General features: G+C 46.1%; 2 protein-coding genes across 2 annotated transcripts; one reads left to right on the top strand and one right to left on the bottom strand.

Annotated features, from left to right (window-relative positions):
* The first annotated feature begins 45,930 nt into the window (after positions 1–45,930).
* On the top strand, positions 45,931–71,542 carry TXNDC5 (thioredoxin domain containing 5). The gene is made up of 10 exons (XM_079935489.1): positions 45,931–46,714; positions 50,084–50,233; positions 55,157–55,262; positions 59,651–59,747; positions 62,031–62,146; positions 63,520–63,606; positions 64,193–64,336; positions 67,147–67,229; positions 68,649–68,778; positions 69,813–71,542. Exons 1-10 carry the CDS (start codon positions 46,446–46,448, stop codon positions 69,933–69,935), a joined length of 1,305 nt encoding a protein of 434 aa, XP_079791615.1. The 5' UTR covers positions 45,931–46,445; the 3' UTR covers positions 69,936–71,542.
* A 178-nt stretch (positions 71,543–71,720) lies between these two features.
* Positions 71,721–217,015, bottom strand: BMP6 (bone morphogenetic protein 6). The gene is made up of 7 exons (XM_079935488.1): positions 216,279–217,015; positions 96,681–96,876; positions 82,158–82,306; positions 81,475–81,672; positions 73,846–73,922; positions 72,923–73,033; positions 71,721–72,831 (listed from the first exon to the last, which is right to left on the bottom strand). Exons 1-7 carry the CDS (start codon positions 216,883–216,885, stop codon positions 72,682–72,684), a joined length of 1,488 nt encoding a protein of 495 aa, XP_079791614.1. The 5' UTR covers positions 216,886–217,015; the 3' UTR covers positions 71,721–72,681.
* Positions 217,016–237,153: the final 20,138 nt, after the last annotated feature.

The raw sequence follows: 237,153 nt of genomic DNA, 5'->3' as shown, positions 1-237,153 counted from the left end.
TCTGCCTGGTGTCAAATTCATATTGTTGTCCCTGATTTCTTTTGGTTTTTGTATGCCTGAAATATCATCTCCCCGTTGTTGTTGTTGTTTAATTGTAGTAAGATATACATAACATAAGATTTGCCATTTTAACCATTTTTAAGTGTAGAAGTTATTGGCATTAAGTACATTCACAATGTTGTAAACCGTCACCACTATCCATCTTCATAATCCCACACAGAAACTCTGTCCCCATGAAACACTAACTCCCCATTCCCTCTCCTTCCAGCCGCTGGTAATCTCTGTTCTACTTTCTGTCTCTATGAACTTGCCTTTTCTCGGTATCTCATAGAAGCGGACTCATACAGTATTTGTCCTTTTGTGTCTGTTTCACTTAGCATAATGTTTTCCAGGGCCATCCATGATGTAGCGTATGTCAAAATTTCATTCCTTTTTATGGATAAATAATATTCCATTGTATGTATATTTATATTTTGTTTATCCATTCATCTGTCAGTGGACGCTTGGGTTGTTTCCACCATTGGCTCTTGTGAATTATGGTGCTATGAACACTGGTATACAAGTATCTGTTTGAGTCCCTGCTTTGAATTTTTGGGGTATCTGCCTGGAATTGCTGGAACATATAAAGTTCTATGTTTAACTTTTGGAGGAACTGCCACACTTTTCCACAGCGGCTGCTCTATCCTTTTATTTTTAACGGTGCTGTGTGGGTCCATTTTAGTTGTGTTTCTTGTAAGCAGTGTATGGTTGACTTTTACTTTTTAACCTCAAACTTTCTTTGACTTTAACTATCCCAGTCATTTGGCAGATATATACTCTTTTCGTTTTATTAGGGCTTGTCTTTTAATGTTTTTCAAAACATAGTCTCCAATCTGTATTTTCTGACTGTAAAATTTAAAAATTAAAAAGATGCTTTTTGACCTACCTTCCTGCCTATAATTCCCATGTAAGACTTGAAATTTAAATTATTTTTGCTTCTTCATCTTTACCCTGTACTTTCACCTCAGATACTGATCTTCTTTAGTATAAATAGGAGTTTGAAATTGAGGTTATTGTTACTATTTTATAGTTTTTGTAGGTGAATGCATGTTAATTTTCAGATGTTATGTTTCACATTGGCCTTGAGTTTAGCAACCATATTTGTGACAGTATTTTCTACAACTCTACCTTTAACTGACTTAGTGCTCACAGCTGATGCTTTTAGTCTCGTTTTCAGCATTTTTAGTTTCATTTCTTAAGCATCTCCAAATAATTTTTCAAGAGAAAATGAGTGCCATGTATATTCAGACCAGAATTAGCTTTTCCAGGACGCTTGTGTATTTTATGTTTCAGGTTTTCTCACTCATAACACCCCCGCCAGTGCCTCATCCCTAAACTTGCATTCGTAACACTACATACTTTTGAAAGTTCCCCAGATTGTACTTTAGAATCCACAAAGCCTGGATCCGCCCTTGATTCTTACTGATTAATCTCTGAGTATATTCATTTTTTGCCTTCTCATGGGAAACGATTACAGAGCTAAAGTCAGATTTTTTACTCTTTCTAGGAAATATATTTTTCCTATCCAGAATTCAAGTGAGGTTGTTTTCGTTTGTTTGTTTTGTAATTCAAACATTTCTCTAGACTATATCACCCCCACCACCCATCAATTCCTGTGCTGAGTTTCTTCTTCCAGTTGTTACTGTCTTTGGATGACTGTAGAAAGAGAGCTGCGGGATGAGAAGGGGGACTTTGCTCAGCTATTCTGAAGCATGACAACCAAAGAGGAGATGACCAGATGCGAGAGTTCAGGCTTCTATTCCAGGTTTCAGACAGTGAAGTAGGAATGACATATTGGCCTGTCTTCTTCCAAACATGATAGAGCTGTCATAATTTGAGAGAGGCATGGGTTATTTTTCTCAGTCCAGTTCCACTAGTCTTATAATTTGTGGCAAGATCAGCCAGATTGTTTTTTAAATAACAGTGTTATTGACATATAGTTCACATACCGTATGACTCACCCTTTTAAAGTGCCCAATTCGTTTTTTTGTATATTCACAGATATGTGCGGCCATCACCACAATCAATTTTAGAACATTTTCATCACCTCTAAGAGAAAACCTGCACTCCTTAGCTGCCACCACCCCCAATCCCCTTATCCATTCATTCCCCTGCATCCCTAAGCAACCACTCATCTACTTTCTGTCTCTGTAGATTTGCCTGTTTGGGACATTTTCTGTAAATGGTATCATATAATATGAAGTCTTTCGTGATTGACTTCTTTCCTTTCACAGAATGTTTTCAAGGGTCATTCATGTTGTAACACATACCAGTATTTTGTTCCTTTTTTGTCCAAATAACATTGCACTGTATGAATATTACATTTTATTTATCCATTCGTCTGTTGATAGCCATTTGGGTTGTTTCCACCTTTTGGCTTTTACAAACAATGCTGATATAAGCATTTATGAAAGAGTTTTTGTGGGCGTATGTTTTCATTTCTCTGGGATAGATACCTAGGAGTGGGATTTCTGAGTTATAGTCTACCTCTACATTTAACCCTTTGAGGAACTACCACACTGTTTTCCAAAGTAGCTGCACCGTTTTACATTTGCATTAGCAGTTTAGGAGGGTTCTGATTTCTCCACATCCTCGTCAACACTTGTTGTCTTCTGACTTTTTCTTTACAGCGATTCTTGTGGATGTGAAGTAGTATCTTATCGTGGGTTTGATTTGTATTTTCCTAGTGACTAATGATGTTCAGCATCTTTTCATGTGTTTATGAGCCATTGTATGTATTCTTAGGAGAAATGTATATTCAGATACCTTGCCTATTTTTATATTGGATTTTTTTGTGTTTTTATTGTTAAGTTCTTATTAAGAGTTCCTTATATGTTCTGGATACTAGCCCCTTATAAAATATGTGATTTGCAAATATTTTCTCTCGTTCTTTGTGTCAGCTTTTCACCTTCTTGATATTGTCCTTTGAAGTTTTTTATTTTGATAAAGTCCTATTTATCTCATTTTTCTTTTGTTGCCTGTGTTCTTGGTATCGTATCTAAGAACCATTGCCTAACCCAAGTCATGAAGGTTTATGCCTATGCTTTCTTCTAAGAGTTTCATAGTTTTAGTTTCTACATTTAGGTCTCTGATCCATTTTGAATTAATATTTTTATATGGTGTGAGGTAAGGGTCCCGCCTCATTGTTTTGCATGTGGAAATCCAGCTGTCCCAATACCATATGTTGAAAAAAACTATTCTTTTCCTAGTGAACTGTCTTGGAACGCTTGTCAGAAATCAATTGACCTTAAATATAAGGGGTTATTTCTGGACTTTCTATTCTCGTTCATTGATCTATATGTTTGACTTTCTGCCACTGTCACACAGTCTTGATTTCTGTAGCTTTGTAATAATTTTCGAAATCGAGAAGTATTAGTCTTCCAACTTTATTCTTTTTCAAGATTGTTCTGGCTAGTCAGGGTCCCTTGCAATTCCATATGAAGTTTAGGACCAACTTGTCTATTTCTGCAGAAAAGCCAGCTGCAATCTTAATAGGGGTTGCATTCAATCTATAGATAATTTGTGGAGTGTTGCCATTTTACCAATATTAAATTTTCTAATCCAGGAACACAAATGTCTTTCCATGCATTTAGGTCTTGTGAAATTTCTTTCAGCAGTGTTTTGTAGTTTTCAGTGTACAAGACTTACACGTCTTTTGTTAAGTTTATCCCTAAGTATTTTTTATGCTATTGTAAATATAATCATTTTCTTAATTTTATTTTTAGATTGTTCATTGCTGGTGTATAGAACTACAATTGGTTTTGTATATCAACCGTGTATTCTGCAACCTTGCTGAACTTGTTTATTAGTTCTAATACTTTTTAAAAGATTCTTTAGGATTCTCTTGGTGCAAATGGGTTAATATTACTTCTTTCCTCCTTTCTGGATGCATATTTTTTCTTTGGATTGGCTAACTGCCCCAGCTAGAATCTCCAGTTCAATCTTGAATACAGGTGGTGAAAGCAGACATCCTTGTCTTGTTCCTGATCTTAGGGGGAGGTTTTCAGGCTTTTGGCACTAAGTATGATGTTTGCTGTGGGTTTTTCATAGGTGCCCTTAACTGGATTTCAGAAGCTCCCGTCTATTCCTCGTTTGTTGAGTGTTATCATGAAAAGGGGTTGGAATTTTTCAAATGCTTTTTCTGGATCTATTGAGATGATCATATGGTTTTGTTCTTTATTCTATTAATATGGTGTATTACATTGATTAATTTTCATATGTTGAATCAATCTTCCATTACTGGAAAAAATCTCACTTTATCATGGTTTCTAATCTGATTTATACATTACTAGATTTGGTTGCTAGTATTTTCATAGGTATTTTTGCATCTATACTTATAAGAGATTTGGGCCTCTAGTCTTCTTTTCTTGTGAGATGTTTTTCTGGTTTTACTATCAGGGTAATACTGGCCTCTTAGAATGAATTGAGAAGGGTTCTCTCATCTTCTATCTTTTGGAAGTGTTTGTGAAGGACTGGTGTTAATTCTTCGTTATACATTTGTCAGAATTCACCTGTGCAGGCATCTCATTCTGAGCTTTTCTTTGTGAGTAATTTTTGATTAATAATTTAATGTGTTTACTGCTGTAGGTCTGTTCAGATTTTCTGTTTCTTCTTGAGTCAGTTTCAGTAATTTGTATCTCTCTAAGTTTTTGTACATTTCATCTAGGCATACAGTTGTTCATAGTATTCCCTTAAAATCCTTTTTATTTCTGTAATGTCAGTAGTAATGTCTCCTCTTTCATTTCTAATGTAATAATTTGAATCTTCTCACTTTTTTCTTGGTCAGTCTTCTAGCCAGATTTCTAATTTCATTTCACTGTGGTCAGAGAATTGTGTTTCATTTCAATCCTTTTACATTTATTGAGACTTGTTTCCAACCTGATATATTGTTTATCCTGGGTAATGTTCTTTGTGTACTTGAGAAGAATATGTATCCTATTGTTATTGGGTAGAATGTTCCATAGATATCCATTAGGTCTAGTTGGTTTATAGTGTTATTCAAGTCTTCTATTTCCTTGTTGATCTTCTGTTTTGTTGTTTTATTCATTAGTTAACATAGGGTATTGAAGTCTTCAACTATTAACTGTTCGAAGTTCTGTTTCTTTCATCAGTTCTGTCAGTTTTTGCTTCATATATTTTTGGGTCTCTTTATTAGGTACACACATGTTTATAATTCTTATATTTTCTCGATACCTTGACCCTTTTATCTTGACTCTTTTATTAAATGTTCTTCTTTGTCTCTGGTCTTAATGTCTACTTTGTATGATAGTAGGATAGCCATCCCAGTTCTTTTGTGTTTAATATTTGCATAGTATCTTTTTCCACTCTTTTTCTTTCAACTGATTTGTATCTTTGAATCTAAAAGGTGTCTCTTGCAGACAGCATATAGTTGGGTCATTTTTTTAAAATTTTACTTTATTTATTTATTTTTGGCTGTGTTGGATCTTCGTTGCTGCGTGTGGGCTTTCTCTAGTTGTGACGAGTGGGGGCTACTCTTTGTTGCGGTGCTCGGGCTTCTCGTTGCGGTGGCTTCTCTTGTTGCGGAGCACGGGCTCTAGGCACGTGGGCTTCAGTAGTTGTGGCATGCAGATTCAGTAGTTGTGGCTCCCAGGCTCTAGAGTGCAGGCTCAATAGTGTGGCACATGGGCTTAGTTGCTCCGCAGCATGTGGGATCTTCCTGGACCAGAGCTCGAACCCGTGTCCCCTGCATTGGCAGGTGGATTCTTGACCACTGCGTCACCAGGGAAGCCCATTTGGGTCATTTTTCTTTTTATTTCTTATCCATTCTGCAAGTCTCTGCATTTCGATTGAAGTGTTTAATCCATTTAAATTTAATATAATTACCAATAAAGTAAATTTTACGTATGCCATTTTCTATTTGTTTTCTATATGTCTGTGTCTTTTTTTTTTTTTAATTCCTGTATTCCTCGATTACTGCCTCCTTTTGTGTTAAGTAGATAATTCCACCCTTTAGGAATGGGCCTTTGGAGGAACTCCAACCCCATCTGCCTCCTCCAGTGACTCCCAGTCTTATTTTCACTGTGATTGTGGAGCTGTTGGTTTACAAGATTATCACAGAGGCTGGCAAGAGGGATGGGTACATGGGAAGTTAAAACATCTCAAAGTTTGCTCTTACTGAAATTCAGGTCTTTTTCTTAAACAAATGCTTCTCAGATTGTTGCAAGTCTTTAGTTAATTTCCAGAGTTTGGAAAAAGTTGATTTGGACAAATTTTTAGTGTTCTTATTGTTTTTATGAAGGGAGATGATTGTTAGGAGTTTTTACTCCACCATTCCTGCCCATGTCACCCCTTTTAAAATCTTTAAGCAGATTATATCACAACCTCCTTAAAATCTTCCAAAGACTTCTCTTTACAGTTAAAATTCCAGTCCCTAGCAGGGCCTATCAGGTCCTGCATGATTTTGCCCCTGCAGCCCCTCTCACCTCACCTGCCTGTTGCTCTCGCCCTTCTCACTAGATAGCCTCTCTGTCCCTTCTATTGCTTGAATACACTGGGCTGGTTCCTTCTGCAACTAATGTCTCAGCTCATTGTCACCTCCTCACAGAGGTTATTCCTTACCTCACCCTTTCCCTCTTTATCCCATTACCCTGGTTTATTTTATTTTTAACATTTAGCACTATCTGAAAACATTTAGCACTACCTGAAAAGATCTTGTACTTGTTATGTACTTGTACATAACCTCCTCATAGAGGTTATGCCTTACCTCACCCTTTCCCTCTTTATCCCATTACCCTGGTTTATTTTATTTTTAACATTTAGCACTATCTGAAAAGATCTTGTACTTTATTGTATCTTATCCAATAAGATTTGCCTATCCAATAAGATTTCCCTCACTAGACTGTAAACCCGATGAGAGCAAAGGCCCAGTTTGTCATCTTCTCTGCCACATCCTCACTGTGTAGAACACTCTTTGGCATATAGTTAGGTATTCATTGTTGAATGAATTAAGACCTAAGCTCATGGTTTACAGGCAACAAAAAGGGACCCACTTCAATTCTTAAAAAGGATTAGAACTTTATTTTTCTCCCTTGAAATTTCTCCAATCTATAGTCTGGCTGTTAAAATGAAGTTACTAAACTTTCCCTTAAAATAAGTTAAAACAGTTTTTTTTTTATTACCTATTCTTTTCCTTTCTTTTTTTGTTTAAAGTTTACTTTTTCTGGGAAGTATTAGTTCGAATGTAGTATGGGTAATACTGGAATACTAGAGCCTCTTTTTTTTTTTTTTTTTTACATCTTTATTGGAGTATAATTGCTTTACAATGGTGTGTTAGTTTCTGCTGTATAACAAAGTGAATCAGTTATACATATACATATGTTCCCATATCTCTTCCCTCTTGCGTCTCCCTCCCTCCCACCCTCCCTATCCCACCCCTCTAGGTGGTCACAAAGCACCGAGCTGATCTCCCTGTGCTATGCGGCTGCTTCCCACTAGCTATCTATTTTACGTTTGGTAGTGTATATATGTCCATTCCACTCTCTCACTTTGTCACAGCTTACCCTTCCCCCTCCCCATATCCTCAAGTCCATTCTCTAGTAGGTCTGTGTCTTTATTCCTGTCTTACCCCTAGGTTCTTCATGACATTTTTTTTTCTTAAATTCCATATATATGTGTTAGCATACGGTATTTGCCTTTCTCTTTCTGACTTACTTCACTCTGTATGACAGACTCTAGGTCCATCCACCTCATTACAAATAGCTCAATTTCGTTTTGTTTTATGGTTGAATAATATTCCATTGTATATATGTGCCACATCTTCTTTATCCATTCATCCGATGATGGACACTTAGGTTGTTTCCATCTCCTGGCTATTGTAAATAGAGCTGCAATGAACATTGTGGTACATGACTCTTTCTGAATTATGGTTTTCTCAGGGTATATGCCCAGTAGTGGGATTGCTGGGTCATATGGTAGTTCTATTTGTAGTTTTTTAAGGAAACTCCATACTGTTCTCCATAGTGACTGTACCAATTCACATTCCCACCAGCAGTGAAAGAGGGTTCCCTTTTCTCCACACCCTCTCCAGCATTTATTGTTTCTAGATTTTTTGATGATGGCCATTCTGACTGGTGTGAGATGATATCTCATTGTAGTTTTGATTTGCATTTCTCTAATGATTAATGATGTTGAGCATTCTTTCATGTGTTTTTGGCAGTCTGTATATCTTTGGAGAAATGTCTATTTAGGTCTTCTGCCCATTTTTGGATTGGGTTGTTTGTTTTTTTGTTATTGAGCTGCATGAGCTGCTTGTAAATTTTGGAGATTAATCCTTTGTCAGTTGCTTCATTTGCAAATATTTCCTCCCATTCTGAGGGTTGTCTTTTGGTCTTGTTTATGGTTTCCTTTGCTGTGCAAAAGCTTTGAAGTTTCATTAGGTCCCATTTGTTTATTTTTGTTTTTATTTCCATTTCTCTAGGAGGTGGGTCAAAAGGATCTTGCTGTGATTTATGTCATAGAGTGTTCTGCCTATGTTTTCCTCTAAGAGTTTGATAGTTTCTGGCCTTACGTTTAGGTCTTTAATCCATTTTGAGCTTATTTTTGTGTATGGTGTTAGGGAGTGTTCTAATCTCATACTTTTATATGTACCTGTCCAGTTTTCCCAGCACCACTTATTGAAGAGGCTGTCCTTTCTCCACTGTACATTCCTGCCTCCTTTATCAAAGATAAGGTGAACGTATGTGCATGGGTTTATCTCTGGGCTTTCTATCCTGTTCCATTGATGTATCTTTCTGTTTTCGTGCCAGTACCATACTGTCTTGATTACTGTAGCTTTGTAGTATAGTCTGAAGTCAAGGAGCCTGATTCCTCCAGCTCTGTTTTTCGATCTCAAGATTTCTTTGGCTATTCGGGGTCTTTTGTGTTTCCATACAAATTGTGAAATTTTTTGTTCTAGTTCTTTGAAAAATGCCAGTGGTAGTTTGATAGGGATTGCATTGAATCTGTAGATTGCTTTGGGTAGTAGAGTCATTTTCACAATATTGAATCTTGCAATCCAAGAATATGGTATATCTCTCCATCTATTTGTATCATCTTTAATTTCTTTCATCAGTGTCTTATAATTTTCTGCATACAGGTCTTTTGTCTCCTTAGGTAGGTTTATTCCTAGATATTTTATTCTTTTTGTTGCAATGGTAAATGGGAGTGTTTTCTTGATTTCACTTTCAGATTTTTCATCATTAGTGTATAGGAATCCCAGAGATTTCTGTGCATTAATTTTGTATCCTGCTACTTTACCATATTCATTGACTAGCTCTAGTAGTTTTCTGGTAGCGTCTTTAGGATTCTCTATGTATAGTATCATGTCATCTGCAAACAATGATAGCTTTACTTCTTCTATTCTGATTTGGATTCCTTTTATTTCCTTTTATTCTCTGATTGCTGTGGCTAAAACTTCCAAAACTATATTGAATAAGAGTGGTGAGAGTGGGCAACCTTGTCTTGTTCCTGATCTTAGTGGAAATGCTTTCAGTTTTTCACCACGGAGAACGATGTTGGCTGTGGGTTTGTCATATATGGCCTTTATTATGTTGAGGAAAGTTCCCTCTATGCCTACTTTCTGAAGGGTTTTTATCGTAAATGGGTGTTGAATTTTGTCGAAAGCTTTCTCTGCATCTATTGAGATGACCATATGGTTTTTCTCCTTCAATTTGTTAATATGGTATATCACATTGATTGATTTGCGTATATTGAAGAATCCTTGCATTCCTGGAATAAACCCCACTTGATCATGGTGTATGATCCTTTTAATGTGCTGTTGGATTCTGTTTGCTAGTATTTTGTTGAGGATTTTTGCATCTATGTTCATCAGTGATATTGGTCCGTAGTTTTCTTTCTTTGTGACATCTTTGTCTGGTTTTGGTATCAGGGTGATGGTGGCCTCGTAGAATGAGTTTGGGAGTGTTCCCCCCTCTGCTATATTTTGGAAGAGTTTGAGAAGGATAGGTGTTAGCTCTTCTCGAAATGTTTGATAGTATTTGCCTGTGAAGCCATCTGATCCTGGGCTTTTGTTTGTTGGAAGATCTGTAATCAGTTTCAATTTCAGAGCTTGTGATTGGTCTGTTCATATTTTCTATTTCTTCCTGATTCAGTCTTGGCAGGTTGTGCATTTCTAAGAATTTGTCCATTTCTTCCAGGTTGTCCATTTTATTGGCATAGAGTTGCTTGTAGTAATCTCTCATGATCTTTTGTATTTCTGCAGTGTCAGTTGTTACTTCTCCTTTTTCATTTCTAATTCTATTGATTTGAGTCTTCTCCCTTTTTTTCTTGATGAGTCTGGCTAATGGCTTATCAATTTTGTTTATCTTCTCAAAGAACCAGCTTTTAGTTTTACTGATCTTTGCTATCGTTTCCTTCATTTCTTTTTCATTTATTTCTGATCTGATCTTCATGATTTCTTTCCTTCTGATAACTTTGAGGTTTTTTTGTTCTTCTTTCTCTTATTGCTTTAGGTGCAAGGTTAGGTTGTTTATTTGAGATGTTTCCTGTTTCTTAAGGTAGGATTGTATTGCTATAAACTTCCCTCTTAGAACTGCTTTTGCAGCATCCAGTAGGTTTTGGGTTGTCGTGTCTCCATTGTCATTTGTTTCTAGGTATTTTTTTATTTCCTCTTTGATTTCTTCAGTGATCACTTCATTTTAAGTAGTGTATTGTTTAGCCTCCATGTGTTTGTATTTTTTACAGATCTTTTCCTGTAATTGATATCTAGTCTCATAGCATTGTGGTCGCAAAAGATACTTGATACAATTTCAATTTTCTTAAATTTACCAAGGCTTCATTTGTGACCCAAGATACGATCTATCCTGCAGAATGTTCCATGAGCACTTGAGAAAAATGTGTATTCTGTTGTCTTTGGATGGAATGTCCTATAAATATCAATTAAGTCCATCTTGTTTAATGCATCATTTAAAGCTTGTGTTTCCTTATTTATTTTCATTTTGGATGATCTGTCCATTGGTGAAAATGGGGTGTTAAAGTCCCCTTCTATGAATGTGTTACTGTCGATTTCCCATTTTATGGCTGTTAGTATTTGCCTTATGTATTCAGGTGCTCCTATGTTGGGTGCATAAATATTTACGATTGTTATATCTTCTTCTTGGATCGATCCCTTGATTGTTATGTAGTGTCCTTCTTTCTCTCTTTTAATAGTCTTTATTTTAAAGTCTATTTTGTCTGATATGAGAATTGCTACTCCAGCTTTCTTTTGGTTTCCATTTGCATGGAATATCTTTTTCCATCCCTTCACTTTCAGTCTGTATGTGTCTCTAGATCTGAAGTGGGTCTCTTGTAGACAGCATATATACGGGTCTTGTTGTTGTAGCCATTCAGCCAGTCTGTGTCTTTTGGTGGCAGCATTTAATCCATTTACATTTAAGGTAATTATTGATATGTATGTTCCTATTCCCATTTTCTTAATTGTTTTAGTTTTGTTCTTATAGGTCTTTTCCTTCTCTTGTGTTTCTTGCCTAGAGAAGATCCTTTAGCATTTGTTGTAAAGCTGGTTTGGTGGTTCTGAACTCTCTCAGCTTTTGCTTGTCTGTAAAGGTTTTAATTTCTCCATCAAATCTGAATGAGATCCTTGCTGGGTAGAGTAATCTTGGTTGTAGGTTTTTCTCCTTCATCACTTTAAATATGTCCTGCCACTCCCTTCTGGCTTGCAGAGTTTCTGCTGAAAGATCAGCTGTTAACCTTATGGGGATTCCCTTGTGTGTTATTTGTTGTTTTTCCTTTGCTGCTTTTAATATGTTTTCTTTGTATTTAATTTTTGACAGTTTGATTAATATGTGTCTTGACGTGTTTCTCCTTGGATTTATCCTGTATGGGACTCTCTGTGCTTCCTGGACTTGATTAACTATTTCCTTTCCCATATTAGGGAAGTTTTCAACTATAATCTCTTCAAATGTTTTCTCAGTCCCTTTCTTTTTCACTTCTTCTACTGGAACCCCTATAATTCGAATGTTGGTGCGTTTAATGTTGTCCCAGAGGTCTCTGAGACTGTCCTCAGTTCTTTTCATGCTTTTTTCTTTATTCTGCTCTGCAGTAGTTATTTCCACTATTTTATCTTCCAAGTCACTTATCCGTTCCTCTGCCTCAGTTATTCTGCTATTGATCCCTTCTAGAGTATTTTTAATTTCATTTATTGTGTTGTTCATCATTGCTTGTTTCCTCTTTAGTTCTTCTTGATCCTTGATAAATGTTTCTTGCATTTTCTCTATTCTATTTCCATGATTTTGGATCATCTTTACTATCATTATTCTGAATTCTTTTTCAGGTAGACTGCCTATCTCCTCTTCATTTGTTAGGTCTGGTGGGTTTTTATCTTGCTCCTTTATCTGCTGTGTGTTTTTCTGTCTTCTCATTTTGCTTATCTTACTGTGTTTTGAGTCTCCTTTTTGCAGGCTGCAGGTTCGTAGTTCCCATTGTTTTTGGTGTCTGTCCCCAGTGGCTAAGGTTGGTTCAGTGGGTTGTGTAGGCTTCCTGGTGTAGGGGACTAGTGCCTGTGTTCTGGTGGATGAGGCTGGATCTTGTCTTTCTGGTGGGCAAGTCCACGTTTGGTGGTGTGTTTTGGGGTGTCTGTGGCCTTATTATGATTTTAGGCAGCCTCTCTGCTAGTGGGTGGGCTTGTGTTCCTGTCTTGCTAGTTGTTTGGCATAGGGTGTCCAGCACTGTAGCTTGCTGGTCGTTGAGTGAAGCTGGGTGTTGGTGTTGAGATGGAGATCTCTGGGAGATTTTTGCCGTTTGATATTATGTGGAGCTGGGAGGTCTCTTGTGGACCAGTGTCCTGAAGTTGGCTCTCCCAGCTCAGAGGCACAGCATTGACTTCTGTCTGCAGCACCAAGAGCCTTTCATCCACACGGTTCAGAATAAAAGGGAGATAAAGTAGAAAGAGAGAGAGAGAGAGAGAGAGAGAGAGGAAGAAAGGAAGAAAGAAAGAGAAAAGAAACTAAAGTAAGGTAAAATAAAGTTATTAAATAAAAAAAATTATTAAGAAAAAAAAATTTTTTTAAGTAAAAAACAAAAAATGGACGGATAGAACCCTAGGACAAATGGTGAAAGCAAAGCTATACGGACAAAATCTCACACAGAAGCATACACATACACACTCACAAAAAGAGGAAAAGAGGGAAAGATAATAAATCTTGCTCTCAAAGTCCACCTCCTTAATTTGGGATGATTCGTTGTCTATTCATGTATTCCACAGATGCAGGGTTCATCAAGTTGATTGTGGAGCTTTAATCCGCTGCTTCTGAGGCTGCTGGGAGAGATTTCCCTTTCTCTTCTTTGTTCTCACGGCTCCCGGGGCTCAGCTTTGGATGTGGCCCCGCCTCTGCGTGTAGGTCGCTGGAGGGCGTCTGTTCTTCGCTCAAACAGGACGGGGTTAAAGGAGCCGCTGATTCGGTGGCTCTGGCTCACTCAGGCTGGGAGAGGGAGGGGCACTGCGTGCGGGGCGGGCCTGCAGCGGCAGAGGCCGGCGTGACGTTGCAGCAGCCTGAGGCGCACCGTGCGTTCTCCCGGGGGAGTTGTCCCTGCATCCCGGGACCCTGGCCGTGGGGGGCTGCACAGGCTCCCGGGAAGGGGGTGTGGATAGTGACCTGTGCTCGCACACAGGCTTCTTGGTGGCGGCAGCAGCAGCCTTAGCGTCTCCTGCCCGTCTCTGGGGTCCGCGCTATTAGCCGCGGCTCGCGCCCGTCTCTGGAGCTCCTTTAAGCAGTGCTCTGAATCCCCTCTCCTCGCACACCAGGAAACAAAGAGGGAAGAAAAAGTCTCTTGCCTCTTCGGCAGCTCCAGACCTTTTCCCGGACTCCCTCCCGGCCAGCCGTGGTGCACTAACCCCCTTCAGGCTGTGTTCACGCCGCCGACCCCAGTCCTCTCCCTGCGCTCCGACCGATGCCCGAGCCTCAACTCCCAGCCCCGCCCGCCCCAGCGGGTGAGCAGACAAGCCTCTCGGGCTGGTGAGTGCCGGTCGGCCCTGATCCTCTGTGCGGGAATCTCCCCGCTTTGCCCTCCGCACCCCTGTGGCTGTGCTCTCCTCCGCGGCTCCGAAGCTCCCGCCTCCGTCACCCGCAGTCTCCGCCCGCGAAGGGGCTCCTAGTGTGTGGAAACCTTTCCTCCTTCATGGCTCCCTCCCACTGGTGCAGGTCCCATCCCTATCCTTTTGTCTCTGTTTATTCTTTTTTCTTTTGCCTTACCCAGGTACGTGGGGAGTTTCTTGCCTTTTGGGAGGTCTGAGGTCTTCTGCCAGCGTTAAGTAGGTGTTCTGTAGGAGTTGTTCCACGTGTCGATGTATTTCTGATGTATCTGTGGGGAGGAAGGTGATCTCCACATCTTACTCTTCCGCCATCTTTCCCCTCTCTGAGTTTTTTTTTTTTAATGTTTTAATTTCAGTCTTTTACATGTAGCTGTCCAGTTTTCCCAGCATTAAAACAGTTTTAACACTTGTTTTTTGAAACTAGTTATAATCTACATTAATTATGCCCGATATATATTCTTAATCCCTGTTCACTCCTGGCCTCATATCTTAAGACCTCTGTTTATTTTAGAATTCAACTTTGTATATTATATAACCCCAAAGATCACTTTCCTTCCCTTAACACTAGGAAAAATATCACAGGAAATTCTGAAGAATTTCAGTCTCTAAAGTGGGAAACCTTAAGATCTGCAAGTAAATTTAACTATAGTAAGCTGTAGGAGGTAAGATCTGTGGAAGTTTGGGTTGTAAATTAGGCTCTTCAGAATATGAATTCCTCGTGCTATCACTTAATTTACTCCGTGCTAAATTATTCCCACAGAGTAACCAAACCCAATCTGTGTTTAATATAAGGCTATGCAACATTTCCCTGCCATTTTTATGTTTAAGAACCATTTTTCCTCTTGTGGCATTCCTTGCAGAAATGAAATCTGTGAAATTATTGTGAGCCCTTTCTTAGGGTCCTTGTGGTGAGTACAGTGAGGTGCGGCCTGATGACTCATCCTGTGTAACTAGCGCCACTCTATCCAGGAACCGAGCCATATCCATAAATGTATGAGCTCCATCCAACACCAGATGTCAAAAAGTCAGCATTTATTTAGGAAAGGAAATATGTCATTGAGTGATTAACTCCTAGAAGCAACAGTTAAACTTTTGAATCATTTGAATTTATTTTAAAGTGCCACTATTCTTCTTTACTTCGTAGTTGGAATTATTTACTAGACACTTGGGTTTTCAATGAGAAAATAACATGGACACCTGTCCACATCAAGAGTTTTCTCTTTGTGGTTAGTCTGTAAAATTAGCTGGAGAAACTCAGCAGTTAATAATTTCCTGCTTTGAGAGGAGCTTTTGAACCTTTCCAGGATTGTACCTGGGTGGATTCCATTCAGGTGTGCATTCCCTGAGTCAGAGAGCCACCTGTACACGTGGAAGGATGCTGGGAGCCATATGCAGGTGGCATAGTGACATGGTGGTGTAGACTGGTTCTAAGAAGTTTCATTCAAGGAACATGTGGCCCCAAAAATCTTTCTCAGTGGGCTTCCCTGGTGGCGCAGTGGTTGAGAGTCCGCCTGCCGATGCAGGGGACACGGGTTCGTGCCCCGGTCCGGGAGGATCCCACATGCCGCGGAGCGGCTGAGCCCTTGAGCCATGGCTGCTGGGCCTGTGCGTCCGGAGCCTGTGCTCCACAATGGGAGAGGCCACAACAGTGAGAGGCCCGCGTACTGCAAAAAAAAGAAACACAAAAAAATCTTTCCCAGTGGTTAGGATTCGACGCTTTCACTGCCATGGCCCGGGTTCAGTCCCTGGTTGGGAAACTAAGATTCCACATGCTGCACAGTGTAGCCAAAATAAATGGAGAGCAAACGGTGGCTCTGTCCTTCCACTGTACACAAGTCACGGGATATCTCGTTGACTTGCACACCGCAGCCTGAGAGGCACAGGCAAGCCTGCTCGGTTGGTTTGGTTGGTTACAGCACGATGATAACAGGGCCCAAGGATGCCCTGTCTGGTTTCTCTCAGGTCAGCTTGCCTGGTTCAGGGAAACAGAGTCTAACCCAAGGCCACAAACATTACCCTTGGCCATTCACCTAAACCCAAGCCACTCACAATTCTCTTACACAGTTACATTCTTGGTTCCACAGAAGGAGATAATGGTAAACAGGCTGTAGAAGTCATTTTCTAAATGCTTTCTTGTTAGTTTGTCCGAGTTCCAGGTTTAACTCTAGAAATGTTTCTTCATGTGGGTGAAGGCTTTTTTTTTTTTTAAAGGAGGTAATGGCTCTTTAAAAAAGTCCATTGTTTTTTTGGCTGCGTTTTGGGTCTTTGTTGCTGCGTGCAGGCTTTCTCTAGTTGTGGCGAGCGGGGGCTACGCTTCGTTGCGGTGCGTAGGCTTCTCATTGCGGTGGCTTCTCTTGTTGCGGAGCACAGGCTCTAGGTGCGTGGGCTTCAGTAGTTGCAGTACGTGAGCTCAGTAGTTGTGGCTCGCGGGCTCTAGAGTGCGGGCTCTAGAGTGTGGGCTCAGTAGTTGTGGCGCACGGTCTTAGCTGCTCCGTGGCATGTGGGATCTTCCCGGTCCAGGGACTGAACCCGTGTCCCCGGCATTGGCAGGTGGATTCTTAACCACTGTGCCACCAGGGACGTCCCAAAAGCATTTTAATAGATACATAATGGGAGAATTATACAGATTGTATAAGACATATTTAAACATTTGTTAGCCTATTCATTTAACGTATACAGAGTATGTGTTTGGGACCAGGTTCTGAGAATACAAAAGCCAGAAAGAAATTCCTGCCTGCCCTCAAAAAACTTACAGTGTAATTAATACTGAGTTAATTGGAAGTTCGAGTTATTAGGAAGGCAGGGGGAGGAAAACTATAGGGGAGGGAAACAGTAATATGTGGTCACATGAAATTCAAATATTCTCACGTAGTCCTAAAGGTAAGCTTTTTATTTCTTTTCTTCTCATTAAAACTATCAAACCTATTTCTCTTGCTGCTGAAAAATAAATAGTAAATAACTACTCTGAAACTTTATTTCTGATAAACATAATATACTCACATAATAATATATAAAAATTAATGCCAGGTACTTTTAAAAAGGAATATAAGTTGAGTATCCTATTTAAGAATATAGTTCTTGTGGGCTTCCCTGGTGGCTCAGTGGTTGAGAGTCCACCTGCCGATGCAGGGGACGCGGGTTCGTGCCCCGGTCCGGGAGGATCCGGCATGCCGCGGAGCGGCTGGGCCCGTGAGCCATGGCCGCTGAGCCTGCGCATCCGGAGCCTGTGCTCTGCAACGGGAGAGGCCACAACAGTGAGAGGCCCGCATACCACACACACAAAAAAGAATATAGTTCTTAAAAAACCTAATTTTTATTAGTTTTTCATTCTTACATATTCATCGTAGAAAATTTAGACTACACAAACCAAAAAGAAGAAAATAAAAATTATCCATCATCCTATTACTCAGATATAACCAGATACCACTTAGATATATGTTTCAGAAGGTACCTTCTAGCCTTTTAATTATATAATAATAATGAACATTTATTGTGTATATAACAATAGTTAACATGTTAGCATGCTGCTAGGCCTATCACTTGCAGCATCTCATTTAATAAATGGCCTCAGGCTTTGCATGTGTTTCGTGGCAGTTTTTATTTTATTATTTTTTTTTTGCGTTACGCGGGCCTCTCACTCTTGTGGCCTCTCCCGTTGCGGAGCACAGGCTCCGGACGCGCAGGCTCAGCGGCCATGGCTCACGGGCCCAGCCGCTCCGCAGCATGTGAGATCTTCCCGGACTGGGGCACGAACCTGTGTCCCCTGCATCGGCAGGCGGACTCTCAACCACTGTGCCACCAGGGAAGCCCAGTTTTTAATTTAATATATTGTGTGATGCTTTCCTTTTCACTAAATATTCTACTAAGGCATCATTTTAAATGGCTGCATGGTGTTTTAACATATGATGTATTTAACATAGATGTATTTAATCAAATGTTTAAAATTTTTGAACTTTTTCCTATTATGATAAATGCTAGTGATGAGCATATTGTTTATAATAGCAAACAAAACAAAATAAAACCCGACAAGCAAGAAAATATTTGTAACCTCCAAAATTATTTCCTTAGGATAAATTCTTAAAAACAATTCTGAAAACAAGCACTTGGATAATTTTAAGACTTTTTTTTTTTTTTTTTTTTGCGGTACTCGGGCCTCTCACTGTTGTGGCCACTCCCGTTGCTGAGCACAGGCTCCGGACGCGCAGGCTCAGCGGCCATGGCTCACGGGCCCAGCCGCTTCGCGGCATGTGGGATCTTCCCGGACCGGGGCACGAACCCATGTCCCCTGCATCGGCAGGCGGACTCTCAACCACTGCACCACCAGGGAAGCCCAATTTTAAGACTTTTAATAGGTATTGCCAAGAGAATATCCCTTTTTGCATTCAGCATCCGTATTTCCAGAACATAAGGATGGGCTGGTATTTTTCCATCATGTAAACAATCTGTTAATTTAGGACACAATGAACTGCTACTCCTCTTGGTCTGTCCCTTCAGCAGCTGCAGCTTTGGAGTTGCCAGGAAGTCGCCTGACTGGCCAAATCATGGACATCTTGGCCATCATCAGAAAGAACACAAATAGCCGATGTTGGTGAGGGTGTGGAGAAAAGGGAGCCCTGCTGCACTGTCGGTGGGAATGCCAGTTGGTGCACACACTATGGAGAACAGTATGAATGCTTCTCAAAAAACTAAAAATAGAACTACCGTATGACCCAGCAATTCCACTGCTGGGTATATATCTGAAAAAAACCAAGAACACTAATTTGAAAAGATACACACACCCCAATGCTCATAGCAGCATTGTTTACAATTGCCAGTATATGGAATCAGCCTGAGTGTCCATCAACAGATGGATGGATAAAGAAGATGTGGTGTATATGTACAATGGAATACTACTCAGCCATAAAAAAGAATGAAATTTTGCCATTTGCAGCAACATGGATGGACTTGGAGGGCATTAAGCTAAGTGAAATAAGTCAGACAGAGAAAGACAAATACTGTATGATATCACATGTGGAATCTAAAAAATACAAGAAACTAGTGAATACAACAAAAAAGAAGCAGACTCACATATATAGAGAACAAACTAGTGGTTACCAGTGGGGAGGGGCATTACATGGACAGGAGAGTGGGAGGTACAAACTGTTGGGTGTAAGATGGGCTCAAGGATGTACTGTACAACATGGGGAACATAGCCAATATTTCATCATAACTATAAATGGAAAGTAACCTTCAGATGTTGTATAAAAAATTTTTAAACTTTTTTAAAATAAAAAAAATTATCATGGACATGCTACTGGGCTCATGGTACCTACTTGTAACAGTAGGGGAGGCAACACAGTTGCCTTTCTTTCAATTCAGAGAAATGAATCCTAATAAGTTTGTATAAATTCAAATACCTAGTGAAAGTTTTTATAGGTTAAAACATACACTGCAACTTTTTTTTCCATAGTCCCTCCTATCAGCATAACATCCAGTTTCTGAGATGTGGCTGAGGAATTATCAAGAAAGGTTAGAGGGCTTCCGTGATGGCGCAGTGGTTGAGAGTCCGCCTGCCGATGCAGGGGACACGGGTTCGTGCCCCGGTCCGGGAAGATCCCACGTGCCGCGGAGCGGCTGGGCCCGTGAGCCATGGCCGCTGAGCCTGCGCGTCCGGAGCGTGTGCTCCGCAACAGGAGAGGCCACAACAGTGAGAGGCCCGCGTACAGGAAAAAAAAAAAAAAAGAAAGAAAGGTTAGAAGGAGGTGGAAGTCTAGCCCAGCAATGTGGGGATACTTGAACTTGGAGATCACATCGGATAATCTTACACCCTTCTGGGTTCTGGGCATCTTGAGACATGCAGTATCTACCATCACCCCTGGAAAAGTCCCCCAAAGGTTCTGGATGTTCTCAACTAAGGCACTAAGGAGATCGCTTAGATCCTCTATATGACCTCACCAGTGTCCTGCAACAATTGATAAAATAAATGTGAAGATGCTATGTAATATTCACATCAAATAGTAGAGACATTAAGAGGTCAACTCTAATAGACCCTTAACACAAAAGAAGTTTATAATTTTCTTTTAAGACCAAAGAGGATGCCAGTATTGGTTAAACATTAGAGAACTGTAAAAATTCCATCTCGGGAGACAAAAAGAATAATAGTGTTCAAGGAAATTTGACCTCAAACCTCTCCCCCACCTATATGCTTCCCAGTTGCCTCCTTGGTTTAGATTTTATTCTGAAACTTTCTCTCTGGCATCATCTGGTACTATGCTTGTGACTTCATTTTGTCCCCTAGAGAAAATGGTGTAATGTAATTAGAAACCTTAAAAAAAATTTTTACTCACAAAAATACCAAGCACAAAAGTTAAAAACAAAACAAAAAAAACCCTAAGTAATTATGAGTCTCTCCCCCTCCAAATAAATAATTAGACTCAAGTGTGGGTTATTCAGAAAAGGAATTCACTGATAAATGACTAGTAATAATAGTTCCTTTTTCTTTGCAGAATCAAACTGTAAAAAAAATAGTTAAATATCATTTGCACGTGGGTGGGCTTATCAGTACTTCCTGTGTTAGGTTAGAAGGTGGGAAGTAGTAACATATTTACTTTGGTCACAGTGGCTGCTGGTTGAGAGTTCTAGTTTGTTCCAAATTATTTTACTCACCAGTCCTTTATAATAGGCTTCCTGCATTCATACTCTACCTACACCTTTCAAAGAAGCACTTAAAGTCAGTCCAGAACTGTTTCTTAGGTTACAGTATTTTTAAGGCTAAAACAACTTCTTGTATCGTCAATGGTACACTTAATACATGTTCACTGATAAGCATGTGGTTTAAAAAATGAACGTTTTGCCTTGAGGGAGAAGTAAAATCATGAATTTAAAGTAGGATACTCTTCTGGCTTCTGTTAGATTTAGCTAAGCCCCAAAGAATATAATTCCTGGTATAACATTTTAAGTCTCAATATTATACATTGAGTTTAAATATTGATGTTGCTTTCCAAACAAGTTTTCCATTGAAAGTGTTACTATTTCAAATTTGCATACTTCTTCACTATGGTATTTATTGCATGTTGGAATATACCTTCAATTTTATAAGGAAAGTTAACGATGATAAAATAAGCATAAGCTTATGTTCTCACCAACTTTCCAAAAAGAGCTCTACCCAAAAAATGAGATATGACTTGGCTGGTGTGAAACCTATTAAAATGTACTGTAGCTTAAGTGATTATATGTAGTATTTAACGACATCTTTTACTGAATTCAGTAGACTTAAGCATTATTACGGTTGTTTATAGCCTGTGTGTATGTATACACATGCACACACTTCTTAAAACTGGGCACGATATTTAAAAAAGAAAACATGATTCTTATATATTCAACAAGGACGTTTATTAATCATGTGTCAAACACTTATACGCCATGTCGTCACAATAATTTTTTGTTGTTGTTAGAGGTCATAGTTACTGTGCCCTTTTTCGTGGCAATTAAACATTCATCTTTACAATGGCACTTATGGCTACTTTAGTTATTTGTGGATGCTTCCAGTTTTAAAGACAGCTTTACTAAAAGTTTTCAAGATACGTGGAGATGCTTAATATAGGATCCTCAAATTCTTTTTTTTTCAGTCACACCACGCAGGGTCTTAGTTCCCTGATCCCGACCAGGTATTGAACCCAGGCCCCCTGCAGTGGAAGCTCGGAGTCCTAACCACTTGACCGCCAGAGAAGTCCCTCAAATTCTTAATGATGCCCTCTTATTATTTTGCCTGTGTGTGTGTGTTTGCCTTTCCTTAAGCTCCTTCATTTCCCCCCCAAACTCCCATCGTGTGGCTGGATCATGAGAAATTTTATGCCTTTGAATACACCCAGAGTTGCTGCAAAATCCCTCTTCATGACAATTCTTCCTTCTCTGATGGATTTCCTTTCAGACTCTCTCCTTAAAAGATGCCCATACCTGACTTTATTAAAACTAGGACTTCCAAGAAACGTTTGGGTAATTGAAACAATATAGAACTTAAAAATGGGGGCAGAGGAGACCAGCGTCCAGGAACCTGGCTCTCCCCTGAGTCCGCCTCTGGCTGGACTTTCACGTGAGCTCAAGAGATGGGCTGGGCATCCTCCCTGCTCCTCACTGCTGATTTTCACAAGGAAGAGGAAAAGTAGTAAACTAGAAGCAGCTTTTCCACCCTCAAGCAAAAGACGTTTTTCTCCTTTGAAATGGAAGAAATGTCATCTTTGTCATTAATTCACAAATCTTTATGGAGGTCCCCAGAATTGTGTTAGGCCTTGGGGAAACAGAAATGCAGAAAAGACAACCTTTGACATCTCTGAGCTTCTGGTTTTGGGAGGGAGGGAGATCATCAACAGGTAATGACGTGATGAATAGTCTCCAGAAAAGAAGTGTCCTTGACTGTGGAGGGCAGAAAATCAGGAATGTTCCCAGAAGTCAACACCTGAGTCTCAGGGAAGGAGTTGGCCAGCTCCCAACTCTACTAGCAGACTCTGCTCGATACCAGTTGAGTAAAACAAACCCTCATCTCTCATGATAACCCTTTGTTCCTGAGAACTTTCTGTACTTGCCTCAAGGATGTTATGTGGAGAGATTTCTAGAATATGTCTGGAAATGTTCTTCCTTGAATGGGAAAGGCTTTCTTGATTCCTGACCAGATGTGTTTCAGGAAGAAGGAGGCATTGACTGAAAGCCGTAGAAGCCAACCATAGAAGAAGAGAAAGCATGCCTAGTCCTTCTTTGTAGAATTCAGTTTAAAGACAAACAGACAATATGTGAAGTTATTTGCACTCTTTGTTGGGAGTCATGATCCAAGTATGATCGTGGAAAGGTGATTTTCGAGGACCAGAATTGGTGAATCACACACATTTGTAAGAACACGGCAGTAATTTTAGATCAAGTGAAACAGCCAGTTGAGGAGCTGCTGGGGGGATCGGATGGGCCATTATTGAAATCGGGCAGAGCGCCCCAGAACTCCCAGGAATTGGTGAAGCTCCTAGGCTAACCTGGGGCAGGAGCCGGGGGAATAGGTGGGTCCCCAGCAACATGGGAGACTTGGTCTACCTTGATTTAGGTGAAAGCATGTCTACCCTCCAGTGACCCCTGACCCTTGACAAGGTATTAAGAATCTGCATGGGGCTTCCCTGGTGGCTCAGTGGTTAAGAATCCACCTGCCAATGCAGGGGACACGGGTTCAAGCCCTGGTCTGGGAGGATCCCACATGCCACACAGCAACTAAGCCCATGCGCCACAACTACTGAACCTGCGCTCTAGAGCCCGCGAGCCATAACTACTGAGCCCGTGTGCCACAAGCCCGTGCTCCGCAACAAGAGAAGCCACCGCAGTGAAAAGCCCGCACACCGCAACGAAGAGTAGCCCCCACTCGCCACAACTAGAGAAAGCCCGCGTGCAGCAACGAAGACCCAACGCAGCCAAAAATAAATAAATAAATTTATTTTGAAGAAAAGAATCTGCATGATGGTGGCAACTGTTATGAAGGCAAAAAAGACAAAGAATGTTGAGACTGAGGACACTTGGGTGCTCATCCCGTCTTTGCCATTTGCTAACTCTCTATCACACGCAGCACAACTCTTAGTGTCCTTAACTGCTTTTTCCCATTTCTAAACATGGGGGATACATCAAGGTATATCATCAAGGATGCGTTAAGGAAGGGTCAAGGGAGAAAAAGGAGGTGAGGCACCTCACAAGAGGGCTTTCTGCAGACAAGGTATTGCTTTGTGCCTTGAGGTGCATCTGTGGAGCTTCTAAGAAGGCCAAGGGCATCCTATGAGAGGAAAATCAAGCTGAGAAGGGAAGTCATTTAGGAAAACTTTTGCTTTATCTCTATTGTTAGAATTTTAAGATTCTCCAACAATAAGTATTAATAGGTTACTTATAAAATGTTAAAAACTGAAAGAGTACAGAAGTAGAACTGTGTTTTTTAAAGGAATATTTTATCAGTTAAGGAAATTTAATGTAAAAGAAATAACTTAACTTGTTTTCCTCTTTGAATACAGGTCCATAATCCTTCATTGTTCTGAAATCCAAAGAACTTTCAAAACAAATAATTTTTAGAATAAGTTTTCAGCAAGCTTGTTTGATGGTAAAACATAACCTGAGGGCTTCCCTGGCGGCGCAGTGGTTGAGAGTCTGCCTGCCGATGCAGGGGACACGGGTTCGTGCCCCGGTCCGGGAAGATCCCACATGCCGCGGAGCGGCTGAGCCCGTGAGCCATGGCCGCTAAGCCTGCGCGTCCGGAGCCTGTACTCCGCGACGGGAGAGGCCACAACAGTGAGAGGCCCGCATACCGCAAAAAAAAAAAAAAAAAAAACCATAACCTGTTTTTTAGACTAGTCTTTATTTATTGTTTTACTTACTTTTTGTAATTGTACCGACTGATAGCATGCTACATAATACATAATACAAGAACCATTTTAACTTTTTTTTTATTGAAGTATAGTCAATTTACAATGTTGTGTTTGTCTCAGGTGTAGAGCAAAGTGATTCAGTTTTATATCTATCTGTATTCTTTTTCAGATTCTTTTCCCGTATAGGTAATTACAAAATTCCCTGTGCTATACAGTAGGTCCTTGTTGTTTATTTATTTTATATATAGTAGTGTGTATATATCAATCCTAATCTCCCAATTTATCCCTCCCGCCACCCCCTTTCCCTTTTGGTAACCATAAGTTTGTTTTCTGTGTCTGTGAGTTTGTTTCTGTTTTGTAAATAAATTCATTTGTATCATTTTTTTTTAGATTTCACATATAAATGATATCATATGATATTTCTCTTTCTCTGACTTACTTCACTTGTATGATAATCTCTAGGTCCATCCATGTTGCTACAAATGGCATTATTTCATTCTTTTTTATGGCTGAGTAATATTCCATTGTATATCTGTACCACATCTTCTTTATCCATTCCTCTGTCAGATGGAAATCTTGGCTATTGTAAGTAATGTTTCAGTGAACATTGGGGTGCATGTATCTTTTCAAATTATGGTTTTCTCCAGGTGCATGCCCAGGAGTGGGATTGCCGAGGAATGGGATTGCAGTGGGATCATATGGTAGCTCTATTTTTAGTTTTTTAAGGAACCCCCATACTGTACTCCATAGTGGCTGTACCGATTTACATTCCCACCAATGCTGTAGGCGGTTTCCCTTTTCTCCACACCCTCTCCAGCATTTATTATTTGTAGCCTTCTTCATGATGGCCATTCTGACTGGTGTGAGGTGATACCTCATTGTAGTTTCGATTTGCATTTCTCTAGTAATTAGTGATGTTTAGCATTTTTTCATGTGCCTATTGGCCATCTGTATGTCTTCTTTGGAGAAATGTCTGTTTAGATCTTCTGCCCATTTTTTGATTGGGTTGTTTGTTTTTTCGATATTGAGCAGCTTGTATAGTTTGGAAATTAATCCCTTGTCAAGAACCATTTTAACTTTTGACGATCTGAAAAATTCTGATATATCTTGACGCCAGAGGTTTCATATAAGGAATGGTGTACCTGAATGTGCATATTAAACTCATGAATAAAACAAATACTCCAGTGGCTCTTTCTAGAGATTTAGTCAGGATAAATGCAAGGACCTCAGGTCTGGTAACTTTTCTGAGGGCATCATTCAATACAGCAGACACTTATTGAATTGGTACTTTGAGGAGAATATCAAGATTAACAAGAAGTGATTGCTGCCCCCAGGGAATTTGAATTATAGTGGGGAATGTATTTCCACTTAAAGTTAATGCAAATTACATTGAAATCAATGCTGTAACAGGACTATAGTCAGAGAGCAGAGATGAGTGAGGGTCCGGGAACCCTGCGGGGGAAGGAGGGGTCCAGACTGCCTGGGGGAGGTTGAGAGAGAACTGTCTTAGGTCCTGACATTTTCATTCCTTTTTCTTTCTAAGTCATACATTGTGTTGTTGACACCTTTCTGTGAGATCTAAGAGGCCCTAAGGAATGAGCATTCCCAAAATATTCCCCAGGGTTCTGAGATGCACTTTAAGGGCTCCACTCCTTTAGAATTAGGGCGAGCAGTAGTGAAGAGTCTTCTGAACCAGAGGGGGCGCTGTTGCATGGAGGCTGTCTCACCCAGATCTGGTGTTCCCAAATTCGTTACCTGAAACGGTAATGTTAAAGCCCCCTTTCTTTTCCCCCTTTGATGGTTGATATTAAAACACATCGGTTGTAAAGCCATGCAAAAAAGTAGTGGATAGTGAAGGAATATTTTATTAGTTAAGGAAATTTAATGTAAAAGAAGTTATTTGTAACTTCTCTTTGAATATAGGTAAGTTATTTGCTTTTCTCTTTGAATATAGGTCCACAACCCTTCATTGTTCTGTTTTATTGTTTGAAATCCAAAGAGCTTTCAAAACAATTTTTAGAATAAGTTGGATTAAAACATAATTAAAATCAGTTTTACCACTGAATCCTAAATGCACGAGACCAAGCCCTGAAAGTGAATAAAAGGGAGCACAGGAAATGTTTTCCCCCCAAAGCCTCATTTGTGTCCAGGTGCCTTATGGTTCTGGTGCCGTTTGTTCCTTTGAAATTGTACCCTTTTGATTTCTTTCCACTTTTATGATTACAGCATATACAGCTCCATAATATGGATAGAATAGCATTTCCAGAATCACATGTAAAGGTGTGTGTCCTTTAATGGAAGAGAATTTGAGCATAGAAAAATGTGTCCAGCATTCCTTCAAACACAGGGGAGCAGCTGCAGAGTTAGCAGGCAGGAAGCACCCTCTTTCTGACCTTTGACAACTTTGGTCTATACGTGGCATGTTTGAGTTCTGGCAGCCTCCCTGAAAAGTCCCTGTGATTAGCGTGATAGCAGGAATAGTTAGCAGAAGAGCTAACAGCACAATCGCACATGTACTCTCAAACTCATAATTCCTCGCAGAGGGAGCGCTGATCATGGCTCTGGGGGAAGCTAATGGCTTGTTGTCATGGTCCTAATTTCATGGTACCGACAGTTGCAAAACCAAAAAAGAACACGGAGAAGAGAATAACTGTTATGAAAATGTTTCCTCTCAAATCCTCAGAACCTGTCAGTTTCATTGGAGTTGTCTTCCTTCGAGTGTACGCCGTCTTCCGGACTGTCAGACTCCTAAGATTTGTGGGTGGCAAGATGACGTCATTTGTATTCAGCAGCTTGTAGTAATTTCCACTCCCAGCCCTGCTCAAAGGTAGAGATTGTTGCAGTTAATGGGATCCGAGCCTGCAGCTGAAAGCTTCACTTTCCTTTTCCATTGAGATCACAATACTCTTCTCTTTAGCAGGATGACAATTGTGCTGTCACCAGCATTACATCAGTCTGTCTCCCTTGAAACGGCATCATAGAAGCGTGGGAGCACAGCTGTGAAAACAAAACATATTTTACTGGGAGTCTGGTAAATCCTCAAGGCACAGATTAATTCATTTGCCTTTTTAAAGTAATATCGAAAATGTAATGTAAGAGAGATGGCTGCGACAGGTAGTCAAGAGCAGGATTCAGGAGCTCAGAAGGCCGGAGAGATCAGACCTGGGTGCAGTGGCCGGGCCCGGCGGATGGTGTTCGCATCACGGGTCTTGCTTCTGCATGCGAGTGAGGGTTCCGCCGCAGGCTGGGGAGAAGTGGTCCTCGACAGCCCAGTAGAAACCACCTACCCGCTATGCAAATTCATGCTTAGACCACAAAATGGGGGCCACGTACACCACCGGCTTATCACCAGGTGGTAACCGTAAGGGGGATCACTGATTCCTGCGTATTCTAGAGACAATGTTTACTGTACTGCTATTGAAATCTGAAGAGGTGGGTACCCTTTACAACTAGTGATCCCACATCTAGAGACACGTCACCAGGTAAGTAGAACAAACATACAGGGATCGGATGTTGTCACCCAGCTGTGCAAAGCAAAAGAGGTTCCTGGTGTTGGAAATCAGCTTCAGCCGACCAGCTGTTACGTTGATGGATGGGAGAGGATTAGAAACGGCTGAATGTGAATTGAAATGTGAACCAAAGGAAGGTTCGCGTCCCATATTCCATTGATAGCAAAAGCTGTCTACCTCACCGCCAATGCCTGCTCCGTGGTTACATGGAAGCAGCGGCTTCACCCATACTGTTACCGAGTCCAAGCTCAGACTGCTTGCCGCACGACAGGCCAATACCTCGAGACACGAGTTTTGGGGGCCAGGAATGGCGACTTCATTCAGAAGCCAGCAGACTGAGACGATGTCAGACTAGTGTTCCAAAGAACCACCTTGCCCGGGTTTGATGCTAGTTTCTTTTAAATAACAAAGAGCGGGGAAGCGAGGAAGTAAAGTAAGAAAGGTGGTCAGTTGTTGCAGATACGTCCTGGCTCCAGCCAGACTCCGGAGGGTATGTGGCAATTTCTTCTTTCCTGCAGCCACTCACAGGTGGACCTGATCAGGGCTAAACGAAGGTATTCTAGCGTAATGCTCAGGCATGGGAGGCCCGAGCCTGGGAGGGTTCCAGGAGATGGGCCACTATGTATATCTTAAGTTATAGGCAACATCCCTTTAGTGATTAACTTGTAGCAAAAGCAATAGAATACAAATGTCCAAGTAAAAGAAACAGATCCAGTACGGAGTCAGATTTGTTCTTCCCCATTTACAATACTTTGTGGGGAAAGGGCTCCTCCTGAGAGCCCTGGGCCATGCCTGCACAGGCACAGATGGAGCGGGCTGTCCCCCTTCCCAGACAGCCGGCACCGCGGCTGGAGCTTTCTTAGTGGCTTTGCTGGGTTTACCTCTCACTGGTCTCATATTTTGCTGTTAAGAAGCACGGAGAGGAAGATCAGAAAAGGGAGTTCACTGTGACACCAGAGAAGAGATGGCTCCTTAAAGAGCTGTGCTCCAAGGGGCAGAAGCCATCTAGGCAGCTGGCACTGTTCCCAGGATGCAGGTCTCCTTCCGAAACAGAAGGATATTCTGAGACTCAGTCTCACCCAGTGAAGGGAAGACTTGGATGGTGTTTGACTCTGCTCAGGCCGCCACAGCAAAGGACCACAGACCGCGGGGCTTAAACCACAGAATTTTGTTTTCTCGTAGTTCTGGAGGCTGGAAGTCCAAGATCAAGGTGCCAGCAGTGTTGGTGTCTTCTGAGGCGTCTCTCCCTGGTTTGCAGACGGTTGTCTTCTCCCTGTGTCCTCACATGGTCTATCCTCTGTGTGCATCTGTCCTAATCTCTTCATCTTATAAGGACGCCAATTATATTAGATCAAGGCCAATCCATATGACCTCATTTAACTTAATTACCTCTTTAAAGTTCTCATTAACTTAAATACGGTCACATTCCAAGGTACTGGGTGTTAGGACTTCGACATATGAAGCGGAGGGGGGCAGATTCAGCCCATAGATAACAAACGGCACCTTAGAGTCTGTGTCTCTCACCAGCTAAACCCAGGCACGCTTACTGGCCGGACAGGATGGGATGGCAGTGGTGTAACTAGGAAGGACACCTCAAGGACCTCCAAGACAGCCCCATTTGGACTTAGCTTTAGAGCTCTAGTGTCAAGTGCTGTCACTAGGCCTTTTTTTTGCATTTACAAAAACAGCTATTGTCTTATATGGGGACCAAATTTAGAGCTGCTTTGGAAACACTTTCTTCTGAGAAAAGAGTGGATTTCTTCCTTCACTTCTTCCAAAACAAGAAGGGTGTAGGGCATTTCTTAAAAATCCATATGAGTCCCTTGCTATTGTGTCTGTTTTGCAGACAAAACACTTTGCCAGGAAGTCTTTGGCAGACAGCCCCCTAACTCAGAAATTCCAGGCTCCATGACAGATGTGAGCAGCTACCCTGCTGACGGGAGCTGCCCAACTGCACGTAGCAGGACAACGCCCCCAAGATGCCCGGTGTCTTCGTTGATAGGAAAGGATGCTGCTGTGGCTGTTGGGATTTGGCTGGAAGAACAGGAATAACACCACTATGTTAATGAAAAATGCAAAGGGAGTTTTAATGGAGCAGAGAAGTTACAGTTAACATCACTGGGGTTTGCCCATCATGAAATACATTTGGTTTATTTTATATTATGTCTGACCTACGTGTGTGGGGCTGTAGATTCTTCCATGTTTAGTAAAGTTGTGCAAGAAGGCACAACTGACTAAATACTAGATATTCAAGACCTGGTTTTTGGTGTTGCTCAAAAGGTTCACGGTTCTCCCATTATTTGTAAGCATGGAGACTGAAGACCTGATTTTGTTGCCTTAATGGAATCAGTTATTAAAGTGTCTTAAACTTTGGTCTTCTTTACACACATGGATTTAAAAAAAGAGAGAATTAAAAAATAGAAGATAATGACATAACTAGAAGAAATTAAATTTGGACTAAAATTCTTTAAAAGGAGATTTTTATTTCTATGGAGATATAATTTTACTAAAAATTTTAAAAGAAGTAGATGAAAATGTACTTGTTAACACAAGTGTTTATAAACAACTTTAAAATTAATTTCATTGCCTTAAGTGTCAGAAATTTTGAGTCAAACAAAGGAAATTTGGACCTGCTTATTAAATGAAATAGGTACGCTGAATGAGGCATCATTCTTTAAAGAGGAATAAACTGATGCTAATTCTTTAGACACTTGAAGGCACCAGCACTGAGAGGTTTTGTTGTTTTTTCACAGATGGGTGTTAATTCACTCTGAATTGGCATACATATAATAAATGTTAACAATATTTCTAAATCAGCTGTTCATAAAATAAAATACAATAAAGGCTGAGGAATCTCTCATTGGACAGCGAGGGCATTAACTTTCATTTGAACTTCTCAATTCAAAGGAAACAAATTCATGAATAGATTCTCTTTAATCATGAAGGCAGTGTCTAATTTACAGTCTATTTATCTATGATGCAAAAAGGGAATGAAAGTTATAATTTTTCAAGTTTAAAAAGTGCTTTTTAGGAAAACCATGTTGTTTAAAAGCAAAAGAAGGGGAAGAAAGCCCTGCTATAATCGCTACACCTAAAGTAATTATGCTCTCATTAAAAAAAAAGTCCCTGGGCTTCCCTGGTGACGCAGTGGTTGAGAGCCCGCCTGCCGATGCAGGAGACACGGATTCGTGCCCCGGTCCGGGAGGATCCCACGTGCCGCGGAGCGGCTGGGCCCGTGAGCCATGGCCGCTGAGCCTGCGCGTCCGGAGCCTGTGCTCCGCATGGGAGAGGCCACAACAGTGAGAGGCCCGCATACCGCAAAAAACAAAACAAAACAAAACTAAAAGTCCCAGATTGCTATAGACTGAGTATTCATATCTCCCCAAATTTCATTTGTTGAGAGCCTAACTCCCAATGCGATGCTGCTACCAGGTGAGGCCCTTGGGTTCTGATTAGGTCATGAGGGTGGAGCCCTCATGAATGGGATTTGTGCCCTTATAAAAGAGACCCCAGAGAGCTCCCTTCCCCCTTCTGCCATGTGAGAACACATGGAAAAGACAGTTGTCTATGAACCAGGAAGCAGGCACTCCTCACAGGACACCAAATCTACTGACACTCTGATTTTGAACTTACCAGCCTCCAGAACTGGGAGAAATAACTTTCTCTTGCTTATAAGCCACCCAGGCCCTGGTACTCTGTCATAGCAGCCTGAATGGACTACGACAGGGACTTGCAGATAAAGAGGCTTGGCTTTTGGATACAATTTATTTCTAAACACTCACCTGCCACCAGTTCCTAAAGGAATAATCTAAGAGGTATATAATTGGAGAAAGCATCCATTTATACAGAAAGCTAAGGAAATCATCAAAATGGCAGAAATAAACCCCTCCTGAAGGTATGGCATGGCCTTCTGGGGAGTAAGTGGGTAAAGTGCTGGCCCCCAGGAGTCACTGGGCTTGGAGGGCTGAGCTCTGGAGAGGAGGGTGGGCTGTGAGACTAACCTGGAAAGCGCCCTGTGAAGGCCGTGGGTGTGTGGACTGTGGGGCTTCCCCACTGACAGTGTCAGTGCAGGACTCAGAGATCTAGGCTGCTGTCATTAGTGGAGAGCTGTGGTTCCCTGCTCTGGAGAGGAAGTTGCCCGAAGTGCAAAGGTGATTGTAATTGTAGTGATAAGCAGCCTGGTGAAATTGGGCTGGAGACCCCGGCGGGGAAAGGACCACTTCCTTGAACAAGAGGCTGCTGGCAGCATCCCAGGATGGTGGCCAACCTTTGCTGACACAGTAACAGCTGTTTAGAAAAATTGGGCTGAAGAGGCAGATTTTCATAGGAGTTCCAGCCATAAGCCTGCGGCCAGGCGAAGTGGCTTCTCTATAGATAGAGGAGGAATTACAGAGACCAGACTCCCTCGTCAGCATAGCGTGTGGCTCTTTGCTACCCTCAGACTGGATCACTGGATTAGCAACAATCAGTAAGCAAGAATAAAACCAATGTGGTGTCTATGAAAAGATTCTTTATCAGGAAATCCTACCAGGAAGATTCAGAGAAAGTGTACATTTCTGGAAAATATTTGTGGCAAAAAACCCCAATGAATTTCAGATACCATCTGCTCTTTACTCTCAATAATATTAAAAAATGCTCCGCATAAAATTAGATAAACTGTAAAATGATGTGACAGTGAAAGATAATGTTGAGATGCAAACAGCACTTAAAGGGAAATAAATGAGGTGTGAAGAAATGATTTAAAACTAAGCAGATAACAGCAGTGTTTCAAAACGCATTAGAAGCAGTAAAGAGCAGACTCGACCCTGCCAAAAATTATTTCAGTGATACAGAAGACAAGCCAGAAAAAATATACGTATATATAATGCAAGAAAAGAGAGGAAAAAATTGGGGGGATTTCATGGTCATACATGGAGATCCAACATGTGGAAAACTGTATTTCTGAAGATGATACCAAGAACAGATGGAAGAAAAACAATATTTGAACATATATAAAACTTCCTAAAGACTGAAATCTCCCAATTAAAATGGCCCACTGGGTACTAGGCAAAATGAAGAGATTCAAACACTTAACATACCCCGGTGAAAGTTCTGAAATTTATGTAAAAGTGAAGAACCCTATTAATGCCATGAAAGAAGGTATACACAAAAAGGAAAAAAAAAAAAAAGGAAGGAAGGAAGAGAAAGAAAGAAAGATAAGAAAGAAACAGAAAAAAAGAAATACAAACTGGCCTCAGGATTTTTTTTTAAATAATATGATGCTAAAATCAATGACGCAGTCAATGTCTAGAGTTTTAAGGGAGAAACTTCGTGACCCAAAATTCCTTATGTAGCCAATCTGTCTTTCACCTGTCAAGAACAGAAAAAAACATTTTCAGAGATTCAAGGGCTCATAAACTTACAGTCCATGTGCAGCCCCTTGCTACTCAAAGTGTGGCTCACAGCAGCGTTGTATCATCTGGGACCTTGCTGGGAAGCAGAAGCTCTTCTCAGGCCCCACATCAGACCTTCTGAATCAGAATCTGCATTTTAACAAGATCTCCATGTAATTTATATGCACATTAAAGTTCCAGAAGTACTGCTCTAGTAAACCAAGTAATTAATCAAAATGTAAATTGCACCCTCTCCTCCAATAGTGAATCACAGTTGAGGACCACAGTGAACATTTAAATTAAGTACCATAGAATCAAATCTTAATAAGCGTATATTGAAAGTCTACCTATACATTTATATAACATAAAATAATAACCTGAAAATAAATGTCTAAAATCTAATATAAATAGGGAAAGAGAATAGGTGACAGAAAATAAAAAGCCTGTTGCATCATATGGTTCAGCAACATTCAATAAAATTCTTAACTTTTGGGATGTTTTATCCTTGGAATTGGTAAACAAGTATGTATATGTATGTGTGTGTGTATGTGTGTATGTATATATAATATATATATATATATTAAATACGTTAAAGACAAATGATACCCAAACTATAAACTAGCTTTAAACAGAGGGCAAAAATTCACATAATGTAAAAGAAAAAAAATCAGAATATATTCTTTGTGAAAATAAATGTAAGTGGGATAAACTCCCCTATTCACAAAAGTAGGCAGATTTCTGTCAGTGAAAATAGCTTTATTACTTATCTTCAAATCAAAGAAAATATAAAGTACAGAGCAGGCACAAAAACTCTCCTGAGCTGCCATTATACACAAATAATCATTATAAATGTTCTGATGATCATTTTTCCAGAAAACAAATCCATTTGGGTTTTACAAATGGGACAATACGATGCATGTAGTTTTTTAACTGCCCATTAAATATGATGTGTCTGGGTGTATTTGTAGCTGTTGTTTGTTTGTTTCATATTTTCATGCTAGGGTTCTCTGGATCTGTGGTTTAATGTATTTCATTCATTTTGAAAATTTCATTTAAAATATTTTTTTCTGCATAGTTATCTCTCTCCTCTTCTTCTGGGAAACTAATTACCCGTTGTTACTTCTTTTTCCAGCTCTCGAAGCTCTGTTATGTTTTGTTTTTCACTCTTTTGTTTTCTTTTTGTGTTTCAGTTTGGGTAATTTCTATTAACCGATTTTCAAGTTTATTGATTCTTTTCTCAGCTCTCAAGTCTGCTGAAGAGCCTGTTGAAGGCATTTTTCATCTACAGTACCACAGTTTTCTTTCCCCTAATATTTCCTTTTAACTTTCTCTTCTCAGTCCCACTTCTCTGCTGAAGTTTCCCATCTCTTTATGCATGTCATATGGTTTTTTCCCCTAAGCGTCTAACATATGAATGATAGTTATTTTAAATTCCTTGTCTGATAGCTCCAATACACGGGTTACCTCTGAATCTGGTTGTGTTGATTGCTTTGTCTCTTGACTTTGGTTTTGCTTTGTTTTTTTTTAAATTTTGTTTTGTGTGTATGTCTTTATTTTATTTTATTTTTTTTTTGCGGTACGCGGGCCTCTCACTGTTGTGGCCCCTCCCATTGTGGAGCACAGGCTCCGGATGCGCAGGCTCAGCGGCCATGGCTCACGGGCCCAGCCGCTCCGCGGCATGTGGGATCTTCCCGGACCGGGGCACGAACCCATGTCCCCTGCGTCAGCAGGCGGACTCTCAACCACTGCGCCACCAGGGAAGCCCTGTCTTTAATTTTTGATTGAACGTTAGACATCATGTATAGACCAGTCGGCCCTGAGGTAAATAGTATTTACACATGTAAGTGGGCATACCTGTTCGGTTAGACCTTTAGTGTGGGTGTTGAGTAAATACATTCAGGAGTTGAAGTGGGTTTGAGTTTTCTTGTTATGGTTCCCTTCCATGAAAACTGGCTTCAATTCCTCTAGCATTAGCTTGTGCTTAGGCGCTGGGGTTCCAGAGGGTCTTTCTCAATGTTCCTGCTCTACCCTCAACTTCCAGTCTTCCCTGTGTACCTGTGCCAAAGAGGGGGAGGTCTCTCTTCATGCTCTTGCCCCCTTTCCAGAAGTAGACCGTTCTTGCGTACCACTTGGTGCTTGCTAGCCCTGTGGTGGGGATAGGGAAGGTTGTCCTGGTCCAGCTTCAGTCTTAGGCTGGTCCTCTCTGCCTGGGTCTTAGGGTGGGGCTTTCACAGTGATCCCGCCCCTTTTCCCATGATAGCCAAAATGCCTCGTATCTGTGGTGAGTCTTGTATGAGGTAGTTCCTGCCCCTGCCCTGGATGTACGAGACTTCTATTCAGTCCCGAACCAAGAATTGTCTCCTGCTCCTTCTCCAGGGGTAAAGGATGTTCCTTTTTTTTCTTTTTCCTTTTTTTTTTTTTTAACTTTTCCCCAGCCGCCCCAGCTTACCAGTGTCCCAGCAAACTAAAACTTTTTTTTGTTTTTTAATAGGGGATTAGGGTCCAATCAGAGTTTTGTGCCTTTCCTACAAAAGCAGCCACTCCCATTTTCAAGGTCTACACAATCAAAGGAGTTTCTCTTGGTCTCCTGCTTTGCTCCCGATCTTTCTTGTGAGCATTCAGTGGAGGTCCCTGTAAAAGACCCTGAATGTGAGTGCAAACTCCCTCTGTGTCTGTGCTCTCAGGGGTTCTGTACTCTACGGCTAGCCCACACTTGGCCCTATGCAACTCATTTTAAAATCTAGCTGAATTCTTCTTACTCACGTGTATGGTCCCAGCATCTCTTCCTCCTGTGCCCTGCCGTAGATGAGTCAGTACTTGTGTCCCATTTTTCCTTGGAGGGGCCTGACTTTCCTTGCATTTAAGGATACTTTTTTTGTGCTGTGGCCTCCGCTCTCTAATAAGTTCATGAAAGTTAAAATGTTGCCATTTTTCTGGATTTTTCCCCCATTGTTAGAGTGAGGCGGTACTTCTTCCTGCTTTCCCCGTCTGAGGTGGAATCAGGCATGGTTTACAAGTGCTTTACAAGTAATAACTCGTCACTTTCTTTCAACAAATCTATAAGGTAGATATTATTATAGTCCGCATTGAACAGATGAAGAAACTTAAGCACAGACATTTAAATTATCCAAAATCACATAGCCAGAAGGGCGAGAACTGAAATTCAAACTTAAGCAGTCCGACGCAGAGGCTGCACCATTCACCACTAAAATGCAACTGCCGTGCATATTGTAAATGGTCTGAATATACCATTTTTTAAAACCCAGTCCTCTCCTAAGGGATATTGGGTTGTTACCAATAGTTTTCTATTATAAACAATGCTGCAATTAACTTGTGAAGTTATCTCCCAAAGATAAGGTCCTCAACCTGTTGTGGGTCAAGGGGTATACATGTACTTATTTAAATTTAAAATACCTACTGTCAAATTGCAATAATTTCATTCGTTAAAATTAAATTTAAAGTTTTTTTTCAATTACAGAGTTATAAAAGTGATATAACTTTTTTATAACATGCTTACCGAAAAAAATTCAGATGAAAAATATTATATATATACACCCATATACTTACGTATACATGTATACACACACAGAGCTCACAGCAGTCCTTCTCCAATCCCACTCCTTTCTTGTACCTACCACTATCACAGCATAGCATGTACAGCGGTAGAATTTTGAAAAGCGGAGAGAGCGTTTCATTCAGAAAGCATAGCACGAGCAACATCTGGCCGGGGCAATCAGGAAACCAGCCTTTCTGGAGCAGAGTTACACAGTATAAGAAACAAGTTTGTGAAAGCAGAGGGAGCTATTGAAGCCATGCAGAGGATTTGTGATTTGATGTAATAAGAAATAATAGAGCTGTTCTTTCTTGGGGGCAAAGAAGTGACTTACTAAACCTGTTATCTCAAGATGATCTTGGCAAAAGGAGTTGCACGTGGTTTGGATGGGAATACGTGGAACTGGTCATAATAGCCAAGATACTAGAAAGACAATCCAGGCAGGAAGCGTGGAATATGACTTCCCGATAAGCTGACACGTGACCTACTGGAACTTATTAACTTATCAAAGATGTAACGAACTTGTGCATTATAGGTAGACATGACTATTACAACTTCGTAGGATAACTGTTTGATTAATTTAGCCTGCTTCAATTCCATAGTCAAGTACTATCATTTCTCCCCTACATACGCTCTCACTCTGCTGCCTCATTTCTTTGCTCCCTCCCTTGGCGAAACCCAACTCCTCGTCTGCTGTGTGGCTGCCTGCACAGTGGAACATACCTGGAGGAAGCCCAGGGGTGTCCCATTGGCTTCAGGTGGGTCCCCAGGCCAGCAGGCAGTCATGCCAAACCGCACTGGTCCATCACTCTCCCATGCTTTTCTGAACCTCAGACTTCCTCTTCCCTCTCCAAACTCCAGTACTTCTTCCCCCATCTTCAGCCTCAGCTCACGATACTGGCTCCCGTTACGGTGACAAAATGGAAGCCACAAGAAGAGAACGGATACAAGGGAGGGGGGAGGGACGGTGGTGGTGGGATGCGTTGGGAGACTAGGATTGACATGTAGACAATACTATGTATAAAATGGATAACGAATAAGAACCTGCTGTACAGAAGAAGAAAATAAAATAAAAGTTAATTCTCTCCAAAAAAAAAAAAAGAACAGATACAAGCTCTCACCACCAACCACAGGCACGCACCTCTCCAGATCAGTGCTCACCCCCCGTGCAGCCCTTCTCTTCTTACAGACAACGGTTCGTACTCCTTGGGCCAGCCAACCTCTCCTCCTGTGCACCTAGTAACATCCCCCCACACTCACTCAGGGGCATTGCCCCCCAAATTCTCCCTTCTCTCTCCTACAGCATCAATGTTGCCTTCTTTCCTGGATCATCCCCATCAGCTTAGAAACAGGCTGATTCTTCTTTCAGGTTAAAAAAATCAAAACCCTCTTAACGCATTCTCCCCTCCAGTTACTGTGTGTGCCTTTCCTTTTCTTTACAAGAGAAGTTTTGGAACGTGCTGTTTGCACCCATTGTCCCCGTTTCCTCCCTTCCTGCCCCCTCGAAGCCACTCCAACCAGCCTTTGCTGCCACCCCTCCACCCAGACTACCACGATCAAGGTCCCCGGTAACGTACACACTGCCAAATCCAGGGGTAAGTGTGAATTCTCTTATCAGTAGGAGGACCTGTCACTTGTCATCCAAACTGGGGCACATTTGAGGGTGAATAGGGTTGTAGCAATGATTAAACCCAGTCCGGGAGTATAAGCTGGGATGGTCCAGGGCAAACCAAGACAAGTCAGCAGATACCAAACAGCTGCTCACCCCCTCCTGTTTGCTCCTGGCCTTCAGGCCAACAGTTAGCAGGCGGCCCTCCTGCCTTCCTGGCTGCTCCTTGTCTGTCTCTTTTTTCTATTCCTCCTCATTGGCTGGTCTTCTTTTTTTTTTTTTTTTTTATCTTTATTGGAGTACAATTGCTTTACAATGGTGTGTTAGTTTCTGCTTTATAACAAAGTGAATCAGTTATACATATACATATGTTCCCATTATCTCTTCCCTCTTGCGTCTCCCTCCCTCCCACCCCTCCCTATCCCACCCATTTAGGCGGTCACAGAGCACCGAGCTGATCTCCCTGTGCTATGCGGCTGCTTCCCACTAGCTATCTATTTTACGTTTGGTAGTGTATATATGTCCATGCCACTCTCTCACTTCGTCCAACTTACCCTTCCCCCTCCCTATGTCCTCAAGTCCATGCTCCAGTAGGTCTGTGTCTTTATTCTCGTCCTGCCCCTAGGTTCTTCATGACATTTTTTTTTTTTTTTTAGATTCCATATATATGGGTTAGCATACGGTATTTGTCTTTCTCTTTCTGACTTACTTCACTCTGTATGACAGACTCTAGGTCCATCCACCTCACTACAAATAACTCAATTTCGTTCCTTTTTATGGCTGACTCATATTCCATTGTGTATATGTGCCACATCTTCTGTATCCATGCATCCGATGAGGGACACTTGGGTTAACAGTGAGGTGCCACAGGGCTCAGCCCTTGACCCTCTGCTCTTCTCTATACTCGCTCCCATGGTGACTAATCCTATCTCAGGGCTGTAAATACCATCTTACATGCTGATGACTCTCAGTTTTATCTCTGGCCACATCTCTCCCCTGAACCCGCATATCCGGCTGCCTATTCTATGTATCTGCTGACTTCTCCAATGTAGTGTGTTCACTGTTAAGTGACCTCCCAATCCTGTTTCCCATTAAAGTTAATGACACGTCAACCCTCCCAGTTGCTTTGTCTAAAAATCTCAGAGTCATCCACAACTTCCGTCTTTCTCTCACAGCCCTCCCCTACTCAACCAGAAAATCCTCCTGGCATTTACACCAAAACAGATCTAGAATCTGACTACTTCTCGTCACCCTCCGGCCTCCACCCTGGTGTGAGTCACCGGCACCTCCAGCTGGGATTGTTGTAACAGCTCCCTAACTGGTCTGTGTATGTCCGCCCTCACCCCCTTTCCATTCCTCAGCCCAGCTCTCAGAGCAATGCTGTGTGTAGAGGAAGTCGGAGCATGTTGTGTTCCTGCTGAAAACACTTCTCACTGATGAAAGCCGGTGTTCTCTCCACCAGTCAGAACGGCCATCATCAAAAAGTCTACAAATAATAAATGCTGGAGAGGGTGTGGAGAAAGGGAACCCTCCTGCACTGTTGGTGGGAATGTAAATTGGTGCAGCCACTATGGAGAACAGTATGGAGGTTCCTCAAAAAACTAAAAATAGAACTACCATAGGATCCTGCGATCCCACTCCTGGGCATACATCCAGAAAAGATGAAAACTCTAATTTGAAAAGGTACATGAACCCCAACGTTCATTGCAGCACCATTCACAATAGCCAAGAAACAGAAGCAACCTAAGTGTCCATTGACAGATGAATGGATAGAAATGTGGTATATTTATATAGTGGAACACTACTCAGCCATGAAAAAGAGTGAAATAATGCCACCTGCAGCAACGTGGATGGGCCTAGAGATGATCATACTAGGTGAAGTAAGTCAGACAGAGAAAGACAAATATCATATGATATCACTTATATGTGGTATCTAAAAAAAATGATAAAAATGAACTTATTTAAAGAACAGAGATGGATTCACAGACTTAGAAAACAAACTATGGTTACCAAACGGGAAAGAATGGTGGAGGAAGGGATAAATGAGGAGTTTGGGATTAGCAGATACAAACTACTATATGTAAAATATCAATAGATAAACAAGGAGGTACTGTGTGGCACAGGGAACTATATTCAGTATCTTGTAATAACCTAAAATGGAAACGAATCTGAAAATATACATATGAAACTGAGTCACTTTGCTGTACACCTGCAACAGTGTCAATCAACCATACTTTAATTTAAAAAGGAACGATTAAAAAAAAAAAAAAAGCCAACGTTCTCACTTTCACTTGCCTCACCCTTTGCCCAGGACCTTCAGTCTTTTTCTTTGGACTTTCTCTGTTGCGAGCAATCCTTCAGCTCCGCTCTCTTCCTCAACGATCACATTTGAACCATCACAAAAGCTCCTTGAGAAAACTACGGTTTCTCTTCTTCTTTAGATGCACCTTCCAGAACGTTCTGACCAACAGTTAGAACAAGAGGATGTCAGTGCTTTCAGTACCTGCCTAAAAGTAGCATTTGTAGCCCAGAAATAACTCAGGATGCATCTGTTAAAGGGGTTCAAATGGTGGCATTTCAGTTTCCATACTAAGAGAATGTTCTGTGGGGTCCTCTTCCCAAAGTGGCAACACTTTGGGGGTTCGTTTCACTCTCAGCAGGTGGAAGACAAAAACTGTAGTTTTCCGCTGTCAGCAGCAATTCCTCCCAGTGGAGCTCTAGGAAGGCTGCAAGATTTACAGGAAGAGGGCAGTGTATCAACACTATTCGTTAATGGTGGTAACACTGATGCCCCTGCCTGTTGTCTTATTTGTTTGGGACCAGGCTACGATTGTGAGGATTCTTTCTCAAGGAAGCTATCATCTGAGGGAAAACAAATGGGACTTTCGTTCATTCATTCATCAAACACGTATTAAGTGCCTTCACCAGACATCGTGTCCACATCTCACCCCATAGAGACTAGAGGGGAAACCTGACACTGCACAAACACATAGTTACCGTTCTGTTCGGGGGTCCAGAGAGAAAGGACAGATATTAGGAGAGCGTAGTGGAGGTGAGGGCTAACCGCTGAAAAAAAGCCTCCCTGGAGAGAACTGTATTTACTTCGTTGTTATAAAAATTCAATTTCCCCACTCTTAGGCATTCTTCAGCTAGAAGGCAGGCTGCTCAGGGGTGGAATCTAAGTAGGGGCGCTCCTGGCTGCTGCCCTCTGACGTGGCATGTATGTTCCAAGCGGGGCCTGGGAATTCAGAGGAAGGACCGAGCACAGCCAGCCGGGGATGCTGGGTCGTGCAAGAAGGGCAGGCCTGTGATGGGCTCAGAGAAGAGGAGAGTCATCCCAGGCAAAGGGAGCAGCTTGAAGTCTGTCTGGAGAAGAGTACGTTATTTAGTCTTAGTGGAGCCTGGGAGAGAGAGATGGGTAGAAAGAGGTAGAAAGATGGGCTCTACTTGCCAGGCGTGTGGGTTTCAGGGAGAGAGTGGTGAACGTGGCGGATATAGCTGTAAAGCTCACTGATGGAGAAGAGGGCCAATCAACCAAGTGAGCACAGAAATCTGCAACAAAATGACATCAGATTGTGAAAAGGGCCACGTGGGAACTAAACTCGGAGGTGGTGGAGAGAGTGCGGTGAGCAGAGGGCAGTGGCTCCAGGGGGGTGCTCGGGGTGGGCCTGGAGGTGTCCCCCCCGGAGGTGATCTGGGGGCAAGAGACCTGAGTGCACCACGAGGCCAGTCACCGGAAAAGATGAGAGAGGGACCAAGCTCGGGCCTTGCAAGTGCAGAGGCAGGAAGTGTCGGAGGGGATTAGGAATAATCCAACAGCTAGAATCCGGGGCAGCAGAGGGCACGGGGTACTGGGTGAGATGGCACCTTTCCTGAAGGCCCTTGAAAACCGAAGCAAAGAGTTGGGATTTTATTCTAGGAGAAAAGGAAGCCACTGAAGGGAATTAAGTGAAAGAGTAGTATGATTCATTTGTAGAAGCTGTGTGGACAGATTGGAGGGACTCTGGAACCCAACAGTCCGGAGACTCCCGTAGATGAGATAAGGGACATGGGGTAGTGGGGAGGGGGACGTTGACTGGAGCTGTGTTTCAGAAATGGAAATGACAAGCCCACTGATGTGACCTGGGGGCTGCAGTGGGACTGAGACCAGCAATAGGAAAAGGGGAGCAAAGTGTGCAAACTGGGTTTCTGGTTTGAGCCAACAGCAGGGAAGTACCGTTTTCTGAGATGGAGAAACTGAAGGCCAAGTGGATTGCGGGGAATCCCACATGTGGGGTTTGGGCTCAGCCTGTAAGATAGGCTGGTGGTGAGAACGAATAGACAGTGAGCGCTCAGAGGAAGGTCCCGGCTCGGCTCATAACAGAAATGTTGGGGTCATCAGCTTGCAGGTGTGTGTCTCGCCAGGGCTGTGAATGAGATCAGCTAGGGAGTGAGTGGAGAGAGAGGACAGGACAAGCAGGTTGGAGGCTGAGAAGCTAGCATCTTGGGGCTGGACTGAGGGGCCTGAGGAGAGATGCATGGGGTGGGAGGTACAGCAGAGAAGTGTTGGTCCAGGTGTGGATCCAGATGCAGCCAGTGCTGGTTGTCCTGAAGCTGCCAGGAAGCCCAGTAAGAAGAGAGAGCGTAGCCTTTCTCGGATTTGCCAGCGTGGACATCTTTGGTGACTTTGGTGTATGGTGGGTGTGGAAGCCAGGGGGGCATGGGCTGAAAAATGAACTTACAGCAATGTGTGTATAGTTCTGGAAAGATTTTGCTATGAAGGAAAACTAAGGAATTGGGATAGTAGCTGGGGGTCATGAGGGCGAGGGATGTTTTCTATTTTTAAGTTGGGGAACACTAAAGTATGTTTATCTGTGGGTGGGAATGATCCAACAGAGATGGAGCAGTTGGTAATTAACACAGGTGAGAGAAGACTGCGTGGGAGCAAAGCCTGGAGCAAGTGAGGAGGGTGGGTGCCGGGTTTTTGGCTGCTCTAACAAACTACCATGAACCTGGGGGCATAAAACAACACACGCTTCTCCTCTTACAGCCTGGAGGTCAGAAGTCCAAATCAGTGTCACTGGACTAAAGTCAAATTGTCAGTAGGGCCAAAGGTTGCTCTGGAGGCTCTAGGGGACAATCTGTTTCTTGCTTTTTCCAGCTTCTAGAGCTGATTCCTTCGTTCATTGCCGCTCCCTCCATCTTCAAAGCCAGCAGGGGAGGGTCTTCAAATCTGTTTCTGCTCTGGTCACATCATCTACTCCTCTGTCTTCAAATCTGTCTCTGCTCTGGTCAAATTTCCCTCTGCCTCTATCCTGTGATTACATTTAGGGCCAACCTAGGTATTCCAGAATAACCTCCCCACCTCAAGATCCTTATTAATTACACCTGCAAAGTCTCGTTTGTCCTGTAAGGTAACACTCAGCCCACATGGATAGGCTGCGGAGGACTGGCCTTGGCTCCGAGTGGGGAGACTTCCTTCCTTCTTGTAACTAGAGGGAAAAAGGGAAGGGGACCCGTGCAGGGCTGTGTAGATTTGGTGGCGCAAAGATGAGGGAGTTCCTGCTTTTGGCTTCAATTTTCTGCAAGAAGTATTGACAGCTGAGAGGAATGGCAACTGAAGGAGGGCGGACAGGGGAGCAGCAGGGGTAGAGGTCTGGAAGTATTGCACGGAGTGGGAAACTTAACCACCTCTCAGGCTTGGCCAGGGTCCCTGCGAGAGAGCCTGGCCAGGTGTTAAGTATAGGACAGAATCTATGGGATCTAATCAGGAGGCGGGGAAAACAAAGCAGCCGGGTGGCTTCTCAGGAGCCTGTGAGCAGAAGGGGGGCGGGATCGAGAACGAGGGGACACTGAGTGAGAGAACTGTAAGTACCAGAGGGGTTGGGCAGAGTGGGATATTGCTAATGCAGATTTTGGAGACAGTGCAGATTTAGGTGATGACGAGTTCTGAGGTTTCGCTTGGGGAGGGAGTCACTGGGGGACAGAGAGATGGATCATCCACCTGGCTGCTGAAGAAAACAGAGTGGGAAACAACCACCTCTCAGGCCTGATGAGAGACCCTGGCCAGGTGTTAAGTATAGGGTGAGATGGGTCATCCACCTGGTTGCCGGGAATGAAAACAGGATAGAGGTTGCCAGGAATACTGAGACAGGAACCAAAATCTTCAGTGAACGGGGAGTGGGGAGCGACCCGGAAGAAGTTATAGGCTAGAAGTGGGTGGGTGACCGGAACCGGAAGAGCGGTGGGTGCCCTGTTCAATAGCATCCGTGGAAAAGGAGCTGGTGGTTTGCTGGAGGAAGGAGGAGAAAGGGTGTGGAAGGAGCAATGCAAGCAAGGAAGCCCAGCTTTTCTTCCCAACTCGGAGGAGTCAAGGTGTGAAAGACAAACCTCTAACGCTTGAGAGAGCTCCCGTGGTTCCATGTTTGTATTAAGATAAGGAAAGTAGCTGATACTCTAAGAATGTGTGCTAATGCTTTGGTGGAAGTGTTGGGAGGTCTGAGGTTGGAGGCACATTGGGATGGGAGTCTGGCTGATACTGGATTTTTGGAGAGGATCCCTGGGCTTCCAGTGGTGAGTTTCACAGGATAGAGCAGGTGGAATCACATAGCTAAGGGCCTTGAGCGGCAGTCTGAAGACTCTGTGTTTTACCCTGTAGATGGGGGCTGGGGGAGGGTGTTCACAGCAAACTATCATGGTCAAAGGCAGGCTTTGGGAAAGTTAACTTTCCAGCCTCGTGAATGAAAGAGGCTCTTAGAAGCCTACTGCACAGGCCAGGATTAAGGTCTGATCAGGGTATGAGCACTGAGAATAGTGGAAAGAAATGGTATTTGGCAAGAAATGTGGTTGGCTTGAATTATCAGAGATAAGGGAAAGGAGGGAGTAATTGGGAGACGATTCCCACGTGTTGAGGGTAACTGGTTGGGAGAATCGGTTTTGAGGGGAAACTGATGACTTGGTATTTGGCAAACCTTGGTTAAAGGGTGCATAGTGGCCGGAGCAGTGTAATGACAGGTGAATCACTGGGCGCTTCCCCTGCTGTGTCAGCAGTCACTCCCTGGAGTTTCCCAAACTGAGGGTAAATCAAGGCCAAGCAGGATGCCAGGAAGCAACCCAATGAGTCTCCTTCCGACCCCTGGGGCGGGGCCTTACCTTCAACTACCACGTGCAATCAGGAGTGCGCCTGCGGATGTGAATTGTGAGGTGCCCGATTCATACGATTCACACCTGGGAGCCTCGCAGTCTCCACGGGAGGCAGTGCAGCACGAGTAGGCGTGTCTTTATAGCCTCGATGCAATTGGGGAGTTAGGGCGCCATAGGACGCCAGCCAGGCGTTTTTGGAGGAGGAGCCCTGCGGGATTAGTGTCTAAGAGGATGCTTGGAGCTTTTCTCCTCACCCTCAAGGTAAGGCAGGGCAGGGCACGCCCGCACGCGTTTCTCTTGTTAAGCGGGTTTTCATCAGTCCCTGAGCTCAGGCCTGGAATCACAGTTGAGGTCCAGCCAAGAATTTGACTCATTCAGGTGTAAACCCCGCCAATTCTGCTCAGTTTCCTGAATTCTGCTGACAGCAGCTCTTTATTCCTTTTGCCTGAAATCCTGGGGTCTTCGTGTACGTTGAGATGAACCGAGGCTGACATCCCCCTCAGTGGCCTCCCGGCGCTCCAACACTCAGCCCCGCTCCAGGCCAGAGCGGGCAGAGCCTGGGTTTGGGGAGGCGCAGCGCCCTGCGGGAGTAACCCAAGCCGTCCCAGGAAGTGCTGGAGGCCCGGCACGGAAGGCTGTCGGGGGCCCGGACCCACTCCTTCCGCGGGCTCCCAGCCAGGCTCTCCGGGCGCGCGCGGGCCCAGCCTCCGCCGGGGAGCGGGCGCGCGCCGGGCGGGGCGGGGCGTGGGCGGGGCCTCTCCGGGGCCGGGGGCGGGGGGCGGGCGGCGCGGAGGGGTTACCGGCCGCCGCGGCGAGAGCGCGCCCAACCAGCCGTGATGTCCGCGCGCGCCGGAGGCTTCCTCCCGCCGCGGCCCCGGGCCCTGGCGCCGGCCGCGCCTCTGCTGCTGCTGCTGTTGCTGCTGCTGGACGCCGGCGGCGGGCGCGGGGGCGCCTGGGCCCAGGAGCCGGGGTCGGCGGCGGACGTTGACCCCGCGGCCGACGGCGGGGACGGGCAGGACCCGCACGCCAAGCACCTGTACACGGCCGACATGTTCACGCACGGCATCCAGAGCGCCGCGCACTTCGTCATGTTCTTCGCGCCCTGGTAACTGGCCGCACCGCCCACCTCGGGCTCCGCGGGTGCGGGTCTGGCCCGGGCCCGCACTGTGCGCGCGGGGGGCGCGCGGCCGCGGCCTGGGGGCGCCCGGCGAGGGGCTGAGGGTCTTCCGGGCCGGGAGGTGGGACGCGCCGGGCGCTCGCGGCTGACGTGGCGCTAGGGCCGGGGTGGAGCAGGAGGGGGCGGTCCCCGAGGGCAGAGCCGGAAAAGGCCGCCGCTCCGGCTCCCGCGCCCCCTTCCCCGATCCCCGCACCGGGGGAGGGGAAGGGGTCGTCGCCCTTCGGGGCCGCTGGGAGCTCAGAGCCCGGCCGCCCCCTGGCCCCAAACTTCTGCGCCGGCCGGAGGCAGCGGCCTGCGGTGCGCCGGGACCCGGAGGCCACGTGCGGTCGCCCCGGCGACCAGGCGCCCGGCGTGCACACTTGGACTTAGGAGACGGTTCGCTCGCCGCACGGCAGACCTCCGGCCTGCGAGTTTAATTGAAACACAGGGACTCACAAGGCGTGATTTCCCACCCTGCAGGAAGGGGTGGCCCAGGCAGAAGAAGGTTCCTGCGCTCCCCCGGGGGGTGGAGAACAGTGCGGGTTCTGGGGGCCCGTCCACAGCCCCGGGATGGTGGGGAGCTGTGCTCGCGGTGATGGGAGCCACTGGCCCCGGACCCAAGGCCGACCTCTGGCACCTGCTCCTCTCTGCTTTCTTGGGGCCTGGTCGTCTGCAGAGTGTGAGATGAGAAAAGTTATTACTACGTTGAGCAGACGGTGCCCCTCGCCGTGGTTCTCGGGGGGCGGGGGGCTTTGGTGTGGCCTCGGTGCCGAACCCAGAAACGCCTGCCCTGTGGGTTGCCCTGCAGAAAGCCTTCCCGTCATTCGCACGAGCACAGGGACTGAGTGCCTTCCTCCTAGGGCCTAGATGCCCGATGAAGGGGGTCCTCCGTGGACGGAGCAGCCAGCCAGTCTTCGGGCCCAAGGCCCTTTGCAGGCTTTACTGCAGAATTTGGCATTCGCCCCCAGAGCGGAGGAGGCTCCTTGAGATGTGGGAAGGGGATGCAGGAAGGAATAGGGAGAAGATGCCCAAGAAAAACGGCCTGTTCAGAAAATGTGCTGGTGGAAGTTGGAGGAAACTTTTTCTCTTCCTCCCCATGTTCAGATGATGACTGTATTTCAGTTCATTTGGAGTTAAATCAGCACTTTTGGTCTGGGTCAGAGCTGTCCCATAGATACATTGTGTTTCCAGTTCCCAAGAACCAAGAGTTGAATTTGTAGAACTACCAGTGGTGTAGAAAATACTTTGTAGTGTAACATAATGGACATCGATAGTTACTTTGTGAAGGGTATTATTCTCAGAGTAGCTATTCCAATTAAATACACTACTTAAGTGAAGCCTATTTTTGTGGAATAAATCTGCCCATGGATTTTTTTCCCTTATATTTTAAAGAAAAACTGACATGTAGACATCGTAGGTCCGTGCAGTGCCAGTGGAGTTTTAATTCTGGAGTCTCTGTAATACTCACCAGCTAGTCCTGGGCTGAGTGAGGGACAGGACCGGGCACTTGGTATTAAGTACATTCCTTAAAGTAATGTAATGTTTCATTGTGTGTGGCTTATAGACTTTTAGGTGGATGCTCCCAGAAAAAGTGACTTTTAAAGTTTTTGTTTGCTTCTTAATAGTCTACCGTGAAATGTTTAAATAGAGATGTGTGGGTTTCTGTGACAACATTTAAAAGTTAGACTTTAAGAGCAGATTGGAGCTCAGATGGAATACGCTGTGGGCTGCCCCTCCTCTTTCCATTTCAGTTTCTGGAATGTTGGGAGCCCACGTGTGATTTGGGGGCAGGAGCTAATGAAAACATCGATCTGTGTGTATTTGCTCTGAACTGGGTAGAGGCAGGGCTGTCCTACTGCTGTAGATCTTGTGCCAGCGTCAGGTCATAGCTTCTCTATGGCCAGTTTTCAGGTCACATTGAACCTGGTGACAGTGAGGTCAAGGTTGGAGCCGCCTCCTAAAAAGGACCAGGTGGCTTTGCTCTGTTATGTGACCACAAACTGCCTCTGAATGCAGCTGCTGTCTCAGAGGTTCATGCTGTAGCCCCAGAGGTCCAAACCCAGAAGTGCCAACTGCACGGCACCCACGGATCCATCGCTGAGAGATCGCCAAGCACATAGTACGTGCAGGCACTGGGGATCCAGCTGTAGGAAGGATGATGCTTGTCTCTTGTCCCATGTATACTTAAATCCAGCAGGGGTTTTCCCTCACAAGTGTCTTCCAGAAAAGAAGGGATTCATATTGTATTCGAACCTCTTATAAAGCAGGATTCTCTTCTCTGGCCAAGAAAGTGCTTAGGGAAGACAGGTTATTCTGCTTGAAGCAGAATTTTCCAGTGCTTCCTTTAGGTGCTTCCTGGTGAGGTCATCTGTCAGAAAAGAAAAGAGGCAAGGAGATTTAACACTGATTTGATTGAGAAATTATTTTGAGGATGAACTCAGTTATTAAGTGTTGGGTGTTCTTACCACACTTTAGAAAGCAATGCAGCAAGTAGTTACATCGTAGACATCACGAATACACACTTACCAGGTGAATGGGGAACAAACCCCCACATGCCATAGTGTTTGTGTATAGTTAAATTCACACACTGAATTTTATGAGTGTATGTTTGAGTATCTCAGATTTAGAAGTTTGGGGGCGGCCACAAGCTTTTTGTGTGCTTCTCACTGGAGAGAATGCAGAGCTGATTTCATTTCGAGGCTGCCTTGCATGTGGGGAGACTCGGTTACATGGTAGAGGAGACCTGACTGTCAAGGAGCCATGGCGAGGGGAAGCGCTGAGCCACCGCCACAGGGGCGGAGCGAGGGAGCTCTCCAGATGAAGGGGAGAAGAGAGTGGACACCAGACAGCCTGGGAGTCACTTCCTGGAGGAAGTGACAAATAGGAATGAGCCAGGTGGGTTTAGGGAGGAAGTGTCAGAGAGAAGAGTGTGCTGATTCCCAGGGCCCGGCCAAGCTACGGCCCTTTCAGGAACCTGGAAACTCAGCAGCATGACCCAGTGGTGGGCAGCAAGGGAAGGAGGGCAGTGTGCATAGAGGTCAGGTGGGAGGGCAGCAGGGACCAGATCCAGGGGGAGCCGGCACAGCGCCTGGCTAAGTCTTGATTTCACGCTGAGAACGATGCGGGGTCTCTCCGGAGGGTTTAAGCAGGGGAGCAAGATTATGCAGACACTGTGAGCTGTCCGGCTCCGTCTCCACTGCAGTGTGAAGAAGGGGTTGGATCAGAGAGCCCCACTGCCCTAGGAAATGGCTGAGCAGGTGGGTCGGGCACCCTCTGACCCCGGCACTCAGCGTGCTTGTCACTGTCACCTTGCTACAGGTGTGGACACTGCCAGCGGCTGCAGCCTACCTGGAACGACCTGGGAGACAAGTACAACAGCATGGAGGACGCCAAGGTGTACGTGGCCAAGGTCGACTGCACAGCCAGCTCGGACGTGTGCTCCGCCCAGGGCGTGCGTGGGTACCCCACGTAAGTGACGGGCGCTCGCGTCCTGTATCCGCCGGGTCTTCCTCGGCTTTTCGCCAGCCGCATTCGGCCAAGAAAGTTCAAGTTAAACTTTCGGCACCTTCTTTGTAGTTCTGAGGAGTGAGGGGATGCCGACTTCAAGCAGGCACTCCCTGTGTTAGGGAGAGGTTAGTGTGTATTGGGTGCCTTTTTTTACTTTGTTTGGGAAAAGCCTTTAATTAGTTGAGTTTTCCTGTTTATAAAAGAACATGTCTGCCAGACAAAAGTGGCATTCTCCACGAGGTCCTGTCACATTTGACGTTCACACGTACGTTTACACGATGAGCACCGACTGTCATGAATTTTCGTTGAATTTTTGGTCACTCTGTTAATTCTTAAGCCTCCCTTCTAGAGTTATTTCCCATGTGACTGGCCCGTGGGCTGTTTTTGTTGGAAAGAAAGTGCAGCTGTTCTGACAAGTGATACTTGCTACCTACTTCCTTGACAGTTAAAACAGTTTTTTGGTTTTAAGAACAGAAATTGAAACTGGCTTAATGAACAAAAGACGGAATTAATTTGAAGGCTGTGGGGGGAGGCCTCTGAGACTCAGCTCCATGAGTTTGGAGGTCTGTTCTTCTGCCCTCCCGCCCCTTAAGGTGACTTAACCACCCCCCCCCCCCGCACTGCATCTCTCTGTTGCCATGGCGGACTTGGGCCTGTCGCCGATTGGCCCAGCTTGGATGGACTGTTCATTCCAGAAACCATCTTTGTGACCCAAGAGGCAGGATCTTGTCGGAAGACGGCAGCCCCGTTCAGACTCAACATTTACTGGTGGAGTGAAGAGCGCTTCTCCAAAAAAGGGAAGACGCTGTTTCCAGAAGGATGGGGGAGGGGTTGGGCACCACAGGTCCCCAAATATTTGTTCAGATTGACAAATGAAGTCAATCCTTTGGGAAACCCGAGCTGATCTTCACACTTGAGAGGCCGCATGGAAAATGGCAGGAGCTCTGGGCTGGAACCTGGATGCCACGGTTTGGACCCCAGCTCTACCGTGTACTTATCCTGCAGCTCTGGTCACACACGTTCCTCAGCCTCTGAGTCTGAAGTAGGATGCTGACACCCACCCCCATAACATTGTTGTGTGTAATAACGTGTGTAGATACCGATCTGAACATACCCAATAATGTTAAGGTTTCCTCTGACCTTTGGAGATTTGGCATTTCCATAAAGGGCCCTGGAACTCTTGGTCTTTGGTGACTGTTTGCTAATGTGGGTGCAGTAACTCAAGTGTACATCACATCAGAGCAATAGAGACAAAACTTCCTGCTGTATGTACCTACCCGTTGGCACCACTGTCCTGTGCTCCACTGCATTGCCTTTAAAGTAAACTCTGCTTGTATGAAGAGCATCCCAAAGCAGCAGCCAGTGAGGAGTGGGACCAGTTACCTGTTGAGAGCCTGTTACTTTCAAGGTGCAGGAGCAACAGAGATGGGTGGCCACGGTGTCCACTCTGAAACAGCCGGCTGTGTGTGGCCCTGTGGCTCTGTGCACGGTAAACCACGCCATAGGGAAGGTGAAACAGGACCAGTCATAGGGCTGAGAAGGCAAGTGTCGGAGAGAGTAGAGGGTTCCACCTGCACCCAGTCATACGAGCTCTCTGGCTGCAACATCAGTTACTGCACAGATGCTATTCACAGATACTGAAAGATCCATGTTGGATCAGGTGTCCTGATTTGTTTTTTAGAAGACATGATCTCCCCAAGAAAACCATGCACTGGTTTTGTGTTGTTAAAAAGAACTATACAATACAATGAGCTACCACTACGTGGTTTGGGAAGGAACCTCGTCACAGCCCGAGAACAGATTTTTTCCACAGAATGCAGGAGGTAGGGGCATGCTGCATAAACGTAGTGGCCTCAGGGCGTTCATAGATGACCCTGTGTGAGCTTTCACTTCTAGGGATGTTTCGAGGCCTGAATCAGGTGGTGATGTAAGTGCTGAGGCGGGTTGCGGAGCGGGGTGCCAGCACATTAGCTTTTAGGTCATCCCTCCCGTCACCTTCAACTGGAGTAAAGGCTTGGAGAGGGAGGGAGTTTGGGTTCCCAGGTCCCTGGAGAAGGCTGCCTACGCTCGGGAAGATGTTTTAAGGTCTTGCTGTTGAGACAGTAAAGAGTCTTTATCACCTGGGAAAGTGCTGGCAGGGGCAGGGCTGAAGGAGGTTCCCTAGGGCTGCCATGCAGAGTGCCACTGAAAAGAGTAGAAACGTATTCTCTCACAGTTCCGGAGGCCAGAAGCCCGAGATCAAGGCATCGGCAGTGCCGTGCTGCCTCTGAAACCTGTCAGGGGTCCTTCCCTGCCTCTTCCTGGCCCCTGGTGGTTGGCGGGCAGCTCTCGGTGTTCCTTGCCCTGCAGAAGCGTCACCCCAGTCCTGCTCCTGGACTTGGCCTTCTGCTGTTTGCTTGTCTCTCTCTGTGTCTGAATCTCCCCTTTCTGTACGTACTGGATTAGGGCCCACCTTCACGACCACATTTTAACTTGATGGCCTCTGTGCAAATCCTATTTCCAAATAGGGTCACATTCCATGGTAGCGCGGGTTAGGACTTCTGCAGATCTTTTTGGGGACACAATTCGACCCATGACACCATCTCATCTATAGTAGTAGAACTTCCATCATTGCTGTTTTCCAGAGGGACCCAGCAATGGGGATCTTTCCCCTGCAGTCTCCTTGATTGAGGAACAGATCACCAGGAAAACAAGTGCCCATGTGGAGGTTTGGTAACAGCAGAAGAGTTTGGGGCTATACTTGGGGCGTGAACCCCGTGGCCTGCTCTGCATTGCTGCCCTCACCTCCATGTACAGTGGGAGTGAAGTCAGATGCCCCGTGAGGGAAGCTCTGCCCTCCCTAGGCTCTGTGAACTCAACCAGAATCTCAGACTCGAGCTGGTTAGAAAGATTTTTAATCCAACAACAGGAAGAGATTTTAAAAACTAGTTTTGCTTCGCTCAGTGTACACCACATGAGGGAAAAGTCCCAGATCAGGTTTACTGCATTTTAACCTTAGCAAAGGAATGGAGGATGGGTTCAACAATGCCTGCTCTGATTTCTGATTTTTTAAAAATTCTTATATAGTTTTATCGTTACAATTAATATTTAAGCCTTCAGATTTTCTTTCTTTTTTTTTAACATCTTTATTGGAGTATAATTGCTTTACAGTGGTGTGTTAGTTTCTGCTGTACAACAAATTGAATCAACTATATGTATACATACATCCCCATATCTCCTCCCTCTTGCGTCTCCCTCCCACCCTCCCTATCCCACCCCTCTAGGTGGTCACAAAGCACCGAGCTGATCTCCCTGTGCTATGCGGCTGCTTCCCACTAGCTATTGATTTTACGTTTGGTAGTATATATATGTCAGTGCCACTCTCTCACTTCATCCCAGCTTCCCCTTCCCCGCCCCCCATGCCCTCAAGTCCATTCTCTACGCCTGCGTCTTTATTCCTTTCTGATGTTTTGAGGATCCACTCTTTTCCATCCTGAAGCGCTTTGGTGGAGGGAGGTACTGGGGCGAGAGGTAGGGAGTGGAGAGGGACAGTAGCCGCCTCTAGTCCTTTGTGGGCACAGCTCACGTTTCCAGAGCGTCTCAAGGGGTGGATGCTGGTGTTCGCAGTCTGAGAGCCTGCTTTGGAGTCACTTGAAATGTTACGCTTCGTCAAGGAAGGGACATACTGGCCGAATCGAGTTAGATTGCGTCTTTTTGTCCTGGCTCTATGAGTATAAGCTGCTAGGGAAGGGGACATATATTCTTCACTGGAGACACATTGGGATGTCCCGTGGCCCATCACAGGATCTGAGCTTCTGGGTGAGGCCAGTAAGCCCATTTTCACCTGAATGCCTTCTCCAGCCAGTGTGTTGGTTTTCTTGTTTGGTGTGAAACTTCCTTTTAAGACCTTTGTGGGGCTAGCTGTCCAGACCCACAGTTTGATTTCTGCGTATCTTAGCCTCTCGCACTCTGGCACTGTGCGTTGGGCATCTCCTAACAAAACCCACGTACGTGCCAGGAAGCGTTAGGGGTGTTTTAGATGAGTAGGCTCGCCCCTGAGTGCTAGCCTGTGTGTGTTACCTGTCAGTAGCCATATTTCCCCCTCCATCCTGCCACCCTCTATTAATTCTGTCAATAGAAGAATTATTCCCTCCCCTCCCCACCTTCCTTGATGCCTTCTGTTAAGTTTTATCTGGACCGTGTTGTCCCGTCACCAGTGGAGTGACACAGGGTCTGGACGTGTTCATCTCGGCCTCTGGTGATGTCTTTGCTCCCCTCCAAAGGCAGAGCTCCTTGCTCTGTCTGCAGATACCTAGTGTGTGTGTAAAATAGAAAAGATTCCTTCTCTGGGGGCAAGTGAACGGGCCATATCAACCAACGTCAAGGTTGTCCTTATAGTTGGAAAGTTGAACTCTCACAGTAGCTGGTTATTCATGCGTTGTAAGAGTTGAATAGCTGACAGTGTATCCTGGAAATACATTTACTGCAGAACAATGCTATTTCTACTACAGTTGTAAATTGTTTTTCAAAATGCAGAACGTAAGAACTACTGAAGCCGGGGAAGGATAACAAATACGGGGCAGGGGAAAGCTAGAGAGCTCTGCACACCTGAACCCTTGTAGCTTTGGGGCTTTAACTCACGGCCTGATGTGTTCACCCCGGTTTTGTTTTTCAAGAATAACATAAGAAACTTTTAAAAGTTCAGGATTAAGTGACTATGTTATCACCTAGAACATTACTTTTCTTTCTTTTCCAAGTATCATCAGAGAGGGGCAGGGGTGGGCTGCCTGCGGCCCGCCGACACCTCATTTTTATGATTGTTCCGCTAACTGAGTTTGCTCTCTGCTCAGAGTGGTTTGAAGTGCTTTAAAATCTACTGCAACTAATCCTCTGTTACTCTTTCAGCTTGAAGTTTTTCAAGCCTGGCCAAGAAGCTGTGAAGTACCAGGGTCCCCGGGATTTTCAGGCCCTGGAAAACTGGATGCTGCAGACACTGAACGAGGAGCCCCCCGTGAGTGCACACGAAGCCACCCCCTCTTTCTTCCTACATTTTTGGGGTAGTCAAGAGGCCAGTTTAAGTACCATCTTTTTTTTTTTTTTTGCGGTATGCGGGCCTCTCACTGCTGTGGCCTCTCCTGTTGCGGAGCACAGGCTCCGGGTGCGCAGGCTCAGCGGCCATGGCTCACGGGCCCAGCCGCTCCGCGGCATGTGGAACCTTCCCGGACCGGGGCACGAACCCGTGTCGCCTGCATCGGCAGGCGGACTCTCAACCACTGCGCCACCAGGGAAGCCTTAAGTACCATCTTAAAGCAACTTTTATCATAAGTAAAGGTTCACTTTTTTTTTCTTCTCAGTTTTTCTTTTTACCGTGATAAAATACACTATAAAATTTGCCCAGTTAACTGTTTTTCAGTGTACAGTTCAGTGGTATAAATACATTCAGAACGTGGTGCCACCGTCACCACCGTCCGTGCACAGAAATTTTCCGTCTTCCCGAAAGGAAACCCTGTCCCCGTTAAGCCCTGACTCCCCTCCCCCTCCGGCAGTCCCTGGCGCCCAGCGCTCTGTTTTCTGCCTCTGTGAATTTGGCTCCTTTAAGTACCTTATGTAAGTGGGAAAAGATGAACTTTTAACAACTTTCTGTTATGGAAAAGTTCAAACAGGCACCAGAGTAGAAAGAAGAGTCTAATGGATGGTGGGCAGGGGTGCAGGGAAGGTGGCCCCGCGTGCCCGCCTGAGCCTTGACGGTGGTTCCCGTTCTGTGGGCCTTATTTTGTCTCCCCTGCTTCCCCGCCCCACGTTTGGCTGCACAGTCAGTGTCATTTGTAAATATTTCAGGATGCAGCCCACAGATGAGGACTTACTACTTTTTAACATACCTTCTGTGCCCCCTTCACATGTAATTCAGCTCGCAGTAATTCCTCAGCACCCGAGATGGACTCGTGGCCACCCAGGGTCAGGGCCAGGCCCCCACCCTTTCTCCCCCGGGACCTCGCTCCCGCGGGCGGTACCCACAGTGTGAATCTTCCCTTTTCTTCTCAACCCTCAGCCCCACGGCCCTAAGTGGCTTTGCTGATAACAGAATTCAATACCCTTCATACTCTCCACGTCTTAATGGCCTCCCCTGCGGTAAGGATAATATCAGGAAACGGCAGAAACTGTATGATTTCTGAGATTTTTTTTTAATTGAAGTATAGTTGATTTACAATGTTGTGTTACTGAGATATTTTTTAAAGACATAGTTATATGTAGAGTGTTACAAAGAAAACCCTGTAATCCTCGTCCAGCTGATGTTAGGACCCTTAGTTTTGTTATAAATCACTGATCGTGAGCCCTGCAGTGAGCGTCCCTTCGTGGGTGGTGCTTTCGGATCAATGCTGACTGCTCAGGCCCACAGAGGCTGAGCTGTATTTTGACGGGAATAGAAAGATGGCCCGTGTTCCCGTGCTGTACGTTTCTGATGAAAATATTAAGAGCATCTGAAGTCTTTGAATGTAATGTCCAGTCCAGCACTGGAGTAAGACCATGGTATTGCGTCAGGCAGGCGCTCCCTGACCTGAAGGTTGTCTGGGCTCCAGGGCTCTTTTGGGGGCCCTGATGCTGTTGGTGTCATCTTCCAGGGTGTGGTCCTTCAGCTGTCCCCCAGATTCTGTGTAGAGGTCACAGCTAATCAGAAACCCAGCTGCTTCCCAAGTGCTACTTTACCTCACATTCTTAAAAGTTTAGAACCACATGGAGAAGAACGTCGGCATACGGTATTGAATAAGTGTTGACCAGAGACGTGTCTAATTTTAGGCAACAGGGAAAACCACAAACCTCGCGCAGAGTAAATTTGCGTCTTTGTCATGGCAAGAAAGCTGGGGGAGCAGGTGTAACTTTCACATAGGTTTAAACTTCAAGTTGTTTTCTGTTTTTTTTTTTTTTTTTTTTGTGGAAATGTTCTCTGAGGGGAGGAAGCCAGTGTTTTGGGTTTTTTTTTGTTGTTTTTTTTGTTTTTTCTTTTTTGCGATACGCGGGCCTCTCACTGCTGTGGCCTCTCCCGCTGCGGAGCACAGGCTCCGGACGCACAGGCTCAGCAGCCATGGCTCACGGGCACAGCCGCTCCGCGGCATGTGGGATCTTCCCGGACCGGGGCACGAACCCATGTCCCCTGCATCGGCAGGCGGACTCTCAACCACTGCGCCGCCAGGGAAGCCCGGAAGCCAGTTTTAAAGGAGAGTTCATGGTCTCCAAAAACATTTAAAGTAAACTTTTCAGCAAAAAGCCAGTCTTCTATGATGACTTTATTCACGAAAGCATCTGCCAGTGTCAGGATGGCAGAAAGACTTCACCTCATGAGCCGAACGTCTTTCTGGGGAGTGGAGCCCAAAGCACGGGCTGGGGACGGGGCAGCCAGGCTGAGGCTCACGTAGCCATCCTCAGCGGGGTACCCCGGGGGCGTGGCCACATGGAACCCACCCCTCCCCACCTGAGACCTCAGTTACCCACTGGCCATATCTTTGTGTCTCAGAGCAGTGGGGATCTCAGATAATTGCTAGAAATGATGACAGGGTGCCTTATTATAGAAAATTTCAAATATTCAGACTTAATACTGCAAGCCGAAATTCTTTTCAATGTGAATTTTGCCTTATAAGCAAAAACTTTTTAAAAACTTCATCTGTATTTATATCTAAATAACTTGATGTACACATTTTCATCTTTAAACAGGATAAATTTAGATTTTTTCCTTCCTAGCATTATGGCAGTATTAAAGGAAGTCAAAGAAAAGAAAACCTGCCATTTCTTAAATTGTACCCCAATTTTTATATTTCCATGTTTCCTTCTGTAATTTTTCCTTAAACAGTCATCATCAAATAAACATGGTTCCTTTCATTAACGATCTTTTTATATAGTTGAATCAGCTTTATACTGACCATATTTTATCCCCTGGATTTGCCATAATCCAGCTCTTCTCTGTCCATGGATAGTTGGGTTATGTGTATTTTTTCTGTCATCAGAAATGCTATAAGGAACATTTTTATCTTTGTAAAGGACATTTTCCTTTTCTACTTTGGAGTGACTTTTTAGACTATATTCCCAGACATAAAATTGCAAGGCAAAAAATAAAAAAGCAAGACCACTTTTATGGCCCCTGATGAATACTGCCAGATCGCTTTCCTAAGACTCTGTAAGCCCACACTGTCACCAGCCCGGGGAGAGGGGACGGTGGCCGTTCTGTGATACACTGTGGTGTTCCCACAGTGGCCATCCCTGCGTGCCACCAAGGCACAGGCTCCTTCGGTGCCGTAAGTGGACATTTTGCTACTGCAGCCCTTTGAACGTCTTATACCGGGTGACGTGTAGTCTTTTGTTTCATGTTATTGGAACCTAGCTGACTGTCCACTTAGCCATCACTCTCGGTCATCCTTTTGTCTGGGTACTTAGCACTTGGACAGTTGTGTCAAGCCAGCAGTGGAAGAGAAAGCTTCATGGTGCTTTCCTGCTCAGCTTTGAGCTCTCAGCATTTGAAAGCTTTTAAAGACTTAACTTAGATATTCTTTTTAATAGAAATACAAACCACTAGGTAAAAACTGAGTAACACACACCCACGTGTCTATAGCACAGTGGGGATTCAGTGGTCTTCTCTGCGCCTCTGCTTGCAGGCCGTGGCTGTGTCGGCCTGAACAATCGAGACGTTTCGCACGGTGTGGTAGAGCGGTTAGTAGTTAGTTGTCACACTGGTGTCTGCCAGGTACTGGAGAAATGCCACTTCTTATCCGTTCACTGTGTGTTTCTGTCCCAAACTTAGCCCCATGAACCATATTCTTGCTAAAAGTGCAGCCCATGTTTGCCCTGTGGTTTCCTCTTTGCTGCCTTCCGTCTACCTGAATCTTCTTTCTCGTCATCTTTTCTCTTTTATCAGCCCTGCAGAGTCTTACCTTCCTTCACAGGTTTTATGTTTGTGTAGATAAAGGGTGGCCAGGCCCGCCTGCTCTCTGACGGTTTCCTGCTCCCCGTCGTGCCCCTTTTGCTCCCTCTGTGTCTTCGGGTGCTGCTTCCTTCTGTATTCTACAAGACGTCTCAGGTCACGTTTCAAAGGACGGGACAGGGTGCTGGTTTGGGGTGGCCCATCCTTCAGTTTGTCTGCTCTGTTGGGTGGGGTTTGGGGACAGCAAAGGACGGGTTGGGGCAGGGAGGCCATCACCCAGCTGCCTGGAGCATCGGTCCTCGAGCATTTGCCAGGGGTGACAAAGTCGCTTCTTTGCCCGGGGCGCCACCTCAACACAGCAGTGTCCCTCGAAGCCTCGAGGTGGCAGGGGAGGGAGGAGAGCATAGAAGGTTCCAGACAGAAGCCTCCATGGGCTCCCCTGGGTCTTCACACACACACCCAGTGACCCTTGTTCCGTCTCTTCCCATCAGACACCGGAGCCCGAGGTGGAGCCACCCCGAGCCCCCGAGCTCAAGCAGGGCCTGTACGAGCTCTCGGCCGGCAATTTTGACCTGCACGTGGCACAAGGTAGGCGGGCGGGTGCGCCGGGTCTGCACCTCTGGGCACCCCTGCCCGGGCCGTCCTCCTGGGGGGCCTGGCTTTTCCTCTTGCTGCTTGAGGGCCGGTGGGTCGCAGCATGGCTGGCACTTGTCCAGAGCTTCTCTCCCCCAGCCCCGATGGCATCAGTGTTTAATGCTCGTCCTCTCGGAGATGATCCCTCCTTTTGTCTCTGTCCTTAGGGAAGGGCCAGTTCTAATCCTAAGCTAAAGCCCCAGGTGTGGAAAGCTCACTGATGGTGAGTGGGTGCACGCACTTGTGTACTGGCTGGACAGTGCGTCCTTGGATAAGAATGTTTATGTTAATGTTAATCATATGCTTATTGACCTGAGGCAGAAACAAAGGTTTCTCTTACCTGTTTAAACCAGAATTTATTGGGACCATTATAACACACGAATCGAATCAGCGTAGGTGTTCTTTACACTTAAAATATTTTTCGATACCAAATCTCATTTTTTGAAAATAGTCTCCTAAATGTCAGAATGACCTGAGTACGATTTCTAACGTTAATGATGTGTAAGGCCTTTCTTCACACGTTCGGAAGTGTGGGCTCAGCAGTGAAAGGCTTGAAAGTGTGTTCAGCCTCCTTGCTGACCTGCCCCCTCAGATGCTGTCATGGAGAGAGATCCTCCTGGGAGACGGGGTTGGAAACGCTCTTAGGAGGGCTTAAAATTGTGTCCGGCCCTGAAGCCTCCTGCTTGCTGGTAGTTGACATACACCCCATCTAAGGCCTGACATCGCTTGTGGTGATCCTTTCAGCCGTTTTTAATTAAAGGTGGCTAGTTAATTGGTACAGATGCTCTGACAGGGTTTCTATCCTAAGGGGAGTCGCTTTAATTTGAGACGGGCTTGGGCTCCCTGCAGCATGCGCTCCCGGGGCCACCCCGTGACAGACCACCGTCCGAAGCCCAGCCCTGACACCCCCCCGGGCAGGTCACCCACCGAGGGGCCGTGTGCCTGCACGCCGTGGCCTCGTGCTGCTGACATGAGGGTCTCTCCTCGGAGAGCGGTGCAGCCCCGCCCTGACTCAGCTGCCAGGCCTCCTGTCTCCGCCTCACAGCACAAAGTAGCGACACACCTGTCTGGAGACGTGGTTTCAGCCTTGCAGATCAGCTGCTCATGTATATTTTAAATGTTTTTATTTAAATTTCTTAACTGGAGTATAGTGGATTTACAGTATTGATTTTGAAGCAAGTTTTTTTCCCCATTTCCCGCGATTGCATCATTGCCGCGGTGACAAGATGCCGCCGTGAGCGTTGCCATGGCAAAGTCCGACTCTGAGCCTGAGTCACACGCCAGCGTCCGTTGGTTGGTTCTCTCCTTGGCCACAGCCTGATTTCGGTCTGGTCTCAGCCTGACACCGTTTTGGCCCTAGGCTGGTCAAGGTAGAAGAGCCTAGATGAAAGTTTTCAGTGCCTAAATCATGGTGTTGTAGGCTTGTTTTTTCCTAGCCAAGGGGAGCGATACTCAGTCTTTTTAGATCTTCTATCTTATTGTGAAATAAAACCCAGATACAGAAAACAATGTAGGGTGTAGTGAATGGTCATAGAGCGGTCACCCGGCTCAAGACAGAACACTGCTCGCTTCCCGTGCCCCGCCCCCCAAAAGGCACTGCCCTGGCTGTAGGGAACCCGCCACTTGCTTCATGGTGTGGAGTACGGTCGCCCTGTCCACGTCACCCTGCTGTCTCTGTTCCCTGACTCTGTCTCTGTTCTCTGTTCCCTGAGTTGGCCGTTGAATCTAGGGAATTTATCATGTTCTGTTTGATGTTTTGGGGGGTGTGAGCAACACTGCGTAGCTGGGAAGTCTCTCTGTGACGTCAGTGGCCTCGTCCGTCACCGCCTAGAGCCGTAACTCACGAGGGATGCAAAGCCTGCTGCTGTAATTCAAGCATCCCTTCTTCATTTTTACAGCAGGAGACACTTGCCCTCGTTTATCACTTGGTTATCCAGCGGTGCAGTTCACGTGGGAAAGGCAGGCTAAGTGCCTGATTCTTTCCCTTTATCGCCCGTTTTCCGAATGAGTTGGGTCCCTGTTGTCCTCCAAAGATGACAGATCGGTTTTTAAGGATCGTTATGAACTCATGGGTAGAGACATATTTGATGGGGAGTCATTTTTTACCAGTTCAAGGGTTCATGCTGAACTGAGCTTTGCAGGAGGACAAAGATGAGACGCTTCCACTCACGCTCTAGGTGGGTGGGTGTAACTCACACTCCCTCTCCCCTCCCCCGCCTTCCTTCCCCACCCCCGAAGGAGACCACTTTATCAAGTTCTTCGCCCCGTGGTGTGGTCACTGCAAAGCTCTGGCTCCGACCTGGGAGCAGCTGGCTCTGGGCCTTGAACATTCCGAAACTGTCAAGATTGGCAAGGTAAGTGAAAGCCCTTATTAAACCGGAAATAGACCGCCTCTGGCTGGATTAATTAGCTGAGTAGCCCATTCTTCATTCTGTGCACAGAGTCGCAAACTTGATTTGTTAATTCCATTAGCGTGCCACTTGGTAACTCATCTCGCCCTCACAGATGCAGCCGGGTCTCGAGTGCGCTGGCTTTTCCACAGTCTAGAGATAAATTATGGCTTTGGCTCCTTTGTTTATTTTGAAGCAATGGCCAGTTCTGAATTGGCAGCCCCAGAGCCCTTTCTGCAAAGATATGGGGCAGAGCCTTAGAGAACATTCACTGGACGTACTTGGAGACCATCCACAGTCGAACTCACCCAAGAGCTCTTTCCTAAAAGGACCTTGGGCTCTGTGCTCACACCCTGTGTGCAGCCTGCGTGCAGAAGACCCGCCCGTGGGGAGCCCTGGCTTTTGCCCTGCTGCCAGGAATTCTTTCCCACTTTACGTAGGGAAACCAGAAGTGATGCCTTGACAGCTGGGTTTTCGGGAAATATCTAGAGCAGCTTCCGGGCCTTCAAGCACTTTTAATCCGTCCATCCTCCAGCACCTACCAGACACCCTGCCTGAATTGCTTTTATAAAAATCTCATTTTCTACCTTGCCGGGGGCTGATTTGTATACAGGAGTAATGCTGTGTGTTCAAGAACTGTAGCTAATAAGGTGATGCGCCCAGCACAGTGAGATGGCCAAAAGCATAAACGTGGGATTCGGACAGACCTGGCCGGCCACCCTCGAGCAGCTTCTCCACACCTCAGTCTCCCCCTTCGCAAAACCGAGACGAGATCTGACTGGGGCGGTGGTGAGGGTGACGGTGAAATGCTGAGCACGACGCTGGGCACAGAGCAGATGCCTAGGAAATTGTAATGGTTGTGAAGTGAAGTTTTCACTGTTGTGTGTTAAACACTTAACTTGACATCTTTTAGTTTTATCTTTATTATATTCCAAATACTCCTATTTAAAACTCCTGAACCTGAGAATACATTTCTGATGACTGGCGTGGGTCTCTGTCCACGACAGCTGGCCGTCCCTTTCTCCAGATGTCAGGCTAGGCTCCCTCTCTCCATCTGCTGACCTGCTCAGGGCCCATCTGCTGACCTGCTCCCCCAAAACTGGCATTTTTGAGTGAAAAGAAATCATGTCTCTAAAGTAAATCCCATCACTCTGCTCCCTAAGCTCAGGTGTATTTTGGGGTAAAGTCTCTCCAAAAGCTGCAGCTTGCTGGCAGAGACGCTACAGATGGGGAGTTGTAGAAATTTTCTTTCTTTGAAAAAGCACTGAGTGTCCGAGAGCCCATTTACCAGGAAGGCTCGCGGAGAAACTGACGGGGCGCGCGATCTGTATTTCCAGGTTGATTGCACACAGCACCATGAACTCTGCTCAGGAAACCAGGTCCGAGGTTATCCTGCTCTCCTCTGGTTCCGAGACGGTAAAAAGGTACGTCTTCGGGTCTTAGCGTTGAGACAAGATGTGTGTCTTAACCACGGCTGAACAGTCGAGTGGTTTAACGGGTGGCGCGTTGCCAGCACAGACTGTTTGGGCACTGGTTTAAAGGAATACGCATCACGGAGCGAGAATGTCTTTCCCTTTGTTGGTAAGGCCTGGCGGGTTGAGAGAAACCATCAGGCGTTATGCACTCCCGAAGCATCTCAGCGGGCTCAGGTTAACTCTAGCGTAAGCCGGATGGACGGTCCTAGGGTAACTGCTCTGATTCCGACCTTTGAGAGGGGTCAGCGCTCGCTCTTGGTAAGGCCCTTCAATGCCGGCTTCGTCCCTGGCCGCTGGGCAGCGCCCAGACTTTGGAACCGCTTAGCTCTGCAGAAGGAAGGCGCTGTGAAGTTCTTTGCCCAGAGCCAAACTGCGGTTGATCATCTGTGCTTTGCCTTCACCTTTGAGCAGCAGACACCACAGAGCCGGGACACCCAGACAGAGACGTCCGATGGGGGCGGGTCACGCGTGGGCAGGTGGAGGGTTGAGGATTCACGGCCCTGACGTGTCTTTGTGTCGCCTGTGTCCCGGACAGGTTGATCAGTACAAGGGGAAGCGGGATCTGGAGTCGCTGAGGGAGTACGTGGCATCACAGCTCCAGAGCACGGAGAGGGGCGCCCCGGAGCCCATCCAGCCCTCGGAGGCCCCCACGCTGGCCACTGAGCCCGCGGCCGACCAGGTGGGTGCACGGTCAGCTCCCGCCTCCAAGCGACAGCGCAGGCACAGCACGCGGTCGGTCATTCACATGGGGGGCTGGGGTCCACTTTTCAACACAGCGTTTTCTTGAACTCCTTTCACATGCTTGTTAGGGGGTCAGCGTAGACAGAGCTTCCCTTTAAAGAACCTGGAGTGGGTGTGAGACAAAGGATCCTGCGAGCATTTGGTGTTAGCATTTCTGGACAGTTCTTCCCTTTGATTCAGCACTCACTAACTTGAAGGTATTTGCTGTGAAAGCTGGGCTGTTGCCTCTTGGGCCCGTTCTGCTCGTTTCCATAACTTGCTGCAGTCAAGGTGGTAAAGGCCCCTGAAAGAGCTGCAGCAGAAAGGCTCTGCGCGTTGGAATGTCAGAGGCAGATCGCTGTAGGCTATTTCATTTGTCCAGACGATCGCTGACTTATCGAGGTGTCCTCTTCATATATTCAGAGCGTAAGGTTTCACGTTTGTTCGTTCTGCGTTTATCAAGCCCTGTTGCGTTCCAGCCACTGTCCTAGGCCGCCAGGACACAAAGCGAATAAGGTCGTTTTCCGCCTGTGGAGAGTGGCAGGTGGGAAGGGGGAGACACGCGAAGATGTCGGTGCTGCGACGCAGGCCGGGGCGGGGAGGCAGGGAGCGCCACCCCACGGGTGAGTCGGTGTCCACTGGAGAGCCGTGGGGAAGGCCGCCTGGCGGCGCGTCAGCCGGCAGGAGTGAAGAGGGCGCGAGGAGGCCAAGGGCACCGTGCGGGACGCAGAGGGAGCCGGCGGCTGGCCCCCGGAGGGCCTTGTCCGCCAGCCGCAGATCTCAGGTCTGCAGGGAGCCAGTGGAGGGCTTGGAGCCGACGTGGACTTTAAGAAAGCCGGCTGGCTGCAGCCTGTGTGGATGAGACGGAAACCGCTGTATCTGGAGACAAAGGATGCAGGGACGGTGGGCAGGGGCGTCCAGCTCCCCCTGCGCAGTCGGGATGGGGGAGGGGAGGGAGGGAGAGACGGGCTGGCGGCGCCGGGTGGGAGGGAGGCGATGGGTCCCTATTCAAGGTGTTGCTTCCAGGGCTGTGGCGGTCTGCACGTGGCGACAGGTAAGAGTCCGGAGCTTAAGCCGGATGCCTGTCTAGAGGAGGAGGTTCCCGCATCCGCTCCTGTAGGTAGAAACCGATGCTGAAGCCGCGGGTGAAGATGGGATTATTCGGGGAGTCAAAGTGGTGTTTTCCCGGGAAAGCAGTGCTCGGATTTCCCAGCTGAGAACCACACATAAGGCCTGTTTGTCTGTCAGTGTACCTCCAAAGCCGAGTCCTTGTGTTGCCGCCTCGGTTCACACAACTGCACTGCACAGCACGCCAGGTTCTTACCCGGGACGGCGGGCAGGGCGGCCCTGGTCCTGGGGAGGACGCCTCCCTGGCAACTGTCCAGCCTCAGCACTTACGGGAGCGATCGTGACTCGCTGGGGCTGTCATGCCCGGGGCCCGGGGATCAGGCTTGGAGAGCCGGCAGCCGCCGGCCCCATCCTCCCAGGGTGGGGCTGTGATGGCGCCTCCGCCCCCCCCCGGGCCCAGCCCCTAGTGGGACGCTTGTAGGTTGGGGACCGCGTGGGTGTTAGTTAAAAGTGGAAGTTTTGGTTTAAGAAGTAAACAAACGATTTCGTAGTTAAGGGACCATGCGTCAAGGGAGCGTGTGTCATGGTGGTTGTAAAGGTCACCCCACATCGAGTATAATTATATACTGTGGGTGTTTTTGTCAAACCCAGAAGGGTTTCTATTTATAATGAGGTTTTCCACCGCTAAGTGGGTCTTTCAGTGAGTGTGGTGTCATGTTTCTGGACATGAAGATGGCAGCGTCTGGATGGCCCCCTCAGTGCCCCTGCGTCCTGGTCACAGACACATGGTACTTGGTGCTGGACTCGAGTGGGGCAGCCCTGGCATACTTTGCCACGTGATACATCATCCGTATTCTTTTTATTTATTTATTTGGCTGCATCGGGTCTTCGTTGAGGCACGCAGGATCTTCGGTTACGGCGTGCAGGCTCAGTAGTTGTGTCGCGCGGGCTCTGGAGCGCGTGGCCTTAGTTGCCCCGCAGCGTGTGGGATCTTAGTTCCCCGCCCAGGGCTCGAACCCACGTTCCCCTGAATCGGAAGGAGGATTCTTAACCACTGGGCCACCAGGAAAGTCCCCATCATCCATATTCTCACGAGAGGATCACAGATCCGTTTTTGGAGGAAAACACATAGACATAACCCTGTGAAGAGCCTTCAAGATAGAATCGCTTTAGAGCAGACTGCCGTGTGGCACCTTGGCCCTGAGTTCTCCAGCCTGAGTTCACATGAGCAGTCTTCACATTTACTGTGAATTTGAAAATGGAAAGCAGCCTGTTATCTGTAGAAGCACGTGTTGCCTGTGCTTGTGTAACTAAGGTCCCTCCGTCACATAGAGAAGATAATTATGAATCTGTAGGATGAGAGCGATAGAGTCGGCGGGGAGAGCAGTGCGCACAGACGTCAGGGAGGCCGGTCGGCTCGGACTTCGATCAGTGTCCGAGGCTCCAAGCCCGGGAGGCGCATGCTTGGGCCCTGCCCACCCCGAGCCCTGGAGACAGCGGCTGCACCTGACCCTGCCTGGGCTGGCTGGGAGCTTTTGTGGAGCTTGTGAAAAGTGAGTTGTGTAGGTATTTGTGTGTGGCCTCGGAGCACCCATCACAGCATTTTAAAAGATGACGGACCCGTATCTCTGCGATCCCAAAGCGTGGTCCCCGCTCTGCTCTACGTGGTGTATTTGAATTGTGGCTTTTCCCTCCCCCAAGGGCACTGTGTTGGCACTGACGGAAAATAACTTCGATGACACCATCGCAGAAGGCATAACCTTCGTCAAGTTTTATGCCCCGTGGTAAGTAGCTGTTGAATTAGAACCTTGGTCCTCGTGCGCTTGAGTCACATCCTATTTTTCAGGCCATAGGCCAACCCTCCGGACTCAGTGTTGGGCAGATACATTTACTTGTAGTTATGCTACAGGGAAAAAGGAAATGTCATTATATGTGTTAGAGTTTGGTGGTAATTCACAAAGTGATGGAGAATGAGGTTAACTTAAAGCTCAGTCTGCTCTGGAAGAAACAAAACTGGAGACTTCTTATCGTGGCCATGAAACACTGCAGTTCTGTGGTATCTGGGCACTTTGCCAAATAGATGGCTTTTGGGGTTAAAAACACCGTGCACATCATGATGTATTAAGAGCTCTGCCCCTTAGTCTCTCTGGATGTTGTAGAGAAATCGAGTAGAGCTCAGCTTTCCGTTAGAGCCATGCAGTCTGTCAGTCACCTGACCTTCCTGGCCCGTGGCCCTCGGGGACCAGAGCAGAGATGGGCTGCTCGGAGCCCGAGACCGCGGCAACCGCAGTCAGTGGGGAGACGATAGGTTCCAGGATGTGCCGTGAACCACTGCGGCTTTGGATGCCCTTTAAATCCTTTGAACCCACTTTCCTCAGCTGTAAAACGGGGAGAACGCTTTGTCTTGAAACAACCCATTTGGAAAGATAGTGTTGAGGAGAGAGAGATCCTGTTTCTGAACACAAACACACACGTGCCATTTTCGCTTCTCACTTTGTTTCATTGCGCGTATCCATGAGAATCAGTAACGGCAGAGAGAAAAAAGTTAACGAGTGACCTGTACGACTTGCGCAGGTTTTATTCTTAAAGAGTAGAATCACTAGTAAATAATGCCTTTAAAACTATCACGTATTTTCTAGTTTTTTAAAAAAAAACCCTAAAGCTGTACAGATCACGTACAAGGACAGAAGAGCCGCTTTCATGGAAGGGGAGCAGGTCATAGAGGGGAAGATGGTCAGGAAGGGGGTATAGTAACAGGTGGAAGTAGAGTTTGAGCCGAACTTAGTGGCCTCAGTGCTCACACCACATCCCGGAAGCTTCAGGGAAGCTTTGAAGTTCTTTTGAACATTTAAGACCGTCAGAAAGATCTGTTTTTGGCATTCAGGTGATTTTTTAAAAAGCCCACAGTTGACCGCATCGTAGAGATGCTTGCAAAGCTGAAGCTGTTTTGCAGACGTCTTGTTGTCAGTCAGGGTATCCGAAAGCCTGCTCGGGCTTGGGTTTGAACTCCGTGTTCGGGGTGGGAGAGGACGAGCAGGTGCAGGAGGTGGGGGATGATAGCGCGCCCCGCGGGAGAACCTGCCGGTTTATCCACTTCTGGGCAGCTGTCGGCTGCTTCCTACAGAAGAAACAGGCTGGGCAGTGAAGTGCAGGCGAGTGAGCTTGACGGGACCTCAACAAAGCTGTCGCTCTTCTGTCCCCAGGTGTGGGCATTGTAAGAGCCTGGCTCCTACCTGGGAGGAACTCTCTAAAAAGGAATTCCCTGGCTTGGCGGGGGTCAAGATCGCCGAGTTGGACTGCACTGCGGAACGGAACATCTGCAGCAAGTACTCGGTGGGTCCACATGGATGGGAACTCATGGGGACAGAGGTGGGGGCGGATCCCAAGTGGAGCTGTAATTCGGTACTGTGGGCTCAACCAAGATAACTCATCCTCTCGACAAAGAGTTTTTTGTGTCCTTTGGGGATTTTTTTTTCCCATTTGAGAAGCAAAAGAGCTGCTCTCTCAAAGGAAAGGCTGTCTTCTGTGAGTGCACACAGTTCAGAGGGGTTTTCAGGCCTTGCCACCTGGGCGAAAGGTGGGCAGTACCTGAGACTCTGAGCTGGAGGGCAGGGCGCCACCTGCGCGGCCATTCTCATTGGCTAAACGGTCAGCTGGCTTGTAGCCTTCGTCGCACACACAGACACAAGGCAGCGCTCAGTGCAGAAAGTATCTGATCCTACGCTTCCCTGAGAGGGCCACACCAATGGGCCAGGCTTGGCTTCTTTACGTAACTGTTGCCTTCTTTCCAAGCTGTTAGCACCATCGAATAGCCCAGAAGATTGGCAATTTATTTATATTTTTCCATTTGTGGTGTTTTTCTTAAAACATTTTTGAGGCCTCCGGAGTTTATTAGAATAGATGTGTGTAGCACAGACGTCGTCTACTTACTAGAAGATGCCAGTCAGTTTTTAAAATGTTTTATTTTTTTGGTGCTTTAAAGAGAAAGGTGAGCTGTGCTGACAAGTGTGCATCCTTGAGGCTCCTGCTGCCACTCAGCGCGGACCGCAGAGCGCCCTGGTGTCGCCAAGGAGCTTGTGGGAAATGCAGCCTCAGGCCCCCTCCATCCCCACCAGCTCCCCAGGCGAGACTCCACTCTAGGGTGAAGTCACTCCTTGTTGCTAATCTTGAAAGTAGGTTTGGGTTGGAAAGCGAATATAGAGCCCCAAGGCTCTGCTTTCTGAACTCTTAGGTACTTTTTTGATGGTCTGTACGGTCTGAAAATTTAACTATAGACTTCCCTGGGCACGACTCTAGGATCTCTTCTGATTTTAATTAAGAAGCAACTTTATGTTGGTTTTCAATTTTTTTTTTTTTTTTTTTTTAAGGTACGAGGTTATCCCACATTGCTGCTTTTCCGCGGAGGCAAAAAAGTCAGCGAGCACAGCGGGGGCCGAGACCTGGATTCCTTGCACCACTTTGTCCTGCGCCAGGCGAAGGATGAACTGTGAGCTCGGCTGGAAGCTGTCTCCTGCCTGGCCCTGGGCAGGAGCTCAGTCCTGCGGCCGCTGCCCGGTCCCTTGCGGTGGTGACTCAGAGATCAACGCACTAAACTTGTGCTGTCTTCTCCACGTGTGTGTTCTTTAAGCCAACACACTCCACAGATTCTTTCTTAGGTTTCTCTAAGTACATGTGTAACTCATGATCCCTTTGCAAACTAAATATTTTCAGTGGCAAGCCACCATCCATCCCCTTTAACCTTCTCTCGGTGAAATCTAAATGGTTTCCTTTGAGACTAAAATAGAGTCAAGGAAATTCCAATTGCCAGACTGTTTTTGGCTTTGGAGTAATTTTGGTGAAAGCATCATGCGATGCACAGTTTTTGAACCATCCGCGCACAAGTTCTGGAAAGGTGGCCTTGCCTTGTGGCGATATTGCGTTGCTCTGATCTGAAGGTCCCAGTTGACTTGTTAATAACGTCGTGGGTCGGTAGCTTGGAGCGGATTTAAAACACAAAACCCCGTCGCCTCTGGAAGAGCCACTTTCCCAGCCCCTCCTGGATCTTCTGTCTCTGTTGATACCTCTCTCACGGGGAGTGGTGAGCCATAATGAAAACGGTGGTACTCCTGACGCGTGCCTGAGTAAGGTAATGCTGACGCCGTAGTCTTGTGTGTGTGTTGATACTTGACCGATCGCTTATTACTGTTCAAGGGATACTTCTGTCCCTCCTGGGTGAGAGATTTCATTAGTTAACATGAAGCCAGAGTCCACGTGAACTTGAAGATTCGATGTCTCGCGTGGGAAGTTCCACAAGGCTTGTCCCGACTATTAACTCCTAGGAAGATTCTGCTTGGCTTGGCCATCTGGGGCAGGAGCCTTCCCAGGTCTGCGTATCAGGGACCGAGGAAGCCCTGCAGCCCCAGAATGGAGCCCTAACCGAAGCAGCTTCGGACTCAGCAGTCCTTCTAGAGGCCGCGTCCTGTACTTCGTCTGCCTTCGAGGAGGTCAGTCTTCTACTGTAAGAAGAGTGGAATTAACTTGACCTCAAGATCAAAGGAGGAGAGAGGCAGGGCCGAAGTAGACCACCTTACCGACGTCCGCATAACCCACGCCGTCCTGGTTGATAAGGAGCACGTCTACCCTCACCCTTGGAAGTCCGCAGCTGTGGGACGAGGCTCCCTCAAGGCATGTGCCTGTAGGTTCTTCGCCATCAGGTGCTCCTCGTGATAACACTCGTCACCCCACCGCCCACGCTCAGGAGATGTGGCCACTTGGCACAAAGTACCTGGTGGTCAGGACCTTAGAAACAAGACCCCGTCCGCTGTGCACGGCAGACGACAACAGGATCCCGGCCAGCCTCTGCCTTAAAGAAAATCTTTATTAATCATGTATGGTTCACAGATGTTCTTTAAAAAAGACCCCAACTTTCTAGAGAAGCACAATCCTCATGAGTGGATTCATCTTTGCATCGTGAGTCTTGCTTTAAAAAGGAAATCAAAGTGGTACAATTTGTTTACACTATGATACTTTCTAAATAAACTCTTTAAAAAAAAAAAAAGTCTGGTCTTTCCTTAAATGTTACAGCAAAACAGATATAAAATAGACAATAAATTATAGTTTATATTTACAAAAAAGCTGTAAGTGCAGTTATAGATCATAAATGTATTATTTAATCAGTTTAGTATGAAATTGGTTTCCGAGTACATGATTGTGAAAAAGACATTTAAAAAATACTCTCAGATTTAATCTGAGTCTTACTTTCTACAGGAGAAAACCGTGATTTCGGTTCCTAAACCACATACCCATCCTAATCTCTTCCTAAGGCTGGGTGCCCTTCCTCAGCTCATCGCCTGTGCTGGTCTAACCCCAAGATGCGGGACGCTGTCCAGTAAGAGGCAAGGAACCGTTTTACCGACACAGATGAGGGCTGACATTCCTGACGTAAACGTGCTTTTTCAAAGAGCCGTCCCTCAGGGGGAGAGGTGCGGGCGTGTAGCTCGGTTAAAATGATGGCTTTAAGAAGACTTCTCATCCCCGGAGCCTCGCCTCAAAGTGGGATCACTTTAGTCTCTGTTTTTGGTCCTAGCAAAGAAAACAGCAAATGCTGGTCGGGGGGGGGGGGGGGGCGCGGGGTGGAAATGATATGGTTGAACTGAAATAAGGATATTTTCATATGGACAAAACGCCCGCACAAACATGTAACAGCACGACTGAGACAAAAGGCACTTGCGGGCTGCCCGGCTCCCTCCCGGGCCGTTGATCCCACGTGAGAAACCGACCTCCCTGGGATGAGAGCTCAACAGAGACGTTCTTCCCCCATTCCCGTGATCTGCAAAATCTACCTGTGAGCAGCTACTGAGCCCGCTGATATCTGAGCCAAGAAGAATTTTACTTTAAGATTATCTTCCCTATTTACTTACTAAAACCACAAAGAGCTTGATCTAAAGCAAAATAATTTGGGTGGGTTTGGGGGGGCAGAGGGGAACCTTCAAAGTTAGGTTTCTTCAGTCACCGGACTTCATGCTACAGACACTCAAACTCAGCTTCCTAGAGACCGACAACTACTCACGACATTTACTACGTGAGCAGGTTACGGACGGGGTCCTTTAAGATGTCTGTTAGGGCGGAAAGGCAGCAGGCCGCACGAGATGGTGTCGGCGTCTTATCCCGCTTTCTCGGTGCTTCCGGGTGCCTTTTAAGGCAGACGTGATGCAGGAGTCCAAGGCGGTGCATGTGTCCCCAGCAGCTCGTCCTGAGTCAGTGGCACCCACAAGCTCTGACGACCATGTTCCTGTATTTTTTCAGGATGACGTTGGAGTTGTCATCAAAGTAAAGCACAGAGATGGCATTCAGTTTCGTTGGCGCACAGCACGGTTTGGGGACGTACTCGGGATTCATAAGGTGAACCTGTTTCAAACACAGAAGGAGGGGAGGTGTCGTTAGGAACAATACCTGGCCCGGGCCTACTCCCCGGTCACGTGGAGATGCCAGTGCTCACCAGGGTCTGCACGATGGCATGGTTGGTGGCGTTCATGTGCGCGTTGAGAGGGAAGGAGCATTCTCCATCACAGTAGTTGGCAGCGTAACCCTTGGGTGCAATGATCCAGTCCTGCAACAGAGAGTGATGTACACACACACCTCGTATCACCTGTGCCCTCAGGAACCCTGCGAGAAGCTATTACTCACATGGGGCAGCTAAGGAGACAGACACAGCAGGTCGAGGTCACACTCGAGGGGCAAAGCGAGGCTGTGAACCCGGTCAGTCAGACTCTGGAGCCCTCGCTCCTTCCACAGGCCCACAAGGCCCTGACCTGCTCCTGGCCCGCCTAGGCCTGGAGGCCTGCAGGTGGCTGGCTCCATGAACTTGGACCAAAGGAGCCTCTCCAGGAGCCCGGGTACTCCGTCACCGCAATGCCACTGCACGTGGGAACGATCTTCCATCACTGGAAGCCTAGAATTTGCGTCTTCTCTTATTAACTAGCAGTGGCCTTCGGGAGGGAGGCAGGGCATCGGTGTGCTTCTGGTCGGGGCGAACTGGCATGTGGCCCTTGGAGAAGTTAACTGTTAGATGCTCTTCCAGCCCCTTCTCAAAGCACAGTGCACTCCTGTTAAATGCCCAAAGCAGTACAGGCCCTGTGGACCCTGAGAGAATGAGAGAAGAGCACTGGGAAATGGGCTACTGATGTGGAGGGACAGGGCGCCTGCGCACCTGGAGAGGAGCCGGGGGGCTTCCTGCCCGAGTGGGCGGGCCTTCTGCCACCCCACTCCAAGACCTGGGCATCTGGAAGGGCCCCTAAGACCTTCACAGGAGGAACCTTCTCAGCCCTCAAGTTCAAGGTCTCTGAGGATGGCTGCTGCCTCTAAGATGAGAAGAGACTGCCGAGAGAGGGCCTCGTCCCGCTTGCTGTCCAGAGCACTCACCTGCCAGCCCAGGTCCTGGAAGCTCACGTAGAGCTCGTGCTTCCTGCAGGCTGTTTTCAGTTCACTGCTGTTGTAATCTGTTGGAGAGCAGAAGATGCAACAGTTAACTGATTCATTCTTCGCTTACAAACTTACCCGGACAGTTAACCACGGGCCAGCCGTGCGCAAGGCCCCCGCTAGACACAGCTGGGGCGCCCACAGTTCTGCAGCCTCCTCCCAGCTGCTCGGGTGTTTGACTTACTCCGTCTCGTCCACTCTGGGGTCACTGCCGGGCACACTGGCACACAGCACGTCATTACTGACCTGAATGGACTCCTTTCAAGCAACAGATGTTTGTCGTGATCCCCTGTTGGACCAAGATGCCCCAAACACCCCGGGGCCCTGACTTGGAGGACATCGTATTCACAGGCAAGACACACCAGGCAGGTTCCGCTCGCTTTCTAAAACCGGGGCTGTCCTGAAGCTGCGCAGGGGCCGGGAGAGCCTCCTGAAGGGGGCGCCCTGGAGCCGGGCCTGCCCGGGGGGCCGGGAGTGGGCGCGGGGCGGGGCTGGGCTGAAGTGCGCGCACCTGCTCTGTGTGTCAGGACCTGCTAGCCTGGCTTCATTAACCGACCGCTGGCAGGAGGACAAGGGTGCCCTGACTCATCTAGGCCAGACGGAGCGGCTTCTGTGTGACGCGCTCCCTGCGAGGTGCCACGGGAAACACGAGGATCCGTCAGGCAAGGCTTCTGGCCTCCAGCGACTCAGGGAACGGACGGGGTGCCGTGAGACGTGCAGAGCTCACGCCAGTACAAAACAGAATCTGAACGCCATGCGCAGGGGCTGGAGAGAAACCCCACCGGGAGTTCAGAGAAGGGACAGTTAAAGAGGGAGAGAGAGGAAGAGAGAGCAGTTCTGGTGGAATGAAGTTCAGGACATGTGAAGAGCTACCCAAACCGTGGAATTTCCTGTGTGATAATCCAGCTCCTAGTGGGGCCCCGGAGAGCTCAGGATGGGCTGCTCACCAGAAAGACCACCACGTGATCAGAGGTTGGGACGTGGGCCAGCCTGACCTCCAGGGAAGGGGGGAGGACTGGAGGCGGAGTTCAAGTCGTGAAGCCCACGTGACAACTCTGGACACGGGGCTCGGGGGAGCCTGGGGTTGTTGGGTGAGCATGTCCGTGTGCGGGGAGAGCGGCCCGCCCTGCCTCTGCGTCCTTTCTAATCCAGCTGGAGTCCCAAGTGGGGCACTTTCCTGCGTCCTGTGAGTTGCTCCAGTGAATCAGCAGACCCGGGAGGGGGCGTTACGGGAACCCCTGAATCTCACCGAGCGGGACAGAGCCACAGGTGGCATCCGCAGGGGGCCAAGCCGTTGACCTGGTGGCATCTGTGCTCCCCCCAGGCCGTCAGGATCAGGACGGAACTGGGCTGTAGGACCCCCAGTGGGCATCGGGACGCAGGCAGGGACAGTTGCTGCTTCTGCCGGACGGAACCGAGGGGGCGTGGGGAAGGGCCTGGCCGACCCCCCGCCATCTCCGCAGTCTGGCCCTCGCTTCCCTTGGGCAGAAGAGATTCTCAGGAGAGCGGGGCCGGGATGAGAAGGGCAGGGGCCCCATCACGCCACAGGCGGGGCCGGGCAGCCACCAGGGAGGCGGCTGCACCTGAATCCCTGCGGCCCCAGCTCGGCCCAAGCCCCAGGGGTCCAGGCAGCCGGCCTGCTGTCCTTTCCAGCCCCAAGAGAGGAGGAGAGAGGAACAAAGGGGAGACTGGAGAGGGGAAGAAGCAGGAAAGAGACAGAGTCAGGGCGGCCTAAGAAACCAGGGGGCAGGGGAGGAGCGTGAAGGCTTCTGCAGACAGCCGCTGGGGGCTGACCGCCTCCCCTGCCCCAGGCCACACCAGCTGCAGGCCCCAGGCTCGGCCAGGAAAACACCAGGACAGCAGGAGCACAGAGCACGCTGTCCGCACAGCCCGGCTCTTCTGAGCTCAGGCTGCAGAGTCTTCCCAGAGGAAGCTTGTTTTTTAGAGGGAACAATTCGCTGCTCTCATTTCCCTTCCCTCCTAGAATGACAAGGGCAAGGGCAAAGGGCAGCTGTTAAAATGGTACCCCTGTCTGCACTGGGCTGGCCGCTCCTCCCCTGCCTCCGGCCTGATCCGCCCAGCTTATCCCAAAGGAATCTCCGGCTCCCACGTACCCCACAGAATCAACGGGGCCTTGAGAACCTGCTGGAAGAAGCCCAGCTCCTGTGCCACTGACACTGTGGGACCCCGGGACCACACTGGGATTTTGATTTCTGGTGTCAATAATCTCGTAAAGTGCTGGGCGGGGGGCAGGAGTGGGGGGACAGCTTGCTTTTCAGAGGCTCGATTTTGTTTACAACCGGACGGTTAGCATGAAAGGCAACAGTGAAGTCCTGTTCTTTTGTGGCTGCAGGATTTCAAGGTCTTATACAGCTCCATTTAATCTGAGCGGGGCTTTGATCTCAGCCTTGGTCTTGATTATAAAAGACTATGGAGCTAAGTATCTTGAAAACAGAGGCTCTCCTTAAAGACTGAGCCCTGAGACTCCCTGCTTCACGCACCTCTGTCCCTTCCTAGAGGGACCCTGGCCCCCAGTGCCCTCTGGGGAGTTGGCAGTAGTTGGTGAATTATTCGGGCATCTTGCAGCACCTGTTCACACCTCTTTATTATTCAGCATTACCGGCCCGTTAGCACATTCATTAGGGGTGAACCTAGGGATGGAGTAGAAGGTCAGGTTCTAGTTGGCTTCACTCCTTGATAACTTTTATCCTAAAGGGGCGTAATGGCAGACGAGAGTCAAGTATTAGAAATATGGAATTTGGAACAACTCTAACTTTCCAATCACTCATGCCCTGACTGTCCTCCACAGCTGTGGAGAACTAAGTTCTGATTTCATTTAGAAAGCCCTGGACGAGCCTCCACCTCTTGACCGAGACATCTGGGAGCCAAGCTCCAGGCCCTAAAGTTTGAATTTAAGATCAAAATGACACATTAAAATTCGCAACGCCTTTGAAGAACTATACACGGCTAAGTCACAGCCCTGACCCGTGTCCGTTCTTCCCAAGCGTTGGGTGTCCATGGTGGACGAGCCCTGTCATCTCTGGCGTGTCAACCCGTGGAAGCAAGTGCTGAGCTAGAGGGGACACCCGCCAGGAACTAAAAGGCCAAGCAAACATTGCTCTGGGAGAATGAGACCCCCTAGTCTAGGCACTGAAATTCCCTGAAATCTATAGCAAAGCATGTCATAGTCATAATAAAGTACCCACATCACTGCTTTGCAAGTGATGAGTTCTGGTTACCTTTCCTATGCTGGAAGCATACTGAATGGTCCCAACTGGAAAGTTCAAGGGATAGAAGATATGAACCAGCAACGAGAAGGTCAACAGTGTATTTACATGTACCAGAGCCACCTTTTCTCCCAGGACCCTTAAGGATACATGTTTGGGGACTTACCTGGTGGCACAGAGGTTAAGATGCAGGGGATATGGGTTCAAGCCCTGGTCCGGGAAGATCCCACATGCCACGGAGCAACTAAGCCCGTGCGCCACAACTACCAAGCCTGCGCACTACAGCCCGCGAGCCACAACTACTGAGCCCGCTCGCCTAGAGCCCGTGCTACGCAACAAGAGAAGCCACGGCCATGAGAAGCCCGCGCACCGCAACAAAGAGTAGCCCCTGCTCGCCGCAACTAGAGAAGGCCCGTGGGCAGCAACAGAGACCCAACGCAGCCAAAAATAACCAATAAATAAATAAATAAAATTTTAAGAAAAGGATACATGTTTAGGTGGGTTGGAAAGAGACAGAGGAGAATTTAAGAGATGCTCGCAGGTAGCATTTGAATCGATGAAGAGCTCATTCCAAAGAAGAGAGAGGGTCTTGAGAAGCTGCTGCTTCAGAGACAGTCGGCAGGGCTGAGTGAAGGCAACATGAGCGAAGGGTGAACGAGGCCCAACCACTGCGCCACCAGTGAATCCAATTTGACATGAATTGTTCAAAGTGGCAGAAAATGTTTCAAAACTATTCATCTGCCAAAACAAAGAGCAATTCTCAGTCACGGTGTTGGCAGCCAGCTGGTGGACACGGCAGAAAACCTCAGACTCACCAGCTGAACTGAAAGCACATTCACTGCCCCACACCCCAAAGATGTCTTGGAAAGATCTTGGAAAATGAGCTAGAACAGAATCTAGAATCACCACATGGAACCACCCTCAAGGCCATTTGTTCACAACCCTTGTAATGGGTCGGTCAGGTGGTGTCAGTCCCCCAGGAGACAAAATCATGGACGCTGAGAGAAAGATACTATGAAAGAGGATGAATGGCAGCAGGTAGAACGAGACCACCCAATGAGAGCTCGGGGAGCCGTGGATGGGGTGCCACAGGAGCAGTGGGCTGGCTGGTAGCCTGGAGGCCGAAAAGAATGGCCAGAGACACTAGAATCCCCAGTGGGCTGCACAGCACGGCTTGGACCAGGACTAGTAAAACACGTGTCAAACGATGAACAATATGGTCCAGACGATATCCAAGCCCACTGGAGAGGAGCGACACGGCCAACATCCAGCATCCACTCAGAGCAGACAGCAACAGAGAGGCCAGGGCAGGTCAAACCCATCCAGGGAGACTTCGGTCCAAACCCACTGCTTGGTGCATGTGTTTGGGAAGTCCAGCTTGAAGGCCAAGGACAGGTGTGAGAGCAGATTTTGGTGGGCAGGGGAAGAGGCGGGCGGGCTGCTGGCCTCTCCCTCGTTGGCGACGGGTCCCGCCGTCTCCGGCATCGGCAGCTCAGTTCCAAAAACAGCCACGTGTTTCCCTGCCATGTTTCACCCTGATGACAGGCAGCTGGACGGATGATGCTAACTTCTTTACCCAGAGGCAGGACAGTCTCCAGTGGGCGGCTGCTGGTGTTTGTTTCAGTGGAGAAGTATGAATTCCCTGGGAGCAGCACACTGTGGAAGACGGGGGGCAGCAGAGGCCAAGCCATCTCTTCCTTCAACCTCCCGAAAGATTTACAAGGGGCAAGTCCCCCCTGGAGTCACACCGAGACCACAGCTTTTTGTCTCGGCAGCATCTACCTGGTTCACGAAGACCCAGCAACATCTGGCCCCACCATAGCCCGGAAAGAAAGCGCAAACCGATGGTCCGTTCCCCTGGAGAGCAGGCCATCTTTCTGGAAACACCTTCTCCAAGAGCAATCCCCTCTGCACCTCCATTCCCATTAATGGCGAGAATAAGGAAGGAGGAAAGGGCCAAACCGATAAAGCACTTCAGTGAGACTAACCTGGGCCACTTCTTGGACCAGCTTGTGAGAGTCTTTGAAGATAGTGGGAGGGAAGGAGGACCCTCCGGAGTAACACTTTCTTGGGGGTCTGGGCCTTTAAGCAGGTGAGGCCAGGCCCATTTGTTACGAACTCTTAGCCTCAGTGCTGCTGAAAGGAACAAAGCATGTTTGAAAGTACGGGGCTGGGGGGTGGGAAGACCAAGAAAAAGCAGAGGTACTTGCCTCTTCTTACAAATTAGACCACCTTTACTATTCGTATTTAATTTAAACTCATCAAACTGAAAACAAAATGCCGGAAGGGATTTGGAAGAGAATAATTCAGTGATGCCACGAAAACCCAAATCAGAGATGACATGTTTTCTCGATTAAAAAAGACATTTATGTGTGTACTGGTGGGGGAGGGGATGTGGAGTAAATCAAGTGAGATTTTCATTTTAAAAAGCAATCGAGGGCTTCCCTGGTGGCGCAGTGGTTGGGAGTCCGCCTGCCGATGCAGGGGACACGGGTTCGTGCCCCGGTCCGGGAGGATCCCACATGCCGCGGAGCGGCTGGGCCCGTGGGCCATGGCCGCTGAGCCTGCGCGTCCGGAGCCTGTGCTCCGCAATGGGAGAGGCCACAGCAGTGGGAGGCCCGCGTACCGCAAAAAAAAAAAAAAAACAAAAAGCAATCGACACCTCAAGAGCTGCCTTCAGGCCTGAGGTCCTGGTACCAAACTGACCGCAGTTCATCAGATGCCACGGGCCGGCTGCACCGCCGCACCCCGAGGACAGCACTGCGATGATTACTGTTCAGCAGGCTTCCTGCCAAGCGAATAAAGGCAAGCAATCATTTCTTCTTCTTCTTTAAACCCCAACCCTGACTGTTTCTAGCGGTAAACACAGGAACACGCATGCTGGGCGAAGCCTCCAAGAAACACCAGGAGGAGAAGCACCACAATGTCACATCACACCGGGCGGTACAAGTTCCACATCCAGGTTACTGGTAACAGAAACGCTGAGTCAGAACCCAAAATGAAGACACTGTTTCCCAAAGGAAAACGGGGCGCTTCGGAAAGTTCCAAGAACTCTTGCCGGCCATGGAAGATGACACTGTGAAACAGTCACCTGGAAGAATTAACGCATCTTCCAGAAGTATTTTACATGCCTTCAGAGGAGCCTAACGTACACCCTGAGACCTTCCCATGCTTGGAGGCAACTCGTCTTTGAGCCAGAGCCATGCTTCTCATTTAATTCCAGCAAAGCCCCCGAGGATCAAGCATCCCCACTTAACAGCTGGGTAAACTGACGCCGAAGTGGATTAGTTTGTCCAAAGTCACAGAGTAGTAATGAGGGAAGCAAGACCTCCAACTGCAAATCCTACGGCAAATCTTCAACTTCGTGCTTGATTTCTGGGCTGTTTAAAGGAAAAGGAAACCCAGAACTCGAAAGCACCAACTCTAGAGTAAGATGCACCTTGGTTTGAATTCAATACTGACTAGCTCTGTGAGCTGGGTGTCAGGAGGGAACGCCTGCTACCCGCCCCCCCCACCACCGTGTTCTGATGAGTGGGCTTCCGTGCCTCTTCCCCAAAAGGCAGGCGTGGGAGGAAGCATTTCGGAAAGACCTCTGAATTGACACTCGGGCAGTGGGAGCTGTTTCCTCTCTCCTGCGCTTTGACCCTGCCTGTTCAGGGCAGGAGGGGGCTGACTCCATCCCCTACCCTCCAGGGGGTGAGCACCTGGGCCCAACCTGGCTGTCTGAAGCTACCACGAAAGAGATGCTCTCTTTCTGAAGCTGAGGTTGCCTTCCTGACCACCACATCAAGACAGGCTTTCTGAGAATGCCACCAACAGAGGAAGCTAGGAAAACAGAGATTCCTAATATCATCTGAGCCCACGGATCTAACCACGTCTAAAGGTAGAACCCTGAACTTGCCAATCAAATGCACCAGCGAAATCCATCAGAGAGGGCTGGTGGAGCTGACTGGCCATACCACTTCCAGCCAAGAGCACCGACGAACGCCAACCCGCCTTACACGGATGTACCACGTTTGCAAGTCATGGTTTCCCCGGCGTAACGCAACTAGGAGAAAAGCTAGGCGCTCTAAGGCTCGGCACGGGCATGAAAAGAGGTGGAGAGACCTGACCAAACAAAAGGACGCTTTTCTGGCAAAACAGACTCTGAGGCTGTCTGCAGCCTGAGACAACCTCGGGGTAACAAGTGTTCCCCTCTGACGGCCTAGGGACCCGTCTAGATTATCGGGGGCTGCCCAGGCACCTGCGGAAGCCGCACAGCGTCTGAAAGCCTTGGCGGGTCCTGTGTCCTCATGGACGCCCCAGAGCCCACAGGGTCCTGCAAAGACGGGGTCGCCCAACCCACCTGAGGCGCTGGAGGCCCGCGACACGTCCTGGGCCGGGGCGGAGCGGTTGCGGCTCTGCTGTCGCCGCCGGCCGGCGGCCGAGCGGGTACTGCGCACGTGGACCTCGCTGGCCTTGAAGAAGGCCACCATGAAGGGCTGCTTGTCGTAGGGGCCGTCCCTGCCCACGAGGCCGGCGGCTCGGGGGCTGATGTCGAGCCCTGGAAGGCAAATCAAAGCAGGAGGGTGGTGGGACCCCCAGCCCCCCAGTTGTGCTGTTCTCACCCCGGCCTGTGCATCCTTCTTCCCGATCACGTGCCTCCCACCGGCGAGGCAGCTCCACAGGCCCCAGGTGCCGGGCCCGCGGGCCGCAGCGGGGACGCACAGGTGCGGGAAGGGCGCCCACTGACCCACGCGGTGTCGGCCCTCGGACCCGCTCCCGCCTTCCTCTCTCTCTCGACGCGCCCTGGCCTCCGCCTGGGCGCTGCCCTCCGCGGGTCCTCTCGGATCCAGGACCATCTCACCATCTCCAAGTCCTTGCCAGGAGGCTTGTGGGGGGGAGGCCTTGCTGGTCCACAGTGGCTCTGAGGGGACAGGAAGCCGAGCCATCCTGGAGCCCGGGGCCCACCCGGAAACCACGGCTCTGCCACACCTGCCGCGAAGGAGACCAAGGCGACGACCCTCGGCCCGAGCTTGGCCAACTCACCGTCGCGCGTGACCACACTCAGCTGCAGCCCCATGTTGTGCTGCGGGGTCAGGACCCACAGGTTGCTGGTGGCTGTGATGTCAAATTCCAGCCAGCCTTCTTCCGAGGCCCACACGGCGCGGGTGTCCAACAGAAACAGGTCAGAGTCTCTGAAAGAGGGAAAAGGCGGCAGGATGAAGGGCGCAGGGCCCCCAGCTCATCCCCACTCCGTCCTGCCCGGTGTCAGACGACAGATGCCACCGTCGGGTCAGGGACGGCGACCAGCCGGGGCTCCGGCTGGTGTGACATCACACAGGACACACCCGCAACACAACCTGCTGGGGTGCCGCACGGACAGCAGCTGACATAGGGGCGCCCCTCGGTGTCACCAAAAGCCTCACGACAGCTGCTCAGGCCACATCTTTTTTAGAATTAAGGTAAATTCAAAATAAATAAACAGTCCTATTGTTGCATGCTTTGCAGCTAATGAACTCTAAACAGAGAGGCCGTGGAGGGGGCAGTGAGGAAGAGGGTTAAGCAAATATTAAATCAGGATCAATAAAGATGAGCATTTACTAAGTTGTACTTTGTTAATTTTTTTAAAACCTCAGAACCCGACAATCCTCACGTTAGTTCCCGTGAAAGGAGAAGCCAGGATTCACATCCTATTTCTGAGTAATCATGAAGTCTTTTCTGTTAATTAAGGCCTTCACATGGCCTACGGTGAGAGCCGCGTCCTTCCCCATGTGGACGGTGAGTTTCAAGTCTGTCCCAGCCCCGCTGTGAGCCATGCCGGGGCCCTTTGAGGCAAACTCACCGAGCCCCTTCCTTCCACTGGGCTCCACACGGACTGCTTTTACTTTTTTTTTTTTTTTTAACAGTTTCCAGCTGATATAACTCTAGTGTGGGAAGATGGGGTGAGGGACCCACATGCCACGACAAGGCAGCGTGTAGGACGGTCACCTTGGTGTGTCGCGAGGACACAGTCTGAGTTGACGTCCCAGAGACACCGGCACGAAATGGCCTGGAATTCCCATGACAGGGAAGGGGGAGGTTTTAGCCATGGAAAGACTCAAATCCCCTGGTGCTGGAAATATTTTGCTGCAAGAGCTTACAGAACAATTACTAGAATTCAATACTAAATTTAAGATGACCATCACAATACTAACAGTGTACATTTATTTATTTTATAAATTCATTTATGTATTTAGTTTTGGCTGCATTGGATCTTCGTTGCTACGTGTGGGCTTTCTCTAGTTGTGGCGAGCGGGGGCTACTCTTCGTTAAGGTGCGCGGGCTTCTCATTGTGGTGGCTTCTCGTTGCACAGCACGGGCTCTAGGCGTATGGAATTCAGTAGTTGTGGCACATGGGCTCAGTAGTTGTGGCTCACGGGCTTAGTTGCTCTGCAGCATGTGGGATCTCCCCGGACCAGGGCTCGAACCCGTGTCCTCTGCACTGGCAGGCGGATTCTTAACCACTGCGCCACCAGGGAGGTCCTAACAGTGTACATTTAAATCGGTCATAAAGCGCTTGCATCTACTTTGCTTCAACCATCCTGAAAACTAGGTAGAATATCATTACCCCCATTTTACAGCTGGGGAAACTGAGACTCAGGTGTGAGTTTATGGACACATGACCAGTAATTGAAAGAACAATCTGGTGAAAAGAAAATAAGTGGATTCAGAGTTTTCCACAATGACTTCCTGCCTTTTGAGATTATTATGAAAGACAACCTGTGACAAATGAATACAATGTATCTCTAGTCCATCAAACGTCTGGGAGGCCAGTGAAACATCTGAGTTAAAAATGTTAGACTTCTCAGAGGGGAAACAATTTTTCCTGTTTACATGGCTCAGAGTTGGAAGGCAAGGCTATTGTCATCTTTTCCAAGTTCCAAGCAGTAGGTGTGCCTACGCATCGTTTATTCAGCTGGTGGACAGAGCCTGCAGGGGGCACATCACCGCCTGCCATCTATAAAGCACCCCCCCTCCCCCAATGTGTCACACACCCTGCTGAGAAATTACCCCCCCCATCACTGAGGTGGCTGTGGGCAGGCAGACGGGGGGTGTTCGTGGAAAGCAGCAAGAGGGGGTGGCGGGTCCAAAGCTTTGAAGTGAAGATGTAAAAAGACATCAGTGCTGTTCTGAAAGGTTGGAGAAGACCTTCATCCAGAAATAACACAGACACTATGAACGGCAATGTGGGAAAAGTCACCCTAGTCCCAAAGGATGCACAAGACATGTTCTTGTCAGAGGGGCGGCTTCTAGAATGAAGACGCGGTGAGAATGTCAGGGTGTGAGGCTGCCCCTGAGCTGAAGAGGGTCCGTGGGGGGTTAGAGCCGAGGGCCACTGGTCACTAAGAGCTTCCATGCACATGTTTTCAGGACTTGTAACAAGGCTGCAGAGAAATACGGCCCAAGATATGGGCGTGGCATAGCTGGTAGAAAGAGCTAGAATGAGCTTTTATAGTTAAAAAGAGTTAATGATGAAGGAACGGGGGAGTCTGTTAGAGAAAGTGGGGCGATGGGACAGAGGCCGTCATCCACAAAAGGGAGACAGAAGAAGAGAAAAAGGGAAAGAGGAGAAGGGCGTGACTTAAAGAGGGAGGGGAAGCACGCATAACCATGATGGGGAGGAAATGAAGTCCACACGGTGCGTGGGGATTGGTGGACACGGGAGCCCGAGTTTCTACCCTGACTCTGCTCCGGAGTCCCACTGGGGTCCCCAGGAATTGGTGGTGCTTCTGGGCCACACCTCGCTGACTGTGCAGCGAGGACAGTGCCGGTCCTCACAGCTTAGGAGACCCATGGATCCACACACACAGGGTCGCAGCTGAGCCTGGAGACAGGAAGAGCTCCGGGGCTCAGGGCACTGAGGGCGAATCAAATTCAGCCACTTAAACCTAGGATGCTCAGGTCCCTTAGAAGGGAAGTGATGGAGAACATGGGCTTGAAATAGCTGGGCTCAGTGGCTGGAGGAACAGCAAATATTTCCCGTGTACTTTCACCGAGCGGGGCCTCGAGAAGAGCTCCCGCCGCTCCAAGGGAAGCCCGGGGAAGGCAGGTCCTATCACGTGTCTCTTCTAGAGCTGAGGGCGTGCAGCCTGGAGAGGGTAAAGGTGTGAAGGCCACACAGGTGTTAAGTGGGGTCACTACAGCTTGAAACCGGAGCTCAGGCTTCAAAAGCAGAGTCAAGAAAAGTATAGGCGGGCAAATATCACGAGATCACTTACTTGCTGAATCCTAAAAAATCATACAAATGAACTTACTTACCAATAAGAGACTCACAGATACAGAGAACAATCATGGTTACTAAAGGGGAAAGGGGGGGAGGGGTAAATTGGGAATTGGGGATTAACAGATACATACAACTGTATATAAAATAGATAAACAGGGCTTCCCTGGTGGCGCAGTGGTTGAGAGTCCGCCTGCCGATGCAGGCGACACGGGTTCGTGCCCCGGTCCGGGAGGATCCCACATGCCGTGGAGCGGCTGGGCCCGTGAGCCATGGCCGCTGAGCCTGTGCGTCCGGAGCCTGTGCTCCGCAACGGGAGAGGCCGCAACAGTGAGAGGCCCGCGTACCACCAAAAAAAAAAAAAAGATAAACAACAAGGACCTACTGTATAGCACAGGGAACTATATTCACCATCTTGTAATAACCTATCATGGAAAGGAATTTGAAAAAAGTATATTTGTGTGTGTGTGTGCGTATGTACACACACAACTGAATCACTTTGCCGTATACCTGAAACTAACAAAATATAGTAAATCAACTCTAGTTCAATAAAATTTTTTTTTCTAAAGTACAGGGCAGAGGTAGTAATTACCCAAACAAGGGCTTGGAATAATAAAGTCAGAGTTTAAAATCCACTGCACATCAATGCCAATGGCGGCTGGATACAGAAAACACATTCAGATGCTCAGGGCTGGCACAGGATGAGAAATCATGAGTGACTTCTCATGTCAGGGTCAGTGTCGGAGGGGTGAAAGGTCGCGCAGGAAGTAAAGGTTGAGATGCCTAACGCCTGCTGCTGGGACTCCAGTGGCTCCCGGTCTCACCCTCCTCCTTCTCCCAGGCACAATGCCCTCTGTCTAGACTGCAGACACCACTGACACACACTCAGAAAGGGTGAGGAACTTTCAAAAAGAATGACAGCTTTGAGGAGGGACTTCACTGGCTCAATGCTTCCAGTAACTCAGGTATTTAAGAGACACTATTTATGGCAAGTCACTAAAATGGGTCTGGTGTGACCCACATCTATTTACTTTTCTTCAGTGACACATGACCTTCTCAGTCTACGCACCCTGTCAAAGTGTTGCCTCGAACAAGGCGCTCCTGACTTTGCTACGCAAACAGCAGGGGTTCCCTTCTAAACCCCACTCCAGGGGCATCGAGGTCTTCTTCAGGCGAGAAGTACAATTTTCAAATAGAATGAAAGTCAAAAATCAATGAAAATTAGACAGTAAGGCAAGGATTTTTACTTTTTTCTTATGTAATGTATCGTATATAGAGGATTACGTCTGAACTTTTACCAACTAAAAAGATAGAAAGAAATAGGATATTTGAAAACAAAGCATTACAAATCAGAGTAAACTGCTACACACACACACACACACACACACACACACACACGGATTTGAGTAACAAGGGTGAATGAACATTATTATTATATAATCGGCCAAGCTCTCACTGATTTTATGGTACTTGAATTTACCCAATTTGCACCTCTAGGATGAGCATCAAAAGTTCATATATCAAACGCACTTCCACTCTGTAAGGGATACTTCATCTTCAATAAACCAGTACAAATCACTCTGCTGTCAGGATATTAACACAGCTGTGCCCTGACATGGTGTTTACCATGTAAACATATGTAGGACTTCTCCTACATATGTTAGCTTCTCACGACCACCCGAAGAGGCAAACAAAATACTATTCATACCACCACAGGTTTACAGAGCAGGAAACTGAGGCACATACGAGTTAAGCAACTTGCTCACACTCGCTCAGCTGGATTTGAACCCAGGCAACTTGGCTCTTAACCATCATAGCGGAGGTTCTCAAAGTCAGCCTGCATCAGAATCCCCTGGAGGCCTTGTTAACACACAGACTGTTAGAGTTTCTGAGGCGGGGCCTTGCAGACTCGCACTTCTAACAGACTCCCAGGCTTCCCTGGTGGCGCAGTGGTTGAGAGTCCGCCTGCCTATGCAGGGGGTGCGGGTTCGTGCCCCGGTCCGGGAAGATCCCACATGCCGCGGAGCGGCTGGGCCCGTGAGCCATGGCCGCGGAGCCTGCGCGTCCGGAGCCTGTGCTCCGCGACGGGAGAGGCCACAGCAGTGAGAGGCCCGCGTACCGCAAAAACAAAAACAAAAAACAGATTCCCAGGTGATGCTGGTGCCGCTGGTCTGGGGACCACACTCAGAGGCGCTGTCCTCCAGCACTCTCCTTCTCGAGTATGAGGAGAATGACCTTGGCCTGCCTTTTAGACTTAAGGTTCAAAGCTGTCTGCTCTCAAAATATCTTGCTCCTCTCCTTAAAATCATGCAAAGTCATGTAGGCTCCACAAGTGTTTGATTGTCTCAGGGGCTGGCCTTACCCTCAGGGAGTTAGAGTGAGACTGATAAACAGAAGCACAGGTTAGATCAAGTCCAAAGCAGCTGCATTTTTAGAAGCTTTGCTTCTATGTGTCTGAGACAGGGAGAGAGGGGGAAGGTGGAAGATTACTTCGTACAAGTTCATGGCCACCTAACCTGTCCTCTTTGGCCCCCAGACACCGGGGCAAATACTCCAGCACGCCCTAGCGATTGAACACAGATTGAATGAAGGGTCTGCCACCTTTTAAACATGTCATGGGCACATCTTATATATTTTAGTTCTTATCACCAACCCCACATCCACGTCCTTGCCCACTATAGGGAATTAAAACGGTAAAATACTGTTAATTTGTGATTTTAAAAGAAATAGCAAAACAAAATCTTGACCACAACCATGGCCCAACTCCCACAAAGCTGGACGTCCCGCGGGAGATGCTGGCAACCAAAGCAACCTGTTTCTGCGAATGAATAATCCAGAAGGCATAGTTCTAGAAACAGAGATCTATGTTCTTTCTTTTTTTAAATAAAATTTATTTTATTTTTGGCTGCGTTGTGTCTTTGCTGCTGCGCGCGGGCTTTCTCTAGTTGCGGCGAGCGGGGGCTACTCTTCGTTGCGGTGTGCGGGCTCCTCGTTGCGGTGGCTTCTCTTGCTGCGGAGCACGGGCTCTAGGCGCACAGGCTTCAGTAGTTGTGGCGCGTGGGCTCAGTAGTTGTGGCTCGCGGGCTCTAGAGCGCAGGCTCAGTAGTTGTGGTGCACAGGCTTAGTGGCTCCGTGGCATGTGGGATCTTCCCAGACCAAGGCTCAAACCCATGTCCCCTGCATTGGCAGGTGGATTCTTAACCACTGCGCCACCAGGGAAGCTCAGACCTATTTTCTTTTCTCTGCCACATTTACCAAGTGGATAAACAGTTCCAAACAATAGTTCCTCCGGCTCCCCATGCCCTGACATCCCCCTCTCCCCAAACTTAGCATTATTCTGAGTGTATCCAGTTCTGTGTGATAATGTTAATTCCCCTCTAACCTTCTCAGCCACCCTGCGCCCTTGCAAAGAACAGAACGTAGACAGGCCGAGGAAGAAGATTTGGTAGCTTCTTGAATCTTTTTTTTCTTTTAACTTCAGGGAGATGATTCTAAGTCTAAGGAATATGTTCTTGACTAAGAAGATGAAACTAACGGGTTACATAACAGCAGTTGTGGGTCAGTTACATTATCCCCTTTTCAGGGGCAAAGGAACAAATACTGAAAAGTTCAGTGCTTGCCCGGGGCCCACGCTGAGTGCGTCAGAGATTATCAAGCCAGCAGTAAGATTGCAGGAGTCCCTGGGGATGGGACCTGTGAAAGCCAGATACAGAAAGAGAAACAGGTGTGGCTGGGCACAGCGATAAAAAGGCTTTGATTTTCCTCCACCCAAACGACAATAGGGTTCTCCTATTCCTGGCTTTCTCAAGTTTGCCCTTCTCTTCATAAAAGAAAAGGGTCCCAGGTATCTCACTTTCATGTCGGTGGAGATAAGAGTTCACATTACTTCACTTTGGGCGGCAGCACTGAACATCCGACAGAACTCAGACAGCAATCAGTTTAGGAGAATCAGTCTATGAGAAACGCTCTTCTAAGAAAACAACTCGCCTAGATCCTGGCTCCACTACCGCGTTCAGGTCTGGTTTCCAGAACTATACTGTTTGGTTAATGACTCAAACATCAACATGTGTGGGGATTCATTATAAAGATTTCCAAATAAAAATAATAAAAATATGATACTTCAGAGACGGATGCTTCTGGCTACGATGTATCCAACGAACACTCCTGCTAAGACTAAAAACACAAACCTCTTGGAAGCCATCTTAGAGCAACCGAGAAAGGCAATGGTTGAGGAGTCGAGAGCTCAGAGAGAAGAGAAATGCATTGAGGTGAACCCTGTATTTGCTGTTGCTTTTTCATCTCAGGGTATTTGTTAATTCCTAGCATGACGCAAGGATATCAAACAGAAAGGAGAAGCAGCCAGGAGCTTGGAGCAATCTCGCTGGCTGGGGACGCAAATTGGAGCTTCAGGAAGTTATGACTTGAAGGGCTAAGGTCCCAGAGGAAAGAGGCTGTAGAGAAGTGAGCTCATAAAAGTGATCTCATAGAAGTTTGGGTTCACTTCCTCCAGGACCTTGGCCCTTCAAGTCCTGGTGTCCATGAACTCCAATAGTTCCATTTGAGATGCTTGCCAAATATTAGACTGTGTCTGCATGCAGGAGGAAGCTGAGAAAACAAGGAGAAAGCAACTGCTTAGAGGATAAAAAGCAAAGCAGAGTTTCTGGCAGTCTCTCAATACTGGGGAGTTAAAAAATTAGAGTTCAGAGGCCACCAAGGAAGGGAACTTCTGGTAAACAACCTAGACCTTCAGCTGAGACCCCTGAAGAGCTAAACTGTAGGAGAAAAGGAAAACCAGAAATGGAGAAGCCTTAACACACCTGGAAACCCAGCCTCAGTTAAGACAAGAGAACAAGGGGATCTACCTGTCTGTAGTTTTTCTGCCTTCCAGAAGAAAATGAAACCCAGTCTGGAAGGAGATACCAGTATCTAGAATTGATTTCATAAATAACGCCCAGAATTTAATTTTAAAAAATTATCAGGCATGCCAGGAAATGAAACCAAATGAGGAAAAACCAAGGGAACAAATAGATAATAGAAACAGACCCACAGGTGATCCAGATAATAAAGTTTTCAGACATGATCTTGGAATCTAGCCTTATAGTGAAAGGATAATAAATCACAAGTTGGGTTTGTTCCAGGGATGTGAAGTTGGCCTTACACCTGAAAATCATTTAATGTAGTATATCACATTAACACTATCAAGGACAAAAATCATATATAGACATCCCTCAATATCCCTGGGGGACTGGTTCCAGGACCCAAACCTGGATCCCAAAAATACCTGGATACCAAAATCCCCATATGCTCAAGTCCCTTATACAAAATCATGTACAGTATTTGCATGTAACTTACCCATATCCTCCTGTATATTTTAAATCATCTCTAGATTACTTATAATACCCAACACGATGTAAATGCTATGTATCAATAAACAGTTACCAGCACACAGCAAATTCAAGTTTTGCTCTTTGGAACTTTCTGGAATTTCTTTTCAAATATTTTGATCCATGGTTGGTTGACGCCACAGATGCAGAACCCATGGATATGAAGGACCAACTATAATCATCCCAAAAAATTCAGAAAAAGGATAAAATCCACATCGATTTCTAATTTTTAAAAACCCATAGCAAACTAAGAATAGAGGAGAATTTCCTTAATAAAATAGAGTATCTACAAAAACATTTATAGCAAACATTATCCTTAATGGTGCAATATTAAACATTTCCCCCCCCCTTAGATTAGAAATCTGACAGAGATTTCCAATCTGAGATTAGAAATCTAACAGAAATTTGAATGGAATTCAACAGTGCACTGGATATCTAGTGAGCACAATAAAACAAGAAAAAGAGAAGGAAAAATATAAGAATTACAGAGGAAAAAATAAAAATATTTATAGATGACATGATTATATTCATGGAAATTCTAAAATTCTGCAGAGAAAAATTATTAGAATTAATATGTAAATTTGCAAGGTTGCAGGATATAAGATCAATATATAAAAATCAGGGCTTCCCTGGTGGTGCAGTGGTTGAGAGTCCGCCTGCCGAGGCAGGGGACGCGGGTTCGTGCCCCGGTCCGGGAGGATCCCACATGCCGCGGAGTGGCTGGGCCCGTAAGCCATGGCCGCTGAGCCTGCGCGTCCGGAGCCTGTGCTCCGCAACGGGAGAGGCCACAACGGTGAGAGGCCCATGTACCGAAGAAAAAAAAAAAATCAATTGCATTTCTACATGTGGGCAAAAAAGAATTAGACACTGAAATTTTTAAAAGCTAATAACATCATTTACAATAGGATAAAAACTTCAATTCCTGGAATAATTCTAATAAAAACATTCAAGACCCCCTAAACTGTAAAATGTTATTGAGAGTAATTAGAGAAAGCCTAAATAAACGTGGACTGGAACACTCAATATTAGGGAGAGTCGATTCTTCCCAAATCAAGCTCTAAATTTAATGAAATTCCAAACAGAAGCCCAGCAAGTTTCTTTTGTCTAAGTTGAAATGCTGAGTTTACAATATATCTGAGAATGCAAAGGGCCATCGATAGCCAAGAAAATCTTAAAGAACAAATCTGGAGAACTTACACACCAGATATTAAGACTTCTTACAAAACTGAAAGAATCAGAGTTTTTATTGATATGAGAAAAATCAATCAATAGAACCGAACAAAGACCTCAGAAACAGACCCAAACACATGTGGTCACCTGATACATGACAAAAATGCCACTGATGTGCACGGAAAAAAGATAGTATTTTTAATAAGTGGTCCAGGGTCAGTTAGGTTCTTCTATTCTTACACAGCTATCTAATCTACCTCTGTAGTTCACCTGTGATCTCAAATATCCATTCCTGTAGAGTTTAGCTCATTCTGCTGATTTAAACACTCCCATATCCCACTGCCTCTTGGGCATCCAACCATGACTCAGACATGTCCCAACCTGGACTCATGTCCATCCCCCTTCCTTGACTTATTCCTACATTCCCTATCTCTGTGAATGGTTCAGAGGAGCGAATCAAATTAAAAATCTTGGAAAACTGTTTTTTGCCTTTTGACAGTTATTTTCTCTCCTGGAACCATTATATTCTATCTTAAAAAGCAGGTCAGAAATGGTGAACTTGGTCACAACTTTAAACAATAATTCAGTCTGGCATTGTTTCTGGAGACTCCACCGGCATGGCCTCTGGGTGGCCTAAGGAAATCTTTCTTGGTTTTAAAAACCAGCTTTTAACACAGCATTGCCCTGTTCCCTTGATTCAAAGATGCACGTCTTCCAATCCTAAGGATTCTGAAGTTAGGATGAAACATATGGACCAAACTGAAAAAACAAAAACAAAACAAAAGACCCTGCTTTGCCTGTCTGCAAACAGAGTCGTGATAGTGCTTATACCAGGAGGAAGTGAATTTTGAATCTGGTAATTAATTCTCACTTTAAATGTCTTCCAAAGGACCGCATCATGATAGAACACAAAAAAGAAAAGCTATCCTATACACAGAAGATAGATTATCGCTGCCAGGTAATACAACCGCCAAACCATAGAGAGTAGAATATGGGATGTCAAAACTATCAGAGGCACGTGTGGCCAGTTCATGTACCAAACAGAACCATCTTTCAGACACTGAAAAAATTTCTGGCTGGCTTTCAAGAGATGCTGTTTGACTTTGACTTCCAGATATACAAAATTGAATAAGAAGAGTCAAAGTATGTCTTTCACCAGATAGAAATGTAGGTGCAAATGATATTCTTAAAGGCCCCCAAACTGCACTATTAATCTATAGGTGCTATAAAAGTAAAGATCATGAGTACATGTTATGAAAAGCAACATGCTACCATCAACAACCTCCCATCACACAGTGGAAGGCTGACAGTTAATCAGAGCAGCCTCTACCCTCCAAGTATGAAGACAGCTTAGGGTGTATGAGATTCAGGAGAAAATGGTAAAATAAATGGACAAAGATATAACACTGTGAATAAGGACAAGTACTTTCATGTAAATTTATTCTAGTCTTTTTTCTCCTCCACACCCCGTCCTCTAGAAGAACGGCTAGTAGATCCATGGTTGACCAAAAGATCAGTGAAGGTTTGCAGAGGTTTTCCATCGCGGGGCCTTGAAAGCCCAAGTATCAATACCGGGGCCTGAATTCTAACAGACGCATTTGTACCCCCAACGGAGCTGTCTCCTATGCCATCCAAACAGAAGCATCCTTGAGATGTTCGCATCCAAGCTAAGGAGATGAAGATGCAAGGCCATAAGGGGACCGCTTACCTCTTTCTGGCATTTCACCTTTATCTCAGGACTGTCCCCATGTCACTGGGATGACTTTGAGGGAATCAAAGCAGATCATAGTTTAGGCCTAATGTGGACTTGGCAAAATCCGTATGTGCCACGTTTCATCCTCCTAAGGATAGCCTGCCCAGCTGTCTGATGGGGTCACGGCTAAATCCTAAGGAAGGAACGTGGGGGAAGGTCTTTCCCAAACTCTAAGCACTGTAGAAATGCCAGTTTCCACCAAGGTCATCATAAAAACATAACAATTTCTTACATCAGATAGTAACACCAAACTCATCTTAAGATACCAACCCCACACCGTACTCTAAAATTTTAAAGTAAACTACAAAGGGCGCCCTGTGCCCCTCTGATAGGACCGCGTATGCTGTGGGGTTGCCAACCCCACTCCACTCTGCGAGTTGCTCCAGATCTTTTCAGGACTTAGATTCCATCTCCTGGCTCATTCTCAGGTTTTGAATACTGTATCAATTGTTACCCTGTCCTACCTCAAAGCACCATCTCTTCAACTCATCACTTTTTTGAACTTACCTGGTCCAGTGATTTCTTACCAGTCAGAGAAATGAGGTTTCCGCAGAGTTCACAGCAACGGCCTATCTTCCAAGAATCGTTTCTGACCCTCCCTGGGTCAGGCTCCCTAGCTGCCCTTTACACCAGGAGGCCCAACACAGAACTTCTGCCTCAGCTGAGGGTATGACTCAGCACTGAAACACCTGCCTTTTTTCTTTTCCAAGGAGGCCAACTCTTTTGCAACACCCACGTGTGTTAAGCTGATCTATCAAATGCTACAAATTTCACTGAAACAGATTAGACAGCTACGTTTCTTCACAGGCCTGGAGGGTCCTTTTCAGCCAAGACACCCCAAGATGGTACAGATGGGGAGATCGACCCTTCCCCAGAAGGGGTCCCACAGTTCAATCTGGAGGCCTCTGGAAGGACATGAGCAAACCACAGGCAGCCTGGGCTCCAGGCCCACTGATAAGAAAATCTCCTGGCCAACCTGGAACTCTTTAAAAGCATGGAATTCTCCCAATTCTCCCAGGATTTCCCCTTTCCTATGCACAAAAATTAAACACATCCAATCACCAAATGCTCCCATCCTAAAACGCAGAGAAATTACAACTCTGCTTTGACACGGAGTCAGCAAAGGTTGGGACCATTTGGGAGTTTTGTTTTCCAAGCTCGCTGCTGGCCTGGAGGAAGCGTGACACCACGATCTGAGGCTGAAGGCAGCTGTTCGTTTTTGGCTGGAGTTCAGCGTAAACCTTACAAATGGTCCGCCAGCGCGTGCTCTCTCTCTTTTTTAAAATAATAATAATTTTGAAAAAAATCCATAGTCACAAAACCTCCAACCTAGTGTTTTCACTCTAAAGCTTTTCCTGCAGAACACGGAAAACTATGTTTTCCAAACAAACGTCTGAGCCAAAAAAGGCGCCAGCAGGTTCCTTCCATCAGAGAAAGGCTACGGGACCAATACTTCGGCAGATTGAAAATCAATGGCTGAAGCAGTTCCGAAGAATCCCTGAATAGCAATTCTCTCCGAAATACTGAAAGATGAAAATCTAGCAACGAATAATTTACTTTTCAAGAGAGCCCCTTAACAGTTAAGTCAATGAATACACTTTTATTTAGGAGCGAAAATCAGACATCAGAAAACCTGCCTTCCGTTCTGAAATTCTGGTCTGTTAAAAAGATCCTGCAACGGCTCTGTTTTACTTACAATTTAACTGCCACAGCTAAGAATTCACAGACAGCCATCCGTGTGTCTGTCCAACACCAGGACATGGGCCCACAGCCTGGCATGTCCCTCCTTCTCCAGTTCCCTCATTACGGACTTGAATATGCATCAGGGCCAAACGTTGGCATTGCTCTCAAAATGGTCCTTGTATGGGGCAAGTTCATGTTGGTTATTATTTTAGTTTGTGTATTTGCGACAGACCCACACACAGATCCGTAAGTTCAGGAGAGACCCAACTCCTTCCTTTGGACCTTCTTAATCCAAACTTTTGGACCTTCTTGGGAAATTAACAGATTTCCAGGACCAAAAGCAAGAATCTGGAGGTGGTTTATAAAACCAAAGCTAATAGAGTCCATAAATAGAGGACATAAATGTCCCCCCTCCTCTGCATTCTCTTCCTTTCTCTTTTATCTTCGTATTTACCACACAATTGCCAGAATGTCCTATCACGGGCCGAGTTCCTACCTGCTGCCCTCTGAGAACCACGGGCGCTGCTGACCTCTGCATCGGACTCTCTGTCTGGCCAAACCACTCAACTGAGCCCTACGTACAAGCAAAGTTCAAGGTCATGGGCTTGCTTTCTGCGTGCTGTATGTAGGACTGAAATAACTGCTGTAATACTTCATCCCTTAGCCCCTCCGAGGCTCTAAACATCACTCCATGGACGTTTTCCTTTATTTGCTAGGCAGCCCCAAGAACACAGTTCTTCTGTCAAACAGTGTGGCCTCATTTCAGGAAACAAGAATAATATAGACATGGGAAAAAAAGTCTACCGGTCCCTTGCAACTACATGATAAAAAACACACTTGAGACACACATATACACACACACTTACTCAAAGACATATCATATACGTGTATATTACATGCACAAGCACACAGCCTTCTGTTCGCTTGAATCAGCAGCATTTGCAATTAAGCATCCTCATATAATTTCCGTGTGCGAACTTACGTTAGCCACCCTCATCCACCATTCGAAGTAGGGACTAAAACATAGCGGGAAACATTTTAGTCCCAGTGAGTTATATGTTTTCCGAACACAAAGGATGCTTAGTAGATACCATTCACTGGCTTGCTTCGGAAAAGAAAACTATTTGGTAAATTTTCACCTTAAAAGCAAAAAATCGTCTTGCTGGCTCAACGCTACCATTGGGAACACAGCCCCCATGACGCCCGTGTGCTGCCCTTGAACTCCAAGCCACCTTCCAGAGACACAGTCGGGGTTATAAGGTGACGGGGTGAGAAACGGGGGCCAGCCCCACCCTTTGGGGTTCCTCGAGCCTCCGTACCTGTGCTGCTGCTCCTGTAAGACTTGGTAAATGCCGACAAGAAAAGTTTGGTTTTTAAAACTCGTTCCAACCACACAGTCCTTGTAGATTCGGAACTCTGCAGCCGTCACCGCCTCACCCTCAGGAATCTGGGATAGGTTGAACTTGAACTCTTTGTGGTGTCGCTGGCGAGGGGAGAACTCCTTGTCGTCCTCCACTATAGGATTAAACAAGAGAGAGTGACAACTATCGTTACTTGGCTAAGTGCCACAGGCTCACATCTAGAAAGTTCCCCCGTTTTCATTCCTAAGCGGCTTACCGTTACCCTTATTAGAGGGATCGTGGGTGGTGGAAAGAACCGCAGGCTAGGCTGCCAGGCCGAGATTAAAATCCTTCATTCTCCCCAGGGATTAAATACAATGCTTAGATTCTCTTTAACGACTTGAAACTATTTAACCGAGTTGCATGACAGCAAGTTATTTAAACTCTTGCCTTCCGGCTTCCTCATCTGCAGCATGAGAGGAAGAGGGCTTCCCAGGGAAGCTGGAGGGACCCAGGCAACAGTGACTAAGAACGCCTCTGCCGTCCTGGCCCTGTTGTCCCCTCCCAGCCCCCCTTTCCTGCTGCTGCTCTCCTATCCCCTCAGGTTGGTTCCTTCTCTCCCCACCAGGCAGTTGCCAAGACCAAGGGCAGCCCTGAGCTAACCTTTGCTGGGGGAGGGGTGTTCCCTGGTCGGAGATGGGGGTGGGCAGCGCATTCCGCCTGGGTCTGAAGCTCGAACGGTCCTAGTATTTTGCCTGATGTCCAGGGGGAGTTTTTGTTGAGGGGTTTAGTGTGAAACTTCATAGAAAATATTGCTCTAACTAAAGTCCACTGCCCTCGCTCTACTGGAGGAAACTGAGGGCTGAACGCTTCTGAGGGGAGGGACCCTCTGGGTTATGAAGCTGCCGGGGTCTCCATTTAACCTGCATGTAGAACCCACGTATGAGGACAGAGTTGCGGAAACACATCACCAACGGGATAACATGCGATTGTCTAAGGCTTTTTTTTTTTTTTTTTTTTGCGGTACGCGGGCCTCTCACTGTTGCGGCCTCTCCCGTTGCGGAGCACAGGCTCCGGACGCTCAGGCCCAGCGGCCATGGCTCACGGGTCCAGCCGCTCCGCGGCATGTGGGATCTTCCTGGACCGGGGCACGAACCCGTGTCCCCTGCATCGGCAGGCGGACTCTCAACCACTGCGCCACCAGGGAAGCCCTAAGGCTTTTTTTAAAAACTGGGAAAGGATCGAGTCTAAAAGCGTTTTTTTTTTGTTTGTTTGTTTGTTTTTCATATTTTGGCCGTGCCACGCGGCTTGCAGGATCTCAGTTCCCCAACCCGGGCCATGACAGTGACAGCGCCGAATCCTAACAGGCCACCACGGAACTCCCTAAAAGCTTTTTTTAAAGGAAATCTTTTCCCTGCATAAAGACAAACTATGGAAAATTACAAACTACGGATTATCATGCTTCAGAGTCAGCCTTCAGATGGCTCTATACAAGGTCCTGAGTGAGAGAAACGCTGGCAACCTCGGATGCTTAACTCATCATCGTTGTAGGAGAGAAAAACGAGCATCCTGCTTCCCACCACAAATCCTGACTCTTTTCCCCAGAGCTCAGAAATGCTTCTGCCCTGCTGCTCCCGTTAGGTTTTTCTTAATGGCAACCGCAGTAAAATCTCATGAGCAAATTAATCCCCGATGGCAGAGTTTTTCCAGGGCTTGTGGGTAGAAAAAAAAAAAAAGATCAAGTTATTTGCCACCTCCAATGGCCCACTTTCTCCCCCATGTGCTGTTCTCCATAATCACCAGAGAAAAGCTCTGCAGATTAAGCTCCTTTAAAGCCAATAACTTTACACGAACTTGAGACCTCGATGGCATTGCAGAAGCTTGGGAAAGTTAAGACATCCATCGGTACGAGGTTTTTAAATAAAGAATTTCTGAAGCTGCCATGTGACTGTGCAACAAATCTTTTAGATTCAAGTTATCCCTTTTCTGGGGGCGGGGTGGGGGGGAGGGAGTTGTTAAAAAACAGTAAGCTTTGGCTTGTGTAAGAGCTTGAATATAAGTTAAAAAAAAAAAAAAGGTCCAGCCAGAAAGTAAACCATGGTTCAGTCCCAACAAGAGAACAGGTTTTTTAATTAGTGGCTAAGCATGAAAAGCAATATTGTTGGGGAGTTCACCCAAGGACACCCACCCCTGATGGTGGATCACTTTTCCCTAAAACTGATCTGCCTTTTCAGTTTGATATGTTATCATCAGTGGTTAAAAAGTGAATCGAATCTGATTTCCCAAAGACTTTCTAAAAAAGAGTCACACAGCTTTTCTCTAGGGCCTCTTGGGTGCTTAAAAATTTCAATATCAAGAAATGAAAGCATATTCTTAAGATTCTTTTGAGAGAATGCATAAGAATTCCTCAAAGAAGTCGTCCAATCACTCTTAACATAAACAACAGAAAGAAAAACTACGGATGCGAAGCAAGACATAAAACAGTGACTTAAAAATAAAAATAAAACAGTGACTTAAGATGTTTCAGTTATAAGGAGGAGAGAAGGGACAGACATTTCAATACATGAGAAATATGTTAGTCTTTGGAGAGGTATACCACCCCCAGTAAACCACACCTTCCTGTATGTACACCCTTAGGTGGTCCCTTCTCCCCTGGGCTGGTTCTGTGACCTTCTCTGGACCAACAAGAGGCAGCAACAGTGGTGCTGAGTGATTCTGAGGCTAAGTCCTAAGCTTGGAACTTCCTTCCATTTAGGTGTCTTGGAATGTCTAAGGAAAGATGGCTACCACGTAAGAAGTGCAACTACTCTGAACCCCCTAGACTATAAGGAAGTCCGAGGTAACCACGAAGAGAGGCTGTGTGGCGCACAGAGACACAGAGGGAGAAGGAAGGAGGGAGGGAAGAGCCCAGTCAGTCCCCAGCCACCTCAGCTGAGGCACTAGACATGGTATGAAGATGCCATCTCGGATGTCCAACCCACTGGAGCCTCAGGATGACCCCAACCCCAGTGACCACCTGACTGCAACTGCATGAGAGACCCTGGGGGGGGCCACCCAGTTCATCCTAGTCTTTTCACCAGACCGTGAGAGATGATAACAGTACCTTGCTGTTTGAAGCCACTAAGTTTTGGGTGATTTGTTACACGGTAAGAGGCAACTGACACAAGATGAGAAGGGAGGGTAAGAGAGGAAGAAAGAAGGAGAGTCTGACCTTGCCAGGAAGGGGAGAAACTGCCCGCAGTTCTTAAGGAGGGATTTTGAAATCCTGGGAGGCAGTGTGTGTGACTAAGGAAGGATCCTGGCAGCCGCTCACAGACAGATGTGAATAGATAGATAAAGAATCTAAAAATGAGAAAGTGGAAGCATAGTTCAAAGCCTTCCATTTTATTACCGTGCGAATTAGAACTCGTTGCCTTATATGTACATGTCCCCAATTCTCCTCTGGTCAGTCTTGAAGCACTCCACTTCCTCCTGCTTTTCCTTATTCCTTCCTGGAGGAGAGGCGTGGTCTTCTCAGTCCCCCCCCCCCCCCCCCCGCGAGTCTCTGATTGCTGCCCACCTCGTTACAAGCTCTCCCACCTAAACTCCTTATTGTCGCCTGCACCTCTCCTCGTGCCTCTTAGCTCAAAGCTACACCATCTTCCTCACTCTTCCCAGGAGACCTCAGCTACTGGTCATTGGAGTTTGCTTGGAATGCCTCCTCTCTCCCCAGATCTTCTGCCCACAATTAAAGTTACACAGTGCATTTGCTAATGTCTCATAAGGACACAGGAAATAAGTACAATTAGGTCACTGCCTACATGTGCGTTTGAAGACCACCACCGTAAAACGGCAATGGTTCCAATGAGCTTAGCATTTCCCCTTTGAGCTCTGCGACCTGGGCTCCTTAAACATCAGACAGTTCAAGAAAAATGAGAGGGGGCTGAGGTGGGGATCCAGCGCTCAGTACCTATTTTGTAGCCCCTGCATCTAGCTTCTCAAAGATGGTGCCATGTGTGGAATAGGTAGTAGCGAGGTAGTAGCCAAGAATGTGGACGACGTGTGAAGCTGACAACACGGTTTTGAAATCCAGCTCCCCCTTATCTTACTCAGGTGATAACAAGCAAGATACCAGCCAAAGTTTCAGTTATCAGTTAAATGGGAATAACAACATTTCTGAGGATTAAGTGAGACAGTCTGTACAAGACAGTCAGTGATAGAGGAAGGGCTCAGCAAATGGTAATTGGAAGCATCGTTAGCGGTATTTGACAATCGAGCTCCTCTGAGCTGAGAATACGTCTTTTCAAATTTACTCACGTCTCTAAATGAGCTTTTGACAGTGGAGGACTTACATCCTCTGGAAAGGGAGGTGAGTGAAATCACTGTCCTAAGTGTCATCAGCCCTGGTGTTTGGCTACTGAACACAGTACTGTGTTCTCTGAAGCAACAATTCCTGTAATTTTTTATTTCAAGGACCACTGAAAACATTTTTTTTTAATGGTAATGACCTTACACAAGGACATCTGTTTCTGTTTTCCTTTTGTAAGGACAATAAAACAAATAAGACAACAAACGGCACCCTTTCAACACTCTGATTTTATTTTTAAAGGTCCTTTTAACACCAAATCAAGTAGGGAGGATGTAATTCAAGGACATATACAATCCTTGAAATTGAATCAATTTCGCTTTATAAAACTCACTCTGTTCTCTCTCTTTGCCTCAGACGATACCAGCTGAAATTTCAGACCAGCACCGGACCTCCCGTCAACAGGGAGGAGCCACAGCCCAAAAGAATGAACGTTACTAGGTTAAGATTATAAGTGTAAATTGTGTGGTATTATACATGCAAAAGTATGTATATATATGTAATTTATGGAGGTCATGCAACATAATAACGAAGCACAAATGAGACCAGCACCCAATCTAAAAACTGGAAGGTGAACACTATTCCATCCCCCACTCCCACCCACAAGGGACCTCGGGTCATGAATAACGTCTGGCAGTCCCTTGCCTTTCTTTTATTTATTTATTTATTTATTCTGGGCATTCGAGACTTTAGTTCCCTGACCAAGGACTGAACCCACGCCCTCGGCAGTGAAAGCATGGAGTCCTAACCACTGGACCGCCAGGGAATTCCCAGTCCCTTGCCTTTGAAAAAGTTTTACTACATACGTATGTATCACGGAATCACAGAGTGTTTAGTCTTTCTTTTTCTCTTAAAGTCTCTCCTTTCAGAGACATGACGGAAGTTTTACAGGCACCCAGGGAAAATCTAGTCATGGCCACAGCTAAGCTTGAAGGCTGCCCGGGCAGGGGGCTGTGCTGCCCATCAGCTGGTGGGGTGCTGAGGTTCTGTGGGAATGGCTGACTAGCAACTTTTCTCCTTCTGCAGCCCTACCGCGTGTAGATCTATTACAAACACAGGCATTTTCTTAATATGTGCTGGTGGAGATGTGGAGAAAGTAAAACCCCTGTGCGTTGCTGGTAGGGACGGAAAATGGAGCAGCTGCTGTGGAAAACAGTCGAGTGATTGCTCAAAACATCAAACAGAATTACCACACGATCCAGCAAGCCCACTTTTGGGTGTGTAAGAAAAGAATCAAAAGCAGGGACTCAAACAGATATTTGTATACCACGTTCTTAGCAGCTTCATTCACAAAAGCCAAAAGATAGGAAGAATCCAACATCTACAGTGGACGAATGGATAAACAAAATGTGGTCCATAAATACAATGGAATACTGTTCAGCCATAAAAGTAGAAATTCTGATACGTGCTACAACATGGATAAACCTTGAGGACATTTTGTTAAGTGAAATGAGACAAATATCGTACGATTCTACTTGCATGAGGTATACAGAGCAATCAGACTCATAGAGACGGAAGGTAGAATGGTGATTTCCAGGGGCTGCGGGTATGACACGTTAGTGTTGCATGGGTACTGAGTTGCAGTGAGGGAAGATGAAAAAGTTCTGGAGAGGATGGAGGGGACTGCCGTACAACAGTGTGAACGTACCTGTACCTAAGGTGGTAAATTTTATGTTATGCATGTTTTACCATTGTTAAAAAATTTAAAAATGGACATTTTCTTACACAATCACAACGTATGCTCACACCTCAGTTAAAATAATTCCTCACTGTCCTATACCCAATCCACAATTAAATTTCCTCAAATGCCTCAAAAACTGTCTTTCTACATTGGGTTTGCTGGAATCAGGAGCCCAACAGGGTCCATTCCTTACACTTGAGTCTCTTCTAAACTAGCAAACTAGTGGGTGGTGGGGCTGGTGGTGGTGGGATGAATTGGGAGATTGGGATTGACATGTATACACTAATATGCATAAAATAGATGCCTAATAAGAACCTGCTGTATAGCACGGGGAACTCCATTTCGCTGTACAGCAGAAACTAATACATTATAAAACAACTATACCCACCCCCCAAAAAAAGAGTTGCTTATCCAAAAAATAAAATAAAGAAAGAAAAATAAACCAGCAAACCAGGAATAGGAAGAACTCCATTAACCTGATAAGGAGTCAACATAAAAACGTACACTAACAACAGTCCTAATGGTGAGACGTTTGAAGCACTTCCTTTAAAACAATGAAGAAGGTGAGGATGCTCATTTCAGTCTTGTGTTGGAATCCAGCTCAGTGCTGCTAAGGTTAAACAATTGGAAAGGACGAGGCACGTTACAAACTGTGGACCTAATAAGTTCAGCAAACTGCTTCCCTGTCTCAGTGAGTTGTAACTGCTGTAACAAAAGTACTACAGACTGGGTGGCTTAAACAGCAAACATTTGTTCCTCACAGTTCCGGAGGCTGGAAGCAAGAGATGAGAGCGCCAGCAGGACTGGGTCCTTGCTGAGGGCCCTCTTCCCAGTTAGGTCCTCACACAGCCTCCCTTGGTGCGTGCTCGCAGAGGGAGAGAGTGTATGGGAGCTGGAGTCTCTTTTTCTTATAAGGACACTAATCCCATCCTGGGGCCCCAACCTCATGACCTCACCTAGACCTATTTATCATCCAAAGACCCCACCTTCTAATACTGTCTCACTGGGGATTAGAGTTTGAACAGTATGAATTTCAGGGACACAAACACGCAGTCCATGACGTTGACCTGAAGGTGTCACGTCATGTGTTCCACTACCCTTCCAATTTATGGTTTGAAATTTTTGCATTCATTTTCATAAGTGACCCTGGTGATGGTCTCATACCATCATGTTGTTTGGTTTCAAGTTACACGTGCTCTTGGCATAAGTTGGGAAGTGTTCCCTTTCTTTTCAAGAAATGATCTCTTCCTGGAAAGTTTGGCAAACTTATTAGTAATATCTGATCCTGGAATTTCCTTTGGGGAATATTTTTAATTACTCATTCATTTTCCTTTAAACATATAGAAATATTCAAGCTATCTTTTTTTTAAGTCAGCGTGTATTTTCTAAAATTTGTTAATTTGGGTTTAATTCTTTAAATTTATTGCCATAAACTTTTTCAGAGTATTCTATTATTTAATCTCTGCTCTATTTATGTCTTTCTCATTCTAATATTGTTTATTCGTGGATTTCCTTTTTGACTCATCTTACTGAAGGTCACTTTTTCTTTCTCACTACTGCTTAATTTGATCGTGATAAAGATATTTTAATATAGGTATTTTCTGAACATCATTCCACAAAATCTGAATTCTATCAATTAAAGTTGTCTAGAGAAAAATAAAGACACCACCTACTTCAACTGCAAATATAAAAGAAGAAAGAGGGAGGGAAAAGTATGGAACACTCGTGGGATAAACTGGGAGATTGGGATTGACATATATACACTACTATGTATAAAATAGATAACTAAAAAAAAAAGAATGGAACACTCTCTCTAATACATTTAAGAGTAGTCCATATTCATTACTTTCTCACTAACTAGACTCACTCGGTGGTTAATTCAGTATAGCTCAGTTCAGGGAATTACAGTTGACCCTTGAATAACTCGGGGGTTACTCCGAGTGTGACTTAGAGCTGGCCTTCCACATCCTCAGTTCCTCCAAATCCATGGATTCCACCAACCACGCACTGTGTAGTATGAAGTATTCACTACTGAAAAGTATCGCCATGTAAGTGGACCCACGCAGTTCAAACCCCCGTTGTTCAAGGGTACCTTCATTCCGCAATAAATTCTACATTTTCCAAATGCTTAATGCTTCCACCTATAGACCAAACTTGAAGAAGCTGAAACCCTTTTTAAAAAAAATTCCCATTCCGTTGATAACTATAAACATTTTTTTCATGCTATGGCACAAGCTGATTTCATTTTAGGCAACATAGAAAGTTCTGGCTACTTTTCCAAGGGTTGTAACAATGGTGGCCTTTTGACTTCTCTGTTGCAAGCTTGCAACCTTAAATAGTGCCAGAGACACTGAGTTCAACTCTCCTACTCACTTTTTTTTTTTTTTTTGGTGGTACACGGGCCTCTCACTGTTGTGGCCTCTCCCGCTGCGGAGCACAGGCTCCGGACGCGCAGGCTCAGCGGCCATGGCTCACGGGCTTAGTTGCTCCGCGGCATGCTGGATCCTCCCGGACCGGGGCTCGAACCCGCGTCCCCTGCATCGGCAGGCAGACTCTCAACCACTGCACCACCAGGGAAGCCCTCCTACTCACTTTTTTAACCACAGTGCCATGACCCTTCCCTCCAGGGTTCACCAAATATTCCTAAATATGTGTATTCAAGTTCTATGAGGATCACAAATATCAAGAAGCAGCTATTTTCCTGGCTACCATATGCTCTAAATGACTTTTTTAATCTAAACTTTACTTTTTATTTTAAATAATTATACAGATCTATTAAGTGGTTGCAAAAATAGGACAGATTTTTTTTTTTTTTTTAAAAAGCAGAGAGGGGCTTCCCTGGTGGTGCAGTGGTTGAGAGTCCGCCTGCCGATGCAGGGGACACGGGTTCGTGCCCCGGTCCGGGAAGATCCCACATGCCGCGGAGCGGCTGGGTCCGTGAGCCATGGCCGCTGAGTCTGCACGTCCGAAGCCTGTGCTCCGCAACGGGAGAGGCCGCAACAGTGAGAGGCCCGCATACTGCAAAAGAAAAAAAATAAAAAAATAAAAAGCAGAGAGGTCCCATGTAACATCTTGTATAACTAAGAACAATAACAAAACCAAGAAACTGACACTGGCTTTAATACCTTAGCAAGACTACAGACCCTCTCTCTGATTTCACCAGCTTTGTTTTTTTTTAATTGGGGTATAGTTGTTTTACAATGTTGTGTTAGTTTCTACTGTACAGCAAAGTGGAGTTCCCTGTCCTATGCAGCAGGTTCTTGTTAGTTATCTATTTTGTACATATTAGTGTATATATGTCAATCCCAATCTCCCAATTCATCCACCTTCCCCGCTCTACCCCCTTGGTGTCCATACGTTTTTTCCTCTACATCTGTGATTTCACCAGCTTTCACATGCACTTTTTTGGGTATGTACGTATGTCATAACTCTATGACATTTTGTCACATGTATAGATTCCTATAACCACCGCCACAGATCCAGAACAGTTCAGTCCCCATAAAGGAACCCCCAAGGCTGCGCTTTAATTCCCAATGACTTTTAAGACCAGACTAAGTGCATATATTATAAAAAGATTTAGGACCAAAGATTAGCGCCTACATACCATCATTAGTAGTAAGGGTTAAGCAAGTCATTTTTTATTTTGAAAATCTCATTTTAGAACCTTTTTCCCGACCCCAACAGGTGTTAACATCACTTTAGGCTGGGAAGAAGTTCGATCGCTTCAACCACGCATGTCTTACAGTGGAATCGAGGCACAGACCTCAGCTAACACGAGGGAGTGCACTCGGGCTCCTAATAAACATGTGTCACCAGGAAAGACTGAAGCTGAACAGGGGCAGCCTTGATAGAGTCCCATGGACAGCAAATAACCACCACTTTGCCTCCTTCTAGGCACGGCTATAAAGAAGCAATCAGATTACATTTAGTAAGCATCAGCATACATAACATGCATTTTCTCACAGAAGAAGTGAACATCTTCAGTCAAAACAGACAAATGGGACAGCCCAAAGAGAAAAATCAACTCTCCCACACCTCTGGTTTCAACGGCACAGCAATACGGGGCGGGCAGAATGTCCTCACTGTGACGGACAGGAGAAACGTAAGCCTGTATTCATTATACCAGACTCATCATTTCTTTCTGTATGATCTGGTTTCTCGGGTTGCTCTTATGTCCCTGTGCCCGCTGTGCTGCAGCTTCACTGCAATGCCCTGAGCTGTGCGTTTCCTTTTATTTATTGTGCTGGGGTGACACTGGACTTCATACGTCTACGGCTGCCTATCTCCCATCGGTTCTGAGAAAGTCTTAGCCACTAGCTCATCGATAGTGGTCTCTCCTGACTTAACTTCAGTTTCCTCTGAGATGAAAGTTAGATGGATATTATATTAGACCTTCTCATTCTAATTTCTGCCTCTCTTAAATGCACGTTTACATCACTTACCTCCTCGTACGTGGGCTGAACCACCTCTCTAGACCCGTCTACAAGTTCACCAATTCTCTCTTTGGTATTTAATGTACAGTTTAAGGCATCTGTTAGTTTGTCATTTAAATTTTTTTCCAATAGCTTCCTTTGTTGTTATAGTTGCTCTGTGGTCTACTTGGTCATTTTCCATTGTTCTGTATCACTACTACGTATTATTATACTATTCTTCGTTTTTTGTATTTCCTACATAGTTGTCTTCCCTTTTCTAACTTGGTGTCTGTTTTCTAATATGTGAAATCCTTGGGGAACTTAATCCACATCGCCCTCCCGTCCCTCTGATGACTTTCCTTTTGCTGGTTTTTTCTCCTTGGGTGATTGGAAATTTGTAGGTAATTTTTGATGGAAATTCATCCTAAATGTTTAAACTGGTGTTGCTTTTCTTTAAAAGAAAAAAAAAAGTACATTTGCTTCTGAGAGGACTGGAATCAGGGATCTCTTCTGGAAGCTTGGAGGGCCCTGGCTTCACAGGGGACCCCTCCAGGACCACTCTCCCACCTTGGCCTGGGCCCTGAGCTGGTCTAGTGATCTGAGTGGTGTTGGTATTTGCACTCGCAGACACCGGCTTTTATGTTTGTTTGCTCACAGGAACAACCTCAAGGGAGCCCTCCAAGATGTCTCGGAGTCCCTGACATTCCTGACGGAGACATATTTGCCTCTGTTTATCCTGGACCTAGTCATCTTTTAGCAGGAGGGCCTGATGGATTATCTAGCTTGCAACACTTCCAGAATTTGGGGCCTTTATCTTCTGTGTTTGGAAAATAACATTTGGGACACATTCCTCTCCACTCCGAACGATGTTATAAAACCCGCCTAATGTTTGAAGAGTCTACCAGCACCACCATAGACATCGTGTCATCTGTTTCTCTGAACAGTCCCAGCAGGCAGGCAGAGCAAACAAGATCACCACGGTATCAACAGGACTCTGAGGCCAAAGGCAGTGAAGGGGCTTCCCTAAGCTGCTCACTTTTATGATTTCTGCTAGGATTTTATGCTGATGCCTCCCACCTGGCATCTCCAGCCACTGCTCTCCCTTAAGGACTGTGTTTGTCTTACTGCTGGGTGCACGTCATCATCCCGATGCCCCTGGTCCCCTGGAAGCCCCAACACACACAAGAGGAAACTCATCCATCCCCCAACTGAGCTGCCTTGTAGCTTCGCCCCTGTCCACCTGGCCAGGCCCAGCTGGCCGATCAGTCCCCGGCTTGCGTGGGTTTCACCTTCCAGAAACGTGTTGTAGCCACGAGTAGCTATTTAAGTGTAAAGGGGTTCAAGTGAAAAGTGCAGTTCCTCTGTCACACCTGCCACGTTGAAAGTGTTCAGTGGGGGGCTTCCCCGGTGGCGCAGTGGTTAAGAATCCACCTGCCAATGCAGGGGACGTGGGTTCAAGCCCTGGTCCAGGAAGATGCCACAGAGCCACGAAGCCCGTGCGCCACAACTCCTGAGCCCACGTGCCACAACTACTGAAGCCCGCACACCTACAGCTCAGCTCCGCAACGAGAGAAGCCACCGCAATGAGAAGCCTGTGCACCACGACGAAGAGTAGCCCCCGCTCGCCGCAACTAGGGAAAGCCTGCGTGCAGCAACAAAGACCCAACGCAGCCAGACATAAGTAAATAAATTTATAAAAATAAATAAATAATTTTAAAAGTGTTCAGTGGCCCCATGCAGCTGGTGGATGCTGTACCAGAAAGCAGGTCAGGGAACACTCCCGTCGTCACAGCAAGTTCTCCTGGACGGCACTGCTCTAAGGGTCTCTCTGACCCACCCGTTCTGCTCCCTCCATGCCCACTGCCCCTGCACAGCCTGTCCCGCTGCCCTCACTTCTGCCCCTTGTCCATCTATCCCCACACCGCAGCTCGTACCACAGTCACAGCCCCGACCTACCTTGTGGCATGCCTGCCTAGAGCCTTCAATCCCGACCCCCCAACCGCCTTCCCGTCCCGCCCCTCACCTTCCCCTGCCTCAGCTCTTCTCTTAGGAGGGATTAAACTGCTCTGTTTTTCTGACCACACTCCCCAGAACCTCATGCCTTTGCCTTACTTATACAATCGCCTTGCCCTTTCAAAGATCTTTCACATGAATGATAAAGAAGATGTGGCGTGTATGTACACACACACACACACACACACACACACACACACACAATGGAATATTACTCAGCCATAAAAAAGAATGAAAACTGGCCATCTGCAACAGTGTGGATGGACTTGGAGGGCATTATGTTTAGTGAAATAAGTCAGACGAAGAAACACAAATACTGCATGTTTTCACTTATATGTGGAATCTGAAAAATAAGATGAATGAAGACAACAAAACAGACTCACTGATACAGAGAACAAACCAGTGGTTACCAGTGGGGAGAGGGGTGGTGGGAAGGGCAAGACAGGGGTAGGGGATTAAGAGGTACAAACTACTATGCAATAAAATAGCTACAAGGATATATTGTACAGCACAGAAAATAGAGCCAATATCTTATAATAACTTTAAGTGGAGTATAATCTACAAAAATATTGAATCACTATACTGCATACCTGCAACTAGTATGAAACTGTAAATCAACAATACTTGAATTATAAAAAAAAGATCCTTCCCTCCCTCACCTCCAGGATGAAGACGTTACTTACAGGCCCCCAATTTTGAAAATGCTTTGGTGCTCCTATGTAATGCTAAATAAAGACAATTCATTAAAGCCAAAAACTAAGGGGAGGTAAATCAAAGTTATTTCCTCTGTAATTACTAATGCTTTGGTGAAAAATATCAAACTCTTTTTAAAAAATGTGTTTCCACTCAGTTTTAAGTGTTTCTCTTTTGCTAGAACTAAAACCATTACTTGGGATACTTCATGGGCAATCGGCACTATTTTAAACCTTCAAGGCTGAATTCCAGGAAGCCTTCCTTAACTGCCGTCCTTCTCCACCCTACCCCCATCCCCACTGGTCTGGGGACCCTCACTCTAAGTTCCCATAACGTCCCATGGAAACTGTACCCCGACCTTATACTAAGATGGCCAGCTGCTCGTGTGGCTGCCACCCTCCCCTGCTAGACCATAAGCCTCTCAAAAGCAGGGTCCGTGACAGGTTCGCCTTCATACCCCCAGGAGGGCTCAGAGAATGAAAGCAGAAGCCAGGACTGACGGCTGCCCCGTGCCCTTTCCTGGGCACCGCAGTGTCCCCAGCAGGCAAAGGGAGCCAGAACAAACTCAGGCTTTGCACGCTAGCCCCCGCTATCTTTCCTCAAGCCCCAGGGGCATCCCCCAGAGCACAGCGAAACCGGGGGACCGACTGCACACATCTTTCCAGCTTTGTTTTTTGAAGCCGCAACACTCCGGGCCCAGAACACCAATTCTCACATTGCTTTGCACTCAGCGTTCAGGATGCAAACTCCAAGCAGTTTAAATGGTAAAGAGCAGAGGAAAGAAATTAATCAGCTCAAAATACTTCAATAATACTCAAGCCATATCACAAGGTCACCATGCACAAGACAGAATGGGTTTTTAATCTCATCCTGAATTCACAGAAACAGACCTCTGACATTCTCCCTCCCTTTCATTCTCCTTTTTTTTTAATTGAAGTGAAATTTACATAATAAAACGAACCATTTTAAGGTGAACAATTCAGGGGCATTTAGTACATTCAGCGTTGAGCACAACTACCCCTATCTGGTGCCAAAATATTTTCATCGCCCTGAAAGAAAGCCCACGCCCGCTAAGCAGTAAGCTCCCCATCCCCCCTCCTCCACGTCCTGGCAACCAGCAATCTCTGCCCTACCTCTATGGATTTGCATATCATAGAGATTTCATATGAATGGAGTCATACAGTCCTTTGTGACTTGCTTCTTTCACTTAGCATAATGTTTTCAAGGTTCATCAGTAGTGTTAGCATGTATCAGTACTTCATTCTTTTTTTTTTTTGCGGTATGCGGGCCTCTCACTGCTGTGGCCTCTCCCGTTGCAGAGCACAGGCTCCGGACGCGCAGGCTCAGCGGCCACGGCTCACAGGCCCAGCCGCTCCACGGCATGTGGGATCTTCCCGGACCGGGGCACGAACCCGCGTCCCCTGCATCGGCAGGCGGACTCTCAACCACTGCGCCACCAGGGAAGCCCGCTTCATTCTTTTTTGTGGCTGTATAATATTCCATTGTATGTACACACCACATTGTGTCTACCCATTCATCCATCGGTGGACAGTTGGACGATTTCCACCTTTTGGCTGCTATGAATAGTGCTTGTAAGAAGGTGCATGCACATGTATTTGAGTGCCTGTTTTCTATTATAATACCTCTTTCATTCTCTTTTGTTCTTCCTCTTTTTTTTAAGTAAAATTTATTTTATTTATTTTATTTTTGGAAGCATCGGTTCTTCATTGCTGTGCACGGGCTTTCTCTAGTTGTGGCGAGCAGGGGCTACTCTTTGTTGCAGTGCGCAGGCTTCTCACTGCGGTGGCTTCTCTCGTTGCCTAACACTGGCTCTAGGCGTGCAGCTTCAGTAGTTGTGGCGTGTGGGCTCAGTCGTTGTGGCGTGCAGGCTTCAGTAGTTGTGGTGTGTGTGCTCAGTAGTTGTGGCGTGCAGGCTCAGTCGTTGTGGCTCGTGGGCTCCAGTAGTTGTGGCTCGTGGGCTCAGTAGTTGTGGCGCATGGGCTTAGTTGCTATGTGGCATGTGGGATCTTCCCGGACCAGGGCTCGAACCTGTGTCCCCCGCACTGGCAGGCAGATTCTTCAGTGCTGTGCCACTGGGGAAGCCCTCTCTTGTTCTTCCTCTTCATCTCTCCTTCTCAGCCACAACTTCCCCAGAGTTCATGCTGGAGCCACTAACAACGCTCTATTAGAATTTAAACACAGCCTGTCCCCAAAAGCAGGGCGATTAGCTAAAGCCCCTCCTCAGGACCAAGCTGGGCAGGACCTCTGAGCAGAGAGAGGCTGGAGAGTCACTGAGTGTTGAGTGAACATGCCCAGCACCATCTCTGGCGCATAGCAGGTTCACAATAAATGTTTGTTGACTCTGATTACAAAGGAGGTTAATTCAGAGGAGTGACAGGAGGGACCATGAGAAGGAAAAGTAGAGGCACAAACCAAGCAAGAGTCAAGAGAAGCAAAGGGCACCTCGGAGAGCAGCAAAGTGGGAAGGGTAACAAGAGACTGAAAATCAAGCTCTGATGAGAGAGGCACCTTCTCACCAGAAGACATCCGGGACAGATGAAAAGGGAGGGACGCTTATCAAACGGCTATCGTTTCCTTTTTTGAAAGTCCGAAGTCTAACATGCGGGAAGGGACACCGGACCAAGAGGTGGGGGCTTCTTTCTAGCCTGTCAGCTGACTGAACTGTTTTCAGTCTCTTGCCACATCTACAGGGAGGCCTTAAATCTGCAAAGATAGTATTACTTTATCAGGTACTAGAACGGAATATCAATAACCCACTTAGCAAGGGGTACTAGGCCTGTGTTTACCGATTTGGTGACCACCATCCACAGGTGAAGTACCTTCCATCCATGAGGCAGAGAGAATTCAGACCCCATGCATCAACGCGCTCAGGCAATGCCCGGCAGGGCTATAAAATACTGGACGACGCATCCTTTTCATTAAGATCACGCCCATCAGGGGTTTTCTTCACATCCCCCCTTGCCCGGCCAATAAATCCTACCTCTTCCATCTCCTTTTGCAGAGACCGGGTAAAAGCATGAAACATCCACAAAATGGAAAATCAGTCCTTAAATAGCTGAGAAATGAACTATGTGGGACTGGTTTCTCTCGCTGGGTGGCAGCTTAAATAAACACGAAATCCTGCCTTTTTCCACAGTGGACTTCTGACCATGACAATGGAGCTATTTGGTTTTGATGAAATGTTCAAGTTTTTAAAGTTAAGAGTAACTGACAGCCCAGCTCCTTGCCCTGGTTCCCAGGGTGACCGGGGTTTCAGATTCCTGGTCAGTTACACCGCATCAGATGACCCGTTATTAGCCGAGGCCCAGTGTCGGACATGCCAAGCACGGGACGTGGGGAGAGGCCTTTCTCATGCTCCCGTCCAAGCCCCGGGTGGCCTGACAGCGGGGGGCTGCAGCACACGACCCAAACCCAAGGGCCACGGAGAAAGAAAACGCGTACCGGTACTGAGGGCGAGGGCGAGAACCGCCCCCAGTGTGCTTGCACCAGGGGCAGGGCATCTTGTCTTGTCACCTTCTGTGTCTGAGCGCCTGGACTCGGGCCAGCACAGAGCAGGGGGCCCGTGTGTATTCGCTGAGTCAGGCAACCACCCACATGGAGGCAATGGGGTCACACCTTCCAGAGCACTGGCCGGCCTGGCCGCAGTGACAGACGCTTGAACATCTCCTGGTGAAGCTCAGCCCCCGGTTCTAAACTCAGATGTGATCATGGCTGCTGTGTTCTAAACAAAAGAACGGAAGAGTCCCCCCATGGGGAGGTCCCCGCAGCACGGCGCAGCCATCTGAGCGCAAAACACAGAAGAGGGCTGTTCCTTCCCTTTCAGAGACAAAACTTGGATCGCCATATCCTTGCAAAAACACAACAAAACGCTTCTCTCAGGGCTGCTCTCGGAGAATCTCTTTCCCTTTCTGGGGCACCAAGCTTTCCTGCCCGCCGGTGTGTTTAGCCCGAATTGACTCCAAGTGTTTACTGGCAACACTTCCTACATGAAAATAACTCAACAGGTACACCAAGGTTAAGCATCTGAATGTATGATTTGGAAGGAAAAATAAACACAACAGAAAACACCTATAAGAGGCTCCAAAGAGGGGAAAACACAGGGCCTCACTGCTCCCATCTTCCTTTTTCTAAAAAAAATTATCATGCAACTTCCGAGTGAACTGGCTAATAGTGACCTGAACAATGTAATTTCTCAGGCGATTGTATTTATTTATAAGAGTAAAACGGACTCCAACCTACCAAAGTGCTTTTGGGTCCTCAGAGATGATGATGGTCACAGATAATATAAAGTCAGAAAGACAGATATGAGCTGGGAGGTGTTCAAGTGTGACTGATTGGCGGTATGCACTTGTTTGTTTTTTCCGTTCGGTTCTCATTTCCTAACTAACAAGTGGTACAAGGAAAAACATCTTTGGGTTGAGCTAGAAGCTCAGGTCCTTGTCTCCTCTTCCTGGAGCCCCCGTGAAACCGTCACTTTGGAGGCACTGCTCCGGGATAATTTCTGTGTCTAACACGGCCTTGTCAATTCACCGCAAGGCTGGATTTAGGAAAAACCAGGCTGGAGAAGATTCTTATCCAAGCATCTATCTGTGGGAAGGCAGAGGAACAATGCAGTGACAGCCAAATGTTTCTCAGTAACTCTCCCTCCCTCTCCTAATTCAAAACATTATACTTCATTATTGCTGTAGCACCAGAGTACATTCTTTGCTCCGGTGATTCACTTCATTTTCCTGAGAACACAACGGAGAGAGGCTCCCAGTGTAGAGTTACTGATCTGCCTCCAGATTAAGTCCAAGCTAAACTGCTCACTTAACATTTTGTTTTCCCTGAAGCACAGCGGGTCCGCAGGGTGGGGGAAGTCCACAGGGCGGGCAGCTCCCTCGGCCAAGTCACAAGATCTGGGTTCTTTCGGGATCTCAGATCACAGGCTGAGGAGACCAGCAAGCAGGCTTGGGAGAAGCTGGGCTCCAGAAAGAAGTGAGGTGGCCTATGGAGCTAATGGTCAATCAGTGAGGGTACTTGCCTTCGGAGCTCAGATGCACGTGGGGCTGTGACTGACTTGGACCAAGTCCAGCCTCACTCGGGCACTGAAACGATCAAAAGTCGTGGTTCACAGGACAAAACAAGACAGGGGAGAGGACATGAATAGAAAAGAGGCTGCCTGGGGATCCACAAGGGGCACCCCACATAAGTCAGGCAGCACGGCGTTAACAAGGAATCCACCACGCAGCCGTGGAGGGACCAGTCTGGTTCCCATTCAATGGGTGGTTTTGCCCTGGACCCCGCTGTACTCTCAACGCACGGGGCTGGGGCCCCTGCACAGTGGGTACCACCGGGTGCCGTAGCTTGGTTCACCCACGTCGGTCTTCCCCTTGCTGTTGCTCTTCCTGTCTGGCATGGGTAAAAATCAGACAAACCAAGTCCAAAGGAGAGTAAGAATGAGAAAAAGTCATGCGTAATTTTTCAAACTACCTTTGATCATCAGTGCCTTCCCCACAAAACTCGTCACCAAAGCCATTAGTGATCAGTGCAACTCGTGGGCTGGATTTTAGCCTTTCTCTCTTTAGAGCCTTCAAATGCCCCAGGATGGCAGTAAGGAACCCATCACAAAATAAACCATGAATGGAATAACTAGTCCTCAGGTCATTCAAACCCGGGCTGACAAGGGCATTTCCAGAGCCCCTCCAGGTACGGGACCATCCAGGCCCTCTGAACTCGGCTTCATCCTGACGAGGAGAAAGCCACCTGGGAGATAAACACACCAAAGGCCTTCGCCACACGGGAGAGTAAGAAGCACAAGAGAGAGTGACGCCTAGGACAGGAAGGGCTGACTTGGCTGGAAGTGATCTGTCAAGTAAGAGAAAAGGAAGCTGTCGCTTTACGGCCCTTTTGAACCAAGAAGGAAGTCCACCCAACTGGGCTTGGAAACAGAGGTAGTCAGTTGGCCCCAATCCTGAGTGTTCTGGAAGGATCCACAGCCACTGTGACGTGGTCTCAACTCAGATACTGGAGTCCACACCATCTCTGAGGCCCCCCTTCATCCTGCTCCTGGCTGGAAAGCCTTATGAGTGGGACCAGGCAGGGCCAAACAGGGAAAAATGGACCATAACTGTGGGTGCGAAGCTACAGAGGAGTTCGGAATGACATTGCTGGCGTCTTCTGGCGAAGTACCTCCACTTTCCACTTTTCCCATCTCAGTTTCCTCATCAGCAAAGCAATGGAGACGCCAACACTAATCCCACCTGAAAGTGAGGTGTGACTGACCACCAGTACCCAAAAGAGAATGGAAATATGCACGCTCCTGAAAAAGCCAACACTCCACATTCACCTAAAAAACAAATCACTAAATTCAACTAAATATTTACCGAACATCTATCACCTACAAGCCACGCTAATAAGCCTTTGGGATTACCAGAGCATCCTCTATAGAGTTCACATTTGCGCACGAGTAATTTTAAAGGTCATTAACGGGCTTTTAAGGATATTACCAGTACTAAGTGACATCCCCCATCCCCCTCCATGTCCTTGAAATACATTAAAAGATTACACAACAGTAAGTACTAACCCCTCCCCTCTATTGTGTTCCAGTCAGAAAGGATCAATAAATGTCTATGGTCAAAGTGGGTTTGATAGAGGGAGAAAGGGGGTCTTGTAGCAGCCATATCACTTCTTAGAAGACTCACAATGGCCATGGGGAGAAGAGCCCAGCCAGAGGAAGACCACTGCTAGTCACTGACCCTTGCTCAGAATGTTCTGGAAAGAAGGCCAGGATGGGGCGTGTCACTCAGGAAGTCTGGACCTGCCATCAGTCAACGACGACATCATTACATCCCTTCCTGAATCCTTCCTCTGAGCTTAGAGCCCTCCTTGACCCCCCTCTTTCTCTCACAGCCTCCTCCCCAATTCCAGCCCATCCTGCCTGCTCCACCTTCAAAACTGACCCGAATCCAGCTGCTCCCCAGCTCCCCAGCTGCCGTCTGTTATCTAAAGTACTGCAGTAGGCCCCCACCATGTTTCTGGTTCTACTTTGCCCCTACGGCCTATTCTCCACACAGTGGCCACAATGACGCTTTTAAAACATAATTCAGATGCCATCCCCAGTATATAACTCCCTAATGCCCTCTCTCTAGGAGCCAGAATACAATCAAAATCCTTAGGGTGGCACACACAGCCCACCCTGATTCAGGCTCTGGCTTGCTCTCCGACCTCACTTCATACCCTTGAAGGCGTTTTTCAACAGGGCAATTCCGTGAACACGCCAAGCACGCACCTGCCACAGGATCTTTGCACGTGCTGCTTCCTCAGCAGTAAGATGCCCTCACTCCCGAGAGCCCTACAGCTCACCCTCTCACTTCCCGTGTCTGCAGGCTCAAATGCCATCTTCTTGGAGAGGCCTTTCCTGACCACCTAACTGCACCTCTGGTTACTCCCATCCCTGTTGGTTAGGTCTCCACAGCATTTGTCACCACCGGGCATGCTACTGAATTTATTAACTTACTGTCTGTCGTCTTCTCTAGAATGCACGTTCCACGAGCGCCAGAAGTCTGTTGTGCATCTTTATATCCCGTGTGCCTAGAACTGGGCATGGCATGTGGCTGACGGCCAATGATCCTTTTGAATGAATGAGTAACCTCCTTGATTTTATTTTCTTCATTGGCAAAAGGGAGGTAATAGTAACTCATCTGCTTCGCAGAACTGTTCAATACTTAAATGAGATAATACATGTGGGAGCATTTTGCAAAGTATAAAGTGCAAAATTCTCTAAGTGAAAGGTATTATTTCTATTTACCCACTGGCCGGGGACAAAGCAGAGCCAGTAACTCAGTCAGCATCACCTACAAGTGAGCTGCGCAGATATTCAGGAAAACATAGTTTGGGACATGCAGGTAACTGCCATCCCTCAACTGAAAAACCTGTTCCATGCAAAAAAAAAAAGAGAGAGAGAGAGAGAGAAAAAAAAATCAGGGAGAATGTAAGATAGAAAAATGTGAGTATTACAGAAAATGTGCTGTAATATTTGAATTCCATATTCACAAACTTTAAAATGAATCAATACCAGAAGAAAGGAGGAGGTATTTTCACTGGGACACACACACAGCACGGATAGGCCCGCCGCGGTTTCCACAACTAAATGGCCTGGAGGAACCAGTTGCTATGGCTTAAGACCCCAGCACATCAAAAGCCTGAAGGCGGCCCTGACGACTTCTGTCACTCAGGCTTTGGAAAGTCACACCACTCCTTTGGTCATCTGTACCATTTTGCCCCATTTGGTCCCGCTGCTCCCAGAGAAGTGGTAAACCTTTAGGAGGGAGCATCTAACAGAGGGTGAGAAAAAGGAGTGCCTAGGGGTTGACAGCGCAGTAAGAAGAGGGAGGGGTGGGCCTGAAGGGTGGCAGGAGGCCGTTTCCACACCCACCCCCAGGACGAAAATAAAACCCCCAGAAATAGGTCAGCAAAGCAGCTCCTGGCTGCGATCTGGTGCGAGATGAGGCTCACGAACAGGGCTCCAGGGGGCAGGAGGTGATGCGGGGAGAAGGGACTCGTTCACACGGAGCAAACCCTGCACAGAGAAGGCAGAGAAAGGAAGGTACCTCCCCCATCAAATGCCAGGGTCCGCGGTCAGGACACCACGCTGTCAGTCCTCGGCTGCCCAGGGAGGACGGAGCATATGCAGGGTTGAAACCATAACCTTAAGGCCTGTGTCAGTTAAATCCCATTCGCAGCAGCACTTCCTCCTCAGATTCCACATGGCCCGAGTCCCTCTTAGATCCCTTTCTAACGTCCCTAGTGTCGAATATTCTTAGAAAGTAGGGAATGTCTTTCTCAAATAAAAATATATTAAATATTGGCTGTGCGCTAGACAGTTTGCTAAGTGATGGACACACATTGTCCTACCTACGCTGCATGAAGCCTGAGTACGGTCGTCACTGTCACTCCACCACTGCCCATTTGGGAAGACGAACTCTCAAAGGGGCAAGGAACCTGCTCAAGGTCACGTGAGTGACAAGGGCAGCACTGAGACCAGGCTCCCAAACTCATGCCACATCCTTACCCTGCAGCTACAGGTCCTACGAGAGAGATTCTGGGAGCACAGGTGGCCTAAGAGCTGCCCCAAGGCTTGGAAGTCTTGACGGGCACATGTGAGAACCCTAGACGTAACCCTGAGTCCCCCGCTCAGACTAGGTGAAGCCAGCCCTCAGGTGGGGACGAGTAAGTCAGAGCCCGGGGCCGCAAAGCTCTAAACCTTGGCTCCAATAGCCAGACTCTGAGGGATGGGCAAAGCAGAACCTCCAAGATGCCTGGGGCTCCCTTTCAGCTCAAGAAGGTTGAGGTTTCGCTGCAATAAAGGGCCACCTGGAGGAACAGCCCACGACAGGCAGGAGGACGTTCTTGGGGAGAAAGGGGCCTGAGGAAAGTACAAGATGAAGCAGGAAGAATTTCAGGTCTAGAGAACGGGCTGCGCCCTTCCCCTGGGCCAAGCTCACCTGCCTCAGGGGATGAGCGGACAGCCCTTCACCCGCCCCCACTTCAGGAGCGCAGGTACTGAAGGTGGTGACAGGTGACTAGGCCACAAATCACTCAGAGCTAGAAAAGCTCCTGGACACGGCTCGTTCGGGTGGGGAGAGGGGAAGGGGCCACACGAGGCAAAAAGAGCAGAAGTGTGCAGGCATCAGCAAGTCCTGAGACCCAAAGGGAACACTTTTCTGAGAGCATCTGAGCTTCCCAACGCCTCACACACCCACCAAGGTTTGAATTTATTGTCTAGAGGTAAGGGCTTTAATCCTGCATAGAGAACAATACAATGCCCAAAGCGATCTTAGGAAAGAAAAAGAAACTGCATTGCATATTTGAAAGTTGCTAAGAGCTCTTAAAAGTTCTCATCACAAGGAAAAAAACTTGTAACTACGTATGCGGATGAATGTTAACCAGACTTACTGCGGCAATCAGGATCACTTCGCAGTAGATACAAATACTGAATCATTATACTGTACACCTGAAACTAACGTAACATTCTATATCAATTATATCTCAATTTAAAAAAATTTTTAAAAGAACCAACCTTTACAGTGTATCTATTTACTAAATTGTACGTCATCTGTAGCACACGTATATATTAAAATGTACATTCATACACTTTTTAAAAGACTGAAAGGATATACAATAAAATTCTAGTTAGCAGGGATGATAGAAAGATTATGGATAATTTCTATTTCTTTATTTTTGGTTATTTCTATTTTATAAATTACTCACCATGTAGTCTATTTACAATAAAAATCCATTGCATTATTTAAAAGAAAAACGATTTTTAAGTACATCACTTAAGTGGACCACAAAGGCCCCTAATTTCACCAGCCTCTTAACTTTATCTCTCAAAGAAGTTATTAAATATTCTCAGATGTCTAGAAACATAGCTGGGATGCCTCTTTTCCATCTGATTAAAAAAAATTACTCACTGTAGGCCAATTTATGGTAACTCTACTACAAAAAATGCAACTTATGCTTCTCGTTGAAAATCCCAGCGTTACCTCAACATTTAGGATTGAAAGACTGAGTTTTAGAAGAAAATTGTAATTGGAAAAAAGAAATTAAATACAACTAAAAAGAATTCCCAGAAAGGATTCTCGGTTCCCATGGAGGGGTCTAGTATCATTGCTGAGACCTTCCAGGTAGGGCTTAGGAAGTTCCCTAGTCCTTCCCGTTCTCCCTTCTCTCATCCTACTTTCCCCTTTCACATCTCTCACTGCCTACTTATTTGCCAAGTTCAAACGATTGCTAGATCTCCAGACCTGGGAGTAAAATATGCTGTCGTCAGGCATGCAGCCCCTAAACGTTAGCACATACGTTAACCTGGATGAGCTCCGGCCAGCCAACTGCAAGCGATAAGACAGACAAAGAAACAGGTGCGCAACACGCCCTGTCCACTCGGGTTTGACGTTCCTCTGGATCATTTTCACCAGCTGGATCTTAAAGATGAATCTATAAATAAGAGGTACACTGACTCACCATGCTGGTTTGCCCAAGACTGATGGGTTTTCTAGGACACGGGCCTTATAGTGCTCAAACCGGGATAGGCCCAGGCACACCAGGACGAGTTGGTCACAGCACTGCCATAGGACATCTATGCCGATAACACCTCAGACTCTAGAAGTTACCTGGTTTAGAGATCACACGTATGTGCACATGGGCACACACCTCTCAGTCACCCATGTACCCGCACAGTCACATACACATGCCTGTAGGCACGTGCCTGTGTACATCTCACACCAGAGCTGGTCCCTTTCTTTCCCTCATTTTCTGCTCCAGCCAATTCTCACAGTTCACCTTGTCATTATAAATGATGTTTCTCCCTCTGATTACTCATGTCCTCATGTGTTTCCCTGGTTAGACATGGGATACTTCTCTCTGAAACCTGAAAAGAATATCTTGCCAATTTCATGTATTTTTTTAAATTTTGCGGTACGCGGGCCTCTCACCGCTGTGGCCTCTCCCGACGCGGAGCACAGGCTCCGGATGCGCAGGCTCAGCGGCCATGGCTCACGGGCCCAGCCGCTCCGCAGCATGTGGGATCCTCCCAGACCGGGGCACGAACCCGTGTCCCCTGCATCGGCAGGCGGACCCTCAACCACTGCGCCACCAGGGAAGCCCTATGTATTTTTTTTTTTAATAAAATGCAAGCATCATCTCATTAAAAGGATCTCCTTTCCCCAGACTGTGATGGGCTTTTCCTTTTTTCGATATTATCAACATGTCTGCACATGACCTCTGACCCAGGGGGACCCTGACAACTGTATGTGACGTGATCCTGAAGATCACGAGCAGCTCTATCCCCTTTTCACTTTGAAAACAAGGGCTATGGAGCCGGATTCCAGGACCCCAAGCCCTGGACGGGGCAGCCTTGTTTGAGGAGAGGAAAATCAGGGCCCTGGCTCCATGTGACTGTGACCACGCCAGCCGGGAGCACTTCCCTTTGGTGCTTGTTTGTGACTAGTGTTTAATCGTAGACAGTGTCCACAAGAAAGGAAACCTCAAAAAGTACCAGGCCACAATGCAAATCACTCCAGTTGTCAACAATGTACAATTCACACAGAGATGTCAGTTACCACCCACAGCTGCTGGCAAGTTTGGGGTAAAAAAACTCCCCAAATCAGAACTAGAAGTGCTGAAATATTCACAAGTGGTGGTAGTGAGCTAAATAATATGATCCTACGAGGAGTATTAAAGATTCCAAAATCCCTTCTGTTTTAAATCCCCTTCAATGGAATATAAAACGTCCCCGAAGTATAAAACAAACGTGATGCGGTCTCTCTCGTCTTACGTAAAAAAGCAATGTTTAGGAACGCTTTTTTATACTTCCATGTCAGTGAGATGAGCAAAACTGGACCTCTTCCCTGGCTCTAATTTGTATGTATTTGCTTATTTTTGATTTATGCAGTTCTTTGTGTTTTGTAAATTCTGAGAAAAATCAGCAGAACAAAGTAGTCTAAGCCACGGATTTGGTCTATTTCATGCTCCGAAGAAACTTCTCCAAGTCAAGAGTCCAATTATAAATGTGTTTAAAAAAAAAAAGAAAAAACAATGTTTGGGCGTGGAGACGTGATCTAAGTGTATTCACCTGTTGGACCCGTAACGTGACTACCCACAACAGACGGGGACCAGCTGAGTCATGTTGGGCAAACAGCCTGACATTCTGGACCTCTGTTGCCGCACTTTTCGACAAGATGATACCCAAAGCCCATTCTTTCCAATGCTGCATTTCTATCATGACAGGAGGTGTTGGGGAAAATCTAATATTCGAGTCAGATGAAGGTTCAATAAAATTTTAAGAAACACTTCTAATTCAGTTTTAAAACATAAGGCAGTTTTCTGCCTTAATAAACATACATCATTCTTTAATGACGGAGGCTCCTGCAGAATTATGTTAGCTCCTACTGAGAAATAAGGTCGGAAGAAAATTATGTTGTCTGGTTGAAAGAATCCTGAAGACACAGCACACACCTCTCTCCCTCACACACACACAAAATATAAGAATCAAATGAGCTCATTCACACATGTAAGAACATTTTGCAAGCTGTCAAGTTCATGGGCAGGGCATTATTTTAAATGAGACTGAATGCTTGCTTGGCCAAGGACCTACCTAGAAGTTGGTTTCTCCAGAGTGATAAAAGTGGGAGCCTAAATCTTTGCTTGCCTTTGTTTTGCTTTGTTTTTTTAACTGAAGTATAGCTAATTTACAATATTGTGTTAGTTTCAGGTGTACAGCAAAGTGATTCAGTTATACATACCCATCGACATATATACGTATATATGCATATATATATTTTTTTCCAGATTCTTTTCCCTCACAGATTACAAAATATTGAGTAGAGTTCCCTGTGCTATACAGTAGGTCCTTGTTGGTTATCTATTTTATATATAATAGTGTGTATATGTTAATCCCAAACTCCTAATTTATCCCTCCCCCTCCTGTTTGTTTCTGAATTTGTCACTTTCTTTCCTTTAGTAGAGTTCAGAATAATAGATAATCCTGATTAACTGAAGGATCTGTTCATAGTCACTGAAGTATTATCACAATACGAAGACCAATCAGCTAATAACCAGTATTAGAAACAGTAGAGGAATAAATTTTTTGCATCCTACAGGATTTTCTCCTGATACCATAGTGGGTTTTCTTTTTTTTAACCTAATATATAACCCTATAGGGAAACTGGACATTAAGGGGAAAAAATAAAGTCAAAAACAACCACCAGCAAAACAAGCAGACTATACTCTGACGTGCTAATGCACTTTGATAAATAGAACCAGTTCAGAGTTTAATTAGTTGGTCTAAAATAGAGGTCAGCATACACAGACAATGTAATCTTTCCTAATTAGGAATTTTACTTTGGGCCAGAATCTGAAGTAATATACCAGTGGAAAATGCATGGGTTTTTGTGGTCAGACAGATCTGGGTTGAAATTCCAGTACTATCACCTATCAATTAGCGTGACCTTGAAGAGTTATTTGACCTCTGACTTACCTTTAAAATGGGGAGAAATCTACTCTGGGGATTCAGGAGAGGACTCAACTAATGGAAGCAGGTGTCATACAAATGTAAACACCATCCTCTTCCCCCACTTCATCTACTTATTTTTCCATTCTTTTCTTATAACATACCTGTCAGGAAAACATACACACAAGCCTCTCTAGAAATTTTCCACCCTACTAGTTGATGACTTTGCAACCCCGAGGGCAGGACTTCCGTAGGTCCTCACTGTGGGAAATGTTTAACATAAAAGTCCTCACCCCCCTCCAAGTGTCACAGATTCTGACTGCAGCCACTCTGCCAGCAAGCACAGGTTAAGCTACATCGATACACAAATGATTAATAAATGCCCCACCAGCCATTTGATTTATGGCCAGAACTACTATTTCTATGCTACTATGTTCTATTTCCTCTTGCTCTATTTTTGGTTAAATGGGTTGTATTAGGAAGTCCAGCAACTGGAGAGACAAAGGAAAATGTTAATGCTAAGCACATCCTTGCTGTGAAATGCTCATTAATTAATTACAATGGGAATGAATTTAGCCATTTTCCTCCATTCTTAAAGACCTCACTATAGTATTTACTTTTTTAAAATTTAGTATTAATTAATGATTCAACTATATGACCCTCCTATGTTCATGTCAACCTTTGAAATGTTTCATTATAATGTGATTTTAACCAAGACTATGGTATTGCTATTGCCACTATTAATTCTTAGCAACAAAAACAATAATACCAACTAGTTACTGAATACTTACGTGCCAAGCAGTGATAGGCTCTCTACAAACATCTAATTCATTTTTTGCAACTCCCAACATCATTCTAATTTACTGATGAGAAACTTGCCCAGATTCCCAAAGCTTAGCACCGTCAAAGCCAAGATTTCAGGCCACATATTTTTTATCACCACGTCCACGCTCTTAGCCTCTCTGCTATTCTGCATGCCACGCACCCAGCATCATCTCCATGCCCATCAAATCATCAGCGTTTTAGTACCACAGCTTCCAGGAAGCACCTGGAGTAAAGGCTGATTACTTAGTGAAAGAATCCACGGCTGATCCTTGGATTAAATCCCAGGAGTTCTTGGTCTTCTCATGAGAGAAAAGACCCCAGAAAGAAAAGAACAAATCATCTCACAATAGGTAATTTAGGAGCTCGGCATCACATAATTTGAATATCTTGAAAGACATTTAAATGAGCTCATTTTATATCCTAAACAGGTTAACCGAGACACGTTTGTTCCCGCCAGCTGAGGACACTAAGGCATCTCAAGTCGCATCCTTGCTTTAGGGACAGACTGGGCTTCCGGACTCAGACCACTACACGACGCCTCCCAATGGCCTGAGCGAAGAGTGAGAGAGATGTAACTGTGGTTGTTCCTGAAGAATCCAGAGATGACAACAAAAGATAAGATTAAGAGGATAGGTGTGCTTTATGCAAAGGGATAAAAAAAACCCTGAAATTAAACTGAAGAACAGGGAGTTCCCTGATGGGCCGGCCAGTGGTTAAGGACTCCACGTTTTCACTGTTGGGTTTTCATTCCGAGACCCCAGGAGAGGGGAGCAGGGAGGGGACCATAGGAGTGAGGAGTTCAATACCTGGTAGGGGAACTAAGATCCAACAAGCCACATGGCACGGCAAAAAAGAAAAGAAAACAAACCCTGGAGATCAGAAGGTAATGAACAACAGAAAGAAAGAATGGGGAACACGAGAAATACCATCTTAAGGATGAAAAAGGTTAAGAGTTTTGGCATTTGGCTGTGGCAGGCAAATTCCTAAAATGGACCCCAAGACCTCTTGTCCTAATCCCCAGGACTGAAAACAGGATGAGGTATCACGCCCTGATTCTATTACCTGGCAAAGGGATTTTGCAGATGTAATTAAGGCTAATAATCAGTTGATTTAAAGTTAATCCTGAACGAGGTTACTATCCACGTGGGCCTGATCTAGTCCCCGGAACCCTTTAAAAGTAAAGTTTTCTCCAACTGGTGGCAGAAGATGAAATCAGAAAAATTCCCGGCATGATGCCATTGCTGGCTCTGAAGAGGAGGGGAAAGACGGTCTGTTGAGACTTCTAGCATCCAGGGCAGTCCTGGCTGACAGCGAGCAAGCAAACGGGGACCGCAGTCTTACAGCCACAAGGAAATAACTTCCTCCCAAGACTTGGACAAGCTTCAAGGTAAAGGCTTCTCCAAGCGTTTTCAGAGAAGAAGCCAGCTTGGCCGATATCTTGATTTCAGCCTTATGAGACTCTAACCAGAGCACCCAGCCAAGCCCTGCAGATTTATCATCTACAGAACAGTGAGCTAACAAGTGGATTTTTTTTTTTTTTTTTTGCGGTACGCGGGCCTCTCACTGTTGTGGCCTCTCCCGTTGCGGAGCACAGGCTCCGGACACGCAGGCTCAGCGGCCATGGCTCACGGGCCCAGCCGCTCCGCGGCATGTGGGATCGCCCCAGACCGGAGCACGAACCTGTGTCCCCTGCATCGGCAAGCGGACTCTCAACCACTGCACCACCAGGGAAGCCCTGGATGTTGTTTTAAGCCCCTAAATTTGTGATAATTTGTTATGTAGCAGTAGAAAACTAATATACTGTCTGACTTGGGTTCAAATCTTAGCTCTGGTCCTTTCTTCAATTTGTGATCTTGGGCACGTTACTTTAGCTCTTTGTTACCCCATCTGTAAAGGGAGATGGTGAAGTACAGCTCAGAAAGTTGGTGGGAGGACTGATTAGCTGCCTGGTCCTGGCACCTAGAAACTGACAATATCTGCTACCTGTGAGGAAGAATCAAAATCAGAATGAACTAGCTACCAGGTGGTGCTACCAGACACGAACAGCTGGGTTTTCATTCTGAGTCCCCAGCTGGCCCAAGAGAGAGGAGCAGGGAGGGGACCACGGGAGTGAGGAGTCGACGTCTGGCTATTTATACCTACGACTGCTCACAACTCCAGTGTACAGAATCAAAGGGATTTCAAAGGTAAACTGCAGAGAGATGCTATGGAAAATCCGCAGAATTTGTAATACGTTTTATGTAATGATCTACTTAACACCCGTGTCATTCCACATGTATTTGAGGTCATCTACAAAAAAAAAATCGTACACCGGGATAAAAATGAATAAGCGAGGAAACTGGGGAAATGGAAAGAAAACCAGAGAGATACAAACTGCATGGTTTTAAGATCTTTTACCCACACTAAGGACTGTGTTTGACCTTCCCAGTAATCACTGAAAACAAGGGTATAAGGACAGTTACATCATTCACAGAGAAATTTGCTCAGAAAAAGTGTAGACCTGGGAGAGAGTCCTCTTCTGGGTCCTTATAAATGGGACACCACATCATATTGGGAAAGAGTTGTTGAAAATACACCATAGACACGTTTCTTTCTCGATGTTTTTTTGGTGACTTTTGCACATTTTAACTTTGACTTTAGTATTTTTCTTCGTGATTTGTATTGGTTTGTTATACAAAAAGAATACCCTTTTTGTCTTATTTGTTGCTTATCATATTTGCAACAAATACACCAAGGAGTTAATATCACAAATGTATTTATTTTAATTTTGCTTATAGTTTGACAAGAGTTTTAAATTTTTATGTAGTCTAATATGTAGGTATATATATTCCTTACATATATGTGTAAGGAATATATATAATGTACATATATATTATACAATTTCCTATTACTTTATAGCTAGAATGCATTTTTCATCCAGAGACCAGTTAAATAATTACCTCTTTCTTCCAGTTTGTAATGGTTTAATTTTTTAAATTTCTGTTGCCTACTATTTACAATAGCCAAGACAAGGAAACAACCTAAATGCTCATTGACAGAGGAATGGATAAAGATGCGGTATATATACACAATGGAACACTGCTCAGCCATAAAAAAGAATGAAATGTCATTTGCAGCAACATGGATGGACCTAGAGATTATCATACTAAGTGAAGTAAGTCAGACAGAGAAAGACAAATACCATGATATCACTTATATGTGGAATCTAAACTACGACACAAATGAACCTATCTATGAAACAGAAACAGACTCACAGACATAGAGAACAGACTTGTGGTTGCCGAGAGGAAGGGGGCTGGCGGAGGGATGGAGTGGGAAGTCAGGGTTAGCGGATGGATAGGATGGATAAACGAGGTCCTACCTTAGAGCACAGGGAACTATATTCAATATCCTGTAATAAACCATAACGGAAAAGCATATGAAAAAGAATGTATATATATGTATAACAGAAACACTTCAGCAGAAATTAACACAACAGTGTAAATCAACTATACTTCAATAAAATTTTTAAAAAGAAAATCTAAGAAACTGGAAAAAAATTTCTGTTGCCTATGACTATTGAATTTCAAAACGCATCTGAGGTTCTGGCCAACGTTCGTGAGAACTGGGGTGGGTGGTGTTCTTTCAGCAAATAAAAGGAACCTTTTTCTAAGATTGAAAGTTTCGATACTTGTTATCTGGAACTAATTCACTATCGGTCCTGAGAACAAGTAAACAGATTCCCTTATTTCTTCTCCCCGAAGTCCTTCCATTTTCTCAATCCAATTATAACACAGCTCTATCAAAGTCTATAAAATGTACCAAAGCTTGAGCTAACTCAACCCTAACCCAAAACAACTAAATTGATGTTGAATTTGGAATCTCAGCCCTTGGTCCACTATCCCCGCCCTGTTTTCCCCACTTGAACACCTGCCTATGTTTACAGAGCTCTGAGCAGAGGCACTGCCCGGTTCTCTCATAACCATTTGCAGGGCAGTAATTTTCACATATACGTTTTTTCCCACTTACTTAGGAATCCCAGTTTAAAAACAAACACCTAAGTATTTGCATCACCAGAGGCTTTTACGGCCAAAGAAAAAATTAGGTGCTTCCATTAACAGAAGTTATCTGTAGAAAGACTTTTCACCTCCGCAGGAGCTTAACTGAAAAGTTTAACGGAGGGCAGAGAGAACCCATGTGAATTTAATAAAGGGGAGGGGGGGAAGACGTTAGAGAGACAGTGATAAGGCCTGGAATCTATTAGGTCAAATTATACCCTGTGTTACCGTCAAGTGGAAGAACAGAAAAGACTACTACCCTGAACTTGGACCCTATTTCAGAACGCTGAGTACTATGTAAACAATGTCTCCTAAGTCACATTGTCTCAGGTAGACAGGGGGTCAAAGGGCCCCCTGAAAACGCTTCTCTCTAGGGGGTAGACATTTGCCCCAACAGGGGGCCCATCCCCATGGCAACTAGTTATCAGGCCAACAGTTTTGCCTACAAATCAGACCTTCTCCCCAAATATTCTTTTCCCATTCCCTCTTCCACCGCTGATTTCCCCCCTCCTGTCATTTATCGCCAAGCAAGCGTTTCCCACTCCACGACCTGCCATGTACCCTGAATCTTGGCCCCCCCCATGGGCCTCCATGCCTGTTTGACTCTGGCTCCAAGAACTGGACCCTGGGGACCCCCAGTTTATGCCCCCTGGGGAGCCAGGAACGCAGGGCATCTGGGTGGTGTCTTGGATTTCTGGGCACAGGAGAGAGTGGGGTGGAAGTGGGGGGGCAGTAGATGAGTAGCATCATTGCTACAATAAAGGAGGACCGCGGCCAGGGAGGGTGTAAGGAGCCTGGAATACAAGGGCAGGTGGGTGTCATCTGAAGAAGACAGCAATCAGTTTACCTATGACCTCTGACACCATTTAGCATGAGCTCCATCATTTACCAAATGGGACTCTTCAGCCACAAAGTGTGAGCTGAACTGAGGTAACAGTGCACTTTTCAGGCCCTTAACATGGCATTTCCCAATCAGAGGAAAACATACAACAGCTGGGGGCAGAGAGCGCTCTGTTTCAGGGTTTCAAAGCACAGCCCTGGCTGGGTCAGAATCCCAAGCCCAGCAGTTGGATTCCACACAGTTGCTACCCCCATGGGAACACACCAGAAGCCCATTTCATCTCAAACGCCCCATCCCCAAGAGTCACTGCTGGCCAAGGGGTGGCTTCTCTCATACCCTCTGAGATTCCCCTTCTCTCAAGAATATATGTATTTTGACACTTTACACTTTTAGGAAAATACAATGAGCGCTACTATGACATAGAATGAATCCTTCAGAAAATAACCTTCCTAACGGATCCTCTGGTTAATTTTCACACTTTGCAAAAGCTTCCACTTTGCAACCTTCAAGGAAGAAAGATCTCAAGGCAGAAACACCGTGAGCGACACCAGGGCGGCGACTTTCCATTTTGTTTCTTTATCGTGTTAGTCATTGCATGCAGCACTGGGGCTGGAACCAAGTCAGCGCCTCCGGAAGGGTTTGGTGCCAGTCGAGCACCTACCCCGAGGAAGGCAACGCAGCCCCTGGGCTTGGCAGTCACCCCAGCTGCCTCTGGTGCCTTGGGACGTGGCCACGTGAGCTAAGCTCCGTGTTCTCAACTGTACATTACGGCTAATGAACTGGATCTTTCCGAATACCTCCTGGAGCCTCAGGATGTTCTGTTCCTGTTTTCTGAAACTCTGGGGGTCACACAACTTGAGTAGCACCATTTTATTATAGATGGATAAGATGAGCAACTCGGCATGGAGAAAATGTCTCATTCTTATTCTTCAGTGAGCCAGATAAATGGATATTTTTAATCTATTTTTTTTCTATCAGTATGTACAGTTAACCAAGAAAGTTAGATATAACTTTGGGAATCCGTAGAGCAGGCAATGGAAATATAGGTCCATATTTTTTTTTATTTTATTTTATTTTTTGCGGTACGCGGGCCTCTCACTGTTGTGGCCTGTCCCGTTGCGGAGCACAGGCTCCGGACGCGCAGGCTCAGCGGCCATGGCCCACGGGCCCAGCCACTCCGCGGCATGTGGGATCCTCCCGGACCGGGGCACGAACCCGCGTCCCCTGCATCGGCAGGCGGACTCTCAACCACTTGCGCCACCAGGGAAGCCCTATATTTTTTTTTTAATGGCTTAAAAGATTTAGGCTAACAATGTCTAGCTTTGTCATAGTAAGCAGCCATCAAGTATCTGCTCGGTGAACAAACGTATGAATCAGCGACTTCACCATGTAAGAGATCTGGGAGAAGTCACACATGTTCATGATCAGATTCCGTTTCCCTTAATTCTGCTGTCTCTGATGTTTTATTCCCTAGAAGACTTCCGAAGCCATTCGGGCCACTTGGGCTAGTTTGCACACAGCCTTTTTCTCAAGCCGAGTGTAGAAGAAATTCAAACACAGTCACGCGCTGTCTGCCGTTTGGGCTCTAAACCCTAAAATACAACAAAGAGCCTTTGCAGTGATGACCGCGTCCGTACATTTCACAGTGTCTGAAGGTCTCCACTGGATGGCGGCGGGTGGGATATAGTCAGTGGTCGGGAGTATCTCCTGGATTATGTCCTTTCTGGCCCTTTTCAGAGGAGAAGAGCAGTCGGTCTGCATTTAATTTTTAAACCGTGTTTCATTCCTTTCCACCTCTACACGACCACACGCGGGAAAAAAAAAAAACCCTGTTGCTCTTGCTACACGTTCTTTTTCCAGTTCTTCTGGGCTGTCCCTCCATTTCTGCTTAGAACAGCTAATCTTCCCCAAACCAGGGCTGAGTGCAAGAGACACATCTCGCATATCTCTAATCACACAAACAGAAATAGGGCTTGGACACCGTTAACCCCTTGAACGACGAACAGCTTTCTCCTGGCCACAGACCCAAGGAAGGTCCAGGAAACATATGAGATCTATTTCCCACTCATTCCAATGAGTTTAGTACAGGTTGCAAAAAAGCCGCCAGAGAGTTCCATTTAAAGAAACTCAAGCCAGCAATTTTTAAAGGATGAAGGTTTAAGCATTTGCTTTTATATCTGTACCATCACAGACATTCAAAAGGGGTATATTTCTGTACTCTACGCCCATGAGAAGAAACAGGGCCTCTGCCAAAGCAACTTTTTTGTATTTAAAAGAATTAGTTCTAGATTTTCCTATGATCGTAAGTTCTCTGGCGTCTCAAGGCCCAGAAGTGCTTATGGGAAGGGATGGTTCTGATCCCAGTAGCTGGACCTTCGCCTCGTCTGCTGTCAAGGTAAATAAAATCTGACAAGTTTTGTGTTTGTTGGAAAAGCAGAGGGGGAGGGGTTTCAGACACCAGCTAGGTCTTTAGACCTCCCATGTCCTAAGAATAAATGCAACGTTGAAAATGGACAATTCAGAACTTGCAGTCTTGAGAAATTAACAGCAGCACAGAAGCTCCAGGCAATTGGTTTTGGCATGTTGGCAGTGGTCCCCCATGTCCCTCAGGAGGCACTGAGCAGCTTCCGGTCAACGAAATGGGTCTACCTGAGAAATGCTTCTCCATTTCATTCAGATTTTTTTTTTTTTTTTTTTTTTGCGGTACGCGGGCCTCTCACTGTTGTGGCCTCTCCCGTTTGCGGAGCACAGGCTCCGGACGCGCAGGCTCAGCGGCCACGGCTCACGGGCCCAGCCGCTCCGCGGCATGTGGGATCTTCCCGGACCGGGGCACGAACCCGTGTCCCCTGCATCGGCAGGCGGACTCTCAACCACTGCGCCACCAGGGAAGCCCCAAATGTTCAGATTTTATAGAAATTTGACTTCTACCAACCAAAAGCATAAGGTGACTTTAATTCTCAGTACAATCCCTTAATATGCACACATATTTTCTTTTAACATTTAAAACCTTTCAGTCAGTAACACAAAAAAGAACTGGCATCGTTCACGGGCACGGGGGTACAGTAGGGCTGCATTCGTGCTTGACTTCAAGATGCACTTGGAGTGGGATGGAGGGCCAGGGGAGTCTGCCCTTCTTGGGGTGATCCGAGCTGTCCTCTGCCCTTTGGGACTGCCTCTCCCCAGCTTCCTCTATAGCAAGGCTTCTCAAACGTAACATGCCTCAGAATTACCTGGAGAGTCGGTTAAAACACCAGTTGCTGGCCCCAATTCTAGAGTTTCTGATTTAGGAGGTCTGGGGAGGGGCCTAAAAGTCACAGGTCTGACAATTCCCTAGAAGGTGCCGATGGAGCTGATTTGTGGACCACACTCAGAGAAGCACTGCTCTCTGTGTATGGAAAGGGTGGAGATGGGTCAGGACATGGCTCAGGCACTATTCTCTCCCTCAGCCACAGTCATAAGGAAAGCATTACGTAAGAGGATGACCCGCGGCTTCCTACTCATGAGAGTAAAAGGAGAATTGATGATCTGAAGCAGGAGATGTTGAGATTAGATGTTTATAGAGTTGTAAATGTTGAAATGGCCTGGCAGGGAGACGGTGGCATCCTCTCGTCCGGAAGTTAATTAAGACTAGAGGCAAATGTTAGTTCAATGCTATGATTTAAACTGAAGACGGGGGCGTAAACCAATCCTTTCCCATCCCATGATAGGTGAAGTTTTTCTTTTCCTACCTGCCTATAGCTACACCAGATTGATCAGCCTCTTGATAAAGCATGAAACTTTAAACTACATTTTTGTTTTAAAAAGTAATCTAATTAAGATGGACTATTAAGTGGAAAAATAATTTCATTAGGATGTAAAATAGAGTTGTCCAACTCAAAGAAAGAAAAGGATAATGGAGAAAAGGCCTTGGTATCCACGGATTTATTGGTTCCAGGACCCACCTTGATACCCAAATCCTCTGATGCTCGAGTCCCTTATGTAAAGTGGTGCAGTAGCTGCATATAACCTACGCAGATCCTCCTGGAGACTTTAAATCATCTCTAGGTTACTTATACTTAGTACAATGTAAATGGCATGTAAAATAGTTGTAAATACAACCTAAGGGCTATGTAAATAGTTGCTGCCGTGGCCAATTCAAGTGTTGCTTTTGGGAACCTTCTGAAATTTTTTTTCCCAAATATTTTCGATCCCAGGTTGGTTGACTCCACAGACCTAGAACCTGTGGACACAGAGCACCGACTCTTCTCTATAGGCTCCTTTGATACACTCCCTTTATTCAAATCGCTGTTTTTTCTACTTGTTAGGCCCAGAAGTAGTATGTGTTCCTTAGAATCAGAGAAAATATCAAGAGCCAATAGAACACACTCGTGCACCCACGAAGGCCATACACTTGCAAGTCAAAAATCTAGGTAGGGAAGAAGTCAAAATTTACACATGAGAAAAGCTACATTTTCAGGATGAGAATGCAAGGGATTATAAAGATGTCTGTCCACAAGGAAATCAGCTGGTTAGCAATCCTAGAAACCGAACGGGAGAGGAGGTAACTGGCAGGTTGCTTACACTTGCTGTAATAGGGAAGAACCTTTGCATTCTATTACAAGTTAATCACTAAAGGGATGTTGCCTATAAGCTTAAATTATACATAATGACCCAACTCTCGGAACCCTGACTCCCAGGTCATGAGCATTAAGCTAAAATACCTTTGTTTAGCTCACAGGAAACATCCTGACCAGGTCCACCTGTGAACGACTGCAGGGAGGAAGAAATGAACGCATCCCTTCCGGAGGCTGACGGGAGCCAGGAAATGTTTGACTTTACTCCCTCCCCTTTTAGTATAAAAGAAGCCTAAATTCTAACTCCGGCAAGATGGTTCTTTGGGGCACAAGCCAACCATCTCCTCGGTCTGCTGGCTTTCAGAATAACATCACTATTCCTTGTCCCAAGAACTCGTCTCTCGATTATTGGTCTCTCGTGCAGCGAGCGTAACATTGCTAAGTAACATTGCTAAGAGATCACTACAACAGAAATCGATGTCCCCAAGTTGGGTGGGTAACAATGCCTGTGTCACCATCAGGTGAAGATCCTGTGCCCCAGGTGAGAGGGAAAGTCCGCAGGGGCTGGGACTCCAGAAAGCGGTGCTCGCCTCCCGCTGCCGGGCCCCTGGGAGCCTGGCACCAAGCGGTTAACTGGACGTGTCGAGCAGGCTTTGCAGAAAATGTGTTCCATGTTAGTCTCCTAAAGAGCGTCCAGCCGCATTGCTGACCCCACGTCTCAGAAAGCAGCAATGCTCACATGTGGGAGCCTGCATTCTTTCCAAGTGGACACTTCACACTTGAGCAGTAACGAGACGCAATGTGGCTGGAGCTATGTGTCATTCCAGCCAGAGATAAACAGACCCAAATGTGCTGTCCATGAGGACCCCGCTCTGTGTGGGAAGCCTTGCTTGGGACATTTTTCACATCGCAGAGTATTTAAGATTTTAATGGCCTTGTGACTTCTGTGCTAGAATATTTTATGATCTCTGCTGACCCTCCAAATGCTCTTTGCGGGGTTTTCTTTTGCCTTACATGGTCCGACAACAGCTCTTCTAAAACGGAAGAGCTCTTGAACCAAATATTGACACTGTTTGTTTTCCCCAGTCATAATGAAATATGTGCTCGTTGGTTCTCATTCATTCCTGTTCTTTGAAACCCGCCCCTCCCCCCGCCCGCACAGAACTCTAATGGGGTTAGATCTGCTTCCCTTCCAGAGTATGCGATGCCTCCACGCAATTAAAATTCCATCCAGCCCGAACCATTGAAATAAGACAGGCTGGACTCGGTTCTTTAAGGGAACTTCGGAGAGAACCACAAAGAAGAGTAGCATCTCAGTGTCTCAAATTAAAACGATACACATCTCAGGCTACTTCTTAAGACGATTGCAACTGCGATAAAAAAATATGCTGAAGACCACTTCACATACCTGTATGTCAGTGTGTAGCCCTGCAATCCAAAAGATAACATTTATGAACGCCACATCACACACGGTATTGACAACGAGCTCAGGGATAACTCTGGCTCCACTGCACGGATGACAGATGGAATGACCAAGGAAGCTCTTTGACACGGGACAGACGCAGGGGGGCCCCTGAGCCTTTGGGTCGCTCTCTGTCTGCTAGATCTGACTGACTCTCTAGACTGGGGATGAAAAGTTGAAATGGGCCAAGAAAACTTACAGCAGATCAACAACAGTATAATGTAAATAGGGTTACATTTTGAACAATAAAAGTGCTTCAAATAATAATTTGCCTAAGAGACTCACAGACACAGAGAACAGACTAGTGGTTGCCGGGGAGGGGGGGGCGGGGGGGGAGGAAGGATTGGGAGTTTGGAATGAGCAGATGCAAACTATTATACATACTATTATACACAGAATGGATAAACAACAAGGTCCTACTGTCTAGCACAGGGAACTATATTCAATATCCTGTGATAAAACATCATGGAAAAGAATATAAAAAAGAATGTATATATGTATAACAGAATCACTTTGCTGTACAGCAGAAATTAACAACATTGTAAGACAGCTATACTTCAATTAAAATAATACTGTTCTTTCTTTGAAAGACTCTATCACTCTGGTGTGACCTGTGAGTGTGTTTACAAGCAGCAGGTTGGTGGAGAAAGGGGACAGTGTTTCTGGGTAATGGTTGTTCTTCATACACTAAAAATCAGTCATAGAAAAAGATGGAAGGTATTTTTTAAATCACCCACTGCAGTCATGGAAATCACCTCATTTCAATCAATCCAGTACAGAAGGTTGTCTACACATGTCTAGTAAGAGTCCTAAGTACGCTGTTTCTCACCCTAACACTGTATATAAAACCTACTAACTAACTCTTTGTGTTTAGAACAGAAGCTGCTTGAAGGAAGGGAACACATTGCTTTTTCTGTGTTTTGTGAACCCAGCATAGTAACTGGCACGCAGAAAACACTAGATGTTTGCTGAATGAATGAATGAATTTTCCAATAATGGGGAAAGAGAAGTCTTCCAGCCTCGCCCACGTGTCTCTGAGATCTAAAATCTTTCTTCCCACTGAAGTTCAGGTTGAATGTGAAATTACTAATTTAAATAAAGGCTTTGGAAGAGGCACATGAAAAGATCCTCAACATCACTAATTATTAGAGAAGTGCAAATCAAAACCACAATGAGGTATCAGCTCACACCAGTCAAAACGGCTATCATCAAAAAATCTACTACCAATAAATGCTGGAGAGGGTGTGGAGAAAAGGGAACCCTCTCACACTGTTAGTGGGAATGTAAATTGGTACAGCCACTATGGAGAACAGTATGGAGGTTCTTAAAAAACTAAAAATAGTTATCACATTACCCAGCAATCCCACTCCTGGGCATATATCTGGAGAAAAACATGGTTCAAAAGAATACACGCACCCCAATGTTCACTGCAGCACTGTTTACAATAGCCAAGACATGGAAGCAACCTAAATGTCCCTCAACAGATAAATGGATATAAAGAAGATGTGGTACATATATACAATGGAATGATACTCAGCCATTAAAAAGAATGAATTAATGCCATTTGCAGCAACATGAATGGACCTGGAGATTATCATACTAAGTGAAGTAAGTCAGACAGAGAAAGACAAATATATATCTCTTGTATGCAGAATCTTAAAAAATGATACAAATGAACTTATTTCCAAAACAGAAAAATACATAAAGCCCTTGGGTAACGGGTCCTATAGTCACTGAGCTGCCTGAAAACTCTGCCTGGACATTCATTATGTGTAAGACCAGGATCTCTACTGAATAGTAAAGAAAAAAGAAAAGGGCGGGAGTGTTGAAAACCAGTTTACACGGCAAGATGGCTAGTGGCAAAAGAAGGCAGGATCTTTAAAAATCTATAATGTTTTAAGTGGGGAGAATCATGAAAAAAAAAAAAGAAAAATCAGAAGTGAGGGTTAAAAGCAAAAGGAAGGTAATAATAACCTCCTCTTATGTTTTCACTTCTTAATTAAACCTCTGCTTTAATTTCCTGCTTCAGTGGCTTAGTTCAGGCTGCTATAACAAAAATACCACAGATGGGATGGCTTATGGACAACTTATTTCTCTCAGTTCTGCAGGCTGGGAAATCCAAGGTCAAGACACCAGAGATTTGGTGTCTGGTGAGAGTCCGCTTCATGGTTCACTGAGGCCACCTTCATGCTGTGTCCTCACATAGCAGAAGGAGGAAACAAGCTCTCATGACTGTTATGAGGGCACTAATCCCACTCACAAGGGTCCACCCATATGACCTCACCTAACCCTAACTACCTCCCAAAGACCCCATCCCTACTGTCATCACGTTTCACCACAGGAATTGTGTGGGGGACACAAGCATTCAGTCCGTAACAGTGACTTTGCATCTAACTTGTAGTCTGAGATAATCCTAAAGAGAAGATCAAAGTTCTTTAGTTTGGGATTTGGACTCAACTAAACTGGTCACCTACCCCGTTCTAGACATTTCCAGCTCTTATGATGCTCCAAGTAGGTCCCTCGGATGTCACTGGAGTAAACTTATTGCTTCCTGCACATTTTTCTCTCATTTATCATTTTAGGTTCATTATGGAGCAACCAACTTTGCATGTCAGCAAGTGTGCTTACCTTGGAATACAGAAAGGGGTACCATGTGGTCCCTGAACTCAGAGCCCTCATTTCAGGAGGATAAAATGCAATCATATTGATTACAGTAGTACATAGTAAACTGATGACCATGTTTCACCCAATCTAAGATTCCGTTGGTTGTAAAAAAAAAAAAATAATTATTTATGCAACTGCTAAGAAAGTTTAAACCTCTGCCAACTAAACTATGATGTACCAAGTGTCAGGCACAACCTAACTTCAGAAGTTAAATGTGGAAATAAAGTTCATCTTGAAATTAATAAAACAGTGGCAGTCAAAGGCTGGTGGAGATGGGAGATGACATCCAGTCTGGGAAAGCTATGAAGGAAAGGCGTGGTGAAGGGGATGCCATGTGAACTGAGACTCGATGGGGGTGAGTTCTCTAAAGATGGAGAGAACGACAAGTACAAACGCTCGAGCAGGAGAGCACGGAGAGGAGAGGTGGATAGTACACTGGACCTTAGTTTGCATGAAGCAAAAAGATAAAACCCAAAACAAGTGGAAGGACACTGAATACTAGCTGCAAGCTGCTGGCGGGCGGTCCCCAAAGATTTTATGTAACATAGGGACCCACAGAGACCACTAATCTGGTAGAGGTATCTAGGATTACATCACAACTGCATTCAAACACTTCGATGGAGTCTAGTTAGAACAAATCCAAACTCCTTTCCAAGGAATCTAAAGCCCTGAATGGTCCAGCCACTGCCTCTCTCCTCAGCCTAACCTACCTCTCCCACTGGACCACTGATCCAGCCGCACTTGAACCAGCCAAGGTCACCTGCCTTAGGGTGTTTGCACCTGCTGTTCCCTTTGCCTGTGACGCTCTTCCTTGGCTCCTCGCAAAGCAGGTCCTTTCCATCCTTCAGTTCTCTCCTCACCTCCTCAGATGGAGGGACCAGCCCTGGCCAACCCCATCCAAAGACTGTTCTTTTCCTATTCAACCGTTTCTATGTTTCTCTCCTAGCACCCATCAAAGCCTGAGGTGATGCTATTTACATTGTTTACTTGTTTCTAGTTTGTTTCCCTCTTAGAATGCAAGGTTCATCAGTGGAGGGACCAGGTCTCTCTTCACTCCTGTTGTGTCCCAGCCCCTGGCAGTGTCTAGCATGAAGCCGGCACTCAGTGCAGATCTGCTGATTGATGAGTAAGCGCCTGACCCACTCCTCCCCTCCAGCACACACACTCTGAGCCAGGAGGCCAGATGGACCCCAGATTGACCCAGTCTCAGCATCTGGAAAGAGGGCGTTGCCTAAGGACGTCTCTCCGGGATGGAAGAAAGCTTCAAGGTCAGGAGACCGTCCAGAGGAAACGTCTCAGTCCACTCAAGGGCACTAATCCCTCCCTCTCCTTTTAGCAACCTGCTCAGAGGAAGCCCATGCTACCAACGGCTGCACCTTCTCTACCGGTCAGGTGTCCACCCTGCCTTTCTCCCTCCCTGGTGGAAGGTGAAACTCAAGATTATCAGCTAAGAATGTTCTAATTCGGCCATGATTCGAATCCAGGGCCACGCTGAACTCCATGCCCCCTCCATGAATCCCGACCACTGTGAATCTTACTTGTGAATCTTCTAACCCTTGGAAATCAGAGTTCAAGAAAGATGAGCTCTCAGGGCTACCCTTATGAATGACACTCTGTTATACAAATCAACAGCCCTCAGGACAGGGACACATCTGTTTAATCCACCACTGTACGTGGTGCCAGGAACACAGGGGGACTCAATATTTATTGACCGAGTAAATGACAACTTCCAATAAGACACTCTTCTCATTGGACTCAGTCACGATTCTCTTTTAAATCCAAAATATCTGTAAACAATCGGGCTTTTCCTTTAATAACTGATGATAATAAGAGAGGAGCTGAATTAGGTAGTGAATTACCTGACTCACATAAGGTTCTCATTCACGCTGAAGATCTCTTGAGCGGTCCACCAAATGCCTTCTAAACGGCCTGCTGGCCAGCTCTCTGTGTTCAGGAAGCTGATTTGGAATTTGCCCTCTGGATCTCTGTCTGGTTAAGGGCACTCTGTATCTCCCTGACAGAAGGGGCTTTCTACAGATCTCAGGGCAGCACACATGTCACCCTGACCTAGATCAAGCTGATCTTATCCATCAGTTTCACTATAGAACCATCTGTACCCCACCTTGCTAGCTGTCAGGCAGGCTGTTGCTTCTGCCAACCAAGAACCACATCTGCTGTGTCTTCTCCAGAGCTCGCTCTCATGAGAGGCACCCCCGGGGCTTATGTACAGAAACTGCGTGGAGATACAGAAGGCAACTGTACTCCTGGCTGCACTCTGCAAGTGCTGAACTTCCACCCACCCCAGTCTGGCACACAACTCCCAAACTGGGGGCGGGGGGAGGGGGGAAGTGGAGGGAAAGTGTTTCCTCTGACACTGCTCTATTATCTGGACAGACCTCCTTCGTCCCTGAGCTGTTTCGTGAAACCAACTGAGATCACGGGGCTGCCAAGCCCGTGGGCAAGGTATGACTGGGCAACATCCAGTTGTCCCCAGGCCTCCATGTCTGACCACTGTGGACCTCAGAGCTCCATGCTGACCAGAAGGAAATGATTTCCTGTTCACCTGGATCTGCCCTTAAGGATGTATTCAGGCCCAGCCTGGCAGAGCCCAGCCCGAACGTCAGACGCTGCAGGTGCGTCTCTCTCGAGTTTCTCAGTGCGTCACTACTCCACGATGAAGAGCTGGATTGAAGTCCAATGGTACCAGGCAATGCCAAAAATAAGAGGACTCGTCTTCCAGCAAACAATAAACAACGCAGTTGGGGAATTCGGCAAGAAAGTTTTTCAGAGGATACGGTTTGAGTTCATAAATGCTCTATTAAAACGTTAGTGCTAAGCCCCCAGAATGAAGGAATACTATTCATCTGCACGGGAGGGGTCATCCATTTGGAAATATTTTGCTTCATCACTTTTGCCTTCATTACTGCATTCTGGGAGACGTATTTCTCCTTCCAAATTAAGTGGCCAAACGAGAACAATATCAATTCTAAAAAGCTTATGTACAGCTCCTTCCAACGTGAAGCAAGATGATGTTTTTCCCCAAAACTGATACAGAAATGGTTGGGATTGACCAGCTCAACGGATTGGAGTCAAGGCCAAAGTTCAGGATTTGTGGCCCACCTTTGATTTGTTTTATGGCCACAACCTGAATACCTCCCCCTGACCAGTTCAGGCAAAGACTCACTGACGCTAGAAAATATGTGTTGAATATAATTTTTTAAATGAATGAAGTATTATTGACAGCGATCCCACTTCTAGGCATGGATCTGATGAAAACTCGAATTCGAAAGGACACACGCACCCCAAAGTTCACAGCAGCACTGTTCACAACAGCCAAGACATGGTAGCAAGCTAAGTGTCCTTCGACAGATGAATGGATAAAGATGTGGTATATTTACAAAATGGAATACTACTCAGCCATAAAAAAGGAATGAAATGCCGTTTGCAGCAACATGGATGGACCTAGAGAATATCACACGAAGTGAAGTAAGTCAGACAGAGAAAGACAAGTATCATATGATATCACCTGTATGTGGAATCTAAAATATGATACAAATGAACTTATTTACAAAACAGAAATAAACTCACAGACATAGAAAACAAATTTATGGTTACCAAAGAGGAAGCGGGGGGAGGGATAAATTAGGAGTTTGGGATTAACATATCCCCACTACTATATACAAATTGGACAACCAGCAGGGACCTACTGTATAGCAAAGGGAACGATACTCAATATTTTGTAATAACCTATAAGGGAAAAGAATCTGAAAGAAAGTCAATATATACATATGTACTCGGTGTCTTGTAATAACCTGTAGTGGAGGGGAATCTGAAATATGTGTGTGTGTGTGTGTGTGTGTGTGTGTGTGAGAGAGAGAGAGAGAGAGAGAGAGACTGAATTGCTTTGCTGTGCACCTGAAACCAACACAGCACTGTAAATCAACTATATTTCAGTAAAATTATTTTTAAATGTGAAGTATTATTGAATCAATTTAATCAGTGGGTTTGAAAAATAGAGTCATTCCAATAAATACTTCCACTATGCTCGTGAACACGGAAATAAAATGGACAATAAAAGGAACCCCCGAATCCAGAATCGCTAATATATAAACTCACCCCCCAAAGGAAAAGAAAACTCCTTTAGTTAGTAGGAGAGCTACCAGTGAAACCCCAGAGCTTCATAGGAACAGAACCAAGAGATCCCACCACACAGATATGGTTTCAGACCTGGCTTCCAAGAACTGTGCAGCAAGAGGAGAGAGGCAGAGGAAGAGTAGTTTCAGGATATAAGTGTTAACAGAGATTTTGTGAGCCAAAACGGCTCAAAGGCAAAGGTCAACATGTGGCAGTGCGTGAGCTCTAATATTTGATGGACGTTAATGATTAGCTACAAAGTTTTCCACTGAAACTATTGGACTCCATGAGACAGCTTTTTTTAAGTCTGTATGGAAAAGCTCTCTCCTTAAAAGTTCGAAGAATGTTCATATTTATTCTCTCATTTGTCTCTACCACTTACAAATGAGAGAGGTAGGAGGTAGGAAGGACCAGGGTTATCCCATTTTACAGCCTTTATCGGAGCTAAAGGATAGCAGCCCATGAGAGGTGCCTGGAGGGGGTCATGAGAGGAGGGAGGACGTCACAGGGTAGGGAGACTGCTTTTAGATAAAACACACATTCACACACCTTCCTTTATTGTAATAGCATTCACCTCTTTGGGATAAGAGAAGAGAGACGAATAAAGATAATATAAACAACACAAAAACTCAAAAAGCATCAGCCCTAGAACCTCATCAATTCAGGACTTCATTCGTTTGGCACGTCTGCTTTCTGGATGGCGCCTAGTGATGTTTGCACTTATCCATAAGCAAAGGGTTCCCTAAGCAAATGGAAAAATGTTCCCTACCAAGGGAACAGGCTCAGCTGTTAATGAGGGTGGGGATTAAAATCAAAGCTTTCAAGTTTTAAAGATTCTAAGATTATCTGCTTTGAAGCCCTGTAGACACTTTTTTTTTATATATATACAAACACTATAATACAGGGCAAGTAGTTTGGGCTGGTACTCTTGTCAATTCTAAATCACAACTGTTTATTTATAAAAGGAAGCTGATCGGTCTGGATGCCTGACTAGCTAAATTATCAGTTATTATCAGTTACTGCAGGTATTTTAAGTGATGGCCCCGTGCTTGTAGGGTGCTGGCACTGCAAGAGACCTTCAAATTCATCTTGGTCTATCCTCCCTATTTACCGGGAAAATCGAAGCCCAGAAGAGGTAAGTAATTCACACAACGACGTTCAGTGGCGTCAAATGGCCTTTCTTTGAAAAAAATAAATAAATTATAACTTTAATCTCTTCAATAATCTCAACAGCCCTTCCCCGAATTAACCCAAGTGACTGGCAGTTTTCTGAAATTGACTTTATACAAAATTACTGATTTAGCATCTCACCCCCTGCTTTGATTGGCTGAGACTTGGTGACCATTGAAAATCCACAACGTAAATAACCCTTGAAATGGGTAACTGCGAACCAAGTGGAGTAATTTTAACAAATCAGCTTGGCACTCAGGCCTTAAAATGAGGTTATTCTGTTGAATAAGCGGCTCCCTCCTCTCTGCCCCCTTTGGAGTCTTTGCCAGATTTTTACCATCCGAACCTTGGAATTCGCAGCAGCCGAAGTCTTCACGCTCTACGTTGGAAAGTTCAAGTAGGCTTGTGACTCTCAGGCTACTGACCAATTAAAATCAGTACGCGATGTGGCGCGAGAGAGTGAGGTCAAGAGGTAATAATTAAAAATGATGTAATGAGATGATCCAATCTCCCTAGCCCTGCCAGAAGGTCCGTCAGTGACCACGTCCCTGGTTTGCCTATATCACTCTGGCGTCTGGCCATGGAATTTGTGAAATCAAGCCACCTCTAATCCTAGCTGGGGTTTCTCTGGTTCCCGAGCTGAGGCTAGTCATTAAGGCTGAATGTAAGGGAATTACTTTACAGATCGTCTTCCTTGGGCTACATGTGGCGTGAGGATCGAGGACTACTTAGAAATACTTCACATTAGCTGTTGTATGATGGGTCCGTGCATGGCACCAAGCAGGTCCGTGCACAAGTGTGGAAGGAATATCTGAGTCCCCACCCTCAAGATGAACAGGACTGACAAGATGCCACTCTTTGGGAGGAGGAAAACACAGACCTGGAAACACGCTGAACATGAACACTAAACTGGTGTGTGCCTGTCTGCTTGCTTCCAGCGATGACCCTGGGATGTCTGATGAGACAGCAGGAGGGAACTGGACTGGATGGTGGTATGGTGGTCACCCAGCACCAGCTCTAAGAGCCTGCATGACTGTAAACAGGCGCTTGACCTCCTCTGTCTCAGCTCTGCATCTGCAAGGCGAAGATGATGACCAAGGTCATCTCTGCTATAGACTGAACGTTTGTGTTCTCTGCCCCCCATATTCGTATGTTGAAATCCTAACCCTCAATTTGATGTGATGGTATTAGGAGCAGGGCCTTTGGGAGGTGCTTAGGTCACGAGGGTGGAGCCCTCTTGAATGGGATCAGTGCCTTTAGAGACCCTGGAGAGCTCCCTCGCTCCTTGCACCATGTGAGGACACAGCGAAAGAGATGGCTCTCCAAGCCTGGTTAGGAAGCAGACGCTCACAGACACCAGATCCGCCAGTGCCTTGATCTTGAACTTCCCAGCCTCCAGAACTGTGAGGAATAAATGTCTATTGTTGATAAGCTACCCAGTCTGTGACATTGTTATAGCCACCCTGACAACTAAGACAATCTCTGGGGGTCCTGCTGGGTCCCCAGTCCTCTGGTCTCCCAGCCTGTTTGAAACGTAGGACTCATGGCAAGAACTTGGCTCATCTGGCCTACAAGTAGCCTGCGGCCCTTAAAATGTAAGAAGACTGATGGAATCTACAGAGATAAAGGTACTCTGTCCATTTATGTCCATACATGGAATATAGGGTGATTGTCATATTAAATCCAAGACGGTCTCCTGAGTACTTCACTCAACCAAACAAGTCAACTAATTAAGAGACCAAGATTAGACAACTAGAGAGTTTCTAGAGGCATATTTAGCTTAAGGGAAAGGATGACAGAGAAGTATGAGGTTCACAACATAATGGCAGGTAGAAGTCATGTCATCCCAGGAGAAGTATGGACCAACTGACATGTCAGATCTCATCAACTGCTAGTTTCTGCGTTTCTCAAAACATCGTGATGAAAGAAATTATCATAGAGAAGTTCATTTAGTAAAAAAAGAAATACACAAGAAACAAAAGAGTCGAGTCTAAAATAATTTCTCTTTCACCTTGGGGCCCTCGAAAGCTTGCGTCATGCCAGTTTTTTGTTGCTGTTGAAGTCTAAGAGATGAACCAAGCGATCTCCTGGCCCATGGAACTTACTACTCATGCAGTTTGTCCTCCAAGAAAGAGATTTACGGACCCAGCGAGAAAAATAAATCAAAGGTACGCCTGTGAATAATATCCAACGAGGACAGTGGTGTGATGACACGTCACCACTTGAAGTTTGATGGTTTATTGCTCACTCTCAACACCCACTCTTGTGTCTCACCTAAAACACAATTTCACACTGAAATAATCTGTAAGTATCAATCTGAAGGTTGATTGCTAACCTTCACTTTTCGCGCAATGAATCTGTAGGTGTTTATTAGGATTTAAACGACATCACCTCTCAGAATATTAGTTCTTTGCCTTTAGATGCCAAGAGAAAGTCGAAGCAACTATACACTTCATTGCTTGGGATCTGTAACAGCCCATGTTTTGTGGTGGATGGAAGGGGTGGGGGCTGCCTCACCAGATTTATTTTGGAGTCTGAGAACTTAGGGGCACATTAAATAGAGCATACATTTAAAAATAAGCACCACCTGAAATTTCCAGTGTGTCATCTCCACGAAGAGTCTGATGATGTATATTTGTTGTAGTTACTGCAAAGTTTCCTATTGCTTTACCAAATTCCCCTCATCATTGGATGTGTTAGCCTACGTTGAAGCGTGTTACGAATAGGCAGGACTTTAAGAAGACATTTAAGTCCAGAATGTTATAACTTAAATTGATAAATAAAAATAAATCCCAACCCACACGACCCCCCCCCAAAAAAATAACTACCCAGGACTCTGTTTATGTATCTCAGAATGTGCCGATATCTGGAAAAAAGAACCAATTATCCAGGAAGATTGGAGAGCTATGACTTGAGAATCAGAAGATGATTTCACTGAATTATTTCACTAATTTACAAAATTTAAAGATATGATTTGTGAATCCAGCAACTTTTTGTTAAAAAAAAATCTGCTATTAATTTCTTTACGGAGTAAAGATTGTATGAAATGGAACTAAAATTCCGTTATGTATTGATTATACTAAGAGTAAAGCAGCGAAAAAGAAAACATTGTTTTCTAAGTATGACTTTTCCCTGGCAAAATAGAAACTTCTTCGCTATGATTTCTGGGCCCCATAAAAGTTGACATTTGACACATATGGATCATCTTCTCTTTCTCTAAACAGACTGTTCATAATATAACTGAAAAGAATTGACGAAAAATTAGCTAAAATATTCTGGCATCAAGACAAATCCCAGAACTAATATTCCTACATATGAGGAAGGGAGAGATGTTGTTTAACATGCCCTCATGCAACGATGTGGGGAACCAGGTGAAAAGAACATACTATTTTTCCACCAAGGCAGAAGGATTTTCCTGCTGCAGAACCAAGGCCTTCACAGCCATGATGGCTGTGGTCTGGCTGCATCCTCGGAAAGGCTGCCAAGTACTCCTCCCTCTGGTCAAGTGAGCTCCCCGCTGGCAACCGAGATGGCCCTCCCTGTCTTTTCTTTCAAGACTTCTCTGCAGTGTGACATTATCGATCCCACCCGCCCTCCTTCCTGAATGCTTTTAGATTTCATGCATTTCCGATTCTGTTCAGTCTCCTTTCCCAGGTTCCCAGGATCGTCCTCTTCCACGTGCCTCTTCCCCAGGAACGTTCTGTCTTCGCCCTAGGTACTCTCCGTGGGCAACGGCGTCCATCCCATGGCGTTAACAATCGTTCCATGCTGCAGACTCCAAATCCTACACATCTAGTCTTGACCTTTCATACAATGACAGACTTGGTCCCAACTGCCTGCTTGATATGGGGTGACCAAAAAGTGCCTTCGGTTTTTAAGTAAAAATAAAAGACACATTTTTCATTTTCACCGAGAACTTTATTGGACAACATATTCATCCTTTTGTTCCACTACCTTCTGCCATTTTTCAGGCAACTTCATAATTCCATCTTCCCAAAACTTTTTATCTTTTTGAGCAAAGAACTGTTCCAGGTGCCTTTTACAGTCTTCCAGGGAATTGAAATTTTTTCCATTAAGAGAATTTTGTAAAGACCAAAATAAATGGAAATCTGAACATGCAATGTCTGGTGAACATGGCGGATGAATCAGAACTTCCCAGCCAAGCTATGACAGTTTTTGTCTGGTCACCAAAGAAACTGCAGTCTTGCGTTATCCTGATGGAAGATTATGTGTTTTCTGTTGACTAATTCTGGGTGCTTTTCGTCGAGTGCTGCTTTCAGTTGGTCTACCTGGGAGCAGTACTTGTTGGAATTAATCGTTTGGTTTTCCGGAAGGAGCTCATAATAGAGGACTCCCTTCCAATCCCAACATGTACACAACATCACCTTCATCATGGATGAAGACCGGCCTTTGGTGTGGTTGGTGGTGGTTAGTTTCACTTGCCCCACGATCTCTTCTGTTCCACATTATTGTACAGTATCCACCTTTCATCACCCGTCACAATTTGTTTTAAAAACAGAACGTTTTCATTATGTTTCAGTAGAGAATCGCATGAGGAAATATGGTCAAGAAGGTTTTTTTCGCTTAACTTATGTGGAACCCAAACATCAAAGCGATTCACATAACCAAGTTGGTGCAAATGATTTTCAACGCTTGCTCTGGATATTCTGAGTATGTCGGCTATCTCCCGTGTGGTATAACGTTGATTGTTCTCAATGTCTTGATTTGATCGCTATCAACTTCAGCTGGTCTACCGGACCATGGAGCTTCGTCCAGCAAGAAATCTCCAACACGAAATTTCGCAAACCGCTTCTGAGACGTTCCATCAGTCACAGCACCTTCTCCATACATTGCACAAATCATTTCTTGCATTTCGGTTGCGTTTCACCTTTCGTGAAATAATAAAGCATAATATGGCGAAAATGTTGCTTTTTTCTTCCATCTTCAATATTAAAATGGCTACACAAAAATTCGCCAGTTTTGATGTCTTTTTTTCAATGCATGCTGATACGACAGGTGTCACATACAATCTAACAAAATTGTTTTGAATGAAGTTAAAGACAACTAAGGGCTACGAGAGCCACCTTATGGAAAAAAACCGACTGAACCTTTTGGCCCCCCCAATATTTCCCAAGGGGACTTCAAACTCAACATATGTCCAAATGAACTCATCATCTTTCTCCCAAACCTACTGTTTCTCCTTGTGATGATAAATTTTACGGGTCACCTTGACCAGCCACTGAGTGCCCAGATTAAACACTGTTTCTGGGTGTATCTGCGAGTGTGTTTCCAGATGAGATGAGCATTTGAGTTGGTAGACTCAGTACAGAAGGTGGTCCTCCGATAGGGGTGTGCACCATCCAGTCTCTGGGGGGTCTGAATAGAACAGAAGGCGGAGGAAGGAGAATCGTGCCCCTTTTTCCCTGTATCGTTGCCTGAGCTGAGACATCTCATCTTCTCCTGCCCTCAACTGGGATTTGCACCATCGGCTCCTCTGGTACTCAGGCCTTTGGACCCAGACTGAATTATACCAGTAGCTTTCTTGGGTCTCCAGCTCACACATCCTGGGACTTTTCCATCTCATAATCGCATGAGCCAATTCCTCATAACAAATATCTATCTATTTATATAAATCTATAATATATTGATGATATATACTTTTAACATGTAAACATATACTATATGAATTTATATAAGTGTATAAACCCAGGATGTATCCTAACAGTTCTGTTTCTCTGGGGAACCCTGACCATCACAGGCCTCATCCTCCACCTCATTTAGAGGCATCACCTCCACCCACACACCCAAGACAGGCGTCTGGGGTCGTCTTCAACATTTTCCTCCCTCCCCGCACCCTTCCCTTTCCAACCAGTGCTAAGTCCCACCAGCTGGACTTCCCTGGTGTCCTGAGAACTTGTCCCCGGCTCTCCACCCGCACTGTCCCTACCTCGGCCCCGGTTCTCATCTCTCTGCTTCCCATGGTCACGTTCTATCCCATGAAGCCTCCTCCCTGCAGCCCAGCAGTGCACTTGGCCACGTCACTCCTGATCACATTCCTTGCATGGCTTCCCACCACCCACAGGGCTGGATCTAAGCAGCTTCGTGACAGCCTGGCCCTCTGTGGCTGTGACCCTGCATTCCCGTCCTCCCCGAGGGAGCAGGGTACCTCACCCCACTGCAGCCCTGCCCGCCCACCTCCTCGGTGGGGAGGACCCCCTCACCGCCCAGCACATCCCCTACATCGCCTTCCTGGGCCAACTCCTCCTTCCTGAGGACTTGACTCTGTCTTCAGGCTTATCTAATCAGTTGAAGGCCTTAAGAGCAAAAGCAGAGGTTTCCCAGGTGATAAAAAATTCTGCCTCGAGACCGTGGCATCAACTCCCACCTGAAATTGCAGCCTGTTGACAGATTTGGAACTGTCAGCTCCCACCACTGTATGAGGCAATGCCTTGAAATAAATGTCTAACCATCCGTCCATCCATCCTTTTAGTACTGTTTCTCTGACTGATACAGGAACCTAACCTGTCTTTGTGAGGTCAAGGAAGTCCGTAGGGTATTGACTTTTAAATGAGATGAAGGGTGGGAGAGATAAAACTAAGTAGACAGGGAGACTTCCCTGGCGGTCCAGTGGTTAAGAATCTGCCTTCCAGTGCAGGGGACGAGGGTTTTGATCCCCGGTCAGGGAACCAAGATCCCACGTGCTGCAGGGCAACTAAGCCGGCGCTCTGCAACTACTGAGCTCACGCGCCTCAACTAGAGAGCCCAGGTGCTGCAACTACAGAGCTCGTGTGCCACAACTAGAGAGAAAACCTGCACGCCACAGCTAGAGAGAAGCCTGCACACCGCAACTAAGACCCGACACAGCCAAAAATAAATAAATTAGTTAAAAAAAAAAGTAGACAGGTGTGAAATACACTAAGAAGGTAGAATTGATATGATGTGGCAACTGAAATGGGTAGGTGGAGGATAATAAAAAGGAAAAAATTAAGATAATACCCTCTTTGCTGGTTTAGGAAGCTGAGTGTGTGTTGATGTGTTGATGTCACTCAGTAGCCGGGGAACACTCCTGGGCACAGAAGCCTTTTTGTCCCCCGTTTCTTGTAGGCAAGACTCCAGCCTCCATGACCTTCCCTGAGTTCCAAAGGGCAGATTCGAACAGTTGCCAATCAAGGGAGGAGCAACCAGGAAACCACCTGGGGCGAGATTAAAGGGACCCGAGAAGCCCATCAAGGTGAGGAGACCCTGCGCACACCCTCATCTTGCCGCGACCCCAGCCTTGAACCACTGCTGGAAAACTCTTCATCAAATCCTACCAGTTGGGACACATAGTTTTCAAGGGCAGGAGCCCACTGTGGTCCCCCTTTGCCTGGCAAAGCAACAAAGCTGTTCTTTTCTACTTCACCCAAAACTCTGTCTCCAAGATTCGATTTGGCACCGGTGTAGAGAGGCCATTTTCAGCATTGTGAGGAGTGGCAGGCTTGGGGGACGTGATGAAATTAAGTTTCCTACGTGTTGAATTTGAGGGGCCTCTGGGACTTTCCAGGGGTGATGTTCAGAGGGCAGTTAGGAGGGTCTGGAGGGGGAGAGAGAGAGACAGAGACAGAGAGAGACAGAGACGGAGAGGGAGAGGGAGAGGAAGAGAGAGAGGGAGAGGGAGAGGGAGAGGGCGAGGGAGAGGGAGAGGGAGGGAGGGAGAGAAGGGGGGGATGAGTGTTAGAAATACAGACTTAACAGACATAATTTCAGTGACACTCGAAGCCCTGGGAGAAGGTGAGGTTGCCATAAAGAGCGAGAAGCCATGCAAAGGGCCCAGGGCAAAGCGCAAAGAACTCTAACATGTGAGCCACCTGTGAAGATGTCAGGGCGGGGGAGGGAGCCAGGAGGTACAGAGGAGAGACGGGGAGCAGCAGGGAAGCCAGGGGAAGGCGACGCTTCCCAAGGGAGAGAAGTCACAGCAAGAGGACATGACGGCGCAGCCTCACCGTGCTGGTGGGAGCGGCCATGAACACACCGCAGGGTGATGTGTCTCCTGGAAACACTTCAGAATCATCCAAAGTAGCTGAAATCAGTTAAGTAGACTGTGGAACAAGATGTGACTCTACTGGTGTTCTCTACTTGAGAGTGTAAAAATCAAAATTTGAATAACGAAAGGAAATAAAATGTTGCCACCTCACATGCAACCACGCATCCACCATCTGATTGGGGGAAGCAAGACAGGGGTGTCTGGGGAGGTGGGAGGAGCCAGTGTGCTGGCCGACAGGGAGGGAGAACCGCCGTGAGCCTGTTTTCAGGCTCAGGGAAGGAGCCTGCAGAGAGGATGGATCTGAACCTGTGGACGGGTGGGACCATCAGTGGGTGTGGGGAGATGGGAAGAGCTGCAGCTGGCAGACAGAAGGCGTCAGAGCTCTTCCCTGTGACAGGAGGAAAAGAGGAAGAGATGCTCCTTAGAGAAGCTTAGACACGCGGCGGCGGGAAAACCTGGAGGAAGGAGAATCTGGAGATGCAGCAGCATCGTACAGGTGTTGAGAGACTAACTGAGTGGCTTTTGTTCTGTTCTGTTTTGACTACAAAGGCCCGAAGGACCACGATGAACACTGCCAGACTCTGCCAACACCATCGACTTGATACTCACTGCCGGATGCTAGGAAAATTCTCCCCGCGTTGAAGGGGCAGGGGGGAGGGGACCATGTGCAGAAAACACTTGAAAACAAACTGGAATAAACACACCCCGCCCCACCCCCAGCAAGAACACCTGTGCACACGAGGTCCTGAGCCAGCATCACAGCAAGTGGTCCAGGTTGAGAAACCCGGCTGAGTGAGGCAACTGGTAAAAATACAAACAGCCTCTGGAACCCAGGGCATCACTCAGAAGAACGGACAGAGGGGATGATCCCAAGTGGAAACCTGATGAATACCAAGCCGTGCCTCCAGCACTGGTGACACTGAGAAAGCAGAGGACAGGGGCTGGCTGGCAGCCTCCACCCCAGGCCAGTCAGAGGGTGTGACAGCAGCAGCCCCCAGTTCTAGACAGGCCGCTGCACACTGGCCAGGGCCAGCACAGGCCCTGAAGAATCTTCTGCATCTTGAAAAGATACGAGGGTCATGATTTAAAGGCCAGTCAGGGAGAGTCTCTGAAGAAATCCTACAAGCTGGGAAACGATGACCAGCCCAGAGCACTTCCAGCAAGGAAGGTGTCAAGACATTTTGGAATTGGCCACCTAGGAGCAAGTTACCTGCTGTCCATCAGCCTCAGAGCGTCTGCCAGACTGTCTGTGTCCCCCTAACATTATCCCTACACGTTTTCCCTCCAAGGTCCACGTGAACTACAGTCTCGAGTGTTTCACTCTTCTCTGCATTTTACTACCTATTTTTAAACTTCCATCTATTCTTCAGATATTTTAATTATCCTTTTTTTTTTTTTTTTTTTTATTTGCGGTACACGGGCCTCTCACTGCTGTGGCCTCTCCCGTTGCGGAGCACAGGCTCCAGACGCGCAGGCTCAGCGGCCATGGCTCACGGGCCCAGCTGCTCCGCGGCATGTGGGATCCTCCCGGACCGGGGCACGAACCCGTGTCCCCTGCATCGGCAGGCGGACCCTCAACCACTGCACCACCAGGGAAGCTCCTGGAGGCCCTTTTCCTTGACCTTTCTCTCTACATAGATGGCTGACAACAGTCATGTGCTCGAAATCAGTCATCTCCCAACTGGGGTCCACAGGCCCTGGGCAGGAGGGTGACAGATTTTCTGGAAGGGGAATGAGCACGGATAGTTTTTAAGAGTAGATTACATTTCCAGAACCTCCGTTTCCCTATGAATCCTTTCCTAAACCTGATTAGCCTGAGATTCTGTTGGTTCTCCTTTGTCACTCCCCTTCCTTCTCGCCCCTCCAGAACCTTAAAGCACACTGACAGGGGGGTAGGAGCATGTGCGGTGCCGAGTAAAAAGAGTAATTCAAGGATGCATTCCTGAGGGAGAGCCCTGGAGAGAAAAGTACAGAAAACGTCTCTGTAAAACAAAGACAGATGATAATAATAAGGGGGGAGGTGTCTTATTTCTACCAGGTGACACATTCACTGCAAGGCCCTTGCCTTTCCAATCTATATACGTTAGAGCTTAAATTCAGAAGTCAGACGGTTGCTTGGAGATACATGTTGACATGTTTATTTAAACTGAAAATCACAGTGACCACTTCTGATCTGCCTGATCTGTTTTATAATGAGGACTGGCTTTGCCACTGTTAGTTTTACATGGGTGGATGGTTTCCAAATATGAAAATCCGTAACTTTCACATTTTGATGAAAATATATTTAAAGCATATATACACTGTTACAATGGACCTTTAAAACTATATTCAAGTTTATAAGGAATCTTTAATTGTTGGCTTAAAAATGTATAAAGGGGTTCCTGGTTTCTTTACATAAACATGGAGGACGGTATTCGGAGCACGTGACTAAGCGTTTCCCCATTTGGCACTATATACAATCTGTATATGTATAAACAATAATAGACGCTGTGTTCTTTCTTTGAAGTTGAAGCCACTCTCAGTACACATAGAGTTTAGCTGGCAAGACCGATACGTAACCCCTGGTACTTTCTATATTCGGTTCAAAGGGTGACTCTCCTTTCTCTACTTCCAAGCCTGTCCGCCCAGGAATACCCGAAGGTCTAAATTCAATGGACTGAGCACCAGCAAAATGCTTCCGAGGACTCCATCTTCTTCCCCAGATTTAAGAAATGTTCTCTAAGACATACAGATGGCCAACAGGCACATGAAAAGATGCTCATCATCGTTAATTATTAGATAAATGCAAATCAAAACAATGAGGTACCATCTCACACCAGTGAGAATGGCCATCATTAAAAAGTCTACAAATAATAAATGCTGGAGAGGGTGTGGAGAGAAGGGAACCCTCCTACACTGTTGGTGGGAATGTAAATTGATACATCCACTATGGAGAACAGTATGGTGGTTCCTCAGAAAACTAAGAATAGAGCTACCATATGATACAGCAATCCCACTCCTGGGCATATACCTGGACAGAACTATAATTCGAAAAGATACACGCACCCCTATGTTCATAGCAGCACTATTTACAATAGCCAAGACATGGAAACAACCTAAATGTCCATTGACAGATGAATCAAGAAAGAAGATGTGGTACATATATACAATGGAATATTACTCAGCCATAAGAAAAAGAATGAAATAATGCCATTTGCAGCAACATGGACGGAACTAGAGATTATCATCCTAAGTGTAGTAAGTCAGACAGAGAAAGACAAATACCATATGATATCACTTCTATGTGGAATCTAAAACACAACACAAATGGACATATCTACGAAACAAAAACAGACTCAGACATTGAGAACAGACTTGTGGTTGCCAAGGGAGAGGAGTGGGGTGAGAGAGGGAAGGATTGAGAGTTTGGGATTAGCAGATGCAAACTATTATATATAGGATGGATAAACAACAAGGTTCTACTGTACAGCACAGAGAACTATATTCAGTACCCTGTGATAAACCATAATGGAAAAGAATATGAAGAAGAATATATATATATATGTATAACTGAGTCACTTTGCTGTACAGCAGATATCAACTCAACATTGTACATCAACTAGACTTCAATACAATTTAAAAAAAAAACAAAAAACTTTTCTCTAGACTTGAGCAAGGACTTCCCATATAGTAGGGACTGACCACTCTTGTAGCCAAACATTAATCATCAGTTTCTATTATTTCTAACAGGTCACGCTTATCACATGTGGCGTGAAGGAAGCTACTCCTGAAACAGGCACCCTGCTTGAGGTAATTTTATCAAAATGACTTTTGATTTAAAAAAATCAACCTACCATAGTCAGCAATCCAGAAGGCGGGTAAAACATGCCAAATATAAATGTGAGCCCACCAAGCAGTAAAAAGGAAGGAGAACTCTAGGAGGAAATGCCAGGATCAAGTGATTTGTGGGATTCTGGGTAAGCGATCTCGTTATTACCGTAATGAAAGTAATAAACATTCCATAGGAGTAAAGGAATACGAATTCCAGAAAAGTTCGACCAGTGTCGAATAGTTACTAAATTGAGAGTCTTCATTCCAAACCAACACACAAATATGCCAGAGTCAAGTGTGGCCTTGACCCTTCCGGACAGAGCAGAGAGCGGCCAAACGGCTCGCCACGCGAAGCAAGCGGCCTTGCTAACAGGGTTGCAGGGAAACAGCTCCCCAGTCCTGAGAGTGGAGCAGATTCCTCTTCGAGCTTTTTCGCAGCCTGCAACAATTCATCTGTCAAAAAAGCGCATGAATGGGAAAAATCCAGCGGCCGAGCCAAGCACTGTGCTGCAAGTGTCTCAGATTCTTGAGCGCTGGCCAAACACGCCTTTACGGACTGTTTTCACTCTCTGGGCTCTGCAGCCCCTCACCCCGAAATCCCTGATAACTGTTTTAGAGGTGCAACTCCAGTTCAGACACCGACTTCACTGGGGCTCTTTTAGAGAAATCCATGCACATTTTTCAACACAGATGGTGTCTTTGCATATGGACCACTGGCCAAAGGACAAGTCAACACACGTTCCTTTTCCTGAGAGCTGATCCGCACTTTGAGAGCTCGCTCTTCAAGGACTGATCTCCCAAACTCCTTCCTCCCATTTCCCTCCCTGCCCTCTTCCACAGGACCTTTGCTTCTCCCCACTGTCCTTCTCAGAGGATCGGTGGAAAGGGAACAAGAGGAGGTTGAACTCAAACTACATAATTGAGCTCCACGTGGCAGCTCTGGGGAAAAGATCACGAAAGGAGGATGTGAACGCCATCACCCAGATTTGGAGATTGTCTGTGGATCTTAATTACTCCTGTGCTTCCTACTTCGAAAGGTCAGGGACATAACAGCTGGCTGCTGGTGGAGTTCCAAGTGGGACAGCCTGTCAAAGTGGTGGACCCTCAAGGCAATCCTTCCTTTGACCCCTGAACTAGGTCACCTGTATGGGCTCTTCTGCTGATGCCCTGAGTATGCATTATAAATTATAAATCATTGCTTTCCCTTCTTCTTTCTGGGTTGTCTCCTGAAACGCTCAGGAGGGCTTGCTTGTCACTGGGGGCCATCTGTTCCAGGCCGATTGAACCTACAGGGGTTTGGGACACATACACAAAATTCTAAGTCCCAGAACAGCAACCTGCTAAGGCGATGGCCAGCCTAGAGCGACAGTGCTGGTCAGGGGCATGGCATGGCGAGGAATGCAAGGGCTTTTACTAAGGAACACTGCCAAGGATGTGAGCTGAAAGGCTTCCGGAGGGATTTTATTTTAAAAAAAAAAAAAAGGAAAAACAGACTAAAGAAGGGGAAAGCAGCTGTTTGGAAATAAACTGTAAAACATCTGTAGCACACGAGCAGAATCCTCCAAGTATGAGCAGTTTTAAAGGGACCTCCTCTTGCAGAAACAACACTCCGACTCCACAGCAGACACCAAAGGCAATCCATCCTTTGAGGTGTTCCTAGCAGGGCAGAGGAAAGGCGTGGCCAGATGTGCTGATAGGGGAGAATCCAGTTTTCCTGGCAGCCCCTGAACACAACTGTCCTCTCCCGCACCAAGCCCCGAAGAAGGGAAAATTCAGAGGGAACTTAGCAACCTGGCACTACTGTCTTATCGTGGATGGAGCTTAAAGACCCAAAAGCACATGGACCTGCTCTCTGTTGGGAAGCCTGGGCTTCCGCGTCGTCGTGCGTTTTCAGGACTCCTTGGGGGTCCTTTCGTTAACAAAAAGGCAAAGAAACTCTCTGCATGGTTTCTTGGGCTTCATTTGCATCACTGCAATAGAATTCAGAGATTTTTTTTTTTTAATCAAGGTTCAAGGGTCTAAGTAGCTCAATTTATTTTCAGTAACTAAGTTACCAGAAACTTGTAGCGTGGCTGTATTTATTTTCTGAAGGAGGCTCCAAGTTGGCAAAAGGGTCCTTGGAAGGACATATTTCTTCACGTTCTCTTGATCTCAGTGTGTGGAGATTCGCTTAACAGCTGTTTTATGTACAAGTGTTTTTTCAGCCATGTCCTCCCCCTCCATAAACAGACTTTTTTTTTTTTTTTCAGGCAAGAGAAGCCTGCAAGACACAAGAAAATATGAGGCTGCTCCTCGGGCCTCTGCCAGCAGCAGACAGAGGAAGGGCTTAAGAAGATCATCGTGTGGCACGTCCCCATTTATTCCTTTCATAGCCTGAGACGAAACTGGAGTTGAAAGCAAAAGATGCTCCCTCTGGCCTCTGTCAGCCACAGAGGCCTCTCCCCACTGATCACCTCTCAAAAAAGACAAATCCTAATAAACACGCCAATTCTACTAAGTGTCTGACAATTCTGAATTTCAAACACAAAGACCCCTTTTCTCATTTATCAAGGAAACTCACAGCCAGGACTCAGAGTTGTGACACATGAAAAGAAATGAAGAGAAAGAAGCCACTTAAGCATCACTCTACCTTTGTATTAATTACGGCAATAATTCCTTACATTTGTAAAAACAACATTTATTTGAAGACTGCCAAACTCAGTAAGCCTGTTAGCTCCTTTCCCTCTGTAGCCCTGCGGGGTAGGAGACAAATACTGTTTTTGTAAATATGGAAGGGGATCGTCACAGCCATCTGGTATACCACCATACTCAAACCTCGACGGCCCTCCTCCAGCTGCCTGGAACAGGTGTCTGGGGGGGAATCTGTTTCCTCCAGAATTCATCTAAACTTTCTCATCTCCATGACCACTCCTCCTGGTTTGCCAGTGAAGTATTAGTGATTCCTTGCTAAGTAGGTGGCAGATGGGTCTAGGGACCTCTCCTTCGTGCACTGAAAAGCCCACCTCAGACCGTAATAAACACAAAATCCTCCTCCACTTCCTCAGCACACTCTGGAGCCCGGGAAGGAGGAAGTGGCCAGGTGACTGGTGATCCAAGGTAGGGGGCAGCCGGTCTCTGTGGGGACGACAGAGACCTCCGCTGCTCCCATAAGCTCAGGGTTAGCATCCTACTGAGAAGTAAGAAGATTTCTTACACCCCTTCCAAGATCAACTTACTACACTTCCTTCTCTTCTGTGTTTGATCTTCTCTCATGCTCGTATCAAATACTATCATCTGAAGTTCAAAGGATTTTCTAAGAAAAAGTGGATTTTGCCAAATGTGTTAATTGGGAAGTGAGGGGGTGTGGGGGGCAGAGGAACTCTGGAAGAAGTATCTAAGTTGAGGCATGAATTTTTTAAAATGTATCCTGGCACAGAAAAGCTTTATTTTGCAATAATACTCGTGATAACAGTCTGAACACGTTACTAGCACATGACGTGAACACCCACTCAGACACACATACCTAGACCCATTAAGCTAAACTTAAGACAGCCAATTCATTTCAAAAGAAACAGGCACTGAAGATTACTAACATTCATATTTCTCTTAAAAAAGATTGATTTAGATAATATGCAGGGGAGATGCAAGAAGATGAGTCACACATCTAATAATGAAATGCAAAAAATGTCAACAATCACAAAAGGAAACTGGAAAGGAGGAAACCACATTTTAGAGCCTTATGTGTATTACAGACTGTGAAGGTTAGAAATAAAGGCATCTTAAGACATGGAAAGGAAACCATAAACAAAACGAAAAGGCAATCCACAGAATGGGAGAAAATACTTGCAAATGATGCGACTGACAAGGTATTAATCTCCAAAATTTACCAACAGCTCATATGGCTCAACATCAAAAAAACAAACAACCCAATCAAATGGGCAGGAGACCTAAATAGACATTTCTCCAAAGAAGACAGACAGATGGTCAAGAAGCACATGAAAAGATACTCAACATCATTAATTATTAGAGAAACGCAGATCAAAACTACAATGAGGTATCACCTCACAGCAGTCAGAATGGCCATCATCAAAAAGTCTACAAACAATAAATGCTGGAGAGCGTGGGGAGAAAAGGGAACCCTCCTGCTTTGTTGGTGGGAATGTAAACTGGTACAGCCACTACGGAGAACAGTATGGAGGTTCCTTAAAAAACTAAAAATAGAGCTACCATATGATCCAGCAATCCCACTCCTGGGCATACATCCGGAGAAAAACATGGTTTGAAAGGATATATGCACTCCAATGTTCATTGCAGCACTGTTTACAGTAGCCAAGACATGGAAGCAACCTAATGTCCATCGACAGATGAATGGATAAAGAAGATGTGGCACATATATACAATGGAATATTACTCAGCCATTAAAAAGAATGAAATAATGCCATTTGCAGCAACATGGATGGACCTAGAGATTATCACACTAAGTGAAGTAAGTCAAAGACAAATCTCATGATATCGCTTACATGAGGAATCTAAAAAAAATGATGCAAATAAACTTATTTACAAAACAGAAACAGACTCACAGACTTAGAGAACAAACTTATTGTTACCAGGGGGGAAGGGTGGGAGGGGGGGATAGACTGGGAGTTTGGGATTGAGATGTACACTCTGTGATATTTAAAACAGATAACCAACAAGGACCTACTGTACAGCACAGGGACGTCTGCTCAATACTCTGTAATAACCTAAATGTGAAAAGAATTTGAAAAAGAATAGATACATGTATGTGTATAACTGAATCACTTTGCTGTACACCTGAAACTAACATATTGTTAATCAACTATACTCCAATATAAAATAAAAATTTTTTAAATAAAAGAAAACACAAAAAAATAAAACTTATGAATTATTTCTGGAATTTTCCATTTGTTTCCCAGTGACAGTTGACCTTGGTAACTGAAACCTCAAAGTTAAATCATGGATAAGGGGGTACTAGTATATACTCTTTGGATTAGAAAATTGCAAAGGATACAGGGTAAAAATATAATTGTCTCATATTTAATAAATACTTATTGACCACTTACTAGTTAGAAGCTGTTCGGGACATAAAAGAAGGATTTAGATTAATTCAAGGATTAAGGAAAACTAAGAGAGTTTGAATGGTCTTCCTTGCCTTTAAAAAGTACCAAAAATGCTGTTGTGGTAGATGGTCAGTCTGGTACCAGAGACACAGACCAGGAGACGTGGAAATAAATTGGTCACAGAAACACATCACGTGGGTGAGAGCATCTCGATTCCCCAGAATAAGTCATGACACATTAACACTACAGTTAAGGAGAAGCAGCACAGAAATAAATGACTGGGTGTGTACGCTATCTAGATTTGACTTAATTCAAACACACACACAACCACACGCAGCCTATATGAAGTAAGGTAGAATGAGGTGAACCAGAGCTGCAAATTGGTTTCCCAAAGGCAGCCTGTGGTTTCAGGGAGGAAAAAGCATACGCACCCAAACCCTCCCCCCAGACACCACAAAAAGACACAGTGAGCACCAAGGAGGCACCAGTAGAAGGCTGTTTCTCATCAATCCCTTCTTGACCTCAGATGGCATCTCTCTGCTATTTAAGTATCCTCCCTGCTTTGGTGTCCCCATCTCTAAAATGGGGCTAAGGGCCTTGCGAGAATACATTGCAGATGAAGTGAAACAGCACACCTGAGAACACTTTGGAAAGTACAGAGCTTTATGTAAGAGCAATAACATTTATGACCATTCTTAGGAAGTACACAATTTGCAAATTAAAAGCTCCTTAGAGACGAAATCCACCCACGTGAGGAGTGGAGGTAATAACCTGAACATCCCCCAGAGGGCACCATGGCAACTTGGCATTATGGCCGGCACACTTGAATTTAGTGTCTGGCTGGTTGGGTGCCCACCACAAACACCTGCTGGGCTGTAACCTGGGTGGCAGGGTAAGCACGCGGGTCCTCTTGTTCGGCTCCTTGGGGCGACCCACAGGGATCCAGAAATTGCCAAGATAATCCACCCACCAGCACCAGAGTCAGAAAATACTGCTACCACTCCCCAAGCTGTATGGCGTGCCTAATGTTACATCACAAATATCTGAATACCTACAAGTCTGGGGGGGGCTGAACTGTGAACTGGGGAAAAACCAAGAAGTTGGACAGTGCCTGTCCTCAGAATGTTTATAATCCTATTGGAGAAATAAGACACGAACGGAGAAGAAAATAATCAGCGAGGCAAGAAGATGACTAAATACCTAAAGAACGAGAGAGGTCACAGAAACAACAGATAAGGGGGCAGAGTCTGGAGTCCCAGACTCCAGACAAGCTCTGGGAAGTCACTTCATAGAAACAAACTCCAGGGAAACAGTGCAGGGTTAAAACAAGACCGTCTCAAACTCTTTTCTAAAGGTGTGAAATCCCAAGACTGTGACAGCAGTTCCAATTTCTCTACTTCTTTCAAGTTTTTCCTGTCCTTCATTTAAAGAAACACTGCAGCCACAGAAACAATGTCTAGGAAACAGCTCCACGTTTACTCATTTACAGAGAGGCAGAATCCTCCAGTGGTCAACAGGTGGGATTTGGAGTCAGACACACCTGGACTCCTGCTGTCACTGACTCTGAGACCCAGACAAGGCGCTGGGCTTCTTCACAGCCTCAGTCTCCTTATCTCTAATGTGGGTTTAACACTAACACCTCCAGGGTTGTCATGGAAATAACACAGCACGTGTAAAGCACGGAGCACAGTGTTTGCTGCATTGTACTCAATACAGGTTAGCTGTTAATAATGTTTGTGTTTTAACATTACACACACGCACGCGCACACACACACACGTCTATTTCCCTACAATGTGCATTTATCCTGTGTACTCCCACTGCTTTGAGATGAGGGTACTTAAAAGGTATGTCACGTCTGGTACGACACACCTCTCTCCCCACAGCCTCACACTGTGCTCTGAAGCTTGGCCGACAGTCAATAAACAGTTATTTAAAGCAATTTCCAAACGGCTCAGTTGCCCACTCTGAGGAGATGCTCCTCTGAATGGGAGCAGGTAACCAGCCTTCTGAACCAACAGGTAATGTTCCTTATATAGAAGTTATTAGCACTCATTTTGGGAAAGGAGGGAAAACAGAAAGCCAGGGCCATCACTATTTGACGTTCCAGAAGCCAAAGGAAACATCAACATATACAGGCGAGTCCCAGGGAGGCGGGGGCCACGGGGCTCCAAGTCACTGCCTCCCAGGCAAGCAACCTTCAAGAAAGGTCACCTGAGCCGCTGCAGCTCTAAATAGAAAGGTATGTTTGCACAGAGTACTAATTTGGTAGTTCTGATGTGTTTGCTTGGGTTTTAACGCTTTACTTTCACTTTTCTCCCGTTTATTAAAAAAAAAAAAATGATGCCAGAAAGATACAGGTCTTCATTAGGTTGACGTGTTTGCTTTGCTTTATTTTAATACTGGCTCCAGTTCCCTCTCTTCCCAGCTTCTCTCCTCCACCTCCCACCTCCCTTCCCCAGCCTGCAAATGCCAGAAGTCTTCTAAGAAACAAGGCCCTCCCTATGCCTTCAACTGGCCTCGGGGAGCTCCGCGTACCCTCCATCTCCCTGTCTCAGTACAGGCACCAGAGGGAGAGGGGGCACTGCATCTGAGCTGGTCCCCTCGGGGGAAGCTGCAGAATGCTCTGAAGAACATGCCCTTATAAAGCAAGTATTCATGGATTACTCTGTATGATTTTTTAAAACCACAATGTGTAAAAATGTACCAAGTCCACTCTCTCTTAACCTGAGGGCTGCCTATGTGAAGTATACGTTCACGCACGTGTGTGTGCGCGCACACTTGCGCAGTGCACACACAGGATGAGTGTTAACGGTCTGACAGCTAAGGGGCGCTCGGGGGCCACCTGCCGGCACCCAGGGCTGATGTGACCAACTCAGCCTCTGTCCTCCTTCACCTCGCCATGCACCCTGACCGAGAAGATGCCTCCCAGTTCCGAGGACGACCTTCTCCGCTGGAAGATATCTTTCCTTGAGGGGGCATAGCAAAAGCTCCACTTTTTGTGGGACCCCTCAGGTGAGGCTGTCATTCAGAAAACTATGGGACTATCCCTAGCTCTATAGCATCAACAGTTTCTGATTATGACCTCCCCATGTTGGGGTCATGAGGGTGCTTGACCTTCTAAGGAAAGGTCTGGGACTAGATTTAAGCTGTGACCATATTAAATCCCTAAGGACTCGATTCTCACCCTACTGTCTGCCTTTTTTGGGTATATACACATCTTCTCCCTTTCTCTTCACTCCTACTGTCGTAAGGAAGTCAGGGTATGACCTGAGTGACTTCCCATATCAATAGAAATGTTAATGTAAGATACATTATCTAAATATTATAATTAATACTCTTTTTTAAAATTAATACTTTTTTGGGGGGGCTGCACCATGCAGCACTCGGGATCTTAGTTCCCCAACCAGAGATGGAATCCCGGCCCGCGGCAGTGAACGCACAGAGTCCTAACCACTTGATTGCCAGGAATTCCCTAATTAATACTCTTTTCATCTGACAGCAACCAATAGTAAAGTTGGGGAATGAGGCGTAAGAACAAATTTGGCAGAGCAAAGCACTGAGGAAACGGCCCTAGTGACCAAGCTGACACTGTGAGGTTCTTCCTCCTGAAACACTGGAAATGGGCAGGGGACTCGCTGACAAAATAAAAAGGAGGGGTCCCTTGGGCACCATCCTTTTTCCTAGGGACCCAAGAAAGCAAGCCACATAAATAAAGCAGAGAACCTAGTGTCACGTTACTTTCATCATATCAAAGTCTCTATGAAAGTCTCTTTTAAATGTTCCAGTCCAGTTCCAGCTAGTTAAAGCTCTTGGCCAAAGTGAAAAAATGGAAGGGGCAGTGTGAGAAGGTCTGTCAATGCATTCATGTATAACTTAGGCAACTATCTCAATGACTGGATTCCTTATTTCAGCTCTGAATTTTGCTTAATCGAAAGTAAAACATTTCATTTCCAAGCACTTCAATACTTGCCTCTGATTCCCTCCCTTGGCTATAAGACAAATCAGGGGTGCTGTCTAATGATTTCATTAATATTTTTAAATTAAAGAAAAATGTAGGAAGTCCTATATTTGAAGTACTATTTCATCCTAACGTGAGCAGAATGGAAAGTAAGTTACTAAAAATGCATGTAATTTCTTATTAAGAGATGGTGAATAATGATGCCTTCTTTGCTGCCCTAAATGTTTACCTTAGTTTTAGAATCACGGAGGAGAGATTATAAGTACTGAACTAAGTCACTGGAATGGTTGAAGAACATTAGCAATTTCCTCCCCAGTAATCAGGAAGAACTAAAATGACCTGGAATGCCAAGCAAAGAAGGCACCATTATTTGCCTTTGATTTCAGATGCAAGGTAGTGGGAAGGTGACAGAATCAGAAGTGACCTTCCACGTTCCTCCAACTGGGAGACATAAGCCCCAGGTCCCTAGACTCTCTGCCAACGAGCGGTCAGCTTCATAGGCAAAGGGTGCATCTTTTTCCTGGGGAGTCCATTTTGCTCATTAGGTGACAACTTACCACATTATTTTACATTTAAAGTAAACAAGGTGTACTATGGACAGAAAGCAAAATCTGCATGATTTTTTGAGTGGATGCAAGAAATTAAAAACATATATATCTTAGGCCCTTGGTGATGGCTATGGGTGCTCCAGACCATTCCAGAAGACAAACTGGGTCTCCCCAGACACTGGGGTCACTTCAGCAGCCCTGTGGGTCTCAAGATTTCCCATCAAGGTCATCCTTGGAGCAGAGAAGAGAGTTTTATGACCAGATATCTCCAGCTAAGCTACAAAGTCCACAATTTAACCTTTCATGCCTTATCTTGAACATTCATCTGAATTTCCAATGTGTTTCACAATATTTCCATATTTGTTTTAATAAAGAAATAATGTCTTAAGGCCTTTACCACTGAGGAAAACGGAGGGTCTGGGAAGATGTGCTGTGTGATTCTTTGTACCTCAGAAATCCTCCAAGGCTATGTTCTCCCATGGAAGCAGCCGGTGGAAAGGACCTTAGGCGGGAAGTTGGAAGGTCTGGATTCTATTCCAGTTCCTGACACTAGGTAGCTGTGGGTCCCTAGGCCAGTCACTACCTCTTTGTACTAGATAAGCTCGGTGGTGGTAAATTTTCTGTATCAACTTGACTGGACCACTGGGTACCAGATTTTGGTCAAATATTCTGAGTGTTTCTGTGAGGTTCTGGGTGTTTCAGGATGAGCTTAGCATTTAAATCAGTAAAGTGCATAAAGCAGATTGTCCTGGGGACTTCCCTGGTGGCACAGTGGATAGACTCCATGCTTCCAAGGCAGGGGACCCACACTCGATCCCTGGTCAGGGAACTAGATCCCACATGCATGCCGCAACTAAGAGTTCACATGCCACAACTAAGGATCCCATGTGCCACAACTATGGAGCCCCAGAGCTGCAACTAAGGAGCCCGCCTGCTGCAACTAAGGAGCCCATGTGCTGTAACTAAGGAGCCAGTGAGCCGTGACTAAGGAGGCTGCCTGCTGCAACTAAGACCCGGTGCAACTAAATAAATAAATAAGTAAATATAAAACTACTAGAAGCTAACACAGGAGAAAAGCCAGGTGATATTGTGCCTGGCAATGACTTTAAAAAAAAAAAAAAGGCAGATTGTCCTCCCTAATGAGGGTGGGCCTCATCCAACCAGGTGAAGGCTTGAATATAACAAAAGGCTGACTGTCCCCCAGGTAAGGGAGAATTCTCCTGCCTGACATCTTCAGACTGGAACATCAGCTCTTCCTGCCTGATGAGCTGGGACATTGGCTCCTGCTGGTTCTACAGTAGCTTCCAGTCTTTGGTGTTAAATTGGGACACCGTGTCTGCAGATTTTGGACAGGCTAGCGTCCATAATTGCATGAGTCAACTCCTTATAACGAATCTCTTTCTATATATGTATATGTACACATGTCCTATTGGTTCTGTTTCTCTAGAGAACCCTGACTAATAAATACAAGCTCTAAATCTCCACCACCTCCAAAGTATTATAACCAGAATTATACATTCAATGCTTTTCACTGCCTCTCACCCCCACCCAAATTCTAAAAATAATTGGCACTTACTTATTGGACGCACTTTGCTCCTTCCTTCCTCTAGCTTTTGCAGCCCTTGAGCTAGTATTACTGGGGTTGGGAGGGGGAGAGGGGAGTGGAACTCCTTTTTTTTTTTTTTTTTTTTTTTTTTACATAAAATATGACAACGTTTCTTAGAATTTCACAATGTACCTTAATGTGAAAAGACTTTAAGTCTTGCAGAAATAAAGCTTTTAAACTGTTTGGAATCCTTCTCTAAAAAAAAAGAAAATATAGGGCTTCCCTGGTGGCGCAGTGGTTGACAGTCCGCCTGCCGATGCAGGGGACACAGGTTCGTGCCCCGGTCCGGGAAGATCCCACATGCCGTGGAGCAGCTGGGCCCGTGAGCCACGGCCGGTGAGCCTGTGCGTCCGGAGCCTGTGCTCCGCAACAGGAGAGGCCACAACAGTAAGAGGCCCGCATACCACAAAAAAAAAAATGAAAGAAAGAAAAGAAAAAGAAAAGAAAGAAAAGAAAGAAAGAAAAGAAAGAAAGAAAAGAAAGAAAAGAAAGAAAGAAAGAAAGAAAGAAAGAAAGAAAGAAAGAAAGAAAGAAAGAAAGAAAAAGAAAGAAAGAAAATTCTGTTAAGAAAAAGAAAAATTCTGTTAAGAAAAAGAAAAATCTGTTAACTCCACCACGACAAAAGTTCAGCACACGTTTTGAAAAATGGCAAAACTGTAATAACCGTTCACCCCCCATACAATGGCCTCTCTCTCCTCACCTGCCACCCTATCACTGCAGACACCAGGTAACTAAGTCGTGATTCACCCAGGTGGCCATACAGAGGGAAGTAGGTGGCTCGACTCTTACGGAGAAAGTGTTATGAAGTTCCCATCTTATATTTCTCCCTGGGACTTACCAAGGTAGTGACAGGGGTGGAATTACCCCTCTTCACCTCAATACCCTCCAGCTGCCCTTGGCTTCCAGTTGAATCTAAACTCACCTGTAGGATCCAGGATAATTTATCCTTGACCCACACCCCCCTTAGGATGTGCCTGCTGGTCAGGGTTGCAATTTATCCTCTAACTTGTCCTCTGTCCTAGGAACCAAGCGTTTCATCCATCCTGTATCCCCTGGCACAGTGTTTAGAATAAAAAAAGCACTTGATAAATATCTGTGGAGTATGTAACTAAAAGAATAAAAGTGCAACACAGCACTTGAAATACTGGAACTTTCCACAGTGTGAACCTAATTCTGACAGCCTCCTGGCAATGATGGTGAGAACCCATCATAGGGTCCTTCTCTCCATGGATCTCAAACTCTTGCCTCATGACAATAACAAGGAATAAGTAGCCCCCTAGGATCTGGGGAATGCATGAAGGATATACTGAACAGTATACCGAGAGGACAACACAGCAGACCGGTGCCAACTTGAACACTTGTAAGTTACAGCTTGAACTCAGACTCAGCGGGGACTCCTCGGCGTGGGTGGGTGGGCGTCAGGACAAAATGGACTCAGCAGGCACAAGGGGACATCCCATCGATTGTGTGACGTGGATCTGCCCCTTAGCTGCCCAAGAATAAATCAGGCAACCAATGCTATTAGGATGGCAGCCACGGGGGCCAGTAATAACTTACAGATTGAGGTATTTAAAGCCAGAAAGGATGCCAGAAGGATCTATTCAAACCCTATCGTCCCACAAATGAGAAGAGCAAGGCCAAGCGTTGCTAAATAACTCAGCTCAAGTTTAAGATTTCAGAGCAAGGACTTACACCCAACTCTTCTGGTTCCAAGTCCAGCATGTTTCCTACAACACCACTCCGCTTGGGCCCTCGCTCAGGCCTCAAACCTGCCGCTGAGGCTTTTAACACAAATGTTTTGAAATTGTTTTGAGCAATTCTTGGAAACATCTGCTGACATTCTTTCAAGCTGTCAGAGTCTCCAGACCCCATATGCAATCCACCCAACCACAACACACGAGGTCACTGATGCCTCCCCTCCCGCTGCAATTACTCATCTCTATTAGGACACCAGATCCGCCAGTGCTAAATGATAACATCAGCACCTGCATATAGAATTACTATGAAAACATGCTGCTACAAGAACGGTTTCACTAACGGGGTCTGTGGGGGGCCAGGTAGCAGGTACGTAACCCCAGGAGCACATCTTTGCTACTTCTACTACACGTTCGTCATCCAGCGTACACGTGAACTAAGCAAGAGGCTGACCCGGGGTTCCTTCGATGGATTTCTTTTCTTTTCCCAGTCCTTCGGAAATGCTTTTCTTCTGGTTGGAGAAATGGAAAGGAAGGTATAGGTTTCAGGTCTTGCTCTTGCAAAACATGTACACGGTTATAAATTCTTTCATCCGATTCGGTTAAACCATTTAACAGACATGACGTCACAGCTTTCTTTTTTCTTTCTCTCTCTCCCTCCCTCTCTCTCCCTCCCTCTCTCTCTCTCCCCCCTCCCTCTCTCTCTCTCCCCCCTCCCTCCCCCACCTTTCTTTTTTTCCTAAACTTATTTCAAGGTAAAAAGTTTAAAAAGGAAACAATGGAAGAAGGCAGAAAGAAAGGATGGGAGGCGGAAACAGTCCCATGAGCACAGAGCCTTGCCTGCTCTGCCGTCCTGGCAGGGAGGGTGTCTGGGCGCCACCAAGCAGTGACTTGTCTGTATAGTCGGGGAGCAAGTGCAGATACAGAGCCAACCAAGCAACGTGAGGCGGAAAGGATCTTAACTCAGGCAACGAGGTGCTTACAAAACTGGTGGGAGAGCCGAAAATGCAGGCTCTGGAGTGAGCAACAATCTCTTTACGGTGCTGCCAGCAAGGCAGTCAGGAAGCCACTGCCCCATGATGGCCCCTGGACCATCTCAGCCACCCCCAGAGAAGCTACCGCTGGACCAGTCGGCTGGCTCCAGAGGCTCACAGGGCTCGAGAGATCTGCACCGACCAGCGAGTGGGCGCCTCCCGCCCCCTCAAGTCGGTTCTGACTTCAGTTCCTCCACAGTATGTCGATGGGGGAATGTACTTCACATCTAGAAAGGTACTCTGGAAGGAGGATGGAGTGGATGCTGACCAGGCCGGCATACCATACATCCTGCATCCACCAGCCAGAGAAAGAAAGCCTTCCCTCCACGAGCAAACACCTCGAGGCAGGAGGTTGATCCTCACTCTGCGTCATCCCCTTTCTAGAGGATCGTAGCTCGAGTCCAAGCCCTCTTCTGAGTTAGCCAGATCTCCATAAAAACAACAGGCTCCAAAGAACAGGTTCCACAAAAGACATCCAAATGGCCAACAGGTACAGGAAAAGACGTTCAACATCACTAATCATCAGGAAATGCAAATCAAAACCACCATGAGATCCAGTTATAAGCTGAACAATACTAGGGATGAATATAATTAACACTGCTGTATGTTATATATGAAAGTTGTTAAGAGTAAGTCCTAAGAGTTCTGATAATTTTTTTCTATTTCTTCAATTTTTTATCTATATGATGACAGATGGTCACTAAACTTATTGTGATAATCATTTTATAATATATGTAAGTCAAATTATTATGCTGTACACCTTAAACTTATACAGAGCTGTATGTCAATTACATCTCAAGAAAACTAGAAGGAAAAAATAATGAGATATCTCCTCACACCTGTTAGTATGGTTGCTATCAAAAAGACAAGAGAGAAAAAAAAAAAAAGACAAGAGATAAGTACCGGTTGGGAATGTGGAGAAAAGGGAACCCTTGTGCACTGTTGGTGGGAACGTAAATTGGTACAGTCACTATGGAGAACAGTATTCCTCAAAAACTCAAAAAATAGAACTACCATATGATCCTGCAATTCCAGTTCTGGGAATCTATCAAACAGAAATGAAAACACTAACTCGAAAAGATATCTTCACCCCCATGTTCATTGCAGCATTATTAACAGTAGTCGAGACATGGAAACAACCCAAGTGTCCATCGATGGATGAATGGAAAGAGAAAATGTGGTATGTATACATGCAATGGAATATTATTCAGCCATAAAAATAAGCAAAGCCTGCCATAAGGGCAACATGGATAGACCATAAGGGCATTATGCTAAGTGAAACAAGTCAGACAGAAAGACAGATACTGTATGATCTCATATGTGGAATCTAAACAAACAAACAAACTCATAGATACAGAGAACAGATCGGTGGTTGCCAGAGGTGTGCCGAAGAGTGTGTATGTGGAAGGAGGTCCAAAGGTACAAACTTACAGATATTAAAAACAAAACAACCACCCAATAGGCACAGGGCAATCTCACTGGAGTCGTGTGGAGAGCAGACCCTGGACTGCCCACCCAGCCACCCCAGCCCAAGCCATGAAGCCGTAAGGAGACTGACCACTGCTAGCAACCGCCCTCAGTCAGGCCCCCTCTCTGTGCCCACCTCCCTCTTGGATACCGAGACCGCCCTAGTATCACTTTTGAGACTGGGATCCCACTCTACTCCCCCTCCCAGAATTCCTGGGAACTACTGTTCTTCCCTGACCCCATTTACTTGAGCTGGATCCTGCCACCTGCCACCAAGTGAGCCAGCGGCTCTGATGTGATGGAAAGAACAAAAGAAATGAGTTTAAATCATTTCGCTGACACTGACAGCTGAGTGAATGAAGCGAGCTTAGTTTTAGTTTTAGTAAAGCCCGCCACACACTCAGCTTTAGTTTTCTAACATGTAATACTGCGAGTCTGGTCCACCCAAGACGTTACAAGACGTTGAGACAAGATATCCTAGGGCCTGGTGGGCCAGGTCCAGAACGAGCACTCAAACCGTCCTTCATTCTTCGGGTTTTGCCCACGGTGTGTGGCTTTGTCTCCACCTTCCTTGCCCCCACGTGCTTGGGGATGAGCAGGGCACGCCTGCCATCAACTGCCCACCTCTCTGGACCTCCCCTGACCGCCTGCTGCCAGCACCGTCCCGGCCAGCAGCCCCTTCCGGGGCCTCTTCTGAGCCTGGTGGTTTTTCAACCACAGTGAGTCATAACCAGATGTAATAAAATACTGGAGTCTGCAAAAGAGTCACTTTTTTTTTTTTTTAATAAATTAGATGAATCAAGGCTATCCCCCCAATCTTGCTCCTATCCTAGCACTTTCTTGTGTGGAAAGGAAGGAGTCCGGGTGGGAGCTAGCAAGCGGAGGATTCTCTCTGTCACAGACCTGGTGGAGCCACCCAGACCCTGGAGCCGACTGGGCACTACGTGGATCTCTTCCTAGAAAAGCAATTTCTTCAAGGAACCTTATTCCAGCGTGTAGGACCCAGTTGGCAAAATCCAAGTTCCGTCACTAATTGTCGTCCACCTGCCAGCTTGGCTCAGGACGAGCCCTCCCTGGGCCAGCGAGGATGGAATGACCTGGACCCCTCTTCAGGGCTCCTGGCCCTTTCATACAGTCCCAAGAAATCATGACAAACGGATTAACAAGCCATTTCCCCCAAATTCCAAATGAGCTCAAGAAAAGGGTCTCTCCCAGAAGAAAGACATGGAGGGAAAGAATCGGTTCCACGAACTCTGCCCAAATATGAAGACCAAAAGCAGGAGAGTAAACACGTGCGAAATTCCAAACGATCCACTCACCTGCACTTGGATTAATGGCATTAGAATACTCACCTGAGAATGACCTACCATTAACATTTTTAAGTCTTCTGCTTCAGTCTACCCGTTGTTCACATTTCTCTTTATCCCTATTCCTTTAAAAACCTTTGGCCTTAGGATGCTCTTTTCAAAGTCTGCAAATGCACACACACACTAATGGAAAAAGAACTACAGTATACACTCTATCGTCATTTGAATAATCTGCGTATTCATTGTGAGTTTATGTTTATGCACGGTCCAGGCCTGTGGCCAAGTTTGGCTCACCTGTCCATCGTTCCCCTGTCCCTGACTGTGTCTGTATGGTAGGCTGCACAGCCACCTCTGCTGTCCTGTTCCTCCCCAGATTCTGCCCAAGCGCGTTCACCAAGAAAATGCACTGCGATGAGTGAACCCAACTCATAGCGGATGTTCTCGGCCCTTCTGTTCCAAAGGCAAATAGGACTTACCTGGCTTTGCCAAAAATGCCATCATCTACAGTAAAACTGGGTCTATTGGGCTGCGTACATGTGTGTAGACGGAGGTGGGGGGCAGAGAGAGGGTTACACCGGGGTTTTATGTGTACCGCTTGAGAGCATGTACAAGTGGAAACTACAGAAACAGCATCCATTGGGCAAAATTCTATGCAAACTGAGAATCTAGGTTCTTCTAAGCACCTTTCTTTTGTCATCTTCCTGACCGTGACCAGCACAGAGGGGCTACAGTGAGAAATCCCCCGAGAATCTGAAATAAGAGAAAACTGCCTTTGGAAAATGAAACTTTAAATCAACTCGTAATGAATCCAATTAAGCCACCATAAAGAGAAAGACTGGTTCCCAAGCTTGCAAGGCATGAAAATAAAAAGATCAAATGTTCTGTAAAATATCTAATGAAAGAAGGTAAGAATGTACTAATCGACAGTGAGCAAAGGGGGTGCCTGTCACCTACTGGTCACGGGACCTTAGGAGGGAAGTGTCCAGAGATATAGACAAGACAGGTTCTACCCCAGCACGTCCAGAGTTAGGGGAGCCCTGGCCTTGGCGATTCTGGGAAGAGCCCTGATTTTAGAAGCTCCTGCTTTCTAGTTCCTGTTCTGCCTAATTACCAGGTTATAATGCGATTCCCAAGGCACTGGGAGAGGTCCAATGCCTCTCAGGAGAGCACGTCCCGGGGGGAGGACACAAGCACTTGATCCCGTTGGCAGTATCAGTCTCACTGTAAATCAATAAGCTGGCATCACGTCTGGGACTTGGCTTTTGCTGACAGCCCCACCCCCAGGGGGAGAATGTCCCCGCCATCTGACTATGTCTGTCTGGTCCCCTCAGTAGTTATGGTCTCATCATAAGACAATATATTCATTAATGACTGAACGGCCTGGGGGCCTTTACAGCTATGGGACAGACTCAAAATTCAGCAAGGAAAAGACTCCCGGACAGGCGTGATTCTGCACGTGCGAGAGTGAGAAAAATGATACGGGAACATCCCCCCGCTGTGAAGGATGACAACAGAATGGAGGGTGTCCCCATTTCCTGGGGACCCCTCGCTTGGCTTAGGACCTGGACGAGTGTGGCAATGCTGGGTGAGGGGGCAAGTGTGTAAGAAAACAGAGGAAGATGAACGTGGAGTTCCCAGGGGTGATCCTGGGAAGGGAGGATGGGGACAGGGGTGACCAGTGCTGGCACTGCCAGGGGCACAGACCAAGTGACGAGCCCCTTTTAGCGACAACTAAAAGGACTTCTAGTAAAAGGAATGACTGGGTGAGGTTTCAGGTTTCCACTGTGCCATCACCCCATGTGGCCCCCCTCGAAGCCCTCTGTCCAACGCCTTCAGGAAAATCTACCACCCAGGCACGATCACGTGACTATAGACAGCATCAAATCACAGACTCTGGGGCTGGGCTGCATGAGCCCGACGTCTGGCCCTACCACTTACGACTCCATCTTGGAGAAATTTATGTAACCTCTGTCTGCCTCAGCTGCCTCATCTGAAAAATGGTACTAACGATAGCAACGACCTCACATAAGTGCTCTGTATGTGTGGCATTACTATGTGGGAGGGAAGATTTCACAGCCGGGTCTACTCAAGGCAGAACCTCCAGGCACCAAAGCAGACCCCCAGGGGCTGTGGCCAACAGAACCAACCAACCCCGAGACAGCAGAGAGCTTAAGGAGGGTGTGGACGGGAGACAATGCAATCAGGTCTAGGGCTTAAGGAGCCGGATGAGCCCAGCTGACGTCTGGATTAGACCAACAGTAATGAACGTTTACTGAACATTTACTATGGGGTGGGCACACACCTATGTTTCTGCAGAGGTTCAACTTGGTTGACCAGTTTGATTTTTAAAAGAATTAAATCAAAGAGAGAGGAGGAGGGAAAAAATAAAAATCAGAGCAGAAAGAGGGTCTCCGCCTCACCCCTGTTATGCAAAGAGACAGAATCTACTTGGTTACATTGATTTTCCAACAAGATGAGGAATCCACGATGGCCTCAGAGAATTCCGCTCAGCTCTCAGGAATGCTGAAGGTCAAGGACCCCCAACGCTGGTGCTGAACATTGAAAACGCCTGATGACCAGCTTGCTCCCGAGAGGCGAGTCACTGGTGGGTGCAGCCCTGCAACAGGAGTTCTAAAATTCCATTTGATCCTAACATGCCTTCAAGGCTGAGAACCATCGCTGTCACGAATTTTTTTTTTAACATCTTCATTGGAGTATAATTGCTCTACAATGGTGTGTTAGTTTCTGCTGTATAACATAGTGAATCAGCTATACATATATCCCCATATCTCCTCCCTCTTGCGTCTCCTTCCCACCCTCCCTATCCCACCCCTCTAGGTGGACACAAAGCACCGAGCTGATCTCCCTGTGCTATGCGGCTGCTTCCCACTAGCTATCTATTTTACATTTGGTAGTGTATATATGTCCATGCCACTCTCTCACTTCGTCCCAGCTTCCCTTTCCCCCTCCCTGTGTCCTCAAGTCCATTGTCTACGTCTGCCTCTTTATTCCTGTCCTGCCCTTAGGTTCTTCAGAACCTTTTTTTTTTTTTAGATTCCATATATATATGTGTTAGCATACAGTATTTGTTTTTCTCTTTCTGACTTACTTCACTCTGTATGACAGACTCTAGGTCCATCCACCTCACTACAAGTAACTCAATTTCGTTTCCTTTTATGGTTGAGTAATATTCCATTGTATATATGTGTCACATCTTCTTTATCCATTCATCTGTCAATGGACCTTTAGGTTGCTTCCATGTCCTGGCTATTGTAAATAGAGCTGCAGTGAACATTGTGGTACAGCTGTCATGAATTTTAATCTATTTCCAGGTAGTCTGTTTCCCAAGCTTTCCTGATAGAGATCACTGGGGGTAATTGTTGAAGCTACAGATTTCCCCAGGCCCCTTCCCTAGGATTTCTGAATTAGTAAATCTAGGAGGAAGTCCAGGAACCTGCATGTTTACAAGCACCCCAGGTGATGTACATACTCAGGGAGGTTCAGAAAACAGGTTGTACTTTTAGGAGAGGGCGGAGACAATATCTAAAATCAACGGGGAAGTTACGTTGCTAATAATAGCTCTAACTACAGCCATGCAGCCCCAAGGTACCCTCTGGGGCTTAGTTGCAGGACCCCCGCGGACACCAAAACCCACAGAGGCTCAAACCCCTTACACTGGGCCCTCTGCATCCATGGGTATGCAGGGCTGGCTGTATACATGTTTATATCCCTCTCTGGAGTTGTGTTCCAATCCCAATCTGTGTCCAGGACTTAAATGAAAGACAAAATGTGAACAAAATTCCCAGTCCTGCAGATATTCAATCTTTACTCAGTGGGCCACAGGCCAAGAGAAAGAAGAACCATTGTGACATGTGGTTTCTGCCTCTTCTTAAGGGATCACTTTTTTCACTATTATTTGGACCAAATCACCAGGACCTAGAATTTGAAATTGATGTAAGCTATACACACATCACTGAATAAGCACTTAGACAGCAATTCATGTAAAAATATATTCAGCTGCGTAAGAACAGGATGTGGCTTATTTTTTTATCTTAGATGTTTTATACTGTATTATTTAAACTGTTCCATGCACTTTAAAAAAAGGCAGAAAGTTTCCACATTCATTTTTTAAGTTCACACTTTAAGTAGCTATATAACCCTGATATCAAAACTGAACAAGGATAGAAAATAAATGGAAATGTATAGCAATCTCATTTGACTATATCCAAAGATCCTAAATATAGGAGTCTATTTAAATATTCGTATATGAGAAGGGTTTATTCCAAGGATGCAAGAATGATTCAACATCAGAAAATCTGTTTACGTTAAGTCACTACTTTGAAGGATGCCCATTGTTGCCATTATATATTTTATAATAATAAAATATTTTTTAGGAACTCTCAAAGGTCCTAGACAATGAAGGACAAGGAAAAGACAGTGATGAATCCTAGAAAGAAAATTTCAAATTTATCTTTATTTGTAGATGATATGATGGTCTACCTCAAAAATCCAAGAAAATCAACCTCTCTGCGTTGTTTTTTTTCTGGTTTGATTTTTTTAAAGTAATTGCAATTATAAATTACAATTTACAAATTATAATAATACTTTTCCAAATATCTTTTCCCTGACATTCCGAAACGCTTAGAGCAACTACCTTAAGTATGTTCCCAAGCTTGATTTCTCTGTGACCCTAACCAGGTAAGTCTTTCAGATTTTCAATTCACAGGCTAGAAAATGCAGAAAAACAAAAACCTGGCAGAGGTCATAGGAAGAGGGATGTGACGATCACAAACATCTGTGCTGCACTTGACCCCAACTCAACACATCTGAGCATAAGCCCCTGGCTTTCCAACTTTGCTGCACCCCGCAATCCGCTGGGGTATCTTTAAGAGATGTGTGACGCCAGCTCCCACCCCAGACACTGTGACTGATTTAGGGTGCAACCTGGGCATCGGGTTTTTAAAAGCACTTCAGGTGATTCTAAAACCTAACAAAGTCTGGGAACTGCTGACTTCAGCAGTTCCCAGGCTGCTCGTCATTTTGGCAAGTCTGGGCTCCGAAGAGCTGAGAGCATAGCTCTGCTTCGTCCTTTCCAACATCTGGCTCAGGTCCTTTTACCTATAACCCGTCTCTGTTCTAGTTCAGAAACTTCCTGGGACATCTGAGCACCTCTTTGGCCTTTGGCTTTATTCATCCTATCTGCACTGCCCTACTAACACATTACGTACTTACTATGTTGGTTTTGGGGGGGAAGTGTGTATCCCTTTAGAATGGTTTATCTAGTTAGTACAGTAAGGCTCCTATCAGATTTACTGACCACCTACCGTGCAGGTGCTGTGGGGTGACAGCAATGATTAAGGCCCCATCTTGAGCCCCCGGGTGTTCACAGTTTACGATGTGGCAGAAGAAGACACAAAATAACCATAACAACAAAAAACATGACTGAGCATAAGGAGCTGTGATGAGTACAACAAGAAAGGCACAAATCGGGACTTCCCTGGTGGTCCAGTGATAAAGAATCCGCCTTCCAATGCAGGGGACGCAGGTTCCATCCCTGGTCGGGGAGCTAAGATCCCACATGCCACGGGGCAACGAAGCCCAGGTGCCACAACTACTGAGCTCGCGCACCTCAACAAGAGAGCCCACGTGCTCTGGAGCCCGCACACCACAACTAGACAGAGAAAAACCACACACTGCAACTAGAGAGAAGCTGGCGTGCCGCAACGAAAAGATCCTTCGTGCTGCATGCCTCAGCAAAGACCCCACATGCCGCCACTAAGAGCCGATGCCGCCAAAAAAATAAATAAATAAAAATTTAAAAAGAAAGGCACAAATCAAGGGAGAGAGAAATACCCCTTTACCTCGCAACATAATGAGACAGGAAGAAGCAGAAGTAGCCAATCCTAGAGGGTTTCTGAAACAAGAAAGAGACTCTCAGGCCCCTGGCAGGATAGGGAGGTACTAGAAGGAGATGCCAGCCTGGCAGGGGTGACCTGATGAGCACACGTGGTGAGGAAGTCGAGATGTGGCCTCTACAAGGCTGGAGACTGAGGTTCAAAAGCAGGTAAGAAGACAGCCTGGAGAAGCAGATGCAAAGGGGGCAGAGCCCATGGGAGAGGTCAGTGTGTCTGAAAAAACCCAGGGGACCCAGCTCTGATGAAGCAGGGCACCAGGTGCAAGTGAAAACCTGTCACTTCCAGTTTCCGGTTTGGCATGTAAGGATCTCGGAAGTCACCAATACATCCTACGAACAAGTAAAAAAAGCTAAACAAACTAAAAACCAGCAACTCTTCTTGAACCCATCAGAGAAGTGAGGTCAAGGGCAAGGCACTGCCCCAGAACTTGGACAGACAAGCAGAGACAGAGGACTGCAATTTACCAGAGCAGAGACTCATGAGCAGAAATCGCTACTGGGAACCAGCTCTGTGGTAGGAAATCCTGGACTGTAATTGATGAATTGCTGGGGCTTGCTGTGAACAATTCTGAGAATTAAAACTCCAGGGGGACCCCATGCTTCTGTGAGTTTCACCCTCTTCAGGAACTCGACCAGGTTCTCACAGCGAAGATCAGAGAAAAATCCCCACGTGCTTTCAAAGGAAGAGGGCAAAAGGGGTCATCTTGAAGTATACCAGAGCACTCTGTTCTTCACAACGCCTGAAACCATGAGGAATTATTTCACTAGTGCCCAAGCAACCTGGGAGAAAGGAAATACCCGAAAGCTGCCCCCTGTAGCCATCCTGCCCCACCTAAGGGGGAAAAAAACCGCAGAGCCTGGTGAAGTTCAGGGCCTGGGGCACAGGTTCACTGCCAAGACTGAGATCTAATCACAGGACTGGAGAACACTCTCCCCTCCTCCCATCTCACCACCACATTCCTTGGGGCTTCTTTACCCACAGTTCCTTTGACCCAGTACGTCATGTCTATCTTTCGACAAAAAATTACAAGGCATACTAAAAGGCAAAAAACAACACAGCTTGAAGAGACAGAGCAAGCATCAGAACCAGGCTCCGACATGGCAGGGATGTTGCAATTATGAGATCAGGAAATTAAAATAACGAAGACCGTCAGGTAACAAAAGATTTGCCAGCTAGTACCTGAATAAAAACCATCCCTGGCTTGAAGGCACCAACAGTATTACATTTTCACCTAAGATAACAAATAAGAAAAAGTACAGCTCTGTACCTGGGAGAAAAACAGCTGACAACTGAGTTTCCTGAGCTCGCCCTCACCGACCTATTAAATCCGACTCTCCAGGTGGGACTCAGGATAGGGATGGTATGTAAAATATCGCCAGGGACTTCCCTGGTGGCGCAGTGGTTAAGAATCTGCCTGCCAATGCAGGGGACACAGGTTCGAGCGCTGGTCCGGGAAGATCCCACATGCCGCGGAGCAACTTCTCAACAGGAGAAGCCACCGCAACGAGAAGCCCGCGCACCACAACAAAGAGTAGCCCCCGCTCGCCACAACTAGAGAAAGCCCGTGCACAGCAACGAAGACCCAGCGCTGCCAAAAATAAATTAATTAAAAAAAAAATCTTCATCCATGTCACCCGGCAAAGTCTCCTGCATAAAGGACATGCCTTCAAATATATATATTGATTTTATTTGTGTGCATTATTCTAAAAACAGCAAGCCTACATTTAGGCACAAGTAAACAGTCTGCCATTACATGCTTTCCAATTAATTATTTCTAATACTCCACTTTAGCGAACTCATCATTAGAGGCAGACTTCAAAACCACCCAAACTCTGCAGATAAGATACAATCCTCAAAACGCTCTACAGGATCCTCCTCAAAAGACCACCTGGGAGCACATACTGAATGCAGAAAGAATCTCCCACTTAAACATGCTCAGCCATCGCAAGGCATCAAACTTACTGTAGCAGACAGAACAGTGGCCCCCAAAGATGGCCACGTCCTAATCCCTGGAACCAGGGGATGTGTTACCTTACACCGTCAAAGGGATTTTGCAGATGCAATTAAGCCACGGATTTTGAGATGAGGAGATAATCCCCGGTTATCCAGCTGGGCCCAACGTGGGACACAGGAGAGTCAGGAGGAGAGGTGATGCAGAGGGTGAGAGAGATCTGAAGATGGAGGAAAAGGTCACAAGCCAAGGAACGCAGGTAGCCTCTAGGAGCTGCAAAAGTCAAGGAAGCAGATATTTTCCCCTAGAGCCTCCTGAAGAAACACAGCCTGGCTAACACCTAAAATTAACCCAGGGAGACCTATGTCAGACCTCTGGTCTACACAGCTGTAGGAGAAGCTCATGTTGTTTTAAGTCACTAACCTTGGGGTAATTTGTCGCAGCAGCAACAGAAGCACACTTGCCATCTACCAGCATGTGCCAAAGGGGGTCAGGCCAGCGAGTTGACGCGAGAACGGGAACCGGGGTCCCTCGCCTGGGGAGGTGCTGATGATGCGAAGGTGAGGAGCGAACTTTGGTGGGTGGGTGCTTCTGACACACCCGCATGTCCTTGCTGATGGGAGGTGGGATCACGAAGCAGTTAACCTACCTCAACCAACTGCACCAAACAAGGACTGACCACCCAAGTTGTTTGTTTTTTTTTTTTTTGGAAGGGCGGGTGAAGGGGACTCTTCTCTTTTCCTGTAACAGTGAGAGTTGATGTAATTACCTCTGTCCTTCTTAAAATCCTGAGAAGCAGGTCAGATAATGAATATGTTGAAAGGAACTGGCGTTTCCCAAGCAAGCCTGACCTCTTTGAGCAATAAACCTACAACCCCGGGCATCCCTGGGCCAACCCATCAGGAGGGAGATGCAGAAACCAATTATCCATAAATTCAAGGCTTTGAAGTCTCAAGACTGGTCTATTCCTGGAACACTCTGTAAGTCACCATTTGTTAGAACACAGTTGCATAACGAAAGGGACTGAGATGCGTCCCGGTGACAGTGAAGCAGGATACTGTGTGTGTTTGACCAAACCTTCATCGTGCAGCTGGAACCCAAGGTGACAGAGTCACCCCTCACCCTTGGAACACACAGCATGTCCCTTCTGAGTGGCCAGCGACCACTGCAGGGTGTGCCCCACATTGGTCTCTGCAAAACCAGCCACGAAACACCAGCTGACTGGTCTTAACAACTCCAAGGAACGGCTGATGAATAAGACTGGATTTGCACTGTGGAGGGCATGCAAGTTATTCAAGTCCAACATTTTAAAAGTTCAATCTATGATCCCTCTTTAAAGGGGCCAAGAACCAAGGTGACAGTGACACACTGTGAATGATATTGCATGTAGGGAGAGGAGAGGAAGACGACTGGGAATGCGACAAAATTCAAACGTGTCGCAAGTCTCCCACTATGGAGAGAAGACATGAAGTCAAACTGATTCCCTGCACGCGGTAAGTGTTTAACACAAGTCTATTCGGAGAAGGCGGGAAGAGAACCCTCAGGCTGTCCAGGTGACAAGATCTCCAGGCACAAAATAAACCCCTTCTTGGCTTCTCTCTCCCGGTCCCCCTTGGGCCTCCTTACTGCTGGGGACCCTGCAGTCCCAGCAACAAGAATGTGGTAGCAACCGGACCACAGAAATCTGACCTCCACATAACATCACTGGAGGGGACCCCTGACGGGCACCCTCACACGTGCTCTGTGTGCATTACAGACATCCTCCCTCCCAGACAGCAAACCTACGTTCGTGCAGTAAAGGGGGAAGAAAACAGGAGTGTGGTCTGACACTTCATCTTAGTGGGAATCATTACAGGTACAGGCTTTTGGGCCCATGAATTTCTAACGTCTTCTTCTCGAAGTTGCAGATGATTTTAAAACCAGTAGAGAAAGATAAACACCCCCTCCCATCCCCTCCAGAAAAGGACAGCCCCCTGCTTGAATATTCAACGGAGGTTTCATTTGAGGAAAGTAGATGAAATTTCAGACTCCCTTCCCCCCAAAGCATTCCCACACAAATCATTCGAAACCCTTGAACCGCCTGAGCTGAAAACCCAGACTCACCTCTCTACCCGCCCCGCTTCCCCCAGAGCGCACGGCAGATACCCGGTCACGTAACCCCCTCCCCCGCTGGGGTCCCCCTGGCAGGGCACCACTGTGTTTTTTCACCATTTCTGAGGACAGATCCTTCACTCAACAGCTGTGTTTGTTTACGGGATGAGAAATGAACACGGGACACACGCTCTTGATCCAGCAGAGTTTTCCTTTTGGCATCTCCCTCCCAGACTACACAATATATCCGACCTTGTAGTCCGGTTAGAATTTGCCATCAGCTGGAGCCAAGAGGGTGGGTAGGGAGGACGTCGCCATGGAGGGGAACCTGGAATCATTCGCTCTATAGACAGACATCAATTTTTCCTTGAAGCGGTGCCAATAGGCCACCCCGTGTGTCCCTCCGAACCTACCATTTCTCTACAGCAGAGGGACAGGGTCCCCACTTCTCAGACACCAGGGGATGGGCGGCTCTGTGAGTCCCTCGATGTCCTGCCCGGGCATGATGGAGCCAACTTGGCTGTCCAAGGCCACAACCCACACTTCCACATCTGGCAAACTGTCGCCCGTAGCAAGGTGCCCTTTGAATGAAATTCACCAGCCTCCTTTCTATGTGGTGTTTTAAAAAAGATGAGGGTAAAAGTCTCCGACATACAAGAAAAGGCAGATGTTTTCTTGAAATTTTTTCTGTTCAGAAAACGACTTTGCTTTTGGTGGTTTCTTAAAATTCCCAAAAGTGCTCCCTCAACTTTTAAAAATCAGATCATCTGGAAGAGGATCACTATTCTATATAAAAATACCAAACTTTATCATTCCTTTTTTTTTCTTTTTGGGAAACGTATACTTCCGATCTTCTTGTTTCAGAGTAATGGGGTGTCTTGTGCTTTCATTCCTCTGCAATGTCTTTTGGATTATTCCTCACCCGGGGTTGGCTGCAGAAAGCAGAGGCCGAAAACACTGGCGAGCTGTCTCCAAGTTCGAAATTCACTCCTGGGATGTATGTTTTGTCTTTCGAAATGCGGGTTTCTGAAAGCTCACCCAGTTATCTAAGACTTAGGGAATCCACAGGAGTATCTGCAGAGCACAGTGTGCGGTGCAAACACGCACGGGAGTCCCAAGGGCAGGTGGGAAGTAGGGCCAACGTACACGGCCACGTTTTATGGGCTGCATCCCAGGTGTTCAAAGGCCCCGCCTCTAGGCTCCCAGGACACCGCAAACGCAAAGCAGACGCCAGCTGGCTGCACTCTGGTGTCACTAGGCAGCTTAAACATCAAGCCAAGCATGGAGGTTCCTTTCTCATCTTACTGCTTCTCCCCTCGAGGGGCAATATGAGAATATGAATGCACAACCGGTGTTCTCATAGGATGCTGTGGTCACTGGAACAATACTTAAAATGTGTGGACACACACACTCAGACACACACAGTGAGTCATATCTTTCTATTAGAGCAGAATATAATATCGTTATAGACGCTGTAACATTTAGAGCCAGAAACAATATTTCATACGCCACAGATTAAGATTAAACTCACACTTCTAACAGTATGTGTTGACTGGTTTACTCAGCTAGCTCCTAGAATATATTTATGTCCTAACTTTTTGTTTTATATTCATCTTATCTCCCCTGATAGGCTGTAAACTCCAGGAGGTCAAGGACTGCTGCATAAGTATTTGAACCCTAGTCAACCCTTAGCAGTAGGAGATGCCCCAGTAATACGGTGAAAACTACCTCATTCTTAAAGCAAACCTTCAGGTCTGAATAAAATGCCAAGCCAGGAAGTCACTGGTGAGGCCCAGACATGTCCTCTGAAAAGTAACCCGTAACATGTCATGAACACATGGCTGCTTCCATTATAACGAAGACACCACCTCCTCCCTACACCAAAGGCAAAGTAATCAGCGGGTGGCAAGAGTCTTCTGCCTGTGTCCTCCAGGAGGTGACGTACGAGTGGGGATGGGAAAAAGTGAACAAATGACAGCCGAGCCATCAGGAAGTGGCAACCAAATGCTATGAAGACTTCGAGGAAAGGGAGTTTGCATCTACCCCAAAGAGGTCAGTAAAGGCTTAAGGAAGGAGCTACAATTTGAGATGGGCCTTGAAGGGTGGCTAAGAGCACGCAGAAAGGTGGTGAGGGCTGAGATCCAGAGCCCACTTCAGCGGCTGTGTCTGGGTCTTGAATGCTGACCCAATCCATTCAAACACAAACCATGGCTGCTGCGGTGGGTCACCCCTCAGCAGGACTGGAATTTTCTATGCTATTAGCTGGTCACACTGAGTCCATGACAGAATATCACATGTCCCTCTCCACCTTACGAAAAGAGAAGTGCACTTGGAATTCTATGTTAAAATAATACACTGGGCTCCTTCTGTCTCTAGCCCAATTATAGGATGTTGGAACGCTCTGCTGGAAAACTTGCGATAATGAGCCAGTGCTCAAGGGCATAATGTTTTGATTGTCAAACAGGTTGCTCATGATGCAAATCTATGACTTCAGAAGTGATTTCACGAACATCTTGGTAACAGCCATCTGACTCATAAGCTCCAACGCAGTCTTCAAAAGCAGCTGTGTGTGCAAGTAATCCAAAGACGGTCCTTGAGAAATGTTACAGCGAAGCATAAAGTAAGACAAGAAAGCCCGCATCTTGAAGAGGGTATCATTTCGCAGTGCAACTTTCACACTCAACGCAAGGCGAGGGCCAAGCCAACCATGCAAAATGTGCCAGGGCAGGGCATGGCTGATCCGGGGGAGAGAACACACGTATAGGCTTATGTGGTTTTACAAAATTAACGGGAGACTTGCCACCCGCTGATTACAGCAAAGAAAACTCACTTGGAGGTCTCGTAAGACAATCCTTATTTCACACAGAACGTTTTGATCCATTCAAGACTTTGACTTTGATGTTTACGTTTTATTCCCCAGGCATCTGTTGTTTATGTGTTAAAAAGCTATGGCCCAGGAGAGGTAAGTGACTTGCCCAGGGTCGCCCAGCAGTCAAGTCAGGGTGGGAGGATGGTGTCTCTCACTCCACTGATTCCTTCCCTTTCATCCACAAGCAGATTGACAAAGACACTCAGGAAAAGGGCCAAATATGTTATAATTCTGCATTTCCTGTTTCAATTTCACTGCTGTTTATCACACCAGCTCAAAAAAAAGTGAAAGTCTGGTTTCTTAAAAATAAGAATGGAGGGCTTCCCGGGTGGCGCAGTGGTTGAGAGTCCACCTGCCGATGCAGGGGACACGGGTTCGTGCCCCGGTCTGGGAAGATCCCACATGCCGCAGAGCGGCTGGGCCCGTGAGCCATGGCCGCTGAGCCTGCGCGTCCGGAGCCTGTGCTCCGCAGCGGGAGAGGCCACAACAGTGAGAGGCCCGCGTACCGCAAAAAAAAAATAAGAAGAAGAATGGAATCAGCGGGTGTTTAAATTTTACTTCTCTGTTCTCCTACTCCACTTGAGCTTTTAAAGTCATACGTCCTTAATCCCATAGAACATGTCCCTTATTTAAAATTCAAAGCAAGTTCAAGGCAAGAGCCTTAAAGAACATGGGTTTTGCTAATGAGGCAACTGGGATCTAGATAGGTTACCAGGACTGCAGGGTTACCAGCTATTTAGTGGCAAACCAAGACTAGAAACAGAGTGTTCTGGACTCCAGCACGCAGAGTGATGATGGAGGACCTCGGAAAAGCTGAATTCTAACTGCCTACAGCACATGGCTTGCATTTTTTCACCCATGCTCTGACAGGTCCCCTCCACCTTGAGCTGCCCGAGGAACCATCTGGCAGAATTCACATCTGGTGGAATTATTCAGGAACAATGTATGATCTTCCTAGGAACACAGGTTTCTAGTAAGACGGAAGATATTACTAGTGTTGAGGATACTTACATGGTCGTGAGGGACATAAAGAATGTCTAACGGCATCTCCTGAATCACTAAATGAGTCCCCAAATCAGCAGTGAGAATGGCATTCTGAAAAAGGAAAGCCTTCTTTGTACCAGGTTACCATTCAGAGGGTAATTCCATAGCTAACATGAGCCAGGCTCTGCGCTCAAAGAAACACAGGAATAAGACAGCCCCTGCTCTTAGGAGCTCTTGGTCTGGCCGGAAGCATTGATGAGTAAACAGATCACTCGCGTTGGTCTGACATGAGACACCTCTGCTCCACCACTGCCCACCGCCTCTCCTCAAACCACAGATACACCTGTGGGCAGGTGAGCAAACAGAGAAGGGAACATGGGCTCCACCTCCCGTGGTGCCTGTGAGCCCGTGGTAGGCGGCTGGAGAGAGGGTAAGGGGGCTTGTTGTTGGGTCAACAAAGAGACTGGACACCAAAACTGCTAAGCACAGCCTGACCCAAAGGCTGCACTCTTCTCATGTGTCAGGTTTGGCAATGGGCCTCCTGTGGCCAGCCCCTCTGAAGCATCCCCAAGCTTCACCTTCTAGCCACCACCACCACAGCTATTCAAAAAAGTAAAAATTAACATGCAAAGGCCACAAAGCACTGTAGGCAAGAGAGGGTGTTTGTTGATCCTGTTTTAAATAGGCTTGGTTGCAAACCAGAGCTGTCCGTATGGCCGTTTTCCAAAACACAAATCTGGTGAGGTCCTACAAGGACCTAAGAGGAGCCCAGATGAATTTCTTAGTCCTTAAATAAATGCCTGGGGGTGAGTGTTCAGCAGAATTCTCTAATCTATTCCTGATTCTGCCAGTCATTCCTAGGCTTGAGTGAGAATCTTTGTTCTATTCAGCTCCCTGCCTGGGTAGAGCAGGGATATCACTTATCTAAGGGTGTTGGCTACTCAACTTGCATTCACAACCTCAATGTGAATTCAGAGATGCTGGAATCTGCACAGATCACCATCTTTCCAGAAAGAAGCCGAGCTACAAGTCCGAAAGGTAACGTGTGGAATGTCTGTGGAAAATGCTATATATTTGGTTGGTGGTATCCCCATGCGTGAGCATTCTTCTCTAACCAGAAAGACTAGTTTGCCATGATTCTATTTCTCCTCTGCAGAGCCTTGATCTAGAAAAGAAGTCACTTCTAGAGAAACTCTGCAGATAATTTGAGGCAGGATTCCCGAACATGTGAACTTTCAGAGTAGCCATTTTAGCAGGCTAGGGAGTGGAGATCAGCAGTCATGACTGAGGACTGTGGAAAGAACGAAGAGGCATACTAGTTAGGATTTCATTCCTGCTCTGCAGAGCAGGGAGCCTTCAAAAGGAGAGAGTGCAGGAATCTCTATGAAGACGAAGCTCCGGGTATAACCATAAAAGAACACAAACAGATTGCTGGTAAGGTGGGGAGACAAAATGGGAGAGGTCTGGAAAAGGAGTAGGCAGCACCTCTGAAACCAGTCTTGTTTCAGCACAAAGAATGTCCTGGTCAAGAGTAACAGTTGAGGTGTGTTCCTTTTTCTCTGAGGGAGAATGAAGAAATTAGAGACAAGTCATAGCTTCAAGGGATCAAAGGAACTTTGGGGACTCACAGCTGCTGTATGTATTGAGTTGGACAGTATCCCCACAAAATTCATATGCTTCCCAGAACCTCAGAATGTGACCTTATTTGGAAACAGGGTCCTTGTGGATATAATTAGTTAAGATGAGGTCATAACTGGAATAGGGTGGGCCCTTAACCCAATATGACTAATGTCCTTATAAGAAGAAGTGAAGAGACATAAAAACAGCAGAGAGAAAAAGAACGCCACGTGAAGACAGAGGCAGAGATTGCAGTGATGCTTCTACAAGTCAAAGAATACCAAGGACAGCCAGTAACACCAGAAGCTAAGAGAAGGGCAGGGAACAGATCCTCTCCTGCAGCCTTCAGAGAGCACAGCCCTGCCAACACCTTGATTCCAGACTTTTAGCCTCCAGAGCTGTGAGAGAATAAACTTCTGCTATTTAAACCCACCCAATTTACGGTACTTTGTTGTGGAAGCCCCAGGAAATTAATACACCATACTATGCATTTTGCAAATGAAATAATATAACTAGTACAGTCTTTGACTTCTTTATACCACACAATGGGAATTTCCCTTCTGTCCATGAAGACTAAACACTATGGAATTGCACTCCCACCATAAAACAATTAGAAAACAAATGAATAAAAGTTATGAAACAAATGATGTGAGCCCTACGACTGCCCCAGATCACTGCCTACAGAATTTCAGGTGTGGGGGGTCGTACAAAGTCCAATAGCCTCACTGAGTTCAAGAGACTGAGACTGGAGTTTGGGGAGGCCAACGTAGCTAAATTTGCAGGGCTGAATACCAGAAAAAAGGGAGTTACACAGAGAGAGCAAGCTCCAAAGATATGCAAAGGAGTCTTCTCTAGCCTTTAGCTGAATTCTCAACTGCTCATGTCTAACAAAACCTACAAGACATGGAAAGAACTATAGCGAAAAGAAAGAAAAATTACCAGAGCTCATACAAGGCTGCGAAGATTGTGTCCCCAAGAACCACAGTGTTGAGACATCATAGTATATGGAGCATTAGGTAGAATCTTCAAAAAGAATGTGCCTTAGTAGGGGAATAAATGTGTCCTAAAATAAAAGCTGACCTGTGCCCACTATAACAAAGCATAAAAGCAAACGTCAAAAAGATCCTCAAATAGGGCTTCCCTGGTGGCGCAGTGGTTGAGGGTCCGCCTGCCGATGCAGGGGACACGGGTTCGTGCCCCGGTCCGGGAAGATCCCACATGCCGCGGAGCGGCTGGGCCCGTGAGCCATGGCCGCTGAGCCTGCGCGTCCGGAGCCTGTGCTCCGCAATGGGAGAGACCACAATAGTGAGAGGCCCGCGTACCACAAAAAAGAATTTAAAAAAATGAATGGGCATGCAAAGAAACAGGAAAATATAACTCATAACCAAAAGAAAAATCAATCAATACAAACAGACTCAAATAAAAGAGATAAAGAGTTATAATAATAATAGTAGGCAAGGACCTTGAATAGCTATTATGTCTTAAATATATGCTCAAGAATGCAAAGGAAAATATTAGTATGTGGAGGAAATAAATGGAAGCTATAAAATGTGCAAGTGAAACTTCCAGAAGTCAAACAAAAAATACACTGGATGAGATTAACAGCAGTTTAGATAATGAAGAAGAAAATATAAGTGAAGTTGAAGTCATAGCAACAGAAACTGTGCCAAATGAGACAGCACAGAGACAAGAAAAGACTGAAAAAAAATGAACAGGGTTTGGTGAACTGTGGGATAACATAAAGCAGTCTAGCATTTTGGGAATTTCAGTCCCAGAAGGAGGGGAAGAAAAGGAGAAGGCTGAAAAGTGATTGGAAGAAGTAATGACCAAATTAAAAAAAAAAAAAGAAAACAAACAAAAAAACCTATAAACTCACAGATCCAAGAAACTCAAAGAATTACAAATAGAAAAATCATAAAATAACACCAAGACACATGATAGAAAAAACTGATGAAAAACAGCGATAAAGTTAAAAATCAGCCAGATAATAAAAGACACACTACATACAGAAGACAAAGATAAACGTGATAGCAGACTTCTCAACAGGCCATTCAGAGTAGAAGTCAATAGAATGATATCTTTAAAGAGATATGTAGAAAGAAAAAAAAATACTGACAACCTAAAATTATAATTTGAAAAATTAGAAGTTGAAAGTGAAAAATCTTTCAAAAATAGAGATAGACTTTTTCAGACAAAAACGCTGAGAGAATTTATCACCAGTAGACCTGTACTACATGAAAGGTTAAAAAAAGTTCTTTAAGCAGAAGGAATTAGAAGTTGAAAGTGAAAATTTTTCAAAAAAGGAGATAGACTTTTTCAGACAAACAAAAGCTGAGAGAATTTATCACCAGTAGACCTGTATTACATGAAAGGTTAAAAAAAAGTTCTTTAAGCAGAAAGAAGATGGAAATTTAGATCTGCATAAAAGAATAAAAATTCAAGAAATGGTAAATACATACATAAACATAAAAGACTTCTCTCTTTTTAAATTTCTTTAAACATAATTGACTGCTTAAAACAAACAAAATAACAGAATATTGAGGATTTGTAATGTATGTAGAAATAAAATATATGACAACAATAACACAAAGGACCAGAGGGAGAAATTGAAGTATACTTTGTAAAGATTTTAGAGTATATGTGAAATTGTGAAGAATTTGAAGGTAGACTATGATAAATTGATGGTAATGGAGATAAAATAAAATCATAAAAAATACACCATTAATCCAAAAGAAGGCAAAGAAAGAGGGGGAAAGGAACAAAGAACAGACAGGACAAAGAGAAAACAAATAGCAAAATGGTATATTTAAACTCAACTGTGTAAATAATTGTATTAAATTTAAATGGTCTAAACATTCCAATTAGAAGGCAGAGACCACCAGATCATTTAAAAAACCAAACAAAATCTAATTACACACTATTTACAAGAAATCCACTTTATGTATGAAGTTTATAGTTACAGATACATCAAAAGTAAAAGGTTGTGGGCTTCCCTGGTGGTGCAGTGGTTGAGAGTCTGCCTGCCAATGCAGGGGACAGGGGTTTGTGCCCTGGTCCTGGAAGATGCCACATGCCACAGAGCGGCTGGGCCCGTGAGCCATGGCCGCTGGGCCTGCGTGTCCAGAGCCTGTGCTCCGCAACGGGAGAGGCCACAACAGTGAGAGGCCCGTGTACCACACACACACAAAAAAAGTAAAAGTTTGGAAAATTATGCCCTGCAAACACTAATCAAAGAAACTAGAATGGCCATATGAATTTCAGATATAAGATGGCTTCAAAACAAAGAATATTACCAGAGATAAAAAGGAATATTTCATAATGCTAAAGAGTCCAGTTCATCAAGACACGTAACAATCCTAGAAGTGCATTCCCCTAATAACAAAGCTTCAAAACACATGAAAGAGAAAAAAAATGATAGAACTGAAAGGAGAAGTGGGCAAATCCTTAACGATGGCTGGAGATTTCAACTATGAGTAATCAATGAAAGTAAATGGAAAGTCAGTAAAGATACAAGACTTGAACAACACTATCAACCAACTTGACCTAATTGCCATTTATAGAACACTCCACCAACAGCAGCAGAATACATGTTCTTTTTAAGTGCACAAGAAACATTCACCAAGACATGACTCCAAAACAAGACTCAAATTCAAAATGACTGCAATCATCCTGTGCTCTCTGACTGCAGTGGAATTAAACTAGAAATCGGTAAATCCTCAGATATTTCAAAATTAAACATACTCCTAAATCATCAAAAGGTCAAAGAAGAAATCACAAGGGAAATTTTTAAAATATTTTGAACTGAATGCAAATGAAAACATGACAAGAGGAAAAACTGGTGGTGAGGGGGAAATCTATACCGTTTAACGGTTATTTAGAAAAGAAGACTGGTCCATACACCAGAGTGATGAGAGTACTTATTTATAATTTGGGCACTCAGAATTAATTTTAATTTGTAGATTTGGGGGCAAAGTCTCAACGACCTTGGAAGCCTGACTTCTCTCCCCCGCTTATCTCCCAAGAAAGGAACTCAAGCTCTTTTTAAATACGGGCATTTCTGAAACAAAGATACCACTGCCTGTCAGCTCTGTGAAGAAGGAAGGCTGTGAACTAGCTCAATACCTCTCAAAGTTTAATTTGCCTATGAATCACCTAGAGATCTTGTAAAAATGATATTCTGAATCAAAAGATATGGGATTAGGCCTGAGATGATGCATTTCTAACAAGCTCCCTAGTGAGGCGGACCACAGTTTCAGTAGCGGGGAACAAGAACCCTCTCCTCCAAACAATACATCAGCCTCTTTTGAACCAGGAACAATTTCTCCCACCGAATCTGATTTTTTTTTAACTTCCTCTTGTGTCCTCTTCCCTCTCTGGAGAAAATGCCAAGAAAAGGTCAGTGGGTGATGGGGGCAAAAGTTACTTAATAGAGAGGAGATAGGGCTGGCCACTGACTTTTTGATCAATTAAGTAGCAGGTGCTTGACTGAGATCAGGACTGGCTTTAATAACCATTACTTTAAAAGTTCTGAAACCTTTTTGAATGCCTAAAATTACTTTGGACTCAGACCTTTTTTTTTTTTTTTTTAACAGCAGTGCTATTACCACATATAATGAGAAGTCTTAAAAACGAGGTTGGTTCTGTGCTTAACATTACCTGCTTCTGCAGCTTCATAGACCCTGACTCCCAGCTGACCCTGTTTCTTGATCCCCTGAGCTAGGTGTAGGTGTTCATTATACCCAGCAGATAATACTCAGGCACACCATGGTCCCATAGAAGAGGCTAATCAGTAAACAAGAAAATACAAAGGGCAAGAGAAGACGGGAGACCACGTGAGCTGGGCTTCATGGAACTATTCTGTACATCCATCCACAGTGATGAAAGGATGGTTGTATTCAGAGCTGTAAAATATTCTTCACTTTGGGGGACAAAGATTTTTGTTCACCTGCATCTTCCTTATCTGCAAATTGCCAATCCCAGCCAAGAACCCTCAGTGATGAAACACTAAAAGCTCTTTTTTGAACTTATTGCTTCCTGGCATGGAAAATTATGTAGAATTAAATTCACCCCCATTTTAAAAAAAGAGAAAAATTTAATTCCAGTTATAAATTCATTTCTATTACGACTTAAAGACTTCTCTAAGATAGACTGAATGACTGTAAATAGACTTTCTTAACCAAGTCACCCAGCAGAACAAGTGGAGAGTCAGTGCCCCCATATATGTCATGGAACCAGCCTGGAATTAAAAGTTTAAGTAATTCATATTCAGCATCTGGATTATACAGCTTTAGAACAGAAGCCAGCAAACTACAGCTCATGGGCCAGCCACCTAGTTTTATAAATAAAGTTTAATGGGAATATACTCCAATTAAACTCCCATCTTTTGAAGTACTGCTTCTGCACTACCGCAGCAGAGTTGAGCAGCTGCAGCAAAGACTCTGCCTGCATCAGGCCCTTTAAGAAAAAGTTCCCAACCCCTGCTGTAGAAGAATGCGCAAGGACCAAGAAGTCTGAAGGAAGCAGAAAATTCTTACACTGAGCAGAAAGCTCTCAATATCACAGTACGAAATTTAAATGAAGCACCTTTGTGAAGTAGTGAGTTTCCTGTAACACAAAGGGTTTAAGCAGCTCCTAGATGACCACCATCCTAGAACTGTGGTGAAAGGGATGGAGGGTTTCTTCAGTCACATCTGTGATTCTGCCTCATCTTAGGCTATCAATGGCACAGAGGCCCCACACTGGACTTCTTGAAACGTAGTCTCACTTGACCCACAAAGAAAAACATCTTACGTTACAGCTAAGAGAATCTAAAGAAAACATGCATCTTGAAAAGGACAGCCCTGGGTATCTTCTGGTGGCCAGTTCGTCTATAATTGGCCCACAAAACTGACTCTGCTGGACAGAAGCCATGTCTAATTCTGTGGCCATTACAGCTTTTAACATGCCATGATTGCTCCACAGAGATTTGTAAATAATAATTTAATGATGTCTCTGTGTAATCCAGATTGCCAAATCTTTCTGCAGTCTTACTCATGGGCACAGAATGTACGTGTCAACCCAATTATAGACTTCAAAATATGTGCGGCACCACTGAATCTTCTACAACAGTTAAGTATTGTTTTCTAGAAATCCAGGTGGGTGGGCTCATGGAGAAAGAAGGCCCCAAAAGTCAAAGATTCATCTTTGTTTTTTACTTCCTCACCATATTGCTTTTATAATGTAGCAAATTAAGAGGGCTTTTTTTTTTTTTTTTTGAAGTTTCCAATTAAAGTATTTGACCTGTCTGCTGCATTTTAGCAGACTGAGCTAGGCTCCATTCTGCTGCCAGAGGAACACACTTTGCAATTCTCAAGCCAATTCTTTCTCTGACCAACTTGGCAGTGTGATTGGCTGGGCTTGCAGGTAGTAGTGAGAGCGGCGCACTCCCAGTAAACCGTTCATTTTTATGGTGTTGGCTTTCACCTAAGTATCAGCAGGAGGCAATACCACTTGGTCAAGTCCGCCTTCAAGCGACATCAAAGGTGCTGAGCTTAACGTGGCTGAGTACGGACTAATCCAACAACATCTGAAGCTTTGGGTTGTAGCCAAGAACAAGTAGGTTGAGAATTTCCATTCTGGCTCCAGATTAAGAGTAGCTTAGGCAGCATCCTGAGATGGACCCATTCCCCATCACAGCTGAGACACGCCAAGAAGAGACACAAGGTAGACAGAATCAGAGCTCTGACATCGCGGAATTGGGGCAGATGTGGAGGTAAGGAGGTTACCTGACGTTTAACCTCCGAGTGTTTGATGCCCGTGGAAACCAGACTACAAAAGAAATGGTAGCCAAGTTATTAAAAATCTTACCATTTATTAAGGCTCTCTTTCAAATAAAGAATGTTCACATTGTTTTGTTAAAGAACAGAGAATTAAAAATATCAAAGAAACTTTGATTTTATTTTTTAACTTCAAATTCCAGAACCAGCTGGAAAAATCTCAAGATACGCCTAGTGGAGGTCCCTGTATTTATGGAGTTCATTTAATTAAGTAGCGAAAGGACACGTAAAACACAAGCAAACCAGCCAATGAAAATGAAAATTGACCGTATAAGTCACTCTGGGGCATCTCAAGCTAAATCACGGCCATTGTGCGAGTTCAGAAATTCAGAAGGAGGAAAATAGTGGCTCAACACCCAGACTCAGAACCCTTCTGCTTCCTCGTGCCGCCCTTCTCATTCCCTCACTGATACACCCCTAACAGATTCCTACCACAGAAGCCCTACACTCCTGAAGTCCTGTGTATCTACGATCAGCCGCTTCCTTCTGAACAACCTTCTGCTGGCATGATGCGGTCTCTAGATTTCAGTATCCTTGGCGCCTGGCAAAGCAGCCGGCACATAATAGGCACCTCCAACGTTTAAGGGACAGTAGGAAAAGTGCCCTCACCATACATGGGATCCCCTCTTCAGCCTCCCTGTCACCCATTCTTACCCAGTATCATAATGTGTGCCTCTGCTTCTATGAGTTCTATCATCTGCCTTTTTTTTTTTTTTTAACATCTTTATTGGAGTATAATTGCTTTACAATGGTGTGTGGGTTTCTGCTGTATAACAAAGTGAATCAGCTATACGTATATGTAAGGCCAACTGGCCCGAGGCAGGGGAACACAATCAGATTCACAGGTTGCATCAGACCGAAACTCTCCGGACCACCCAGTTCCAGAAACTGACCTGGGGACTTTGCACCCGGCCCAGCCCTCCAGCCTTTTGAGGGGCGGGACTAACGGTCCCCCAGGATACCAGAAAAGACCACCAAATAAGGAATACCCTGCACCCTCCCAGATTCACCACACCCCTTTCCCTTCTTCCCCTATAAAATCTTGCCCAACCCTCGCCCGGGTGCAACTTCTCTGGCCCCTTTCTCTCGGACCAGTGAACTTCGCCCGGGAGCGCTCCCTAATAAAGCTCGCTTGAAGCTTTCCTCTGTTTCGCGGTGCCGTTTGTTATGATCCGACCTTACAGTATACATATATTATCCCACCCCTCTAGGTGGACACAAAGCACCGAGCTGATCTCCCTGTGCTACGCGGCTGCTTCCCACTAGCTATCTATTTTACATTTGGTAGTGTATATATGTCCATGCCACTCTCTCACTTCGTCCCAGCTTACCCCTCCCCCTCCCCCATGTCCTCAAATAAGTTCTCTACATCTGCATCTTTATTCCTATCCTGCCCCTAGGTTCTTCAGAACCTTTTTTTTTTTTTTTTAGATTCCACATATATGTGTTAGCATACGGAATTTGTTTTTCTCTTTCTGACTGACTTCACTCTATATGACAGTCTCTAGGTCCATCCACCTCACTACAGATAACTCAATTTCGTTTCTTTTTATGGCTGAGTAATAGTCCATTGTATATATGTGCCACATCTTCTTTATCCATTCATCTGCCGATGGACACTTAGGTGGCTTCCACGTCCTGGCTATCGTAAATAGAGCTGCAGTGAACACTGTGGTACATGACTCTTTTTGAATTATGGTTTTCTCAGGGTATATGCCCAGTAGTGGGATTGCTGGGTCATATGGTAGCTCTATTTGTAGTTTTTTAAGGAACCTCCCAACTGCATCTGCCTCTTTAAATCCCACTCGCCCTTCTGGGTACAGTGCTTCTCAAAGTCCGGTCCCGTGAACAACTTGACTAACAACCACTGAGGATGCTCCTTAAAATGCAGATTCCTTGGTGCCACAGCAGACACACTGCTTCAACCCACCTGGGAGGGAAGCCCAGGACGGCACATTTTAAACAAGCTCTTGAAATTATTCTGACACCCGTGATCTATGGACAACGCATGTTTAACGTCCAGTCCAACCTGCCTTTAGAGGTCATCAACCAGGAGATGTCACATTGTCCGCTCTGCACTGGGGACTGTGTATGACGCATAACTATTTGGCAAAAGACTCCAGCCCTACACATGTGGTGACACAATGGGGTGTGGGCTGTTTCTTTAGAGGAGCGTCCCACGGGCCTGGCCGTAGCCGTAGGTGTGGGACCAGTGGCTCCCATGATGGTTTCAGGTGATGGTTGCTCTGACAACTTACTACTGATCTTGGGAAGCAATTTATTTCTCCCCCACCTATACTGAAAGCAGATCTGAGACAGTTTGCAGAAATACAATTTTACGAAATACACACGAAGGAGGTGTGGAAATAGGAACAAAAGGAAAATAGGGCAAGAACGTAAGACAAGGTTAATATAGAAAAATAAATACCACACAATAAATGGAAATAGTTCTGAGTTTCCTACTGACCAACAAAGATGGGACCGGAACCATTTACAACATTCTCGACATTCACAAAATAAGACAAAAGCTGGTCAGAAAAAAAATCCTGAATTTCCCTAATACTGGCAACTTGAGCTAAGCAAAGCTTTGTATTCCGAAAAGCATATCCACAGCACAGAATGCCAATCCCTCCCTCTCCCCAGTGGAGGTGCAGTGGTTCATCAGTGGTTGCCTTTTGTAGATGAAACACACACTAGATAATGAATATCTACAGGAAAGTTCTAAGCACTTCGACTGAAGGACAGAAAACCAGTGGCATCAATGTGGGAGTTCAAGATGGTAGAACTAGAGATGATTCCTATTTTACTAAGATACCTGATTGGCTAAACGATGTAGGGATTTCCAGTTTTTTCCACAGGTTCATCCTCTATTGATCCCAGGAATAGGACATCATTGTAACACAGCAGCATACTTGCAGTCCTAGAGACCAAGGCCATCATGGGTTGCAAGAAAATTATAGACTATGGAAATCATGGGACCACGGAATTACAAAATTATAGGCCTATGGAATTGGAATGTTTCTCAGTACATGACGATTCAGACATCAACAGTGAATCTTGGATCATTCAGCTTGGGTAGGTTTAGTAACGGCCAACGTCTCCACCCAGTCAGAAGCAGACTGTTGGCACTGAGCTTATTCACAGGCTATCTGTGGTCCCCGCAACCGGTACAGCCCCCAAACATCCTCCTTTATTTTACCTTACGATGACACAGTGCTCCAGCTTTATAAATCTGTCAAAAACATTATCTCCTCAAGTTCCAGTGAGCACATAAAGCCTGAGAGCTTTCCAGAAGAACTTAAGAATCTATATGTACTGCCCAATGTTTTCCAGTTTTCTTTTTGGATGGTTTCCTACCCTCGGCATCAGAAGATGATGTGTTGAATAGTAGGACAAAGAACATGAAGATTTTCTTATACGGCCTCTAATTGGAAACATATCCAACAGCAGCATCTAACTACCGAGCACTTAAGATGTACCAAGTGCGGTGCTAGGCTCGCTACAGGGAATCTCTCAATGAATCCTCATAAGCACCCTGAGAACTAGATGCAATTGCTGCTTCCTGTTTCTACAGGTGATAAAACTGAAGCACAGAGGACTAGCGGGGAAGGTTCATATCCAAACACAGGCAGTGTGCCTCCACCATTCAAATATTCTAATTCAAGGGATCCCAAGGGACCGAGATGAGTACCAAGACCCTGTGTAAATACCACCGTACCCATTTTTGATTGCTGCTGTAACACATCCCCACAAACTCAGCAGCTTAAAACGATGCGTGTCTATTCTCTCACAGTTCTGTAGGTCAGAAGTCTGACATGCGTCCCACTGGGCTTAAATCAAGGTGTCGACAGAACCGCTTTCCTTTCTGGAAGCTCTAGGGGAGGGTCTGTTTCTTCGCTCTTTCGAGTCGTTGGCAGATTTCAGTTCCTTATGGTTGTTGGACTGGCATCCCCGTGTCCTTGCTGGCTGTGAGCTGAGGGCCGGTCCCAGCGTCCAGAGGCCACTGCAGGCCTGGGCTTGAGGCTTCTTCCTCCATCTTCAAAGGCAGCAGAAGCGGAAGAGTCCCTCGCACCCTTGGAATCTCTCTTCCTCTCCCTCCATCGCAACCCTCTGGCTCTGCCGCCTCTGCTTCTGTTTTGAAGGGCCCCCATGAATCATCATCCAGGATAATCTCCCTATTTTACAGCAGCTGTCTAGCCATCTGAATCCCCTTTTTGCCACGATGGGTAATATATTCCCAGGTTAACACCAGGGGGCAGGTACCACAAGGGCCAGAATCCTGCTACTGCAAACACTCCCAACAGTGACCGTCCATACGATGGTCTCACACACAGGGTGGGCCTGTGAACGGTACACTGTAAATGAAACTTTCTTAGGAGGAGGTCCTCATGTGATTAACTGGGGACATAGAAAGGAGAAGAGCGTGTCACCTGCTTGGATTGGCACTGGCTAGTTCCCAGCCCCAGGAGATGAAACCTCTTCCACGCTACCTGTCACAGGTGCGGGTTGGCCAAGAGACTGGAGACAAACCAGGTGGCAGACGAAGTGGAATTTCCACTGGTCAGTTCCATCAGGCGAGCAGTCTGTGGACGAGGCTCAGGTCACTGCTGAAGTCTCCTCTTGAGCCTGTTCACTTCAAAGATGGGAACGTTCTCTGCACCTTGACCACAGTTCTACGCTCCCAAGTAGGTGTTTTTAATTGTAAGGAGAAAGGAGGGAAAGCGTTCCAGGAAGAGCAGGTTAAGTCTAGTCAAACGTCTATTTAAATCATAACCTTTCAGATTTTAGTTCCTGGAAGGAGTCCTTTTCCCACCAGTGATCATCTCGTAGGTGTGACTCATGAATCTGTCACCTAATTTCCCCTCTTTATTAAACCTTCTAAACTTAATTGAAGGAAAGGAAAACTGCAGGTATGCCTGTGATTTCCAAATTCACCAGCAGAAACCCACTCCTCTCTACCCTCGGCCTGAAGGTCAAGTCCCCCCATGAATTAATCACATCCTCCTTGATGCTCCCACAATATTGTTTTTACCTCTATCATAGACACCACAATACAAAGGGGTCTGGGGTCAGGGTTAGGGGTCTATGCAACTCCACCTCTCCCTGTCCCTACTGTGGTCAGCACCTAGCCAGGTGCCTTCAAGGGACTCCATAAACACTGGACAAACAATTCAACCTGTCATTTCTAACATGGAAGATAATCCCTGGGTTTCAGGAAGCTTTTCTTCAGGGTGTACCACCCAGGACGCCTCAGATGCCATCTAGTTAGAAGCACACTCTCTACCACTCTATCTCCCAAAATGTAAAATGATGCAACAGTAGAACCAACATCCTTCTGTCTTCATATGCTATCTGTCAGCCTTTTACAAATAGATCTTTTTCGCATTCTGTGGAGGGTACATAGATATTCACTATAAAAATCTCTCCATTCTTCAGTACGTTTGAAAATGTTCACAACAAAATGCTGGCCAAAATTAAGAGATGAATCATAACTTGGAATTTGCTTCCCCAAAAAGGTGTGGAAGTCAATCACAGTATTTGTAAGCATCAACAAGGAGGAAGCCAAGAACTCATCGTGGAGTTATAAACGAAAAGCTCTTAGGTGAGGGTTCAGTAAAACATGTTTGCTGCCCAGTAGGAAAAACCATGTACTGTAGTTGACCTTAGAATCATGGAAATAAATTCCTCATTCCAGTGAAACATCCTGGTGACATATTTTATTTTCACAGAGTGAAACGGGGCTACCCCAGTTGTCCCTGTGGTGTTTAGGGATGCAAGGTGGCATTCTGGAAGGAGTTTCGATTCTGAGCTCAGTTTCCTGTGAGCCAGGCCCCAAGCACCAGCAGAGCCACAGAAACGGATCGCCAGATGGGGGAGACAGAGGGATCAGGTGCCTGGGAAGGAGCGAGCATTTCCACTGTCCTGAAAACAAAGGCCTCTAGGAAAAGAGAAGCCAAAAGGATGAGCCATCTGCTTCAGAAGAGTGTCTCATGTCATCCAACCCTGAGAGGAGAGTGGAAATGCCCTGGTTAGAGAACACCCTACAGATGCAAGATAAATCGTGCTCCTTACAAGAGCCAAACGGGAAAAAAATGAGGCATAAATAGTACAAAGGCTGAGACACCGTAACCTTACAATTCCCAAATAATGCAACATTACACAGGGTTACTTGTTCCTAAAGACGGCCAAAGGTAAAAAAAAATAAAAAACAAAACACTGAACTAGCCAGGATGTGGAAACAACCTAAGTGTCCATCAACAGATGGAAAAAGAAAACATGGGATATACGTACAACGGAATAGTATTCAGCCTTAAAAAGGAAGGAAACCCTGCCATTCTCGACCATGTGGATGAACCTGGAGGACACGATCCTAAGTGAAATAATCCAGACACAGAAGGATGAATACTGTGTGATCGCACTCATAGGTAGACTCTAAAATAGCCAAACTCGTAGAAGCAGAAAGTGGAATGGTGGATGCAAGAGGCTGGGGGAGAGGGGGGAAGAGGAAGATGTTGGTCCAAGGGTACAAAGTTTCACTTACACAAGATGAATAGGTCCCTGAGATCTCCTGCACGGCGATGTGACTACAGTAACAATACTGTAATGTATGCTTGAAATCTGCTAAAAGGGTAGATCTTAAGTGTTCTCACCACAAACAAAAGAAAAGAAAATGGAAATTATGTGAGGTGATGGATATGTTAATTGCTTGATTGTGACAATATTTCACAATATATCAAATCATCACCATGGGGCTTCCCTGGTGGCACAGTGGTTGAGGGTCCACCTGCCGATGCAGGGGACGCAGGTTCGTGCCCCGGTCCGGGAGGATCCCACATGCCGCGGAGCGGCTGAGCCCGTGAGCCGTGGCCGCTGGGCCTGCGCGTCCGGAGCCTGTGCTCTGAGACGGGAGAGGCCACAGCGGTGAGAGGCCCGCGTACCGCAAAAAAAAAAAAAAAAAAATCACCACAGACGCCTTAAATATATACAATTTCTATTTGTCAATTACACTGCAACCAAGCTGGAGAGTGTATCAATAAACTATTTATTTGGGGTTGGGAGGTGTAAAGGGAATGTCAACGGTATAATATATCTTCCTCTACATTTACCTATATTTAAAAGGTATGAAATTCACAAGGTTATCACTTGATGGGACTCACAAGTCTCGAATCATTTTCATAGTTCCCGTGGCTACATCCTCGCATGTCATCAAATAAAAACGTGAAAGTGAACTAGATTTGCTACTTCTCTGCCCTCTGTCGATGCCGCCTCTCCCCGTTCCCTCCACACTGAGGCTAATACATATCCTGGAAATGAAAGTGTTTATGCCTGGCATCCTCTAGTAGGGAGAGCAAAACTGAACTGGGAGAAGGAAGAAGAAAAAAAGTTCTCTGTTCCAGGACCTACCTGTCCTCATTATACATAATTTAAGCACTGAAGAGTTGTTTAATTTTAAACAACTTTTCTAACAGCCTATAAAAAGAAACATCCCTGATGTGACATTTTTTCCGACCTATTTGGACGCACCTGCGCCCACTTAAGCCGTCTCTCTGGATTGGCCGCTCCGAGTTTTATTCTACATGATTCGTTTCACCAATGGTCCGGAAACACAGGGAGGCAATAATGCACGTCTGTTTCAGACACCCACCCAAGAGACCACCCTCCCTCTGGCCAGACCTTGCTACTCCTGGGCAGGGGTATCTCAACTCTGCCCTTGGCTTTGATCTGGTTTGGGTATTTAAACGCTCCCTGTTGCCCAAGGGGGAGCTGAGTGACTTTGATTCAATAGACATGATGTCACCCCCTCAGCCCTTATGTAAACAGAGTGACTAACACCTTCACGACAGAAGCCAAGCCAGCCGCCTCCTGGAGAAGCTGACAAGATAAGTATTTGGCGTTGACACCTGCAGGCGGAGCCGTAGCATAAGCAGGAAACTTAAATTTAGATCGAGCAGCACTTCTGACTCCTATGAATACTTATTAAAGTCATAATGACATCAGATAGAGGGAAAACAACATCTCTCCTCCCTGAGGCCTTTTTTTCCCCCCTCCACCATCTACAAAGTCACAGAACATAAAACCCAAAAGAAGGCAACATTTTGTCTTATAACCACCAGTGAAATGGAAGTTCATAAGCACTCCTCAGATCTGCAGTGTTTCACCATTTAGAATTCTCTCATTCAAACAAATGATGTTACTGGCGTTGAGAGAGAGAAGGAAGACCACACACAGTCATTAGACTTTAGAGAAACTGACCCCCATCCATCCCATGAGCACCTATTGAGTATCATGTAAGGTAAGGCACGGCGCCGGGTACCTGCGGGGAGAAGGCGTGTTGGGAGGAACAAAGCATTGCATGACAAAGAATCAGAGAAGTCGGTGTTGAAGGTGATTTGCCCAGATCTACCCAGCTGGCAGGGAGAGCACCCACACTGGAACTTAAGGCTCCCAGCTCCCTCCTCTAGGCCACACGGAGTTCATGTGCAAACACATCTGAACCGCGAATGCCACTCCATGCTGACCTGCACTGGGGAAGGTCACTAGACCCCAAAGAGTCATGGCACGTGGTAAGCAAATTCCCAAAAGGATTCCTTGCTAAGATGGCATTTGAGCTGGGGTTTAAAGAACAGGTCGAACTGAGAATGTGGAAATGGGAAGCGATGCAATGCAAATGGGAGATATCAGGAGAAAAGGCCACAGGAAGGAAATCACGGAGCAGACTTGGTTGGTTGAATGACAGTGGGGACAAAGAGGAAGGGAGGGGATGAAATGCAAAGGGCATGGAGTCAGAACGGCATCCTGGCTTCCTTCGGGGCCATAAGGATCCAATGAAGGTGATGGAGGGGAGATAACAGATCACATCTGTGCTACAGAGACACCGAGCTGGCGCTGATGCAAGGGTGGATTAGCAGGGGGGCAGGCCGGCATAGAAGTCCAGGCCAAACTCATAAAGACCTCATCTGGAAAACGTGGGGAGAGAAAGGAGGAAAAAGATGGAGGGACGCGAGTGAGAGATTTCAGAAGCAGAAACAGTAAGTCCAGCAACTGCTTGGGTGTGGGAGTGAGGACAGAGATTGAGGGTGACCCTGAGCAATGAGCACCCCGGTTCTCAACCCTGTGTCAGCACTCTCACGTCCACGCAGGCTTGTTCAAGTGTAGATTCCCACAGCAAAGCCCCTGAGTCCTGGCGAGTCCAAGAAGGTTTTCATTGCACGTCAATAAAAATGAGAGCTCTCTTGGCTTCCCTGGTGGCGCAGTGGTTGAGAGTCCGCCTGCCGATGCAGGCGACGCGGGTTCGTGTCCCGGTCGGGGAGGATCCCACATGCCGCGGGGTGGCTGGGCCCGTGAGCCATGGCCGCTGAGCCTGCACGTCCAGAGCCTGTGCTCCGCAGCGGGAGAGGCCACAGCAGTGAGAGGCCCGCGTACCGCAAAAAAAAAAAAGAGACAGAGAGAGATCTGTGCTGACTCACAAACTCTGCATGACTGTCCTGCAGTGAGACGAGTACAAAAGGGAGACTGTCCAGACAGTTTAGTAGCAACTTGATCAATCATTTTATATCAATGGAATCTGATCATTAGAAATTGAGGCTTGATTTTATATGTATTTTGCTTTTTCCATTTCACCTCTCTAATCGTTCATTTTTAATGAATTTGACAAAAGTATGGGTCCACAGAAATTTAGACATTTTAAAAAACCCAACTGGGTCTTGCACAAAGACGGTCTGAGAAGCAAACTTTGACTACACTTTGAATGGATGGGTAAGCAAAAGGGAAGTGTACACGAGGAGGGGCTCCGAGCTGAGATACCTCCCTGTCGCTGACATCTGGCTGCCTGAATCCACCAGCTGCCAGGGTCCCCATCACCACGGTCCACTCAGCCTGCACGCGCATCACTGAAGGCTGGCACCTGGCCACCATCACGCACGTCATCTCCTAACTCCTACATCTGAGTGTGCTCCCCCCACCCCTCGAAACTCACGGCCATCTCAGCCCCATGTGTAGGTCGAGTGCCACATGCCAACCCTCTGAATCTTTTGCTGTTTTTCAGGAATGTCCCCACACAGAAATCTGGAGGATAGAAAAAGAACGCAGAGGGTGCAAGCAGAGTTACAGAAGCTAAGGAATTTCTTAGGACTGTACAGCGGGGGGTAAGGAGTGTCAGAGGGATAAAGGCTTCCGGAGAGGAGGGTGAAGACTCAGGGCAGAGTGGTTAGTTGCCCCTGATAGAAGAATGTCCCCAGAGTGATGGGGACAGAGGTCAGATGGCAACGGGACAGGAGAAAATGGGCAGCAACGGAAGAGCAGCTTCCCTGAATGGCAGGGAGGCGGGGGAGAGAGCTAAGCAACTTCACCAGACTGTTCTGTCGTGTGACTGGGTGCTATCTGGAACATCAACACTACTCTAAATAATAATTTTCTCCCCAGATCTCCAAATTCTCCCCTATCCATCTGCTTTTATAGCTGTAAGTTTGAAGCTATAAAAGTCTGTTTTTGCCTTGCTGAGATAATAGGATAATAAGTGACATCAGTCATTCTTTAAGGCAAAAGGCCATAAAGAAATACAATACTGACATGTTCTTACAACCTGCCCGCCCCCCGCAAAAATGCAGCTCTGTTTAAGCTTACAGAACATTTGGAGGAAGATGAGCAGAGCGGGGGGGGGGGGGGAGTTAGGAGTAAACTGGAGTCTACTTTCGTAAATTTCTTGGACCTGTGCCCTACCTCAATTGCCAGAATTTAAAACAGAAACACAAGGAAGCATCTTTGTGATGTTTGCCAGAAGGATCAGATCTTTTCAACTTGAGGACTGAGGAAGGAGATGCCAATAGGGTCATTAACCCTCCCAAAGTGCCCCTGATGCTTGACGTCGAAATTAGAAGAGATCTGCCTATCTTTATTACGAGCTCCTAAAATAAATATGGGAGGTAAGACACAGGATCGAGGCCAGTCACCACTGCAAAGAGTGGGCTTGACCCCAGAGGTCTCTAATCCAAGAAAACCATTCACAAGCATCTTCAGCAAATTATATTCTTAAGGATGTTCAAAGCGTATAAAAGCATGAACGGCAATGGCATCAAGGAAAGATGGGAATTTTCACTACGCTTCCTGGGGGCTAGGATATTACTGCACTTCCTGGCTTAGGCAACTGTTTAAAAGAATAGCTCTGGATACATTCACTATCCTGATTGCGGTGATGGTTTCAGAGGTGCTTATATAAGTCAAAGTTTACCATATTTATACTTTAAATAAGCAGCTTACTGTGTGTCCATTATACTGCAAGAAAGCTGTTTAAAAAAATAGTCAGAGATACACAATAGAATTACACGCCTAGAATTAATTTCTGAACATTGTATCGTCTGGGGTTTCTCTGCTGTGTTCCAGAGAATTAAAAGGCCGTAGCAATCGGGGTCCAGCCAGCAAAAGAGAAATCCCAGCAGGTGTTTACAACAGAGGGAAATGAATGCAGGGGACTGGAGGCATCACAGTGGGGAAGGCAAGCAGGTTGTGGTGAGACACCCCATGGATAAGCAATAGTCAGAAGCCACTTCCATCCTCAGGAAGAGAGCCTGGGGCCACCAGTGGAAGATGGCACAAGGCAGCCCTTCCAGAGGGAGCCAGAGACACAGAAGAGTAGTAGCAGCTGGAAAGGCAGCCTTCTGGGGTCCCATCCCTGCTCTACAGAGAAGACCAGGGGAGGGTCAGGAGTGGCCCTTGGGACAGAGAGGCCCAGGTCTGACACAAGGATGTTTCAGGGGGAAAAAAGGGTTACAGAAGAAAAGTCGGTTCAGAAAACTCTATTAAAGCAAGTTAGCAGACTTCCCTACCGCTGGGCTTGTCAGGGCTTTAACATGCTCCTAGACGTGGAAATCTCAAAGAAAAGAATATGACATAAAGTGCTTCCACGCTCTTCCTCTGCAGAGCATTTGGGAAAAGTGTTCCATGAAACGCTACTTGGAAAATGCTGATCTAGCCCAATACTCACACTTTACAGACAAGGAAAGACTCAGAACTTCGGTTAAGTGGCTCGAACATGCTACTGTAAAAAGGGATAACACGAAGACTAGAGGCTTAAGCTTCCCGAATCTTACTCAGGTGCTCTTTCCTCAACTCTATACTGAAGAGGCCTTCAGCACTTTCTAGCACCATCAAGAAAACCAGCTACTTAACCATTCTAGTGAGCGATGCATCGTTTTGGTGGTAGAAGCTACCAGAATCCATGGAGATGTATACAATCTGCCGTTAGGTCAATGACAACCAAAGGCATACGGAAAACGAACAGATAGAAAATAGGGAAAAAATGCAATGGAGTTGCCAAATTTATTAATGGGAGGAAAAGAGAAGGGAAAAGCAAGAGGAGAGAGGGAGAAACTAAGCTCCAGTGGGTACCACCTGCATCCCCACAGCTATGCTGGCTTCCACATCTTAGAGTGATGACATGTATGTGCATGTATAACAACAGAGACAAACAACCTCAATTAAGTAGATGAAATAAGCGAGGTGCCAGATTTGTGGGACAAGTTCCCAAAGCTGGTATTAGGGGATCCTGCCCTAAACAGACCCCATAAAAATGCAAAGGCCTGTTCCATGGACCTCGGGGAAAATGCAACTCTCCAAATATCTTCAACTGAAGACACCTGTGTCTTCCTCCATTTAACCTCCATAATCTTAGCCCCACCCTTCGGTATCATTTCACTTCTGGCGTGATTAAACTTCTATCCCACCAGACAGAGAGCTAGTTAAACCACAGCGCATGCCAAGTCAGGTGTTAGGGAACAAAGCCGAATTTCTCAAATCCACCGATCTGGCCCTGGTCCCAAGCTCCTCTTTTTGAGAGGTTTCATCTCTGCAGGGATGTAGGGGAAATAAAGGAGGTTATTTAGCTAGAATTCAGTGAGAAGACATCCCAATAACACGGAGAGCCGACACAAGGAGACCTGGGGAGAATTCACGAAGTGTCTCACCTGTACAGTATTTGTCAAGAAATGCTCACAAGTTCCCAAACTACCTCAAATGAATTGCTAACTATTTGTTCAACAGCACTCTTTAGGGTTACCATGTTCCTTGTTTACATTATTGCATCTTCTCATTTATTCACCATTGATTTGTGTAGCCCTTTCTCACAGAAAACAGTTCAAAGCAAATGTGCCTCACCCACAAAGACCTCTGGTTTACGGAGTCTCTATTAATTTAATTTTAATCTGATCTAAACAGTCTCTCCTGAGGAAACCTTTTCAAGTCCCCGATCCGGCCACTAAGGCCACGAAAAGGTATTTTTGTGAGTTTTTCAATGCAGTAATCAAACTAAGTTTTAACACTATATTTTCTTCCTTTCTGAAAACTTTAACCCCTCTCCCAACAACCTCCCAAATTTTAATAATTTACAAGCACAGAATTCCTCTAATTCTTGTTCATTCTTCAGGCCTCTTTCTTTCACTCGCCCAAATCCCGCCAAGCATGGATCAAACAGGGCACAAGCCAGGGAGAAATTTAATCGCTCATATCTCTGCCTGAGGGATTGTCTAGGTACTATGGTGACAGACACCTCACTGAAAGTATGTGGGCGAAAAAAGATTTTTAAACTCCTAGACTTAAAAAAAAAACGAGAGAGAGATTTCTAATGGATCTGGCGTCAACACACGGAAGCACAAAGTAAGGCCTACGCAGTCAGTCAAAATTACTTGTACACTGATGGGGTAAAGCAGCAGAAACAAAATATTGTTCAGCAAAGGTATTTTGTTTCCCTTCCCCCAAACTCTGCATATTTTGAATCTTAGGATTTTTACCGATTAGCTTTTCTGGCTGAAAGTACAGTTTCTCCTCAGAAGATTTTTAGGGCAGTGAGAACTACTCTGTATGGTACCATAATGATGGACACGTGTCAGTAGAGATTCATCCAAAGCCACAGAATGTCCGACACCAAGAGTGAGCTGTAATGCAAACTACGGACTTTGAGTGACAATGATGTGTCCGTGCAGGTTCACTGACTGTAACAAACGTACCACCCTGGTGGGGAATGGTGATCCCAGGAGGAGCTGTGCACATGCGGAGGCCTGGGGTTATGTGGGAACTCTGAGCTTTTCGCTCAATTTTACTGTAGACTTAAACTACTCTAAAAAGTAAAGTGTATTTTTTTTTTAATGCACAGCTTCTCTGCTAATTTATCCTGATAGAGCGTTCGATAAAATTTGCAAAACCAGTAAAACTTTCAGTCCTTCACTGTGTAGTTTACAAGGCTCTGTCTTTAGACTATTTCAACTCGTAGACTGAAAGGCGGGGTGGGGGAGAGAAAGTAAGCGGTCTCAGAGATTCAGCAAGGCCGATTATAAAAATCTCCCGGCCTCATCAGCACGGGGTGATGCAGTCAGTTCATGCTCTGCTGAAACACGAGTCAATTTTCTGCCAGCCCATGTTCATGAACAGGAAACCAACAAGACTGTAAACACAGGAATAACAATCAACAGGCGCAGATGTTTAAAGCTGGAAGTTACATTCTGGACAAGGTGAAAAGGGTAAGTGGTAGGAGAGTCATAATAAGGCTGTCGGCGGATATCAAAGGGCAGTGTGGAGAGGGCTCCTGGGCAGTGCTTTCTGCCTACTGTGAAGCCACCCGGCTCCTCCCCCCTCGGAGCTCTCAGATGATGAGAAAACAATCTGAACATAAAATCAGCACTACAGAGCAAGGACATTTCAGGCGTAGGACAATCCCCGAACTATCTGGCAGGAGCAGGAACCAAGGGCGTGTGCCCATAAACCCAAGAGCCAGGAAGGCTCTCCCACTCAGAACCAGAACCTCATTCTGCAAAAATGTCTGAAGGGGAGTCTTCGACCCAGTCATCTGGGACTGGGTTGGAGATAACAGGACCGTGGGGACCCATCCAGGAATTACCTGATGCAATTTAGATAGCATCTCTATTATGGACCCAATCTCTTTAATAATGGATATGGGCAGGGCAGGAAGAGAATCAGTGCCTGCGGACATCAGCAGAACAATGCCGCTCAGGGCAGCATGGTTTTCAACTCAGTTTTGGAGCAGAAAACAATTCTTTAAGGTCAACAGTCCTTCGACATACCAAAGAGGTGGATATTTTTAGAGATGCACAGTTTTTTTCTTTTCTAAAAGCAGAGTTCTAGGAGAGAATGCTATCCAGTAAGAGAAAACCCACAAAATTCCAGATTTGGGCTCCCCATCTCTTGCCGTGGGCTGTGGTCTTGCATGCTTTTATAATTTCTCCTGAATTATCCACTCACACCTGACCAACAACTCGATAGCCCTATTCCTCTGACGCGTTCGGCTCTCTCTGTGGTTCTGTTGGTTGTTCCTCAGCCTTAAGATGTACCAGCAGCGAGGAAGAAACGGTTCTGAGTACATCTAACAGATGTAACTGCAAACACAACAGAAAACATGATATGCAAGAACCTTTTCAAGCTGTAAACTCTAGGACCCATGGATAACACAAATGGACCAATCATCCCCAACTGCCTATTGATAGAGGAAACCCAACTTAAAAAACAGGTTGTCTGTTGCTGGCCACGTTCCTTCAGAAAAACAACAGTCATGGAAGGTAGCTGTGTGATCCCAGCCAGCTCCAGAGTCTAACTTCATAAGGAGGCTGAAATACTACATATTTACAGTGGAAAGAGTAATTGCAGAGAACAATATTTTCAAAACACTAGTAAACTGTGCCCAAAAAATCCAATCTGCTTCAGTGCCCTACAATGTCTTATTTCTAAAGCTTGGGGTGGGGAGGATAAATTAGGAGTTTGGGATTAACATATACATGGCTACTATATATAAAATAGATAAACAAGGACCTACTGTAGAGCACAGGGAACTATAGTCAATATCTCGTAATAACCTATCAGGGAAAAGAATCTGCAAAAGAATCGATATATATGTGTAACTGAACCACTTTGCTGTACATCTGAAACTAACACAACATTCAATTAAAAAAAAATTTTTAGATAAAAACACAAAAAATTAAAATAAATAAAAAGCATTTTTAAAAATAGCTGTGGGGGAAGACACACAGGGATAACTCTGCAGCTCCAAGAATTTCTGGCACGCACAAGAACTCTAGAGGTTGATATGGCCCTGGTTCTTTAGTAACTAATTTGTGTGAAAACGGGAACGGCTTTCCCTCTCCTTGACATACTTGTCACTACTTTCATACATTCCAGGTAGGACTGGGACCGTTTTCTGGTCCCAAGTTTCCGGAGGGCAAGAGGTGGAGGAAGGGGGAGCCAGGAAGTAAGAGTATTATGAGAAAATGTGCTTGAATAAGAGCAACTCAGCTGTCATGATGAAAACAGAAATGAAGGCAACGGAACACGCCAGCTCTTCATGGGGAACACAAAAGGGGAGGAGAAGATGCCACCTGCCCACCCTATCAGCCCCTGGGTGACGGCCGCTCAGCCAGGACACTATGTCGCCTTCCTAGGTTGCGGCAGGGTAGGGTAATGGCCTGGGGAGGGTCGGGGAGAAAGGTTAATGGAACACAGCTGTTTACACTCATGGGATTCTGCAAAGGACTCACATCTTAGGAAGTGTCTATGTTGGTTTCTACCCCTTTTACTCAGATACTTACGGAAGCTTCGTCTAGTCAGGAATGCAATGATCCGATTAAAATACTGCCTACTTTCCTTCCTACTGCTGGAGGGGCCGAAGGTGGTGATGTGACAAATTCAGACAAGAGGAGAGGCTTGTCCTTATTCAGAATAAGGCTCCAAATGGAAAAGTTAAGAGAAAACTGCAAGGGGTGGGGTGGGAGGAACTGGGACATTGGGATTACATATACACGCTATTGATGCTATGTATAAAATGGACAACTGAGGGGAGCATACTGTGCAGCACAGGGAACCCTACTTACCGCACTGTGGTGATGTACATGGGAGGGAAACCCAAAAGGGAGAGGATTAAAAAAAAAAAAAAAGAAAACTGCAAAGGCTTTATATTAAGGAAAGAAGAGCATTCCATGGAATAATTCATTTTTAAATACAGAATGGGAAACATTAGAGGACTGACTTGAGAAAAAAATTACACAAAGCTGGTTAATTACCCAAGAAATTGTATTCGCTTTGCTTTGCTTTCCTTTCCTAACTCAGCTTCATAAACAGATGAGGGAGAGGCAAAGATGAGAGAGCAGTTGGTTATCTGAGAGTTTGCTGTCCTACCTTCGATATCCAGTATTCACCCTCCCACTGCCGTATCCAAGGAAAATACTGATGTGAAACCCAACATTTAAAGTAGCTAAACTCTGAAGACACAGTGATGAAACAATTACATGCTGAAGAAAGTGCTGAACTTTGGGGTTTTTTTCACTTACACAGATGTTTATATCACTAGGAATCCTTCCTCCATGCTAATCAGAGGTAAGCTCTCAAGCAAAGGAACCAAGAATGATTCAGCACATTTCGAAAGGATTTCTACCCATTCTTAGAAGGACAAGCAGAGGAAACACCATCCAAGGTCTAAACAATGATATCTGCTTGCCCTTTGATCCGAGTTGAAGAACACTTTGTACAACTTTTTTTGTTGAAATACCACTGAATCTCACATTTACTATTTGAAATCTCTTCAGGAGACTATCTACTCCTTCTCTGAGCCACACAATTGCAACCAAATTCTCCAAACTATTTTTGTTGTGAATAGCTTGCAGGCACAGGTTTCTTTTCTGCTAACAAAAATCTTCCTAAGTACAGGCAGCTTAAATGAAAAATAGGACCACTGATCCTGTGAGAAAAAGACAATACAGTGTATCTAGTTACAAATCCAAGGAGGGAGTATTCCATTTTTCTTCTACAAATTGTTTCCCGAGAGTAATTTTGTTCAGAAGATTGCCAGTATTTTCAGTACAATAAGTTTCTTGTTACTTGTACTAACACACGCTGATTCCTTTTTCTGACCATAGCTTGAGTGTTTTATTTCATTGTATCCTACCATCTGCAGATCAACACCTCATTAATTTAAAATAAATGAAGTCTGAAATGCAGAGATTTAATGAAACCTTTGCACTACTCTCAAATGTAATGCGTATTACAAATTAATATACATATGGGTAACTAATAAAGGGGTATATTCATAAAGCATGATATATACATCCAGATATCATGAATCTCAATGTCCTAAATGTCTTCACTTACCTCAAATGTTTTACTTAATAAAAATCAGGTACACCATTTGTAAATGATCTAAATAAAACATCAGATATACCCTTCCAGATTAGTGAAATATGAATTGTAAATGAATGTGTCTACTTTCATTCATTCAATCTTGATTAAGCACCTTCTGTACACTCGGCATTATGTTAGGAACTTAAGTTACAACAGTGGATAAGCCTGGTTGCTTTTCGAGGCTGACATCCTAGAGGGGTGACAAACAAATGAGTAAGCAAATTTTAAAAGAAAAAAAAATACTCCTTGTGATAAGTGCAACCAAGGAAATAAACAGGGTGCAGTGATGGTACATAAGTGGGTGAGGGTGAGAGCAGGGCCAGTTTCTATGGAGTGGTGAGAGAAGGCTGCTTCTACAAAGGTGAATTTTAAGCTAAGACGTGAGCTATTTCACCAAGGTCACCAAATAGGCAGGCTTGCGTATCAGGCTGCCAAGACACTTTTTAGCATTAGAAAACAAGTAGAAAATGGCATGTGTTGCCCACATTGAATGCAGGTTCACGAGTGCACCAAGCTTGCCCAGCGGGCACTCTGCACACCAGTCGGTTAGGACAAAGGAGGTTACACATCCCCAGACCACTCACCCAGAGAGGGTCTAAAACCGTCAACATAAACAACAGTGGGCCAGTCAAATGACCAGCCTTTGGGATATGCAAGAGAAATGTATCCTGTTGATTCATACTTCCTCATAACCACTCTGACGGACAAGGCTCAAAGCATTTTCAATGTATTTCATGAGTAAGATACTCCCCTGTCCCAGGGAAGAAGGATGTTTACAACTATGTAACATATTCCCTTATTTCAGTTTGTAACTTACCTAACTCAGTAGATACAAGAATACTTTAAAACCCATGCTGTAGCCTCTTTCTATAGGTTTTTAGAGTCATGTAAAGCCGTAGCTAACACGCCATTGAGACAGAGTAAGAAACCTGTGGAATTCTCCCAGCATCCGTATTTAGAGAATCCACACTGCTAAGCAATTACTTCCTTCAAATGAACTGTCCTTATGCTCAGAGCTATGATAATCAGATTTTATCACATTTTTAGCCTCTCATTATGAAATCCCCCTTTCCTACTGCTAAATGGATTAAGATTAAATGGACTGCTTCGCTGACAGGTGGCATAGCTTGTGACTTGGATTCTACTTACCTGGAAGTGACTGTCTCCTCTAATCACCCATGTGGAGTCCAGGATTGGACCTACAGATACTTATAACTTGCAGTCAGAAAGCCCAGTGGTATGACAGGAGGGGCATGGGACAGAATCCCCTACCCAGCAATCCTTCTCCTTCCATATCAGCCTGTCCTGGGCCTGAAATGACCCTACTGTTGAGTTCTCTTGGAATTTTTCAGTGCTGTTCTTTTGAATCTTTACAAATCTTTCTGAAAAATGAAAATATCCCTAACGAGATACTAGGTTAAACCATCGCTTTAGCAGGATTAGTTGACAACTAGCCTCAAGCAGTGCGACTCAGGAGCAGTGCCCACCTATAGACCCGGAAAGGTCAGAAAAGCAAGGAGTGGGGAGAATTTGGAGGTCACTAAACACAGTAAATGTCACCATACTTTACTCAAGCTAATTCTCACAATTTCAAACACCAGCGGTTCCCAAACACCACTGGAATCACCTGGGGAATCTTTAAAAACGCTGATACCTGGCTTCCACCTCACACGTTAACTACTGATATGGGTACCACCTGGGCATCTGGACTTCAAAAGCCCCCAGGTAATTCTCATGTATAGCAATGTTTGGGAGCCACTGACATAGGAAGCATTGCTCTTAATTGCTTTCTGGGATGCTCTGATTTCCTTCATACATCAGGTTCTCCCACACCAGTGTTTCTTGACCACGGCAACACATTAGAAAAACCTAAGGCAAAAAAAAAAAAAAAAGCCAGAAACTCACCAGCTTAAGATTCTGACTTAACTGCTCTAAGGAGAAGCCCAGCATCTTACTTCTTTCCGTGCCCCAGGTGATGCTAATGGTCAGTCAAGGTCGAGAACCATGTTGTAAAGCCTAGGGACCGTTTTCTGGAGACTATAATATGATTGTCCCTGGAGGAGCCAGGAGTGCCATTCTCCCCACTTTGTTCAGGTTGGGACTCTACCCCCGAAAGGCAATAACACATTTCCCCAAGGCTGTGGGGAAACCTGGGGGAGGGCAGCAATGGGTGGAATTTACTAAGCCAGAAGCAGCAGAAACGTTAGAATAAGGAAAAGCACTGGTCCCTCTCCTCCCACCCACGCTCCCCACCCCCCAACTTTACTGACTGGCATGAGAATTTCCTTAGAATACTTCTTGGAGGTGGCTCAACCCTGGATTCCGTCCCAACACACTGTGACATTTCCTGTCCAATCAGAAACCCTGGCACTGCAAGAAGCAAGACTGGCCGGCCTGGAGACTCCACTCCCTGTGCCATGAGTCTCCCAGGAGGATTTCTGCACCACCTGGATGTCAATCGTCCTGCTCTATATCCTCCCAGACCTCGTCCCTCAGCCCCACTTCTCCTTCCTTCCCCCAACGCTCAGCGGAGTTGAGAATCATCTCCTAGACACACTTGTAAAAGATTCGCTTCAAGTTTTTACATGGGAATCATTCAAGTAAATAATGTCCTTAAAAGACGGACATCTTCGACGTGGCTTGGAGACGTGGGTGCTACTTTGCTAAGTATCTGCTAACCCACTTTGGGGCCCGGCCAGAGCCACGCGTCTCGCAGCGGAAAGGAAGTCCGCGGAGACCCACCCCACCGCGCGGCTGCGCCCACTTGGGGCGTGGCTACTGCGCCCCGTTTCTCCCCGCAGAGAACGCGTCCCCTACATCGCTTTGTCTACGCTAAGCTGAGTCAGTTTATGAATGAAGGGTAGCACAGACCGGAGGCACTGATTCTGGAAAAAGTCTTCCTTACACCGTTCTCATTAACAGATGAGAAAACTCAAGGGGGTAAAGGCTCTGTGACTCCGTCTGGGTTTGCCACAGAACATTTGTGGCTGAGACCGATTTAGCCGCCCTTGAATTTCCATTCTGTTGCCTGGCAACCGGTTCAGACCAGCTCAGGGCCCAACCCCGGCCCCCAACCCGCACCCTTTCCCTGCCCGTGCAGTTGGAGCCTCACTGATCAAAAGTTCGGCCTTCTGGGGCACTGGCCAAAGGCATGTGTGCGAAGGCACTGGGCGGGTGACCCCAACTGGGCTCGGGGTCGGGCCCCAAACCCGCGCAAGCCCCGCCTGGCCGGGACTGGCGCGCCTTCCGCGGTCCTTTCGGGACCTCCTCCTGCATCCCTCCTCCCCCAATTCCGTGAATACCACTAAACGCAATCATGTCAAGTTTCCAGAGTTCTCAGCTGCTCTCGGAGTCCCCAGAGTCCCGGTGGGAAAACTGGCACTCAGAGCGTTAAGGATGCAGAACCAAAACAGGAGGAGAAAGTGCTGAAGAGCTTTCTCCTTCCCAGCTGGCTCCACTCGGGCCGGACTTCGCTGCCACAGTCGGGCTGGCGTGGCCCGAGCCGGGCACCAACGGGAAAAGCGCGGACTGTGCTCCGGCCGCTCACGAAGACGCGCCAGCCAGCGCCGCTCTCGGGACCCAGCGTCCCAGCCCGCCCGCCGCCGCAGCGCTCAACCCCGGCGAGGGGAGCGCACGTGCCGCCCCCGGCCGCGCAGGTGGCGGGAGGGCAACCGGCCCGTCCCCGCGTCCCCGCCGCGCCAGCCCGGCTCCCCAGCGCCAGGGGCTCCTCCACCCTCTCACTCCCCTCCCCGGGCCCGGGAGACTGGAAAGGGGGGACGGGGGGGAATGATGCCGGTCGCTACGCTCCCCCAGATCCTCACCCAGGTTCACGAAGCTCATGACCATGTCGGCGTCGTTGAGGAAGGCGCTGTCCTGCGCGCTGGTCAGTGGAGACGCGCCGCCGCCGCCGGGTCCGGGGGCCAGGACGCTCCTGCTGCCGAGGGCCGCCTGCCGGGTCTGGGACGAGCCGGCCCCTCCTCGCGGCCCGGGCTGCCGCCTCTCCTCGTCGGAAGCCCCGTCCTCGTCGTCAGCGGCGGACAGGGCGTTGTACAGGTCCAGCATGAAGAGGGGCGCAGACTTCAGCCGCCCGGGCGGGGGCTCCCCGCGAGGCTGCTGCGGCGGCGGCGGGGGCGGTGGGAGCGCAGGGGGCTGCGGCTGCTGGAGGCCGTGCAGGGGCCGGGGCCGGTGCGGGAGGCCCAGCACGGCGAGGATCTCCTTCTGCATCTCCCGCTTCTCGTGCGTCTTGAGCCTCCGGTAGAGGAAGCCCGAGGAGGAGGTCTGCGGCGGCGGCGGCGGCTGCTCCGCGGGGCCGGGGCGCCCGCCGTCCCCCAGCAGCGCGCCCCCGGCGGCGGGCAGGGGCGGGGGCCCGCAGCAGCCGCAGAGCAGTCCCCACCACCAGCACAGCCACGGCGCCCTCCGCCCCAGCATCCCCGCCGAGCCGGGCTGGCCCCGCGGGCCCCGCGAGGCGTGGAGCGGCGGAGCGAGGCCGGAGCGCGGCCGCGGTGGCCCTTGGGCGTGAAGAGCCCCGCCACCTCTCGGCGGGCTCGCTTCCCCTTCCTGGCCCTCAGTCCGTATCTCTCATGTTCGTCTGGGGTGCCCGCAGTTGCCCAGGCTGGAGGGGAGGAGGAGGGGGCGATCACCGGGAGGGCCGCTGGAGGGGCAGGGGGGGCGCCCCACGCTCCCGCGCAGGTCCCCGGAGGCGCAAGCTCCAGGCCAGGTGCGTCCGAGTCGGGGCCGCGCGGCAGCCGGCGCCCTGGCTCCTGGGCGGGTCACGGCGCAGTCTCTCCGGGGTCTGGCTGCCCGCGCACGTGCGCTACCTTGCGCCCTCCGGGGCGGCTGGACGGACGGCGGGGCCGCTCACCAGCTGGGGAGGATGCCGGGCATCATCCCCGCGCACGCCTCTCGCCGGCTTGCACGGCCGCCGTGAAGTTCACCCCGCCGCAGGGCCCCGGCCGTGGCGGACTAGGCGTCCCAAGATGCCCACCTTCTCCGCGAGGCTTACACTTCCTTCTCCCTCTCACAAACTCCGCGCCCCCTCCGCCCTCGGGCACGGCACTGTCGCTCCCCCTCAAGATCTCGGCGCGCCGTTCCACTCCCCAAGCGGAGGCGGTGAGGCTCTTGCTTTCCGTTCCGTGCTCGTTCGGCTGCCCTGCAAACCCCGCTCGCAGAAGGGACGGGAGGGAAGCGGACCCGTGCGCGGAGCGGCGGCGTCGGCGCCGGAATTCGCAGGCTCCCGCCTCTCGGAGCCGCGTTCTCCGCAGCGGCCAACGTGGGCTTTCTGGTGCGCGTCTCGCTCAGGTACCGCACTCCAGCCCCCGGGTCTCCCCGCCCTCCTGGTAACGGACAGGCTGGCGGCCAATGAAGAGGCGCGTCTCGCCTGTATTTAAATAGGCCCGCCCCCTTCTTTCACCCTCCCCCTCCCGGGAGGCATCGCCTCCGCCGCGCGTAGGTTTCAAGTACAGAGAATTCTCGGAGGCACCCGAGGAGTGGCGAGGTGGCAAAGGCAAAGAGGTCACTGCTAGGAAGAATGATCTGATCAACACCCCGATGGGAACCTTTCCCTTTCACGATCCCATAAAAGGCCTAAATTGATGCCTTAACTAAATAAAAGTAAAATCAGCTGTTAAATCAATGCCACCTGAACCAATTGAAGAACAGCAAACCATCACTTTTTCCCATTCCTTCCTTAGTTTCTCTAATTGACGTATTACAGGCGTTGAGCGTGCACGTGGCTTCCAAAGGCAGCTGATGGAAGTTGGGACACACCCTCGGAGAAGCCGTTCCCAAACGCCAGAGAGAGGGCCAAATATAAGCGATACCCGTCGTCCTGAGGGCTTGGGCTCTGAATATTTTGGTTTATTTCTTCATTTGGGCTTCGGCTTCGCTTCTTAAGCTAGCACCCAAAAGAAAGAGGGTGTAATCAGAGAGTGTAGTAAAAAAAAAAAGCCCCACCCCCGCCCCCAGCTTCTTGGAAATGTTTCAGAGCTTCTCCAGTTTGTCTGTTAACGTTGCATTTTAATGTACCGAAAGACAATCGAATTTACATGATGCAAGATCAGTAAAATTTGAGGAGAGGTGGTACAGGTGATTTCAGTAAGCTTAGGGTCTTGGCACGTCCCATTCAGGATCACAGGCAGGGCCCTGAAACTCGGGTTGCTGGGAGCATTAGACAAGGTCAAGCACGTAAAACCCGTTGTAATTTCATGGCAGGCTCACTTCTCAGTTACAGACACTGCCCCCTCCCCCAAACAACACCACCACCATCTGCCATTCCGCATGCACACTCATTTGCCCTCACCCTATCCAAGAAGGCCCAGTTATTGGTGGTTCCTAGAAAGAAGTTCTCTTAAAACGTTATGATCTTTTACCTGGTGAAAGTATGTGTTGAATGGGTAAGGGTCTTTACCTCCCACCATCCCACCATCCACTGGTTCACTCTTAGCTGCTGTTCTGTCTTGGCCCAGACACAGTGGTCTTTAGGACAGACTTTAATTTTACAAACGTCCCGTAGCCACGGATCTCAGGCAAGACAACATCAGCCACACTGACGGCCAATCTGTAACCACCTGCAGGGATTCTTTTCCCCTGAAAAGAGGAGTAAGTCACTACGTGCTCTGGGATGCCAGGCCCCTTAGAATTAGCCTCTATCACTTCTTTCTTCTGTCCGGGACTTGTTACCACCATAAAATCATTGCAGTGCATAATATGCCAGCAGCCAAGAGCTCTGATCAGAAGATGTGAAATGTCGGCAGGTGTGTGTGGGCTTCCTCCCAAGGGCCTCCTCCTTTCTCAAACCTAGTCACACCTTCTTAAGACTTCTAGTGAGACGCAAGCAGAGCAAAAGCAGCTCCAGCCCATCAGGGCTGTGGGTAAAGTACTGGAAAGCCGTAAAAACCCTGAGCACAGGGCACCTGGGAAGGGCTATGCCATTTAAAACACAAAAGCTGACTGGGCCCCATCTATTCCAGGTGCACCTATTATATACGCATAACTGACCCAGTGGAGAACACACACAGACACACCGTCTCCCCCTAGTCTTGGATACTTGGTAAGCGGTAGATGGACCTCTGCGACATGGGTCTAAAATGGCCCTTAGTGACTTGTTATCAATTAACATCTGAGCAGCAACCCTGATTCACGTCTGCCACGGGCTTCCCATCTCAACCAAGATGGACTCTCAGGCCCTGTTGCATGACAGGAGAAAAAGGGGGTGCCTCCCGACGACAAACACAAGAGCACACGACTCGCTTAAGAGCCAGAGGGGAAATATGTGACATGAGTTATGACAACGATCATAAAGATGGTGACATTCAACCGAGGACCACAGAAGAGGGCGTGCTCTCCTCACGTCCCCACTGCCCCCAACATGTGCACATATTTGTCAGGAAACACTCAGACACGACCTTGGATACATTAGGGGCAAAGGACATAAAGAGATATGGTTCTGAAATTTTAATAACTTCAAAATTGGGACCACTGTTTCTTCAAGCCTATCGGAACGCTGAGTAGATAAGGGACCCCTAACCACGACCTCGCCCACCCCCTGCTTTTCTGACCACTCCCCATCACCCACCTCAACAATCCCCAGAAGTCCCGGGACAAGGGGTTGGGCAAAGTCCAGATGTGATTCAGGAGGGAGGGAGTGAGGGAGAGGAACAGGTCTGGCTCTGGAGTCTGCTGGGATGTGTGACCGGAGGGAAATCAGAGGGAACTTCGCCCCCTGCAGGACACGAAAATATCACTGCCCCTTGCTCTGTGGGCCTGGACAAGCTTCCTTCAGTTCCCTGCATGGGCCTCCAAAACATCTGGGTGGAAAGAGGAGGAATTCGGTCAAGGAGCCGGATGTAGAAACCAATCTATATCAAACATCTGGTGGCTTGGCTGACATTTCATGCAGATGGCCTTCAGTTTTCTGGACAAGGTTGCCTGTCCCACTCCCACGCACGAAATGAGTGAGGAACCCTCACCGTAAAGTGAAGGACTACCCTGTGCCTTTGGTGGTATGGGGTTAGGGCGAAAATCCTGTACCCAGGTGTCCGTCAACGCACAGGGTAATCCACACGACAAAGCCTTTAAGAGAGGAGTTACCCATGTTCCTTTCGTATTATGAGGGTTTCTAGTTTACATTCATGACACCCTTGACCAAATAATTTCTATTTTAAAGGATGCTGCTTATTAATTTGATACATTAAATACCCTATACTCTATGCTTTCCTTTGAATTATCTTATTAGCAATAAACTGCAATTGCAGTCTTTGATTTTTATGCTAAATCATACCTGGGCCCCTTTCAACTGACTTTCCTAAAGGTGTAAGTAGCCGCTTTTAGAATTAATTTAACGTGGCGGTATTATAAGCTATGCTGCTCGTGTGCTTAAAAGCCTGAGGTCTGCTCACCTGGAATCCTCGGGCAACTCCACTTAAAACATCACAGTTTTATCTTTAACGTTCATGTGAGGATTTGAGTATTTCCTCATATGAATTTCTCAATATAATAATTTGCTCCAACTTTCAAAATATCAATCTGGAGTTGCGTGAAAAGGAAATATGGTAAGTAAATGTTTGCAGAGCACCGAGAAACGAAAATTTGAGAGTTAAATAAACATTTTGCTTCTAAAAGCTACACCTGTAAGGCAGCCTTCAAAATACGTGTCTCATCCAAAAGTCTGTGGCAACACTTACATTCACTCACACTTTCCTTTCACTGTCAACTATTAAAAAATGCTGGGCATTCACACTTCAAAATATCATTCGAGCCATCATATTTTCCTACTCATGAAGGACATCTGGTGGCAAAGTGAAAAACTAATACATAAATCTGTTTCCAGAGATTTTTTTCCACACTGTAACCCAAACGGCAAATCTGTTACTGATGTGTGCCTCAGACTATCCTCACCAGCCACAGAATCTTCAGAAACATCTAGAATACTCATTTTTGAAATTTTCATTGGATAACTGACGTCGGCAGAGTAAACCCTTTTTTTTTTTGTACTGAGTAAAACAATGCTTAACATATTTCTATGACTAGCTCTACAATCCCTGAAGTTTTTTTCCAAGAAATCACTGGACATTTAGCTCCACTGGGCAGTGCCTGAGGCCTCTGAGCTCCACCCCGCCTGTGGTTCCCTCTGGATGTGTCCTGTCCTCGATGTGCCTCTTGTGTGTCAACTAGGAGGTCTCATGAAAATATGATGTTATTGTTCTGCCAGTCCCCTTAACTAGCAGAGCTGTAACCAGGGGTGTAGCGGGCAGGAAAAACCACAGTGACTGGATAAAATCAGGTTAAAATGAAAATCAAGGCCATCTTTTAAAGAGGAAGAGAAAGTCTGAGAAGATGTATACCAACGGGAAGGCAGATGTCGATACTAATCACCCAGTCTGTATTCATTCATTCACTTGACAAATATTTGAGCGCCTAACGTGTGCCAGGCACTGTTCTAGGTTTGGGGATATCAAAGAGTCAGATTTTAGAGGGGAAGATTGACAATAAACAAAATAACTAAGAAAATATATTTGGGTAAGCAGGATGTTGTCCCCATGATTTTTGCCTCCGGTGTTCCACCTGTGAATATGTTACTCTACATTTCAGGGGGGGCTTTGCAGATGGAGTTAAGTTTGCTAAGCAGGTGACCTTAAAATAGGAAGATTATCCTGGAGTTATTAAGTGAGCCCAGTGTAATCACAGGGGTCCTAAAAAGCAGAGGAGGGAGACAGATGAGACAGCAGTCTGTGAGGGACTGGAGCCACCTTTGCTGGCCTCAAAGGTGAAGGGGCCACAAGCCAGGGGATACAGGTGCCTCTAGAAATGAGAGCAGACCTCAGCCGACAGCCAGAAAGAAACCAGTCTTAATTCTGGATTCTGTCAACAGCCTGAATGAGCCTGGATGGAGATTCTCACCCAGAGACTCCAGGTAGGAGCCCCAGGCAGCTGATTCCTCGATTTCAGCCTGGTGGGACCCAGAGCAGAGAAACAAAACCTACCAACTTCTGACCAACAGAACTCTGAGATAATAAGTATGTGTTGTTTTAAGCCACTAAAGGTGTGGGATTTCTTTCGCAAACAACAGGAAACTAATGTGTATATAGTACAGTGACAAGTGCTGTGGAGAAAAATTAAACAAGGAAGAGGCTGTAGAGAGTGTGGGTAGTCAGGAAAGGCTTCACTGAGAAGGCAACACTTGAGTCCACACCCGACAGGGGAAAGAGAACCAGCCCTGAGAATATCTGGGGGAAGAGCTTTCTGGGCAGTGGAAAAACAGTAAGTGCAAAGGCCCTGAGGCAGGTGCATGCCTGATGAGCCTGAGGAAGAGCAAGGAGGCCAGTGAGGTTAGAGCAGAGAAGAGAGGGAAATAATAGTAGAAAATTACATCAGCGCCCCACAGAGGGTGGGCACTGGGGGCCAAGGTGGCATGGGATCCTGGGTGTCCTTGTAAAGAATTCACCTTTTGAAAAGCACAAGATGGGGCTTCCCTGGTGGAGCAGTGGTTGAGAGTCCGCCTGCCGATGCAGGGGACACGGGTTCGTGCCCCGGTCCGGGAGGATCCCACATGCCACGGAGCGGCTGGGCCATGGCCCGTGAGCCATGGCCGCTGAGCCTGCGCGTCCGGAGCCTGCGCTCCGCAATGGGAGAGGCCACAACAGTGAGAGGCCCGCGTACCAAAAAAAAAAAAAAAAAACAAAAAACAAAACAAAAAATAAAAAGCACAAGATGGCATAACAACATGGATACATCTCACAAACATAACGTTGAAGAAAGGACACCAGACACCAAAGAATACATATCGCAACTCCATTTATACAAAATTCAAAAACAGAGTATTCTAGAAGTCAGGTTAGTGGTTACCTTTGGAGAGAAGAGTAAGAATGAAACTAAGTGGCGTGTTCCTAAGGTTGTTCTATTCCATTCCCTGACTGGTGGTTATAACAGGAGTGGTCGATTTTAATAATTCATTGAGTGGTACACATATCATTTGTACACTTTTTGCATGTGCGTTATATTGCAATAAAAATTTTAAAAGATTAAAAATTAAAAGACAATTGAGTAAAGGACTACCACCACCACCACCAATGAAAAGTGTGAGATGGGAGGGTCACTGAATGGTTTTGAGCAGATGACATGAGTTGACTTAAATTTTAACAGAATCACTCAGGCCACCGTGTTGAGAACAGACTATAGGGTTGCCAGGGCAGAATCAGGGCGGTCAGTTAAGAAAGTCTCGCTAATACTCAGGCGGGAGATGATGATGGCTCATAGGGGACCTCAGATGGAAGCAGTGGAGAGAGAAGTGGTGGGATCCTGGACACATTTTGAAGGCAGATCCCAATGCCAAGAGGATTCACCAATTGCAGGTAAAAACAAGAGCGCCAGCTACTTCTCCCCCTGTATAGGGCCAGCAGAACAACATCTCCCTCACTGCATAAGGCATGGGGTAGTAGTGTGAATTTTCAGTGGACTGAGGAAAACAAGTGTTCATGCCCTAATGATTGCGGGTCAATATGATGGCAGTGACGAGGCGTGGCCTGAGGCGCTTCAGCCAACCTGTAGTCTCCATCACAAAAGCCGCTCAAAATAAAGAGTGCTTGCTACCCAAGAACAGCTTCAAGACAAGTGCCCTGATAGCCTTCCCACAATATTCTCTAGATAGTTATATAATAGCTCCATCTTGGGAATATCAATCTCTTCCAAGACACGAAGTTTGGCCATTAAGAATTAATTTTAAAAGGACTTCTATAAATGGGGTATCCTGGATGGAATATTGGAGCAGAAAAAAAAGGATAGTAGGGAAAAGATAATGGAATGTGAATAAAGGGTAGAATTTAGTTAATAACAATGTATCAATACTGGTTCATTAGTTGCGACAAATATACCATAATAATGTAAGACGTTAACAACCGGAGACACTGGGGATGGGAGACAGAGGAACTCTGTATTATCTTTGCAACTTTTCTGTAAATTTTAAATTCTGCTAAAATAAAAGGTTTATTTGAAAGAATGTTCCTATAGCTTTAATCTTAAAATATAATCATTAAAACTTGGCCACCTCCTCTGCTGTAGAAAGTAATACTATGTGCCTTTATTCCACATAGATGTATAATGGCATTGTTTCTAATCACTTTTATCCACCTCTTTCCTCTCTTTTTCAGATTGGGGGAACTCTGCTGGGTGTCCTGCTGCTCACCTATCCTTTGTTATCTCCACTCTACTAGAGCCCATCTGGGGAGCTTTTTATCTCTGGGATTGTATTCTTTCCATTTGGTTCTTTTTCGTATATGTATAACTTCTGTTTCTTTGCTGAGATGTTCTGCTTTTTCATGTGTTTCCAGGGAATTTGCAATTGACTGTTGAAGCGTTTTTAACGACAGCTGCTTTTACAACCTTGGTTTGGGTGAGATGAGATCATTGGACATCTGATTGGTCTTGGTAGTGGTGTCAGTGAACGGTCCTTTCTCATTTCACGCTGGCATTTTCTTGATTCCTTGGAGGGTTTGGCGGGGGGTGTTGCTTTGCTTGTTTGTTTTGGTATGTTTTTACTTTGCTTTTGCATCTTGGGCATTCTATTATGTTATGAGTCTCTGGGTCCTACTTAAATCTTTTATCCGGCATCACCCTGCCTAGGTCTAGCTGGCAAGTCCTGGCCTCCTTTTGTTGGCCGTGGTTCCAATGGCAACTTACTTTTCAGGGGCTTTGTGGTATTATTATGGTCTGTGTGGTTTGTCCGGTGCTGCTGGGGTTCCTGTCATCCCTGCCGGTGCTGCCTGAAGGGCCAGAGGGTCGTCCCCATATAGACCACCAGGTGTCTCTCCGTGGGGCGGGGGAACTGCAGGGACGAGGAGGCTCTCCGGGAGTCAACTTTTAAGCACCCACATACTGACGATCTACAGCAAAATGCTGGTTCCAGGCCGGTTTCCACCAACGACTGCATAAGAGTCATTTTTGTCGCTGTTGTTATGATATGGAGTCCATGATTTAACTGATTTTAACTTAAATTCCGTATGGTCACAAACACAAATAGAGGTAACTTATTAAAATAGAGGTAACGGTTAAAGATAAAGAAGGAAACCAAATTATTAGGTTGAAACCAAATAACCATGAAGGTATCTAAAATCATAACAGAAATTAAGCATTGTATTTCTCTCTGAGGTTCCTAGGAGACAAGACAAAAATGGAAATAGAGGGCTATACAGTGCTCATAGTTTAATAGAAAAAAAACGCAATAGTATCTGGAGAAATTTTTCTTGCGTTGAATCCTCAGAGGATTTTTTTTAAATATAGTTTCTTTTAGAAATAACTCCTTCTGCCTGTTGATGACCACATGTTCACTTTTCCTTTGACTGAATAAGCAAGATCCACTCCAATAAGATTCATACAGTATATTCCGGAAGTAAGTAGATAGGGCCGTTTGGGATTTTATGTGGCATTATTTCTCCAAATCTCATGCAGAGTCTAGGGAATTTACCATATTGACAAGTGAACTAGGGTGGAGGGCAGAGCTAGTCATAACTAGCTAACTCTTCAGTCACCCTCCAGTTATGCAGTCTGTACACCTCACTTTTACCTGGCCAGAGATCGAGACTGCAAGCTCTTCTGTATTCCAGCCCTGGCCACAGTACCTGGCACATAGTTAGGTGCTAAATCAACATTTGTTTAATGATAGAGTTTTATTGGTTAATGGCTTGGGTGGGAAGAGAGAACAACGCACAGGACATTTTCCCATCACATACTTTCTCTACCATGAGAAGATCCCAAAACACAAAAAGTTAATTATTCATCAATAGTTAAACTAAATTGTAGCCCATGAAAATAAATAATAAATTGTTCACTAATAACCAAAGTGTCAGGACTTTAAAACTACATTATTCTCTTCCTACACAGATATTAGCATGGGATCACCAAAACTAATTTTAGCAGTCGCCTCTACTCCTTAAATGTGTATAAATCACACTCATAAAAATGAGACTTTCATGCAGAAATAAAACTAAAATTTACCAATACACCTCAGAGTAAAAATGTTATTTAAGGATTAGTAAAACATTTATTTTCCTAGCATGTGAATAGGACACTTCCTTCACGTCCCTCACCAGAACTGAATCTTCTGGCATCTGGAACAGATTCTTTCAGATGCATACATACACCTGTTTCAAATTCAGACACCCCAGAATCAGTAAAAGAAAGCCCTTCCAGACATCAGTAGAGGAGGGCTCCTGTCAACAATGCACTTTGCTAAGGAAAGAAAGAGGTCTCTCCCTGCTAATAAGAAGGGAGCTGAAGGGAAATTTTGTAAATGTTGCTTATATGAAATTAATGAAATGATGTTTGTATCACTTACAGGTTTAGGGAAGTGTGTGCTTCATGTTAAGCCTTGTACCGTAATTACCTTAGTTCTAGGTCATTAGCCCTTACTTTTTTTTTTTTTTTTTTTGCGGTACGCGGGCCTCTCGCTGTTGTGGCCTCTCCCGTTGCGGAGCACAGGCTCCGGACGCGCAGGCTCAGCGGCCATGGCTCACGGGCCCAGCCGCTCCGCGACATGTGGGACCTTCCCGGACCGGGGCACGAACCCGTGTCCCCTGCATCGGCAAGCGGACTCTCAACCACTGCGCCACCAGGGAAGCTTTGCCCTTACTTTTTATCAGAGGAACTCAAAGCACATTCTTTTCAAGACAGCTGTGTTCTAGTTATGCAAGAATCAGTGTTAGAGAACCTATGTACAACAGAGTGCCTCTGGTCAACCATACCCTACTGTGCACTTAAAAAGTCGTGAGGGCTTCCCTGGTGGCGCAGTGGTTGGGAGTCCGCCTGCCGATGCAGGGGACACGGGTTCGTGCCCCTGTCCGGGAAGAACCCACATGCCGCGGAGCGGCTGGGCCCGTGAGCCATGGTCGCTGAGCCTGCGCATCCGGAGCCTGTGCTCCGCAACGGGAGAGACCACAACAGTGAGAGGCCCGCGTACCGCAAAAAAAAAAAAAAAAAAAAAAGAAAAGTTGTTGAGGGGAGATCTCATGTTACGTGTTCTTACCCCCAAAAAAGGGGGGGGACATATGGAAACTTTTGGAAGAGATGGAAATGTCTTTGACCTTGATTGTGGCGATGATTCCATAGGTGTCTGCGTATGTCCAAACTCATCAAATTGCTTACATTAAATATGTGCCGCCTGTTGGTGGGAATGTAAATTGATACAGCCACTATGGAGAACAGTATGGAAGTTCCTTAAAAAGCTAAAAATAGAACCACCATATGCTCCAGCAATCCCACTGCTGGGTATGTACCCTGAGAAAACCATAATTCAAAAAGAGACATGGACATAGAGCTGTTCATTGCAGCTCTATTTACAATAGCCAGGACATGGAAGCAACCCAAGTGTCTATCGGCAGATGAATGGATAAAGAAGATGTGGCATATATATACAATGGAATGTTTCTCAGCCATAAAAAGAAACGAAATTGAGTTGTTATTTGTAGTGAGGTGGATGGACCTAGAGTCTGTCATACAGAGTGAAGTAAGTCAGAAAGAGAAAAACAAATACTGTATGCTAACGCATATATATAGAATCTAAAAAAAAAAAAAAAGGTTCTGAAGAACCTAGGGGCAGGACAGGAATAAAGACACAGACGTAGAGAGTGGACTTGAGGACAACAGGGAGGGGGAAGGGGAAGCTGGGATGAAGTGAGAGAGTAGCACTGACATATATACACTACCAAATGTAAAATAGATAGCTAGTGGGAAGCAGCCGCATAGCACAGGGAGATCAGCTCGGTGCTTTGTGTCCACCTAGAGGGGTGGCATAGGGAGGGTGGGAGGGAGACGCAAGAGGGAGGAGTTATGGGGATATATGTATACATACAGCTGATTCACTATGTTATACAGCAGAAACTAACACACCACTGTAAAGCGATTATACTCCAGTAAAGATGTTAAAAAAAATGTGCTGCTTTCTGTGTATCAATTATACTTCAATAAAGCTGATTTTTAAAAGGTGATCTGAGGTGGAAAAGATAAGCAAGAGACATATCAGACAGGATCTTGAGACGTTCAGACTTTCAAAGGATAAAGGGACAGCACCAAAGGGTTTTACTCAAGGGAAACACAGTCTGATAAAGTATTTTAAACCATTTAATGGGCTGCTTTGCAGAGCATAAAAGCAGGAAGGCCGGCAGGGGAACAATGTAGTAAGCGAGGGGACAGAAGACGGTGGCTTAGATTACGGTGGAGATAGTGGATGGATTGACATATATTTGAAGGTAGGAAAATTCTAGGACTTGGTGATAGATGGGAGTGGAGGACTAGTGAAGAAGAGGAGTCAAGGATTTATACTTGAGCAAACAAAGTGGCTGATGGCTGCACTACTGAGATGGGGAATTCTGGGAAAAAAATGTGTTAGGGAGAGAGAAGTTGGAAAAAGAGAAGTTCTATTACAGAGGTTGTGTTTGAGGCCCCACTGAGATTTCCAAATGGGGGTACCAAGTAAGCAGTTAGAGAAACCGCTGTATCGTTCAGAGAAAGCACTTGCTGAATAAATTAACTTCAGGTTCATCCAGATATAAGTGATATTTAAAACGCTGGGAATGGGTGAGGTTACTTATGGAAGGAGGGAGAGAAGGAAGACAGAAGTGAGCCTGGGAAATGTTTAGAGCACAAATAGGAGAAAAGCCAACAAGGAGAGTAGAGTGACTAGAGAAAACACGTCCCTGTGAACCATGGTGTCATGGAAATCAGGAAAGGAGGCGGGACTGGTCCACCGTGTTGAAGGTGGTCAGGGATAGAGGATGTCCCTTGGATGTTACTACATGGACATCACTGGTGACATTCACAAAAATAATTTCAATGGAGTGAGAGGGGCAGAGGCCTGATGGATTAGAGCCAATGAGTGAATGGGAACTGAGGTGTGGAGGGACCACAGAAACGCAACTTGTTCAAAAGTTTTTTGTAAAAGGGAGCAGAGTATCAAAGTGACAGCTGGCAGAGGACAAGAAGCCTAGCGGCCATTTTATTTGTGACAAGGGAGGGCAGGAAGAAGGGCAATTTGTCAGGGATAACAAGAGGAAAGAAGGGGAAAATGGCTGAAGATGAAGAAGGTGTGAGACGTAACTGACAGAAGATAAAAGACAACGTATCATCTGGTTCCTTAAAGAAGAGGCGGCCATTTCTTCAGGTGAGCGTGGGAGCTACAGCGGGCAGATGCTGTGGTGTGAGGATAAATGAGTTTGTAGAGGGCCCGTACATGGCCCTCAGTGATCCTTGCCTCCTGGTCTTTGTGAACTTGTGGGATCTCCACCCCTTGAGTGGGGGCAGGACTCACTAACCTCTGACGAACAGAAAATGGCAGAAGTGTTGGGATGTCCCTTCTGAGATGAGGTATAGAGGACTGTGGTTCCCACTTGGACACTCACTCTGAAGGAAGCCAGCCGCCATGTTTCGAGCTGCACTGTGGGGAGGCCCACCTTCCAAGGAACGGAAGGCGGCTTCTGTCCAACAGCCAGGATGGACCGAGGCCCTCAGTCCAACAGCCATGAGGATCTGAGTCCTGCCAACAGCCACATGCGTGAGCTTGCAAGGGGTCCTCCGGAGGAGATGGCAGCCCCAACCAGCCCCAAACTCAGGAGAGTCTGAGACCCCCAGGCAAGCTGCACCCAAATTCCTGACCCACAGAAACTGTGAGAAAATCAATGTTGGTTGTTTTCAGTCGCTAAATTTTGAGGTGATCTGTAGCAACGGAAAACTGATATAGAGAAGAAAACAAGGAACTAAAATCTTGAACAAAAGAAAGAAATTTAGAGAACTATGGTTAGGATTGACAGCGTCAAGTGACCAATTTATTAAGAAGCCTCAAACTCAACGGGGTCAAAATATAAAACATCTTATATTTCTCCAGTCTAACGCATTCAGCTGTGCTCTCTCAAATCCCCATTGGCCCTTCCTTAACGCAGATGTGGAAGATTTCATCATTTGTCACTCACTTTCAGTTGAAAAGTCCATACAGTGTAACACTTCAATGTCTTTACTAAAATGTTAGACTAAAATTTTCAAGGAGCATCCCCAGCCCATTGTTTCATCCACAGTTTGGATAACTGGTCCTCAGAACCTTATAATAATGTTTCACCAAATTTATGGTTACCAAAGGGGAAAGGTGGGGGGAGGGATAAATTAGGAGGTTGGGATTAACATATACACACTACTATATATAAAATAGATAAACAACAAGGTCCTACTGTACAGCACAGGGAAATCTACTCAGTACTCTGTAATACACTGTATGGGAAAAGAATCTGAAAGAGAGTAGATATTGTATAACTAAATCACTTTGCTGTACACCTAAAACTAAGACCACATTGTAAATCAACTATACTTCAATGTAAAATAAAAAAATTTTTAAAAAGTCATAGCAGGGACTTCCCTGGTGGTCCAGTGGCTAAGACTCCATGCTCCCAATGCAGGGGGTCTGGGTTCGATCCCTGGTCAGGGAACTAGATCCCACATGCCGCAACTAAGACCCAGTGCAGCCAAATAAATAAATAAATAAAATATTTTTTAAAAAGCCGTAGCAAAAAAAAGGTGTTTCACAAAGGGTATCCCACAGAAATGATAGCTTCTGAGCATATTCTTTAGAATCTGCCAAAACAAAATAAAATCTATACTGTTTTTATTTTCCCTAGAATTCATTTTAAGTATAACTGTAAGAAAAGTGTTTAACTGTATTATAAAAATCGTGCATTTCCTCATTCTTGATACTCTGCCTCTTAAAATGTCCCCCATTGGAAAATGGGCAGACGTTCACTGTGATTGCCCCATGCATGAACAAACAGCTTCAATCTGCTTAGTGATGGATATGAATGTCTTAATTTATTATTGGTTTGCTGTTGTCTTGATTTGATGATCATTGATTTATATTCAGTATCTTATTTCAAATGTCAACTTCTTTGATATCTTGTTCTTTTTCCGTTGACATCTCAAATGTTTAAATGGATATTAGTATGTTTGGAATGATTTCTTACAGGAGTTAATTCATCAGTGAGACAATAGTCCACGACGCTAGCCCAAGTTTGCAAAATATCTTGGGTGCCCCAGCTGCTCTTGTGTCAATTTATAATTTAAATGTGTTCAGTATTTAAGAAAGCCTGAGATGGGCTGACCTATAGAAACGCTCAAGCACTGGAAGTGCTGTTTTTATTTCCAAAAGTATTTTCTTGACTTCTAAAACTCTGTGTGTGTGTGTGTGTGTGTGCGCACGCGCGCACACACGCGCACGATTTAAAGCTGTTCTTCTCCCTCAATATCCTCCTTTATCAGTACCTTGAAGGGTGCGGTCAGGCTCTGACAGGACTCTTCCCCCTCTGTTTCTGGGGCCTCGCTCCTCCAGGGATAAGGACTCGAAGAAACAAACAAGAAAGCAGAGGTTTTCCTAAACAATTGATGTCCACCTGGTGGTGGTAATGGGGAGCATCTTTGATCTACTCTGGTTCATCTGATGTTGCTGCCCTCTGCTGATATGGTGGCTTCTATACACCCAGTACATGTGTTTTGGGGGAGGGGTTGGTGTTCAGGTTTATCCCTGCCTTTGCCATCACTGACCATGTATCTCTTTGGCACTGACAGTGGTCCATGCCCTCAATCACCTCCCCACGTTGGGCATCCCCTCGCTGGCCCAGATGCCTCCTGGAGGGCCCTCCTTCCTGCCTCTCATCTAACTTCCATGCTCCTTATTTTTCAGCCACAGAAGCCACTGAAGGCCTTTGCCATGTCCCCTGAAGGCCAAAGAGAACTACAGTGAGGCCCCCAACATCCATCTTCTTCACTCAGAGCATGTTAAGCCATGGTCCTTACTCACCCTACTGGCAAGAGTTAGACAGTCTCTCACCTTAGAAATTTCAGGCAGAGGCGGCACCGGTTTCTATGGATACGTAGGCTCCTAACCTCCAGGGACACTTGTCAAGCTCCCCCACGAATCCCTTCACCACGCTCCCCTCTGCTCCTATGGTGACAACAGAGCAAAATAACAGGTTTCCAGCTTCCCGAGCACGAAGCCAAGGAGTGAGACCCAGCCTTCTCCTCTTGTGGTTCAGTTATCTCTACAATGATCCTCTCGATGCTCCCCAGGTACACTTGGCTTTGTCAGAAACAGCCCCGTCTCCCTGGTGAGGAAGTGAAAAAGCCACGTGTTCCCCAACCAAGCCATTGGCTCCTGACTCCAGCGATTCCCCCTCTCTGCTCTCCTTGGGAGCATGGGGAGAAAGACACGAGTCATGGCTGAAGCTTTCAGGGAACCTTCTGCAGCCTCTTTAATAATCCTTGATGGCGTGTCTGACCCTAAATGTGGGCAGTTGCTAGAACTTATTGCTTCCCTGTCCTCCATTTTGGACCCCCAGTTACTGAGCCAGGAAAATAGTAAATGTCTCACTTGGTGTGACAAACAGTCATTGGAGGCTATCCCAGGGAAAGGGAAGAGCATAGACAAAGGCCAAGGAGCAAGAACGATCACAGTTCCTGATGAGTAAGTCCATATGTTTGATTTGCAAGGGCTCTAAAACCTGAGTCAAAAGCTGAGGCTAAAGGCGCAAAACGAGACCTAATTGTTAAGAGACCTGTATGCCCTTCTATAGAGTAAAAGTATGTACTATAGGTGATACAGTCATGGAAGAGTCTTTTGCAAAGGAGTGACAAGACTCAGTTTGCACATTAGAAGGGTGACTCTGCTGGCAATGTGACAGTTAGATGACGTTGATGTGTCCAGAAACAAGAGGAAAGGAAGGAAGGATGTTGCCATGACTCAGGCGAGAGAGGAGAAGGGCTTGAACTAGAGCAATGGCAGCTGTGATGGGGGAAGTGAACAGAGGTGAAAGCATTTAGGATACAGACAAGATCAGTCTTTGTGATTAACCAGAAGTACAGGAAGAAGGTGAAGGAGACATTTACAATGACCCATTGGTTCCTGACTTGAGGAACTTGGTGGATAGCAATGATATTTGCAAAGACAGGGTTCCTCAGAAGACGAAGATGGGCTCCACTTTGGATGTATTTGGTCTGAGGCCCTCACAGGACATCCACATGGAGCTGCCTAGTTGGACATACAGGAATATTCCTCAGTATCACCTGCCTGGAGACATCAATTTGGAAGATGGAGCCATGAGTGTGAGTGGCATAAGTATAGAATGATAGGAGGACTCAGGACAGAGTTCTAGGGACCACTGACATTTTAGTAGTGCCACGAGGAAGAGGAAACCACCAAAGACACTAGGAATTTACCACTGAGGTAGGTGGGAAACTAGGAGAGAATAGTGCCATATTATTCAATACGAAGGAGATTCCGTGGTGAAAACGCTACAGAAGGTGTCACGTAAGATGGCATTTGAAGTGTTTCCACTGGACGTAACCAACAGAACATCCTTTGAGAGCCTAGAGAGTGAACTGCAGAGGGATGGAAGCTGGTGTATAAGGCAAGTCAATGGAAAGTGAAGAAGAAGAGAAGACAGAAGGAGAAGGTCTCCGGGGAAGGAAAGACGAGACAACAAAGGCTGGAGGGGGATGCAGGGTCAAGAAAGGATGTGTGTGTGGGCAAGGGGGTATGCTGGTGGGTCTACTTAAGTTCAGAGAAGGGAGAGGAGAATGACCTTGAAGGCTTACTGCAGTTCTGCCCACTGAGATGACCATGAAGTCTAGAGATGCATTCTTCTAAACTAATCATGGGGCTTACTAAACTTTATGTACCAGCCTCACAAAGTACGTAATACTCTAGTAGAGTTCAGTAGCCAGAAACTAAATTTCCAACATTTAATTCTTTGCCTAAATCTCTGCTTTTAATCCCAAGGAAAGAAATGCAGAAGCCAGGAATACCACGTCAGCGCTGCTGAACACCTGTGAATTCAATCAGTCACTGTGGCAGCATCATATTTACAACCAGCATTTTGATAAAAACTATAAGCGTCTTTGAAAGCACACCTAACCGCAAATTATTAGTCATCTGAATCAAACAATAACTCTTCCAGTATTCTCCCAAACCTAGATTAGCCCCAAACACTGCTGGAGAAAAATACCCAGTGTGGAGATTGTCATCAAGGTCATACTCATCAGTTTCCAAAGGACACCGCTAGTAGAGCTTTCTCTCCATCTCCACGCAATGCCAAGTTCATACCTCTTCCACCTCCGGCTCCAACTCCCTTTTGCCCTTCGCTATGACCTTGCTTCCTGCCTCATAAAGGATGGGGGTGGGAAATCTATTGCAAAGAAATATCTTCATCTTCCTACCAAATCTACAAACCCTCTTCTCCTCCTCCCCCTTTTGTCACAACAAAGGAGGTGTCTCTCCTCCTATCCCAGAATCAGTGCAAAACGCTTCTCATGCACCCTGGTCATAGCCCCTTGTGACTCCCCAGGGACTTTGCTCCCTTGATTAGCCAACAGCGTGTGTCTATCTCACACACTCAGCAACATCACCACCAATCTCCCTCTTGATGACAGATGACTTTCCTTGCGCCCAAATACTTTAGTATGTTCCACTTTCAAGACCTTCCCTTCGATCCCTGCCCAGCACACACCCTCTCCAGCTTCCTTCCCATCTTTCCCCTTCCTTAGACGGCTATGAAGCCGTCACTTCAACCCACCCCAGTCGGCTTCCACCCCCACCATGCAGGGTTACGACTGGCCTCCATATTGTCAAATCCAGACGTAACCTTGGAAACTTCTCACAGACATTAATTTGACCTCTACCTTGTTCTTAGCACACTTTCAGCTCTCGGCTTTTATGAAAGCTTCCTCTCTTGGCTTTGTCCTTTCCCTCCGTCCAATCCATTCTCCTTGCAGGAACCATGTTGGTTTTACATGTAAACTGTACCCCAGCTCAAATCTTTCAATGGGCCCCCCAAATCCCGCTGACCTCTCCAGCCTCAAAACCTTGCCACTGCCTTCGACACTCACTGCCCCCTGCATCCTTCCATTTCCTGGGAGATGCCTGTATCTGCCACCTCAGGGACTTGGGAAATTTTTGTTCCCTCTATCAGGAATACTCTTCTCTTCCCTAACCCCGTCACTTCACCTGGCTAAATCCTATTTTAATGCTTAAATGTCACTTTCTCCCACTCTACACGTAGTCCCCCCGTAATCATCTCTCACAGTGCTCTCTAGGTTTTCTTTATAATATTTATCGTAGTTTTAACTATTTATCTATCTGTGCATAATTATTTAATCTAGAGTGTCTTTCTGACAACTCTGTCACCTCCTAGAAAGCAGAGCCCATGTGTGTTTTCCTCCCAGAAGCCAGCATTGTTGTAGCTCCCAAGAGGTATTAAACGAATACCTGATGAATAAAATGAACTATTATTTTGAAATAACTTTGTCCAACTTTAAAATAATCATATTCTCAGTATATTAATTATATCATATCATATGCAAAGAAATTGTTTTTAGAAAAAATTTCTTCCCTTTCTGGTTACAAGATGGTGCAGTGCAGTGAAAAGGATGTAACACAGCTGAGGACACAGAGAGACAGCCCTGGCACTGCCTCTGAGTCACACTTTTCTCATTTGTAAAATAAGAATAAGAATCATACTTAACTGGTATCAACAGAAATTGTTGTGAGGACTGAAGAAGGGAAAAAATAGGAAAAGTGCTTTGTAAACTGTAAAGTGCTAAATAAAGTTATTAATATGATGCTACAGCTCGGTTGAATTCTTTAGGGAAGGCCTATTTCCTTATTAGTTTTCCTTACAAAGAAATAGGCCAGTTAATTGTTTTTTGTTTTGGGGTTTTGTTTTTGGCCACGACACGCAGCTTGTGCGATCTTAGTTCCCTGATCGGGGACTGAACCCATGTCCTCGGCAGCGAAAGCTCGGAGTCCTAACCACTGGACTACCAGGGAATTGCCAAGGGAGTTAATTGTTTAAGTATTGCAAAAATATATAGCTGTTGCCTTGTTCTAGATCACATCTATTTTTTCAATTCACCTAGAAATACACACCACACATTCTGTTGAGAAGAATTCATGGAAAGTCTCTATTTTTTAAAAGGTGCATTTTTGGGGCCTTCTCTGGTGGCACAGTGGTTAAGAATCTGCCTGCCAGTGCAGGGGACATGGGTTCCATCCCTGGTCCGGGGAGATCCCACATGACTCAGAGCAATCCCACATGCCCATGTGCCACAACTACTGAGCCTGCGCTCTAGAGCCTGCGCGCCACAACTACCGAAGGCCGCGTGCATAGAGCCCGTGCTCCGTAACAGAAGAAGCCACCGCAATGAGAAGTCCGCGCAACGCAACGAAGAGTAGCCCCCCCCATCACGACAATTAGAGAAAGCCCGCGCACAGCAATGAAGACCAAATGCAGCCCCCAAAAAAGTGCATTTTTGGATTTATAAGTTGGATTAGCTTATTGCGATCAGCACGTTGGAATTCACGTACAATTTAACTTATGTTGAAAAAAGCAAGAAATAGGGCCATTAAAAGTCGAATGAACAAACATCTTAAATAAGAGGATTCCTTTGTATGGCTAAGCTAACAGGACATCTAGCTCCAAAGTGCAGTGTATTGGGGAAAAGGGGTAGGGCCTGTGTCCTTGCAGAAGTCTTGAGATTCTGTTCTTCTTAAATTTTTTTTTTTTTTTTTTTTTTTTTTTTGCGGTACGCGGGCCTCTCACTGTTATGGCCTCTCCCGTTGTGGAGCACAGGCTCCGGACGTGCAGGCTCAGCGGCCATGGCTCACGGGCCCAGCCGCTCCGC

Source organism: Stenella coeruleoalba, assembly GCF_951394435.1.
Source record: "Stenella coeruleoalba genome assembly, chromosome: 10".
NCBI classification, from domain to species: domain Eukaryota; kingdom Metazoa; phylum Chordata; class Mammalia; order Artiodactyla; family Delphinidae; genus Stenella; species Stenella coeruleoalba.
Note: the sequence above shows the minus strand (reverse complement) of the source record. Positions and strands in the feature narration are given on the sequence as shown.

Bases quoted from the DNA above. Each gene is read 5' to 3' on its own strand.
- TXNDC5 (XM_079935489.1), top strand. From the start codon at position 46,446: ATGTCCGCGCGCGCCGGAGGCTTCCTCCCGCCGCGGCCCCGGGCCCTG. The intron at 50,234-55,156 runs GTAAGTGACGGG...TTACTCTTTCAG, and splicing joins GGCGTGCGTGGGTACCCCAC to CTTGAAGTTTTTCAAGCCTG. The intron at 67,230-68,648 runs GTAAGTAGCTGT...TTCTGTCCCCAG, and splicing joins GTCAAGTTTTATGCCCCGTG to GTGTGGGCATTGTAAGAGCC.
- BMP6 (XM_079935488.1), bottom strand. From the start codon at position 216,885: ATGCTGGGGCGGAGGGCGCCGTGGCTGTGCTGGTGGTGGGGACTGCTC. The intron at 81,673-82,157 runs GTGAGTTGGCCA...TTTGCCTTCCAG, and splicing joins GAGTGTGGTCACGCGCGACG to GGCTCGACATCAGCCCCCGA. The intron at 72,832-72,922 runs GTGAGCACTGGC...TGTTTGAAACAG, and splicing joins ATGCCATCGTGCAGACCCTG to GTTCACCTTATGAATCCCGA.